The sequence below is a fragment of the Triturus cristatus genome, chromosome 7 (assembly GCF_964204655.1).
Source record: "Triturus cristatus chromosome 7, aTriCri1.1, whole genome shotgun sequence".
Lineage (NCBI taxonomy): Eukaryota > Metazoa > Chordata > Amphibia > Caudata > Salamandridae > Triturus > Triturus cristatus.
The window spans coordinates 479,050,544-479,338,901 of record NC_140590.1 but is presented as its reverse complement, the minus strand read 5'-3'; the positions used below and the strand labels follow the sequence as shown (position 1 = coordinate 479,338,901).

At 45.3% G+C, this 288,358-nt stretch overlaps 1 protein-coding gene across 1 annotated transcript; it reads left to right on the top strand.

Annotated features, from left to right (window-relative positions):
- The first annotated feature begins 160,287 nt into the window (after positions 1–160,287).
- On the top strand, positions 160,288–281,684 carry TEKT3 (tektin 3). Its single transcript, XM_085616806.1, has 8 exons — positions 160,288–160,441; positions 168,764–169,371; positions 207,849–207,932; positions 230,510–230,580; positions 231,561–231,704; positions 252,456–252,678; positions 279,417–279,571; positions 281,292–281,684. Exons 2-8 carry the CDS (start codon positions 168,793–168,795, stop codon positions 281,506–281,508), a joined length of 1,473 nt encoding a protein of 490 aa, XP_085472932.1. The 5' UTR covers positions 160,288–160,441; positions 168,764–168,792; the 3' UTR covers positions 281,509–281,684.
- The last annotated feature ends 6,674 nt before the right edge of the window (positions 281,685–288,358 follow it).

The following is a 288,358-nucleotide window of genomic DNA, read 5'->3' as shown; positions in this document are numbered from 1 at the left end:
TCACCATTTCACCACCCCAGGAACGCAAAACATTACAAAAGCAACACAAATCATGCACTTTTCTATATCAACACAATCTACCATTAATATGCGTACCACAGTTATTCATCAGGGTTATTTGTCATGCACTTTAGCAATTAGTCCCTCATGTACTTCGTGTTTATCAAGGTGTGATATTGGTTAATGTCAACACTCCAAACAGTTAATACATGTTAATAGTTAGAAAGTTACATAATTAGTATTTTATCATGCAAAATAGAGAAGGTATACAAAATGTTGTTTTACCTACTCCACCAGGTGCTCCATGACAAAATTGACCTACAGAGTGCCAGCAGTAACATTTTGCCAAGGGTATCCCATATGCAAATATTGCCTACAGTGTTCCAGTGCCAATATTTTGTCAAAGGTGCTTCTATAAGCCAAGAATCATGCCAGATCAAACAGCGGATCTGCAAGCATAACAACACATGCTCACTTATATTTACTTACTCACACTCATTCTATCATTAGCACTGACTTGCACTCATTCATTTTCACCTACTCTCATGCACCCACTCTCACCCTGAATCACTCATTTGCACTCTCTCACTCTGATTCACTTAGACTTACTCATTTTGATACACATGTCCACAATCCCATATACAAACATACATGCTCTCCCACATAAACCCACTCTCACCCACATGCACGCATACATCATACATTAAAACCATTTTATTATTCTTATTTAAGATGCCAATGAAGGATCACAATTTGCTTCTCCACTTTTTATTTCACTAATAGTGACTTATAAACTATTATTCACTATTAATGTAATAACAATGAGCAGAAAACGAGGTTAGAGCCTGACTCTAATAATGCAAGACACCCCTGTGTTCTTGGCACTGAATTTGCCACCTGAGGCCAGAGTTCACAAAGGCAGTGCCAGGGGTGGCAAGGGGCAAGCTAGGGTTCCCAAATGTTTGCAACTGCAACCCCTTGCGACCTATAAATGACTAATATGGTTATAAAGCAACCAAACATGTAGCCAAAGCGCTAGGTTTACACCAATGGAGCCCCCCCCCCCCCGGCTCTGCAGTGTAAACCTCAGACATGGTGTCCTGATTGCCAAGAGACCACCAGGTTGCAGTGATGGTCAGCCCATTCTTTTCAGGGCAAGGCAACTATTGCTCATTTTCCCTGACCATGTCTGCCATGTGATGCATCATGAACACAGGAAAAATGCAGAATGGCCCCAGGTGGAGGGAGGGAGAAAACTTTACACATGTTGGTGCTATTTGCTTTTTGTTTACAGAAAACAAACTCCCACTTTGGGCAAATATAGCGTGGCCTTGGCTGTGGCTCCACTCACAGTACAGAGACCCCCACCAAGTAAGCAAGTGTTGCAGAAATCATGGCCTCTGCCCTCCTGGCAGATTGGCGGACCATCCACCAGAGTCTAAATTACTCTAATAATTATTTACTTTTTTAATGTAGCCTTGTATTTTGGTGTGGATGTCTGTGTTGGCTTCTTCAAGCTGCAGTTCAGAAAAGTTAAGGAAATTGTGTATTCTTGTTTTAATACCCGACCTAAAATGCAGGAGCTCCTTTTAATAAATTGCACTGGCATCTCTCCCCCACAAGCCCCTCCCAACCCCCTACAATCACAACATTTTTTGTCAACAGTAGATAGAGCACAGGAAGAAATAGTGGCTTAATATTAGCCCCACGGTGCAAGGAGTGGGGGCCCGAAGGTCCAGGGTGCCCCCCTCTGGCACTGTGCACTGGTGGTTGGCCCCTGGCCTGAGAGCTCTTGATTGCGCTGTGGGGTCCTTCATCTACTTTGCAGGGGATGTCCTTTACGCTTGATTATGCCACTGGAAGAAAAGTCTGCACCGCTAACCTTGAAAATTAAACCCCCAAGAGGGGCATGGGCAAGTCATATGTAACCACTTATCCTCTCTTGTGATGGCACAGGGTGTATGTGACATGTTCCTTTTTAGCATACTCTTTGGAGTGTGCTGCCACAGGTATTACACAGTGATAATGTTTTTCTGTTCATATTGATAAATGTTGTTTCAGTAATAGGGCAGAGACCACATGCTGTAAAACTAGAATATATAAACAAAGCTAAATTCAAAAGCCCCATAAAAGTTTACCCAAGTCTAGACATGGCTTTTGCTGCCTACATATTTCTTTCAGTACATTTTGTCCTGTGGAGAGGAATGGATTAATCTAAATGTATTCAATGCAAGCACTCCCAGTCTTGTCTTTTTCACTTTAGTTTTCCTTCAGAAAAACATGCGTCTTTTGCCTTGTGGGTGATCCTGTCCATTCTTTAAGGGGTCTAAAGTTTAGTTAAATATAATGGATTTATCTAACCCTTTTATGCTCTGGGTTGATATTTAATTAAGTTTCAAATATTTAGAATCCCGAGATTTCACACTATATCTTGTGGTCTTCACTATAGATAACTACATCCTTGAGTCGGTTAAAGAACAAGAACCCAAATGCAGTCTAACCTAAAATATGGGCTACTCAAAAAGTATATTCTCAGGCGTTTGCTATTCAGCATGACACCGGTAGCTCCTCAGTAATACTATTTTAAATAAATCGATAAAATACATAAATTGCTTCCAATCATTATTCAAAAACTATTTCTGAACTAGCATTTCCTACTCCTTGCTTGAAGCCACAGTGTCCAGCTGCTACCAAAATCCTCATCAGTGCTATATTGAATCATTACACATTTATTTTACTTGCACAAAGCATCCATTTTATAAAAACATAGTGTTTGCAGCAACACAATACATTTTTATAATGTTTAGCAGCCCTTTTGAGAGTCGGAAAATACTTTCTGACTCATAAGAGGTGTAGAAATGTGGGGTTTTGTGGTAGTAGTTCCCTCACCTTTTGCCTGGTATTTGATGCAACCTTGACTGAAATGCACTGAAGTTCTAACCAGGTTCCCAGTGCCAGTGTTCTTTCCCCAAAACAACTTGTCAATTTATCCCCAATTGGCCAGGCCTTTAGCACCTCTAAACGTTCCTAGTAAGTGGTAACTCTGGTACTTAGGGCATAGGTACTAATGAGGGTCCCTAAGAGCTGCAGCATATCTTGTGCCACTCTAAGGGAACCAGCACCAAACTCATACAGACTGCCACTGCAGGATGCATCTCCGGGTGCTCTAAAAAGTGAAAACATGACATGGCACACCCCCTGTGTGCCACGTCCCCTAACATGCATGTAATATTTGTAAGTCACCCCTACAGCCCTAAGGCAGGGTGCATTATATTACATGTGAGTACATATCTGCATGAGCAGATATGCCTGTGCTGGCTATTTCAATTACTGACAGTACAAGTGAACAGGGAAGTCGTCCTAAGTTATGCACTGAGCACTGGTCAAAACAAGTTTCTCAGATACATAATGGCTTCACTGAAACATATGGTGTTTGGTATCAGACACCTTCTATTAATACACCCACACTCATTCCAGTTATGGATGTATGAGGTTAGAACTTAGAGGTACCCCCACAGCCTTACTAGCTTTCTTCGGTGCTGGCTGACTGGTCTAGTCCAGTCTGCCACCACAGACGAGTTTCTGACCCCCTAGGAGGGGAGAGCCCTGCTCTCAGAGGACAAAAAACAATGCCTCCAGTGGGGAAGGGCATTGTCATCTCCTCCCCCAGGAAGGCCGGTAGATCAGCATATCAAGACAGGAGGCTTCAAATGCCTCTGCCGCCTTTGATTTGTAATCCAAGGCTTCCCCAGAGAGGGGAGATGCCACTCCCTGCCCTGGGTCCATCGGGCACCAGGACGGGTGGGAAAAATAGCTTTGCAGGAGGCATGTTGCACGGCCAGGCTAGACACATGCCTGAAGTGAACACAAATTTAGAAATTCCACCATCTTCTGTGTGGTGGAATTAGGAACTCTGTGACAGAGTGATGCCCACTCACAATAGGAAGTAGTCCTCTAGCGGGTGTAGTGACCGCAGGGGTAAGTATCCCATTGGCCACTACCCTTCACTCCTCATAAGGCCCCTAAATTGAGTATTTAGTGGACTACCTGATACCAGGACTGGAGATTTTGAAACACACAAAAGAAGGAGTGGATAAAGAAGACTGCTGACCCGAGAACCAAGGAGCACTGCTGACTTGGCACCAACCCTGCCAGCCTGCTTGCTGCACCCAACCTTGTGGAGCAACCGACTCATCCTACCACTGTGCAAACTCCAAGAACCCAGAGAGCTGCCAGTGTTTGACAAAGAAACTCCCTTGGTGTAGAGGAGCTACTCCCCTGCACCCGCAGGCACCAGAGAAGCAAGACTCCATATTCCAACCTGCTCCTAAGGGGACTTCTGATGTAGAAGCCATCCAGGAAGCGATAGCTGTGCTCCTACAGATCAGAACCGTGGGGATGCCAGGACTGACCGGAGCCTCAAAACACCAACACCTGTGGTACTGGACTCCTTACAGCATCCAGTGCTTGTTGTGTCTAGTCCAGATACTAACACTGAGGAAAACCGACCTGAACATTTAGGGACTTTAGGGACAGTGCGACCCACATTGAGTAGTCCAGCTGTCCTGTTCGCCCCTCTTTGGCAGAAACCAAGAGAAAGAAATGAGTTTGCGACCGCTGCCACCCGACGCCTCAAAATACCTCTGCACCAGCACTTCACAGCCCAAGTACAAGGAAAGCGACATGCCAACAAAGTCCCCAGACCCACAAGAGCTGAGCAATCCTTCGATTTCACCGCCTGCAGCCACTTTCTGCACCGTGTGTGACTCCAGCACAGAAACCTGGAGCGAAAAGACACCACTGCACCCAAGCCCCACAGCCTGAGGGGAAGTGGACCAGCAGTGTCCCCCATGCCTGAGCATTTCATGAGTAGAGCACCCCTGTGGGTTCCCCCAGACTTGTCCCCATTCCCAGCTTGCAACCTCTTTCCAACCGGACCGTTCTACCATTGAAGTGAATGGGACACCTGACACAGTAACACACTTCTGCACCCAGATGCCTCACAGCCTCCTGAGGTTACCTGTTGATGTGGCTTTGGACCTTGCCCCATACTCACCTTAAGGCCAGAAGAACAGTCCCATAAGTCGCTGTTCAGTGCCCAAATGCAGTACATGTTTTACCTCCGTAGGAAAACATTACCGCTCCCAAACATTGCACTGTCAACTTTTGAAAATTGTAAAACAATTCATAACTGGAAATGTACCTACTGATTCCGAAGATCTAGGTATCTAAATTCATACAAAAGTGTGTGTTATTTTTATAAATTGTTGTTGGTTACTTTATTGAGTGTGTCTCAATTACTGGCTCTGTGTGTATATTAAATCTTTAGCACTGCCCTCTCGTATGCCTAACTTCTCACCCACCTTACCATAAAAGAGAGCATTTGGGGTGTCATTTGTGTCTCTGTAATTCTTTTGTGGTTTGCCCGAACTCTTTGCACAGTGTACCTCTTTTTGGTCCGCTATATAAAGAGCCAGCTTCCTACAAAAATGCTTCTGAAATCCCCTATAAATCACAAATATGAGGGCAAGTAAAAAGGGAACCCCCCTCTCATTTGGGACTTGTGATGAAATGTATCAATGGCTTGCAACCATAACCGAGCTGCAATCAATTGATAAGTTACCATCCACCACGTTGGGGTGGTAGCAGATTTGCAATTGAGAAACTGCTCGCCCCCTCCCTTTTGGAATCCATGTCCGCAACCTTGGGGGTAAGCAGGCAGTGACCCAGAAAACCAGACCATCTTCAGGCTTTCTCTGATTTCTTCCCAGATGGGAAGTGGTATTTTTAAAAGAAGCACCTATCCCTTTAATGGACATGGGCTGCTTTTAAAATCATTTTTTCACATTTGCAAATGCAAGTGCATGGATGGGGATCTGCTGTCCCTTGCAATCCTCCATCCACTTTTCTGGTAAAAAAACAATGGATCAAAAATTGTTACCTAATTAATATTGAGTAGGCAGGTTGTTTTGCGACCCACTGCAAGTGCACAGTTTGCGATGTGACCTAATAGTGCATATATTGAATCACAAATTACATTCCCATTTACAACCAACTCAGTGAGCAAATTGCGCACCTCTAGTTTGCGAGTGGAAATAGTACAACAGCCCCAATGTTCCACAACCTTGAAGCAATCAGAGGGACACATTCACACAGCTGAAATTACAAACAACTTAATGAATGGAACTAACTACTTCTGAAATGTACCAACCTTTTTGGAAGGAAATGTATGTGCCATTAAGATAAAAAAATTAAACCTAATCCAAACCCTGTCAAAAACCTCCTGCTGTGTTGCCACTATTTAGGCATTGATGTTGTGCTCATACTTTACATCCACACTATGTCAATGCAGTGCATTTGTACAGGACCCTCATGTTTCATTTATATTTGCAGAAATATAAGTGATTCAGCAGATTGGCCCATATTTATTTTCATAAATAATACCACCTCAATTAATCAATATGATTCAGAGTGAAAAAATACATGTTTACATTGTACTTTCATGGAGGGGATGGATATGTTTTTAGGGTACTTTAGTGGATTCCTAAAAGACTTCGCTCACAAACTCCTTCAGAGGAAATTATCTCCAGACTTCAAAACGTCTCCACAAAAAAGTAATAATTGATTCCCTGAAACAGCGTTTGATCTCCATGTCAAATCTGAGCCTGAGAAATGCTTGTTGTCAGCATATCTGATGCTTTGGAGATCAGCTCCAATGTTTTCAAGGTTGCTGCAGAGGAGTTCAAAAGCTTGTTACATGTCAGTTGTCTTCAAGCTGGAAAGATAAGGCCAGCACAAGGCCTTCCCTGACTCCTAAAACGTTGTCTGACAGAGGGTTCACTGTGCTGAGTGTACAGGGACATGAGCTCCAAGAAAACACAGTACTTTTCCCTTTCAGGTACCACTGCCTACGAATCCCCTTGCAGTCTGGATTTAATATACTTTAGTGGCAGCACTTAGGCAGAGCAAAGTGGCACAAGTTGCTGCTTAAACCAATTTTTACATTCATTTTGTTAGCACTGGAAAGCTGTTCTATGTATGCAAAGATGGAGTAAAAGGGCAGAAACAGTGCAAACACTTCCAGAAATGTACGCAAAGCCAGATCTACTAACATAGCATGACCTGGCTTTGTGTGTAATTATTGTAAAATAAACTGGGCACAACCAATTGACATTAAGAAAAATGTGGTATTCATGATCCTCTGCCTGTCTTTGCTGACAATCTCACTCTATTCAGGAGTTCTTCGCACACCTGCAGCCAGGACACCGAAACGAAGAACAGCATAAACAACATGAAAAAGGAGACAACAAAGGCCATGTCATGAAGAGCTGCACTTTCTCTGTGCTGAGTCCCAAGCCTGTTTTTTTTTTGCATGTGTGGTGTCTAAATTTCATCCATGCAACTTGGAATTTCTCTGACTTAATGTGTGAACTTTAAACAGAACAAGTCGGAAACAGAGAAAGGAAACCCCTCCTTACTTGCACTGTCTGCATTTCATGCTTTCACTTGGGTAAATTCGGAGTTATATGTATGAACTTTAGACATATCAAGCACAAAAATCCCAGGCACCCAGTTCTGCTTGAGTCAGCATAGCTGTTTATGATATGGCACCAGGCCTTCTCCATCTATGCACCCAATATCTGTAATTGCTCACTTGTATTGTTGAAGACTGCCACACCCTGCTCCAATTTAGAAAAGAGCTGACGACGCATCTCTTTGGAGTTATTGATCTGATATCCCAAAAACCTACCAAACGCATCGGAAATTTCCTCCATCCAAGGTAAGGCTCTATTAAATCATCTGCATACAGAGCAATCTTCTTTGCCTGATTACCACACACAAAGGGAATTATCTACTTGCCTTTCCTGAGGGCCTACTCAAACGGTTCTAAATAAATGCTGACTAGGGAGAGGGGGCAGCCCTGTCTAGTGCCTCTGGAAATGTTGATCCTTCTTGTTAAATTTTCCTTTATAACAATTCTGCCAGATGGAGCAGTATATACTTTTAAAGCCTCTATAAAAACTATATGATCAACTCCCACAATAAATCCCAACTCACGCTACCGTTAGTGGAGGCCCAATCAATGCAAGAAATTAATCATGCATATGCCCTCCTGGGAAAAAAACCCTCTGGTCAAAATGTAATGTGTTTGATTACCCCTTACAGTCTCCTATCAAGAATACCCTCATAGACCTTTTAATCAGAGTTTAGCAAAGATATTGGCATATATGATTCTATCAATTTAGTGTATTATTAGGCTTTAAAATTAAGGATATGGTGGCATCACTTGAGAGAATGGCATTGCCACCTTTTGAATCTACATTTTATTATACATCAGAAGGGAACAGTTCCTCTCTTGGGGCCTAAGTAGAGAGTATCAATGGCTTTCTACACGATTATAAATGGTATCTGGGGAGATCTGAAGTTCAGATCATAATGCCCTCACACACCTGTTAGGGTGTCATGCTTCATCATTGGGCGCTCCTCGTCGGACTGGCGCTGCAATGTCCAACGGGCCTGGTGGCATCTTTATCGGAGATCTTCTGATCTGAGAAACGCCGTTTTGTGAGTGAGGTGTGTGGGGCTATTAGAAAACAATGTCTTCTGATATGTGCGGAAAGTGATTTAAAATAGGCCCTAACATTGTTGATTCTCTTTAATAAGTGTTCAAGGTTGGGACTAATTAAAAGTCAGTGACGCTACGTTAATGAGTAAAGGTATTGAGGTAGCCTTTAGTTGACTTGGGTCAACATGTTTCGTGTATTAGTGCTCCAAGATAGAGCGACACTTCTTCAGGACCGAGGGGTAGAAATCTATATGTAATGACCTTCAATGGTCAGACAAAGGATGTGATCTACCCTTCTGAATAACAAGGCCCTAAATTTAGGGTTCTTGAACTGACGTTCCACCTCCCAGGAGTGGGGTGGAAGGCCTCATAGATAAGGAAAGACGACCCGACCACTTGAACGGGTTCACCTAAGATAGGTGCGGGTTCGTAATAGATCCTGCTCGTCTTAACCTCATACTCTCTACTTAGGCCCCAAGAGAGGAACTGTTCCCTTCTGATGTATATTGGCACGCCTAGGAGCACAGGAACAGGACCTCAATAAGAACCAGCTCTGACGTCCCCCCTTCTGATTATACGTATACATTTCATTAAACAGTTTCACCCGGCTAGGAATAATAACTTCCTGCATCGCTTTTTAAAATTCACCAGGTAAGGCATTGGGACCAGCTACCTCACACTTGCTAATCTCCTCCTGCATAAACTGACAATCTGAAGCTGCCACTCTCTGAAGCTGCTCATCCTTTCACCATTTCTCCAATTCTGCTCTATTCAATGATGCCGTCTCTGTATATATTGTCTCAAATGCTCTCAGAACACAGGCCTCCATCTCATCAAAATTGTCGGACCTACTACCCATATTTTCGAATACCAATTCTCTAATGTAATTTCTTCCCCTGTCCCGCCTCAATTTCCATAACAGGAGGTGACCACTCTTTTCATCATATTCAAAATTATTTAAGCTACTCACCTCCCATCTAGCTATTCTCCACCAGGATCTTAAAAGCTTCCTGCTGTTCGGACAACTTTAAGGTTACCCTCTGCTTTTCCTCCTCTAATACAGCCTACATCAGATTGTTTTACTATCTGCCTAATCTCCTCTTTAATTCTCTTAGATTCTTCTCTTTCCAGCCTCTGTTTATGAGCTCCCACCTTTTATACCTCAAATGAATGACTTATAAACATCCCACACTATGATGTAACTCACTGTGTCCCCTTTAATTTCTAAATACAACTTAGACTGTCTTCTCAGCACATCAACCACCTCTAGATCTGAAAGGATGACTCTATCCACTGTCCACCTTACATTAATTTTAGGGCTCAGGTGTTTTAATTTCAACATGACCGCTGAATGATCGGAGTAATGTTTTGCGATATATTGAACCTCTGTTATTTTATCTAACAGGTTGACATCAACCATGGAAAAATCTATTCTTGAGGAGGTCTGATTCATTTCACTATAAAAAGTATAGCCTCTATCCTTCCCTGCTCTTCTACACCTTATATCACGCAGACCAAAATCCTGTATTACATTTCTTATAATCTTTCTTACTTTGGGCTTACCTCATAGTACCTCTCCTGGCAGACTTACCCCAAATCACTATTAAATACGATATTATAATCTCCACCAATCAAAAAAAGATGCTGGTAAGTCCAGTAAATTCATCGCCAAAGTACTCAAGGGCTCTATATCATCACAATTCGAACCGTAATAGCCGGGGCAGGTGAAAATGCCCTGCCTTGTTGTGAATTTACCAACCATCCACGTGCCCACAAAATCTGCCCTCTGCTCTACTAGCTCGACTCTGGTGTTTCTCTTAACTACAATTGCTACGCCTCTCACACACATTGATTGCCTGAACTAACCACTTGTTGAACCTAACCTTGTTTACCAAATATCACCCTACATTCCATCAATGTTGAGTGGGTTGCTTGGAGAATTATTATCTGTGCAGGGATATCTTTCAAATACTGGCCTATAAACCTCTGCCTACTATTGGAACAAAAGCCACTGACATTCCATGTCATTATTTTAACTGGTACTTTTTCTGCCCTTGTCCCAAAGGTTTGAATTTTACGCACACCTTCCATTACCTCCCCCTTATAGTTTCCGACCAGCAATGAGGATTTCTTTTATCCTTTATAATATTTTAATTTTCTCCCATTATGCTCCCAACCCTGTGATTCCACCCATTCCCCTCCCTGAGGAACCCACCCTGCGTCCTGTGGCATACCTATTATGCCAATGTGAGTCAACCCCAGAAGGGAGAGACAATTACGCAACTCGAAAACATCACAATAGCTCTTCTAGGAGCCAGATACTAATTTATTGACTAAACCACCCTATGCCCCATATCCATCCCCTAATTGTCCCTCTTCCCTCTCCCCATAAAGACAAAATGTTAAAGATCTAACAGAGCAAACTCAAACTGCTCATCAGTTTAATCATCTCATCAACCTTGTCCTCTGACCTGACATTGTGCGTCTCATTTTCCGATACAATCATAAGCATCACATAAGCATTGGCCCCCAACTTCACCATTTCTCCAAGACGTTTTCCAATTCTCTTTACGCCTGAAGGGATCTCTGTGGATTCTCTGTATTTCTTTCCCTAAATCATTTTCCAGATTATTTACCAGATCTCAGCCCCTTAGAAAACTAATCAAGAACCCTTTAAGGTCTCCTCCTTTGAGACCCTCCAGAATATTCAGGATCCTGAAATTATTCCATCGTTGTGGTTTTCCAATGCTTTGACATTGTTCTGTAGAGCTTGGTTCGGGGATCTTAGGGTAAGTAATTCTGAGGTGCAAGTTTTTATCTCACACTAGGCATTTTCCATGCTAGCTTCCAACACCAATGCTCTTGATTAAATATCATTGAGTTTTGTCTCTTGGGCTTGCCATAAGCCTTGGATGTTTTTTTGGTTTGCTTCCAATGTTGCAAACATCTTCTGGATCTCAATACAGAGCATATGTTCTATAGAGACAATTGCAGCGTCATTCCCTGATCGCCCCAGGGGTGCACTTTCTGTATTAAGACTTTCAGTATCTTTGGTTCTGGGAGGGAATATTTTACTACTCCCTTGCTATACTCCTCACTCTTCACAACCCCACTCAACACCTCAAATCTGTTCTGCATAGGTAAGCTGGCTCTCCTTCTAGCCACACCTTTTGCGGGTTCTGGATTTTGTTTGCTATTATTTTAAAGTAAGAGTTTAGAGAGGGGATTACTTTTAATGCAGCCACCCTATTATCTGAGACTTTACCCTTTCCCTTGTTCCCACCTGGCCCTTTTTCTCAGCTCTTTTCCTCTGGGCCAGTACTTTACTTGGTCAATGGGGAAAGCCAAGATCTATCTGGGCTGCCGGGGTATTCACATTGACTCCAGTAGACACTGATACCGGTGTTTTTCCTTCACCCTCACTTTCTCTTCACAGGTTGGAAAACTCTCAGTCCGATTCCGCAAGGAGTAACCGTCTCTTTCCCCCAGCCCTGTAACACTAGTTCCTCTCGTCTGGCTTTCCATGCACCTGACCAATGATGCATGATCACTTTTTCCTACATGTACTGTTACTGCGTGCTAAGGCTCCCTCTCTCCGCCTCTATCCTCAAACAATGCAGTTTTCCACCTTTTTGGTTCCATACACGCGCCGGTGATTCCCATGATAGCCAGCAACATTTGCTGAGTCTACCAATGCTAAAGGTAATCTGAGCAAGAGCCCTGCGTCCTTCCTTTACTCAAGATGCTGCTTTTTTCCAGCCAGATTCTGTGCTGATTTAAAGGTAGAGGTGAAATGGTAACCACGTGGAGCCATTCCGCTAAGTGTTTCTCCCACAGGGCTGACCCATGGCTGCATACTCAGTCGCCTGCCATTTTTCTCGCTTCACCCTCGGTGCTCGGCCAATACCAATCAAATAACTGGTTGGAACTTGAAAAAATAAGATCTTATTTTCAACCCAAAATTAGATATTTGGGAATCGAGGTGACTCAAAAGATAGAAGAGATGTAGAAAGCCAACCTAGAGAGAGTGATGAAGGAGGTACAGAATTTAGTATGTAAATGGGCAAACTTCCCTTTGACTGGAAATGGGAGGGTGAATCTGATAAAAGGACGGTATTACCGAAACTGACCTTCCTGTTTGATAATATCCTGCTCACCTTTTCTATGAAGAGTACTGCCATCACGCAGAGAAAGTTAGGCGCTTTCATCTGGGCTTCCAGATTGACATGGAAAATGTTGAGAAGTTCAGTCAAAGGAGTTCTCCAAGATGTTCATATATACCTATACGCTTTCCTGTTTAAAAATTGTAGAGCTCTGCTTGCCAATGCTGATGACTCATATAGAGGGAGCCTCTATTTTAGTATGATGGGAGCTTTGGGACACGAAGGCTTTCTATATGAGTATGGGGAGCCTAAATTCTTCAAAAAGGTGCAGCTGTAAATACTCTGTTCTTTCATAGAGATATGGTATAGAGTGAGGAAAATACTAGGTATCAATTACTTTTCCACATATACGCCAATCTGGAACTCACCAGAGACCCCATCATTTTTGAAAGATAAGTTGAGTCTCCCAATGATGAAAGGGAGTCTAAAATGTGGAGCAACTGAGAGATGGAAGAGGCCTCATTAGGTGGAGTACTTTTGCAGCAGCAACGGAGGGAGGTTAGCAGATTTAAGTATCTTCAACTGGCCTCGTGGGGGCTAGTCAAACATGGCGCATAAAAATGGACTGAGAATATGAGGAGAGGCTGTTGGAGCCCAACCTCCCAAAAAAGGAGGTGGCAATATGGTATTGGGAGTTCATACAGGCAGATGAGGAGCACATGAAGATCCGTGACTATTCATTTATTTTTTATTTTATTTATAAGGTTTTATATAGCGCGAACGTGACCCACGGGGGTATCAGAGCGCTTTACAATATACAGTTATTAAACATTATCAGGTTGAGGTAGTATACAAGCATTTGGTATTCGTCATTCCGAAAAAAGAGAGGTGTTTAGTAGTATATGGATAACATAGGTGACTAGTAGTCTATAGTCAACAAAGAGTAATCCCAGAGCGGGAAGTAACGCTTCACAATACACAGTTATAAAACATTAGGTTGTTGAGGTAATAAACATACATTCGGTATTCGCCTTCAATACAGAAGTGGTAGGTGGTAATATGTGTATCGCATAGGTGACTGGAGGTCAGCATAGAATTAAAGTCTTAGGATGCGAATCTGTTCATTAGCAATGTTTTTACTTCTTTTTTGAAGGAGGTAAAGGAGGATATTCCACGTACCACTGGAGGTAGGGAGTTCCATATCTTCAGTGCGATCCCTGAGAATGCTCTGCAAATAATTCTTTTTTTAAGGAAGGGTTGTGGTTTCAGTAGTAGTGAACTCACACTTCGCAATTGTCTGCATCCTCCCGATCGCTTTAGCTTCAGTGCTAAGTAACTGGGGGTATTGTTATACAGTGCTTTATGGGTCATGCAAGCGATTTTTAGGTGTATTCTTGCTTCGTAGGGCAGCCAGTTCAGAGTTTTCAAGGTCGGAGAAATGTGGCTATTTCTTTTAGTTCCTGATACCAGTCTGGCCACAGCGTTAAGCGATGCCCTCAGCTGGGCCAGCTTGTGTTTGGGGTGACCACATAGAGTGGTACTTCCATAGTCTAATCGTGGTAGCACTAGGGCTTGTACTGCCATTTTTAAGTCAGATTGTGGGAGGAAGGGTTTGAGTTTCCTTAGTATACTCATCTGGTGATTTTCTCCCTTGGTGGCATTAATGATTTGCGCCTGCATGTTCAGGTGTTTGTCTATGATGACACCCAAGGATTTCATGGAGTCAATGATGTGAGGAGCACAGTCAAAGGAGGTTAGATGTTCCAACCATAAGTCTATCTTGGGTGTGTGATTGGATGGGGAGATGAGAAGGAATTCCGTTTTCTTGGTGTTAAGCATGAGGTGGTTGCCCGTCCGCCAACTTTGAGTATTCTCTAGAATAGCGTTGAGGGAGATTAAGTCTTCTGGTGTGGAGATTCTCATATACAGTTGGGTGTCATCCGCGTACAGGTGATATAGAATGTTTGCTGAGTTTAATGCGTTTGCCAGGGGCTCCATTAGTAGGTTAAAAAGAATGGGTGAGAGTGCTGAGCCCTGTGGGACCCCTATGGTGACCAGGGAGAGTTGAGCGAGTGAATGGTTCATCTTGATTCTTTGTGTTCTGTTATTTAGGAAGGAGGTGAACCATTGTAGCACTGGGCCCGTAAGGCCCATTCTTCGTTCCAGTAGGGACAATAGGTTGTCATGCTTAACCGTATCGAAAGCAGAGGATAAGTCAAGAAGTATCAGTAGGCATGATTCATTGTGGTCTAGCATTTTTAGCCGGATTGGTGATTGTCTAGGAGGTTGTAGTTCTCGATGTGATTACATAATTGAATTTGTACACATTTTTCCAGCAATTTTGCCAAAGTGGGGATGTTGGATATAGGGCGGTAGTTGTTGGGATCTGATGGTAGAGAATCAGATTTCTTTAGTATAGGTGTGACCTACCCTACTTTAAGACAGTCCGGAATGGAGCCTTGTCTCAGAGAGACATTTACAATTTTTGGCCAGAGGGGTAGGATAGATGTTTTTAACATTTTGAATAAAGAAGGAGGTAGGGGGTCAGAGAAGTGATTGGAGGGGTTGATTGATTGAATAAAGTTATAGATTTCTTGATCAGGGATGGGCGAGAAGGTGTACCAAGAGGCTTTGTTTTTGTGGTTTCCATCTGAGTGCTAAAATGAACCTTGGTCAGAGAGTGAAATTTAGTATTCTGAACAAAAGGTTGTGCGTGGGCCTTCTTAGATTGGATGGCTAGTTCAATGAACTTTGCCTTTTCTAGGAAGAAATTGGCAATCTCATTGCAGTTAGGTGTAGCCGAATCGTTTAGTTCCTTAGAGTTAGACTTGTTGCGTGCTTGTTGCTTGACGATTTCAAATCATTTTTTGGGGGCGGTTGATGGCTTGGTTCAGCTGGGTTTGAAAAAGTCTGCCTTGGCCTTTAGGATCTTCCTGTTGTATGAGTTCCTCAGCACTCTAAGATGATATTAGTGTTCCGCGGAGGGTGCCGATTTCCATAGTCGCGCAGCGGATCTTAGCTTGCGCCGATCAGAGTTCAGGGTCTCATTGAACCATGGTTTGGAGATTTTGGAGGAAACCTTTTTTTCTTGGAGGGGTGCTGTAGAGCATAGGATTTCAGGCATAGTGGAATTGTAAAAGACTGTGAAGTCGTGGACGTCAACCATATCGGTTGTGGGGGTCAGGGCTGAGTTGCATCGGTTTACCAGGGCGAAGGGGTTAATATTTTGCATATTTCTTTTCCATTGTATTGTTTTTGAGTGTTGACCTCTTTTTGGAATTACCTCTATGTTAATAGAGAAATTAAATGCTGTGATGGTCAGACAAGTCACATGGAGTGATGGATTCTAATGATACCGTGTTCGATTTTGCTATGATGAGGTCTAGTGTCTCTCTCTTGTTGTTGGTAGGACTGTTGCAGAATTGGGACAGGTCCTGATCTGACAGAAAGGATTTCAGACAGCATACCCCATGATCGTTTGCGTTGTTCCAGTGGAGATTAAAGTCACCCAGGAAAATCTGTGGAACTAGTGAGTTGTCGTTGGATGAGATGACTTCCATTAACTCTTCGACGAAAGCCAGATTATCGCCCGGGGTATGGTAAATAATGTGAAGTTTTCTGGCAAGGCGATTAACATCAGAGATGTTCAAGGGAAGGATACTTGCCAAGCACGGAGCAACCACATTTATAGCAAGTATGTTTGAATTTTTTATACACTATAGTTAAACTCGCCGCCTTAAAGAAGAATCATTACTTTACTTTGCACAGTATCTATCAGACGTCAAGGAAAGTGATGAAATTCAGTATAGGTGTGGTGCCTAGATGCAGAGGGTGTTTAGAAGAGGGAGCAGTTGACGAACATATGTTTCTGAGCTGTCCTGCCTAAAAGCAGTAAGTAATATAATGTCTGACATGCTGTCAACAAAGATGCAGGTAAGTTCTGAGCTGTTTCTTTTGCAGCTGGGGAACTGCATCTCGGTGGCTTGTCAGAAATGCCTTTTCTACTTAATGCTTATTGCCAGGGGCGAGATCCGTGTTACTTGGTAAACTCGGAACCACCTACAGTGCATAATTGGTTAAAGGCAGTGGATGGAGTGCCCTCTATGGACTATTGTCAACATAACAGGAGGACAAATATGTCTTGGTCATGCTTCTTGGAGTGGAGGACACGTAATTAAGGGTGCATTTATCCAATGATTAAGCTAATTGCTCAATTGACTGTCGCATAAAGTTCCCAGTCGCCCCATAAGTCTTCCCAGAAATCAACCAATGCAATATCGGTCCCTGAAGACCAATGAAGACAAAACAATTTTAAAAAACACATACCGCATTAAAAATCACTTCATACTTATAATGTAACAATCTACCTTTGCTCTTAGAAACCAGCTAACCCTACGATCACATGTTTTCTGTGTCTTTGCCTTGGATCCATTACAGTGTTCTGTTACTTTTCGGCCAGATGTGCACAATATATAAATATAACATACCTACTGATTTACATACATGTGTGGGCGGTTGTCTGCACGGAGAAATTAATACAGATCTCGCAAAGGCACCCCTCTTTTCACTTTGCTCCCTGGTGCAATGCTTAGCATTGCACAAAATGTCGTTCTTTGTATAAATAACACCGGTTATGATCTCTGTGTTACTCTTTGTAAATGTCGAATTGCTCAATATTTAACCCATTCTGCACACTGAAGATTTACATAAATCTGGGCCTTTATTCCTTAGATAAATTGTAAGACTAATAACGCTGCTTAAATTGGATAAACAGAAAACATTAGATAACATAGCTGAGGGTAGGCAAGAAGAAAATACCTTTCTAATTGGAAATCTGAAAGTTTTTTAAATTTGGAATCTAAGTATCAAGACGTGAACTGTCTTGCAACTTTAGGGAAGGTATCATGAAAGCAAGAGGCACAACAAGGTGTAATGTGACACGATTCATCAGTTTTGATTCCTTACTTCCCACTTCCATTGATCTTTCGTGCAATATTACCAAATTGAAATGGCTCCCCCACAAGTGCGTGAAGTGATTTTAAAAATGTCAAAATGTATAGTAGTTAGCAACATTTTACAATAACAAATCGCAGGGGGAATCCCCTTTGTACAGTCTTCCCCAGATCCCAAACACCACAGCCAAATATTAAGGAAAATTCAATTACAGTACTAAACTACTTATTAGGAGAACACAAAAGATCCGAGCAGTACCTAAAAGAAATCTAATATATATTTAGGTTTCCATGCAAAACTTTTAGGAATCCTTCATTTACACCTGGTGGAAATTTTCAGATGAGCTAACGTTATGCAAATGTTAATTTACACTTAAAACATCCACTTTAGGTCTGGCTGTAGTGAACTTTAACTGCCTGGAAGAACTCATATCATCAATTCTCAGAAAAGTACAATAAGAACAAGTACAAAGGGGTAGTGGGCTTTGAGTAACCCCTCTCCAGCCATTGGCTTTCATTTGTTTTTTTCATGGCTTGCCATTGCTTAGAGAGGCTGGTCATCAATGTCATGACATTTAACCAGGGCTTCAAGGGGGATGAAAAAAGTAGGGGTCCATGAAAAGGGCGTGGCCTATATAGTAAAGCACGTCCCTAAAGTCGAGTGCCACTCTATCCATATATTTGCACGTGACCATTGCTCTGTGCGGCTTGCAGAGAGGCCAATGACTGGATGGCCACTTTCTGAACAGATTTTTGCCCCTAACAGTCACGGCCTTCCACAACTCAATTGTGCCCCGTTATAAACACCTGGATACGTGTGAATTCAAATTATACAATAAACAAGAGTATTATGCTGCCTGAAAAAAAAGGTATACAACATCCTCGAAAAGCAAATACTCATAGGGAATGCAAGATTAAGTAAAGCTTGTGAAATATAAGCAGCAGCGACATGGATCACATAAAATGTTTTTTACACCCATTGTTCAGAAATACATTTATTTATTTATTTATTGATAAGCGCAGTATTCATTCAAGTGGATATCACAGCGCTAGGAGAGCGAAAACCTAAGTGAGGGTGAAGTGATGTTGGAGGTCTCTGTGTCACCGAGTAAACGCTGGGGAACAAAAGGGTTTTCAGCTTCCTTTTAAATGCCAGATAATCATCGGTAAGCCGAAGTTCTAGTAGTAGTTCATTCCAATATGTTGCTTCCAGATGGGAGAAAGAGTGACCCTCTGCACTGGCTTTCTTGATTTGTTTGGTTTTGACACAACCTCAAATTCCGTGTAGGGGCATAGAATTCAATTTTATCTTGTAGACAAGATGGTGTAGAACTTTGTGTGCATGGCCCAGAAGCTTGAATCTAGCCCTTTGGTGCACAGGCAGCCAGTGGAGCTCCCTCATGCATTCTGATGCCGAGCTATACTTGCTCTTGTTGCACACCAACTTGGCAGCCACATTCTGGATTACCTGCAGACGGCCGAAGAGGTAGTCTGCCATGCCCACATAGAGTGCGTTCCCATAATCCAATTTACTTATAAGCAGGGCCTGAATGATGGTTTTCCTACATTCCAGGAGAATCCATAAAAAGCATCTTTTTAGGAGATTTAATGTCGTAAACCTTTTTCCGCATAGTGCACGGACATGTTCCTGCATGGTTAGCGTGTTGCCGATGAGAATGCGTACGTTTTTTAGCGACCTCTTTGAGCACGGGTGCAGTTCCTAATGATTGGGGCCACCAAGTTGCGTCCCAAATTAGGTGTGCTCCTCCATCTACTAGGATCTCTGACTTATCCGCGTTCAATTTCAAACAGTGATCTGACATCCAGGCCGCCATTTCTGAGAGACAGTTAGTTAGCTCAATCCTGGTGTCCTCGTGTCTTTCTTCTAGGGCTATCAGCAGTTGTGTGCCTCCTGCGTAAAAGCAGATACTGAATCCCCATTTTTTGTTGATTTTGGCCACAGAAGATACATAGGCATTAAAGAGGGTGGGGCTCAAGGAGGCTCCCTGTGGGACGCCATAGTCGATGGATTTTGGGTTTGAGGAAAAAGGGCCCATTTGTATTGTTTGTGTTCTATTGATTAAGAAGGAGCAGACCCGTTGATGGGCTTTAGAATGTATACCCTTTTTATGTACGGTGCTCAATAATAGGCTGTGCGCAACCGTGTCAAAAGCCGCCAACAAGTCCAAAAGGATCAGGGCGGCGGCTTTGCCCTGGTCAGTTAAGGATCTGATATTATTTAGGACTGCCAAGAGGGTGGCTTCTGTGCTGTTGGATTCTCTGAAACCTGTTTGAGTTGGATCCAGGAACTCATTGGTTTCAAGGTAGTTAGACAGTTGTTTGTTTACCAGCTTCTCCATCACTTTAGATAGGTATGGGAGCTGAGAGATTGGTCCGAAGTTTGCCGGATTGTGGATATCCGCACCTGCTTTTTTTAGTAAAGGAACCACAGTGGATTTTCCAGATTTCTGGGAATGCACAGTGTCCAAGGATTTGCTGAATATACAAGCCACGTGAGGGCATAAGGTTGGTTTGATCCGAGAGAAGATGAAGTGAGGGCATGGGTCAAGTGGGGACCCTGAATTAACTTCGGCCATTGCTTTTGCAACCTGCTCCTCTGTGAAGGGGACAAAATTGCTGCGGTGGGAGTGAGCTTTAGGATGAGGATCCAGGGTTCCCTAATCTATATCAACTGATGGGGATTGATATCTAAATGAAGAATAAATCTCAGAGATTTTATAAGAGAAATGTTGCTGATTTTCTCACAGCATTCTGTTGAGGGGGGCAGGAATTGGGACACGATTGATGGTTTATGTAGCTCTTTAACTATTTTGTAGTGCTCTTTGGGTGAGTTGCTGTTATCATCGATTCGCCTCGCAAAGAAGGACTTCTTAGCGTTTTCAATGGCATTATTGTAGATTACCATTTCAGCTTTATGTGACAGTCTATCCGTTTTCTGCTTAGACAGCCTCTACTTATGTTCTAGTGCTTTACACTTTCTTTTTAGTATCCTGAGTTTGGGTGAGTACCATTTTTCAGACGGCGTTCTCCTATTAGGTTTGTTTCCTAATCTGTGGGCACATTGGTCCAGTGTGTTGGAGAGTTCCGTTTGGAGGCTTTCCGCACACATTTGCATAGGGAGTGTCTTTAGGAAATGTGGGTCATTTAGGGAGAAGTGACGCTGGAGTGTGTCAGGAGTGACGAGCCTCCAGTCTCTTTTTACGTTTCTGACGATGTGAGAGGGCTAGTTAATTTTGCCGCTAGGCTGAAGGTGAAGGAAATTAAAGAGTGGTCTGTCCAAGAAAGGGGCATTACCTCTAGAATGTCGGTCGATTCTATGTTAGAAAATAGAAGGTCCTGAGTGTGCCTGGCAATTTGTGTGGGTCCTATAACCCACTGTTTTAGCTGCAGATTCTGCATGCCATTTTCCAAATGTTTGGCCACGAGGTTGTTGGCATTTTCAAAATGGACATTGATGTCCCCTATTAATACAAAGTGTTTGTGCTTTAGACATGAGGGGAATATTTGAGAATGCAGTTGAGCACTAAAATCTGATTTGTATCCAGGGGTGTTATGGATAACTGCTCCCTCGAGTGTTTTATGGTCACCACTGGATACTTGGAAGGCTAAGATCTCATGCTTCCCCAGCTGCACCATAGATATGGGGAGGCAGGTGAAACGGTCTTTAAAGATCAAGGCTATTCCACCCACCTTCTGACCTGGTCTATCCTATTTCAATAGTTTGTAGCCAGTACGTAGGGCAATGGTGACATCGGGAGAATTATTATCTTCTAGCCAAGTCTCTGTGATAATGTCGGACTTTATCTCAGCTAATAAATCCCATATCTCGAGAGAGTGTTTGGGTACTGACCTTGAGTTGAAATAGATACATTTCAGTTGGAGACCAGACTGGTCATCAGTTATTCTATGTGACCAATCTGGAGATACCTGGCTACACCATTTACAGCGGAGGCATGAGAAGGGACCCTCCATGCTCCCTGGGAGGCTTTGGCACAATACGCCTTGTTACATAGCATGAGTTTAGCTAATTAAGTGAGTTTTTCTCTCGAATAGCTAAGCCGACAGTCGAGATCTGAATTGGGAGGTGCAGGGGTCCTGGCCCCTGGTCCCGGTCGGGACCAGGTGGCAGGTAGTTCGGTGTTTTGCATGAACAGTTAAGGACACAACTAAAATATACACGAGATAACTCCCATCTGACCTTACTCCTTAATCGCCATCCCTCTTCAATTGTAAATGAATGTGTAAAAGGCTCAAAACACTTTGAATAAAAATAAAAAATATATTCATTTCATAATCTCCTATACGTACATAATAATTTTTTTTTACGATGAGGTCATCTTTTCTTTTCCTTCACATATATATCTTAACACAGATCTAAGAATTCAATTATTAAAAACGTATTGAGAACACATGCAGCCAGTTCCTTTCATACACACCCATTGATCTTGGTCCCACATTCCTCACACAGTAATTCCATAGATAGAAAGCCAAATTTTCTGTTCACCTCTTGCGGGTCTCACTTTGTTCAAATGTTGCAGAGTAATATCATTAATGATGATCAATAGTAGAACTCTCTTTTTTCCAATTACACAGAAGGACATTTTAATGCATCAACACTTCATATATCTCGATGGAAACAATCTGGTGAATGGAAATTTCAAATGTGGCCAGTGCATGGCTTGCGATCAAAACAGAAACCTGGGTACACAATGGCCATAGAATATAATTACAGAGGATGACAAACTGCAAAACTCAAAATGTTATATACCTACTGTTATGTCCGTGTGGCCAAGGTTACGTGGGTCAAACAGGTTGAAGTGTTTGTACATGATTGACTGAACACACACCAGCAATCAAAACCCACAAACTAACGGCACCTACAGTGAAACATTGCATCAAAAATGGACACTCACCTGAAAGTCTCAAATGGCTTATTCTAGAGAAAACTATCTCCACAGGAGGGCAGGTTAGATCAGAAGTGAGGAAAATGAGAGAGGAATTTTGGATTTTCACTCTCCAAACCCACTCAAGAGGACTCAATAGTGAGATCCCATAGGAAAATGTTATTAGTACACCTAGAGAGACATTTATAGTCAGGGGACCCTATGAAAATTCCCCTTGTCTCTTGTTCAGGTCCATAGTTCCCTACATAAGTTATCATGAGTGCAGATGGGATGTACATTGGCACTGTCAATAGCATGAGTCCCCATCTGGGCAGCCCAGGCTGTGACTCCACCATGAAGATTATGGGTTGGTTCGCTCTCAAATGATTCAGAGATTCTATCAGTATAATCGATCACAACAAACCCTTTGCATCAGCGGCACATTTCTTTAGATTGTCATAACAGGAATACAGGTAGGGTTCAAGTGGGTGAATTTCTGTATATATTAAACTGTCTATACACTATGTGAATTATTTTGGTCCTTTCAATTCTCAGAACTCAACGGATTGTAAGGATTGCACATGAGTGTATTGTATTCATAGCGTCCCCCGTGGCAAGCTAAATTTTGTTTTGATCTATTTGATATTTATACTTAAAATGTTGTTGTACATTTGGGCTTTTCCCTTTTGATGATGCCCACCAAGGTATCCATTCCTACCCACTGAAGAGAGGTGGGTTTGGCCATAGGACTCTAATTGGTTTATTTAAAACTGTATTTAAAGAAGTGAATGCGTTCAGCAGGTTTGGGGCACCTGGTGCTCTACGTAGATGATCAAATGTGGATGTAGGTAAGACGTCCCCCGCAGCAGTCATGGAGCATGACTATGCTTTTTTGTAATGTCCACTAGTTGTAGAGACACCTGATAGATAAGAAAGCCCTGCCTTGAAGTAAGGAGCCTTGTGCCCTTAGACACCGATTTTATGCAGCATGCTAGATTTGTAAAAATAGAAGATGCACAAACTACCACAATTCCTGGTGTCCACAGCCTCAAAAATGTGTCCATACTGCATAGATACATACATACTCGCACATATTGCAGTGCTAGTTCACTATACCTCTTGTGGCAAGTTGGGTGGCATGCGGCAACCAGGCGAGGTCGCTGCGGCCTCTTAACATGGTCCAATGCTGGATACTCACACAGTCTGACAAATGTGTGCTAATTGTTGTTTTAAAACGGGACTGCATATACAATAAGGAGTACAAGGTCTATGACCTTCAACAGTATTTCAGCTTTGTTATGGAACCAAGACAGTTTATATTTAGACGTGGAAACTAAGGTAGTGTGTTATATAAGCATCTCTCATACACAGCCTATTGTATTTATATCCATCGAATAATGATATGTTTCCTGTTTCTAGTGAATACATCCGGTGTATGAGCCCGAGCAAGTTTACATTGGAAGCTTCCAAGCTTAATTTCCGTGAGCCACTTTTACGTGAACTATGTATAGGCCGCAAGGCGGGTGATCACTTCTAATCGCGATCGGTATGCGTGGCTATCATTTTATTATATATCTACAGGAATGCAGCTTTTGGTGAAACTGGGGTTTGGTCATGCAATAGATGCTTCTGTCAAACACCTTTCATCTTTGGGATAATTGTTTATTTACTTGGTCTTCTGTGGGTTTAAGAGGTGTTTTAGATCAAAATCTGCATTGATTTCACTCTTCTGGTGGTGGACACCTTTGGTGTAATTGATGTTACCCAAAGAAGCACTTAGTGTTCAGTGCATTTTCGAACGTGTGGCTCAGCAGTATTTTTACATTATCTGATTGCAGGCACTAGATGCTACGTGGGGTCAGTTATGTGGCACTCCTGATGAAGGTGTTTTCGCTCATACGTGTGTTGAGGATGATTGGTTAAGCCACATCAGAAAATAACTATAAAAGCAGAAAAATTAAGAAGATGAAATTATAAAACTGTGCAAATTGACATCATATATGAAGTGTTGATGCATTAACTGTTCTACTGTGTAATTAGAAAAAAAGAGAAGTCTAGTATTGAACATCATTAATGATATCACTCAGCAGCATTTAAGATAAGTGAGACCTGCGAGAATTGAACAGTAAATTTGGCTTTTTGCATATGGAATTACTGTGTGAGGAAGTGGGAGCAAGATGAATCGGTGTGTATGAAAGGAATTGGCTGTATGTGTTCCCAATATGTTTTAAATAATTTCTGTATTATTCTTAGATCTGTGTTAGAACATGTATGTGAAGGAAAAGAAAAGATTACCTTATTGTCAATAAAAAAATTGATGTACACATTGCAGATGATGATATAAATATAATTTAATGTTAATCCAAACTGTTTTGAGCCTTTAACACATTATGTACATTTGAAGACGGATGGCGAAGAAAGAGTAAGGTCAGACGGGGGTTCTCTTTTGTATATTTTAGCTTTGTTCCCTACCCTGTTGAACAAATTAAAGCAGGGGGTCCCTTGTTTTGCATTGACACAAATACAGGGCGCGAAAAGGACCTGTTTCAATATCCGTTTTAAATTACTACTGGATCTGAGACCAGGAGGGAACAGGCCCACTTAAAGTCCTGCATTTAACATATTTCCTTATTTAGAGCTTTTTCTGTTCACAAATTATAGACATACTTTAAAAAAAAATATCTACTATACAAAATGTTGTTGTGTATGCCTTTGAAATTCTGCTCTGAAAATTCATTTTCTGACTCCTTTTCAGGACATTCTTCTTTGGCAGGACATCTTAACTCTGTTAATGTAGGAAACGTGGCCTGGCAAGATTACTGATCACACTAGGGAGGAGTTCTGATGCCACAACAATAGCCTTTGAAATCATGCTCAATCTCAAACAGATAAAATGCTAAAAAGTGACCTAAAAATGGCAGTAGCATAAGCAGCAGTATGTTATGTTATGTTAAATTGTATTTATAGAGTGCCAATCACCAGAAGGTCTCTAAGCGCTGTAACATAGCTGCCGGGTGACCCCGTATTGGTCTTGGTCTGATAAATGCACGCATCCCAGGAGGTCAGCGCTCAGTAGAACAGAAGGAAGAGAAGTGTGAGCTGTGTTCACGGGCCTGGAAGTGTAATGCTGGTTAGGGCATCTGTGGTGCCGATGTAAGACCTGGAGTGTGTGCTGAGAGGGTGGGTCTCACTGGGTCAACATCAACAACCACAGAATGGTGAACAAATGAGAGGCTCTGTCCTATGATGTGACAGACCCAGCCAGAGAAGGGTCTGAGATGAGAAGCATATTGACGAAGAGAGCCGCAGATACCACATGTATCGATTAGATGCTGGTGTCTAGACCAGGTGTTGGTAGTTAGAGCAGGCAACTTATGGGTGTGAGCAGCTAAGCCAGGCATAGACTGTGGGAGGGGTTTTGTCTGGGTTTTAGAGCAAACCATTTCCGAGAGATGTTCGCAGCCCAGCAGGGTAACAACAAGTATGTGCTAGTTCTTGAGGGACCAGCAATAGTTCTTATTCAACTCGGTGGAGGCACCACAAACAAACTGTGCTATTGAGGAGCCTGAGGAGTACTTGGTGGAAGGGAGCTGTGTATATTAGTAGAATATGGGACAGCTGAATGAACTACAGCAACAATTCACATCACAAGAGACTCAGTGGCTGGGGTCCAGAGCACTGGGAATTGAGGAAGTCGAGGATCTCTGGGGCCTGCTCAGAGTAGATCTGTGTACATCGATTGGCTAATCCCTACAGAAAAAACAGCTGATCAACTAAGATGCAGAGTAATAGATCTGAGAACAACTGTTCATTGCTTGACAGAGGTTACTCACTTTCTGGAAAATAGAGCTGAAGATGTGGAAGGAAGGTCCTGGGGCAACAACCTTGGTTTGATGAGTTCTCAGAGAAGGTTAGGACACAGTTGGCTGAAATGTTCTTAGAGATTTGGATTATTGATCTCCTAAAACTGAAAGGGTTTTCTGACTACTTTACTGTTAATTGAGTGTACAGGGAATTGATGTTAATGTCTCCAACACAAATAATGAGACTATTCAACTATCTAGTCCAAGACATCATACTCACAACATGTCAGGAGCACAGAGGACCCATTTTTTAAAGGACGCAGCATCAGGGCAAAAAAAGTCCAGAAACTCACAGACTACTTTGCAGTGGCAGCTACTACTTAATGGTGAGGTGGTAAGTCGCAGGAGGTGGAGGGAGGGAGGAGGGAATGAAATAAAATGTAAACTCACTTACCTGCCTTCTAGCAGCGCCTCTCGTTCCTCTTCGCCTGCTTCCAGGACTCCCGGGGCAGGAACAGGAAGCACTCAGGCTTCCAGACTCCCCTAGCCAGACACGATTGGTCTGAGCACTGTGGTTCGGAGCACAGAGAGGGACTGGGAGGCTGGGCATGTTCTCCACCAGGCAATGCAATACAGCCTGGTGGGGAACATGCAAAGTGTGCATGACTGTTTGGCCGGCCCAAGACGGCCGGCCAAACTGTCATGCGCACTTACAGAGTGCTCAGCACTCCTCCTCCTGCTCCTGTCACAGCCAGCCCTGCTCCACCCCAATCAGCTGAGCAACGAATTAAAAATAAAAATGATTACAACAATATATTATTATCATTTTCTTTTTTCCGTTTTGACCTGCTCACAGAGAAGTGGGGCAACGCTCCTCTTCCTTAACAGAGGAGCCACCCCCTGCTACTTTCAGCCCATGAGACAGAAAATAAAGGTCATGAACTTAAGAAGTATGTGTCGATGTTTCTGGCAAAGCTGTTTGTCATCCAGAACAAACTTTCACACTTATTTACTATCCTGGAGAAGGCCTGAGAGTGGTTGGAAACGGAAGACAAAAGTAAGGTCGAGGCGGGGTCACTGGAGGTCAAGCAGGGGAATCACAAGACACAGCTAGTGGGTTGCATGGGTGATAGTGACAGAAGACAGTTTGCTGGGAGTGGAGTAGGCAAAAGTACAAGAAGACATCATCATTATGACAGAAGCCGTATGAGAGAATGGCACAGAGGATGACATTGCAACAACCACTGGAACACAGAATGGGCATGATAAAGCTGGATTCTTATCTTATTGTATCTTACCATCTCTAAGAATCCTCAGGTAAACTGGACCTTTTTACCTGCTGAATAGTGTGAAGGGAAAAACATCAAATTTCTCAATATAGCCAACTGAACTTCAATTTATACTCCAAAGATCACTGACTCCGAATTTCAAGTTTTGGGGTTTATTACAAAGCCAAAGATAATTGCACATACAAGCACCTCATCACGAGGTTAAGAAAACAAATGGGCACTAATACAAAGAATATCCTACGCAGGAGTCTCATCCGACTCAGAATAAGAAGAATAGTTAACTCCAGAAGCATTAGCCAACCAATAACTGCTCCAATCTCTATGTTAAAAGTCATTAACCTAGGGAGGAAAAACAATTAGTCTATCCATACACTGTCTCTAAGGTGACATCCTTACTTAGCATTTTTCCCAGGCAAGAGAGTAAAAGGTGTCAGTAGTGAAGACTTCCTTATAAGTGCACTCACTTTGCTTAAATCAGTATCCAAAGCTATAGAGCTCATTCTAAGAGGCTCCTTCTAGCTTCCCATCTAATCCTCGACTGCCCAACCCTCGGGGCACTGTCCCTAATTCACAATCACAAACACAAAAAAATAGAACACGCCCTCGTCACACCTCTTCGGCCAGGTCTTCCTTTTGTATTTTTCCACCGAAACTCGTACTTCATCCAAAGACTGTTGGAGTGACCTTGGGTCCCAGGCACCTTCTCCGCTGAAAGTATCATATCTGCATTCCAGTGTACTCCCATGGTTGCTTCTCCTACCATCCTAACTCTTAAAACAAAGGGTTAGTCTTCCTAACGAGCTAGATGTCCTTGCACCTGCAACAGAAACATGGGAACGAGAAACTTTTCACTCTCTGAGAACTGCTGACTTTTCTAAAACCCAGAGCCTTTCCAAGCGAAACAATTTTCGGCCTAAAATATTCAGCTAACATAAGACCGAATAGGCCTTTCTCTCAAACGTATATGCGGTCAGGCCTTTACATTTAAACACACATTTCTAAAATCACATTAAAAGCATTAATTTCATTACTCTTCATGCATGAATAAGCAAAACTACACGTGCACGTTTAAACCTAATACATTTCCTTATACGTGAACTAATTCATAATGCGTCATTTAAAATACACTTTCGATTAAACACTACATTGATCTTCATAAGTGACATGATTATACTTCTATTCGCACTACTATATGCTACTTTAGTACTACATTTCTAAAACATACACGTTAATATATTTCCTCTAAATATATGGGTGCGGACTACCTGTGATTATGATGCACCCCTACAATTTCAGAATAACATGGCGCTCTATCAGGCACAAATGCTGATCATAAGGATTTGGCAAATGCCATCATCCAATAAGTATGGGGAAAAATGAGCTGGGTACATAAGGGCTAATGAGTAAGCATTGTAGCATCACTTATTTTGATGATAACTGCTAGACTGCGAGCAGCCGTGCTGCAAAATGGGAGGCTATGAAGGTAGTGGTGCAGAGAATGTGTATGTCCTCTATATATGGCATTTGACTGAAAGTGAACAGATGCTGATTAAGCTGTAAGGGCAGCTCTTGCGGCTAGTGAAGCTGATCTCGAATGGAAGAATTGGAGTTGACAGAAGTTAACAGAGTGATAGGTGATACTGTGATACATATGGTAAGTTCGCCATATTAACAAAGACTGTTGATGGAAGGAAATAAGACTAGTAGTAGACCAGTAGTATGTTGGCATGGCTGCTGAAGGGGAAGCTATATCTTACATTAATTGTAAATTTGAGGAGTAAGTATGGTAGTTAGGCATTCACACAAGCTAATATTAATGATTCCTTCAAGCACCACTTAATTCCAGTGTATCAGAAGTCACTTTGGATGCACGCAGTGGGTGCCTCTTTGGATGCTTAATCCACCTTCTCCAAAGAAGAACTGATGGAATTGATACCAGACTTACTGTGTGGGAAGGAACCTGTGAGTGATGGTTTCCATGTAAATATATATCACACGTTTTAAAACATTCTCTCAGAGAAGCTTCTAGAAATTTTGGTGGAGGACTTGGATGTCGGGCTTTGCCAGATACCATGAGGGGAGGCCTTGTTATCATTGATCACCAAACCTGAGATGAACCCACTCGCAATGATTATTACTGAAATGAAAATCTGGAACTGGTAATCAGGAGCACTGTAAGTTTGACTCGGGCTGTAGCACCACACAAAAGTTGTATCGGTTTACGCATTTTTTGCATGCATTTCAGAGCTCTGATCAATCTTATGCACTTGCAGTGCTAGGCAAAGAAAGGCTGTATGATACAGGTGCTGAGACTATGGAGTGTGGGCACAAGTTCTTTGGATGGGTGAAATTATTATACTCTGGATCAGTGCAAGAGGACAACAAGGCAGGGATGTCTGCTCTTGCCCTTGTTGCTCACATTAGCAATTGAACCTATGGGTGTGAGGATTTGACCACTCCCAGGACTGGAAGATAAAGATAGGTGTCACCAAGCACACTGTTTCATTTCATGATGATGATTCGTTTATTTACATGGGACATCTGGAAAGTTCAGTGCCAGTACTGTTAATGGAATTGTTTCGGGCAATGTGCGGTCAATGGATCAACCAGGAGAAATGCAAATTATATTCACGAGGGGGAATGCCTGGTTTGTCAAAACCCAAATAGGCGGAAGTGGGTCTGTAATTGGATATACAGCGATTCTGATACCTGGACATCCAAGTTACACATGCACTCGAAAATAGGAGGGTTACTAGAGGGACTGAAAATCTCAATGAGATTCTGGATATATTCTGCCACGGTCAGTTATGGGCGTGCTGTCATTAGATAAGACAGTTTTTCTTCCCAGTTGTTTTTGTGCAATGCAAAGTGTTATGTGCCCATTGAAGCTGCAGCTCTTTAAAGATTTGGGTAAGCTGCTTATATCATTGGTGCTTGGTAGGAAAAGGGAGCAGAGTAAAACTAGGCACATTATAGATGCGCTGGGATGAGAAGACACTGTGGCTGACACTGCAAAAGCATTCATGCAGGGTACTGGACTACATAACTGGGCACCAAAAACTTTAATACCAGTCCCCTATGGTATGTTCCATTAGGAGGTTACCAGCAACATACATTCATAGCAGTTACAGCATAATTTGGACAGATATGAGCTCTATTAATTTCCTATCCATAAATCCACCATGTTCCATTGAGCATTTCTTCATTAATAATCACTTAAATCCAGTCATAATTTGGTTTCTCTTAAACATAAAGTTTTACTGTGATATGAATCAATCAATCAAGTGTCTTGTAAAGTAGGCCTACTCATCCGTAAGGGTCTCAAGGCACTGGAGAGGGGGACTGCTGATTGATCGAAGGAGCTGTGGTTCAGATGAACAGCCAGGTCTTGAGGCCCTTCCTGATTTGAGGCACTGACGATGATTGCCTGAGGTGGAGAGGCAGGGTGTTTCAGTTCTTCGCTGTGAGGTAGGAGAAAGATCTTCCTCTGTCTGTGGTCTTGCAGACATAGGGGATGGTGGCCAAGGCCAGTTGGGCAAAGCGGAAGACTCAGGTGGATTCGTGGAATGAGAGGCGTTGGTTAAGGTATGCAGGTCCCGTGTCTTCTAGGGCTATGTAGGCATGTGTGAGGAGCTTGAAGGTGATTCTTTTGTTGACTGGGAGCCAGTAGAGGTCTCTCAGGTGGCCGGTGATGTGGCAGCAGCAGGGGATGTTGAGGATGAGTCTGGTGGAGGCGTTCTGAATGTTGTGCAGTTTCTTGAAGAGTTTCTGGGTGATTCCGGCATAGAGTGTGTTTTCGTAGTCAATTCTGCTGCTGGTAAGTGCATGGGTGACCGCCTCAGTGGGGATCCACTTGAAGATCTTATGGAGCAGGCGTAGTGTGTGGAATCAGAATGATGAGACAGTGTTGATCTGGCAGTTCATGGGGAGCAAGGAGTCCAGGATGATGCTGAGGTTTCATGCATTGTCTGTGGGTATGGGGGTGTTCCAAGTGTACTGCGGTCAACCAGGAGTTGTCCCAGGCAGAGGAGGTAGAGCCCTGGATCAGGTCTTCGGTCTTTCTGAGTTGAGCTTGAGGCTGTAGTTCTTCCTCCAGGTGGCGTGAGCCTTCATCCCTTCTTGGAAGTTGTATTTGGTGACCGTGGGTTCATTGGTGAGGGAGAGAATCAGCTGGGTGTTGTCAGCTTAGTACACAATGTTGAGTTCAGGGTTCCTGACGGTGGCTGTGAGTTGGGCCATGTAGATGTTGAAGAGAGTTGGGCTCAGGGAGTAGCCCTGAGGCACTCTGCATCTGATCTCTGTGGGTTCAGAGTGGAGCGGTGGTAGTCTGACTCTCTGCGTTTAACCCCGGATGGGTAACTATGCGCCACCAGCAGAGATCACATAGTTTTGCATACTCCACATTCCGTTGCGAACGCAGAGTTCAGGCAAAACTATGACTCCGTGGTGGAGCTTAGTTAGCCGGCCCATCCACTCTCCTAGGGGTCATCAGTGAAGCAGGATGGCGAGGAGGAGGCAGGAGAACAGCGATGTCCAGGAGGAGGCAGCCATGGGGCAGGTAAGTGCCTTTTAATTAATTTTAATTATTTTGGGGGGCGCAGAGCGGAGCGAAGTTCCACAAAGTTGCCTTCCAACTCCATGGAACTTCGCGTAGATGCACTACGTCTGCTCCGCCCAGGGTTATCTGTGTTCGGCCGGTGAGGAAGGAGCGGATCCATTCCAGGGCTTTGTCACGGATGCCGGTGTTGTGGAGTCTTGTGCATAGTGTGCATGCGAGACAGTATCGAAGGTGGCCAAGAGTTCCAGGAGGATGCAGTTTTGCCTTGGTCGAGGAGGGTGCAGACGTCATCTGTGGCAGCGAGGAGGGCAGTCTCGGTGCTGTGGTCACTTTGAAAGCCGGATTGGGACGGGTCCAGGATGTGGCTCACTCGATAAACTCTGAAAGTTGGGTTTGGATGACCTTCCCAATGTCTTTGGCTGGGAAGGGGGGCAGTGATATCTCTCTGGAGTTCTTGAAGTCCGTCAGGTTGGCAGAGGGTTTCTTCAGCAAGGGGTTGATCTCTGCATGTTTTCATTCTTCTGGGAAGGTGGCAAAGTTGATGGAGCAGTAGATGGTGCAGCAGAGTTTGGGGGCAATGGAGGTGCCAGCTCAGTTGAAGATGTGGTGCAGGCAGGGGTCAAAGAGAGCTCTAGAGTCAATGCTCTTCATTATCTTGAGGGTGTTGTCAGTGGAGAGGAGAGTCCATCTGCATAGGGTCTGCTGGGGTCTGGTGTCATTGGGTGCGGTGGTTTGCGGTGGGCTTAGAGTGTCTTGGGTATCAAGGTTGTCGAAGCTGGCGTATATCTCCTTAATCTTGTGGTGGAGGAAGATGCAAAACCATTGCAGAGGTCTTGGGAGGGTGGGATGTCTTCCATCTTTGTGCTGCGTTTGGTAAATTCTTTGACCATGGCGAAAAATTGTTTGCTGTTGAGTGCGTTGCTGTTGATCCTTCCTTGTAGTGCCGCTTTCTTTGTAGTTTTAATGAGGTGGTGGTGTACGTTGACAGGAGTTTTGAAGGTTGAGTGGTCTTCCGGGGTCTAGATGCTTCTCCATCTCTTATCGAGCTGTCTACAGGTGCGTCTGGACTCATGAAGGGCGGGAGAGAACCAGCTGGCTTTCTTGAAGTGATGCTTGCTTGGGGCTTTCTTCAGTAGAGCCAGTGTGTCTGCACATTTGATGATCCATCGGTGGAGGTTGAGTGCTGAGGTATTAGTTTCCGTGGATGATGGTGGAGGGGTTGTGCTGAGGGAGGTGGTGAGCTGTTCTTCGGATACCTTGTTTCAACTTCTGCAAGGGTAGTGGTGGGTGTGGTGGTGTACTGTGGGTTTGGTGATAGAGAAGTAAACACAGCGGTGGTTGGTCCTCAGGAACTCAGAGGTGTGGCTGATGGTGATGTTGTCACTGGCGGAGAAGATGAGGTCCAGCGTGTGTCCTTCTGAGTGGGTTGGGGAGGTGACCAGTTGTTTGAGTCTAATGGTGGCAAGGTTCTCCAGTAGGGACAAGGTGTTCTTGCCATTGAAGTTGTCCAGGTGAAAGTTGATGTCACTGAGGAGGATGTAGTCTGTGGTGGCGGGAGCGTGGGGTGTGATGAAGTTGATGATGACATCGCAGAATGGTGGGCGAAGTTGGGGTCTGTAGATGAGGGTGCCGCAGAGGGTGGTGTTCGGTGTGTGATATGATAAACTAACTGCTACAACTGACACGTGTTTCGCAAAAGACTACATTTTCAAGGTTGTGATCAACATAAGAAAACAGTTATAATTTTACTATAACAATTTTATCAAAAGATCGAGGAACCTAAGCTAAGGACATATTAAACATATTAAAATCAATGAAAAATATTCACAAGCAAATTTTTCAAATATAAACACATATTACTCAGTCGATTTCTAAGAACCTCAAAATGATTTGTACAACACATATATAATTTTACTCAAGGGTATACTCACAGTTGCAGATATCAAACATCTACAGAAGACTCAGTTGCACATAACAGTAATTTAAAAAAACATTGTAAAGATATCGCTTTTATCGCATATTAGCCTACCTAAGGTAAGGGTCTTGCCTCTCAATTTAGCTGTCATATGTCTCATAACTGATATTCCTGATAAAAATTTACAGATAAATAATTAACGATGGTCCAGGACTGGGGTGGTACCACCTGGGAGGGTAGGACTCATAGATGGAGAGTCCAGGTGCTGGGTTCAAGGTTGTTGGAAGTTTTTTTTATCCCTGAGGCTTCTGATCAGGAGGCCAGCCCTTTGAGTCACTCTGGGGTCATGGGTTGAGAGATGCAGGTCCAGTCCTTCTCACCAAGTCAAGAGAGCAACAGGGCAGCAGAATAGCACAACAGGGCAGCAGTCCTCCAGAGCAGCAGACCCGCAGAGTTGAATTCCTTTCAGAAGTACAGCAGTCCTTCTCCCTGGCAGAGCCCACAGGTCCAGAAGTGTACTGAAGAGTTGGGGTCTGAGGTCCAGCATTTATATCTAGTGCCGACTTTGAAGTGGAGGAATCTTCCAGAGGTTTTCACCCCCTGAGGTGCCAGGCATCCCCTTTCTCCCTGTCTGGGGTCACAAAAGACTAGTGACAGACCCTTTGTGAGAGTGCTTAGGCAAAGCCTTTGTGATGTGCAAGTGTGGTTGGTAACAGCTCCTCCCCCTCGTTAACACAGTGTGGCCCATCCTGTCAACACCTATCTTCCCTTTGTCTCACTGTCTTGGTGCAATACACAAAGACCAACTGCTAGCTACATCTAGTCATGAAACCCAGAATCAGGCTGCAGGCACCAAATGGTTAGGACAAGAAAATGCCATCTTTCCAAAAGAGAAATTTTCAGAATCGACATAAAAAATCCGACTTTGCCGCTAAAGATGAGCTTTTAATTACAATTCCTTAGACACCAACCTCAACTGTCTACCTGCTCCCAATTGAAAGTTACAACTTATTAAGTGTAATAAGGTAACTTAAATGTTATCCTGTGGGAGAGGTAGGCCTAGCAGTAGTACAAAAATATGAAGTTCTGAGTTTTCACTACCAGGATATGCAAAACTTAAAAATACATGTCCTATTTTTCAAAAACACTGCAGCCTGCCCACTGGGCTGTTCTGGGCTTACCCTAGGGGTAACTTATATGTTTAAAAAAACAAGGTTTGGATCTGGCAAATCGTTTATTTTATCAAATCCACGAAAAGGGTTAGACTCACGCACTCACTGGTATCCTGTTTGTAAAAATGTGTTAATTTAATGGTGCTGATTGGTGAATCATCCTGAGTATGAGAATAAACAAATGTATCTATGATGCACTATCCCCAGAATATGGGGGGCATCCCCAAATCACACTCTGAAGTCTTTTTGAATCAATTATTCCAAACATGTGACGTTCTTTAGAAATATTATTTTTATTCATTCGATTTACTTTTCATAATTTTCTTTCTTCTTTCATTTCTCGAAGTTTACCCTATAATGTAAATACGCCCAATGCATTTCGGGTACTGCCCTTCATCAGGTGCTCAAGCCTACAAAAATAGAAGAAACTTAAACTAAGTTGTTATCCAGTACATTGATTAAATATCCAAAAGCAATTGAGACGCTTGGTAATGAACAAGGGTAAATGTTTGTATGTACCCAATACATCACTTATAACATAATTCAAAATGCTGTATCCGGTAAGTACGTGCCTAATCCATACAAAATTGGAGAAGTTTTAGAATCTCAAAATTGACTGCTTTCAGTGAACACCACGTGCCAAGTACACCTTTGTGTTTCTAACTGTATAGAGGATGGTAATGAGCGTATGCCATCGTTCAAGGAATGGATCTTACTAACAGTATTTTGAATTATGTTATAAGTGATGTATCTTGTATTTTTGTACGATTGATCCCCTGATGAAGGGCAGTGCCCGAAATGCATTGGGCGTATTTACGTTATGGGATAAACCTCTAGAAATGAAAGAAGAAAGAAAATTATGAAAAGTAAATCGAATGAATACAAATAATTTTTTTAAAGAACGTTCCATGTTTGGAATAATTGATTAAAAAAGACTTCAGAGTGCGTTTTGGGGAAGCCCCCCATATTCTGGGGACAGCGCATCATAGATAAAAGGTTTATTTTGCCTGGTCAATGGCAGGGCTGAGACATGTTTAAAGGGCCACTTAAGGGGTGGCACAATCAGTGCTGCAGGCTCACTAGTAGCATTTAATTTACATTCCCTGGGCACATGTAGTATCACTTTACTAGGGAGATACAAGTAAATTAAATAGGCCAATTGGGTGTAAACTAATTACACTATGTTTTAAGGAGAGAGCGCTTTAGCAATGTTTAGAAGTGGTAAAGTGTGCAGATTCCTAAAGCAAGCAAAAACAAAGTCAGCAAACCAGGAGGGTTGAAGGCAGAAAGTTAGCAGAGAACCACGCCAAAGATATTGGGTCTAACACTTGCAAGTGCTTAACATCTCATATTAGTTTATTTGTGGTTTGAACTTCTCAGTAAAATCGTCACACAGCTCATCACAGACTCTCGTTATAGAAAAATGTATACAGTTGGCATAAGATGGCAAATCATTTTACCTAAGCTTTATATTGATGGCAATGCATCACACTTAGAAGTGGCACAGTCACTATGCGATCAAAAATAGCAAATAGCTATTTTAAAATGTGCTTGAAATACATTTCTTTTGCATCTAGTCCCAAACCCACATAATCTTCACATTTGCTCATAGCCAATGTAATTCATTTTGTCCGTCCCAAAAAATTCAAAATGTAATATATTTTGATTTCAATGTTAGCAGCTGTCACACATAGAGTATGTAATCAATACCCAATTACTCTCACCTTCAAATTATTTTTTAGCATATGTTTGACTTGCTTAAATATATTTATGTTGTTCATTTTCTAAGTAATCCAATTTCATTCTTTGGCTTCTAATTCCTGAAAGTGTTTATAGGATAATATGTTTAATTCTGCCTTTTTATAAGACACCGGAACAGTTCTCCCATTGCATATAATCATATCATATTAAGATAACATTTGCTGCTTTCACCATGGCTGTATTTGTTCTAGTGGATTATTCAGGTAAGGTAATACTTCTAGAGATAGAATTTCTTAATGGATACCCGAAAAGTGGTATTTGAAATAGTTGAAATATCAAAGTGAGCGTATCTATTGTTGTATTAAGGTTAGTTAGTACTGCAGTTAAATACATTTTCTCATTCAATTTATTTGGAGCGTACCAGCAATCCAAATTATGGCAACACAGCCACACAATATATAGATCTTGTATTGCACAAGTGCTGTCATGAATCGCTTATTTAGTGCCCGCAACAGCCCCCCAAACTTCATTCCACACAGTGCTGCCAATAAGTACTAACTACTTCCTGTGTGTACACATGTAAGATAAGATTAAACTAATGTTTGCCGGGATGGACCAAATAATATTGTGTTAACTCCAGACAGGTATTTTTCATTAGAAGTTAATATAGATGACCATTTCAGAAAAGGTCATGGGGGCTCTTTCTAAGAAAAAAAAGAAAAAATGCTGAAAAACCTCTCTCCTTGATCAGTCTCAAAAACAAACGCTCTGCTAAATTCAGTTCTTATTTCTTGTGCTACTTGCCTCATTACACAATTGATTGTTTAGCAATATTTTTACATACATTTTAAAAATGGCAGTAAAAAAAACATGTATATATATTTTGTTTAATGACTGAACCGGGTAACAAACCCTAGACGTAAGACATTTCTTCCTCATTAGCTGTGTGTGCCACTTGGCAATTTGTTATCATCAGAGTTTTGACCCTCAACATAAGTCATTGGTATTCCTATGTCATCAAGTCATGCTACAATGATAACATGACTTTGTGTCTGACATGTTATGTTATGTTATGTTTTATTGCATCAAGGCATATGTGGCTGTTGTTTTCTATCACCATCACTCAAGGTGTGTTTCTGTTTCTGATAGATGCTGCATCTCATAATCATCACCTATTAATGTCATAGAGGCAGAATCAGAGTAGCGCGTGTAGTTCGATTTCTATATTCAAACCATAGGAGACCTCAATTCCATTTGCAAATCACCTTCTCTCCCAACAACTCTGAATACTGCACAATTGCACCATCAACCTCAGGGTACAACTGATCACAAGTGAATCTAAAACACGGCACAAATATTGAATTAAACCACATATAATAGTGGATCACAGTACATGACAGACACTCATCCCATGACACTGCAACACACATTCAACTCTTTACTACCTTGTAGCAATCATCGAGACTTCAGCACACACCCTTAATAGAAGTTCACAAAGCACATACCTTTGACACATCACATCATGCTTACAGTAATATATTAATAAACCATCCATGCCTTCTGGTTTTTCACACCACACCAAACACTAATACATCACACCACACAAACCATATAGCATCAAATAATATAATTGGGGAGGCACTATCACGGACCTAAATAGCACTTAACATTGCTGAACACGACGCCCACAAACCATTTCACTTGATAAAACACGACACCACCTAACAAATACAACCTTAAACTAACATCTTGGGCATAAGCCCAAATGTAAATGAAGTCTAACATCCGAAAATGAAACCATAACCACAAGATAGCTAGCAATTCCCAGAACTTTCCCTTCAACCTCCACTGTCTCTAGGGAAGCCTAGAAATCGAAAGCTAGGGGCCTCACATATGACATTAAAAAAATCAATGAAGACCGTACTCAAGCCCATAGAAGGGGTCCAATGCAGAAGGGGTAAAAGAGAAAGAAGAATTCAAACTGGTGTATATCTGTTTGTAAGAGCACACAATTCTACCATTCTACCATGACGAAAGACTCCTGCAGCCAATTCGACACCATGTAACATTAATTAGCACTATGTGAAGAATCATGTCAACGCTTAGGATGCACCACATCCCAACAAAATCCCATAGAAACCACATGCACCCTTCATCCATCATACTTGAATATGTTAGTCGAAAGTATCAAGACCACCACCTCACAGGAATTTTCACGTTGTAAACAGTTGTCAGAATAAGGTCAGTGGCAACAAAGACATCCAGAGAAAGAACACAAAGCCCCTTAATGAAATCTCAATAAAAGGGCTGGCAGCACACATGTAGGGTGACCAATTTTTGAAAACCGAAACTTTTCATAAACAGAGAAGTAAGACTACAATTTTACTTTGGACAAAGGCCACAGAATATCTTACTTGAGAGCGCTTACCCAACACAGAAAACACAGACAAAGAGGACCTAAGGGAAATTTGAAAAATCAATAGTTACACACAGTGTGATCTGTGTTAGTTACATTGATTTCTGAGAAGGCTAGTAACTAATGCTGCGCTGGAACATCTAGGAGCTTGCCTCCCTCTGTATTCAGCCAACCCCCTCTTAAAAGCCAGGACGGATGATAAAAACAAGGGGGCATATTTACAATAACTGGCCATCCCTGCATATCAGCAGGGATGCGCCAGTTATTGTGCGCTACAGCTCCGCCACCATGGATGCGCCGCATTTACAATGCGGCGCACCATGGGGCAAAAACGGCACAGATGCGTGACGCATCTGTGCCGTAAAAGTGGCGCATTGCTGGAGTTACGTCGCAAGCACGACGCAGCTCCAGCAATGCTCTGGGGGGCCCTATCTTGTGAATGCTGCGTCAATCCTTACGCCTGCTTCAGGCAGGCGCAGGGTTTTGATGCAGCATGGGCCTAAAAGTGACTGAGTGAAATCTTGTAGATTTCACTCAGCCACTTTTAGGAGGCGTTCCTCCGACGGAAGGCCCCCCCCTGCGCAGGAACGCCTACTTCTGGCGCAGGGCTTTACAACGTGACGCATCTCCCTAGATGCGTCACGTTGTAAATCTGTCGCAGCATAGTGCTAGCTTTGCGCCGCCGCTGCGTCAAAAAAGTGACGCAACGGCGGCGCAAAAGTGGCGCACGGGGCTTGTAAATCTGCCCCAAGGACTGTCCCAGTAAATCCAGGGCCCTTAGTCACCCTCCATACATGAAACAAGTAGTCACCTACATTGTCAGGGCAATACAATAAAACCAAATTAAGTATATGGACACACAGGCAGGAGATGAATGCTAAAGTTCACACAACTAGTCCCCTCAGTAGCACCCTGCTTTTGGGCCAGACCACCACTAGTCGGCCACCATCCAAATACTGCTAAACTGTGGTTGGGGACTGGATATTGTACTATATAAAAACCCTACAAAATGACATAAGGATATGCATTTCACAGACATTTCAAATACTCTCAACACCTCAGGCATTTATGTAATTCTTTTCCCCCTTTCTGGGGGAGACAAGTCAGAGGAATTTAAAGGAGAGCTGAACCATGTCTAGTTATCACTGAGAAACAGCTCTTGCCATTTGAAGTCTCTGATTGTCAAATAAAGCCTCTTTTATTTGCACCTGGTATTGCAATGCCCTGCGAGACTAAAGAAAAGAGAGACTAGACATGAGCAAACAACCAGGGAAACAAAGACAGTTTGTTCTGAATGTTTCCTGCGCTCTTTATAGTTGAAACAACAGACAAGAGAGTTGGTGAATTGGAAAAAGAAAACATGGGCAAAACATCCAAAAATGCGAGCCTGGAAATAGATTTAAGGTTGTAAAAAAAAATATTTAAAACGCATTGCACGTCTTTCACGGTTTAGCGGTAAGGTTACAGATGACACCATTTTATCAGAGAAACCACATCCCTTAACGTATTTTGCAGCATGGCGACATCATTTTATCGTGTGCCACTGATTTAGAGAGGAGGTTAGTGAGACGTGACTTATGGTGGTGGAACGTGCTAGCAGACGAGGAAATTCGTTTCCAGAAGCAGGCCTTTGGCAGGATCAACCATTTTAATTCCAAAACAAATAATGCGCTGGTGAAAAGCCTCACTGGCTCTGATGTGCAAAGGTGTTTTTTTTCTTCCCGTGAGTAAGCATGTCTTACTCCTGAAATAGACATATTTGCATAGCAGACTTAAATACATGTAAAGTGAATTATCCCATGCCAGGTAGACCCCTATTTCAACTATAGTGAAGAGCAGAGGTGACCTCGCTCTGTCAGAGCACCAGCACCCTGTAAATAAGATGGTGGTATCCTTCCCTCCACCCCACCAGCTGTCCGACAACCCGCGCCACATAAGAATCAGGTAGTAGTATTCCCTTCAGGATTTCATGGTTTTCACATGACCCAGCGAGGCTCTGGCCATCCATGAGATTGCCTCCATGTTCCATGCATGTGCAGCCAGCGGTGGGATCTCCAGGCAAATCCTGAATCCTCTGCAGGAGAGATGGCTCCAGTCAACCTGTGCCCCAAGTCACCATGGCATGCATGTGAAACCCACAAGAGAATCCCAGTGATTCCCCATTCATCCAGTTGGGTTTGTGCTGTGGTGCTGGAACAATTTTCAGAGCTGGGGTGCTGCCGTCAGTGTTACCTCCCTGAAGTGATACGGATTGTGAAAAATCAAAGCGTCACGCAAATAACAAGTATAGCAAATGAGCCACGCCGATTCAGCAGGTGAGTGGTAAAGGTGTGGTATGTAGTCAATGGTGCATTTTGGAGCACACTGTCGTGAAAATATTACCAGATCATGGTGTGGTGGCTCACTGTCCTTTACAGACACCATATTATCCATTGAAGTGGCTACAAAATTCACACTGACATGCAGTTTTACTGATAAAACTATTCAGCACACAAACGATAATGTGTGAAATTCAGGTTTCAGCAAATATTTACCATTTACACATCACCAAGTAAAATGTCTTGGTTTTGTTTTAATCCTATTAAAATCTTGTTTCATCACACTTTGGAATCACAAAATTACAAAACATTGTTTGTGCTTCCCTAGCCGCTGTTATATCTTGAAGTATTTGTACAGTTTATTTACAGGTTTATAAATGTTGCGTGCTAGAATGTACCTGACATGCCAAGGCATTTCCTTTCACCCTGCCTCTACTCCAGGAATATTTTCAGATAGTTCACTTTACAAATCTCTCTAACTTTGCAGGCAGAGAAAGAAAATTAAACACCAATCTATATGTTGAAAGAATAAGGAGCAATATGTCTGACGACATAGCTTGACATTTGACCTCTGCCATTGTACACATAGCAAATGTGCCAAGATTAAAATTAAATTTAAAGGCATCTTTATTACTCATTCACCTTCTTAACTCCTGCATGTTTTCCCTACACCCCAACTTCCAGTGCTTATGGGTTTGTGCACCTCAGGGAAGTCAAAGCAAGCGATTGCCACCTGGGTAATGCTTAGAATTCCAGCATATACTGACATGGATTCACAATACCAGGTGGGGAATCCCATAGTTTACCCTGAACCCAAGAGCCCCTTTGAGTTACTTGTCCCACCCCTTGGCCCTGCAGGCCTACCACGTGGAAAATGGATAGAAGCATGATGGTGCTTGCTGCTGAACACATCTATTCTTCAGCCATGGACAAGCTGCCCCTGTTATCAATTGCCACACATGGTCATTGTGGGGGTACGGCAGGGTACAGTCGGTTATAAGTCCTAGGTCGAAGCGCTGCAGCCCAAGTCTAAACGGGGGAATGCTTCAGTCATAGCTGATTAATGACCCCATTACATTTATCTTTTTTCAAATAAACATCCTTTTGTGGTCAAGAGCTTCAAGATAAAATAACGTCAGCCCTATAGCTGAGTACGTTCACTGTTGCCACTGACATATTTGGTGAAATACAGGACATGATTGTGAATGCTATCAGTCTGCCATACTTCCGAGTTCAGCAAAGTAAATGCCATGAAATTGGGTAATAATAATACCTGTTAAACTAGCTCTCGGTTTGCGACCTACTGGGGATCGCAAAAATCACAGGGATGGTGGCCTGCTGGGGTCAGCAGACCACCATGTCTGTGACTGCTTTTCAATAAAGCACTTTTTTTTTAATGCAGCTCGTTTTCTGTGGCAGGAGCAGAAGTATTTTTTAGTTCTATTTTTTAATTTCTCAGCCGGTGAGACTGTTTGGCAGGTTTTTGGTGGATCATGAAGATGGTAGGTAGGTCCAGTGATCCTGGAACCAGGAAAAGCTGTAGGAACAAGCACCACATGAGGAACCATGTCTTAGGCTCAGACAAGTCAACCTCCATAGGATATTCGTACATCTCCTACTACTGTTCCTTCTACCCAGCAAAAATTCAATGGGTATGCAATACCCCTCTCACCAAGTCTTCCTTTGGCTCCACACATAGTGTCTAATCATTTCTGCTCCATACCCAAGTGCTCATCCTCTCAGCTACACCCTATAGCTATTACCCTTATCAAACTCCAGACCACATTTGATGGTTCTTTCTCAACCCTCATTCATAGTCTTTGACCCTCAAGCTACCCACCTCGACTATATTGCCGTTGTAAAACTCATTGTCCATCCTTAGGTCTCCATCATCGACCCTATAGCTTAAATTCTTTGACCCCGCAACCTCACAGAGTTCCTCCCCCTATGACATGCTAGCCACCCAGTAGCAGTTCCCACCACCAGTTTCTCCTAAACATGGTCGCTCCCTTGACTCGCTCCAGCTCCTGAACCCCGATCCAAATGATAAGCACACTGACTGTCCCCTGTTTGCTCTACCAACACTCAATATCCTCACTTGCGCTCCTCTGCTTGATAGCAGGGCATGTGAAGCCCCCCCCCCCCCCTGGACTTACCCTGGTCTAACCTTCCCAGCATGGAATGTGCCCTCTCTCTAAAGGCATATGAAAGCTACAAAGTAATGACCTAGAATGTGACACAGAATGATTAATAGTTGGTTAGGCCTATTAATCATTCCATTCATCACTTTTTGTTCCTACTGTCTATACCCCATAGCTGTACCATCATCATATACAATGTTAAAAGAAGCATTTTTACTGCTGTCCTTTACAGGTAGCACTCAGATGCAAACTGTGGGGCAGATTTATCAAGAGATTGCAGTGCCCTTGCGTCACACAGGGTGTCACAAGGGCAACGTGAACCCCTAAGTCAGATTTACCAAGCAATGAAAGGCTACCTTGCGTGGCCCTACAGTGCTTGGTAAATCTAGAGTAACGCAAGGTAGTGCAACTCGCTGCCTTGTGTTACTCTGCCATGAGAAGGCGTTTCACATTGGAGCATGGCTGCTCCCACGCATCCACCCATGGATTTTGGTGCATTCCCAGATTATATCAGCAAACAAAAAGAGAAAGAGGGTAAAATCGAACCACTCCCGGCTCCCTTAAAGAACCAATAATAACAACAATAGAAGGAGTAATTCCAAGAAGCATAAGAATTGATAGCAACAGAATAAAAATACTTTTAAAATACAAAGGGGAAAAAAACCGATGTGAAATAAACATATTTCTGCTCATGACGCCTCTCCTGGCAAGGTGTAACATTTTGACGCATTCCCAGTTTACCTGTCTTGCTTAATCTGGGAATGCTTCTTTAAAAAGAACCCTCACTCACCAACCTAGTTGGTGACATGCTTCATCATAGGGTCCCCACCCGAGCGACCGAATGCCTCTCGGGTGTGCTACGACGCCTGATTACAGCGGAGCAGGTTTGGTTGTGCAAGGTGAGTGAATAGTAAGACATCGGAATGACAGTTTTAAATAAGCAATTTGCTTTACACTGCAGCACACATGACCTTACGTTTCTACAAATGGGCACTGTTGGACTTGGCCCTTTTTCCCTCATTTTTGTTGTTTTTGTAATGTTAAGGTGCAGGTGCTTACTTCGCCCAAGATGGCTGCCACAGACCCCTGCTACTGCAGGGTGGTCGTTTTTCATAGTAGCACCCTAGCTGCCAGGAGCTGGCTGGGACCCACAACAATGTTGCGATACCAGCCCGCCTTTTTGTCCCATAGGTAGAGTGGGGAAGCTCCTGGAATAAGCTGGAACCTTCTAGAAGGGAGGTGGGGTTTTACTTTTGCCGCCTTGGCTAGAGGTCACCTGACCTAGGGCTACTTAAGAGTGGGAGGGAAGCTTTTGTGGTGAGTTGGCCATTGGGGTGAAGCAGAGCTGGAAGAATCCACCAGGAGTGTAGGCGGTAGGGCCTAGCCAGGGACTTATGCCTCTGAGAGTGACAGGATTTAGGTACTGCCTCTTAAGTGAGTGAGGTGCCCTGTGAATCCCACTGATCTTGCCCAGTAGTAGGAGGACCCAGAGACTCTCTTCCAGCCTGACTAGGAAGGACCTAGTCGCCCTCTCCATCCCTACCCCTGTAACAGAACCCCTTAAGGGCGCCAGATACATCTGCGCCAAAAGACTTCATCTGTCAACTGAGAACTGAAACCTAACTTTAAGAACTGAGACTGCATGACAAGAGCGAGCTGTAAGCCTTGAATGCCAGAGCTGAGACTGCGTGTCCAAGCTACCCTAGTGAACAAAATACTAAGCCGATTGCCAAGCCACCGGGGATCGACCAGGTACTAGCGCTGTGACCCCCGCGCTCCCTGCCCTGGTCTGGGACCCCCGGCAGCGTGCTCCGCTGAGCACCATATCCCCATCCTTAATTTGAGCGCCCCCCCTGCGACGACGAAGCCAGCGCGCTCACCGCCACGGCCTGGAGGCCTGGAAGAGTGCCCTGCTGTGTCGCGAGGCCCAGGCGAAGTCCGGGGCCCCATCGCTGCCGTCGCAGCCGTGTGAGGAGAAGCGCAAGGTCGGGGCCGAGTTCCCCCATCGTCGTGAGGACGGACGCCTGCTGACGCCGAGACGGAGGTAAGCCCGGAGGCCGAGATCCCCCCTTGTGCGCCCCCTGCTGGTCTGGAAACCACACCGCACTTGGCCCGGGTTGTCCCCTCCGTGGGAACCCCCTCCCCTGCCTGCGCGACGGAGAGACCCCGCCGAGGGATCCTGTCCGTGTCCCCCCTCCTGTGTTACTGAGCGCGGTGCTCTTTGAACTGCACCAGAGCATAGGGACTCGCTCCTCAAGTCCAGTAATCTTCCCCGCTGGAAGCCGTTCAAAGTACTGACTGACATTGCTCTCGTGTGGCGCTTCACGCCACCGACTCTGCTTCCTCAGCCGGAGAGACCGGGACGGCGAGTAACCCCATGTGTTATATGCACTGCTCGAAAGAAATTACATGCCAAGGAATGCGAGTAGCGCATTGTGTTATATGCTCTGCTCGAAAGTAATTACATGCCAAGGAATGCGAGTAGCGCACTGTGTTACATGTTCTGCTCGAAAGTAATTATATGCCAAGGAATGCGAGTAGCGCATTGTGTTATATGCTCTGCTCGAAAGTAATTACATGCCAAGGAATGCGAGTAGCGCACTGTGTTACATGTTCTGCTCGAAAGTAATTACATGCCAAGGAATGAGAGTAGCGCATGGTGTTATATGCTCTGCTCGAAAGTAGTTACATGCCCAGGAATGCGAGTAGCGCACTGTGTTATATGCTCTGCTCAAAGGTAATGACATGCGACTGATTACGAGTCACGCGATGTATTAAATGTTCTACGCAAACGTATCCACATGCAACTGATTGCGCGTAGCGCTATGTTTATATGCCTTGCTTCACAGTACTAGGGGCCCTTGATCACGAGGAGCGCTCAGTTCTACAGGCGCCATGTTAGTGAACCCAATGTGTCCCCTTTCAAGTATTACGCTTAGTTAGACGGCCGGTTCAGGGAAAGACTTTACGTAAGCGCGCACGGCGCTAGAACAAGGTTAGGCACTGCATAGATATCACCCAGAGTGTCGAATGTAATGTCACAATGGTATTATGATTCATGTATTACCTTGTTATTTCCTGAACTGCATCTGACCAGCGATACTTGGATAAACTTGAAGTATTTGCATAATTTAAACGGTGTGGCGTCCCTTATTGTGTGTGACTCTAGTCCATGAGAAGCGTGTGGTGTATGGTTGCTTAACACATAGCCCTCTGGTTGCCCGACCGGCTCGCGCCACGCTACCGCCTATAGGGCCTGGTGACCCCAGGTTCCTACAGGCACGTACTACCAAAAGAACGAAGTAATTTACTGACAGCCAACAATTATTGTTCTTGTAAGCGGCACGCTTACACGTATATGCATGCACAGCCATATGTATCAAACCTGCGCATACTAGCCAACACTTATGCACGGCCTTATGTATACACTTAAATGCATGAACTGCTTATTTAATCCAAACAAAGACATATCAACTTTTCGCTAGACAGCAACAATAAAGTTGCATTCCTTTTGCCCGAGTACCTCAAGGGTTAACCTTTCTTCTACATACGGGAAGGTTGTTAACATCACCACACCCTGCGTGATGACGCAGACATGCTATAGCGCGACCGAGCAACATTCAAATACGCCCGGACCCGAAACTCACTCATCCTCGGGATCCCAGCCCGGGCACACATCATGTGCGAGAGGCGGACGTTTGAGCTTGACGGAGTTAGTAATATTGACAGGCTTACAGCTAACACTGGTCATCTGATTCATTCAAACGAGCCTGATGCTTTACAGTGCTTTTGTTTTTTATCTACTTCCAGAGTGTGACTATAGCCAACATCCCCCGACGGGATCCATGGGGTATGACTAATTAACGTCCCATGTAATCCTTGAACTCAGTTCTCCTCCATGTTTGTATGATAGGAAGCACCACGGTTCCGTAATGCTCCACTTGTGTGTTCTTTTTTTGTGTTTGATATGCTTTATTGAGGAAAAAAGTATAATGAACAACAAAATACAGATCATAGAAAGAACATTGTCATACAGAATCAAAAAAGAGAAAAAAATAAAGGATCATCATGAATTAAATATAAGAAACCAGAAGGAAAAATTAAAAGCATTTTGTAAAATTTTAAAGGGAATCAGGGGAAAAAAAGAGGGGAAGGAGAAGAAAAAGAAGGAAAAAGGGGAGGAAAGGAAAGAAGGAAGAGAAAGGTAAATATGAGGCGTTAGGAGAAGGATAGATAAAGAGATCAAAGAGAAACAAGGTAGAGTAAACAGAGCGAAACAAGCCAAAGGTAGGGAGTAGTTGAAAGATAGGAAAGAGAGATATAAATGTAGAAGATACAAAGGGGAAAGAGTCACTTATGGGGGTTTGAAATTCTCAGAGGATAAAGGAGAGATAGCTTTTGATTTCAGAACCATGCGGTCAAGATACGCTGTGAGAGGGAACCAGAATAAATCCCTATTGAGGGTAGGAGTGGAGGCAGCAGCAAAACGAACATCAAGCCTGTGATGTTGACAAAGAGAATTCCACCAACATTGTATAGAGAGCTTAGAAAGGTCCTTCCAATTAGAAGAAATATGTTGGAAAGCCAGAGCCAACATAAGATCTAGTAGACCAGAGGAGCGGGAGGGAATATCAAGGGTGTCAGAGATACTACCTAGAAAGAGAAGAGGGATAGAGTATGGAATAGAGATGGAGAATAGACGAGAGACATAAGACCACACCTGATCCCAAAGTGCGAGAACGGAAGGGCACAGAAAAAGTAGATGAAAAAGATCAGCATTAGGGGCAGAACAGGTCCAACAGGTAGAGTCCTTATCAGGAGAAAAGCGAGAAATAGAAACAGGAGAGAGATAAAGCCTGTGATATAGAAAGAACATAGATTGAGTTAGAGAGGCGGAACGGGAAATTTTTAAGGACCTGGCACAGATTTTGTCCCAAACAGCTATAGACCAGTCACAGCCCAAATCAAGCTCCCAAGCAAGTTCCAATTTAGATTTCGGACGGGCCGGATTGGGGGAGGAGAAGAATTTAAAAATAAGAGAGGCTTTAGGCATAGTAGACAGGATCTGAAGGAGTGGGGAATGGGATACGGAGGTGGATGATAAGGGGAGTGAGTAGTAAACATCAAGTATGATGGCCATGAGGACAGTGAATCTGCGGAAAAAAGACTGGGGACAGTGAAACAGGAGTCGAAATCGGGGAAAAGAACATGGGAGAAAGCCATCGAAAAGTTGGTTAACCCATATCAGACCCCTTGATCTCCACGCAGTCCAACAAATAGGACGATTATTAAGGAGAATAAGCGAATTGTACCAGATAGGGGAAGCCAAAAAGGATTCACGAGAGACCGGATCAGGACGGACCAAAGCATGTAGAAGAGAAGAAGTATGCTTGAATAGGGGTAGAGGAGTGGTTAAGTTCTTAGCAGAGAAATGTCCAATTTCAGATAGGGAGAAAGGAGAAAGGAGTAAGGAGTGAGCGTTCAATAGAGAGCCAAAGAGGAGCAAGAGGAGAGGGCACAAGAGCAAGCCAATTAGAGGCCTGACGGAGAGAGAAAGATTTATGATAGAGACGGAAGTCCGGAAAGTTGACTCCGCCATTGGATTTCGGTTTACGAAGAGCAGCTAGAGCCACTCTCGATTTTTTATGATTCCAGAGAAACTTAGAGAGACAAGAGTCAATGCGTTTAAAATAGATATCAGGGATATGGATGGGGAGCATGGAAAGGATGTATATAAGAATGGGGGATATCATCATTTTGATCGAATCCAGCCGACCCCACCATGAGAGAAAGAGAGGATTCCAAGAAGAGAACAACTTATCAATACGGGATAATACACCAGACATGTTGAGTCGAATAGATGAAGAGATGGAGTTAGAGAACCAAATTCCAAGATATTTAATCTTAGATGCATTCCAAGCAAAACCAGTTACGAAAACTGATGGGGGAGTCAGAATTTAGTGAGAGGAAGGATCTCAGTTTTATCAGAGTTAATCTTGTAACCAGAGACTTGGGAAAAGGAGTTAAATTCAAGAAGTAAGGCCGGGATGGATTGGTCTGGGTCAGAAATAAACAAAAGGATGTCATCCGCATATGCAGAGCAAATGGGTCTTGTCGTAAGGGAAGCCAGAAATAGAAATGTTATTCCTAATAGACGTAAGGAATGGCTCTAAAGCAAGGACAAAGAGTAGAGGGGACAAAGGACAGCCCTGACGGACGCCACGCTGCAAAGGAAAATAAGGGGACAGAAGACCATTAACTAAAACAGACGCTTTAGGGGAGGAATAAAGTAAAGAAACCAGAGAAATAAAATTAGGACCAAAACCATGCCAACGCAGGGAGGCAAACAAAAAGGACCAATCTACTCTATCAAAAGCCTTCTCAGCATCAACCGAGATGGCAGCTAGAGAAATGTTGAGAGAAGGTACCTTATTGAGAACATTAAGAAAGAGGCGGGAGTTATCCGAAGTGAGTCTACCCTTTACGAATCCACATTGCTCTTTACCAATGAGATGAGGGAGGAGAGGATCTAAGCGTCGGGCAAGGAGTTTAGCAAATAATTTATAGTCTACATTAACAAGGGATATTGGGCGATAATTTTTACAAAACTGGGGATCGCGACCATCTTTAGGAATTAGGCAGATCGTAGCCTCGTGAAAGGTACCAGCAGCTGTGCCAGAGGTAAAGAAAGATTGGAAGAGGGAAAGAAGTTTAGGAAGAAGAAGATCTGAGAAATGTAGAAAGAATTCCACAGAGAAACCGTCCGGACCCGGAGATTTACCCTTGGTGAGAGATGTTAAGGCGTTGTTTAGTTCAGTAATAGAAAGGTCAAGTTCAAGATCAGAGAAATTAAGATGAGAATTAGAGGGGGTGGGGATTTTGTCGAAGTAGGATTGAATAAGGGCAGCCGAAGGGGGGGACTCAGGAGTATAAAGAGATTGGTAAAACTGTTGAAATTGGGCTAGTATATCCTGTTCCTTATGCAAGAGGAGATTATCCGTGGAATATATCGAGTCAATCAGATTGCGCTCCCTGCGAGACTTAAGGTAGCTGGCCAATAGTTTACCAGACTTGTTGCGACCTCCATAATATCGGGCGCTGCTGCGAAGTAACATTGAGGAAGCATTATCAGTGGTAATTTTGTTAAAATCAAATTTGGCGCGTATAAGGTCTGGGACAACCGTTTTGGTAGAAGAGGTGTAGAATGTATGCTCCAGGGATTTGATATGGGAGAGAAGGTCTTTCTGTTTCTTAAGGTAAGACTTCTTTTTCTTTGAGACAAAATCAATCACAAAACCACGAGCGGTAGCCTTAAAAGAGTCCCAAATAACGTGAGGGGGTAAAGAGGGGTCAGAGTTGAGAAGAAAAAATTCCGTAGCAAAGGAAAGAAAAGAAGAGGAAAAGAGGGGATCTAGGAGAAGAGAGTTATTGAAACGCCAACAGGAGGATTTGGGATGGGGAGGAAGAAGATCAAGAACTGTGACAATGGGAGCATGGTCTGAGATAACTATCGGCTCTATAGATGAGGAAAGAAGATTTTGAGACAGAGATTGAGAAAGGAAGATGTAGTCAATCCGAGAGAAAGAGGCATGAGGAGGTGAAAAGAAGGAATAGTCCAGAGAGTCAGGGTGGGACAGTCTCCATGACTCAAGAAGGTGAGATTTAGAGATAGTGTCAAGGAATTGTGTATGTGATTTGTGGGGGATAAAGCGGGCGGAGGATTTGCGATCAAGGAACGGGTCAACAATTTGATTACAATCCCCCCCCAAAATGAACAGAGAATCACTAAATTGGAAACACTTAGAAGTGATCAGAGGCCAAAAATTACAATCAGGATGGGTGGGGCCATATACATTAAACACAGTTAAGGATACAGAATTAATTAACAACTTAACTAAGACCCAGCGACCCTCAGTATCGTTTTCTTGAGAGAGAACTTTACATTTGAGCTTCTTGTGACACAAAATGGCCACACCATTCTTCTTATTGGATGTAGGAGAAAATAAAACCGTTCCCACCCAGCCTCTCTTTAATTTAAGAGACTCCGCCTCAGAAAGGTGAGTCTCTTGTAAAAGAACTAAGTCAGGAGTATAAGAGGCTAGATGGGAAAGCACTCTCTGTCGTTTAATAGGGCTAACAAAACCTTTCACATTCCATGAAATAACTTTGAATTAAATACCAATAAAATGTGTAGAGAACAGAGAAAAAGCATAAAACCAAAAACGCCATAGAGGGGAACAACAAGTGAATGAGAGAAAAGAGCTAGACAAAAGAAAGTCAGGAGATACAGTAAGAGAAATCAAGGAAAAGGAAAAGAGAGGAAAAAAAGGGGGGAAAGAAAGTAGAAGAAGAGACAGTACATATCCAAAACGGATGACTGAGGAACACATACCTGAAGGGGGAAGGGAGATGACAAAATGACGACGGGGTATGGGAGGATTCGACAAGAACAGCCTCCTAAGCCGGAGAGCAACACACCGCATCAGGACAGAATATGAGGAAGACGAATCGTATGATATGAAGAGGGATACAAGAGGGTTTATCGAATAAAAATCTAAGGGAGGGAAAAAGAAACATGTTATACAAAGGTCATAGAGAAGTAAACAGTACAAAAGCAAACAATATATGTAGAACAGAAAACCCAAACAACAAACATTATCTAATCACATCAAGCGGAAGAAGAATCAAACCAATGAGGAAAAAACTTCCAGCAAAAACCTGTAAGGAGAAAAAACCAAACAGATAAATAATCAACCAGTAGAGGGATTGGATGTGTCCATGCCAGCGTTGGTCTGAATGTGAATAAAATTCTTAAGTTCAGCCGGATCTTGGAAAGTCCAGGTGTTATTTTGATGGGTAACCTTGAAAGTACAGGGGTGAAAGAGGCCATATCTGGCTCCCATAGAGCGCAGAGGAGCACGAAGAGATAAGAATTCTTTTCTTCTGGCAGCAGTAACATTAGAAACATCCTGAGAGAGAAAAACTCTCTGACCCATCCAGGACACCTGGCGCTTCGCTCGAGCTGTAGAGAGGACCAGAAGCAGATCAGTAAACTTGAGGAAGAGGATGATGACCCCTCGCGGTTTGGTTGAGGAGGAGGAGCGAGGGCCAAGTCTATGGGCTCGTTGGATACTGAGAGAGGTAGTAGCGGGAAGGTCCAGTAGTTTCAGGAGGAAAGAGGAGAAAAATGTGACAGGATCATCTCCTTCCAGGGACTCCGGCAGGCCATAAACGCATAGGTTGTTCCTCCTGTTCCTGTTCTCCAAGTCTTCAGTGTGTTGTTGAAGGGCGAGAAGAGACTTTTCCAGAGAGGAGATGCGTTGAGAATTTGACTGAATTTCTGGAACCTGCTGTTCCACAGAAGAAACACGGGCCTCCAAAGTTGACCATTTAGCCTCAAAATGCTGCATCTTGGTATTAGTCTCCTCCACGAACGGGCGCAAAGCGCGAATCTCCTCAAGTATCAGCTCCATAGATATAGGGGGTGGAGATGGCTCGGATGGGGGAGGAGAGGAGTCGTGTTTCAAGCGCTTAGGTAGGAAGGCAGGAGGAGAAGACTTGCTGGAGGTAGGTTGTGATGGAGAAGAGCGAGTGGAGGATGATGTCGCCATTTGTTCTGTGGAGGGAGAATGAGGAGAATGACCTGTTGATGAAGAAGAGGCGGAGGAAGGTGGAGTCTTCGAGGGAACAAAGACAAACTTTGGGTTGCGTAGCTTGCCCATAGAAGCCTCAACGTGCCAGGAGTAGGATGAGAAAAAAGCGCTCCAATATAGGTCCTGTAGGTAGGTGTCAGTATGTATAGATGAAAAAGGCAGCGACCAACCGAAGCACTAAGCGACAACAGCAAAAACCAGAGTCTCAAGGCATGGAGATGAGGCAAACAGGAAATGAAAGGCTACTTCCAGTGCTGACAGAAAGTCATCAGTGAGCGCAAACAGCAAATACGCCAAAATTTAATGACAAGGTTGCAGCAGAAATCCGGCAATAAGGAAGGCTACGCACTAGAGCTGAAGTAAGACATCAGGGAAGAGCACAGCCAACGCAACATCCTGTGAGGAAAACATCGAAGTAGGGGTCTCCCAGGAAACAGCAAGAGCATGAAGAGAATCATTCAATCATAGCGCGGTGACAGAGCGGCCATTTAATTGTCAATAATAAAGTCCAGGAACAGAAGGAAACACAAGGAGAGCATGTTTGCAGTTACCTCAGCTTCGCGCACACATCGCGCCTACTTCAAAATGGCGGCCGCGCTGAGGCAAATACACCGAGAAGCTGGAACTAGGTGAGAAACTGCTGGAAAATGAACTCCGGCGCTCACATCTTCAGCTCGAAGCTATCCGCATGTAGGGGCCACAAAAAGGAAGCCGAAACAGTCGCAGATAGAGGCGGGGAGATGAAAAACACTGCCGCGGCGCAGGGAGCTCCGGACTCAGGCGGCCATCTTGATCGGCGTCCAAGCCACGCCCCCCCACTTGTGTGTTCTTTAACCACGATCTCCGGGTCATTTGAAATTAGGCGAATCTGTAAGTTACGGTCTTTTGCCATAGCTCAGTGATTCCTCCACACTGCATCTGCTATTGTGGATGACAATAAAGGGGTCGCATTGCTCACAATACCCCTCCATATAGATAAATACCATGGAATCAATCCAAATGCATGGGTATGCAACACGTGTGCACGATACTTGAGAACATAGGCACCATAGCTTATCTCACGTTTTGAACGGCACGGATGACAGCACAGGTATACCAACTTTGCTGAGAAACGTCCTTCAGTTTAAGAATAAACTGTATACTGTTATATGTTGTTTTCTCTTACAGATTTAATACAGTTCCTTTCAGCAAATGCTGAGAGCTGAACCGTACGTTTGCGGTTCAATCTATGACACAGTGACGGGTGCACCTTAGTGAGTGCATACGTCTCGTGTCAGTTCTGGTCCTGAAGAAAGCCTTGCATTTCTGCACCCTGAGGCTGAAACATGTAGACCTGAATTTGTCACTTAATACACCTGTGGATGTCAATGGCCAATTGAACCTAATAGGACATCCTCTTTTGTTTTAATCTTGCCTTATTATTCCAATATCCAGTTTCTGGGAATCATAAAGGCAATCTTAAACCACTTCCTCACTATTCACTCACCTTGCACAACCAAACCTGCTCCGCTGTAATCAGGCGTCGTAGCACACCCAAGAGGCATTCGGTCGCTCGAGTGGGGACCCTATGATGAAGCATGTCACCAACTAGGTTGGTGAGTGAGGGTTCTTTTTAAAGAAGCATTCCCAGATTAAGCAAGACAGGTAAACTGGGAATGTGTCAAAATGTTACATCTTGCCTGGAGAGGCGTCATGAGCAAAAAAATGTTTATTTCACATCGGTTTTTTTCCCCTTTGTATGTCTGTTGCATTCTGCAGCACACTTAGAAAAAGTATATAGTTTGTGAGGATTGCTTTTTTACAAGAAGGTGCCCATTCCTTCTCAAAAACAATCCTGCCTACAACACAGGCAGGATTGCATAATGGTGCCTGCGCTCGTGCTAGGCATCCAAAAGTGCGCCAGCACAGGTCGAGAGTAGGAATGCACCATATAATATTAAAAATGGCGCATTCTTGCCCAAGGTGTCTTGCTGAGCTGCATTGCATGAAAGTATGATAAATCTGGGCTTCACTCTTTACAGGCAGTGCAAAATGCCTTGTGTAGAACAATCGCTAAGGGCAAGTAGCATTATAATGAAGGATACATATGAGGCAGCGTGCAGTTACTCAAGACAGATAATGAAAAAAACACAAAGGCTGAAGAATCAAGCTATCACCCAAAGAACCACACGGCTACCATAGCACAGAGGATAATAGTCAGGTTACTCTGCATCACATTCAAGGAACTGGGTGGTAAAGGCATGAATAACGTTCAGACTTTAGTTCCTGCCTATACCACTTGCTGAAATTGCATGAAGTATGGGGGGAAGAAAACTAACATGGCTACTCATCTTAAGAACTGTCCTCAATTGAAATATGGACAGGGCACTGTGAAAAGCTAAAGCACTTTAGACAAAGTCCAGACCCAATTCATTCTCCAGAAGAATGGGAGTTGTACCCAGTGTCATTTTAAGGATTCTTGGGTCCCGAGCAAAACCTATTTTGGCGCCCCCTGTTTAGAAATAAAACCCTTTGAAATTGAATACCCCTTCTCTGCCAGCATAATGACAAACAGCATTGATTTCAAAACAACTTCGAGAAACAGGGTCACAGAAAAAGTGCCAAAACAGCACTCAGTATACAGTCACAGAACCAGAGGTAGATAAAAGCAGATAGAGGGAGAGAGGATGAGGCAGAGAAATGTACAGAGGTGAGAAAGATCACTTTTCCAGGGTGGCCCTTGGCAGGTGGGGGCCCTGGGCACTTGCCCACCTTGCCCATGCCTTAAAACGTCTCTGTTGTGACTACCACTAGAACTTGCTGCACCAGAGGTACTACAAAGTGAGTTCCATCAAATGTCAGAGCTTTAAAAAATATTTAAAAACAAATAAACAATGACATTACGGTGACTGTGGTTTGTGAGCAGAAAGGTACCCCAGTTGCTTAGTTGTATTGGTGATTGGTTGTTGAAGGTCACTATAGTCGGGGGTTGTTGGAAGGAAATGGGTTTTGGGTTCAAGGCATTTCAGGTGGGAATGTGGCCAGAAAGGAAGTCACTCTTTGCACCTTACATGTTTTCCCACTATTTCAATTACATAGATAAAAAGTCATGAGAAGATAAAATAAATATGTCGGAGGGCTGTGCCACGTGACCTTAATGACTAATCAGAGCTAACGTATTTTCTAATGTGGCCACCAACAGAAAGCTCATTTGTTCACAAAGGAAGTGTTTGTCAGGATTCTCAGAGTCAGTAACACTGTAGCAACCAATACCATAACAAATCATTATATGATTCACAAGGCTACTGTTAATTGACTGTTTAATCAGACTTCTGAAGTAAGATTGCATGACCAGAGACCAGAGATGGTGCTGATTTCCTTGTGAAGTGCAATTAAGTATCTCTATTTCTCGTTGGACAGTTTAGCATCTGAAGTGTAATGTCATTTATGAACCTATTTTAAATATTCCAATTAAGTCCTACATGGGGAGTTGCTGTTCTGTCGATAATTTTGTCGGACTTGCCTAGCAACCATTAGAAATAGTGGCAAATGTGTGGAGTCAGATTTTTGGAGTAAAAAGCAAAGTGTGTCACAGGTGTTTACATTTTTGTATGCTGAAAGATAATCAGGCCTGTGAACTTTGCTGCCAATAACTCATTGTAGCTGTTGCTGGAAAATCTGGGTTGGGAAAGATGATAACAGAAAAACATTTCTGTTCAGATGATTGTTTGGCTGATGATTCATCAGAAAGTATGACTAATATTGTGTGAGAATCCAGAATGTAAGGCATTAAAATGTGTTCACCTGACAGTTCAAAAAGGTCAACACTACATCCATAGATGCCCTGCTTGTTCCTTCTTCTACTTTGTAGTGCATCATGGTATGCCACATCCTACCGAAGACCAACAGCAGATTGAACTAGCACTTGTCTCTACACAAGATGTAAAACGTTGATGGTGCGCGCCGTCTGGGCCTTGTGAAATGCAGTTCCCTTACTCAGGGGCCTGGAAATACTGAGGAGCCTTAATTGCGCAGCCTGGGCCTGCATCACGACGAACCTGCCTGGGCTGCACTTGGTGAGGAGGATACGGGCTCTGAAAGACCCCATCGGGTGGCGGCCGTTTTCTCCCTGCTGTTGTGGGGGGCGACTAGAGTTGCAGTGTCGCCGCCGGAGGCCTGGGAGTGATACGTGGATTCCCCCCCCCCCATTTGCTTGGATCCCGTCTAGCGCTGCAAGTACACCGGAAGCTGATTGAGGCGACGCTGCGGGAGGGAGTGCGCCGATGCCGATGGCAGATTGTTATTGACCTGACTACGGAGACACTCTTCTTCGGTGGGGAGCTCCGGTGGCGCGCTCTTTTTCTGGTGCCCTGGGGATGGGCAGTCTGCTGAGGAAACTAGCGGCCAGTGGACGAGCTGACTGCGCCTAGGATCTCGACGCTCGCAGACGGTCCCTCTTCTCTATCGCATCCTGGCCTTTGGAGATGGGGAAGCCGGACAGCCGCCAGCCAAAACTGACTTTTGAAGCGCGGAAGGCCGCCCGCTCACAGGCGGAGCGGGAGGATGACTGCACGGAACCTCAGCCTCCTTCCACTGCAGACATTAAGGAGCTCCTGCTCGTCATGCAGTCCAGCTTGACCTCCATCGAATCCAAGATGGACTCTATGAATGCTCGGCTGGCTGGTAGACAGGCATGACGACCGGCTGACGGAGGCGGAACGCCGTATCTCGGATCTCGAGGACACGGCCACTGCCACCACTTCCCGGACTTCGGACATTGAGAGGGCCCTTAAGGCCTTGGCGGCCAAGAATGAGGATTTGGAATCCCACTCTCGCCGTAATAACCTCCGAATCCTTGGTGTGTCCGAGAAAACGGCCACAGGGTGCATGGAGGAGTTTGTGGAGCGTCTCCTGGTCACGCTGTTTGGGAGGGAGACCTTCTCGTCGGTTTTGGTGATTGAGCGGGTGCACCGTACCCTGTCTGCGCGACCAGTCCCTGGAGCCACTTCCCGTCCGATAATAGCCCGGATACTAAACTATTGGGATCGCGATGCTGCCCTCCGTCTGCCCAGGGAGCGCGGGGAGGTCCAGTTTGAAGGCATGGAAATCTCTCTCTACCCCGATTTTACCATGGCGGTGCAAGAACAACGGCGCAAATTCATCCCAATCAAAAAGAAACTGCAGCAGCTAAACCTACCATATGCTATGCTTTTCCCGGCGCGGCTTAAAATCACGCATTTGGGGAAACAGTTGTTTTTCAATACCCCCCAGCAGGCACAGGACTTTCTTAAAAGCTTGCCTAAACAGCCACCAGCCCGCACCTCCCCCTCACACCCCCTTGAGGAGCATGGTGGGGCCTCCGACATAGATTGATGCACTGCTGCACCGGCTCTATATTTACCTTTACACAGTGGACAGACGCCTACCATCAAGATGTGCTCTATCCTGGAAACATCCGTTATGACATTGCAGCTGGGCGCGGAGTGGCAGAACTGCGGCATGGACACTGAACGGGACGGAAGGTATGACACCCTGAGGGGGTGTGCCCCCCCTGCTCACCATACCTGAGAGAGTGCTGTACTGGTTGGGATGGGTTTGGTAAGTCTTTTGTCCCAGTATTGTGACCTGCACACTAGGAATGACTTTAAGCTGCAGGAAACCGAGATTTCCGCATTGGTCACCCATTAAGCCATAGAACTACTATATGTACTGGCTCGAGATGTATTTCAAATGTTGCCCGAACACCCTCGCTACTGCGAGGAGGAATTGGAAGCCCTCTGGAACCCACCTATTAGGTGAACCCTACTTATTGTTTGTACACTTTGGATGAGGTTGACAAGTTTTGGTTGCAGGATCTTCTCCCTTAGTCTTGTTGTTCCGATGGAAGGGAGGGGGTCTCTTGGGGCACGGGAATGTAGGGAAGGGGGGAGGGAAGGGGACCACAGCAGAATTGGGCTGCTGATGTCAGAGGGGGGAAGTTTACTTATGGCCATAGAACCGTATGGAGTTGTGATTTGCCACAAGACACTAGTCATCAGACCCTAGAAGGGGATCCCTTCGGCGCATGCCACTCGCCATACACAAATGACGCTTCTGTGATCTCATGTCAGCCGCTATGACGGACCCCCCCTGCTATTCCCACTTACCGATTCCTCACATGGAACGTACGGGGTCTAGGGGACCCACGTAAGTGCCTCCAAATATTGGTGTATTTGGACCGGCACAATATCCAATGGGCAATGCTGCAAGAAACCCATTTTAGTCCAAGTACGACTCCTACATTTGCATCTAGGTGGGCCAGTTATACCAGCTTTTCTTCCTACTCCTCGTATGCTCGAGGCACATGTATCCTCGTGAAGAAAACTCTTCCATACACTCCTATTGGGTCTCTGACGGACAAGCTGGGACGGTATTCCATGATCTGGGGCAGATTAGCCGCGCAGACCTTTACACTTGTCTCATGCTATGGGCCTAATTCTGATGACCCTGAATTCTTTAGAGTACTCTGGGGTAAAATACTGGAAATAGGATCCACGCACTTGTTATGGGGAGGGGATCTAAACGTCACTCTTGAGCTTGAGTTAGACCGGCCACACCTGCAACCCCGCCATTGGTCCACATCCCAATCCACTTTAAAAATGATCGTAGCTGATCACGAATTGGTTGATGCATCTGTCAAAGAGGGAAGGGACTTGCTTCACCACGGCGTGGGCTTCCTGGTCCAGAATTGATAAGTTGCTGATTACTAAGGGGCTTATTCCATGGCTGTCACACACCCTCCATCTCCCTCGCACCTACTCTCATCATTCCCCGGTGCTAATTGGTCTTACCCCTACACATGAAAGCTCCCCTTTCTTAAATTGGCGCTTGAATCCACGCTCCTTGCTGGACCCAGTTTTTAAGCAAGACCTCGAGCAGGAGATCACAGATTTTTTCCCACGCAATGAAAGTTCGGTGGAGACTTACTCCACTATTTGGGAGGCATTTAAAGTAACTATACGAGGCCTGTGTATTGCCAAGAGCGGGGGGATTCTGAAAGATATCAAGGCAAGACTGCGGAGACTTGAGGGTGAGCTCCGCCATATTGACCTGCAACTTCAGACTGAGCCGATGCCTGAATTATGGGCGCAGTTTAGGAATATACTAAATGAGTATCAAGACCCAGCAGAACAAGAGTGTAAATTCAGGGGAACGTACTTTAGGGCGCGTCAGTATGGAGAGGGCGACAGGCCGGGCAGGGGCCTGGCATCCCATGTCCGAACCCCACGGTTCTCAAATACAGTCCTTGAGATTGAGGACTCAGATGGCCTGATCCATAGAGATACGGCGGATATTATTATTATTATTATTATTATTATGTGTTCTTATATAGCGCTCAACTTACCCTTGGGCATCTTGGCGCTTGCATTGGGAACCCGTCCTGGTTTTTCCCTGTGAGATAACCCGTACTGGGCATCCCCAAGGTGAAAGCCAGGCATCCCGCCGCGGGGGGGCCGTTGTGGAGATTAAGCAAGCTTGTTGCCCAGAGCTGCATAGTGTGAACTCGTGCTTAGAGTGGGCACCGAAGCGAGAATTATCGAGTCCGTGGACAATTGGGCTCCGGACCCTGCCGCGTCGGGAATTGAACCCTGGTCCCGGGTCTGACCTCTGCTTCAGGGTATGCCTCCTCTAACCAGTGAGCTACACTTCCGAAACTTTTACAGGTGTCTGTATAAGACTCAAAGGGATCATTCTACTGAATTTGACTCCTTTATTGAAGATACTGCGATTGCATGGTTGGGGGATGGCCAACGAGAATTCTTGTTACGTTATCACGAGGATGAGGAGATGATTACCGCAATTATGCAGCTCTCCTCTGGGAAGCCGCTGGGGCCGGATGGCCTCCCGGCGGAGTTCTATAAAACCTTTCATCACCTGCTCATCCCGGTTCTGCGACATGTATATGAAGAGGCTAGGGAGTCTGGTGTTCTCCCCCCTTCTATGAGAGAAGCTCATATTATCTCCATACCCAAACCAGGGAAAGACGCCAAATATTGCGATTCGTACAGGCCCCTATCCTTAATAAACGTAGACGTGAAAATCCTCGCTAAATTAATTGCCAACCGTATCAGCCCCCTGATGACCGCCCTGGTCCTTCCGGACCAGTCCGGCTTTGTCCCTACTAGGGGAACCTCCCACAACTTGCGCACGCTGTTTGCGCTACTGCAGGACGTGAACCCGGAGACCAACACCGCAGCAATATTCCTAGACGCCACGAAGGCGTTTGATTGCCTGGAGTGGGATTACCTCACCTTCGTGTTGCAGAAAATGGGATTTCCCACCCCCTTTTTTGGCCTGGATCAATCTGCTGTATTCAGGTCTACAGGCCCGGATCCTTATTAATGGTGCACATTTGGCTCTCTTCACGATAACCAGAGGCACTCAACAGGGTTGCCCCCTGTCGCCTCTTCTTTTTGCTATCCCCATTGAACCACTGGCAGCTAAAATTCGACAACATCATCGGGACCATGCCCTGGTCTATCCGGAACGACAAATATTAATATCACTTTATGCGGATGACTTGACGCTATATCTGCGGGATCCCGCTGTCAGTCTTAATCCGATCCTCCGTGTTTTGATACTGTTTGGCAGACTGTAGGGAGTAAAAGTGAATTGGAGTAAATCCCAGATATTCCCCTTGACTGCCTCCACCCCAAGATTCGAGCCTGATTATCCCTTGGCTTGGTGCCCAGAATCTGTCAAGTACCTGTCAAGTACCTGTGCATTCAGGTCTCCCGCTGTCGGGAATGAGTGATAATTATGGCCAGGCACTGGACCAATTGACGGATAAAATAACTAGATGGATTGCGATGCCCTTATCCATGGCCACCTGGGTGTCTTTGGTTAAGATGGTGATTTTACCTAAACTTCTCTACCTGTTCACTAACATACCCTATGCTCCGAGCCGCCACATCTTTAGCAGCATCAAATCACAGCTGATTAGGCTGACATGGGGCGGGAAGAAGCCCAGACCGGCATGGGAGATCCTCACGCGTCCCTGTGTGGATGGAGGACTTGAGGTCCCTGACATCGAATTATATTACATATGTGCACAGGACCATTTTGCAGCCCACTGGTTCCATCGCCCCCATACATGCCTCATTTAGCAGTGGAGGATGGATATATGGCACCTACTCCTACTCGGCCTATTTAAGTGCCCCCACTATACCCAGACACCTGGCCTCAACAACTGTCCACTGCACTATTCGGGCTTGGTGGGACATGGCGCAGAGACTGCAAACCACCCTTTTATATTCACCTCTAACACTCTTGCGAGGACGACATGACATACCTGTTCCACAGGAGGGAGGATGCTGTCGGATGTTACGCAAGTTGTCACGGCTCACTTGGGGTCAGCTATATACTCGCGAGACCTTTTGCACTTGTGACGAGTTTTTTGGAGCCTCTTCCCCCAACTCCGCTGGAACGTTTCTACTATGTGAGGTTACGCCAAGATGTTCGTGCTCTTGTGTCCTGCTTTCCCCTCGAACCGCCTATCATGGCCCCCCTGCACGTATTAATGCAGCAAGACCCCCCAGTGCATGTAGTTTCAAAGCTGTATACCACCACTCGGAGGGAAAGGGACTGGGACCCAGCCCTAGCCAAGGCCAGATGGGAGGCAGACTTGGGACGCCCCCTCACGGAAGAACAGTGGTACTTCTGCTGTCGGCAGACTGGCGACATTTCGGCTAACAGCAGACTGCGACTCATACATCATAGATATTTACACCAACTTTATTACACACCTGCCCGATTGCATCGTCTCCTGCTGCGTGATAATGACCGCTGTGACCGATGCGGAGCAGAAGGTGCAGGGTTTGGACAATTGGCCTGGGATTGCCCATCGATCCGGCAGTACTGGGGGGAGGTATTTAGCGCATTGGACAAGATGACTGGGGCGCACGTGCTGGATACCCCCCTGGTGGCACTTTGAGGGTGCACTGAGAAATTGCCAGTTAAGACCCGAAAATACACTTCATCGGCCCTTCTATTGGCAAAAAGACGGATTGCCTGCCTGTGGGGGCGAGGACGGGCTCCAAAATTTAAGGAGTGGATGAATGATCTCATACTTTTCCAAGACCAACTTCAAACTTATGCTGAACTTATGCCACCCACAACTCGACCAAGGGACATCTGGGCCCCTCTGCAAACTTATCTCCTGAAATGTACTGCCATTGACGACCCCAACCTAGCCAAGCTGCCGGAGAGGAGGGGGGACCGGGAGGGGAGGGACTCTGAGTAGAAGTTGGCTTCTGATGGTTAGGAGGGAACGGTTTGGTGGGTGCTGTGCCAATTGTGGACTTGAGAGCGGCGATGGGGGGAGACGGGGGTACATGGAGCGAACTGTGGCAGGGATAGCGATTTCAGATGATGACTTGTGGCGTGGGATCTGTGGCCTTTTTCTTTTCATGGGGGTTTTTCCTTTTTTCTTTTTTCCTTGGGGTTTATTTTAGTATTGCATTATTGATGTTTACTAGAGACCTGAAGTGTCAACTGACAGTATTGCATGACCTCCATATGCAGCCGGCCCGATGGGTTGTAGGCAGCTTGCTGTGATTCTCCCCCTACTCCCTCTGATATGAATTCATACGAAATGCAATGCCGGCCCGCTGGGATGTAGTCACTTTGCTGTGTCAACTTGGAAAACAGACAATAAAGGTCGAGTTGGAAAAAAAAAAAACAGTGGTGGCCAGTAGTTTTAGCAGTAAGGGGGTGGGCAGGACACACATGCACACATACACACTCACTCACACCCATGCATTCTCACACATTCAAGCACCCACACACACACACATTCATTCAAAACACTCACTCCCAAATATTCATGCATGCATGCACGCATCAAAAAAGAAACTCACACTTACCTACACAGCTCTGCCTCAAAGGTCCCAGGGGGTTGGGAAAGCTGCCTTCCCTCATTGGCTGACCTTAGGTCAACCTATTATTCACAGAGTGGGATGGGGTCAGTGAGATTTGCTTACACCACCCCACTCTGTGATGAGGTGTCAGTGATTGACAATGGACCCTGGGCACTTCAGGGCATAGAACTGAAGCACCCAGGTCTGAGGCAATCAGTGTTGTCACGTGATGAAAGGCCTAGCGAGGCTTTTACCAGGCTGAAGAGGTCATGCCTACAGGACCTGTGACATTTTCTGCCCGACGAAGTTCAGTTAAGGCAGTCAGGAGCCTGCACATTTAGGGCATGTCTAGCTCCTGGCTGCCTGACCTGAAAATGAAGAGAGCCTGCCAGGATGACCTTTGCTCAGCCTGACAGACACTCTTCTTTTTCGGCAAAAGGAGAGGACTGTGGCCCTTTTGGCAATTAGGAAGGGCTGCAGCTGGATATAACTAGTTTCCCCAGATGAAATTACAACAATCCTTGTCAATGAAGTAAAACGAAGTTACTAACTCCAGCTTCTTCCTGGAAGAAAATACCTCCAGAAATAGCACTAGAAAACTGTAGGTAAGTAGGATCAAAATTAGCTTCATAACTCATTTGGGGTAAAAACCAACAGCAGTGGTAACCATGGAAGGATCTCCAGATTTTTGGAGAAAAACTGTTTGTGGAGGAAATGTTTAAAGACATTTTTGGAGAACAATATAGCATGCGAATACCGAGTCTGATGGAAATACTTCAGCCTCCAAAAATTGATTTTACTCTACTTAACACACACAACAAAATCAGCACCTATGGCGGTTAAGAGTAGGAAAGGAAGTAGCAAGGAATGTATGCGCAGCAGGATGTAGAGACAGAGTCAAGTGGTTTCAAGAAGAGGTCACACAAAATCACAAAAGTCAAAGCGCTATCAAAATAAATGGGTGTGTGCAACGGCTGAGTACAAACTACACAAGTAAGGAACACTCATGCAAATTGCATTCCTGCCAGGTGAATCACAAGGCCAGCTCCTATACTGATTGACTTGTAATTCTCATGTTTCTTTGAAGGTGCCACTTCCGGTGGGATTTGATCAATCACAGTCTAAGAATGTATCTTTCTGGGACTGCCGGATTGTAATCATGAGGTGCCATAACTGCCAACCTCCACATGTTCTGCCAGTGGAGTTACAAGCTGAGAATTAATGCCTGATTTGCCAAGGGCTTCATGATTAACACATCTGCGAATGATCAAATAGGTCTGAAGTAGGCAACTGACTAGCGCCACTAGTAAGTCCTTACAGTAAATTTGTATTCCTCAAGAGTTGCTGGTGAAATCACAGAAAATCAAAACTCAAGCTTAACAGTTCATGCAATAAACGCAAATGGTTGTACAATCACTGGACATATCTTAATTTCCTGCCCCAGTAAATTCTGAACTCCAAGTTGGCACATTTTGTGTGTTCTGTGATGTCAATCACCAATCAGAGCCCAGAGTAAGCCCAAGGTCTTATTCACCGTCCTTCAGCAAAAACGGTTGACTCAAGATGGTGAATCTATCTTTCTTCCTACCAAAGCCTCAATATATTTACTGCAGGGCTTCAAGGAGCTTGCTTGAAGCTCCTTCAGTGATGATTGCCATCTCAATTTGGTACAGCTTTAAGACACACTTGACCATACATGCTGAGCAAGCAAAGTGAATCTGTGCATCTGTCATCAGAGCTGTTCCTTAACAAATTTAGCAGAGAAAGACACTGATGACACTGTAGGAAGTAGGATGAATTATTCTGGTCAGCCGGAATGGACACAAGCAGGACTTCTCAAGGATAAGTGTTTATATTCTGCAGTGACTTTTGGAATAATGTTTTGTTCTGCATGGGACGGTCACAAAACCGAGAGGACTGAAATTGGATTTACACAAATTACTTGCTTATAGAAATTGCACGTTCCTTACTGGTGCAGCTTGGCGTCTTAAAGAGAACTTACCAGTAGTCTCGTTGAAATGGAAAATAAGTCTTGGAACGCGGTAGACAGCGTAAAAAATCTAAAACGTGATGTTCCCAGTATTCTGTGGAATTATCCTGCCAATGTCCAGGTGGGGCATTTCAAAAGACCTTTGGAGCTGTAACTTAAGCTGTTCGCATTTCCCTTCTAGTGAGAGGAAACATAAGTCTTACCTCTCAAAAGTCCATTGTTGGCCTCTCCTGATCGTGGCCTTGGCTCATTCGAAGCCATTTTCAGAGTTCTGTGTATCTGTCTTTTGAATATAACTTGACGTGTAGACATAATTGAAGTTTCTTGTAAACTTAGCTGAAAGGGTAAAGACTACCAGCAATTTCCAGTTACACTTATGATGAATTTGAAATTCGCAATTTACATCAAACAAAGTAAGGTTTTCAAAAAGGTTTTTTTTTAAATTTTAATTATAGAGAAAATCCTACTTGCATTCACGGTTTAAAAACACAATACTATTTAGAAACAGTGTACAAGCCTAAGATCTCCAGTGTGTATAATGCATCAAAAAGTGAAAAACTTGTCTTGAGTATCATTCACTTGGATGAACTTCCAGCTTGCACTGCCCATTGGCAGGCTAGAGAGCTGGCTCTCACTAGAAGGTATTGAGACAGACCTTATGGCAAATTGACAAGGGGTTCTAGCCCAGAATGCCCGTCTGGCAAACCTTCTTCTGTCTCTACCATGGATATGACGTCAGTTAAATGGGTACAGCACCTGCCCATGGTAGGCTGAGGCTTGTCACTATTGCCAGCTTGCACTCTGCTGCCACAAGCATTGATGGGTTTGACCCATGCTTCAGTACCCCTTCTTCTCCCTCTCAAACTTCAGCATCTCATTACTCCCAGAATCTCTACCCCTTCTGAAAATGAGAGGAAATCCTGGCATTCAATACCGCTCACAGCCCATCAAGCATTCCAAGGCCCTTGCTGCATATGTTTCCAAGAGAGAAAGAGTGAGAGAAAGCGATCACTAGAAACGTTTATCCAGTTAGAGGGAAGGAAGGCGCAATAACAGTGGGTAGGACAGCAGAGGATGTGAAGTGGACCACAGGAGCTATGGAGGATAGGTGAATTCATTTTCAATTTGGAACTAGCTCTATGTCTTCATTTTCCAGACTGCATCAATTTCAAAATCTTGTTCCAGTTTCTAATTTTTAAAGAATTCATTCCGCACAAGTCCTCCCCTCTGCAATGAGTGTCTATTCGGCTGGTGTTAATCAAGCAAGTAACATTAGACATAGCATAGCACAACACTATTTTCCATCAATTGGTTTATGTATGCATTGGTGTTTGTGCAAACCTAGCTGAGAAACAACGGAATGCTGTGGATTATATGAGAGGTCAGGAAACGACCTATAAAATCACGTCCACCAAATGGGGAATTACACAAATACATTTTCCACACATTTTAGGCAAAGGGATATAAAGTAGCTCATCCAGGTTTTGTTTTTTTTGCAGTTTTATATAGCGCGAACTTGACCCGAATCCAATCAGGTTTCAGAGCGCCTTACATAGCACCAGTTAGTTACACGAGGACACACATTCATTAGGTCGAGGACCGTCCGGTCTGCCGAAGGCAGAACCGGAAGTCGGAGATTTAATGTTTCTGAGAGTGGCTCTTTAGCCCGCCTCTCTTTTTGCCTCTCCTCCATTGGCTGGCTTCCTAAACGGAGGCCAGCCATTGGAGGAGAGAGCCGTCCCTCCAAATAGGCTCCGTCTTTTTCAGATTCGGGGTCGTGTTCTGTGCTGTTCTTTCCACTTTTTAGCCACGCCCTTTTTCGAACAGCAGGAACACGCCCCCGAATCCGAAAATAACGCTGCCTTTCTCCGAGGCATTTCTGCAGCGGAGGGGACCGCTCTGCTGGACCTGGTATGTCGTCAGCAGTGGGGATGCCTTCTGCCCTTGAACCCCTGCTGAATGTAGAGGCGAGGCCCTCCCTCCCCTGGGCCTTCTTCATTCGATCTGTCCCCGCAGTGGAAGCTCCCGCCCCGGCTCCGCCTCTCATCCTCTCCTCGAGCTGTGCTCGGCTGCACGTACTCTGGCCCACGGTTTCATCATCGCTACCAGGCCTGCTCTTAAAGGGGCCGCCTCTGCATCAGAGCCGGCCTAGGTCCCCGTGCCTGCAAATAGCTTACCTTGCCGTCGTGCTGAACGGGAGATGCAAAACTAGCACCGATCCCTTCTGTTTCCGTAGCTGCCAAGTGGACCCATGTAGTCGCATTCAGCCAGCGTCCCGTTACATTCTGGGACTTTAATTTTACTTTCAACATTGCAGTTATGATCGTAAACATCCCAGCATGCACATTTTTCTTGACTGGAAATTCGGAAATGTAACTATAAACGCGCACAGTGCCTTTCTACACCCGTTAACCCCTCGCCTTCTGGATTCGTCTAGAGAAACTACTCTGCTTTCTTCACCTACCACCCCTTATAAATACCCAACTATCGATAGCCACGTATGTTACAACGGGAGCCTGTGATAACCTGTCCCACACCGGGCACGTTCATCCAGGCATGCCTCTTTCGTATCTGCCCTGGGCGTTCTACTCTCTGCTTCCGGATGGTGAAAGCAGAATTGCAGATTATGGACTACAGGTGTGTAGGTGGGGGAGGACGTCACACGTGCACGGAGCTGATCAGTGGATGCACCCGCTGCCAGGGCTTTAAGTGGGCCGGGTTTTGAACCCAGTAACTTAAATGGGCATTGAGGGGTCCTATGTTCATATCAAACTTACTGGCAATAACTGACATTTCGGCAATTGATGTTAAAAACATTGAGTAATCCATGTCATTGAACTAGTGTCTGGGTATAGTTCACATCTTTAACACTATTAGGCAAGATTAAGCTACTTCCAGGGTGTTGTAGTTTATTGCTCTTAGAGTGTGTTATTTGAAATAGATCGCCTCTAGCTGTATATAAAGGCCGCGGTTGCTCTGGAGTGAAGCAGAAGGCGGGGTTTCCCACGCTGCCGGTCAGTGGTTTAAATGTGTTTAGAATACATGGCCATCCAATTCCTGATCTCTCAGCAGAGTGCAGAGCAGTGGCCACATTCCTGTGTGATTCTGTCCCAACGTGTGCAGTAGGTACACAGATGTCGAAATATTGACTTGGAGAATGTGAATGAAAATACAGGGCTTGCAGGTGAGTACGCGCATCGGATGCGTTTGGCGGAGTAGATGCGAGTGCGACGAGGCGGATTCAGGAGAGAGTGAAGAGTGCTGATAAAAGGTTTGTGTATAGATGGACGGAATGTGGATAGGAAACAGGAGTACATCAGTGAACATCTCCGGAAAGATTGAGACATCAAGGCCACTATCCCTTCTATAGGCCACCGTAATGTTTAATCCAGTCTCATGTGGAAAAACTGAACCTTTTTTAATATTGCCAACAATTATGTTCACTCGTTTATCTTAAATAGCTGACAACCACTGACCAAGTCAAATAGGCCTGTCTGGTTTTAGGTGTATGTTAGTTATATTTCTCTGGATGCAATAACCAAGCTCAGAGGCAACCACATACCGGTTGAGTGGTACAGTATGCCTTTCTCCGAGGCATTTCTGCTTCGCCTCGGAGAAAGGCGGTGGTTTTCATGGTGACTCCCTCCCCCTGCTGCCTCCTTTGTTGTTGAGAGCTGAGAGCCCCCTGCAGGCTCTGGGAGCCGAACTTGCGCAGCGCCTGTCACCTGTGTCGGGCTGCTGCTCTCTTCATCCTCCTGGGTGGGGTCGGGGCTAAGCCGTTCCTGCCCATACGCTCTCCTGCTTGTACGGCGACCCAGAGTTGTCAAGTTCACCCCGCCAACTACTCACTTTCTCGGAGGTGCCCTGTGTCCAGCTCCGTGGGTTAAAAGGTCATTAGCTCTTCAGGGTGTGTTATTTGTACAGTCAGAGCAGGAGAGGGGGGCGGCTGAAACTGATAGCATCCACGCTCTGAGCTCCTCTCTCCCTCCACTCTGTTCCCCTTCCCTCACACGCTAACCTCCCCCCCCCTTTACTTCCCTCCCATCGCGGCCACGCGCCCTCTCTGTTCATCTCTCGAGCTCCCTCCTTGGCGCCACATTTCTTCTTTTCTCATCTCCTTTGCTCTCCTTATCAGTTCCTCTCTGCCCCTCCAGTCCTGCTGTGTCACTTCCTCCCTCTGTGTCACTCCCTCCCTCCTTCCTTGTGACCCCTCACTTCCTCCTGCTGCCCTTCACCTCACACGTTTCTCTTCCACCACCCAGCTATCTCCTCTCTCTTCCTTTGGGTCACTCTTTCCCTCAAACTCCCTCCTATCTTTCACATGCGCTTCCTCTTCTTTCGTGCCTGCCCCCCCTCCCACCCCCAGCAGTTACACTTCCCTCACCAATCTCTCTCTCTTCATCTTACTTTCTCTTATCTTCTCTCTTCTCATACCCTTTCCTCGCACCCCGCCCCCGTCTCCCTTTCTGCGTCTCGTTCTCTCCCTGCTCTTATCTCGTTTTACCACCCTCTGCCCCCTCCACTACCGCTCCTCTTTCTCTCTCGGGACCCACTCTTTTAACTTCCAGCGGTGTCGGCTCTCCCCCGCCTTCCCCACCCCCACAAAGAAGGTATGTATCACTACCTCACAACATCCCTCTCCCTCACTCTCTCTATCTCACTACCTCACTCTATCTACCTCACTCTCTATCACACTACCTCACTCTCTCTCACTACCTCACTCTCTATTTCAATACCTCACTCTCTCTCTGTATCTCACTACCTCACTCTCTTTCTGCTAATGCAATAGGTATCACATATGCAAAAAAAAGCTAATGCCAATAGAAATGACAATGCCATTTATTTACGGATACAAAAATAATTTACAAAAAAATTAGCAATACCAATAGCTCTACCTATAATATTGCCGAGACCATTGCATTGTAAATGAGAAAGTTGTACCAGGGGAGAAGAGTCTATCCCCAAGGGGAACCCCGGGGCATGAATAGATGGAACCAGCCAGCCTTCGGTCTGAATGGGGTCCCATTTACTCACTTTAACAGATTTGACTGCCTTGATGCTGTGGATTGACGGTATAATTCCAAAGGGGAGCACACTGTCTGCCCAACATTTGGGGGGGAGAGGAATACTGGGGTGGGTGGGTGCTCACCAAGAAAGGTCTCTTCGCCACGGGCTATCCTAGGCAGTGAACGCTCTGTTACTGGGGATTGGGCCCTCCCGGGGTCAGATCAAAGTATTCCTGCCGAGACTGCTACAAATACAGATAAGGATTTGAGGTCATTAGAAATCCTATCTTGGAACATAGCGGGGTTACCCAATAAATTAGACTGTAGTGAATGGGCGGACTTCATTAAAAAATACGATATATGTATGTTCCAGGAGACATGGGCCAGAGAGAGTCACTGCTATGCTGGGTTTGCAACTTTTAATGTTTTAGCCACATGGGGAGGGAAGGGACGCCCGTCCGGTGGTCTGTCAATATGGGTTGGTTCTCATCTTGGCTGCAAGGCAGAGATTGTAGAAACCAACTCTTTGGATATTTTGTGTGTGGCCTTGTGTTGGCCCACTGGGATGGGTCTAACACTGGTAAATGTATATTCCAGACCGGTTGGAGTAGCGGGCATTTCAGGGACAATGGAGGACCTGGCTACATTTCTCGACTCTGTCTCTAGCTCAGTAACACTCTTTGTCGGAGGCGACTTTAACACTCAGTACGAACCACTCCCGGCTTATCTAGACGGGGTCAGTAGTGAGGAGGATGATCTCTGGGATATTCCAACTATTGCGGGTCCCCCGGTCAGGGCATGCTCACCACTTGTATCCCAAATAGCAACTATGACCCTTGCAAACTCACTTAGAGCTTGCAACGGCAGGTTTAAAGGGGACATACCACCGCGACCAACTTTTAATAGACTAGGCCATGAGTCCCGGATAGATTATATACTAACTAGATTACAGGATTGGAAACTAGTCAAAGAATTTAAAATAGTCCCCAGGCCGGATAGTGATCATAATGGCCTGTCCCTCTCCTTAGCAGCTGACGGATTCCTCAATGCTGCTGTGGTAGAAAACAGAGCATTGGTGACAAGTTTAATCATATCCAGTAATAGGCGAAGAATAAGGTGGGAAAAACTCTTGGAAAAACCAAATCGTATCCGGGCGATTTATGAGTTAGTGGCCCCAGCCCTCGAAAAGGTGGGAAGGCTTCTCCCACGATTGCCTTCGCCTGACGGATGCCATTCTTTGGGGGATATCCATCTGACCCTGTGTAATAACCTTGCTGAGGTATTGAACCCGGTGGTTCGGGAGAGGAAAGTGAGGAGAGAAAGAGCCTCCTGGTTCAATGCCAGCTGCAGGAAAGCCAAGGCAGACCTTCTCCAGACACTCAAAAACAGGGAGGCCCATCTGGTTATTAGGGAAAAGCGGGCCGCCTATAAGCTCCTCCTTGAAAATGCCAAAATAGATTGGGACTGGGAGAACTGGTCAGAAATGACATCTGCTCTCAAAGTCAGAGATCCCAGGAAGTTCTGGCAAATAGTGAAACATGGCTCTGCTGAGCCTGTTCTGGCTATAGAGGCAAATATTGCGCCCGAAGCGTGGGAGGAACATTTTTCATCCCTCTATAGTGTAGCTGGGCTGGATCACCTGGGAACCGAGGCTGGAGAGATAGTGTCCCTAACCACTGGTAATTCTTCCATGATGGAAGATTTTAACCTAGAGGATCTGGAAATGGCGATTGCTCGCCTTTCCATGGGAAAAGCGCCAGGACTTGACAAGCTCCCAGGCGACCTCTTAAAACATGAGGTTAGAATCTGGGCCCCCTACCTCCTCGTACTTTTTAATGCCATTGTCCACGGTATGGCGGTTCCCTCTACTTGGCTAGGGGCAGAGATTGTCCCTATATTTAAAAGGGGTTCACATCTGCTTCCAGCCAACTACAGACCGATCAGTCTGATAGACGTTCCCCCAGAAGCTTTTCGCGAGGCTTCTGTTGGATCGACTTTCGGACTGGATCGAAGATAGGGAAATCTTGAGCCCCCTCCAGGCTGGGTTTCGACAAAAGGTCTCTACCATAGACCAGGTCTTCAGGCTGTCCCTCATATATTGGAAAACAATACAGTTGGAGGGTGGCAGCCTCTATACTGTATTTGTGGACCTGAGGGCGGCCTTTGACCTGGTTCCACGTGGTAAGTTGTGGGAAGTGCTGGCTAGAGTGGGGGTACCAAGTGATCTATTGTCGATGAATATTCGACTTCACACCAATACCTATGCTCAAGTGAGGTGTGGTAAGCAGGGCGCCCTATCCAACAAGTTTCCCGTTGGCAGAGGGGTAAGACAGGGGTGCGTACTTGCACCGACCCTGTTCTGCCTCTTTGTCAATGGGGTCATTGACCACCTCAACGAAGTCCCTAACTCTGACGTCCCAAAGCTGGCAGGAAGGAGGGTTCCGGCAATTATGTTTGCGGACGATACCCTCCTCCTCTCCAAGTCGCCGATGGGAATCCAGCGTGTTCTGGATGGCTTTGTGGACTTCTGTAGAGAGCACGGACTGGAGATTAATACCACGAAGACCAAATTTATGGCCTTCAATCCCCCGCCTAGGTTCCACTGCATTCCCCGTATAGGGAACAATACGCTAGAACGGGTTAACACCTTTGAATATCTTGGTGTAACCCTCAATGAGAAAATGGGGTGGGGTCCGCATCAGGAGAAAGCAAAGCTAAAATTAGTACAACACGTGGGTGGGATATTAAGGCTGTTGGGGAAGAATAGGTCAACTCTTAAACCCATAGGCCCTCCGCTCCATATTTATAGGGCGCAAGCCAGAGGAGCCGTTATTTATGTCAGTGAATTATGGGGCCAAAAAGTCTCGTCTTGCTTGGCAAAGGAGGAGAACAGGTTTCTCAGGTGCCTAGTAGCCCTCCCTCTAAGTACACCTTTAGTGCCACTAAGACTTGACTTAGGTATTAGACCCCTGGAAGAAGATCTGGCGCTCCGCCCTCTGATCTACTGGCATAGATTGTGGGCGGTGCCCGAACTGATCCATTATAGGCAGGGCTTGCAGGAAGTCCTTAGCCTTCCGAATTCGGGGAACATTGGTTGGCTCAAATTTGTAAGGAGTAGTCTGGTGGGTCTAGGCCTTGACACCCTATGGAATGATCCTCTAGATGCTTGCCCCAGGCTTCCAAAAAAGGCCCTCACTAAAATGTACTATGACTCCAAGGCTCCCACATTGCACTCCTGCACAACCCCTGGGACCCTCACGGAGCAATTTATTTGTATTAAAAATACTTATAGCCTGGAACCAGCCCTGGACAATATACACCCAGTACTAATAAGGAAGCTGTATCTGCAATGGAGGCATGGGTCCCTGCCAATCCGTGCACTCACTAGTCACTGGATTGAGTCCGCACCTAGCACTTGCCCGGCATGCAGAGTAAGTGATGAAACTGAACTGCATATAATATTCTTTTGTCCGGGCTATAGTGAGGCGCGGAGAAAATGGATCATCCCCATTTGCAGGAACTTGGGTTTTACTAGGTGTCATGAAGCCTTTAGAATCCTCAAGAGTGAAATGGCTGCCCATATTGTGTTTGCTGTGGTCAAATTTCTGGGGGCTTTCTGGCATACAAGGAGACGGTACCTGAAAACGCTCACCTGATTCAATTTGTTCTCGTTTAAACTGTATATGACTGTTGTAACGAGCGGCCATATAGATGTTCTGGTGTTCTAAATATTTTAAATATTTTAAACCACTTTTTAACTAATTCTATGTATGTTTTTAAATATTTTTATAATAGTATAATTCTATGCATCTTTTATGGAGATATTCTCCGAAATAAAGTTTATTTGACTTGACTTGGCATTGTAAATGCTTGTTTTTTGTTAGGCACGGGGAGATTAAGTGATTTGCCCAGAATCACAGGATGTTGAGCATCATTACTGATACTCGAACCCAGTTCTCCAGGTCTGAGGTCGAGTGCCTTAGCCGTTAGGCCAACTGTTGATCCTAACACCCAGCATGGGATTTAATCCTTGGCCCTCAGGTTCTAACAGCACCAGCTCGAGCCATTATGCTACATCTCCTCCTTACTGCCCACCTTCTTCCATAACCTTCACATTATTTCACTCCTTCTTTTCTGTTCCCACTACTCTCTCCTGTTTCTTCCATCCCTCTTTCAAATGACCTAAGCATTATGGAGCAATCTTACTCCACCATCATTTCTATGTAAGGAAAGAACCTATTCGCCATGCATAAATGCATTCAAATCTGCCATGGGTGTATGAAGACCCCCACAGGGATCCTCCATGTCTGATGTATTCCTTGACATCTACATCCATCTATGAAGCTCATAGTAGCCAATACGACTGCTACACTGTCAACACATAGCTCTACTTCAAATCACAACAAAAACAGTCAACAGCAAGCCTTTGAAACTCACTGGTCCTCGATCCAAATTTAGATGTTGTAAGTTGTTCTCAAATTCAGTAGTTCCAAAGCAGAACTGCTGTTAAGTCCTAATGAGGCTTGGTCCACAGAGCCCCAATTGTCACCTTTCCCCGTAGGGTAAGCCATTGTACCAAGCTTCAGAGCCAAAAACAAAGAGGTAACTGAACACGGTCATGACAGCTGATGACCAAAACAAATCTATGGGCAGCACCCCATAGTAGTCCCTTGATGTCCCTTTAGAAGGCATATCAACAGTAGTGTGGCATGCCATGAAAATCATGACTAGGCTATGCAAACTCGTTCTCCCGCAGCCTTATAATGCCTACTCTACCATCTTCACATCTTCCTGAAAACAGACTCAGCCAGTGGCTGTGAAATAACATTCAGAAACAGTTATCACCAGTGCATGGCCTGATTGCAGAAAAAGCTTTTGTATCGCACACACTGCTGTGGTCCAGTCAGTAATGAAGCCGCAATACAAGTGTTTAAATGTGGTAAGTGAATAAAGTCCCATTGCACAAATATGCTTCATAAACAGAACCCATCCCCGTAGGCTGCCTGTCAACACAATGTTTACTTCACCTACACATGCAACCAGGGAAACCTACTAGATTGTATTTACAATTATTATAATATACAAAACAATTACGAAAATGTAATAGGATGCTTACTTTTCCATCACATTGTATATTTTGGGAGAAATACATTGAAATATGCCCTTTCCCCTTGGCACACACCACCCGATGTCTGTTCAGGGGCTCAACCAATCAGAATCCATCATACACAACATCCTCCGTTTACAAAATAAAACTCCAAGTGAATACAAACTCCCTATTTTGAGGGAGTATGCCAGTCTGGACAACTGCAAGAATGATCGGTCTTTCTCTGTAAGTCTAGGCTTTTACTAAAACTGAATTTTAGAATTTAAAGGAAGGAAATGCCAAAGAGTTCAGTCTTTAATTAATTCTCAGGGATGATATCTAAAACCCCTTGCCTCACAGAAGAATCTTTGTGAAGCTGCAGTTCATAAGGAGACGCGTGCACAGCTTATTAAAGCAGTTTAATGTGCTTTTTTTCCAACATTATATTGCTTTAGTAATTGTTACCATCTAAGGAATCAGCTAGAACCTCTTTCACTGCTACCTGATTCTTAATTAAAGAAGATTCTGTTACATTAAGATGATCTAGGCTTCTTTCCAGATTGAGACAAAAAAAATCTGGGAAAAGGACGTGTGTCGGCTGGTTCAATATCTTGTCTGGTCCTCAGGTGGCAGCTTGTTCAGTCACAGTTTTTTTTCTAATGTGAACTTTAGGAGGTGAGTTCATCTGAGGGTTGCGCACCTGCTTCTCAAACTCATTTGCACAAATCACGAAATGAAGTGGCTGTAATATAATGGAACAGTCAATATGGATTGCTTAGGTTGACTGACCCATTTAGAGCTCATAAAGGAGCCATCGGAAAATGATGTCATGTCATATGTCCTAACTCAAGCTGACATCATTAAACAAAGGAACATTCTAGAATGCTTATTGTTTGTGGCTGTTAGTGATGCACGACTGGGTAAAGACAACTGTTCTATTCTCTTCACTGGATCACTCCTTTAAACTGCTGGCAATAACTACTGCTGTTACAGGTGGGGCTTTTGGAAGAAACACACTCCCTTTATGCAAAGTTTGCAAGATGAGGTGCCTGAAGTGAAGAGGTCACTGTTGGCAGCAATTCAACACCATCAGAAAGCTAATAAAGAGAACTGCACATAAAAAGAAGGCAGTCTTGTAGAAGTTAAGATGCTACTACAGATCTCAGGAGAACAGCTGTGGAAACTCAATTTCATTGCAAAGATATGCACAATGCTGACCCAGGGTTGGGTGGCCCGTAGGGGGAAATTGTGGAAGTGCCGAGCAAGGGCATGTCAGTGCTCAACAAGATTGACTTACGGCAGGCGCATTGGTTCATGGCATTGTCAAGTCATGATTTTCATGGCATGCGCAGAGGAATGTTACTTTCCCCATGTACATTGAAGGAGAAACAGGACAGAGCAGCAAGCTTTCAGTGGAGCTGCAATGCAGGTATATATTTTGGAGGTGGTGGCGAGATGAAAACATGATCATGAGTCTACCCCCTGGTGACAGATAGACCCGGAAGGGCAGCATTGACAGGGCTTCTCGCCATGGTGTTGGCTTGTGGGCCCTGTAGTATGGGGAGGGGGCACATCCCACCCGAAGCTGTGACGAATGCACTCATGCACGCCTTGTCCCCCAGTTGGAGGTCGAGGAAATTAGAAGGGGGGAGAGCCTCGTCTGTGCAGTTAGCGCAGAATTAGTTATAAAGCACAGTTTGCCACTATGTGTGATAACTGCAGCCGCACATGCATGCTCTAGGAGCCTGGTAACTTGATGCACTACAGTGGTGACAAGGGGAGCTGACCCTGTGGCATTCCAGAATCCCGCATAAACTGCTGATGCGCAGAGCGCGCACTCCGCACTCCGCTTCCACCTCCAGCCGCCGACGCACTGCATCTATGCCTCAGATGCCTTGGGCCCACGGCATGTGGCCCTTCTAGAGACAGTGGCCACCAGCCAGGCTCGCTTGACCACTAACGCAGCCTTGAATAATCTCCTGTCCAAGCTTGGCTTCTCCCCCAAACCAGTGTCAGTACTAGACTAGCAGCCGCAAGCCCCCAGCTCCTGGAGATGACCACACAGAGCCCCAACTCTTGGGTCCTTGCTCGGTGCTGCCACCCGAGTTCCTGCCATCATCAGTCTGTCCATGCCAGGTCCGCACTAGGATCATGTTATCCAGCCAGGTGCTTGTACGACCCCAGCATTCGAGACCCACAGCTGACCACCACAACCATCCACCAGAAGCGCAGAACAGCAGGTGAACACACAGGTCGCAAAGTTAGGTTTGAACTCAGGGTACCATCAACTTGAGCTTCATGAGGACAGCAGATACGTCACGACATTCTCAAACCACATCAGCCTTGGCAAGAGGCTCAACTTCGATATATTCTCAGCAGCGCAAGTGTTCCAAAACGTAATCTGAGAGTTCCTTGCAGGCCTTAAGGTGGCCCTCAACATCAGTGACAACATTCTATTTAAATCACCCCACCCTCAAAAGCCATCATCGCCACCTGTACACCAGCCACGAGAATTGATACGGCTTGCCTCACTCTCAACGTGCAAAATGCCAATTCTTTGACAGGAGATGGAGTTTTTGGGAAATGTTTTCTCAAATGCAGGCATCAAAGTATGCCCATATTCGTGTGTTGACATTGTGTAAGAGGCTACCACATCATCCACAGCTGAAGTCAGGAGCTTCCTCAGGCTTGCAATATACTGTGGGTGGTTCATCCCCAACCTAGTAATGCTGGCGGGCCTGCTGCGATGCCTCACAAAACCATCAAGACCTTGGGCGACACCAGAGGATGATGCTTTTCGGGACGTGAAAAAGGAACTCTTACAAGACACTGTGATGGCCTACTTTAATGCAGTAAAGTATTCCTATCATGTGATCGACACCAGCCCCATCAGCCTCAGAGCCATTCTGATGCAGCATGCAGAACACAACTGTTGAGCACCTTTGGCATTTGCCAGCATGGTTCTGAGTGATACCGAAAAACTCTACGCCCACATCGAAAAAGAACCTCTCGCCATCAAGTGGGGTCGCCACCATTTTTACCTTTATCTATATGGACGTCCCTTCCACATCATCACAGACCATGAAGCGCGATGGAGATCCACGCCTCCACGCGCACCTGAGGATTCCCGGCTCCTGGCTCCTCCCTTTCTCCTCGAGCAGTGCAGTTTCGGCGGCGGTTGATGGCGGCTGATGGCGTGAAGCGGTTGGCGTTTGGTGTCGGGGATACGATGGCGGGGAGCAGCACACTGTTACTAGCCTGACGGAAAGCTTGTTTCCATCATTCTGTTCCGGGCGGAAAGCAGTTCGGTCCATTTAATTCTGAGAGGTCCTACTTCTTACGCATTGCTGTTCCCTGGGCGTTTTCAGCATACCAGTGCAGCGTTCTCAGCATTATTTCAGCCCAGTGCCTGTGCCTGTGCCTAGCATTGACGCTACGCCTGCGGGTCTTTGGATGCGGCAGTCACGGTGAGAGTAAGCTGAGCTCCAAGCAGCAGGGGCGCAGCAGGAGCGCACCGGCAAAAAAAAAAAAAAAACATTAAATTCTTTTTCCAGCTTTCTCACTTCAGTACTGCTTATCGTAGCAATACTTGGCGACAACGATTAAGGCCTCTATTTCCTCTACCTGCTTTTGGGATGGGGAAGTTGTTGAATACACGCAAGGCGAAGGCTTCTCGCATTCAGGCTAAAGAGGCGCGGAACGCCGCCAAATTATTAAATAGGGGGTGCCTCGGTGATGGCAAGGCAAAGGAGAGAAGTAATAGTGCGGGAAGTTCGGAAGAGCTCGAGGAATCTATCTGTGAGACTCCATCTTCAGTTTTGAAAGCCTCTCACTGCACAGAAATCGCAGGCTCCTCGTACATCAAGGATGGGTCATCTACGCAGGCGAGCCCAGTGGAGGGGCTTAAAGGTACTAAATCATTTCCTCTCTTTGAAAAGAAAAATGTTGCGTCTGCCCAAGTTTCTCCTGCTCTTTCTCCTTCAATGATTCACCCTCCTAATTCTTTGCCTAAATCTAACATAGGGGCACCCCCTATATCACCTATGCTTTCTACGCCTTCGTCTAGAGACAATCCCTCAGCACATTCCCCAACAACTACGGCGGATGCTTTGACTCTGGGCGGGATGGGTACTGGGACTCTATCTATTGACAAGTCTCTGAATCCCCCCGCTAAATTTGTCTCCAATGTCTCTAATGTGGACCACTTCAGTCCTTTGCTTGATTTAGATACTGAGACCGTGGGGGAGATTAAGATGTCAGTCAAGGATATGTTAAATTTAATCCTCGATGAGGTTAGAGAGCTGAAGAGGTTTCAGAAATCTGAGCTTGCTTTAATCCACCAACGTCTGGACAAAATGGAGGATCTCTTTTCCACATTCCCCGCTCGATTGCAAGAAGCTGAAACCCGCATTTCTAGTTTGGAGGATCAAATGATCAAGGTTAAACAGGACACAAATCAGCTCTCCCTCACCTCACGTGCACTTGAATCTAAATTGGACGATTTAGAGAATTATAATCGTCGATCTAACCTACGCATAGTGGGGGTTCCGGAGGGTCTTGAAGGGTCCAGCACGCTGCAGTGGGTCACCTCTTTTTTGAAATCTAAAGTGATCCCTAATCATGAGGGCGACCTGACTATCACGCGAGCACATCGCGTTCCCGCTCAACCTTTCCCAAATTCTTCTCTTCCTCGAACAATTCTATTGAATTTCTCGGACACACGGATTAAGGAGACTATTCTTTCAACGGCAATTCAGAAAAGACAATTTTTTGTCAATGAAACTGTGAAGTGTCGCATTTTTTCAGACATGTCTGCGTCTGCTGCTCGCAGAAGAAAAGAGTTTGTCCAGATGCTACAGTTATTTAAAGCTAAAGGAGCTCAAGCCACGATAGCGCAGCAATCCAAACTTAAAGTTTTAGTGAAGGGCAAATTCTTTATGTTATCTGATATCGCAGCAGCACAGGAATTACTCCGGGACATTTCCAACTCTTCATGAGGTTAAATTTGGGAACATTTGGGAAATCTATGGACTTTATGGATTTTGTTTTTGTGTTTTTTTTTTTTCTTAAAATATGGATTGATAGTTGTGACGGATGTGCTTAGATGGGGAAACTGTCCTGTTTTCTTCCTGTTGGGTTTTGAGTAGGGGGAGGGGAGGATCAGTTGCACAGGATGGAGTGCGGAATCCAGGGGGTCCAGGGGGTGCAGATGTCACCCGAATGGCAGGGGGTTGGAACCATTGGTTCGCGTGGGCTGGGGAAATCTTGGCCAGTGGTGGGGGTGGGGGGGGGGGTCACGGAGGTGATGGGGTTGGGGTTGTTTGTGTATGGGAGGGCTCCGGGGGGGTGGGGTAGCTGGGGTTGCGGGTGGTGGTGGGTGGTACGAAACAAAAAGGAAACTGATGGTGTCTGTTTATCTTTCTGTATTTTTTTTTTTTCCTTCTCATTTGTCAATATGTATTTATTGCATCCAGGGGGCAAAAGCGGTACGGTGATAATTCTTCGTAGTCAATTCAATTCCGATTTCAATGTCTAACAAGGATAGTTTGAAGTTCCTTTCTCTTAATGTTAATGGCTTGAACAATATTAAGAAAAAGCGCGCTTTGGAAGTTTGGTTAAAGGCTGAGAATCCCTCCGTTATTTTGTTACAGGAGACTCATATTCCCTCTTCCAAGCTCGATGGGTTTTCAATGTTCAAATCCTGGGCTTCCTTTCGGTGTTTCGCATCTTGCGATGTATCTCAGCGAGGGGTGGCTATATTTTTGAATAAGAACTTATGTGCTGATATCATTCAATCACAACAGGGAGGCTTAGGACGTTGGTGCTGGGTCTCATGCAGAGTTAAAACCAGGCAGAAACCTTTTATCTTTGTATGTTGCTATGGACCTCTAATAGACGATGCCAGTCTGTACGAAGACTTGTTCCAATCTCTTTTGATGGTCCCAGGTGATATTGTCATTGGTGGGGATTTTAATGTGTTAATGGACCCGCATTTGGACACATCATCTCAATCATCCAAACAACTTAAACCGAAAGTCTTTCAAACCATTTCACATTATATCAAATTATTCGATCTCTCTGATCACTGGCGGGCTGATAACCCCTCTAAAAGAGATTATACCTGCTGGTCGGGTAGATTCAAATCCTCATCCCGCATCGATTTTTTCATAGCTTCTCGCAATCTTAAGCTCGGCTTTTGCAATACGCTGTTTAAAGTATTCTCAGACCATGCTCTGCTTATTAGGGAGTTCACTTTTGGGGATCTTAGAAGATCCCCCAAAAGATGGGTTCTTAATCGAGCTCATCTTAATGACGATAAATGGGTCTCTGATTTAAAAAACATGATTAAAGAATTTATAACTCTTAATATGGGCACCGCCCCCATAAGTATTATCTGGGACGCCCTAAAGGCCTTTATTCGCGGAATCATAATAGAGAAAGATGCGGCCATTTCAATTGTATCCAGGGCTCAAATCAAACTACTGGAATCTCGTATACATACACTGAGCGTTCTAAGGCAACAAAATCCCTCACGATCGGTTATAGAACAATTAAATGAAGCTAAACAAAAATACACTACTTTTTTATATGAGCAGGGCGAGGTTTTTTTTCGTACTCAATATCAAAAAATATATGAAGAAAGTAATTTTACTGGGAGATTCTTGGCCTGGCAGGCCAAAGAACAAGCCGCATCTAATTTAATTAGGGAGTTAAAATGCCCGGTTTCGCATCAATCTACCACCGATCCAGATAAAATAGGTGCGATAATGCATCGTCATTATCAAAATATATATTCTCATCAGCTTAAAATCAATCAGCCTAAATTAAACTCCTTTTTACGGCAGGCTGAGATCCCTTCTCTTTCCCATTCCGAAGAATTAATTATGGCGGATGCATTCTCTCCGGAAGAGATAGAGGCGGTGGTAAAAGATCTTCCATCAGGGAAAGCCGCTGGTCCGGATGGACTACCTGCAGAGTTTTTCAAGGTTTTTTTTCCCTCTTTTTCTAATCTGTTTCTACTTTTGCTTAACTCCATGCTATCTGGAGCCTCAATTCCTGACTCTTTCCGTGAGGGCACTGTGGTCAGCTTTTTGAAGAAGGGGAAAGATGCTACCGATCCTAACTCATATCGACCCATTACTCTTTTAAACTCGGATTACAAGATCGTCACTAAATTACTGGCTATTCGATTTAACCGTATTTCTTCTGATCTGATTCATATAGACCAAAACGGTTTTATTTCCGGTAGACAGCTCATGACTAATACTCACTATCTGGCAGAAGCTTTGGATTACTTGGAGACACGGAGGATCCCCGCACTTATTTTGTTATTTGATGCAGAAAAAGCTTTCGATTTGGTGGTTTGGGAGACACTTTTCATTATTTTGCAGCACTTCCATATCCCATGCAACATTATTAATTTTATTCGTAATCTTTACTCGGGTGCTTATACTAATATCATCATTAATTCACATTCGGTTGGATCTGTTTCAGTTAATCGTGGAACCCGTCAGGGGTGTCCTCTATCACCTATTCTTTTTGCTTTTTTTATCGAACCTCTCGCAATAGCTATTCGTAAGTCTGTAGAGATTTCACCCCCAATTCCATTTATGTCTAAAATTAAACTTTATGCGGACGACATCATGCTACTTATTAATTCCGATCTGCAGTCTCAAGTTCAGGCATTTCTGATTTTTGAGCAATTTGAGTCTTTTGGGGGCTACCGGATTAATAAAAAAAAGACTGAAATTTTGATTTGTGGCAATCATACTCCAGAATTATATCCCGATTTACGCGGCTGTATTAATAATAAACCTAAAAGATATCTGGGGGTGTTTTTTTCCTCTTCAGTTACAGATCTTTTCAGTTTGAACTTTGTTCCCCTTCTTCAAAGGGTTCGCTCAATGCTAACCCGCTGGAATAAATTACCTTTATCATTACTGGGTAGAGTCGCCCTGATTAAAATGTCTATTTTACCATTATTTAATTTCTTGTTTTCAACAATTCCGTGTTTTCTCCCAGGGTCTTTTTTCTCGAAAATAGAATCCTTATTTTCAAGCTTTCTCTGGGCACATAAAAAGCCCCGGATTGCGATGACTACTCTTTATGACGGTTTAGATAACGGTGGCCTAGCACTTCCAAACATTAGAGATTATTATTTTGCCTTCTTTGCTCAGTATTTAACTCATTTCAAGGTCCCTACTCCGAACCCAAATTACTATATTAGTTTTTTCTTCGATTTAATTTTTTCGGAGAGTCAAATATCCTTCCCTCTTCAAATACCTAAATCCCCAAAATTGGTTCGGTATAAAATATTAGCTTGGTTTTTCATGAAGCGTTCGGCCATGACTTCCAGATATTCTCTCTCTCTTTTCAATACCTCCTCTTTGCTGACTAATTTACTCTCCTCAAGAGGGCAGGGGGTAAGTTCGCATTTAATGTGCTATTGGACTAAGGCCGGCTTTAGCAAAGTGGGCGATTTTTTACATCATTCCAGGTGGTTAACTCCGTCCGAGATGCGCCTACTACTTTCTGGCAATTTTTTGTTAGCCGGGTCTTATAATATAATTTATAAACTTTTGCAGCCATTTGCACCCACCTCCTTTCATCAGATTTCCCCTTTTAACAACGACCTTTTTTTCAATAGTACTTTAATAAGGAAACCTGGTGAATGGAAACGTCAGCTGGCTCAGATTAAACAAGACGATTTAGGATCCAAAGTAGTTAAAAAATGGTGGGAACATGAAAAACAGGTTTTATCTTTAACGACGTGGCGGACTATTAATAAATATAATTTTTCCACATTACGGGGAGCCAATTGGCGCAGAATTATATTTTTGGGGAAATGGCTCCTCTACTATACTCCGGCGGTAATTGCCAAAATGTTTAGTAATTTTATATCGATCTGCTTTCGTTGTCAAAGCTTTACCCCCGCTAATTGGACACATGTCATAGCTGAATGTTGCATGGTCAAAAAGTTCTGGGGAGATATTTTTGCTTTCTTATCTTCGATTTTTCAGATTCAGATATCTGTAAATTCTATTTTGATGCTTCATGGTTTTGATCAGAATCTTAATCTCTCTGTCGCACTTGCCAAACTTCTATTCATTTGTATGGTTGTGGCTAGATCATTGTTACTTCAGAACTGGCGATCAACCCAGATACCTTCTTTTTATGAATGGCTACGTAAAATGCGCAGAGTCAAGATCAGTGAGCGCAACTATGCGGCGAGGATTGGAGGGGGGAGAAAATTCGAAAAAATTTGGGGAAATTTCTTTTGACTCTCTTTGTATTAAGGTTATTTGCTTAACTGTTTCTGTTATTTTAGAAGGATCTTGGTTTATTCTTTTTGAGATGTTCTGGTTTTTGTAACTTTATTTTTCTTTTTTTGTTTTTTGTATTGTACTTAAATGTTGTATGACACCTTTCAGTTTCAATAAAAAAAAATAAAAAAAAAAAAGAAAGAAAAAAAAAAAATCACAGACCATGAAGCACTGATGCCGCTCTTTGTTGGCACTGTGCAACATCCACCACCCGCATCGAGAAGTAGGGCCTACAAGTCCAGAAATATCAGATGACACTGGAATTCAAACCAGGCTGTGATAATCACTCCAGCTATCTCTCCCAACACCCCCACCTGCCAGTAAAGAGTCCCACTAGCCCCGTGGCCGATGTGGATGAATACATCCACTAGGAACTTTCCTGCCCCACGACCATTGTCCTACAGGACATCACCAATGCCACCGCCTCTGACGTATGTATATAGAAAGCCTGGGCGGGAGCCAAATCCAGCACATGGAAGGACTTTCATAGTGACATAAAAAATATGATGATATATCACTCAGCATGACCTCGCCGTCCTCAGAAATATCCGCCATGAGCTTAACACCACCACACCAGGCCTTCTCCTGCACAGTCACCTAATTGCCATCCCTCACTCATTGCGAGCAACATGTTGGCCCTAGCACATACAGGTCACCAAGGAGTTAACAAAACAAAGGCCCCTTTGAGGTGGAAAGTCTGATTCCCCACACTAGACGCTGTAGTTGACGACATGGTCACTAAATGCCACTGGGGTCAAGGTACCAAGTTGCCAGACTGACCACACCCTGTCGTGACAGACATCCCTAGTGACGGCCCATGGTGTGACATCAGTGTGGACTTCCGAGGACGCCACATGTTGGTTGTCTCAGATGCATCTTCGAAATTCCCAATAGCCTAGGTGCTACTAGCCGCCATGTTTGAACACACAAAGAAGTGCCTCGACAAAATATTTGGGACATTTAGGGTCCAGAACACCCTCAAGAGCGACAATGAGACATCTTTGTACTGTGTGGAATTGAAACTATATCTTGTGATCACCCACTGGAAAATTACACCCGCTGGCCACAGGCTAGCAACAAGAAAATAGACTGATGCACACACTCAACAAGACCAGTTGGATTGGGTGCGAGCAACAAGCTGATGTGGAAGAAACCATCTAGAAGACACTGGGCATATACAGACACACTCAACACAACCCAAAAAGCATCAGTAGACGTCGTATTCCAGAAATCCCAATGGGATAACATTTCCCGTGCTGCGATCTGAACTCCTGAACCCATAGATGTAGTAGCCACACAACAGAGGAGAATACATAATGATAACAATGCCAGCCAAGCCCACAGAGCCAAGGAGACGGACATCTGTGTGGGAGACTGGGTCCTGGAGGCAGGGTGGTTCCTGCTCCCCTTTGAAACATGACCTCTTCAAGTTGCCCCCAGAAAAGGAACCATGGTGATAACCAGGAACACCTTAGATTGTGTCACAAGAAACATGTCCGCCTTCACCAAGTGACGTCAATAAAACACAGATGGGTCAAAGAAGCAAGTCACAACTACACCCCAATAAGAAAGAAAAATGAAGAATACCTAGACCTTGCTCAAATGGGAGACATCCCCAGATTCCATCCATCACTGCAAGTGGCGACACCACTCAGCCATGAAGTGGCAAGACCACCAGAGACACCTGAACCTCCTGTTGTGCACTCGACAACTGGGAAGCACCGATACCGATTGAAACTCGCTATTACAAGACCCCAGAGGATCAAGACCTATGTATGTGACTGATGGAAGGTACCGCCTACAGCGATACTTGCCAGAACTCGAACTCATGGTGAAAAGTAATTCTAATCGTTCAAGTTTTTTGCTTTCAGTTGAAGGTTTTGGAAGAATATAGTACGGTATGAGAGCACGCCCAACCCCGTGACTCATATACGCACACACGACCTGACCCCACATTGGAGGCCGAGGGTAAGAAAATAACAAGCATTGGCATAGCCAATAGGTCTCGCCTTTGGAACCTTATAAGTATTTAGTTATGCAGTACAATATTCTTGGTGCAATAACATCAACTGTTCCATGGCTAAACACTTATAAGGTCCCAAAGGCAAGACCTATTGGCTATGCCGATGCTTGTTTAACTGCTGGCGGAAGAGAGGATTGGTCTGCTTCATACCACTTTTATTTATTGCGGGAGGAAGCAGGGACAACGGCAACACGGAAGGATGGAGGGGGCAAAGGAAACATCGATAGTGAGAGGGGGCTAAGGTGTCACGGACAGCGAGAGGGGCTGGAGTGGGTGAAGCCCAGGGCTTTAAGTGGCCCGGGTCTCACCGGTACTGAGAATGGGAAGTTTTTTAAAGGGGGCCTCTAAATGGGTCTCTATCTCGCTCTGTTTTGTGCCCTGGCACAGGCGGTCTGTTTTTTTCCGGACTGCAGTGACAGCAGGCACATCGATGTGCGTGCTCACACTGCTCACTTCTCACTAGTGGAGAAGTTACGGCATGACATCATGCCAGGTTAGCAATGTAGGGTGATGGAAATCCTTTTTAGAGAGCCGTTTTCTCTCTGGGTTTCCCTTCTCTTTTTGAAACTCAGGATCAACGACATTGTCGTGGTGTCACCAGGACTTTAAGTGGAAGCGTTTTCAATATTATATACAAGCCAAAGTTGCTGCCTATTTATCTTATGCAACTAACAACCATTGACAAAGCCAATAGTCCTGACTTGTAGGTATGATGCTACTTGTTGTATCATATATCCGGATGCAATGACAGAAACAGCAAAATACAAGTCGGGTGGGACACTATGCTAAGTACAAATTTTTAGTTTACGTGTTTTTTCATCCCACTTAACGCCCTGGCGAAGGCAACATGGACGGAGGAGGGGGCAAGGCAATGCAGGTTAGTCACAAGGAGGGGTTAAAAGTACACATGGGAGCGAGCTGAAAAAGACACACTCTAGCAGAGTGTTAAGCACAAATAAAAAATATAGCGCTTAAAAAGTGAGCCCTCGAAGGACACAAGTGGTGCATCGATACTTCGGGTGAGGGACACACAAGTGAAGAGGAAGGAAGCCAACAGAAGCTGACAAATAAGCAAGAAAACGAGAGTGACAATGAAGACGGCTTATGGTAAGCGAAGGACGCCGACTGTTTAGAAACCAAAAGTTCTTTAAATACCCACTTGACCACTTTATGTAATTATGCACAAGTTATGATTCGCCTTAGGTGGTATTACTGTAATAAGAAGATTGTCTTAATGACATGTTTCCAAACGTGCATCATCATAAAAAAGATGCTTTACGGATACGCAAGGTTGGCTTGATTTATCAAAAACAGCAAACAGTAGAAACAGCACCAAGTTAAATGTCTGAAAAATAATCCAGCTTGTATCTTTATCTTTATCTCTGTTGATATACGTTACACGCGGGATGCGACATCACACAGACGTACTTGTGGATAACAATAGATAAGCACGTTTACCATTAACATGTTTGCGCAACCCCTGAACTCATAAACAGATCAGCAGAGACAAGCTCTGCGTAGCTAGAGGCAGATATTGCAGGCCCCGGTTGAGTTTAACAGGTAAATACGACAGGTAAGCGAGGCTGGTGGATGCAGTCGGATGCCCCTTAGGACAAGATCGAGGAGCTGCGTGACTTTAACAAATCACGGACTGTAGTGCACGTGCCTCGCGGAGATTGTGAAGCCACGCTAGGCAATGCATCACCTCGGGGAAGCATGTGTGATGCCAACTTGAAAATGATTCCATAGGTCTTTAGCAGTTTACCACATTGCGGTCCTTCCCATTCCAACAAAGCATAGGGGGCCTCACTATCCAAGACAGAGCAGGGGAAACGCAGCCCTCAATAACAAGGGCAGCGTCCCGCGAGTGGTATATGCGGCGGCCGCCACCATTGTAAAGCTTAAAGTTCGCATGGTATGCTGAAATAAAAAAAAAATTAAACTGAAAGCACGCAATGCCGGCCAGCCGTATTTGTGCACATCTCCTGTCCGTGCACATCTCCTGTCCGGAGGAGGGAGTGATTTAGGACGAGGAAGAGGTTATGAGAGAGAGGGGAGCAGGAGGTGAGCCCGCGAGTGGTACGCGTGCACGCGCTTGGGAAAGCAGTCTTCACTTTTCAAGCACTGCACTCGTGCTTGTGGCGTGCCGCTGATTGCTCCCGCAAGGTGGATGCCGCCACAAGCACGAGTGCAGTGCTTGAAAAGTGAAGACCGATGGCTAAAGGCCCTCCTAGGGTAGCGCACGCGTGCTGCCTAGGCGAAACCTAAAAAGGGGGGAAAGCCCCATCCACACAGTCAGCGAGCTATAAAACACAGTTCTCCTCTTGTGTGTGATTACAGCAGTTGCGCATGCATGCTCCAGGGGCCCAGTAACCTGCTGCACTACAGGCCCTTCCTGACGAGGGGGAAAAGCTCAGTGCAAACACAGAGGAATGAGGAAAAACACAAAAAAGACGATTGAGCACGCCCACATGGGGCCGGGACAGCCTGTTTCCAGTGGAGGCAGCCCTGGAACAGCAGAAGCCAGGGAAGAAGCAGGCCTGTCCAGAAATCCCTGGAGCAGTATACCAGAGACAAGTATTCTGGGCCATCGCAGTGTGAGGCCACAGACTTCTGGACACTCTATAGAGCTTCCAAGAACAGTTTCAGTGGTGAAAGCCCCATGTGGGCAGGATGCACAGAAATAGGAAAGGATGGTGGTTGTGGTAAAGTGCAAGAAGTGCATTGGACAGGTTGCAGACCTGGGGGTTGGAACCTGCAAAAGTAAACAAGATGCCAATGCAGCAGTCATTCTGTGTGGAGGCTAACCAGGACCATGTAGAAGGGATAATATGGCTAGTCATGAAAGCTGGCAGGGTGATGTTAGTGCTGGCAGGAGGCTGTGTGACAGCTGTGAAGTAGTGGACAAGGGTGGTCGGCTGCAAAGGGGGATTAGGGGTGTGGTGGTACCTAGAAGAGGTTTGGGTGGAGGAAGCAAGAATCCAAGTGAAGTAAGTTGTGGGGATTGGGGTAGGAGAAGGGCAGGGAACCAAAGTCCATGGAGGGGTGGAGAGAACACCTGGAGCGACAAACAACAACAGTCAAAGGATAAATGGAGGGGGACAAGAGGCCAAATGAGCTAGAAGTACATGGACTCACGAGGCCAGGATGGAACATAAGTACAGTAGTGCATGGTGTGCCATGTATGGTGAAGGCAGTAGTGATATGGATGGGAGTGAATTATGTGGATACTGTAAAAGAAATGCAGGAGACGGGGTAGAGATAGGGCGGCAAAAAGGAGCTGTGGGACAAATTACTGGAGAAAAGGAGGCAGACAGGCAGAGGCAAATGAACAAAAGGTGATAATTTGGGCTATGGTTGGGAGGTAGCACCAGTAGCAACACAGATTGTGGTGAAGCAGGGACAGTAAGGGCATACCATGATAGTGATAGCTAAGAACTGCAAATCCGAGCATCCAGCCATGGCAGGCAGGGGGGTGAATAAGATGAACATAAAAGATAGGTGGAAGTGAAGAAAAAGCTCCCATATATGGGCATTGTAAAGCCACAAGAGAGCTGTTTGATGCTCAGCACCAAAGAGAAGATTTGGGGCAAAAAGTATGTAGGATGCACAGGAGGAGGAGGAGGTGTTGTAAAAAAAGATAAAGGGCTAAGGAGGTGGAACTGGCAAAGAGACTGACTGTTATGACCATCATAGATATGTGGACGGCGGAGTTCACAATGTATGCAAGAATATATTATGAGTAGTGCTCAGAGAGCAGTGTGACACTATTAAAGCACTTAGACGAGCTTCCGAGGTTTAGCATGGCATTAGTAAGATTAAGATTTCCAGGCCAAGGCTTCCAATTCATGGGTGTAATTAGGGGATAAGCTGCAGTCACAGCTGATGACCCCGACTAAACCGGTACAATCAGTGTATGTGGCCAATGGACTGTCATTGCTAGACGTGCCTTTTCCAGGGCGTCCAGCCAATGAAAGGTTAAGGGCCACCCAGGGTTATCCCAAGAGGATGTTTGGATTTTCCAGAATAAGGCAATGCCTATGGGGTGTTCTCTGGCATGCACATTATTCGAGACAGTCAGCACATTTTTGGGATGAGTGGTTAAAGATGTGACGGGTTCAAAGCAAGTCCTGCACTACCTCAACAACTTCTTTTAAGTGGGAGGGAGTGGTAACAGAGGCGATTTCTCGAGACTGCTGGCTGGGTTGGACAAAGTGGCAAGAGACTTTGGGATGCTTCTAGCACTGGAAATGACAAAAGGCCCAAGCACGACTATCCCCTTCTTGGGCATAGAGCTAGACTTAGTGACCATGATCTCCAGGATACCAGAAGACAAAATACAGGGACTGGAGGGGTTGCTACAGAAGCTGATTGACAAACAGAAGTGCAACTTGAGATTGTAACAACAGGTGCAAGGTCATCAGAATTTCAAATGCAAGATAGTAGGCACTAGGTACAGCATTTTGTAAGCAGATGGCACTCACCATGTGAAGGAGATGGCATTCACCATGCGAAGCACAGTATTAGGGAGGCTTATGTTTGTGGCTGTAATATCTGGATGACTATAACGGAGTGGTGATGTGGCTTTTGGATGATTTGTTGACATGGAAAGTTGAATTTGTGTTCCCACATAGGGGTCAAGCAATGGGAACAAGAATTGGAGTTCAAAAAGGTGACTTTCATTACTGGTAAAAACATGATTGTAGAGCTGATTAACAGAATGACAGCAAGCTACAGGTGGGTGCTGCACAATTGAAAGAGATGCTGCTGATGTGCCAGAGGTGAATAGTTATTTTTAAGCTAGAAACGTTGAAGACTTAATAACAGGGCAAATGATGCATTATTTTCTTCACAGTGGTTGAGATTTCGAAGAGTGGCATCAGCAGCACATCAAGGAGGGCTTGCGATTCCAGAGGAATAGCATACCAGCAGACATTAATAGTGGAGCAAGGAGATGCGATGCAAGCTTTGGGAATATGATGGCCCAAAAGGAAGACATAGCTAACTCCATGATGTACTTCATGGTGAAGAATGTGTCAACTGTAACAATTGTCGACAAACTGGCAGGGATATCATTTTATGAGAAGTGCTTCTGGAGATATGAGCCAATCGGTCATGAATTTGTAAGGAGAATTAGTCCTGGAAAAAAGGGAGGCAGTAGTGTAGGCAATGTCCTATGTGCCAGGAAGGGTCGTTCTTCAGGCAAGAGAGAATGTAGGTTCATTTGATCCATATTGATGTTTTTTGGTGCATTAGGAGTGTTGAAAGTGGTAGGGTCAAAGAACCACAAAGCGCTACATTGGGGAGATGTGGTGGTTGAGGTGAAATGGGTGCACTTTGGAGTTAAGAAGAGTACGACTGACCTGAAAGAGTTGGGGTCTGGGTGTTGTTTAGGTAGTTGGGAGGCAAAGGAATTTGCCTGGCTCTGGTTCTGCTTACTAATGGACAGGTGACAGAGAGACAGATGCTAGGGTTTCTTTGAATGTGTCAATGTACAGGATGTGGTAAACCAGACAGTGTGGCACACATTCATTTTCAATGAGAGTTGCGACATCAGGGATCCATTGGGGATTGAGTGAGGGGAGATAGAAACTAATTGGGATGTGGAAATCATGACAAATAAGAGGATATGTATGGCTTGGAAGAGTGTTCATGCAATAAGTGAAGGTGTATTGGTTTTTTGTGTAGCCGAGCAGCATTCACGGATGAGCAGGAAGTAAGGGGTCTGAATTTGTGGGCCATCCATACTGAAGTGAGCTGGTGAACACATCGAGAAACAGAGCTATGGTCAGCAGTAAGGGCTGGGCAGTGACAAAGTAGAGGTACATTGGGTGGGGAGGGTGGCATATCTTGGGTACAACTGTGAACTAGAGGAATTGCAGACCAGGCAGGATTTGATCATAATCCATCTAGGGTAAAAATTATGTCGTCCAGAGTTGCGGTTTGGAACTGCTAATGATGATGAAACAAGACCAGAAGGTGGTATAGAAGAAGCCAGAGAAGTCAGAAATGTACTTGGCACAGCTACTCCCACAGTGATTATGCTGAGAGGGCTATCAATAGGGCAAGGAAGGAGGTGTATACAGGGAAATATCGGACTTTTATAGATCTAGAAATATTGGAGTGGTGAGACATATTGACATTGTCTTTAAAATACCAGTCCTGTTTCTGCATTTCAGGGGCCATGTAACCCTGATAGGGAAAAGGATATCTGCGGCAGCTGATGGAAGGGTTGGAGGAATGTTGGAAGAAGAAGTGAGAAAGAGAGAAGAAGGAAATGGAAATTTCTAGGGAGGGTTTTTCTGGCGGCGGTGAAGGAGAGAAAGACAGCATAGAATAATCAGAGGAGAAGAACTTAGCAAAATAAGGAAACTACAGACCAAAACTACAAATGGAAAACTAAGACACAGTCCTGGTCCTACTGCTAGCAGGCTGGAAGTGAATGTCCTGATGGTCTGGAAAATAAAGAGTTAGTATTAGGCACCGGTAAGATTAAGAATAAGGTGTATTTCAGTTTCTAAAGCCGAAGGATCATTCAGGGAGGTGAGCTCTACTTGTTTCCAAGAAAAGTTTCCATTTACACTTTACAAATGAGCAGTGGTGTTTCCTGCTCCTCCAGTGCAGCTATTCTATTAAATGTAACAGCAGTTCAAGATTCTTTTAACCATTTCTCACAAAAACTCTGAATTTACCAATGCAGCTAACACCGCTCAGGCCACAGATAACAGATTAGCTTTGGAAATCAAAGCACAGGCTTCAATTATGACACAGCAAAACACTTCTGGTACAAGTTCACTGAAAGCACGAGCCCTAATTTGGCCAGAGGATGTGCAGTAGTGATCTTAAGAAAATAATTATAAATAAAAACGTAACAGCACCAAATAAATTAGTAGACAGACAAAGACAAAAAATAGGCCAACCAAAACAAATTACTCATGTGCAAGTGTGACATAAATTCCAAATGTACATGGGTCTACAAAACTGAAGGACAATCAGAAGATGTAGCATCAATGATCTCACAGTCACAAAAGGAGAATATTGATCAGCTGCAGTAGCGGCCAACAAAATTAATTTACATCCTCGTAGTCAAAAATGTCTTAAAGAAGTTTCATATCAGTGCCAGGGTGCAAAGATCAGATTTTTTTCCAGTGGTGAAGCCTTTCATTATGAAACTTTACCTTCGGATACAAATAGAGAAGTTTAATGTGGCACAAATATCATGCCACCTACACGAATGGTATGAGCTCCGTACTCATCGAAGCACAGCGCACTACAGATCAGGAGTACTTACAATTAAGGCACCTAACATATATAACCCTCATTAAAGAACTATGCCCTCAGGTAATAATATGGAGGAAGGGTGTAACAGGAGAATAGGGGGCAGCAGAATAAAGACACTAGAATGTATCCCTGTGGACTATTTTGAGGGAGAGCACAAATATCTGAATCGAGATACCTTAGAAAGATGTTTATGTTAAGGTCTGTCTAAGATCGGCTCCAGAAATATGGAGTTTGTTGAATGTGTGCTGTCTGCCGCAGGTCTCAAAACAGAAGCATCTTAAGCCACCTTTTGTGACCCAAGCCTGGCAGAGCACGTTTTATATTTAAAAAAAGCAGCCCTCTCACAGAATATCTATTAGGGGTGGGTTACCAGTCTATCTTGAGAACTAGCCCAATGTCAAACATATTGTTGGATAATCTCGACGGACCTCATAATAAGATTAGTTTCAGCAGGAAATATGAACAGTTGAACGATGAAAATTGCAATTTTACATATAATATAGAGGACAACCGAATTGCATATCAAAGAACATTAGTTTGCCTGGTTATGATGCGCAAGAGAATGATCGCACAGTTGCCCATGATAATGAAGACCCATTAAGACCTGGGCTTGAATTAAAAGATTTCCTAATAACAATAGTTGAATGGGTGTAAAAAAAGGTTGGCTTTCTTGCTATGATCGCGAGTATCGCTTGAATGATGATAACCTTCATACTAGCCCACGTTGATTATGACCTAAAAATAGGTCTGAGGCTACTATCTAAGCATTCTTGAGTATTGCAGGTGTTGAGGGAATAAGTGCACATACTGAGCTTTTAGAATCAGTTGATAAATCAACTGTGATCTGTCTGCATGAAACATACCACAACTCAGTAATAGACCTAACTTGTCGATATATTAAACAAGCATTGGCATAGCCAATAGGTCTTGCTTTTGGGACCTTATAAGTATTTAGTTATGCAGCACAATATACTTGGTGCAACAACAACTGTTGCATGGCAAAACACTTATAAGGTCCCAAAGGCGAGACCTATTGGCTATGCCAATGCTTGTTGCTGTTTTTGTGGTACTGCAATATATAGGGATGTTATTTGTCACAGTTTACAGTTTGGATTAGATCATTGATGACACTATTGTTCATAGGATCACGATGTCTGTAGTGACAACTTCTTGCTGCCCAGGTCGTGCCGAGGAGTTCCTTTTCTGGTGGTTCTGCTGTCCTGATCGAGCCGAAGGTCCTGCTGCAGTTGTCTCCTCCCTTTGTGTGTGTGGTTGTGATTGTGTGTGTGGTTGTGGTTGTGTGTGTGTGTGTCGTTGTGGGTGTGGTTGTGTGTGGTTGTGTGGTTGGTTGTGGTTGGTTGTGTATGTGTGTGGTTGTGGGTGTGGTTGTGTGTGGTTGTCGGTGTGGTTGTATGTGTGGTTGTGGTTGTGTGTGCTTGTGGTTGTGGGTGTGTGTGGGGTTGTGTGTGTGTGGTTGTGTGAAGGGCATAGAACAATCAGAATGACCTATTTGTCAGATATGATGGACTGACACCCATTAGGAAAATGTCTGACCATGCCTCATCCGGGTTTGGTTGTATGCCGCTAAGGGCAAACTAAAACAGTTTAGGGGTGATGCTGGAGGGGACTAGGAAGATCTGAAGTGGTTGTGTGTGTGTGGTTGTGTGTGTGGTTGTGTGTGTGGTGTGGTTGTGTGTGTGGTTGTGGTTGTGTGTGGGGGGTGTGGGGGTGTGGTTGTGTGTGTGGTTGTGTGGTTGTGTGTGGTTGTGTGTATGTGGTTGTGTGTGTGTGTGTGGTTGTATGTGTGGTTTTGTGTGTGGTTTTGTTTGTGGGTGTGTGTGTGGTTGTGTGTGTGAGGTTGTGTGAAGGGCATAGAACAATCAGAATGACCTATTTGTCAGATATGATGGACTGACACAATGCTTGTTGCTGTTTTTGTGGTACTGCAATATATGGGGATGTTATTTGTCACAGTTTACAGTTTGGATTAGATCATTGATGACACTATTGTTCATAGGATCACAATGTCTCTAGTGACAACTTCTTGCTGCCCAGGTCGTGCAGAGGGGTTCCTTTTCCAGTGTTTCTGCTGTCCTGATCGAGCCGAAGGTCCTGCTGCAGTTGTCTCCACCCTTTGTGTGTGGGTGTGTGGTTGTGGGTGTGGCTGTGTGTGGTTGTGTGTGGTTGTGTGGTTAGTTGTGGTCTGTTGTGTGTGTGTGTGTGTGTGTGGTTGTGTGTGTGGTTGTGGTTGTGTGTGTGTGGTTGTGTGTGTGTGGTTGTGTATGTCTGTGGTTGTGTGTGTGTGGTTGTGTGTGGGGTTGTGTGTGGGGTTGTGTGTGGGGTTGTGTGTATGTGTGTTGTGTGTGTGAGTGTGTGTGGTTGTGTGTTTGTGTGGTTGAGTGTGTGTGTGGTTGAGTGTGTGGTTGTGTGTGTGTGGTTGTGTGTGGTTGTGTGTGGTTGTGTGTGTGGTTGTGTGTGGTTGTGTGTGGTTGTGTGTGTGTGGTTGTGTGTGTGGTTGTGTGTGTGTAGTTGTGTGTGGGTGGTGTGTGTGTGTGGCTGTGTGTGTGGTTGTGTGTGTATGTGTGTGGTTGTGTGTATGGTTGTGTGTGGTTGTGTGTGGTTGTGTGCGGTTATGTGTGTGTAGTCGTATGTGTGGTTGTGTGTGTGGTTGTGTGTGTGGTTGTGTGTGGGTTTGTGTGTGGTTGTGTGTGTGTGTGGTTGTGTGTGGTTGTGTGGTTGTGTGTGTTTGTGGTTGTGGGTGTGTGTGGGGTTGTGTGTGTGTGGTTGTGTGAAGGGCATAGAACAATCAGAATGACCTATTTGTCAGATATGATGGACTGACACCCATTAGGAAAATGTCTGACCATGCCTCATGCGGGTTTGGTTGTATGCCGCTAAGGGCAAACTAAAACAGTTTAGGGGTGATGCTGGAGGGGACTGGGAAGATCTGAAGTGGTTGTGTGTGTGTGGTTGTGTGTGTGGTTGTGTGTGTGGTGTGGTTGTGTGTGTGGTTGTGGTTTTGTGTGGGGGGTGTGGGGGTGTGGTTGTGTGTGTGTGGTTGTGTGGTTGTGTGTGGTTGTGTGTATGTGGTTGTGTGTGTGTGTGTGGTTGTATGTGTGGTTTTGTGTGGTTTTGTGTGTGGTTTTGTTTGTGGGTGTGTGTGTGGTTGTGTGTGTGAGGTTGTGTGAAGGGCATAGAACAATCAGAATGACCTATTTGTCAGATATGATGGACTGACACCCATTAGGAAAATGTCTAACCATGCCTCATACGGGTTTGGTTGTATGCCGCTAAGGCGCTAAGGGCAAACTAAAACAGTTTAGGGGTGATGCTGGAGGGGACTGGGAAGATCTGTGCTCCGGTGTCATGCCAGCCTGATCCCAGTTTGAAGCCATGAAAGGGCTGAGGTTCCTGCACCACGGGAAGAGGAAGTTGGCATTTCTATACGTCAAACCTTTGGAGTATTTCCAGGAAAGTCTCACGAAACATAGCACTGCACCCGTTTGAGTAAAATAATGTATTCGAGGTGTATATGAACAGTGGCTTCTTTATCAGAACTTCACGAAGAAATTTGTCCAGAAAGCTAATAGTATGAGCCCTGGTACCCAAAAAAATGTTTCAATTTTTTTTTCTTCATTTTTTTCATTTTTAGCAAAAACCAATGGTTGTGGTTGTGTGTGTAGGTGTGTGTGTGGTTGTGTGTGTGTGTGGTTGTGTGTGTGGGGTTTTGTGTGGGGTTGTGTGTGGGGTTGTGTGTGGGGGACCTATTGGCTATACCAATGCTTGTTGCTGTTTTTGTGGTACTGCAAGATATAGGGATGTTATTTGTCACAGTTTACAGTTTGGATCGGATCATTAATGACACTATTGTTCATAGGATCACGATGTCTCTAGTGACAACTTCTTGCTGCCAAGGTCATGCAGAGGGGTTCCTTTTCTGGTGGTTCTGCTGTCCTGTTCGAGCCGAAGGTCCTTCTGCAGTTGTCTCCTCCCTTTGTGTGTGTGGTTGTGATTGTGTGTGTGGTTGTGTGTGTGGTTGTGTGTGTGTGTGGTTGTGTGTGGTTGTGGGTGTGGTTGTGGGTATGGTTGGGTGTGGGTGTGGTTGTGTGTGGTTGCGTGGTTGGTTGTGGTTGGTTGTGTGTGTGTGTGGTTGTGTGTGTGGTTGTGTGTGGTTGTGTGTTTGTGGGGTTGTGTGTGTGGTTGTGTTTGTGAGTCTGTGTGTGTGTGGTTGAGTGTGTGTGTGTGGTTGAGTGTGTGTGTGGTTGAGTGTGTGGTTGTGTGTGTTCATGTGTGTGTGGTTGTGTGTGTGGTTGCATGTGGTTGTGTGTGCGGTTGTGTGTGGTCATGTGTGTGGTCGTGTGTGTGGTTGTGTGTGAGTGGTTGTGTGTGTGTGTGTTTGTGTGTGTGGTTGTGTGTGTGGTTGTGTGTGGTCGTGTGTGTGGTTGCGTGTGTGTGGTTGTGTGTGGTTGTGTGTGTGGTTGTGTGTGTGTGTGGTTGTGTGTGTGGTTGTGTGTGTGTGTGGGGTTGTGTGTGGGGTTGTGTGTGTGTTGTGTGTGTGTGAGTGTGTGTGGGTGTGTGGGTGTGTTTGTGTGTGTGTGGTTGAGTGTGGGTGTGGTTGAGTGTGTGTGTGGTTGTGTGTGTGGTTGCATGTGGTTGTGTGTGTGGTTGTGTGTGGTCATGTGTGTGGTCGTGTGTGTGGTTGTGTGTGTGGTTGTGTGTGGTTGTGTGTGTGTGGTTGTGTGTGTGGTTGTGTGTGTGTGGTTGTGTGTGGTTGTGTGTGGTTATGTGTGTGTAGTCGTATGTGTGGTTGTGTGTGTGGTTTTGTGTGTGGTTTTGTGTGTGGTTGTGTGTGTGTGTGTGGTTGTGTGTGTGTGTGGTTGTGTGGTCATGTGTGTGGTTGTGTGTATAGTTGTGTGTGTGCCTGTGTGTGTGCTTGTGGTTGTGTGTGCTTGTGGTTGTGTGTGTGTGTGGTTGGGTGTGGTTGTGTGTGTGTATGTGGTTGTGTGTGTATGTGGTTGTGTGTGTTTGTGGTTGTGTGTGTGTGGTTGGGTGGTTGGGTGGGGTTGTGTGTGTGTGTGGTTGTGTGTGTGGTTATGGTTGTGTGTGTGGTTGCGGTTGTGTTTGTGGTTGTGTGTGTGGGGGTGTGAGGGGGTGTTTATGTGTGTGTGTGGGGTTGTGTCTGTGTGGTTGTGTGCGTGGTTGTGTGTGTATGTGTTGTGTGTGTGGTTGTGTGTGTGTGTTTGTGTGTGTGGTTGTGTGTGTGGTTGTGTGTGGTCGTGTGTGTGGTTGTGTGTGTGTGGTTGTGTGTGGTTGTGTGTGTGGTTGTGTGTGTGGTTGTGTGTGTGTGTGGTTGTGTGTGTGGTTGTGTGTGTGTGTGGGGTTGTGTGTAGGGTTGTGTGTGTGTTGTGTGTGTGTGAGTGTGTGTGGGTGTGTGTGTGTTTGTGTGTGTGTGGTTGAGTGTGGGTGTGGTTGAGTGTGTGTGTGGTTGTGTGTGTGTGGTTGCATGTGGTTGTGTGTGTGGTTGTGTGTGGTCATGTGTGTGGTCGTGTGTGTGGTTGTGTGTGTGGTTGTGTGTGGTTGTGTGTGTGTGGTTGTGTGTGTGGTTGTGTGTGTGTGGTTGTGTGTGTGTAGTTATGTATGGTTGTGTGTATGGTTGTGTGTGTATGTGTGTGGTTGTGTGTGTGGTTGTGTGTGTATGTATGTGGTTGTGAGTGTGGTTGTGTGTGTGTGGTTGTGTGTGGTTGTGTGTGGTTATGTGTGTGTAGTATGTGTGGTTGTGTGTGTGGTTTTGTGTGTGGTTTTGTGTGTGGTTGTGTGTGTGTTTGTGTGTGTGTGGTTGTGTGTGTGTGTGGTTGTGTGGTCATGTGTGTGGTTGTGTGGTTGTGTGTGTAGTTGTGTGTGTGCCTGTGTGTGTGCTTGTGGTTGTGTGTGCTTGTGGTTGTGTGTGTGTGTGGTTGGGTGTGGTTGTGTGTGTGTATGTGGTTGTGTGTGTATGTGGTTGTGTGTGTTTGTGGTTGTGTGTGTGTGGTTGGGTGGTTGGGTGGGGTTGTGTGTGTGTGTGGTTGTGTGTGTGATTATGGTTGTGTGTGTGGTTGCGGTTGTGTTTGTGGTTGTGTGTGTGGGGGTGTGAGGGGGTGTTTATGTGTGTGTGTGGGGTTGTGTCTGTGTGGTTGTGTGCGTGGTTGTGTGTGTATGTGTTGTGTGTGTGGTTGTGTGTGTGTGTGGTTGTGTGTGTGGTTGTGTGCGTGGTTGTGTGCGTGTGTGTGGTTGTGTGTGTGTGTGGTTGTATGTGTAATTTTGTGTGTTATTTTGTGTGTGGTTTTGTGTGTGGGTGTGTGTGGGGTTGTGTGTGTGTGGTTGTGTGAAGGGCATAGAACAATCAGAATTACCTATTTGTCTGATATGATGGACTGACACCCATTAGGAAAATGTCTGACCATGCCTCATGCGGGTTTGGTTGTATGCCGCTAAGGGCAAACTAAAACAGTTTAGGGGTGATGCTGGAGGGGACTGGGAAGATCTGAAGTGGTTGTGTGTGTGTGGTTGTGGTTGTGTGTGTGGTTGTGTGTGTGGTTGTGGTTGTGTGTGTGGTTGTGGTTGTGTGTGTGGTTGTGGTTGTGCGTGCGGGGGTGTGGTTGTGTGTGTGTGGTTGTGTGTGTGTGTGGTTCTGTGTGGTTGTGTGTGTGTGCGGTTGTGTGTGTGTGTGTGGTTGTATGTGTAGTTTTGTGTGATTTTGTGTGTGGTTTTGTTTGTGGGTGTGTGTGTGGTTGTGTGTGTGTGGTTGTGTGAAGGGCATAGAACAATCAGAATGATCTATTTGTCAGATATGATGGACTGCCACCCATTAGGAAAATGTCTGACCATGCCTCATACGGGTTTGGTTGTATGCCGCTAAGGGCAAACTAAAACAGTTTAGGGGTGATGCTGGAGGGGACTGGGAAGATCTGTGCTCCGGTGTCATGACAGCCTGATCCCAATTTGAAGCCATGAAAGGGCTGAGGTTCCTGCACCACAGGAAGAGGGGGTTGGCGTTTCTATACGTCAAACCTTTGGAGTATCTCCAGGAAAGTCTCACGAAACATAGCACTGCACCCGTTTGAGTAAAAGAATGTATTCGGGGTGTATATGATCAGTGGCTTCTTAATAAGAACTTCACGAAGAAGTTTGTCCAGAAAGCTAATAGTATGAGCCCTGGTACCCCAAAAAAAAATTCAAATTTTTTTTTCTTCATGTTTTTTATTTTTAGCAATAAGTGCCCATGAGGCCATCTTGCATTTACTGGTAACGACTTAGATTGGACATAGGGGTCATCGTTGTGTTGAAGACATACACTTAAACAGGGCCTAAACAGTTATATTTGCTCATATGGGTCATTGTAATGTTAAAGATAAACACTGAAAGATGTCCGAAACAGTCGAATTTTCATATAGGGGTCATCACTATGTTAAAGTAATACACTCAAGGATGGCAGAAATAGTAAAATATGCGTGTATACACGCGTTCAAAAAGGGTAACGTTTTTCCTTTTTGAAAGAAGCAAATTTCTTTAAAAAAAGTTGAGATTTGCCCTTTGACCTGAGCTAGCGGAAGTATAAGAAGCCCATAGGTCGAGCACGATTTAGACCCGATCGGGAACGGAATGGTACAGACGTAAGAAAACGCCAGCTTTCACAAAGTAAGTAATGGGGAAATCTTCGGCGAGTCAGCGGGTTATAAGTTAGGCATTGGTTATAAGCTTATCTTGTAGAAAGGGGCACGTTCGGATTGGGTACTCCGGCTATATAACAGGAAGTAAATACACACCGGTTAGACAGTGTGCATGCACTGCTCGGAGACACTTTAGTAGGTGAGTTTTCAAAGTGCTAATGAAAGCTGGCATTCGCGCGTGCACGCTCGCGTGAATGCAAGCGCTAGGCCAGCCAGCAGCACTTTGAAAACTCACCTACTAAAGTCTCTCCGGGCAGCGCATGCGCGCTGACTCAGCGAGACCTAAAAAGAGACCACGCAAGTTTTTGGTGGGGAGTGTGAAGGGTGTCTTAAGTATTTCGATTTTTACAACATTCCCTTTAAGAGGACGAATGGGAAACTCTGAAGGAAGTCACACTTCCAGTATTAACAACTGGACACAAGTTGGAGCTGTAGAAGTCTTATTATGTGTAATCTATCAAATGCAATTCTTTTATATGCAGAAGCTCAAATTATAGGAGCAGGCAACTTTTAATGATTTCATTTTTTCTAATTAGAAAGGTAATTTTCGATTTTAACTTTGTGATTTAATTTGGGTGATGTGCACACTTTGGGTCAGATTTACAAGCCCCTTGCGCCACTTTTGCGTCACTTTTAACATGGGAAAAAGTGACGCAAAAGTGGCGCAAGGGGCTTGTAAATCTGCCCCTTTGTACTCAGCTCTAGTGGTAACATGAGCCCCGCTCTAGCAGCTTTTGCAGGAGATTGGTGATACCGGGCAGTTCTGATTAACATAAAACATTAAACTTTTTGCTTGTTGCTCTTTTTCCTGTTATCAGAGAGTGCTAGAAATAGAAGCTCCTACATATCACTGTGAGAGGATAGTATGATGCAGCCGTGGGGCGGAGGAACAAATGAAGCATGAATTCATGAAATGGCGGTAGGGAGACAGAAAGATGGCTGGATGTCAATATAGAGAGATAGATGGATGATGCAAAAATAGATGAGTTATGGATGGAGAGAAGGATTGCTGAAAAGAAAGGATAAAGAGAAGAGTAGATGAATTGAGAGGATGAATGGAGAGGAGTGGTTGGATGGAAAGTAGAGTGTATGGATACACAAAATGATGAATTAATGAATGAAGAGAATGATGGATGGATTTAAGACAAACAGAAGAAAATAGGGATGGATGATTGGATGGATGAATGTATGGATGGAGAGAAGGAAGAGCAGAATTGTGTATGTATGCAAAGCAAAAATGAAAATGGGGTTTCAAGAAGGAAGAATGGATTAAAGAGAGATTGAAGGATAGATGGAGGGGTGGTAAAGGAGAGAATGAAAGGTGAGAGAAGGAAGGTAAAAAGGGACAAGGCTGAATGAAGGATGGAGGAATGGAAGAACATTTCAGAATTCCCTCAGTGAAAGCAGTCTCCTGGCAACTGCTGAGCTCGCTCATTGCACTTGCCAGCTTACTGCTAGTTGCGATATGGTTCAAAGAGCGTGGTGCTTTCTTTTTCTGGCTCTTCTCTTGCTCGCCTGCTTTCCTGTCTCCTGTATTGCAAGTGGTGAGATGCAAATACTGAGCACGGCGATGACGGAGCAGAGCACAAAGGCAGTGGAGTTGCACACTCATCCATGATGGTACCGTCCTCCACAGGTGTACTTTCGCAAACAGAAGGCGGAAAAAGCAGTGCTTAGTTTGACCTGTGGTTGCAGGTGGGGCCCACTGGCACACACCTTTGGGGACCAGCCCTTATTTTTTCTCATCAGACTCCCACCCAGAGCAAGAGAGAGGAAAATACAAAAGGGGGAAAAAAGAAGAAGAAAATGGAAAATAGTGAGGAAGGGAAAAAGAAAGTATGAAAAAGAACCTGAAATAGTGAGATAAAGCTCTAGGGAGAGTTTGGTAGCTGATGGAAACGGCACTAGGTGGATTCAAGATTACGCAGTCTTGGTATCTGGCACTCCAATATTCGCAGCTCCGGCAGTGACTTCTCAGCAGAACGCTGAGCATAGGCACTTATTGTTTTACAAATAAGTACATGGAAGAAGGATGTCAGCTCTGCGTCCTCCCTCCTGATTCCCCCTCCTCCTGTGAAGTGTCTGGCAGCTGTGCTGCTCTGTAACTGCTCATTCATTTATGGTGATCAGATCCTGCGAAGGTCCTCTCCCATTACAAGTATAGCAGTGCTGCCAAGGAGTGCTGGCACTGCTACACCAACCAGGCCGAAACGTGCAAGTGCCGCATCACTACAAAGGTACCTTATGGCAATTGTTAAGCTACGAACAGAGTACCAGAAGTGCCTTGGGATGCCAGAGAGGCTGTGATGAACAGCCATGGGTTGATAGTTTTCCAAAACTGAAGATAATTGACCTAGAGCAGAAGGGCGAGTGACTGTGTGAAAGAGACTTCCAGCGTTAAAGTAGCCCATGCTCCTCTGGAGGCAAAGGGCAGCTGTGGCAGAGCAAATGTGGGCTGACCGACAAAGTCCCCGCAGGGGACCCTCATAAGAGGGCGGTCCCTTTAGTGCCACAAGATGGCACACTGGGCAGCCTAGTGTCTTGTCCAGAGACCCCTTTTGGGGTCTCGCGCATCACTTCTGGCCAGGGTGGGGTTCAGGGAGAGGCTACCCCCTCACCACAACCGCTAAGCACCGATTGGCTAAGACCACCATGCAAGTTGGCCCATCAGGTGGTAAGATAACCCACCATGTTGATATATTTGGTATGCTAATAAACCTGCAGCAATTTTCTCCACCAGAAGTTGTCTTGTCTGCTTATTTATGCTACCTGTATGTTGCTGCGGGAGGGCTGGTGAGTGTGGCCAATATTGGCACTAAGAGTGCATGCTCTTTAGAAGTTTCGGAGCCTTCAAGTGTGTACCTTTTCTCATCACCATATTGTTCACAGCACGATTCTAGAGAGGAGGCCCAGGTGTTTCTTCTTACCTGTACCCAGTCAAAGTGCATGTATATATTGGAGAGGCTGCCTAACAAACGTGGCTGCCATGTGTTCCTGAGACCTCATACACTCTCTCTCCTCTGTCGGTCCACAACCGGGCCCGGAGAGCGGCATGAAACCACAGCGAGAGATTCCTCAGACACACAGGTCTCAGGGACAAAATTACTGTCGGTTCTCTGGAAGGGCCGGTGTTGTTTAGATAAAAGAATAAACGGAGGAAAGGAGCTGCCGCGTCTTTCAGGAAACCCAAAGGAACTTGCTAAATCTGACTTTCGCTGCAATAAAGTTAAAAATAGGACCTGGAAGGAAGCTTCTATCCAAACTACACCGAGGAAAAACAGCATTGTGCACAGTGTGCTTGCTTGCTGCTTGTTTCTTTTCCTGTTAAAGTGGCTGATCGCCGTTCCACGCGCAGGTAAAACTTCACAGCAGATAACAATCTCCGAACACACAGAGGCTCCTAATAAAAAGCCACCCCTCCCCACACAGCTCTTGCACGTGCTGCCTGATTCTCAAAATATGTCTTTCCTCCTGAGCCCCCCCTTTCTGCCGGTCTCCTTCCGCCTCACAAGCTAAATCTGCCAAGCCGGGATATCCGCTCCCGAGACCGAGGCAGGCCTGGCCCCATCCGAGTAAAGATTCCCCCTCAAGGAACCACCCTGACATCAAAAAGCCCTCAGTCTGTAGGGGAGCAGTTCCTTCACATTAGAACAGTCGGAATCAGTAGAGCGTGAAATGACGCCGGCCTTCCATCATCCCCACGTTTTTGTCGAATCAACTTTTCAATGGACATAGTCTGCACCTTCCTTGATCCAATGATGCTAACCGAGGCTCAGAAACTGCCCTTGCTCAGACAGCCCCTGGATGAAACCGAATTAAGCGCGTTCTCACTCATCTTTAATTATCTGTGCGTTAAAAACTTTGGAGGGGTAACAGGAGGGGTAACAGGGGGCAGGGAAGGTTAACGGTTTCTCCGGAAGAAATTCAAACCAAATGAGGACACTGGCACCAACAGCCCTCCGAGAAGGTGTTTGGGTCTAGGGAGACTATGGCAGGCATCTCCTGTGCCCCTCTGAAGGGCAGTGTCCAGGGTCCAGCTCGCCCATGCTAAAGGCCAGCCCTGCTTGGGCCTTGTGAGGAGCCAGCTTCCCCACAAGCTCCTAGACACTGTTCTAGAATAACCTGTACATAAGGTTGTACTTTTCTCCTGGATGCTTCCAATGAACCAATTAAGTGTTTTCAATGTGGGCTTGGTGCTCTACAGATTTTAGGTCTAGCCTACAGACTAGGGGGCAGATTTACAAGCAAAAGTGGCACAAGGGGCTTGTAAATCTGCCCCTAGGTTGCCAACTTTCCTAGAGAATAAGCTTTTATCTGTTTGTTGTCTAAAGATCTTTTGTGTACAATACTAGGGTTCTGGGAGTTTGACCTAATGATTCCTTTCCAGAAACGGCAGAATGCTTGGCAGTTTGTCCCTTTGGCCGCTGCATTGTTTGTTTTCCCGGGAAGCCGAGCCACATGAATAGAGTTGCTGTCAGCACCAGGATCTCTAATTTTGCCGACAGTAGTCACCTGGTGATGGTGTGCATATGCCAAATAGGACTTGGGAACCTGGGAGTTCTGCCTTGAAACCACCTTGAGAGCTAGAGCCCACTGACTGCGGAGGAAGTTGCTGCAGCCAATGCCTAACTTGTAAACAAATGAGTGCTGGTACCCAAAGATCTGTTCAGAAGCCCGCAAATGGTGCTATTAAATGTCGGTGCTCTGAACACCAGCATTGCATAGCCTTGAATCCACCTCATGCCTCTTCAATCTAGACACTAGCTGCCCCTTAATCTCACTTTTGCAGGTTCCTGCTTTCTCCCTTTGTGACGATTTTTCTGTCTTACTCTTTCATTCTCTTTTGTGTGTTTACCCCTCTCTTCCTCTCGGTAAATATCTGATGAGGATAAATATGTGCTGGCCCCTAGAAATGAGTGCCAGTGGAACCCACCAGCAACCACCTGCTCAAATTAGGCACTTGCTGCAGGTATCCTTGTGACAGCGTTGATTTTGTTTTAACAAAAAATGTGTGCTAGATATACTGTAAAAATCTACTCTAAAACGAAAATGCTTTACTTGACAGAACTGTACTTTTCGTTTGTATGGGTAAACTAGGCCCAAACCTGGACTGACTTCCATCTTTATAATTTTCATGCAGCCATGGTGTGTGCTTTCCTTTGTTTCTCACTAACATGCACATAAACAAAATGTGCACTGATGCTCTGTATTGGCATGCTGTGCTCGAAGAACTACTGAGGAAATCCTTTGGCAACATTCAGGGCTCTTCCTGCTTAATCCACATTGGCGTGTTCATTTGTAAGACTTTTTTTTTATTTTGACGGTTCTGTATAGCGCGAACAAGACCCTTGCGGGTATCGGAGTGCTTTAGAGAGCAAATATAGGTAATGACATATACATATAAATACAATGAATTATGTGAATACAGTACTAGTAACAATTGGAGATTAGCACATAACTACAGGAGTGTATAGGACAAGTTCAAGTGAATTTGGACATGAGAATCTCGATTTCACTTTTTTTTTTTTTTAAACGCGGATGGATTAAGTCTTGTTTCTGGGGGTAAGGCGTTCCATATCCTGGGTGCCATTCCTGGGAACTACCATTGTTTGTGTAACTAGATTTGTACCCTCACCTGCAATGACATTAGGTTAGAATATGGCATACATAAAATATATGGTAGTGATATAAAATGTACTAGCATTGCATTCCAGAGACTCTCACTGAACAAAAATTAGCCTATTAGAGGAATGTCTCATCAAAAGGCTTGAGAAAAAAATGAGAAAACATACAGGATAATGTAATTATCTACAACCTGCCCACACTTTGTATTGGCCACCATGGGAACAAACCACTCATGTTCTGTATGCATTCACCCAACCCTTATAAGTGATCATTTTACGAATAGGGAAATATTAATATTTATTGATTATGCCATGTGCTAAGCAATTCTCATATTTTGAATGATCTAAACATAGTCAGTGGTGAGTATATTTCTACTTTTGAACATTAGGCTTCTGAACGTTTTTAAATATGGTTATGCTAGTGTTTTGAATTAAAATACTGTGACATGCTTTCAAGTAGCAGCAGTATTGTGTGAAAGGTTAAGAAAATATATCACCTTTTTATATATTCTTCGTCTGAATCTACTTCCTTTTAATTTCCTTCCTTTCTTTTTTTCTTCTCTATTTTCTTCATGTACACTTTTTATGTTTCTGTGTCATTCCTTCTGCCCTCTCTCTCCTCCTCTTTCTTTCCCTTGGATCATTCCCTTCCTTGAATGATCGGGCTCTCATGTTCTAGGAACTTCGGATGAACAGTTTTATGAGGGGTTGTTGCATGCTGGACTCGTTGTTGTATCTCTCCTGCTGACCTGCTCTAATAAATCACTACTTTCCACTTCGTTGCATCCTCGTTCTTTGGAACACTGATGAGGAATGGGATTCTCACTGACGTCGTGTTGCCTTCCACGTCAGCGAGCCAGGAGTCAGCACACACATATGGGATTTTGTGTTGGCCTGGCTGCCTGCAGAAGATTGTTACTTCACCTTTCAACATTCTCTATTTGAACTATTTATTCAGATTCCTCTTGACAGTTGGGTCGAATCAAGGTGAAGTTTGATCCTCCACAAACGTTTTACAGAACAAAGTTTACCCACTTATTACCCGGAAAATGTGGAAGGAGTAACACTTTACATAACTGGTAGCAATTGACAAAGGTTATGTGGATAGAAGGGAATTCTACACAATTGTCTTGGGACTGAGTAGCAATACATTTTTAGGACTCTGCCCCCTAATAAAGGCACCCAAAGGTTAAGATGATTATGATATATATGATGAGGTGAATTAGCTCAGATAACTATTACAACCCTGCTATGAGAATAGAAAGGTACCATTACTACACCAGAATACATAGGGAGAAAAAACATTTGAGGTGTTCCTAACTGTTCTTACTAGCCTACCAACTGCTTGTAACTTTGGTGCAACAACTGAGGACATATTGAAAGACCAGCAAATGATGAACACCAGTAGTAAAATGATAATCTAAGAGTTGATATAGTTAAATGATGACCCCACTCTCCAAGGGGCATATTATCAAGGACGGCGTTAAAATTATCGCCGCTTTAGCGGCAGAAAACTACCGCTAAAGCGGAAATAATGGGCTTGATAATATGCCGCAGAGAATTTCCATAGAAGCCCAGGTTCACACCAGAACATGGGCTTCCATTGGAATTCTCTGCGGCATATTATCAAGCCCATTATCACCGCTTTTAGCAGCAGTTTCCTGCCGCTAAAGCGGCGATAATTTTAACGCCGTCCTTGATAATATGCCCCCAAGAAGTGATCAAACTGTTCAAGCAATCAAGCAGTCTGTCCCACTGGTAAAAGAAGTGAATAAAAACAAGCATGAACAACGTGGGAGTTAAATTTGCAGTGTGAACAGTCAGCAAAGTAAAACTGATTCCACAAGGAATAAAAGAAATTATGCAAAGACTGAATGCTACCAATGTGGGACTCCATTTCATACTTCAACACCAAGGAATTTTCAGCAATTAACAAGGATTATAACACAAGTGGGCGTAGCTGCCATTTTGCTAACATCTGAAGGGAAAGCAAATGCACACGTAACAGAGTAGTGTTCCTGCAACAAAGAAACAGAACATGGTTGGTGAGTTGAAGGAAGGAACATGGTTCATGTAATTCAGAGTGTAAATAGTGTTGACAGAGAGGAAGACATAGATGCACCAATGTGCACAGTGCTAGTGTTAGGGACAGAACTAAGGGGCTCATTACGATGGCATAACGATTGCCACCGTCGGCTCGGCGGTGGCGACCATTATGCCATCGTAACGTGAAATACCCCCAACATATTATCATGGCAGGGGGTATCTTGGCGGACGCAAAGTCCGTCCGCCGCTTTTCCGCCGGTCTGCAATCGTTCCAATTGCCGGCCAGGCGGTGCTGGGCCAGTAACATGGTGGAGGTGCCTAGCAGGCACCGCCAGTCATATTACGATGTGGCTTGCGGACAGGCCTTTCCATGGCGGCGATGCCGCCATGGAAAGGCTGGCGGGGATTGGCTTTGGGGGCCTGTTGCGGGCCCCCAGGTGGGGTGGCGGGGGGGTTCACTTGGGGGGTACCCATGGTACCCCCATGCAGTTCCCTGCACCAAGTGGCAGGCACCGCACGGTGCCTGCCACGTGGTGCACAGAAATGCTGTGCATACATTTTTACAATTGCGGACAGTGCTGCAGCCAGCAGCACCGTCCGCAATGGTAAAAGGACAGGATGCAGCTGCCAGTATGGTGGGCGCATCCTAAATGGACCGGTAGGACCGCTGCATGTCTGGCGGTCGGTCCCATCCCCTTCATAATGAGCCCCTAAATGTCATGGTTCCCCCTATGGAATAATCAAAATGATATTATTTAATATAGTACTGGCACATAAAGTCAAAATATCCTCAATAGGAAGGCAGTAACATATGGTGGGAAGAGAATTGATTTTATAGATTATTTTGCCACCATAATGGAAGCAGACATGAGCACTCAAATCTTCCAATTCCATCCCAAAGGTAGCTTGGGAAACCTACAGGGTTTTGCTGACTATATAAAGCTAATACTGGTGAAACAATAACTAAGAGGAGTGTCCAATTGTGTGTGTAATGACTTACAAGTCTTGTTGAATAAATTGCAACAAAAATGATTTATAGTAGAGGCAAGATTCTGACGAACAGATTTCCCCTACTGTCCTGGCAAAGAGAATTAAAGGTAACCTGTGTTTGTGTGTGGGCCTAAGAGTATTAAACACCAGTATCATTATTAACAGATGCATGTTGCTAAAAATAAATCAGTTGATTGTCCTTTTTAATGGTACTACCCTATTATCCAATTTGGATTTAAGGAATGGATACCACCAATTTCAACAAGCAGAGGAATCAAAAGCATTCACCACCTTCATAGCTGGATTGTATTAATACAAAAGGATACTGTGTGGCCTTGTTTAGCCTTGTGTCAACAGCATCTGTCTTTCCATCAATTCAGGGATTTGGACGACTGTCCAGCAAAGGTTATCCAGCAAAGGTGTTGTTCTGTTTACTGAAATAAACAACTTGTTTTAAACCCAAGTAGATATTTAGGCCATTCCATTTCTGCAAAGGGAGTAGGTCCCAAGGTGTAGTTATTTCAAGCAATTAAAGATACTCCAGCTCAATACAGTAGGGAAAATTAATGTCCTTTCAGAGATTTGTGAGTATTATGGGGAATTTGTGGGGAATTTTGCCACTGCCTTGAAGCCTTGCAGGAACCTCTGTGTAAAAGAGAGGGATTTGGGTGGAAACAAGAACAACAGGAAGCATTTGGCATTATTAAGAAACACATTATCGCAGCCCCTACCTTGCAACCATTTTCGATGGGAAAGCGATGTGTCATCACAGTCAATGCTCGTGCTTACCGGTTAAAGGAGGGTTTGCAACAGAGTTAAGGAAAGTAAAAATGGGTAGTGGTACATGCTTCTAGAACATTGAGTGTAACTGAGAGGTGATATCCAATAATATAGCATGAATTGCTAGCCTTTATGTGGGCCACTAAATCACTTCAGACATTTCATCTGCAAGTCAACAATAAGACACTAGTGCAAGTTTCAGCCCCCTCTGATGTGGATTAACTTCTCCAGCACACATACTCAAACTCTGCTCAAAACTTCACGAGTAGCATCTCTTAGTTTCATTTGTACGAAGGAGAAGAAACTAACCTGCTGATTGTTTGTCCCATTTACTGAACGAAGCAGTGAGGTGAAGAAAACAGATGAGAAAGAAATTGTTGTTGTTGCATGTGTAAGTGATGTTTCTATTATGCTTGAGTGGGAATTGTCTGAAGGGCTGTGGTTGTCTGAAGATGGGAAGGATGAAGTGCTACACCTTGTCAAGAAATATATATGCAAATGGTGGTCGGTAAGTAAAAGCTTGAAGGAGCCAATTGCTCCATTTACTCAAGTCTCATCAGATTTAAGTGTAGTGGGGAATTTTGCTTTGTTTTCCGCAATGATTGTCGTAAAGAGATGTTAGACTTGGCACTTTTGGCGTGGTTTCCCCTGACTTTTTGCCCTTTTCTCCTGTATTTGTTATAATGTGCTGGATTTAATTTTTGCTAGCTTAGATGCTTTGGGCACTGTGGGATCAGTGTCAAAGTGCAAGTGTTCCCTGTATAAATTACTATTGTGATTGGTTATCCACGATTGACATATTTGATTTACTAGTGGTAAGCACCTAGTAAAGTGCACTGAGGGTGCCAGGGCCTGGAAATCAAATGCTACTAGTGGGCCTGCAGCACTGGTTGTTCCACCCACGTGAATAGCTCTGAAAAGGTATCTCAGACCTGCCACTGCAGTGTCTGCACGCAGTTTTAAACTGCCATGTCGACTAGGCAAGTGCACCCAATTGCCAGGCCCCAAACTTCCCTTTTCTTACATATTAGGCACCCCTCAGGTAGGCCCAAGGTACCCACATGGGCAGGGTGCAGTTTATGTAAAAGGTGGGACATGTACTATTGTGTTTTACATGTCCTAATAGTGAAATACTGCCTGTTTTGTTTTTCACTATTGGAAGGCTCTCTGTCCCATAGGCTAACATGGGAGGTACTATGTACAATCTTACAAGTATAACTTTCCATTGGAATACGATAGAAACAAGTGGAGTTTAGGCTCTCTGAACTCTGAATTTATTAGCACATCTTTTTAGGAGGATAATTTTTAAGTTGTGTGTTTAAAAATGCCACTTTTAGAAAGTAATCCAAACTGGAGCATTTCATTATGCTCCAAACTGTCGCACTGCAGATGTGGGATAACAGTCCCTCCAATATGACAATTCATCCAGGTAATCCATACTCATCACAAGATTCCAAATATTTAACGCTTGTTTTTTCAAAACTTATAATCACTTCTTATAATCACTGCGGAGACAGCAAGAAAGATTGCGCTCAAACTCTTTATTCAAATCTTCTCATGCGCTGTAGGCCCATCCAGGCTTCACACAACTACACGTTCAGGTTGAAGTCAATCATTTCATGAAATAGGCATGTGTAATCATATCCAATGGGATCTATACGATAAAATAAAAGAAACCACTCAGCAAACAAATCATGGGACAACCGCTATGTGATACACAATCCTGTACAACACCAAATTATCCCCTCTTGTGCCACAGTGAACAGAATGAAATCTTAACCCACCCCGACGTGAACATACTCTGAAGGCAGAAACAACTAAACTATGCAATAAAAATAAAGCTCCCACTATGTCAGAGAGTCGTATTGTTAACCCCAAACGAATCCCTGGCATCAAAGAATATATTCTGCATAATTCCCCCATCTCGTGACTCTAAACTAAATGATTCAGTAAAGGTTACCTTGAACACCGCCCAAACCGGTAGCAAAATCTGCTCGTGCTGCTTGTCCTTTACTAGCGTGCGCCGTGCTGAATAATATACCCCCTAATGAACGGAATGATTCAAAACACCTGCTGAAACATTTAAATCACGTTACCCCGTGCCTCAATCTGTGTGCTTTGTGCGAATGAAACTCAAACTCCCATAATGCTTTCCCCACAATAATCTGGATACCATCGTTCGTGCTCTACCCAGATTCAAAAATGAAAATAACACGTGCTAGGCTATACACAAATAAAAATAAACGTGTGCTACTAACTGAAATTAAACATTCATCACTTATTAATCAAAGTAATAATAATAAACAGTGTTGTGAAAATTAAAGTCCAGAAGTTTAGAAAGTAGGCATTTTCGTATTTAACCATTCTGTATGCCTCTGCTGCTTTGTGTATTAACTGTCTGGTTTTGGAGTGACAGGAGCTGGGGATGTGCATTCAATGTAACAGCCACTGGGGGTATGTGTGGGGGGTTGAGGTGTGTCCTGCCTTTCCTTGGTGACTCAGAGCTGATCTCAATATACCTTGGCTGCATTTAGAGTGGTGGGAGGAGTTTCCATTGAACCTGAATAGACCCTGTCTCCTTTGCACAATGCTGTGTCCACCTCCTATAGTAAAGCTGCACCAGAGAGGACAGAACTGGTTTGGACTGGGCTCAGAGACTCTTGCCACAAAGAGAACAAAGACACAATGGAGTAAAAGTAGTGGATCTTAAACTCCCAAAAATTAGATCACTTCTGGACTCAAGAGGAACCTTTGCCAAGTAGAAGAGGTGGAAAGCTGTGTGGAGGAATACTGCCCCTTTGCTGTGTGCTGTGTGGGGCTGGCCTGCAGTTGCTGCGTCTGCCAAGGAAAGCAAAAAGACTGGAACTTTGCTGAGAAACCTGATTGAAGAAGAATCTCCTAGGGCTTGTGTGTGCTGGGCCCCTGTTCTGAAGTCGCAGGGACACAAAGACTTCACCCCCAGCTACCCTGAACTCCATTGCTGGGAGTTCTGACCTGCCAGAATGTTTTGGGCCTGCTGCTGGGAGTTGGAAGAAACCTAAAAGAAGTAAGAAAAACAATCTCTGATGCCGTCTGTGCCACCGTCGTGATGCTGCAACCTCTGCCGAGGCCAGGGGAACTGCTTGTGAAGTGCGAGACGCACCGCCCCACCTGCACCAAAGCTCTGACACCCTTTGACGCCTGCCGACACTTGCCGTTATCGGCCTACCCGATGCCAGCGTTCGCACCAACTTCGTCACCAACTGCATCCAGTTATCATGGAGCCGATAACTGCTGATGGTGACTCCACGAGTTGTCGACTTCGCATTGCCTCACCGGAACCAGCACCTCACCGCCGACGCAACCGACTTTCCCTGTCCTGGACTCAACACGTCGCCTCGCCTCCCTCGTGGCAGCCAGGAAGCCAGCCCCGACCGCGGTCTGACGCCTAATCTCCACAACGCCGTGCACCATCCAAAGACTTACTTCCAGGGTACTGTTGTTTGCGGGTCCGTGTAACTCCTTGCAGTCGGCTTCTATTTTTGAAATAACTGTTCTAAAAGTCATATTTTACTACACGTATGTTGGATTTTTGTCATTTTGGTCTTGTTTGGTTTAGACAGATACGTAATTTTGTAAACTGGTGTGGTGTCAATTTGAGGTGATTTCACTGTATTACTGGGTGTTTTGAGTACAAATACTATACACATTGTCTTTGGATAAGCCTGTTTGCTCATGCCAAGCTACCAAGGGGTCTAAAGTGTATATCCCCCTTACCCTAACTAGAAGCAAGTGTCCCTATTTGGACAAAGGTGCATACTTCTGCCAATTAGAGACCCCCTGTTCTAACATGAGTTTTCTTAGGACTCAGTGTGGTGGGCCAGTAGGGATGTAGAAGTTGATTGGTTGGTTAGGTAGTGTGATATGTGCACAGCACACAATAAGAATTTCAAGAGTACGATACACCAAACCATCCAATAAAATGGGCACAATCACTTGGCAAAAATTGGGTTTTGATAATGCGGAAGCATTTAAGAAATTACTCATTTTGCCCTAGTTTTAATGGATTACTATTCGAAATGGCCCAAGGTTACGTTCATGAAAAAGTGACCAAGTCTGAAGCACTAGATTTCCTCATGGAGGTATTTAGCAGGGAAGGCTAGCCTTAAACTATCATCACCATTTGTTTCAAATGGAATGTCACAATTACTCCGTTTTTTATTAATGGTCTCTGCTACCGGCCCGCGTCACCGGGGCACGACAAACGAAGTGAGCACTAGTCGCACAGAAGACTCCCTAGAGGTATGACAAACCCGATGAGAGGACCACGCACACCCTAGTCCGCCTCTCCTCTTTAACCATCGCGACTTTCTCTCCTTCTCTCCTCCACAGTAAGAGCGAGTCTACTCCGCTCGTCCCCCGACGGAGCCGAATAGGCCACCATCATAAGCTAACCCGCTATAGCCTGCAATGCACCGCATGCGCTATTCACCTGCACTAATGCCTACATCGCAGTTCACAATGGGTGGACTATTTTCACTAATAAACTAAGGCTAAATATCACTAATGGCCAACTGCGAATGCTGCATCTACACTGAATAAAACAACAAACCTCTCGACCATAGAGAGTTTGAGGGTTAAATTGGAGGACTACATAATAGATCTACATATGTGGTATTTAACATTGTGTTCTGTCTTCACGGTCTTTTTTCTATTTCTAGTTATAGGTACTACTGACCCACAACCACCCAGTGTACTAATAGACTCACTGAGAAGAAGGGTAAGTGCACTGCTTACCTACGCACATCATGGAACAGTTACGTGCATCCTTTTGGTCCTGAAGAAAGCCCATCGACCCGACTGGACACCGAAGGGGCTGAAACATGTCGACCACTCACATTTCCTAGGTAGGTGCTATAGAATAGTTTACGCACCACCTTCTTTTTTAGCCTTGCCCCATCCCCAACAGAATAAAATCAAGCTTGAAAGATAGAGGGAATTCTAAACTCACTTTACTTTCACCCTCACTATCTCTGATCACTACTGTAAATACCAGTTGGTCTCCTTCCAGGTGGAGGAAAGCATAACGAAGACGCTATGATGATGCTTTTCACCTAACTATCGAAGCAGAAAACCAAGATATACCGCTCCTATGACGGTCACATGAATGAGGGTTTTTTTAGACGGTTAAAACCCTATACCCTAGTTAAAAACAGGACAAGTGATCCATTCTCCTTTGATTACTTGCTTATCGGTTGGAAGCAGAATGGATCTCAGCTTCTCTATCCCCCTGATTGATTATAAGACAATTTCTCCTACACCAGAACAGCAAACATACCAAAACTGTATTGTTTGACCCACAATGTAATGATCATGTGGAGTGCTCCACCATACACTTTAAGAATAGTGTTCACCTTGTCTTTCAAAGTCAGATTCTTATTAGCCTAGCCATCAGAGAGAGGTTGTGAACGTACACAATATCCCCCAATTCAGTTACTGGAGTTTTCCCATTTGAAGGAAAGACTTCCTTCCTACGTCCAACATGTTGCCCTTGGGCTTAAGGGAATATTACTACATGGGGCAAGGACAAACACCATTGCTGATATTAGCATTGTCGCAGCCAGGTTTGAGTTCCAACAGAATAAGTCCAAGCAATGGTATAAAACTAGCCACAGAGCCATAACCACTGACATTTTTGTATGCGATTCACGTTGAAAAGAGAGGGTTGAAGTTCGTCAGACCTGTGAGAGTTGTCAAAGTCAAAAAAGTAAGTGTCATCAATAAGAATGGGAGATGCTGTAATGAGAAGAAAGTGGCTACGTACATGAGAGATGATGATAATGATAAGGGCACTGATGTTGAACCTCAACATGATTTTGTGTATAGTTTCACAAACACTCTGGGAAGTATGACTTCCTTGATAGTGAGTCAAGGGCAGAACACTCATACAGAAGAAGATCCTCTAACACTTGATGCACGTGTCTTCAGAAATTTTGGTTGACCTTTTAACCCCTTCAGCGCGGCGCGGATTTCCGCGCCACGCTGAAGGTTCTGAGCGCGGGCGGGGCCATGACGGAACGGTTCCGTCATAAGCACAGCCCAACCGACGTGCATGACGGAACCGTTCCGTCATGCGCGTCGAAGGGGTTAAAGAGTGGGTCCATTGCTAATTGTGTTAAAATCTACTGTCCTGCAGGAATGGGTTGCTTGTGTTTTTTTGCTTCACGAGATTACATGCCTTTCATCTAGCTCTCCTTGGTTGTTTAGGAAGGGATATGTGTTATGCTTCTGTGTCATTCCTTCTACCTTCATCCCTCCCTCTCCTTTCTTTCATTTGGATCATTAAATTGATAGAAGTCCCCACTTGAACATTCTATGAGCTTCAGTTAAACAGCCTTTCTGTAGGGTTGTTGGATGGTGGTCTCATTCTTGTAGTTCTTCTACTTACCTGCTTTATAAAATTGTTAATTTCCACATTGTTGTCTCCTTGTCTTTCGGAACAACATTTGATTGAGTTCTGAAATGTTGTGAAATATATTCTTCCTATAAGGACAGTGTTCAAATGTAAATTCCAGTGACAAGGTGCTTCTATAGGATGAATTTCCCCCTGTTTGACACTCTCCAAGGATCCATATTGTGTTGCCCTCAGTTGTAGATATAGATATACCTCTGGGAAACTGGTAAAGGTCACACCCCAGACCTGAATGCTTCTAAGGGAAGAATTTGACAGGATAAGCCCACCCATCACATTACATCTGTTGTAAAAGTGGAGAACTATCTGTGTAAGTGAATGCAAACAGGGGGTCTTGCTATCTTAGGGTAACAGAAACCCCCTGGGTACTCATCACCTGACGCTGCTTCTGGAAATGGCTCCCCACCATGATGATTTGAGACGTCAGCATAACTCACCTGCAGGCCCATCATACTGAAGGGAGTGGGAGATCAGCATCAACTGAGACCCAGCAGGACATTTGAAAATAAGGGAAACAAAACAAGGCCCTGAAACAAACGGGCAACAACAGAAACAGTTCCAAAGCCTAAAATGGGCAGGTGATACTTGAAAACACTCGTTTTTTTCATTGTATGTGGTGAAAAAATAGTCAAGCAAACAAGGCAACTACACACAATGCCATGGCATAGCACAAGATGATTCCTTTGATACTCTCCTACTGCCAGCAGGTCTCTCGTGCTCTGCCTACTGGCCTGTTGCTTATACTCTGTCCCCATGGTGGTGAACTGGTTCTGCCCGCATTTTTCTCTGTGCCATCTCTTTTTTGCTAATGTGCTGCCTAAGTGAATTACCCACACTGTTTCTGTAGCCGTATTTGAATTCAGCCGCGACTTCTGCAATGCCATTACCTACTTAATCGTGCCTTTTACTTCAAGCACTACATCTTCCTTGGGGACCTCCACTTCCACCTTGATGACCCCAATAACGCAAACACCAACAACCTCCTTGGGAGCATGAGCAACATTGGCTTCACATAACTGCTCACCAACCTCACACACAGCACAAGACATATGCTCGACCCGATCTTCAGTGCCAGGGAGAGAGTCAAGTACAGTCATGTCACCGAATTCAATTAAACCGACCATGCAGTCCTGCACTTTACCATCACAGGATCCACATGCAGCACCACCAAGCATCCCACCTCCACAGTAAACAACTTTTCAGCATTGTCTTCATCTCAGTTCTTCAGCTCGGCAGCCCCCAAGAACACCATCTCCCCCTCCGAGACACTCTGCGACACCCTGGTGGGCTACTTCCACAACAAGTTATCCACTATCTGCAGAAACTTTAAACCCCAATCCGCCAACCTCGACAATCTCTTCAGACCAATGCACACCACCAACTGCCACACGCTATCTGCTTGGAACCAGCTCACCAGAGAAAGCACCACAGCCATCATGAACTCCATCCACTCTGGAGCACAAATGGACCCTGCCACCACAATTCTTCAACATCCGTGTGAGAAGTTGACCTGGCATATGCTGTCCACTAGTTATAGTGGGCACCTTGCACAAGTCCAAACAACCCTTATTGATGATAGGTTTAAAGACAACCTTTATTGAGAGCTATCCTAGTGGTAGCTATGGAGAGCAGCCTTCAGGCTAAGTCTTGAAGGAGTGTAAAGCAGCTTGGTTTACCATATTATAACCTCTTGAATCACTAAATGAAAGGAGAACCACACATGGTATATATATAAAATATATGTATTTATTTCTAAACACTCTCTACTAACCTCTTTATGAAGTTAGAGAGCAAGGCACACAATAATACAGTTCTAAAACGACAGTAAATAGCACAAAATATAATGGGTCCTAGGGGCGGACCAAACAATATATTAAGAAAGTGGTATAAGAACCACGACTTGACTAGACACAGTGCCTAGAGCACGTAGAATCACTTGTACCAAGGAACCACCCAAAGTAGTGACACAGGAGACCCACGGGGGACGCGTGCAGTGTGAGAATACAGGTGCGAGTCCCGTACTATTCTATGGGAAAGTCGTGGTTGGAATTTTAGAAGTTAAGGACACTTAGTAGAGGACTTTGAGCAAACCCCTTTAGACTTAGGGGGTTCTAGGGCCAGCACCCACGGGAGCACCGGAGTACTCGAGTTACCTCACCCAGGGAAGCCGGGTGCATAGGTGTCAAAAGGTGTCGGGAATCGTCGTTGATTTCAATGGCGATCTGCTGCAAAGTGCTGCTGCCGGGAAGGAGAGAAGTGTCCGGTGTGATCCAATCCTTGATCGAAGATCAGAAGAACCTGAAAGCAGAGGTGACAGAGTCTGGGTCACTTGCCAGTGACTAGGGGCACGATAGACGAATGCCCACCGATGTCGGGTGTTTCAGGTGTGAAGAGGTGAAGCTTGACTCTGCAGCCACGAGGACCAGGAGGTGTCGATGATGACCAGGAGCTGGATTTGAGCTGTCCCACAAAGGCAGTGGAGTGTTGCAGTGTCGGTGCCCGGATTGGACCCAACAAGCCTTGGCAACAGCAACCCATGCAGGAAGAGAAAAGATGATTCGGTGTGGACCAGCAAGGTCCTGGGGACCCCCCAAGCATTGGAGAGTCAGGGCACGTCTGGAGCAACCAGAAAAGCCCAAGTGGAAGTAAAGTTGCATTCACAGAGACCCACCATTCGACGGACTAGGGATCGCAAAGGGACCTCAAGAGAAAACACAAAGGGCCAGCTCATGGAACACTCGTGGAGTGTAAGCAAGCAATCTTCGGAGCAAATGCTGCTCGGGGTTAGGGCTACAAGTAAATTAAAGCTCAGCTGCAGGAGTAACTGGAAAGCTGATGCTTCTGCAAATGGATGTGGTGTCCAGGGGTTCGGGTTGCACAGTCTTCCACGAGGGATACAGGCCTCAGAATTGCTGAGGGCACAGATCAACCTCAGAGACCACAGAAACCCACCTCCTGTGTTGCAAAATTCTTTGGAGTCCGACTGGACCTTCAGAGATGCAAACTGGACAGATGCGTCTTTGGGGCCTACCTTGCAGGGGAGTAACTCCTTTACTCCAAGGGAGATTCTTCAGTCATCTAGTTCAATATAGATCATCGAAGTTCCAGGATTCAGTATCAGAGTTTCATCCAGGTGTAATCTAAAGTCCTGTAGTCAGGGGTTCCTTCTTCATACCCAAGGAAGGGGTTGGACATACTCTGGGGACCCACCTATGGGAGAGGGGTGGCTACACCCTTTCCTTTGTCCAGTTTCGTGCCAGAGCAGGGACTGGTAGACCCTGCAAGCGGTTTCAGCTGGACTATGCACAGAGACACCAAATGTGCCCCCAGTGGTGAACTTCAAAGCACTCTCGGAGTGCACCTACCCAGCCCCAATACACTAAAGCCTGTCTGGGAGGTGGTGACATCTCCCTGTGACAGGAAACCTATTGTCCAGGCCTCCCCTGCCGGAGTTTCGTCCAGCAGCAGGAGGGCAGACTCGTGTCTGTGGCTGGCAGCATCCATTTTGTGATGCCTGGGCTCTTTTTAGCTGGTACCGGGTATACCGGTGCTGTCATGTCTCTCCCTCTAGAAGGGTGGGATCATACTCTCACACCAGTTACTGGTGTGGGGGTATGATTCCAAGGTGTTTGACATCAAACACAACATGTTTCTGTGCAGCCATCCCAAAGTTAGCATTTACCGTTTGGCTATAATGCACTTAAGAGTATATGGTTTGGCTGCATCACAAACAACCCCAGAATAAAGATTCCGAAGGCTGCAGAGGGGCTCTGCTCATGTATGGGCACCCTCTCACATAAAACCCAGCACCCTGCCTTCAGGATTAGTAAGGCTTGCTCTAGGGGTCACTGATAGGTTTAATATGTGCAGTGATATCGAGAGAGATAGTGAACCTATATCTCAGTAAGGGGTGCATGCACCACCCTGGGGTACCTATGCCCTGGGTACATAGTATACCTTATACTAGGGACTTTTAAGGGTACCCCAGAATCCTATCTGGAGTGTACCTAAAGTACTGGGAATCATTTTAGAGAGGAAGCAGGTAGGCTGGGGTCCTGATTAGCAGGGCCCCAGCCAGACTAAAGTCGAAAACAGTGAAACATCAGCAAAAAGTGGGGGTAACTATAAGAAGCAGATCCTACTCTCCTACAATCTTGGGCAAGGAAATCAGTTGCAAACTCGTCTCCATTATCAATGCGTCTATCACCACAGATGCCTTCGCCGAAGGATGGAAACAAGCAGTGATCAGGTCCCTCCTCAAGAAACCTTCCACCGACCCCAGCAATCTCAAGAACTACTGCCATATCTCTCGGCTCCCTTTCCCTGCCAAAGTCCTCGAGAAGACCATAAACCGCCAACACACAGAACACCTGGATAGAAACAACCTGCTGGACTCCTCCCAATCCAGATTTCGTGCCAATCATGGCACGGAGAATGCCTTGACTGCTGTCACCGATTACATCAAGACCCTCCTCGACTGGGGAGAAACAGCGGCCTCGACCTCTCAGCAGTGTTCAACACCACATCCCACCACAACCTCTTCAAGAGACTCCACCACATCGGGATTCAGGAAGAGGCCCTCAAATGGATTGCATCCTTCCTCACAGGAAGAACTCAAAGATTTTGCCTACCACCCTTCACCTTGGAACCCAGGAACATCATCTGCGGCATCCCCAAGGTTCATCCCTCAGCTCCACCCTGTTCAACACCTACATGATGTCACTGGCCAACACTATCAGAACCCATGGCCTCAACATTGTATCCTATGCAGACGACACCCAGCTCATCCTCTCGCTCTCAGAAGACCCAGCCACCACTAGGAATAACTACCACAGCTGCACGACAAGTGTCACCAACTGGATGAAGACCAACTGCCTGAAACTCAACATGGACAAGACGGAACTGCTGATTTTCAGAACCAACAACTCCTCATGGAGGAACACCTGGTGGCTCTCCGAACTCGGACCCACACCCACTTTGACAGACAATACCCACAACCTCGGTATCATCCTGGACAGCAAACTCACCATGAAACACCAGTTCTGCACAGTCTCCTCTGCCAGCTTCCACACCCTCCACATGCTCTGGAAGACCTTCAGTCACTTAAGACCAAGTCACCAGCCGGCTGGACAACGTCAACACACTCTATGCAGGAATCACCACCCAACTTCCATAGAGACTCCAGACCATGCAGAACTCAGCAGCCAGATTCATCTTAGACCTTCCCAAATGGACCCACATCACCCCACACCTCAGGAACCTCCACTGGCTCCCCATCCAGAAAAAGTGGCAATTCAAGATGCTGATACATGCCTACAAGGACCTTCACAACCAAGCACCAGCATACATCAACCACCGCCTGAACTTCCACCAACCCACCAGCCACCTGTCCTCTGCCTCTCTCGCCCTCGCTCACACTTCCTGCATCCGCTGAACCCACAGCGGAGGACGCTCCTTCTCCTACCTTGCCACCCAGTATTGGAACAACCTTCCCCACTACCTCCGAACATCGTCCCCTCTCCTGGAATTCAGAAAAGGACTCATCTCACTGACTGATCTCAGCAAGAATCTAGTGCTTGGATTCCCTTGCAGGTGATTAGCCACGCTCTACAAATATCGATTGATTGGTTGGTTGATTGATGATTACTCCACAGGAATGTGCTCAGCATTTCTACTCTTGAGTCTGACCCTGCCTACTCCTTAATGCACACACAGCAGGCACTGAAGGTGAAGGCTGGCTCTGGGGTCTTCCAGGATGAAACGAGCCATGGTGTCCGTGCACCCACTGCTAACCAAGGACTTCTGCCTGGAATTATGTCTAGCCAGTGCACCCCACCACAATTCCAAATTGTTGCAAAAGCTACATCTAAATCCATTTCAATATATTTTTAGCTTCACCTATGGCATTGCCCAGAGAATTGCATCATTGGGCACCCACGCTGCTACATACATAGTACCTTGAGGCTTTGAAACGCTATACAGACTCCTGCCTTACTCTGGGCAGAGATTATTTTCTAGTCATCCTGTGCTTTTTACCGTCGAAATCGGGTTTAAGACAGATATTTCTGACTGAACTTCAATAACCATAGAGAGATACCACGGAGCTTTCTCATCCCTTGCTCTTCCCCAAACTAGACTAGTAATAGGTAAATGGTAAATACAACTACTTCAAGCTTTTGAAGGCCAAGTTTTTGTGTTGTGCCCCACTTGCCATTGGTTTTACATTTTGCAGCTGTCCTCTGGGCCAGTATCATGATGGGCTCTGCTGGCGCATACCAGAGCCAAACGCCTGTTTTATGCATATGCACTGTGTAAAATTTCATTTTAACCCGATTTTTCTTGGAGAAAGTACTTTCTTTCACAACACAGCTCAGAAACAGAAAGAGGCAACCTTTGCTCGCTTTTCAGAGTTTCAGAGCTGTTCTACCAGAAAACAAAACACTAAATCAGAGATAGATTGGGCTAAAAGATTCCACTTCATGCACTGCAAGCAGGACGTTGTAATGTTTTTGGGGGCCCCTGTGTGGAAAATCTTTTATTTTATGATCCAGTTTTAGCTCTTTCATGCCCTCTTTGGTCAAATTCTAAATGTGTGTGTGTTCATATGATATTCAGGGACAGTGATGTGTGTTTTCAGTATTGTAAGACAACAGCAGCTCACTATTATTACTGCAAATAATCTCTGTCACACCAACCCATTTCTCATATGTGAGGTCCTATATTGATCTAAAAGAAACTTTTTATATGGATGATGCATTAAATATAAACATATTTTGTTTGCAAATTGTCTGTAATAGACTCTCACACATTAAAAAATAAATGATAGAAAAACGCTATTTACAACAATCTGTTTAAATATTACTCAAGATAATCAGGGCAAGACTCTCTGCAGAACATAGCTGACTATCAGGGGGCCCCCTGAAAGACTGGGTCCCTGAGCCAGAGCCCGCTTTGCCCACGCCTTAAAACATCTTGCAAGGGCATAAAACAGGCGCTCGGTTCTGACCTGCGTAAGCACAGTCCATCATGGTAGCCTCCTGTTGCTCTGGACCTTTAAAGGGAAGCCCTCACGCTCCCACTGACATACGTAGGGAACATCCTGCTCTCGACGGAGTCATGCAGACCTGACCTGCCCTGCGTCCTCTTTTGTGTTCAGCATCACTGCCTGATGTTGGCCCTTGCTCTGAGCCACACCACAGCATCCAACGAATGGGGACGAGTGATGGGGACCAACGTAAAACCAATCAGGTCGGAGGCGAGGAAAAGGGAACGTTTGACTGCACAGCAGCATGTCGAATAACACGGCCTCTCTCACCGTTCCTCCTACATAACTCCACTGTCTCAGATGTGCCTCAGTGGACACTGCGTTGAGACTGCTTTACTAGGTACAAAAAAGCATAACAAGCATTTGCAATGCAATAGGTCTCGCATTTGCGAGATTTTGAGCTATTGGCATTGTAAATGACAATGCCTTTTATTTATGTGTTTAAAAAACCTACAATAATAAAAGGCATTGTCATTACAATACCAATAGGTCAAAGTGTTGAAAATGCAAGACCTATTGCATTGCAAATGCTAGTTTTTTCTGCCAGAAAGGAGCTACGACCTCCTCCCTCTATGCCTGTGTTACAGAGGGTATTTTTAGGTCTCGCCTGGCGTTAGCAGCGCGCATGCACTGCACTCGCCATGATGAGTGCCTTTTGGAATCGATTCTCATTCCAAAGTAACTTAAAGCCACGGCTTCGTTTCTAATTGCCGCGCGTCATCGTTTATGTAAAACATTGATGCGTGATTGGAGAACGGTCTTTCGGGTTACCTCCTTGTCCACTTTTAGGACGGCCCATGTGGACAGGCGGACGCCATCTTGGTTTGGTGTGACGTAGGAGGGTGTGCTGGTAGCTTGTTTACTGGCTGTAAATAGGTAATCCTACCCGCTCCTCCCTTCCCTTCCCTTCCCCCATCCCAAACCAAACTTCCCAAAGTTGCGCTCTTCATTTAGTAATCGGCTTCCCGAAGCGGAGGGCAAAGTTAGCCGTGCCACTTGTTTCCCACTGGGTTCCTGGTAGATGCGGCGGACCGTGCTGAGCCAAGCGGTAGAATTTGGAAGCAGTCATTCTGGCTAACAAAGTGCAACATAAAATAGAGCTGCTGTCCCCCCTCAGGAGTGTATTTTACTTTACCGAGGGGTCCCAGCTTCTCCGTCTGTCGCCTGCACCCAACGCGTGCACTAACGCACAGCCCTTCCGCCTGTGTCCACTGCACGGGCTTCGGAGACAGCCACCCGCCTCACACTTCAGACACATTTCTGCTGTGTAGCCCGTAGCTCCCAGGACATCATCTGTGAGGAGAGATTCTGGCGGGAAAACTGCAGAGGGGAACCTCGCCCCCTTGGAAAACGTGCCTCCAGGTGTGGTGCACATATGCATAGTGCCATTGACTGCCAGGACTCTTGGTGTTAGTAAAATGGAATTAAAACGGATTAGTAAGAGCAGCAGGCTGTGCGCCTTTTGTGTCTAAAGTCCAGCTTCACTGCACTATGCCCAGTGATATGTGCAGCGTGTGCACTGCTCTCTGTACACTCCACTGGTCTTGGGGTCAGTGCAATGTGCACTCTGCTCTGTTAATTTCACTATCTCCATTACACTCTGTGATCTATTCATATGTGCAATGCACGCCATGTGATCAGCACACTGTGAACCCTGCTTTGGGCAGTGAGGACGTCGTACCCTGTGACACAATGTGTCCGTCAGACTGTCCTATGCTTTGTACACTGTACCAGGCCTTTTGCTGCGCTCCGTGCACTGCATTGTATATCCCGCAATCTGTACATTATACTGTGCTTGGTACACTCTATGCTCAGCGATCTTTGTTCGCTATGCCGCACTATGCTCTTTAAACTGCAGTTAGTGAAGTGTGTTCACTACACCGTACTATGCCATGTAACCGGTACACTGAAGGGCATCTAGCGCACTATAATATGCCCTGTAACCTTTACATTGAATTATGTTCACTATGCCCAGTAATCTGCACACTGTGTACCTTCGCAGCTCCCAGCAGAAGTGTTTCTTACCATGCAAAGTCTCTGTGACTGTGAGGATTCTGGCACCAAGATGGGCTCCTGAACCAGCCTCTCGAGGTTCATTGGCGGACTCAAGCACATCCCCGGCGAGACTACACCCCCAGCAAAAATCCCTCTGTCTTTCAGCTCAGAGAGCCGCGGAACCCGGGAGCCCCCGCACCGGAACCACGCTGGGGCTTCACGCGTGAAGCGGGACATCTGCAGAGTCATGCTGGAAGCACCCCAAAGCTGCACCGAAGATGGGGGCGAGAGGAGGGTACTGACCCGACCCAAAAAGTGACATTACCTCTTTGCTTGCTGTTTTTTTAATCCTCATGCACTTTTAAAATGAGAAAAGACGATATCTGCTAATGTCGAACAGTGAAATATAGTTCCTGAGGTAAAGGAATTATTGAAGTTCTGGAGGTAATGCTGTTGTTGCCGGGATGGGGACCAAGTGCACTTAAGGTGTGAGCAGGAGACATGGTGTACAGTTGGTTGATTGTCTGCTTTCATCCTTAAGTACATGTGGTCAGTGCTGGAAATAGAAAAATATACCCACGGATCCCCTAAATTAGGGGCTGAATATCTGGCAGCAGAAAGGGATTGGAATCCCGTCATGCATGACCACTTCTCGTCCTGAGCGGAATTCGTTTCATCAGAGGGAAAAAGTTAAAAACATGTGTAGTCCTTCCTTTAACGTGCTTGGAACAGCACAGCTGTTCGACAAACTCACCCCGAGCTAACAACCCCTGCCAACAGCCAAGTGCCACATTATTATAGCTCCTTCAGACCACTAATAATTCCAAGCACTGTGCATTCTGGGGCTAGTAGTTTGGCTCCTTAAGCGCGGTCCCACAAATCCCACAATGCAAAGTGATTTTTCTACAATCCTAAGAGAGCACTGGGAAGGTATGAAAACCCTCCGTAGCTGTTCATTGTCACATGTGGTCCATGGGATGCAAGAACTCATCAGAACTCACCGTTCATTAACTTAAAGCTATTTGCTTTGCTATACAATACAATTAGCAAAGAAAATGGCTTTAACTTAATCAAAGGCGAGACCTATTGCATTTTCAATGCTTGTTTCTGAGTTGAGGTGGCGAGCCACTTAGCTCGAGCCAGGCTCAAGCCTGAACCCTGGCTGAGATTCAGCTGAAGCCCATAACCCACCGAGCTTTCATGTGACTTCTGTCTGCCTCCCTCCCTCCACCCAGGATGTGGCGTTACGAACAGCGCTGCCGACCAGGTTCAAGTCTGGACGTCAGCTCAACACCCTGTGTTGATGGGCAAATCACCTAACTCCCTGCCTGTAGAAAATGAACGTGAAAGTGTAGTGTAACTAACGCTCATGTAAAGCTAGAGTTCCTGCCATATAAAAATGTAGAACCATGCACAAGGAAGTAAAAATAAAGTAAAGCCTTAACCTACGTAAAGACAAAGTGGTTGATTGGTACAAAGTGAAACGAGAAACTTGGATGAATCGTGACTTCTCTGACTAAATTATATGATCTGAGGCAAATATTTAATTTCACTAAAACATTTTTTTCTTCGTTATTACGTATGAAAGCCCTTTCAACTATGTGAGTTCAGAATACCAGTTGTCCAAAAACCTACTGTGCTTTATTTAATAGACTGTAATGTTACTCTATAATAATCTGGAACACCTACAGTGTATATATATCTATCTATATATATATATAGACTATATCACAATAGTCTTGCCAATTAGTCCCCTAACGGTTAATATTTAGAAACTATTAGTTAATAAGTACGTCTCAGTGCAATGCTGTAATGAGATTTATAAATGTCAAAGGTTCACATATTAAAGAAATACACTTTCTTGAATTTTGAAGGGGTTTTATCAGATTTTACACTATGGGTACTCACAACCATTTGCCTAGGGGCCACAAAATACAGTCTCTGGTTTGATCGAGGGCTGCATTGATGCCAGCAGGGTGGCGGTAGGGGGCCTGGGTGGGTCAGGGATTGTGTAAGGAGGTCTAAAAATATGTTAAATAAACAGGCAAGCATTTAATTGCAGGTTAATAAATGCTTGTACGTTTATCTAACATTTATTTCTGAATGTTAGTGCTCAGTAACTAAACACCAGCTCATGCTGATGGTCACTAGGGGGCCGCATGTAAAGGTCAAGATAGCCTTAAGCGGCCCCTGGGCCGTACTTAAAGTATCACTGTTTTACACGATGGTTGTTGCGTGATTTGCACAGCAAACATTTTCAGGGCTTGGCTCATGCACGGGCTCCAAGATCCGAGCCAGACCCTTGGCTCGCTGTTTCTGGAATTCTGTTGGCTCGCCCACCTCTGATTCTAAGTGACTCTAGCCTGCTGCCAGTTTATCAACTGAGGGGACTCAAGAATTGCAGCCACTTGAGGTGTGTGCCCTGATCCCGCCTCCATGCCCTGACCCGAGCCACCCCCTACTGCGGAGACAATGGGGATGGCCACATTGCCCCGGCCACTTGGTACTCCAGAGCTTTTGCAGTTATGCGTCACGCTGCAAGAGAGGGGAACATATAGCGGCCTGCCCAAGTCAAGTGCTTGAAAGCCCCACAGGAAGAAAAGTGCACTGCACAGGTGTACGCCGAGCAAACTTCTCAAGGGGCCACACACCCGATTTCCACCACCCTGTACAAAAAAACTCATTGTCCTGTTTCACAAATCTCAGAACTGTGCTTATGTCCGTCACAGCACGAGAGCATCATGTGCACTAATTTTAAATAAATACACTGCATGTGTCCATCTGTCTCTCTGTCTCCCACTGGACTCTTCCTCATCTTCCTAACTCAATACAAAACCTAGCTAGAGAGTTATACATTATTAATCAATAACCACTGCAGTCTCTGGGCACCGGGGTCACCAAGAAACATGGATAGCATGAAATGATAATAACTGACAGAGCAAAATGAGCCGTGACTAAACCAGCACAGGCCACATGTAAGGTGCGCGGCATCCCAACAGGGGGGCATATTCCCAAGAACGTGTGATAACCATCGCAAAAGTTACTTAACGCAACCCTCAACATCGCAGTCCATCGCAGGAAATTTACGCCGTGTTAACCAGGTATTCACAACACAGTGGTACCATGCGATAGTCACCAGACAACGCATCAAATGGCCACGTGAAATCAATGCCACACCTCAAAAATGCGAAACACAAACGCAAAAAATGCTGCAATGAGGCCAATCGCGATACAAAAATCAGTGAAAACCAGCCACAGACCTGCAATCCACACGCATCAGGCAGGAACAATCACCATAAAAGGTGAAAAAAAACAGACAAACAAATGCCAAACTACAGCGAAGAACCATGAATGTTGCCGGAGCAGGTACGGAGGAGAACCAGAACCCCACATGATCCCTGGAGGACCAGCTAGGGACCTCGAGGTCAGGGAAGGGCAAGGAGAAGAAGAGCAGGAAGAAGCGGTTCAGTCCGCAGGAAAACAGGATCCTGATAACGGAGGTGGTCGAACACCATCAACAACTGTTCGTCACCTCCACTGTGTTATTGGCGACAAAAAATGGACTATGGCAGGCCATCGTGGACAAGGTGAATGCAGTCGGAGTGCTGAAGAGGACAATGGACGAGGTCAAGAGGCGCTGGAATGACGTCAAGCGAAAAACCAAGCTGAAATTCGCCAACAACTGGAAGGCAGCAATGCAGACTTGAGGTGGCAGTCCTGCGCCACAGGAGGAGCTGGACGACATGGAGGAAATAGTGGCCACAGTCATCAGTGGTTGGAATTGGGGGCCCGGACACTGCTCAACAGGACCAGACACAAAAGCAACAGGGTGAGTAACGACCAGGGACGTGGGGACGGGGGGAGATGGGCACAATGGCACACATGCACAATTAAGTAGAGTACATCTGTGGAAAATCATGCCCCAGACCCCAACTCCCACCAAGAGAACTATGTACCCAAGTATGCAACATTTCAGCACTATATGAGCACAGAAGTCAGAGGCACACCGCATGTAAGGGATGAGGGACATCCAAATCAAAGCTGCAGGGTCAACTCCCCCAAAATGCGGTACACACACATCACGTGCACAGCACATCAACATTGACAACGAAGTGGCACAAACCGCAACACGTCCACCACAGAACAGAGGATACAACTGGTGCCGACTGTGTGTAGACACTGGCCAATCACAAGTGGCATTGCAGGGAAATGTGAGTTGATAATGTGCAAGTACAAACACACAGCCGTGATGTCGGAATGTCCACAGTTCCACAGCAAATGGGCAGCCCCTCCGAAACAGCCACGATGTACACAGTCATGCAGTCTATATGTAACCATGGACAATGCGACAACACACATGTGAACACATTGTTAAACTGCATCTCCCCTTCACATTGCAGAGGGACAATCACCACCTCCTGCAGAGCAGTCCCAACCTCTCTCCTCTGATGACGAAGAGGATCACCACACCTTTGACTCCGACGCCCTCCGAGAGTTCATTGACAGTCTCCGCAGCACACCTCCAGGAGCAGGGCAGCCCAGCTGCAACGATGAGAACCCACCCCCTGCACAGATCACACTGCAGCCTCCCAGGATCCCCATGAAGAACACATGACCTTCCAATGCTGTGTGTTGGCATGCCAGGAGCAGCTGGCTGAACAGGTGTGGTGGGCTTCGACCGCACGGCAGACAAACTAGATGCCATACATGGGTGTCTAAGTCCCATCAGGGACCACTCACAGCCCCTAACGAACACCCACAGTCCGCTCCATGCTCTCCAATGAACCATGGCTGACATCGCTAGAGTCCTGACTGTGAGACAAGAACAACTGTCTAGTCAGAGTGTCTCCAGCGAGCTCGCCCGGGAGTTGGGACTCATGCGGAGGCTCATGGAGAACATGGAGCGGGCCAATGCGGAAGGAGAGGCTGCTACTGCTGCACACCGGCGAGACGTAGCTGGGTTCCACAATGACCTCAAAACCATCCTCATGGCATTGCTCCCACAAGGCCTGGCACAGATGCATGCTGCTGCTACCACTACATCCACATCTACGCCCCCTGAAGTGTCAGTGCCACACAGTGCGGCAGACCTTCCACCTCCAGCCCCTGAGGTGTCACTGCCACACAGTGCTGGAGAAAGGCCAGCACCACCCACACGTGGGGCACATGAAACAGCAGAGGACGAAGATGCGGCTGAATCTGCCCTCGTTGTCAGAAGGAAGCGGTAGCCACCATCTCCGAATCATGGCTGGTTTCAACTTGGTTCTGCCCTCTGAATCATCACCTTCCACTGTCCCCCGATACACTCTGCGACACTCACCTTGGACCTCGACATGGACTGCCATAACCTGTTTGATTGCCAATGACACTGCTATCAGACTGCGGACTGAACTCTTCTACTTCCTTTGGACTGGTCAGTCCCCGAATGACTCTGGCTGGCCCTCCATTGGCCAACATTTGAAAGTGGGGTTTGCATGGCCCTGTACTGCTCCAGATGCAGCACTCTACTGAATGTGCATTAAACATTCCGAATCAGTGGAGAAGTGTGGCTCAATGGTTAGAGCGGCAGACCTCGATGCAGAGCACTGGTCCGGGACCAGGGTTCGATTCCCGTCGCGGCAGGGTCTCGGGCTATAAATTCCGCGGACCGGATATTCTCGCCTCAGTGCCTATTCTCATCATGGGTCCCACGCTGCAACTCTGGGCAATAGCTTGCTTAATCTCCACAACGGCCCCAACAGCGCTGGGATGCCTGGCCTCACCATGGGGGTGCCCAGGAGTGGACACCTCACATGGAAAGCCAGGAAGGGTTCCTTCAGCGGTATGAGTACAGCGCTGAGATACCCGTAGTGGTGATCGGCGCTATATAAATACCTATACATTTACATTACATTTACACAGATGTGTCTTCTCCATGGTCTTTCAAGTGTGGTCAACAAAAAACTCACTTAAAGAAGGGGTCAAGAGGGACATAAAGTTTAAAGACTACTATACCTCCAAACCCTCAGATCGCTACGCAAAAAAACTGACAGAAGGTGCAAAGTCTGTTAAAAATAGCAAACCAGTAACTGCTGTGTAGTAGAATGCGAAAGATTCCTTCAAAAACCGGGATAGCACCTGGTAGGAGTTAAGAGTTCATCAGCCCACCCTTGATGGCGGAGCATCGTCATTTGAAACTCTAGGGAATAGAAGGTCTGAGCACACAATCACAGGCCCAAAGGCTTCGGTGAATGCTAAGCCTGATTATTCCCAGAAGAAAAAACTCCTGCCAGGGGTTAAACCCAAAAACCTAAAAACTGTAGTGCAGTGCTATGTTGTGAATGTGAATATAAAAATGAATACTCGGGCAAAAAATATGTTTATTAAGGATTACCTAAGTTTCATGTCTAAAAACCATAGTCTTAAATAAAGATAGACTATTTCCTGGCTCAATTATAGAATGGTCGACATGTTTCAGCCGAGAAGGTCACTAGACCAGGCTTTCTTCAGGACCAATAATATGATAGAAAAATTGCTACTACAGGAAGAATATATATATGTTGAGGTGCATGTGTACCACAAAAAACATATAATCAAAATATGGACGTGAAAAGAGACAGTGGCGAAAGCCACCCTACCATACACGCAAACTCGTGCTTGAACGAAAAAGTTAATTCTTCTTTCCTAGAGGAAATACAAGGAATCAACTATCAGGAATGAAAATCACACAAGGAAACTAAAACACAGCACAACTGGCCGCTATTAAGCAGTATCTAATCTATACTGCCATTTATAGCCAGCACTCAAATTTGATATTTGCCAACATTCAATTAAATATACTAAATTGGAAACTCACCCAGCTTTGTGTGGGAGGACTGCCTCACCTCACCCGGCTGACTGCTCGGAGATGGAGGCACCGCTCTGTTCAAATGTGGAGGTAAAACAAACAAGTTGCACATGGATACTTGTTCTGTTTCAACACTCAACACATACCTTTAAACAATAAACAATAAAACAAACCCAAAAAAACTAAAACATCAAGGACCTCCAGAAGACCCATGTTTGCATGGTTGCAGGTAAAACGCTATGTGTCAAAGTATGGTATAGACAGTATGATCTACCAGTTCTAAACTACCAAAGAGCAACTTTATACTATTGTTAGAAAAACTCCTTACAAAATAACCACTCCCTCCTTACCTCTCCGTCGGTACTTCAGACTGGCCTCCGGGCTGTCTGGGAGGTGAGGGTGGGAGGGAAGAGTGTGCTTATATACCCGCCTCGATGTAATTACGGCGGGTAATTGAAATCAGGTGAAAAAAGTATTCGTAAATGCCCAAACACTGTCGGATAAAGATGAGCATGCGCGAGATTGAATGCGCATGAGCAGAGAAAGAGACACACGTGAAGTCATAATGCGTAAACTCCCAACGACTGCCAGACAGGGTGAGCATGCGCGAGACTCCATGCGCATGCGCAGCACTGAGACCCACATGGGGGCGTAGCGCTTGAACGAAATACACGCTTCTAGGCATGCGTTCTGTGTCAAACGCATAATACACGTGTAATGAAACAGTGTCTCTTATATGCGCCGGCATACCATGCAAGGCGAGCCCGTCTTGCACCAGACACTATCTCAACTGAGAGGAAAGAAAAGAACATGTGACCGCGCCATTCTAACGATGTTCAGCGGAGACACATATATGAAACATCACCATTCAAGGTATAATTCATAGTATTTAGGATCTATATAGTTCTGCAGTCACTGGTTCAAAAAATAAATAAATAAAGAATGCAAGAACCAACTAGAAATACTGCTAGGGATATACTAAAGTAGAGTACACAGCCCTGGGAAGCAGCAGTCACAAAGCAACAGGAAGATACCCGGCCTCTAGGGGCTAGCATAAAGATGATCCGATGGCTAATAGAAATGGCAGAAGACCCACATACATTCTACTACGAGTGCAAGCAATGCAGGCAATAGGTACTAAAGGTTACTGATATAGTGTACCTTAATGTCGGTGGTGTCACCACAGTCCTAATTCACCAATTATACAGTAGTGCGCTCTTATTAAATGATGTATGAACTAAATTATAAGAGCAATAGGGTCAAAAAACGACAAATCCGACCACCAAGGAATTACATACTCACAATAACCACTTTAGGAGTAACTGGTGGAATCTAGCCACATGGTCTACATTAGATCCACACCTGATGTATAAAATGTATCCCACTAAACGACGTGCGTCATAATACACTTCAGGAGTAGAGAAGCTTAGCATGTCTTGATAGAATTATCAGTCCGACCTGAAAGACATTTCTTAGTAGAAAACATTATCAAGAGAGTGTACAAAACACCTCAACATAGAGATGTCTTCTCAAATGTGATATGGACCTACGAAAGGCAAATATCTTGAATGAACAAGTATCTTGCTACTCTCTGCCGAGAACTAGAATCGTCCTACCGTCTCAGGGATGATTTGAGATTAACATTTCAGATTGGCAATACAACCCCTGAATATCAGATAGAGACCCACGGTATGTTGTCATTTAGACCTTGTGTGTCTGTCTTAAGTTTGAAAATCCACCTTTGTTCTCTAGAGAATAGAAACTTAGAGATGTCTGCTATGTGTTGAGGAATGAAAGGACGTTCTAACACAAGCCATCTCAGCTCATCTGCCTTGTGTTTCAAGGCCAGAAAATGGTCCGTCAGGCAGGTGGATTGTTTCATGCAGCGAATAGTGCTTTTGTGCTCGCTGATGCGAAGCTTGATTTTACGCGTAGTGTATCCTATATAGTGCAAGCCACAGGGACACGTAATCCGATAAATCACACAGTCCGAATTACAATTAGTGTGATTATGGAGTATCCAGGGGCGATTTGTACCTATATCCACTGATGTGGTCTTGATAGTCTGAGGGCAAACGCTGCACGAACCACAAGAAAAGTGCCCACGAACTGGAGGTAATGACCATAGGGTGTTAGGCCCACAAGTAGGCTGAGATCGTGGTCGTGTATGGACCAAACTGTCACGTAGACTTGGACCCTTCTTAAATGCAAACAACGGGGGCATGATATTTTCAGATGCTACATTCAATATGTGCCAGTGTTTACGTACCATTTTCTGTACACGGTTGGACAAAGTACAGAAAGTGGTAACAAAGGTAAGTTTCTCACTAGGGGTCCTAGATGTGCTGACGTCCAATAAAGCATCTCTATTGTTATTCGATGCTCGTTTCCATGCCTGTCGCACCAGGCGTTTGGGGTACTGTCGTGAACAAAGTTGGGTTGCTAGTTCTTTAGCATGTTTGTCGAACAACTCACTAGTGGAGCAGTTCCTGCGAATGCGCAGGAACTGACCCACAGGAAGGTTCTGCCTGAGCGCCTTGGGGTGATGACTCTCAAAAGATAACAGAGAATTCCTCGACATGGGTTTTTTATATAATTCACACTGTAGTGAATTCTCATGTACGAAGATAGAGATGTCCAGAAAGGCTAGCCGTTGTCGGTTGAACTCGATAGTGAAATTCAGAAAGGCGTTCTGTTCATTAAGCCAGGTGTGGAAAGACAGAATCTGCTGGCTTGTGCCTCGCCACACCACAAGTATGTCATCTATGTATCTCTTCCACAACACCAAATGATGACGATATGGATTGTTGTGGTTGAGTACATGCTTTTGTTCAAATAGATGAACATACAGGTTGGCGAGGCTGGGCGCAAAAATACTGCCCATGGAAGTGCCAGACGTTTGAAGAAAGATCTGGTCCTCAAACCTAAAAAAGTTCTCAGTCATGGCTAGTCTGGCACACTCCATAATAAAATTGACTGTCAAGTACACGTGCTTCCAGAAGTCCTCTGATGGAATCCAAGGTCTCTAATTGTGGGATACACGTGTACAGTGACTCCACGTCAAAACTAGCCAAAAGATCAGTGTCAGTGTTAAATTCAATGTCTGGCAAAATGCGTAAGACATCAGACGTGTCTTTAAGGTAGGTCGGCATCTCGTTGACCATTGGCCGTAAGAACACGTCTACAAATTGGGACAAGGGCTCAAGCAGTGACCCAATCCCAGAGATAATGGGTCGTCCAGGAGGAGGTCGTTGTTGTTTATGGATTTTTGGGAGGCAATAGAAATAGGGCATCACAGGATTGCTGGCTACTAAAAACCTAGCCTCATGTGGCGTGATCCATCCCTCTGCCTCCCCTTCCTCGACCAAATGTTTAATCTCCAAGGTTAATCTTGGTGTAGGATCTGTTTCTAGAGCCCGATAGAATTTGGTATCTAGCAATTGTCGTAAGCATTCGGACCGGTACACAACGGTATCTTGCAAAACCGTTGCACCACCTTTGTCTGCCGGCTTGATAGTGACTGACGTGTCTTTGGTCAGGTTCTGAAGAGCTAATCTATCTTTTTTAGAGAAGTTGCAGTAATTAGTTGACCGTGTGTCACAAAGTGACATTATGTCATGAGTTACCGCCTTCTCAAAAGTAGAAACTTGGGAAGGAACCTCATGGAGCAGAGGAGTAAAATTACTCTTGGGACGTAGTCCAGTATTAACAATGTTAGTGTCATCATTCAGGGAAAAATCCTCAACCGACTCTTGGTTCTTGAAGAAAAAATGGAGTCGAATTTTTCTGAAATTTTTTTCAAGTTCACACCTTAATGTGAAAGGATCACCTGAATATGTGGGCACAAAGCCAAGTCCTCTGTTTAAGACACTCAGTTCATCTACAGTGAGTGTTTTGGAACTGAGGTTGACAACAAGGTCAGTCACTCGGTGATCGGGTTGGAGGTTTGTTGTTGGTTGCCCCTCCTGCTCCGAGTATTCGGGAACGTCTGGTCCATTTGCCAATGGACCGTAGGGGTGCCTCTCCGCTTGCCTCTGGTACGGCCCTGGCCCTGATCTAAAAAAGGCTTGTTTGGGTAAAATTGCTGTGGTGATGGATAGGCTTGCATGTGTGGTGGGAAGGGAGGTGGCCTTGATTAGGATGAAAATTTTGAGTTCCACGCCTCCTGTTATATCTGCGGGACTGCCCTCTCCCTCTCCCTTGAGGAGCCCCCATTGTAGAGGAGTCAGAATCGTCAGAGCCAAGGTCTGATCCAGACGAGGAATAGTTGGACCCGAAATGTCTCCCTTTGTTATTGAATAGTGGAGCCACATAAGTGTCACTCGTGTACGGGTAGATTTTCTCCCAGGAGAAACGGGCCAGATCTTTCTTAAATTTGTCTATTTTATTGATTAAGATGTTATCTCTATATTCCTTATTCGTCTTATTGGTCTCATCCATCTGTTTCTTATAAAGGGCTGATGTAATAGTGGTTTTGATTTGCCCTTCTAATGTCTGAATTTCAATGAGAATGGCATCAGCTTGGCGTTTTGCCGTGCTGATGATCAAAATTAGCCAGTCACGGGTGCACCGCCAAGCGATAAGTGACCAATCTCGTATAAATTGTTTGTCAGTCAGAAACAATCTAGCTGTGTTGGTCACAATCAGACCAGTAGGGGCACATTTACCTCGCAGACTGCTGTGCGAGACTGTGTCTTCCTGAGATTAAGGAGAGTAGCCCAGTCATCCTTAGGATTCACGGTCATTTCAGGTAGGGAGTCAAGGATGCTGGGATTGTCTGACAATATATTGTTCAAGGATTCATCGTCGAAAGCTAAACCTGCAAAGTCAGCCATCGTGGGGGGATACTGAAGGTCGGCGATGATGGGGAGCGGAAAGACTACTAGAGGTTCCTAGAGTCTAGAAAGAAGACCCGCAGCCGTAGCTGCTCTAATCACCAAACATCAAGTGTGGTAGCATGGATAGATGTGGGGTCAGTGAATTTCTCTTACTTCCATGTGGCTCATGTCATTGGACTTGGGTCACAGGGTGACACATTGTCCATTGTCGTCCGGGTGTTACTTCTTTGTCGAGCCCCATTCGGAACCACGCACAGACCCCAGGGGTCATTGTTCAAACCCTTACGCTAGAGTGGCATACGCCAGGCCAGCCCCCCTGGAGCTTATGCTCCAGGGGGGGACAACAACGCCACATGTGCCAGGACTCCCCTGTAGTGATCTGCTGCTCACAGGTCTAGTTGTCAGCATGCCACAGCCACTCCCTCACTGCTGGTTTCCACCCACACCACACCCATCCAGCACACGCTTCACAGCACATGTGACCCTGCCAATAAAAAGGGTCGGGCGCACGTGCACAATGCCATTTTCAACCTCTCTCGGGGTGTATCCGTGTGGTGTGCATGTAGGCATGGGGCCCAGGGGACTGCAACATCACATTCCGCAGGCCCGGACGGGACTTGATGGCGTCCGAACAACGATACCCAATCATAGAGGGTCCATGACTTGGGGGCACAGACTTAGTGGCACCGGATACACTGCGGCCGGCACAGGCACACCGCCACGGGACGGTGACTTTCGGTGCACTGAGGTAGGGGCACCTTAAGTGCTGAGCTGGTGTGCAGCATGCGATGATGCCCCGTCCTGGCGGTCCAGACTTGTAAGGATTTGTGTGTGCCCTGCTGGACCGCAGTGTAGGCCTGAGCCAGCGTGCAGCGCGGTGCCTATGAGGCTGAGCAGGTGTGCAGCCTGCGATGAGGCCGGGTGCACTGGTATGTCCTCTACCATGGAGTAATCAAGACCCAGCACCAAATGTGAGACCTGGTGGTCTGCGGAGTGGGGCTGCATGATGTGGAGGGTGCCATGTCTGCGGGCCCCGAGCTTGTGGCTTGCAGTGGCACGTGGTGAGCCCTCTTTTCTGCACGCCGGTGGCGGAAGGTGAGCAGTGAGGCCTGGGTGCCCAGGGGTGGGCATGCACACCTGGGTGCCGGGAGGGGCTGGGGTGCAGCTTCCTGGGTACGCAGGAGCAGGCATGCACCGCTGGGTGGCAGGAGGTGCTGGGGTGCAGCTGTATAGTTGCGCAGGGGCGGGCATGCAGCGCTGGACAGTGGGAGGGGCTGGGGTGCAGCTGTCTGGGTGCGCAGGCGATCATGTCTTGTGCAATTGTATATACTTTGCCATTCAGGTATCTGGACTCTGTATCAGATGTCGGGTCTGTCTCAGACTTGGGACCTGGTGAACTGCACTACATACCGGCATGTGGTTGGAGACACACCGGTGGCAGCAGGTGGGCAATGTGACCTGGGTGCGCAGTGTCGGCACTCTCTCTCCCTGTCCCTCTCTTCTTTTCTCTAGCTTTCTCTCCCCCTATTTTTTCGTATATCCCTCTCTGTCCGTCTTTGGCTCTCTACCCCTCTCTGTCTGTCTTTCTCTCACTCCCCCTCTCTGTCCGTCTTTCTCTCGCTCCCCCTCTCTGTCCGTCTTTCTCTTGCTCCCTCTCCTTCGCTCTCTCTCTCCTTCACTCACTCTCTCCTTCGCTTTCTCTCTCCTTTGCTCTCTCTCTCCTTCACTCTCTCTCTCCTTCGCTCTCTCTCTGTCCTTTGATGTGCGCAGGACACACCTTCTCATCATGATTTTTTTGTCTTGCAGGCTGTGACCTACGGATTGTCCCGAGGGGAGCCGACATGTGTCTTCATTTCTGTTCTGTGTTTATTTTAATACATTTTCATTTGTTGCTTCGAAGGTGAATGTGTGATGCTCATTTTTGTGATGACACATGCATGTCACCAGATGTGATTGTGCGACATCATGGGGGTTATTTGGTATATGTTTCCATATGGTTGATGTGACATATCTTTGTCAGCGGGTGGGTGGGGGGGCATCCAGAGTGGGGCCCCGGGGGGAGGGGCCGGGGGGTGATGGCAGTGGGTGTTGTTGCCCTGTTGAGGCTCCGAGCTGCATGTTCTGTGGCTCCATGGCATCTGTTGTTCTTCAGGTGTAGCTTTGGGCTGGGCTCTCTTTTGTGGTGCAGGTTGTAGTCCGACTTTGCACCAGGTCGGAGCAGGTGTTAGTTTCCCGGTGCTAACGTGCCTTATTGCATGTTTTGTGATCTTATCGCAGATCAGGCTGGTCGTTAAGAATGTTGTGGTGTGGTGTTGTCGTGGCTTTTTGCTCGGGAACGCCTACTCTGCATCACATTAGCGATAGTTGCAGGGGTCATCCTTGGCTATGTTTTTTGCGGCTGATTTTGCCGGAAAACTGATGACATGGGCTTTTTGCACAAGCTTGTGAATGGGATGGTAAGTTTATCGCAAATTTGGATGCGTTAAGGTGCCGATAACTCGGCGATAGCTCCTTGAGCATATGGCCCGGGGTGTTTAAATCGCTAGGGCAGAAAAAAGCATTAATTAAAGAAAATAGTGCTCACTGACTTCTAAAGCAGACCATGTAACAACACTAGTAAAACGCCCAGTCCTTATGGGAGGTTACAAATGCAGACAATTCGGTATCAAGAGGGCAACACCTAAGCCTATTCACGAATGAAAAAAGCAACGATTTCGCAATGACAGTAACGGGAACCAATTGAAAAGATGGGTGGGAAATGGATGGAACTTCTATGGCATACCTCAATACAGCATGCCTCGCTGGGCAGCGCATGTGCTGCCCAGGCTCGACCTAAAAAAACTGATGAGACGGCAAACACGCATTGGTAACGCCAATCTTTCTGTAGTTGGTTCCGAGACTTTTGGCTTTGTCAATGTTTGTTTTGTTTTGCTACGTCTTTCATAAAACTGTATTGTTGGAGAAGGTGCCAGGACTTTGCCAATATAAAAGAAATTGACTGAAAGGAAAAACATATTTTATCTAAAAAATACATTAACATAATAATCCCTGGCAGTGAAGGGAACTATTTTATGTGTGGATGTGATTTTTCTGAAAGAGAAGAATGCTGGTGAAGTGAGCCAGTAGCCAAGGAAGGTTGACCCCGTGCTCCATGAAACAACAACAAAACAATGGATGAAGAGGGCTGGCTGTAAACCCCAATAGGTAATTATTATACATAGTTTTAGTGAAATCTAAAGTTCTTGGCTAACTTACAAAAAAAAAGAGAAGACTTGAAATCTTCAGGTAAATCTCGTCACATGATTATGTTAAAGTGGACCTCAAATTGTGAAGGATTTCTGCTCAGAGCCAGCCCCCATGAATGACCAGAAAGTTGACAGTTTTCTTGTGATGACCATATATTGCAGTCAGTTTATCCACAATCAAGCAACTCTCACAGAACCATTATTCTGCTGAAAAAGGATAGGTTATGTCATACTAGGACCGCAGAGGGTGCGCTGGACTAGTAGTGCATGCCACCCTCTGCAGAGATGGTGCTGTCCTTATAAAAGATGATACTCACAGTGTGGGCAGTCTATTGCCTATGCCAGCCATGCATTGACACCAACTAAAGACAGATAAACACAAATCAAACTGAAAGCCATTATCATCCTGAATAACTGCTGGCAAGTCCACCTTTGTCAGTAGTTGCACCTTTTTATAGTGTTCACTGACCAAAAAATGCTAGTGCCCTTCTCCTTGGGGTCAGTCCCTCACTCAACCACGGGATAAGGAGTGTCTCCATCTGCAAGAATACCAGATGGCCAAATACCGACCTACAATCAACAGCCTTACAGACTATATCTCCACACAACTGAAGAAGGCCACTGTCCAAGGAAAAAAAAGTAGACAAATATGTAGGATGTAAGAGTCATCATGACATCAGCCTGACACAAAAATGTTACACTAGAAGCACTGATCCAAGAAAACACAAAACTACATGTTTTTAGTTTGTGATCAACTCAATTGACTCAACCGGTCAAACAGTCCTTTGGAAGATAACAAGTCTATTGAGTCGTTTGACTTGACCACTAACTGAAAATAAGGTAAGCACCAGAAATCTGAAGTAAAAAGAGATGAAGGTGCTTATGAATATATAAACTAAGGAGAAGTAGTGTCATATGAGGGTCTCATCCTCTCTTGTTTTAAATTCATAATACCTAACACACTCACTGTTCAGGTCATATCATTAAACTTGTACAAGAAGATCAATAAGGCATTGTAAGCGCAAAGGCAAAAATGAGATTGTGTGGGTAGGTCCCAGGTATCAACTGTCCCATTGATCGAGTCATTTTGCATTGTCTAATGTGCCAGATTGGAGTAGCAGGTGATCGTACAGGACCCATAATTTCAGAACATCTCTGAGAGAGTAGGTGTAGACTGTGTAAAGATCCATGGGAATGAAAGATTGACAATCCATTTCAACAGACAGAATTTCAACACTACCACAAATAAAGAGGTATCGCCCTCTGCTTCATCAGAACATAACAGCTCCAGGGCAATGGAGAAGTGGAAACAATAATAAGAATCCAGTAAAAATATTGTGCATTGCGGAAAAAGGAGCAGAAGACCTTGAACTGGATGTATACCAGTTTTTTAGACAATATTATTCTAACCTATCAGTCATGGCTGCAATTAGTTGTCAAGAGGTTATTGTTGAAGAGCCTTTGTGGGCCTGGCCCCCAAAGACCATGCCTGCACCCAATATTGGTGTCAACGCCACAACAATTTGAGTCTACAAATGACAATAAGGTTACATCTCACAGCATCCTGACACATAAAAGCATCCCCAGCTTTCCCCTGAACTCATGCAGTTTCTCAGATACGTTCCACATTTTCAGCTACATCTTTGGCAATTTATATCTTCATAAGGTAATCTTCCGATCATGGTATTTCCCTCAAGAAATTATCACCTGAGGCAAAAAAAATGGACAGCTGATTGCCAATGGGCCTTACTTCTGAAACCTCATTGAACAAGCAGCCTTTCAGCAACTTAACCATTGCATTGAATCCAGTAACCTGCATGTTGATGCCCAAACTGTTTTTCTCCCTTTCCGTGGAACTGAGTTCTCCATCACTGCAACCTATGATAATCTCAAGATTTAATTGAGCAGAAACTCAACTATTGGTGACATTTATTTAGCAAAATATGCCACTTTCCTTACTCGCTGATATTCAAGACAAGGCTCTACACTTGAATTCATCCGTCCTCTCAAATCGGTCCATATCATCTCTACTCCTTCGTATCTTCTGACATCGGGTGTATCACAAGGCTGTATGATTGCTTCCACGTTCTTGAATATCTACCTCAGGCCAGCTGCTTACCTGATTTAATCCTTTGATCTGAAATGTACCATCTATGCATCTTCACCATGCTGTGACCAGACTGCATTGTGATCCACAACTGGATGGCAGAAATGTCCTTCATCTCAGTGCCAACTAGACTGAAATATTGACCATTGGAACCCAGATGTACTTAATTCTCCCTGGACTTCAACCAGCTCTATGTTTATCAAACTGTAAGTTGTTTAGGGAAAGAACTGAAAGCTGTATGGCACACCAAAGGAGAACTCTCCTGCTCAGCTGCCTTTTGACTATGTTCACACTATATAAGTACCACATAGGTACATGAACACATAAATACCTATTACAAGGTTCTGATACTCTGGGAAATTTGAATGGCCTTTCCCAAAGTCCTAAGGCATCATGGCTGGTAACAGATTTGTGAGGCATAAAGAGTGATTTTCTTTTCTGGATAAACTGGTAGACAGTATTCTTGACAGCTGTCAAGTATGTAATAGACTTTGCAATGGAAGTTTTAATTGACCACTGTTAATATCTTTATAAAGAGTATGTCATGAGTTGAGTCTAAAGACTTTGGGCATATTAGTAAGAGTATAAGAATTAATTTTGGATTCCACATGTGTAAGACAACATCAAATGGTAAAGGACTGTATGCTTAGTCATCCTGGTGACCTGGAAACCTGCCACTATTGTATTGCATTCCATCCCCTGCATTAGTCTGTAGAGGGTATTGAGTTCCAGGGGGTCAGGGCTTCTTCCATTTTAAGGAATGGTGGTCATGAATATTCCTAATTGGATAAGAAGAGATTTCCAGAGTTTGTTAGTTTGGATCGAAAAAGGCGAGTCTCCTAGATCTGTTTTGAGAATGAATGAGAATTCAACCAGAGCTAGGCCCTGTATTGGAAGGTAGAACTGTCTGAAGTGGGTCTGAAGTCTTCTATGTAAGAATATGTGTCCTATATATAGGAACACTTATGGCAAAAGGAAGCAATTGGAGATCGTTCAGGACTGTTGTGATGTGATCCCATAGTCAAAATTTGAGTCATGCTGCTGAGTTCTAGCCCCTTCGAGTCTTTATAAAGGCAGTAAGTAGCACTGAGATAAAGCCCATTGCTATAGCCCAGGTATGACAGCATCAGAGCAGTGGTGAATTTGAACCTTTGAGGAAGCGCAAGAACGGCTGAATATGCCTTGATAGGACTATTTGGTGCTTTTCCCTCAATACGGCACCCTCCAAAGCCTTGAGAGCTGAACACATTATTAAGCGAGTTCATGCTACCTTCCTTTGAAACAATACCCAATACTCATTTAAGGTTCATTTCCTAGAAGACAGCGCTTTTACTTGCCATCATGGCAGCAAGTAGAGTTTAGGAGTTGCAAGCTCTTACTATAAAACACCTGTTTCTTAGATTTGGTAAACACAACGCTATCCTTCAAACAAAACCAATACTCATGCCGAAGGTACCTATAGACTTTCACCTGAATGGGTCTGTTATTCTGCACTAATTATTTCCTAATCCGACAATGCCTACATTAACTGGATGTTCACGGTACATCAGATTTTACATGGAGAAAACAAAAGACATTTGCACATCTGACCAGCTATTTGCATCCTTCGGACATCCAGGAAGTAGTAGATCTCTAAACAGGGAATAACACATAGGCTGTTAGCCTGCATCACCTTCTGCCACAAGGAGAAGCCTCCACTGTAGGGCAAAGTGTAGATGCATTTGACCAGGAGCATGACAACAATGGCAGTAGTCTATGCCGGAGTGGCTTTACAAATTGACATCTTCTGTGATGCTTTCTGGGTCCAAACTGAGGTGGCATGGCGGGTGAAAAACAATGGATTAGGATACAGGCTCAAATGATTGATAGTAGCTGAGATTATTTCAAGCATTCCATCCATCACCATGTTGTTGTTGACTAAAATCAAGGAATATCTATCTGTCTTTTGAATTGGACTTGAACTATATATATTGTCATTATTTTACTGTTCTTCATGAATGTGTGGTGCATCTTAGCTTGTGTTTGATCTATTTGATTAAGTTCCCTAGGGGACCAGCATTGTAACAGTGGGTGCTATTCAGAATGCACACATTTCCTCAATCTATGTATGATAACACTACATTGGGGAGAATACTTTAAAGGGTAACATTAGATCAGGTGCTGTCAGGTAGAAGGTTCCATTGTTAGTCTTAATAGTACTTATGTTGTTGTTGCAGTTGATGCCCTAAGTGCAACAGGAATGCCCAGATGTGGATCCTGTGCTCACTGTGACACTGGAAGCAAGCTATACTTGACTGATGAGCCCTTGTGAGGATAAATCCGGCCCTAGGTTGCTTGTTTTCTAGTTCAGGGAGAACCTAATTTGGCATTTTGGGCTGGACTGTTCCCATTGGAGCAGGGTCAAGACTGATTTGCATATGGCTGGGTCCAAAAAGGGCATGGTGGACAAAAGCCGATGGAGTGGGATGCAGCCTAAGCTATTGCCAGTGGCTGAGAATAATTCAAGCATTCCATTCATCACTTGTTGTTGAATGTGGAACAGCAGGCCCATGTTCACCAAGCACCAGTGTTTGGAGGCGAACACAGCAGCCAACTCAGCAGTGGGACAGAGGATCCTCTGTGACCTCTTTCAGGAAAGGCGAGCCTGGTTCATGCTTTGTTGTAATGTGATATACTGCTTGCTATTCTGATTCAAGGAGCACATGAATATATGAAAGATCCAATGCTGGATAAGAAATTAGTTAATTACCTGTAACTCCTATTCTCCAGTGTGGGTACCTTTCATAGATTCACTTGACAACATCTCTTCCCGGTTCAGAGGCCCAGTTTCTATTACATACTGTTCTCAAGCTTGTGCTTTAAAATTTGAGCTATAGTGGCCCCAGGAGGAGTGAGAGAGCTCACCACCTCCACCTCATTTGCCGGAGTTTAGGATGTTTCAAATGAGGTTGATGTGCTACTAAACAAGATGGCCCAGTTCCAAAGCATTTGTGCTTTCTTCGGAGAGTGAGGGGGACCTCTTTCCTGCTTATTTTGCGATGTAACATATCATGGTTTTATGTCTGTTGTGATGAGGATGACTTGTCCCGCCAACCTCGGTGGGAACAACCGCAGGTCCAGTCTTATTGTTCTCAGCTCCAGGATGTTGATTTGGATCATCTTCTCCTTATCTACCCAGAGGGCTCTGCCCATTAGCTCCTGCCTTATGGCCTCCCCTGCTCTCTATTAATTCATTCATTGGCATCACTATCCTCTCTGCCAAGGGCTGAAACAGGAAGGCCTGCATTGAGGTTTGATGGAAACCTCCACCACCACAATGCCTGATTGAGCTGCCGTGACTTGCACTGTGTCTTCCAAAGATCCAGTCATTTGTAACCACTGTTGATTGAGTTCCTCCTGAATAGCCCTCATCCGGAGCCTGGATAGGGGTGTAAGCCCTATGCAATATCACAATAGAAGAGTCTTATATAGTGTGAAAGAACCAAGCAGCCAAGGGCAATACCTTTTTGTTGAAACTTTCATGAACATGGGAATGGGCCATCTCCAAACAAGTAGATGTTGCAATGGATCATCTTCCATGTTTGTAGAATGACCAAGCAGATATGTTCTGCCACATACTCTCAGACTGCTTTGAACGAGAGCTCCACGAAGATCAGGTGGGCTACATTTTCAGCAAGTAGGGCCACAGTACTTTGGAACTGTTTGCCACGTCCCAGAGCAAGAAATGCTGGTATTATTCCGGCAGGTACTGAAAGCCAGGAGCAATACCTTTCAATGAGATTGACAAACAACTTTGCTAATGTCCTACCTCTGTTTTCCCTAAACCCCAGGGAACTGAGGAAGGTGAAAGTAGATCAGTGTTTCCTGATCCTTATTATCCTGGTGTGGCCTCCCTGTGAAATGAAAAGAAATAAAATGAATGAAATTGAAATGAAATTTGGATTTGTAGAGCGCTCTACTACACAGGGGTGTCTAGGTGCTGTAGCTCTATGGGGAAGAAATAAGCTGAACTGAAGCTATAGAAGAAGGAAAGACTAAAATTAAAACTATTTGTTAAACTGCCATGGTTTAAGGGCCTTACGGAAAGAGAGAAGATCTAATTCACTTTTAAGATCTGGCAGCATGGAGTTCCATAACCTGGCTGTACAGGCTACGAAGCTTCTCCCACCCCTATTAGCACTTCTGACTCTGGGGACAAGATTGCATGCAGATGAGGATTGTAGCAACCTAGAAGGGGATTGCCACTGAAAGCTTCTATATACTGAAACTGTCTACACTGCACCTGGACAGAAGTGGTTTTAGGTATTCTTCAGAAAGAGTCTATCTAGCGACAAACTCACAGTTCAAGACAGTTTATTATCTTTGTTTTAACAGAGGGTTGTAAATCAATTTATGAAAGGGGTGTTTAGAGTTCTCAAAGTCTCTCTTAAGAGAACCCTGACTTTTCCTTGGAGGTGATTAGTGCAGTTGCTTTTTTAGTCAGCTCTAACCCAGGAAATACAAGATGCTTCGGTATTGTGCACTGCCTTTGTGGAAGTGCCTGGTGCGCCACTTTTCGCTCAATCATCCCCAAATGAGGGGGCATTCCCTTTGGAAGGGGGAATCTTCTTGTTTTCCATCAAATAATGTGCCAACCTCCTCTCCTTGTCTTTGAGAGATTTTGAGAGAAAAGTATTACAAATGTCATATCTAGACAGCTTCTGTTCAGAATAATGACATTAGCCACACTGGTCATGGGGATCTTCAGTGTAGATCTTCTTTTGTTCACAATCAGAGCAGGGCCCGTGATGAGGTGAAAACTTCCACCTCTTTCTTTGGGAGAGTCAACCAGTCTTCAGTTCTTTCAAAATACAATGTCTGTTCACTTTCTTGATCTACTCAAAGTGTCTACAGAGTTGAATATGGATCAGCTTACACACTGCATCAATTGTTGGACCCTCTTGAATGGCCTTTGTGATATCTGCCTTTTTCATCACCACTTTATTGACTTGTTCAATGGCAAATAGTGTGCATTTTTCGGCAATTGCGTATCCAAGGTGGGAATGTAAATCAAGAGTAAACAACCTACAGGATGGCAGTCTTTTCCTGGCTGGTGTATACCAATGATAATCTTGTAGTTGGAGAACCATCTTTAAATGTGAGCTGGCATTTAAGCCTGGAGTTCTTAAAAATGGCGACAAGAGCCTAATGATCAGTGACAATGGTGATAATTTTGCATTGGCTACTATGGCTCTTCAGCCGAAGGGACTTGTGCCTACAAGAATTTCTCTATGTTGTGCAGAGTCAAAATAAGACGTTTTGTTTGCCTCAGCAATGCAATGCAATGCATGACTGTTAGATTTGGGGGTCTCTAGTTGGCATAGATTGGTGACAAATAGGGACCCTTGCGTCTAGTCAGGGTAAGGGGGTACACTCCTAAAATAACCGCTGCTCACCCCCTTGGTAGGTTGGCACGAGCAGACAGGCTTATCTCAGAGGCAGTGTGTAAAGCATTTGTGACCACATACAGTAATCAAGTGACAACACTACAGATGGACACCACACAAGTTTTATATAAAAAATAAGTATTCTTTATATAGACTTATCACAAGACCATAAACAACAAAAATCCACAATACTGTTACTTTAAAATGGTAGAATTTAGCTTAGTTCTCTTAAGATGGTAAATGCGACACTCAGAGTTCAATGTACCTGTAGATGCGACACGCAGGGAAACAAAAGTGTTGCAAGGACGGTGATGCGTTGAAGCTCCGGTGCAATAAAACAAAGATGGCGCTTTCTTCTTGATGCGACACGCTTCCCGGTGATGCGGCGGCGCCTGATGCAACGTTGATCCTCTTCTCCGATGATGCGAGATGTTTCCCCACGATGCGAGCCACGACAGGCCCGGCGACACGCTTCCCAGTGATGCGGCGGCATCTGATGCGACGTCGATCCTCTCCCCTGGCGATGCGAGTTGCTTCCACAATGATGCGAGCCGCGACAGGCCCTGCGACACGCTTCCCAGAGATGCGACTGTGTCTGATGCGACGTGGATCCCCTTCTCCGGTGATACGAGGTGCTTCGGTGGACCTGCGATGACTGAACAATTCTTCTGCAACACGCTTACCGGTGATGTGGCGGCGTCTGATGCGACGTCGCTCTTCTTCTCCGGTGATGCGAGGCGCTTCGTGTTGGGAAGCGACAGCGGCAGTTTGGCGACACACTTCTTGTTCTTGAGTCGCGCTTCCAGCTCCTTGCGACACGCAAGTCCTCTGAAAGTCCAGCACAACTATAGGCACTTCAAAAGAACTCTTGGGGAGCTGGTGAGTGAAGTCTGTTGGCCCTGAGACTTCAGCAGGAGGCAAGCTCTTTTCCAAGCCCTTGGAGATCCTTCACAAGCTGAATAAAAGTGAACACAATGTCCTTTCTCCTCTCTTTGGCAGTCAGGCAACCACTGCAGGCCAATCCCCCAAGCAGCACTTCAGCTTAGGGATGGTCTCTCCTCAGTTTCTTCTGGTTCCACTCCTCAGCAAAGGTTTCTTCTTGTTTCCCAAAATGATCTAAAGTTCTTGGGTTTGGGTCCCAATATTTATACCCAGTTTCTCTTTGTTCTCTGAAGGCAGAGAGGCATTTGCCTAGTCCAAACCAGCTCTGGTCAGTCCTGGAGCACTTTGTTGACAAGACTCCTTCTTTCCTTTCAGAGTGCAGGGCAGAGACATCAGACGCACCACAGGGGGTGGAGCCAGCATTGTGGAGGGAAGGCACAGCCCTATTCAGGTCCCAGGTGCAACTCCTCCCACCCATCTAGATGCAGATCTCTCTATTCAGCCCTGTGCTGACTCACCCTGTCTCCTGGAATTTCCCCAGCCCCTGTCACTCAAACTCCAGACAAGGAATACACAGCCTAGCAGAGGCAGGTTTGGATGGTTAGACAAGAAAATACCTACTTTCTAAAAGTGGTATTTTCAAACACAGGATGTTAAAACCAACTTCACTAAAAGATGTACTTTATCATTCTGAGTTCAGGCATACTAAATTCGAATTTCTACCATGTTCCCTGCGTCAGTTAGGATTATAAGATGTAATAATCAAACTGCCCATTCTGGCCTATGGAGAACAGGTAGCCTTGCAATAGTGAAAAACAAAAAATGGCTGTAATTCACTATTAGAACATGCCACACACACCAGGGCATGCCCTACCTTATACTTACAATGCACCCTGCCCTTGGGCCTACCATAGGGGTGTCTGATATGAAGAAAAGGGAAGGTTTAGGGACTGGCAAGTGGGTGCACTTGCCCAGTTAGCATGACAGTACCAGACTGCACGCAGGCTCTGCAATGGCAGGCCTTAGACACACTTTTACAGGCTGCTTCTGTGAGTGGCACAACCAGTGCTGCAAGCCCACCAGCAGCATTTGGATTTACAAGCCCTGGGCACTCCTGGTGCACTGTACTAGGATCTGACAAGTAAACCAAATCAGCCAATCAGGGAATCACTAATCCATACATCAATTTACAATAGGGAGCACTTGCACTGTGGCACTGAACAGCAGTGACACAGTGCCCAAAGCATCTAACACCAGCAAAAACACATGAGGCAACAGCAAAAATGGAAGGGAGACCCATGCCAAGGTGCCAGGTCTAACAATTACCTTAGGGATTCAAGAGCAGTTTGGCACTTCTGAATCTAGTGGCATGACTGTCCCTTCTTCATGAAGTCTCTTAGTTGAGCACTGACGGAGGAGGCAAAGTCCTGAGGGTATCTAGCACAGTAACTTGACATGTGTAAAAAATCAACAAAGAGATGAAAGATTGTCAGTAGTGTTGTAGAAGCAGGAGCGTCTGCCTTATTGGGGGATTGGCTGGGTGCCTGTTTGTAGGACTATGTTTCTATAGACCTTCACAGATTGTCTGCAGAAAGCATATATACTTGTTGAGTTTGCGTTTTTCTGGAAAAGCACTGCAGGCTTTCACTAGAATAGCAACATGTGTTAGTTCTTTTTTTTTTACCAGATATGAGGATATCTTCACTGTAGTTTAGATAGTTTAAAGTGCAATAAATTACAGCACATATTTGTTGTTAGAAAACCTCTTCCATGGAAGAGAAATCGGATCTGACATGGTTTTGCCATTAAAGTTCTTCATGGGCTGCTTTTCTTCCTGCAGCTTCTACTGATGATACCCCTTGTTAAGGTCAAGCTTGGAAAGGAACTGGGCTCCACTGAGTTCAGGTAGCATATCGTAAACATGCCTTTCTATTTGAACAGCCAGATTACACTGATGGCTGCATACCCCTCAGAAAGATTTTGGGTACAGGAAATGTCATAGAGACCCCCGTAGTAGGTCTTCCTGTTGTAATTTAGTTTCTGCTTCCAGTTGTCCCTGTATTTTGAATGGAATCCCACAGAAATACTAAGCGAGAGGTCCAACTGATTGACCATTGTACAGTTGTTTCTGCATGTTTCTTCATTTTACCAATCCTTCAAACAGCGTAGTGTTGCAGGTTTGCTTATGAGATGAGACAGCATGGAACTTACAATTGGCCCATTTTGGTAATGGATCTAAGAATAATAAATAATAACCCAATATTTGTAAAGCGCAAACTAATCACCCCTAAGGGTCTCTAGGTGCTGGGGGCCTCTATCTGCTGCTGCCTCCAAGACATAGACACCAAATTTACTAAAGTATCCATCATGTGACAGAATGTTATAGAAGTAATCTTTACGGGAAATGGAGTTTGCAAGCCTCACATGTATAACCATAAATTGGATGGTTGCATCTCAGTTCCTTTGGGCATGTAGAAAAAAAACCCTCTCTGTCATGATATTTATAGGCATATCTGTGTCCACCAAGAATGGAACATTCACTCCATTTACTTAAAGTCTAACAGCAATGCTGTGATATCATCTACAGTCAGTATTCTGCATTTATCTGAGAATACCTACAATTTTGGAACCTTAGCAGGCTCAGAAGTTGAGGATCTAATGTGGTCCTATGTTTGGATTTGACTTCCAGTTCACACTGATCCTCACAAAACAGACTTCACACAGCATGTATGTAAAAACGTTTATATTCAACACAAATATTCAATCTTTATTACATGACAATTATATACTTTTGGGCATACAACTCAATCGGAAACATTGCTAACAGGACTAGGCCTCCTCGTATGGTTATGATTTCACTAGTATGCCCACTATGGATAATTCTTAATCCAACTCCCCCCAACTGAGAGAGAGCACCCTTATGCAGGGCACTATATCAAGATTATGTACATACACAAAACATAAAACACTTTTTAGCAGCACCGTGGGGCAAAGACTCACAGGAGAAACCCAATGTCAAAAGGTATTGTGCTTTTGGCATTAATCAACATATATGGCAGCACAGCCGGTCAGTGTCGTGAATCGCAGGTGGTACGCACACGATCACTCCCACTCAAACACACTCCACAGCACTACACGGTGCGACAGATATCACCCAGTCCATACAGCACCCTCTTACATACACATACACATTCAGCACCGTAATGCGTTGCCACTGGTACACAACAGGTATATGGGCACCCTCTGCAGACTCCGTGGCCCAAGCCTCCCTCCACCCTCAAGTACACCCCTATTGTCCTATACCCCCGGATGGAGGATAACCAGCCCAGCCTCCGGGACACTGGGCCGCATGCGGCCAAAGTCACACTTGGTCTGGGTCCTAGGGAAGCAGGTGGGAATATGTAACAATTTTAATTAGGAGGTAGACGTAAGCAAGGGAGAGGTTAGCAGCTACTTGGGTCTCAAAACACAAGGGAGTCATGCAGTCTTTTGGCCTGCTTCCATACTGTCTTGGAAGTGTGTAGTCAACCCAGTCAATCTCTCTCACTATTACCTGGTGCCAAGATGTCTTCAGGAGGGGCCAGGAGTGGAGAGGGCAGTTGGTCTGCCACAATGAGGGTAAAATAGGGAGCAACGAATAAATGGGAAGTAACACAGGGCTGTCCGAAACTGGTCCCAGGATGCTTGTTTTCGGTCCTGGGAAGACATGGCTTGGCAGTTCAGTCTGGACTGTTCCCATGAGGCAGAGGGTCAAGACTGATTTGCATATAGCTGTGTCTGAACTGGGGTGGCAAAGTGAGCTAAAGAATTATGATGATGGATTCAACCCAGATCTGTGACTGGGGGTGAGTGTTTGAAAAGTTTCAGCACTCCGTCCATCATCTCCTTGTGTTTGCTTTGTTCGCCCTAAGTTGGCAGGGTATGCCCAGACGTGGGACCCTTGCTCACTTTGCCACTGGATTCAAGATAGCCTGGCTGATGAGGGCTGTTAACCCGAAACCAGTCCCAGGATGCTTGTTCCCGGTCCAGGGAAGACATGGTTTGGCAGTTCCGTCTGAACTGTTCCCATGAGGCACAGGGTCAAGACTGATTTGCATATAGCTGTGTCTGAACTGGGGTGGCAAAGTGAGCTAAAGAATGATGATGGATTCAACCCAGATCTGTGACTGGGGGTGAGTGATTGAAAAGTTTCAGCACTCCATCCATCATCTCCTTGTGTTTGCTTTGTTCGCCTTAAGTTGGCAGGGTATGCCCAGATGTGGTTCCCTTGCTCACTTTGCCACTGGATTCAAAATAGCCTGGCTGATGAGGGCTGTTAGCCCGAAACTGGTCCCAGGATGCTTTTTTCCGGTCCAGGGAAGACATGTCTTGGCAGTTCGGTCTGGACTGTTCCCATGAGGCACAGGGTCAAGACTGATTTGCATATAGCTGTGTCTGAACTGGGGTGGCAAACTGAGCTAAAGAATGATGATGGATTCAACCCAGATCTGTGACTGGGGGTGAGTGTTTGAAAAGTTTCAGTACTCCGTCCATCATCTCCTTGTGTTTGCTAAGTAACACAGAGGAGCATCTCTGTGGGATGGAGTTCCCCAATAGGTACATGATGATCTGTATCATGCCCAGGTGATCTGGGCACATCGAGTGGTGTGCGCAGGGATGAGTAAAAGACACACAATTGATGGACGGAATGCAGAATAAATCAAAACATTCACCCCCAGTCAAGAGATCTGGGTTAAACCCATCATTCTTTTGCTCACCATGCCACCCCAGTTTAGACCTGGCCATATGCAAATCAGTCTTGACCCTGTGCCTCATGGGAACAGACCAGCCCGAGCTGCCAAGCCAGGTCCTCCCTGGACCGGAAACAAGCATCCTCGGACCGGTTTCGGGGTTTCACCCTCTTTAGCCAGGATAGCTTGATTCCAGTGGCACAATGAGCCCAGGACCCATGTCTGGGCATACTTGGCACACTTAGGGCGGGAAAGCAAAAGACACACAATTGATGGACGGAATACAGAATAAAGCAAAACATTCACCCCCAGTCAAGAGATCTGGGTTAAATCCATCATTCTTTTGCTCACCATGCCACACCAGTTTGGGATGAGTCACACCAAGCACTTCAGATTTCAAACACAATGAGTTGTAAGTTTTGCACCTCCCTAGTTCGGAGGCCCAATGACCGGTGCATGTCGAGTTGGGTTGAACCAGAACAGTATGGTCACACACAAACAGGTACAAGTTCAGCAGAGCCACATGAAGCCGAATGAGGCACTATTCCGGGTACACCCCCACCTCCGAGGGTCGCACCCTATGAATCAGACACCGCAGCCAATGAGCAAAAAAAATTCATCACAATCAAAGAAACGGGCCATGTGGAATCCCGCAACCGGTGAATCCGCTCACCACCACCAGACGCTTATGAGTGCTGTTGTTCCCGCTAGTATGGGAACCACACGCATCAGAGGCAGGCAATATTTCTGAGGCTCCGCACTAGGCAATCCGGTCTCCAGACTCAAGTCTTAAGTCTACATTCACACCATGCTACCAGTTTGAATTTAGGAGCTGAGGTGGGCACTTGAGAGGGCAACGCTCTCCGAGTGTCACAGGTAGATGGTGTAGGTCCCTCGGGGGAGATCGTTGATGTCTCTGAGGTCTCCAGGAGAACAGGAAGCCTGCCATCGGGCCCCTGGAGAGCACACTTCAGCAGTTTCTCAGCCAAGGCCAGTCTCTATTTGGACAGTTATCCCCAATGTGCAGAATAGAGTCCTCTGACAATGTACACCACTCTGTTCAGGAGCTCCAGTCCCACATCCCCACGAGCGTATCTCACCCTTTGCTGGAGGATGGCATCCGTAGTTATACTGTTGTGTGTCTTTGAAGTCAGGGTGCTTTAGGGGTTTTCCCTTTGAACCACAAGTGGGATGGGAATGCCCAGATGTGGGTCTCTTGATTACTGTGCTACTGGATTTAAACTAGCCTGGTTGATGAGGGGTAATACCTTGAAACCAGCCCCAGGATGCTTGCTTCTGGTCCAAGAAGGACCTGGCTTGGCAGTTCAGGCTGGACTGTTTCCATGAGGAACAGGGTCAAGACTGATTTGCATATGGCTGCGTCTAAACTGGCGTGGCATGGTGAGCAAAAGAACAATGTATCTAACCCAGATCTTTTGACTGGGGGTAGATGCATGATTTATTCAGCATTCTGTCCATCATTTGTTTGCGTTGCACTCATAGGTAGTGAAAACACGCATAGGTATTCCTCATTACCTGGGTGCACGTGCGCTATTGCGCACCCCGGTCTGCGATGGCAGGAGGGACACACAATTCCCATCACCAGTGGCGCCAGTGCCCCCGACTGAGTCTGCACAGCAGACTAGACGTGGATTTAACCATTCTGTGTGTCTGTGCACACGCACTAACCTGCGTTGGCAAACGGCATACGCAATCAGGGGCACCATAGGTGCGCACTCACAGCGGTCTACACTAACAAGCTGCTCATGAGGTTACCCATGATAGATACCAGTGCACACCCACTGGTCTACAACAACAGATCAGCCCGTGTTTCAGATCATGAAATCAGCGCCATTCCCTAAACGGAAAAGCAAGGACAAGCCAGGCAGATGGCTTACCCAGTCCTGAGCACCTTTAGTGCCAGTAGGCACACACCACCCTGCTCTGCCCAGCGGACATGGGTGAACCCCCTCATGGGTATGGTTGTGCACTCCCGGCCCGCAATAGGGGACAGACACCTTGCCGCTAGCACCATGGATGCAAGTGCACAGACGCAAGCCTGCACCAGCAGGCCTGACCCGGAGGTTAAAACACCGGGGATTCAGGTATACACTCATCAGCCCACGATGGCAGGCCAGGCACATATCCAACGTGCCATAGGTGCTGGGGCACATCTTCCAGCCTGCCACGGCAGGCGGGACATGTATCTGAAACAGCATCAGGGCTGGTGCGCACACCTCAGTCTGCATTGGCAGATCAGTCCATGTTCCGGAATAGCACGTCAGCCCCTCTTCCTAATCTGTATAAAAAGGAGCACGCACTACCCCACAGCCTTGACAGTGAGGGTGTGTGGAGGACCCTGCGCCCACTCCAGAGATTGGATAACTCCTCAGATGTATCCATAGGGAAAGCCAAACTCTAAGGTTGGGGAAGCCCCATTGGGGAGTTCATCGCTACCCAGGCAGGGAACATCCATATGTGTCCACCCAGCCTTCTGCCTACCAACCCCCCTTGGAACCCGTCAGGGCTTCCCTGGGGGGTGCCCTCATGATAGGGGATGACCCACTCCAGGTTGACCGAGGCATTAATAATTCCACCCTAGTCAGGGGCCCAATGGTGCACCACAGGCCTGCCATGACAGACCCGATATAGGGTTCGCGGATGGGTGGCACACTCAGTGTTACGTCCCACTACTTAGCCCATGCCATAGCCACCGGGTATGTGGTGTACCTGTCTACAGGGCACACGGAGGTACAGCACCAACACCTCATTGTATCCGCACCCCAGCCCAATGCGGGTGAGGCGGGCACGCGCACCTTCCCTCTGTCATACAAGGGGAATGTGCCCAGTTTCCTACGGTCAAGCAGAAAGAGTCGGCAAAGACTAGAAGGAAAAAGCAAAAAGTATTGGGGTAATTTCCCTTAAGAAGGCCATGTCCAGCAGGTATTTATGAAGCTGCTTAGCCAGATCGATACCAGAATAATGTTCAGGTCAATACACAGCACTGTTTACTCTCTCACTGACATCCAAGAACAGCAGTTGATGGCAACCAAAGAGTCAAATCAGCAGTCCTTATGCTACAGGTCCTCTCAGAAGCTCTTGACGCTGCGACCCATCATGTCTTCCAGGACAGACTGGAAAATTGTGATGACAGAGTGAATGCGACAATGGATCACCATCTTATATTGATGGGTCCAGTAAGATTAAGTTGCTACATTTTTGTCTCCAAAACAGAGACTTAGGTGTGCAGTACATCATTTGTTTTTGCTGTCTTCCTCTTCTTATATAATAACCTTCTGCGTTAGATTATTAACCATCATGGACTAGATTAGCAGCTGTATTTCAATGATTTATACTTAGCATTGGGTGGGGCACCACGCGTGCCGTAACATATTCATGACCGTTTATTAAATCTCCATGGATGGAAGCAGGAAAATTAGCCTGCGACTTGTGGCGGTGGTGGCTCCTTCCTGTACTACTCAATTGCCATTGCTGGTGTCACTTGGACTATCCCAAATCCAGCAGGCTAGAACAAGAATCTTTGCATTATCATTTATTAAATACTGTCAAACTCATACAACAAATGCAAGTTGGTGGAGAACAGGTCACACTCACTCATTATGGTTCTGGGTGCACGGCTCTACCTGTGGGCACTTAACAATAGCTCCAAGTAAAAAGTTGCATTGGTTTACTGCACGTTTTCTAGCCAGTTTTCTGGCCAAAGTTCACCTTTGCTCAAAAGTTTGGTGTAAATTCGTTTATCAGTTGTGTCTGTAAGCGCGAGCAAAATATACTATGGACAATAAAATGAGAAAACAAATCTTTTTTGTTACACCCATTCATTGTTATGCTCCTGCATTGGTCGACACAAAAGTTTGCATATGTCGGACTTTAGCTGATTACGCCAAGCACTTGGCAAATTTCGTGCAGACCGGTACACGGAGTCAAAAGTTGCAGACAAACCAATAAATGCCGTTTCAAAAGACGTGCAGCTGAACCAAATATACACAGTGACTTTTCATACTTACTCATCATTTGGAATCCTTCATCTGTACTTCTTTACCTGGATTTGTAAGAGCCATTTATTTTAAAGGTGGGTGTAAACAGCTATTTAGGTGTGCTGCATTATGTATGCACGTATATTTTATAGTACGTTTAAGGTTAAGAGTTCTATATAAATTAATGTACTTGGTGCCATTTTCTTAACATTTAATGTGCCTATATTTTACGATAATGTAACTAATATTTACGGGGCTGTGTGACCTTGCATACAGAGCTCCATGCCTTTAGGGTTCCTTCCTATCCCTCGCAGACTCAGTCCTGCCTAGTCTTGTCTGACCCGACCCCCCACAAAGGCCTCCTCCCCTCCTACCGGCAGTAGTTGCTAAGCTGAGAGAGTCCATAGCAACCAACACAACCCGGAACCCTCGTAGGCATTCCTTTACTCATCCCTCTCTCAGATAGGCTCTCATCGCTCCCTGATCCGCCCTTGTCGTGAGAATCAGATTGTCAATTGGTTTGATAGACTGCCACTTTGTCAACGTCACAATGGTTAAGGTTCGTCTGCCTTGGAGGTTGGTGTGAGAGCGCAAAGATGCCAGAGCTGTGTCAGTGCAGGAAAGACAGAGAGGCAGGAGGAAAGGGACCCAGGCAGCTCGAAGGGGCATCGCCAGGTGAGTTCGAGCTACCAGGAAATAAAAGCCCAATTTAACCCGAATTCTTCAGTTTATATCTTAAGAGGGAGAAAGGGATATTGAGAATTATATTTATTTCATGGGATACACGTTTCATTATGTTATTTTAAATTCAAAACACCTAAAAAAACATTTTTTTCTTTTTAAAGTACTGTCTTTAAATGGAATATGATTTTTTTTAAAGAAAGTTAAACTTGTTATTTTTTTCAAAACTGCAAACCATATTTTAAAGTAGAATTTAATTTTCAATGACAATACATCGATATTTTCAGTGACACATTATATTCGCCATATTTCATGCTTAAACTTATGACTGCTTTTCGCAGAGGAGCGCGTTGCCGGATGTCTTGAGATGAACTGGGGAAACTAGAGTTGAATTCCAGTTATATGTCATGGATTAGTTGTCCCTAAAAATTGAATCCACACAACCAGAGTCCCAATGAACACAGGGCAGCTTCTGGGTTTGGTTAGTTCACTCGCTGATGCTGGTTTTTGTTGTACATGTACCTTAAATAATAAAATACACAACTACATTAAATCTGGAAAATACACAAGGAACCTGCAGTCCATTGCCTCACATGATGAAAACGACCTAAATTAGGTGACTATGTTGCAAATGAGAAAGACATTATTGGGAGAGAACTTTGAAGAAAAAACTATAAAGGAACAGTTTCTGCCACGAACTGACTTTTTCACATTCGAGTGCCTGAGATCTTAAAAGAGAAAATATACCATAAATAGATTAATATCGAAAGTCACACCGAACATTTTAGGTGGGTCGACCTATTCCATACCTCCCTCCTCGCCGCACCCCTGATACAGGATGTCCCCGTGGTTGGAACCTGTTCCTCGCATAGGCGCTGCATGTGCCCCATATGCACTTTCTAATGTTAGAATTTTCAAGGTTTTTATATAAAACTGTATACAAAGAATCAAAAGCACACATGCTCCCTGGGCAACCTCAGAAGATTCTTGAGAATTAACTACATTTTCATAAGCATAGTTGTTCCAGGGCCAGTCTGAAATATTTATAGCGCCAAGAAGCCGCTATGAAAGCATTTAGGCCTTTAGGGGATTTACAAATATCATAGTAGAATACAATTTTGCAAAATATGGCTGGTCATAATTTATAGTGACGTGTGGCATATAAAATAACAAATTACGTAATTTGCATAGCATAGCATTGGATTGCAGGATAGCATATAACATATCATGATTTCAAATAGTAGTAGGTGTCTCTGAAAAGAAGCACGGTTTCCATTGTAACTGTTGTATTGCAGCCACCGATAAATATATCACACCTCTGCAACTTGCAAATTGTGTAATAAAGCGTTTTGCAGAGCTAGCAAAGGTAAACATTTGAGTTGAAAGTATAGCTACCGAACCCAGAATTATTATTATTTTACTAAATAAGTTAAGTTGGTTTGGAGAAAGGGTTGTTGCATTTCAAAGTGTGAACCAGTGTCATCTGTGCCCAGGGCAGAGAGGCAGGCATATTAGCAGGTGTGGGATATCTGTGTGTACAGTAAGTACATATTTGTATTAGATTGCCATGATAACAGTAGCCTGTTTATTTTAGATTGCTAATGACCTCAGAGACAGGGAACAATGAGACGTAAAAGGCAGCCTTATTGCAGGTGCACCTCCCTTGTGGTTCTTGGCTGGCTCCCGGGAATCAATGGCTGGGTATGAGTTGTTTGAAGGTAACATTTGCACCAAACTGCCCACCAGTATCATTGCACCCCCCAGCAACATGAGTGCATACAACTATAACACGAATTGCTTATTTATATGCATCCGTTTTGTCCTAAGCGTTTCACTTGGACATTTTATTTACATTCAGTTTGCCCAGTTGAAATAAGTACTAATTTTATCCCTTGCTCACTACCTGGCGTTTTAATCTGCCTATATTTTATATTGCTGAATATCCATAACGGTATACTTTTCATTATAAAGTATTTTCTTGGTACTGAGCCTCAAGTTGGTGTTCGGAAAGATTGTTTGCAGATGTCATAAGTCTGGTCATTGTCTCTGTGGCACTCGTAAATGCCAGCTTCATTTATCCTGCTCAGCAGCATTCTGAAAGTCGTACATTTGCAAAAGAGTGTTTTCTGAGCACTGTCTGAGCTCTGGTACAGCTTCTCAATTGTCTGGAACCAGGGACTGTACTATCGCATGGACCCTGCACAAACATTTTAGCCTGGAATACCTCTGCACCAGGAAGAGTCCTATACTGAAGAGTTGACCCAATTGAGTGTGCAACTTGAGCTGAGGCCACTGGCTAGACTTAGATCATGTGTTTTTTCAAATATTATGAACGAGAGGCCCTAAAGTGTTTGGGAACCTTAATAATTTCAGGCAGGAGCAGAGAGAAAGCCCTAGTCTTTGGTGTAAACTGGTCGTGCACCCCTGTATGGGAAACAATACGGCCTTCAAAATGGTCTGAATCAAATGGACATCGTATATATGGGAGCCCCTAATCATTTGTGTAAGAGGAAGGGGTCAAGCCAAAATATCTGGTATACGTAGGGCGGAGTCCTCCATTATATAATGAACAATGTTTTCAGGAGCCAGGTGGGCACTGCTTTGGAGTACGCCTCAGTGGGCACCTCAGTGAGTGACAGCGTGATCAGTCAATTAAGGTGTGCCGCATGGCCCAACAGCCTATAGATGTACTCGAGGGGCTCTACAATGGCAAGTACTGTCAATCACAGAACTTGTCTTGGTGAGGGACTCGAGCGCCCAGCAAAATATATAGATTAATGTGCCCATTTGCATCTACCTGCAGAGGGCCCAGGTTGTGTTTTCTACACCTCCGCTGGTGAACCCTCGGCCAGTCTTTGACAGTGAACCAGCCTAAATTGGGGCTTAGAGGCCGCCTTTCACCTTCCTTAACATTTAGACTACTCCTATTTTGTATATCTGTTGTGCTCCTTCCACAGAGGTGAGGTTTCCTGGGCTCGTGACGCTCCATAATCCAACAAGACCCATGGGAAGGGCAGTTTTCTTTCTTTACAGGGCTACTCTGCCCAATCAAAATAAGTGGTGGATGTAACTCGCATAATTTGATGTTGCTTAATTGTGCTAAATTACAGCAAAAATACATGAGATTACACAGAATTACACAAGGCGCATAACCCAGAATTTAGCACTATTTCCTTAGCACAAAATGCACCCATGCATCCAAAATGAACCCAAGGATCCATTTGCAGCAGAGCTCAAACAGCAGCAGCCATCAGTCGCTCTCCCAGTCTAAATTAGTTGTTTCTGTGCTCCTGTGGTAGGATTATGTGAAGGGTGTAATCGTGTTATTTTTTGTGATTTTTGCATCAAAAGAGTAATGCGAAATTACCGAAATTACTCCAATAACTTTAGTGCAATTAACATTTAACTCAAGCCTACCTGAGAATGCTCTCGCAGATCTTCCATGATACAGTCACTGTGTCAACAAAAAAGTCCAAAAGCACCATCCATTACAATAAATGGTGCTGGAAGCACAATGTCTGTCCATGTGTCCCTGGATGTTCACACTATCTGAACATGCCCATCCTTGTCACATTATCTAAACATATATCAAAGGGTCTTACACTGTCTGCTCATGCCCCTAGCTCAACACACTGACTGTCCATGTGCCCTGTGATCTTCACACTGCCTGCACATGTCCGAATTCATCACACTATTCAACCATGTGTTAGATGGTCTTACACTGTCTGCACATGTCCCTAGCTCGACACACTGACTGTTCATGTGTCTCAGGCTCTTCACACTGCCTACACATGCTGCTAACTCAACACATCGGCTGTACATGCGTCACAGGCTCTTCATACTGTCCGCACATGTCCAAACTCATTACATTGTCCATCCGTGTGCTCATGGCTCATCTTGCAGTGGAGGTCTATTTTGCACCAGGTTTAGATTTTATTGTTAAAAATCAATAGTATAAGAAGATTTTGTTTTGTGTATGTTTTGCACCCATTTTTTACAGTATGTGTGTTTCATTTTACCACAAGCTCATGTCTGATAAGTACAACATCTGGTCAAGGTTGCACTATTGCTACTTGCCATGCAATTGAAACAGTGGTGTAAACAGATACAACAACATTTACAACACGTTTTGAGTCTAAAGAAGGTCCTTTCAGTCTATGTACCTCTTCATTCTCAATCTGCCTCCAATTCGTATCTCCTCTGTTTCTGTCTGGGTGCCTTTGCCACCTCATGTGGCCTGTCAATACGTCCCTGAACTCCTCACAGTGTCTTTATATGTGTCACGGGCTCCTCACTCTGCTAATGAACCCTTAGCTCCTCTCCCTGTCGCTTAATGTACTGTTAACTCATTGCACTATCTGTCTGACTATGCACACCGGATGCTTGCATTATCTGTTTATGCCTCCAGGGTACTCACACTGTCTCTCCAACCTACTCAGCTCTTCCTAGGTGGCAGAGAGGAATCTTTAGCAGAACTCAAGCAACAAGAGAGCAGCACAAACCATGTTGTACTCCATGAGTTTTGTGGAAATACTCCTACTCTCCCTCACCAAGTAGAAAGTAATCAAATCCACCCAACTCTTCTCCACCTAAAAGGGCGTATTGGAAGTCGTCCTACTTTCCCTAACCAGGAGAGAATAACCAAATTCATACTGCTCTTCTCCTGCAGAGGAGGCAGTTGCTGACGCCTTCTCTCCTCCACCAAAGACAGAGTAGCTACAACTATGCTTATTTCTTGTTGATTAGATGGTTGAGCACAAGGAGACTGCTCAGTTGCTTAGTTACTCACACACTTACCCACCCACTCACTCGTTCACTCCCTCAATCACAGAACAATGGAGCTCCTCCTTCTCGGTCCTGTTTAAGATACTGGACAAACCTGGCTACAGTTCCCATGCATAAGAAGGAGTGGTAGTAGCCATATTACGTTCAACAACCAAGAGAGACTAAAGGGAACCATCCTTGTCTCCCCTCCTTAAAAAGTGAAGTTGAAGCCATCCTACTTTCACCATCCAAGACAGACTAGTAGAAGTAATCCCTACCCCACCATTTTACATACAGCCCAGTTATGCTATGTTGTGTTATGTTAGAGGGACTTATAGAGTGCATGGCGACCCGAAGGCATCCCAGCGTTAGTTGAATGAACATAGACTGTAGACGCAGGCTCCAAGGAGTTAGTTCACAAACAGAAAGGTTTTAAGCCATTTATTTTCTGAAGGAGAGTTCATTTACAATTGTCCGCAAGGTTACGGGCAGGGTGTTCCAGAGGTTTGTCACATTGTAAATAAAAGATCCTCCTCCTTTTGTAGCTCTCTTAATGAGTGGAACTACAGCCCGCAGGATGTATGAGGATCTGAGACCTCTGCCAGTTTTGTCAGGTGATGGAGGGACCTTGGTCTCAAAAGGCTCTGTGTGCAAAGCACAGTGCCTTGAAATTGATTCTCTGCATGACTGGGAGCCAATGCAGGTTGGCCAGGACCTGACGTACTGACTGGTGTCTAGGGATATTTAACAGAGTCCCTCAGTTTTAAGAGCTCCCAAGTAGAGGGAGTTTCCATAATCCAGAGGAGGGAGAATCAAAGGCTGAACTACTAGCCTTCTGGAAAGCTTGGGGATCAAGGGAAGAAGGTTTTGCAGCATTATAAGACTCCTGTAGCAGCAGAGTGAGAGTTTGATTGCTTAGGTCTCCAGAGAGAAGGAATGATCAAGCCATCCCCCACACTTTTCTCCACTGATTCAGGGGCAGGGGGAGGGACAAGACCTGCAGGCCAGCCCAGGGACATGTAAGGATTTACATTGTTCCCTAATATCATCAGCTCGGTTTTGTTAGTATTGAGTTTGAGTCAGGACTTGTCTATCTATCTGGCTACCCTCTCCAGGCAGTACTTAAGGGAAGGAGAGGTGTCGCTATGGTCAAAGAGGATGTTGGTTTAATTTTTGCCTTGTCTGCAACCGCCAAAAGGGTGGTTTCTGTGCTACTCTTTGACTAGAACCCGGTCTGGGTGGGATGCAGAATATTGTTGGCCTCTATGGAGTCAGAGAGGTCCAAGTTATCATAGTTATCCAGCACCTTACTCAATCCCAGAAGAAGAGAGATAGGTCGAAAATTCTTAGGGAAACATGGGTCAAGATGAGTTTTTTAACACATAGCCCTTACCATAGCGTGTTTCCATGCTACAGGTATGATTCCTTGCTTAAGGGATAGGTTTGCCATGTCAGTAAAGACTGGGGGAAGGATGCTATCTGCTTTTTTTTAGAATGTGAGGGGGTCGGGGTCTAGCGGAGAGCCCGATTTAACTTTCGTGAAAAGTCTGCCAAAATTCTCATAGGAGATGCATGAAAATTCCATGAGTCTTGTTATATAATCGTCCTCTTTCTCTCTGGAGGGCTCCTGCACGAGATCTCCTCCAAAGTTCCGAAATGTCAAGTAATTGTCCTTTATTTATTTTTTAAAGAAGAGAGCAAGGTCCTTGCATCTCGCATTCGAGAGGTTGAGAATCAGGCCACTAGAGGAAGGCTCTAATAGTGACTTAGTAATTCTGAACATTTCCCGAGAAGAGTTAGCAGCCCCCTGGATTTTAGTTTCATAATGAGAGGCCTGTGAGGATTTCATTTCAGAATGATAGTGCCTAACTATCCCTCAATATTTTGTTCTATTGGATTTTGTGTATTTTTTCTCCATTGTCTTTCGGCAACTTTGCAATGTTTTTTAGAGAAATAGAAGGGGGTACACCAGGGAACAGATTTCAGATTTATCGTCACATTTCTTGGTTTGGGTGGATATATGGATGATCTGAGCAAGTGAATGTTTGATCAATCTTAACATGCGCATTTGGGGGTCATGCCCCAATTGAGATCTAGCTTAACTGAGGGCTAAAGGCGATTCAACCTCAGTCAGCTTAGACCAGCTGCGGTCCCTCCAGTTGAAGGGTTTAGGGGAAGGGGGGACGGCAAGGCATTATCAAAGTGAATGGGACCAAGAAATGGTTTAACCAAGTACTAACTCCTCTGCATTTAAGCAAGGATAGTTAGCGAAGATATGGTCAAGTAAATTACCCTTTCATAGGTAGGACCATGTACCCTTTGGGTGAGCTGAATAGTAGCAAGCTCATGCAAGAACCCCACAACTTGAGCGTTGGGGGGATCCTCTAGATGCATATTGAGGTCACCTAACACCACAAAGTAGGGTATATTTACCGGTAGGCTAGCAATCAAGCCTGGACCAGCCTGAATAAATCGGCCAGGGGGTCCTGGAGGCTGGTACATAAGTGCACCGAAAAAAGTAAATGTGGGAGAAAATGAGATAGCGAAAGTACAACTTTCGCAATCCGACAGCTGCTGGAGTTTGACTAGACCCTTTAACGAATTCTTCAAGTATTATTGCGATTCCCTCATCTCTTTTGGCGGCTAATGTAATAATCTGGGGAAGGAGCCTGATGGATATCAGGCTCAGATTCATCATGACGCCAGGTTTCTGTCAGGAACATCACATCCAGCTTTTCGTCCTCCAAGAGTGGGAACATTTCCAGTCTATGGCAGGGTAGGGATCTACAATTGACAAGGTACATTTTCTACTTGGGTGTATCCTTAATTTCATTGCTGACTGTAGGGATACAAGGAAGAGTGTACAAGCAGGAGTTGCATGTCCATTTCCTTCATAGCCGAGTGTGGTGAATGCAAGCAGTTAATTCGAATGACCCACATTAAGGGCGTGAAGTTGAGAGGATGAATACCTGAGCAACTCAGGTTTGGCAGGAGCAGGGTTCCTGGCTCCTGGTCCAGATCAGGTGCAGACGGGTGCAGACAGGCTTGCCTTTGGCACACCATTGGTGCACCAGTGGCATGCCTACTGCATGTGCCCACTGTGCACGCCCGCTGTATGACCGCGCCCCGGGCTCCATTTTATGCTGTAGGAAGGAATGGACAGCTAGAACCCCCACCAATATGCTGTCTGCCTGTGTCCAAGTCCCCTCTACTGCCGTGCAGTGCTTTTAGAACTGCGCATCCAGTGGCAGCCATCTATCTCTCTTTCTCTCTCTATCTCACTCTCTCTTCCTCTAAAGACTTCAAAGCCCCCGAATGCCCTTGAATGTCCACTGTATTTACATGGCATTTCATTGGGGAGATAAGCTAGAACGCCGCTCCTTGTCATTCTCAGAACTCCCCTAATGGTTATGAATTGCATTTCATGAAGAGTGCCACACCAGGTATGCACATTTCTTTGCAGTGTTGGTTCCCGTGTCTGTGAATGGATAGGTTATTTGTGCCTTTAGGGTTACTGATCTCATGATTACCTCTCTCATATTTTGCCCGCAGGAGTCACCGTTGACTGAAGAAGTTGCACTATGGAACTTCTAGGATCAACGTTAACCGCAACCTATGGCCGGCCCAGGCCCACACCCACCAACTTCCTGCCTGCAATCTCCACAATGGCCTCAAGTTACAAGAACCGGATTCCTCACTACACAATGAGCCAGAGCCTGTCCCTTCCATGGAGGCCCAGCACCTACTACAAGGTAGCATCGGTCACTCCCTGCTTGGCTCCCTTCACAAAAACCTCTGGGAGTGTCACTCCATCCAAGCTTCTGCCCTTTCCCTCCAATAGGACCGCCCTCTTCACCCGGTACTCTCACGACGACTGGTACAAATCCAACCAGCTCAACTATAGGGAATCTGAGTCCTCGCGGCACAGTGCCGAAAGATTGCGAGTCGACACCAGCCGCCTGTTGCAGGACAAGGAGCAGCAGACCCGAAGGACCCAGACAGACACCAGCAAAAACATTGGTGAGCGCGTCAACGACATCGCCTTCTGGAAATCAGAGATCAATCATGAAATTGACCAGATCATTGGAGAGACAAATTCCCTGTCTGACATGAAGAGGAGAATCGAAAGAGCCTTGGCGGAGACAGAAGGACCCCTTCAGGTAAAGCAAGGTCTGCAGGACAGGGTTGGTCCTACTTTGCAGGGTGCAACTCCCAGCATGAGCTACACGGTCACCTAGCAGTGACGGTCAACAGTACACCGGCCTTCCTATCTGGTATCATGGTTCATGTTATGTCTGCAGGGTGTTTGCAGTGAGGTTGTTAGCCATATTGGAAGTAAACAAGACATCTGATACATAGTAACTCATGACAATAGGCAGGACGGCGTGTCAGTATTAGGTGACAGCATCCGCCATGAAATGCATGCTCGAAGCCTACTAAGTGCAGGCTTTGTCTCACTCCATAGCAACGGGAGCCTGCCAATGTGTGTGCAAATAGCATTACTTCCCAAAATGAGCAATGTTCGAGCTGTCATAATAATATGACAGTAGCAGGGTGAGACCTTTGATTTTCATACAATTATTATTATTTTTTTTTAGAACTGTGTACCTTTCAGTTCCTGTCCCTTTGGCTCCTAAAGCGGTGGCTCTCGCGTTACTGGGATATTCCGTGACATTATTTGAAATAGAGCCAAAATGCCACCTGTTCCACCTGTATTTTAAGCCGCTAAGGCAGCTCAGCGGGTGGCGCGCTTGCTGTTTTGTTCTATGTGTGTAGCCTGAAGGTTGCATGCTTGTATCTCGCAAGGTGACTCAATATTTCATCCACCCGAGGCAGGTAAAACGAGTACCAATATTCATAATCATGGTACATAAGAATGTTCTATGTAAATCGCTTTGGATAAAAGCACCACGGTAATAACAGATTCTTATTTATAAATGGGGGAATCAAGTGGTCTAAAGATTGAAGCGTTGAATTCAGATCCACAACACTGGGGTTCACTATCTAATTACGCCAATTAATACTCTGTGTGATCTTTGGGGTATGACAAGCAGCCCCCTTCTATTACAAGAAATGGGGGTTTCCTCTCATAAAGCGCTAACGAATCCTGCCAAACTTCCTCGACAGCAACATAGCGCTCTTTATTCACGGGCAAAAGAACCCGTCTGTCTCCAGAGTACAGTCCCCAATTGCCAGCTACCGATCAAAAACTACAGTTCGAACGGGTAACTGCTGAAAAATCCTGAATGAATGAATGTATGAGTGAATGAATGGATGGATGGGTGAACGAATGAGTGACTGAATGAATGAACGGGTGAATTAATGCATACACGCACCACCGCTTCCAGCCAGCCTGGCCTCATTAACTGTGCCCTAGAACATTACAAGCGGCACTCTTGAAAGGCAAGTTGGGTTGATGGACAGACGGTGACAGTCCAGCTCCTAGTAGCCTTTTGGAAATGTGGCTTCCACCACCTCGCCACACTCGTTTTTAAGAGGGACTGGTCTGTCTCGAAGTCTCCCAGCTGGCCCTACTTTGAACACTTTTGACTTACTGGACAATACATTTATTGTGTGCACCACTGGGCTTTGTTCCACAGGATACTCTGGCCTTACTGACTGCCGTGGAGTTCTGAATCAAATTGTGAGTGATTTGCCAGTGGGCGGCTGGCCGCTCCTCAGCTAACTGTGAACCTGGTATTTGTGAACAATTTGTGATCCTGTGTGAAGATTGGGGCTTAGCTCTGAAGAGCACATTAAACCTGGGGTGGCTTTCAAGAGAAATAAATCAACCACGATCGACAACAAAAGATGGCTTCCCTCCCGCGGACAGGGGACCTGGACGGAAACGCGTCACGTCACGTGAGCCAGTGCACCTTTTAGCAGCTTGAGAAAGTTTATTGTTGTAATACTAAACTAAGCCACATTTTTCATAGCCACACAACATGACAAATGCAATTGGATGTGCGTTCGGACACGTTAGTAGACACACGCAAACCTTCACTGAGGAGGCGCCTCACTAGGGTTAGTAATGCAATGTTTAGAGACTGGGTTCAAAATGCACTCTGCAGGCACTTAAGAGTGGACCCTATGATCGCCACTCGACTTTCTGAATTACCGAGAAGGGCTGAAGTCACCTTCACAGTGACGTACTTTCACCTCATCACATATTTTCAGCACCTTTTAGGGGCTGCACACATGGCCTGGAAGACTGATCAGGTGCACATCTTCATTGAATGAATGAGGAAGCCCGGCGAATCGAAAACGGAGCCCTCCAAGTGAGTAGTGTTTGCCATTTGACTCTACCAGGCTAACCAGGGGGTAGAGGAGGATTAAGACATGGTTGTGTTAGAGGGTAACATAGCATATGTATTTGTAAAGCGCAAATTGACTCGTAGAAATCTTGGGGCTGAATAACAGATGTTTAGTGTTACCCAACACAATGATATTCATTTTATCGACCTCAGATGGATGAAAGGCTAAATGGACCCGCTAGGATTTTATCCTGTGACCAAGAAGTCGAAGACAGGCCCATGCAGTGGATGTATTAGTCCACTGAGCCCACAGACCCGGCTCGGGGCCCTTTGCAAATATTTTGTCCTGAGGACCCCATCACACATGAACGAAGCATGTTTCTTCCCGACCCACAAGAGCGGGGACAGGGAACATATGATTCTGTCCGCTTCACATTGTATTTGAGAAGAGGTGACAAACCAGAGGGTGACTCGCTTTAGTTTCTGAAGGAGGAGGAGCCATGCGACCCTACGGCTGGTCTCTGATCCTGGGCGTGGCTGCAGCCTGCTGCAGGGCTCCTGGCTTGTTCTGGGGATGGAGGCCAGACGAGAGAAAGTGAGCGATTTCATGTTGATGAAGGCCCCTTGCACCAGCACGCAGTCACTGAGACGAATATATAATAATACAAATAGCCTTCATACCACATTCTGGTGTTTCCAACAGCTGTAAATAATAGTTGTTACATTCCCCGTTTAATGGCACTCTGTTTAATGATCTCAGAGGAATGCAAAGCTGAGTTGGTTGGAATTTGAACTCACGATCTGCAGGTCACAGCAGAAGTCAATGTCGAGCATTCATTCATTCAGCAGTGTTGCTAGGGAGTCTCCTCCCCTGCTGGAGCCGCTCTGAGGTCCATGCACTATGCAGCTTAACTCCCGATCCTGGGAATTCCAGGCAAAAGACTGCCACTCTGCCTTTATTTTGAAGTCTCGAGTAGCTGAATACGATGATTTTGTTTGTGTCGCCCTTGATTTTGAGGACTCTTTTTACTATAAGTTTGTCCAGATTGGAACAAATGAGTCAAGGTACTCCATCCGCTTTGCACAGATACAAATATACATCGGTGTGGGTGTTGTTTGCATACTACCGCCCACTGTGGATGGAAAGCTGGGATCCCACAGGGGAGAGTCTGGCATCTGAGGTTTAAGATGAGGAGATGGGATCATCCCCTGGGCCCTCCAGGAGGACGCATCATCTGGAAACAACTGGAAAGAAACCAAAGCCCTCGCCATGGAGTCTGTTCGAAAGGAAGGCGTGTCCGTCAAGAAGGTTTAAGCGCCCTGAAATGCAGCAAAACAGCAGGAGCTCAAAGTTTACCCACAATATGAATTACTCATTACATCACTCAACAAGTTTATGTGAGCTGTATCAATTTGGGTTTTTACAATGTGTATTCTTGCACAGAGGTTTGGCAGTTTAGACACTGTTCACAGGAATAGTGTGAATTAGTTTTGAATGAGGTGAATTGCTTTTAGCTGTTCCTGTGTAAGAGTTGAACTCTTTCGGAGGAGAGTCAACCAATGGTCTGCGCTTGCACAAGCTCATTCACCCTAACTGACACAGTGTGTTGCTGGTCTTATGAGGATGGATTGAGGGCAGACATTTCATTTAAGACCAGTGTGCTCAAAACCAACCCGGTTCCATCTTGTGTAGATCACAGATACAACACTATAATGCAATTTTCCGTCCTCTAATCTACTATGACAACATCACAATTTGTTTTAAGCGTATTTCCTAGCATACCAGGTCACCTATTCTTTGCAAGGCAAATGGCTGAAAACAATATAAAGAATATAATTGAAGATTAATGCCCAGATTTAAAAGGATTTGATGCAATGCGACACAGCATCCACATTTGTTGTCCTGCATTGAATGTATGCAAAAACACAGCAGAGCGCAATGTCTCCAAAGACTGGCCTGCTGCAGGTGTCATTCCCTCTACTGGCACACTACAGGCCGCCTTGTGTGACGCACAGCCTCACGCCATGCCACTGAGCAGTGTCTGAATTGTCTTGCATAGGATTTGGACTGGTGACATACCCTTCCCAGAGAGACTGCAATGTATAGACATTCGTCGAAGGTGCCAGACACCTTCGACGTGTACTACGCATTACAGCTCCCATGCAATGCATCGATTTCTGGAGAAAATCAATATATTCCCCCTTCTTTGTGCTTGCTTCCAGTATGCATTCGTTTTTGACACAAAGTCTGGCCAGGCTGTCTTAGCTGAGAGGGCTTTGAATTCAAACATGGGGGCATATTTACCCATGTGTCACACAGCGCAGCACATCACCGCAAGCCACCTTTCTGCTCTGCATGACAGAGAAAGGGCAGGAATGCGCCGTATTGAACCTAATATGGCACATTCCTGCCTTTTCCCAGCGCTGGCGCACAATGTGCTGCCTAGCACCAATGCAGGTACTCCTGCACCTTGGTGCAAGTGTGCCTGCATTGTTAGCAGGGTAGTTTTTGTGCAGAATGCAGCACACATAAATAGAGGAAAAATAGAGGAGAAATAAACAGATTTCACATCGTTAGGCCTCACCTGGGAAAGCGTAGTAGTTTTTGCGCTTTCCCAGATCCACCACTTATGGTAAATCTGGGAATGCGTCAAAATCTTTGGGTTTTGTGTGGGAACACTCATGCACTACCCATGGAACACCTCCATGGGGCAGAGTATCACAACACAGCAATTTGCGTTGCGTTGCGTTGTGTTACTCTGGATTTATAAAGCCACCCTTGCATGGCTCGATAAATCTCATTTAAGGGTTGTTCAACGCAACCCAATCTTTTCATAGATATGACCCTGGGTGTTTTTACTGATCCACTCTCTTGACGCAAATAGGTGCAAAATGCATTGGGCGCTGTGAAAAAGTCACCTTTTCGGCACACAGCACCTTTTGGGCTGGAAAATAAACCACTTTTTGTGCAGCTTTGCAGTGCTTTGAGGCTAGTGTGGGAGCAAATCCTTATTAATTCTAAGACACTATGGGCCCGATTAGGATAGCGGTTGGTTGGACTGCTGACGCTATCGCGGCATTCAGCAGACTGCCGACAAGCAGTCAGTGGTCTGACCACCACATTTCGATGCAACCACTGGGCTGGATGTCAAAAGTGCTCATTTGCACAGTGGCCTGAGCTGCAGCTCAAGAAAAGAGCCACAGCACAAGCTGCAGTGTAAATTGGCACTTTGTGCACACCCATGCCCCGTGTCCCATGCACCATGTGGTGCATTGCACACAGTGTATGGAGGTGTGTTGGCAGTGCCAATTTACAATAGCCCACGATGGACGGAGGCTCTGTTTGGGGCCCCCAAAGTCCTGTTCTGGCAGCCTTTCTATGGCGGTCTATCCGACATGAAACGGCTGTCGGAAGGTGGATTTTAATCCCGACAGCAGTCTGCACTGCCGCCATTCAAGGGATACGATTTCGTCTGCCGCCTTGAATGAAAGTGAAAGTAAAGGTTGTTGAAATGAAAAATGAGGAGTGAGTGCAAGGATGGATGGTTGAAAGAATGAATTGATGGATAGAAGAAGAAAGGATCAGTTGGTGCAATAATGGATTGATAGAAAGATAGATAAGTGGATGGAAAGGTGGACAGAATAGTGAAAGGATGAATGGCTAAAAGAGAGAAACGATGACAGATCTTCGTGTGAAGTGAATAGTCATTGATTGGATGGATGGATGAATGGATGGATGGATAGGTCAAAAGGTAGATGGATGGGTGAAAGGATCGATGAATATGTGAATAGACGGATGTAATTTCAGTAGCTGGTTAGAATGATGAAAGGATGGATGGAAAGGTGAAAGGCTGATGGATGGGTGGCAAGATGAATGGACAGATGAGCGGATGCAAGGGTGAAGTAAACAAATATAAGACGGACCTGGCTTACATTCTTCGCTCGCTTGGTGTCCTTAGAGGTTTGGTTCAAAGTGGGTGGTATTTGACATTTCTGGCTACTCCCTTGTGTGTGACTTTATAATTGTTTTCAGCCCAGAGCAATGCTCCAGGGACAGAATACATTTTCCATGCCTGTACATAAATGATTTGCTGCAGAGAAGAAATGATGCCCTTGTCTATTGTGCCTGACCTTTACTTATGAAAACGTGCGATGAGAATTAAATCAGGGCTGTCTATCAAACTACATACCTGAATGTGTGTGGGGGCAGGTGTGGCAGGATCAGGGGCTGGTGGGAGAGCTTTTCATGGTCCCCTCAGTAGGCAGTGGTGTGAGTCTCTGCTCTGTAGCTCTGCCCTCAGTGACAGGTCTGCTTCAGTACCCAGTGAAATAATGTCATGTGACACAGGGCACCCAGAATCGCCTGGCGCAGTTTCCCCCGGGACTTGCAACAGCGGCTAGACTAGAGTGTTTTGCAGTATTTTGCAAATGGTCACGGTGATGAGGCTTGCAAAATCTGGTTTATGACATCCTGCAACACAAAGCCTTATCCAACTTCCATCCGACAGCAGCAGATATTCTCAGTCTGTCACCCCTAGGGGCTCTTTTGAACAAAGAGGGTGAATGCCGGCATTAATCTACAGCCCATAATGGGCAAGGGTGATGGCTGAACACTACTCTAAGTCTAACTACACTAACACTATTACAAGGACAGCTTCGCTAGTGCTCGGTCCTGGAACAGCCATCGTTTTTCAGACTCGGGTCTGCTCCCTCCTCCAAGTGTCTAAGTTGTGATGCTCTAAAATATTCTAGAAAGTTCAGGATACCCAACCCTCCTTCCTCTGTATGTCTGTGAGATAGATCTCTGCACATATGAGGACATGCCCCTGCCCAGATAAATTGTTGCACCACGCTTTGTATTTTATGGAGGGTCCTCGGTGGGGGCCAGGCCTGTATGGTCTGAAAATTGTAAAGAGCTTTGGGCAGGATATTCATTTTGATGGCTGCAATGCGGCCTAGAAGAGACAAGGAGTGCTTTTGCCACTGTCTAAGGTCCTTCTGAATTTGGGAGAGGAGCTTGGTATAATTCTGTGTAGCCGTTCTTGCAACAGAAGAAGCAAGGTCTATCCCTAGATAAGTGATTGTGTCACGGGATTGCAGCTCTCCGTATTGTGGTCGCTCATCCTCGCGTCGAGCTGCCCCACTCCCCAGATGTAAGACCATGGATTTCCCGACGTTTACCTTAAAGCCGGATACCCGACCAAAGGCAGTCAGCGCCCGCAAAAAAGCTGGTACCGATTGCTCAGGGGAATCTAGGGTCGCCATAATATCATTAAGAGCATTTTGTGAAGAAAATGAGAAGGTTGAAAAATTGATAGCCTACTACACCAACACACCGATAATACAAAAAGAATACAGTGCAGATCCAGAAATCCTAGAGCTGCTCTGGCACCTGTATTGCTTTAGCGAATGCACCCATCATTCTGGCCCTGAATGTGCCTGCCTTGTAGAAGGACACATCACGGACCCATTAATACTTGATGGGAAACTACTGTCTCTCTGGATTATACAATCAATTGCTTATATGTTAGACAACTCCCTGTTTCTTAACTGAAAGGATCTTTGTTCATATATATATATATATTCCACTGTCTTGCATGTGGACGTGTCCGGTGGTAAATTAAGGTGTTTGTAGGCAGACAACTTAGGCGCCCAAATTTCAACAAAAGACCCCAAAAATGCCTCGGTTACTAGAGGAAAAATGTGTCTAAACAGAAAAGTTTAATTTTGACTGAGACTTGGACATTTTTTGCCCAGTAGGTGCAGGTGGGCAAATTCTCATCCCGCTAAGCTTTTCAAATACAGTGGAATATAGAGGCTTAACAATTATTAATGAATGGTAAGGTGTGTGCCAGAGGCAGTAGATGAAGTCAGTGGGAAGTGTAAAAAGAGAATGGAGGCAAAAGTGCCAAGTACAGTGGGGGAATCAGTAGCATTGAGGAGAACAATAGATATGGAAGCTGCCACTGTCTTTGGGTGGTATCAGATGCATTGGCAGAAATGAACTACAGTGAGGGGAGCCAAAAGAAATGGGATGCGTCTGAGACAAACCAGAAGAGATTCTTTTTCAACATTGTGGTGCTTGAGCAGGCCTTGCGAGGCTAAGGCAATGTAGGAAACAGAGGAAGTAGATGCAAAAGAATTGTGGAGCAGTCTACACTTCCTCTTCACTTTGTTGACAGTTGTTTTTGCTGGTTTGGAGTACTTAGAATTAAAAAACTGCACCATCATGCAGAAATTTGAGACAGAGCTAGAATATTGGACAGCACTTAGAAACCATCTAAAAAGAAAAAAATAGGGAAGTTAAAGAGAAAGGGGAGAAGGTGCACCTACTGTACTGTGTGCAGGCAGTACAGCATGATAATGCAAACATTGGAAAAGTCGGTTTGCCTGGCATGCATTTAGGGGCACATGCATCAAAGGTTTTTGAGATCGCAAACGGTGCGATTCGCAAAAATCGTCCGTTTGCGATCGCAAATTAGCCTTTGGAGATGCATGAAAGTGTTTCCTAAGCGCAATTTAAGAATTCGCAATTATTTTTGAATTTCTAAATTGCGATTGCATTTAAGGAATCGCAATTTGTGATTCCTTAAATGGAATGCTAGAAGCACTTACAAATAGCGATTTTGCTATTTGAGACCGCAAATTACAGACAAATCAAACTTGTCTGTAATTTGCAAAAACTTTGAAAAATGCACTAAAATGCATTTTTTTAAGTTTTAAGTTACACACACATATGCCCTTGGGGCATGTGTGTGCGCAACATGGGTGCACATCACAATTTCAGGGGTGCAACAAGGTGTCATTTTGACACCCTTGCACCCTTGAAATTGCATGAGCAATTTGCGAGTACCTACTGGTACTCGCAAATTGCGCATGCACTCTCCCATTCATTCCTGTGGGCCAGTAGGCCCATAGGAATAAATAGGAAGGCATTCCTTAATTGTGACTCGAAATTTGCGAGTCGCAATTAAGGAATGTTTAGGAATCGCTATTTTTATAGCGATTCCTACATGCATAGGCTTTTGCGATTCCTTAATTGCGATTCCTTAATAATCGCAATTAAGAAATCACAAAAGCCTTCCTTGATGCATGTGCCAGCAAGAGCCCAACTAAAATATTTTTTAAACTGCTGCAATAAAAAAGGTTCTTTTCTAAATGCAACACATTTGTGAGATAAAGAATTTAATGTGTGGTGTTTTAGTGTACTTTTGAGATATAAAATGATCTCTCGGGAATTATATTACAAGCACTCCTTTGGAGTAGCATGAGGTGAGAGATGAATACTGTTTTGGGCAAAGCCAAAGCCCACTCTATGTCTGGATCAAAGTGCAGGTAAGAAAAGTCTTGCAAACAGCTGTGCCTACAAGCCAGACCTAACAAGGTTCAAAGGAAGCTACTAGATGCAATTTGAGTTTCCCCCCATCTTATTTCTAGTACAAGTTTTCTCTTACTGTTTTATATTAAATATTTATGGATTCTATGAAGATTATGACTTTTTCACAAAACGTCACAATGCCATGTTGAAAAATCCTTCGTAATTTTACACACACTCTTTCTGGTAACTTGGATCTGATATCTATATTTGTTGATTTTAGTCTTATGATAAAGAAAATACATTTGGAGGTCTAATCTTGAAAATATCCAAGTTTAAACATGTAAATATATGTCATTCAGACTGTAGTCCATCCATTACCCTTAATCATCAATAATCAAAGTCCTATCCCAGGTGATGGCCAATGTTATCCAAGGGCCAATAGTCACCAATGACAGCCACTGGCGCAGACAAGCTGCTCCATAAATTTAGAAAAAGAGATCTGATCTTATGGAAGGAAGCTAGCTAAAGCTCTGTGTAAATCTAAATAATGCAACTAAACCTCTTCAGCTAAGGGAGGAGTCTGAAAAAAACAAGCAAGACCAAATCATATAAACAATGATAGTCTGAAGAGATTTTGGGAAGAAATTCCAGACCAGCTCAGGGTTTTTGGACAAAATATCGAGTTACAAATATTCTGTGGACAAAATATTGTGTAAAGCATATCGAGGACAAACATATTGTGAAGGTAAGTCTCTATGGGTAAGCAATGTATTGCTTTTCTTAACTCCACAAATATGTACCATGACAATATATATATTGAGGAGCAATTTGCCGCCAAAGATCATGACGATACTTATTTTTTTAATTCCTAAGGCTGACAAGCCTTTGCTATTTATTCAAGAAGAGGTGGAGAATGCTCTGAAGGCAGTAACCAGGGGGAGAGCACCAGGGTTGGATCGTATCCCTGCAGACCTGTTTGTTTATGACAAAGAGAACTGGGTACAGAATATTCTTTGGTTAGCAAATGCTATTGCAAATGGAGCCCCCATCCCAGAATCTTGGCGTGGTGCCGAAATCCTTCCTATCTACAAAAAAGGGGATCGCTCCAGCCCCAGCAACTATAGGTCGAATAGCCTTATTGACTTCATACAAAAGATTACCGCAAGGCTAGTGCTGAGCAGGATACAGGATTGGATTAAAACGAAAGACACATTATCCTCCCATCAGGCAGGATTTAGTTCGAATACAAGCACCATTGGCCAAGTTTTCCAGTTCTTATTAATTTATTGTCACATTGTCGTAATAGCAGGTGGCACCATCTATGCAGCCTTTGTTGACCTTAAGTCAGCTTTTGATATGGTCCAGCGTAAGAAGTTATGGGAAGTATTGCACCACCTAGGGATGCCAGCCAAACTTTTATCTATGGTAGTGCGATTGCACGAGGACAATTTCGCACAAGTCCGATGGGGCACCCAGGGAGATGTAACCCCACTATTTCCAGTCTCCAAAGGGGTGCGGTAAGGGTGTGTCCTAGCCCCAACCTCATTTTCATTATTTATTAATGGGGTTGTAAATTATTTTCTCACACACCCGACAGATGCCCCATCCCTTGCTGGAACCAAAATACCGTTACTTATGTTTGAGGACGACTCCCTGATTATTTCAAAGACACAGGCAGGTTTATACAGGGCACTTAGGCAATTTGAGGTGTTTTGCCAAGATCACGATCTGGTGATTCACGTAGATAAGACAAAATGTATGGTCTTACATAAGCAGAATGTAGTTAAAGGGAGGGTAGCCATGAATGGGAAGCAATGAGAACAGACAGACGTGTTTACATACTTAGGGATTACCTGGAGCAGAAAACTGAAAGCCTCACATAGACCTCATGGCCCTCAAACACAGTCAACTTGCCGGGGTCCTAGTAAAAGAATTCCATCTCTCCCATACCAAGCCCATAGGTCCAGCAAATAAGATTTTCAACACCAAGGTCAGGTCCTCCATAATTTATGTATCAGTACTCTGGGGCTTTAACGACCTTTCCCCTTTAGTACTGGCCCAGAATAAATTTGTGAGAGCTCTGACTGGACTACCACAAAGCACCCCATTAACACCTTTGTTATCTGACTTGGGTTGCAATCTGCTGGTGGAGGAAGTACGATTCAGTCCAGTAGCATTTTGGCGCCGATTGTGGTCCACCCCAGAGCTCACACATTACACAATGGCAGTGAAGGATGTAGTAGAGGTAGATACATCATGTAAGGTTGTCTGGTTCCAAAGGGTTAAGACCATGCTGGTAGATATGGGCATGGGTCATTTATGGGGAGACCCGTTGGTAACCAGTTTCCATCCAAAACAGAATTTAAGGAGGCTTATTAGTCGATGGTTAAGGCAGAGCATTGATATATATATCTCTCCAAGGTACGTAGATGTGGAGTTAAGAATAGTAAATCTATACTTATCTATTTGCACTTACCTTCTCGAAATTTTGGTCCTCGATTTTTTTGACACAATTTTCTGTCCACACAATATTTTTACCTTCAATATTTTATCAGAAAACCCCAGCTCAGAGCACCACCTAATTTGGGAAAAAATCAAATTGATCATAATAAAGCAAGACACCAAATTTGCGTGATTGGCGACCAGAGCATTCTGACAGTAGAAACACAATCTTGACCTGTAGCTATTGCATTGAAGAGGAATCCAAAGGACACAAGGGATCAGCCTGCATCCACTGCCATCCAGTGGATGTTCTCATGAAGGCAATGGTCGATGAATATTGAAGGGAAATATTCTGAGGAAATGTCAAGACTATGAAGCCACCGGGAACCTTGTGCAATACAAAAGGCTTGGCTTGCTGCCTACTTGCTCTTCAATGACAAGACTTCCAGACCCAAAGGAAACCATCTAAGAAAATCGAATACTTTTGAAGAGGTACAGAAAGCAGCTTGAAGACCCTTGGAATAGCATCAGGATTAAAAAGACCAGTAATGGAACTTGGTTGTCAAGATTCCTTCCCTGCAACACCCCATGTCCTAAAAAGATAACCTTTGAAGGTTTGGACCCCCAACAGGATGTGCAGAAGGGCTGACTAAGGAAGAAGTGATGCTCCCAGAGGGGAATAATTTGTGTAAAACCTCAAAGGAGGGAACACTGAGAGAAGCTGGGGAACCAGGGTTTCTGGGGCCTTAAGGTACTAGCAGACACTCTGCCTGATTGTCGGGTTTTCTGAAGGACCTGGCGAAAAAAGAGGAAAGGCACAAAGGAACCACTTAGGCTAACTCAAGATTAGAACATTGAACATTGACTCTTCATTCCCTGGCAGAGGAAAGCAGAAAGACCCAGCCAAGGGTGACCGTACCATTTTGTAGAAGTTTAGAATAGGTGAGGCAGAGAGAGAAGAACATGATCAAGGGGAAGAGCTGACTCGAGTAGTCCTCAAGTCCATGCTCCATCTGTATATTGTTAAAAATATTGTTCCCCAGAAATATCGTGCTCCTATACTTGCGGGGGAACAATATCATTGACACTAATATCATCCATAAATAGACAAAAGTATTGTTTTTTAAATATAAATATAGTTTAAAGTAGTTAATGTTAAACAGTGCAGGATATACATTTAATATAATGTAAATTAAATATATTCCACTATGTCATTATATATATATATATATATATATATATATATCCTCTCACAATCCTTTCCCAGTAGGAAAAGGAAACACGGGTCGCACTCCTGTAGGTTTTTGCAATTTCAGATTTATTTTCTCCTTTACATGAAAAGATGGGAACACAGACAACAAGACCTACTCGTTACGGTATTACAAAATACCTTGTTCACGAGCGTGAAATTGCAAAAACCTACGGGAGTTCGACCCGTGTTTCCTTTTCCTGCTGGGAAAGGATTGTGAGAGGATTTGGAGCGGCGTGGTTCTGCCACGGGGTTACGCACCCATGAGGAGCGCTGCCGTGACCCGACAAAGCTGAACCAACTTGGAGGATATATATATATATATATATATTATCTACTGGCGGTCGCCAGTAGATAGTTATAGTTACAACCTAGTTTCCATAGGAAATCTCAAAATTCTATTTTGAATAACTTTGGCGCCGGTTGACGAATCCTCGCAAAATTTTCAAAACAAATGGGGCGCTCTGTTCAGCTCCTACCCTGAAAGTCTCGGGGTGATTCGTCAAGCGGGGGCCGAGAAAAAGGGGGGGTCCCAAAACACGTTTTCCCCATGCATTTTTCCATAGGACCTTTAGTCGCAGCTACAGCCCGAACGGCTGAACAGAATTACGTGAAATTTTGCAGAGAGGTAGCCATAAGGTCAAGGAAGTGCCTTTTGCAGGTCTGGTGTAAATCTGTTCAGTATTTCCTGAGAAAATAGCATTTAAAAGCATATCAATATCTATACGCGCGCACCGTGCGCGCACTGTGCGCGCACCCTGCCGTGCGCGAGCGCAATTCTGATTGGTTGTTAGATGTCGGTAGACATTCGAGTCAGTCGAAACCAGGAAGTGTCGGCCGCCATTTTGTCTCTCGCAGTCTGAGGGGGTGAAAAAAAAAGGTGGAGAACGTGAAAAGGGGGCAGAGTGGACAGTTCCTGACCCCCTAGCCTTGGTCAGGGGGTCACAGAAGGACCCCCAAGGGAGAAAAAAACAATGCGTACTGTCGGTGTTCGGTGGGTGAAGCGCACCGAGCGCCCACAGTGTGAAAAACCTGAATTTTTTTTTTAATAAATACATAACTTCGTATTAAAAAAAACGTACAAATTCACTGAAAAAACCATAGGTTTCACACAGGTTATAGTTACGAATTAGCATTTAAAAAACCTTGCAAATTCACTTAAAAAACCATAGGTTTCACACATGTTATAGTTAGCTGGACATTTCACTCGTAAAAAACCAATGAAATTCCCCCGTTATAGTTAGTGCAGGCAACTATAACTCACGCAACTGCAATCCTCTGCTGATGACGTCAGATATTACATCACTGATGACATATGTGTCTTTATGAAAAATAAATATTTGTAATATATGTATAGCTAAAGATTAATGGAAGAAAACATGGGTAAATAAGTGTCTAAATACAGTGATGTAATATCTGACGTCATCAGCAGAGGATTGCGGTCGCGTGAGTTATAGTTGCCTGCACTAACTATAACGGGGGAATTTCATTGTTTTTTTACGAGTGAAATGTCCAGCTAACTATAACATGTGTGAAACCTATGGTTTTTTTAAGTGAATATATATATATATATATACATATATATAAAAACACAAACACATATGTGTTTGCATTTATATAAATATAAGTATATATTTATGTGTTAATATATAGTAACATAATTAATAACAATATTTATTTTAAATTATATATTTTTTTATATATGTAAATGTATTACTATGATAATGTATACGTATAATATAATTAATACATATATGTATCTTACATTTTATTAATGTTTTAATATTGTACTCTTATGAATATAACAATATAAATGTGTATATCTATTTGCAGTAATGCATGTTATATATTGATAAAATTAATATAACATAAAATTAATGTTTTTTATTAATTATGTTTTACTATATATAAATATATATATATATGTATGTATATTATCTACTGGCGGTCGCCAGTAGATAGTTATAGTTAGGACCGTGTGTCCATAGGAAATCCGCAACATTCTATTTTGAATAACTTTGGCGCCGATTGACGAATCCTCGCGAAATTTTCAAAATAGGTGGGGCGCTCCGCTCCGCTCCTTCCCTGAAAGTCTCGGGGGGATTCGTCAAGCGGGGGCTGACAAAAAGGGGGGTCCCAAAACGCGTTTTCCCCATGCATTTTTCCATAGGACCTTTAGTCCAAGCTGCAGCCCGAACGGCTGAACAGAATTACTTGAAATTTGGCAGAGAGGTAGTCCTCAGGTCAGGGATGTGCCTTTTGCAGGTCTGGTGTAAATCTGTTCAGTATTTCCTGAGAAAATAGCATTTAAATCAATATATATATCTATAGGCGCGCTCCGAGCGCGTACCGTAAGCTTACCGTACGCGCACGCTGCCGTGCGCGAGCGCGATTCTGATTGGTTGTTAGATCTTAGTAAACATTCGAATCGGTCGAAACCAGGAAGTGTCGGCCGCCATTTTGTCTCTCGCAGTCTGAGGGGGTGAAAAACAAAGGTGGATAACGTGAAAAGGGGGCAGGCTGGACAGTTCCTGACCCCCTAGCCTTGGGACCCCCAAGGGCAAAAATATATTTTAATTTTTTTACGAAAACTCGCGGAGTGCGCGTAGCGTACGCGCACGGTAGAAATGGAAAAATTCCGCGAACTACGTAACGTGGGCGCGCGGTGCGCGAATCGCACCGCGTGCCCACAGCGCGCGCTCGGTGCGCGAAGCTCACCGTGCGCGCACGGTACGCGCACGGTGAAAAAACTTTTACAAAATAAATAAATAAATAATTACATAACTTAGCATTTAAAAAAACTTACAAATTCACTGAAAAAACCATAGGTTTCACACACGTTATAGTTAGGAATTAGCATTTAAAAAACCTTGCAAATTCACTTAAAAAACCATAGGTTTCACACATGTTATAGTTAGCTGGGCATTTCACTCGTGAAAAACCATTGAAATTTCCACGTTATAGTTAGTGCAGGCAACTATAACTCACGCGACCGCAATCCTCTGTTGATGCTAATACTGTATTTAGACACTTATTTACCCATGTCTTCTTCCATTAATTTTTAGCTATACATATATTACAAATATTTTTTTTTCAGAAAAACACATATGTGTTCTCCTGAGGCACTGCTGGGAGAAGATAGAAAGATCGTGTATTTCACATTGTTTATTTTAAATTGTAATTAGAAAGCTACTTTTAAACTGCACTTACCCTGCCTGTCACACGATTGCTGTGTGCAGACACCCCTTCTTCCAGCAAAACGAGTGCTGGAAAGGCTGAAAATCGCTGATCTCTCACTAAACCGCCATTACCCACGCCCTGACTGGACCACGCCCACTACGAGGCCACGCCCCCTCGCTCTTAAAAAGCGCGCTGAATCGCTAGTGCGCAGAGAACCTTGCTAATCTCCTGAGGCACAGCCGGGAGAAGATAGAAAGATCGTGTATTTCACATTGTTTATTTTAAATTGTAATTAGAAAGCTACTTTTAAACTGCACTTACCCTGCCTGTCACACGATTGCTGTGTGCAGACACCCCTTCTTCCAGCAACACGAGCGCTGGAAAGGCTGAAAATCGCTGATCTCTCACTAAACCGCCATTACCCACGCCCTGACTGGACCACGCCCACTACGAGGCCACACCCCCCCTCTTCTCATCCTCATAATAATGTGCATGTACCGGAAGCGCAGCGGACGAGCGCAGCGGGCGCGACGATTGCGCGCCGAAGGCGCGCTTAAGGCAAGCTCGTCTGCGCTCGTCCGCGATCAGGACGCGACCGGGGCCGGCCTCTATCTCCGACCAACCAGCCATACCACCGCTACTTACACTCGTAATGAGCTGTTGGCTCTAAAAACCCCCCAATGCACGACCTGCCCTTCTCCCTCCTCTGACGCTCAGAGCAAAGCCTTTGTTTGCACTGCCTGCAACTTCTCCCTGCCCGTCCCAGGCCATACTATCAGGACGACCCATGCCCTGAACTCCGCCTCCTCGCGCGGAACCCAATCCCCCCTGACCCTCCCAGCCGCCTTAATCAACTGCAGATCTTTGAGTAAACATGCTATCGACATCTGGCAGTCCCTACGGGACAACGACTGGGACCTACTATTTTTAACCGAAACATGGTTGAATGACACCACAAATCCTGCAATCGCCCTCGCACTGCCGGAAGGTTATAACATCATCTGTGCAAACAGACCCAATGGTAAATCTGGGGGTGGTGTTGCGTTAATCCATAAATCCAAATGGACGGTTACCCTCCCCCCTTACGACCCAATCGACTGTATTGACGGCCTCCCCTTCAGTGTTCAAATCTCCCCATCCTCCTCCTGTTCTGGAATCCTTATTTACCGTCCCCCACATTCCAATACCTCTCACTTACTCGCTCTGGCGGACTATCTCACTCAGCTTAGCACACGATACGCTAACTTTACTGCACTAGGAGACTTCAATCTCCACGTTAATAATGAATCTTGCTTGCACAGCAGCAACTTCATTTCAACGCTAGCAGTATGCAATTTAGTCCAAATAATTACCCTACCTACGCATAAAGCAGGTCACACGCTCGATCTGATCTGCTCCAATTTACCATCTATCCGGGCCACATCTCCTATCCCGGTTATATGGTCCGACCACTTCCTCATCCCTTTTGAAATCGACATTCCCTGTCATGTCAGACCCGCCATCACCCCTAAATCATCAGGCAGAAACTGGAGTCGTATCACCCCTGAATCGCTCTTGGGATATTTAAAAAACACTCTACCCCGTCCATCGTCCGATCCGGACTCACAGATTGACCATCTGGACGCATGGATTAGCCAGGCCATAGACGCCCTGGCTCCCATTAAACCCACTAAAACCTACAGGGCGGCACCCTCCGCACCATGGTACTCAGATGAGCTCCGGCAGAAAAAGGCCTCCTGTAAATCCCTTGAACGCCTCTGGAGACAAAACTACTCCTTGGACAGCAAAACCATTTATAAATCGGCCCTTAAAGAATACCGGAGAATGATCGAAAAACACAAACAAGATTTTCTAGCCTCCAGAATCAAACTTGCCAGCAATGGCGCTAGGGAAATTTTTAATATAGTAAGATCCTTTACAAACCCCAATGCGCTGACCCGTACTCAGCCCGCCTCTCTGTCGCTTTGCGACAAACTTTCACAATTTTTTGAGGATAAAATCGAAGCCATCTACTCTTCCTTCCCTATTCCTAACACAGAAGGGCGACAAAAGGAACTCGTGACTTCCCCGCTTCTGCAGCCTATCCTACTCGAATTTGCATCCATATCAGAAACAGATTCCATGGCTGAACTTATCAAATGCAAATCAGGCTCACCCAAAGACCCTTGGCCTGCCAAGCAATATAAAAATCTTGCATCCCTCCTCAACCCCCACCTCAACTCTATCTGGAATAACTCCCTCAGAACGGGCTGTTTCCCTGCCAAATGGAAACATGCCTCCTTGGTCCCCATCCTTAAAAAACCCAACTTGGATCCAGACAACCCCAGTAACTACAGGCCTATTTCTCTCCTGCCTGCTCCAGGCAAGATCCTGGAAAAACTGGTACACTCGCAGTTGTCGAATTACATTGAAACCAATGGGCTTCTCCATGACTCCCAGCACGGTTTCAGGTCGGGCCACAGCACCGAGTCGGCCCTAATTGAAATGGCTGACTCGGTGAGGTGGACGCTTGACCAAGGATCGAGGGCGGTGTTGGTGCTGCTGGATCTCTCGGCAGCATTCAACACCGTCTCTCATAAAATCCTGCTGGAAAGACTGGAGGACCTTGGGCTGGGTGGCGCTGCTCTGAAATGGCTCTCATCTTACCTTTCGGACCGCACACAGCAGGTCTTCACTCCTCCATTCACCTCTTCTGCCAGACCACTCAAATGGGGAGTCCCTCAGGGTTCTTCCCTAAGCCCGCTCCTTTTTAATGTGTATTTCACCCCCCTGGCCAAGCTGATTGCACAGACGGGGATTAAATCTACCTCCTACGCTGATGACATCCAGCTTCTTTTCACCTTTGACTCCCCCTCCGCCTCAGCTTTTGATCCACTCAAATCCTGCCTTAGGGACATTTCGAGCTGGATGGATGCTAATTCCCTCCGACTCAATGCTGGAAAAACAGAGATCCTCTTTTTCAACACACCATCCCCTCTGGACTCCAGTATATGGTGGCCAGAAGACCTGAGCCTAGCCCCCACCCCCAAAGATTCGGTGAGAAATCTCGGAGTTCGCTGGGACAATCAACTTAGCTTTAACAATGAGGTGCAAACAGTTGCATCCTCCTGCTTTGCTAAGATCCGCACCATAAAACGCCTCATTAACTTCTTGCCGGCGGACTGCCGTAAAACTGTGATCCAGGCATTGATCATTTCACACCTTGATTATGCCAATGCCCTCTACCTTGGTATCACAGCAGGCCTCTGCCATAAACTTCAGACGGTCCAAAATGCCGCCGCCCGGCTGGTTGAGAGCATTCCTGCTAGACACCATATCACTCCACACCTCCGCAAACTCCATTGGCTGCCCATAGCCAAAAGATGTGTGTTCAAGGCCATGACATTGGCCTACCGAGCATCAAAAGGCAGTGGATCGGCACACCTGAAAAACACTCTGCGACCCTATACCAACTCCAGGACTTTACGATCCAATACCCTCCACTTCCTGGAAACTCCCCGATTTAAACGCTCTCGGGCAGGTGGAAAAACCTTTGAGGTCTGTACCTCTCAGCGCTGGAACAAGCTCCCATTAGTCTTACGCACTTGTCAGTCAGAATCAGCCTTCCGTAAATCCCTGAAAACACATCTATTCTCCTCTTAAACAGTGGAATTCTGACCCCTGACCTCTATTTTTCAGAGTTCTCAGCGCCGGGACGCCCCGTTGGGGCCGCTGCGCGCTTTACAAAATACTCAAATAAATAAATAAATAAATAAATATGTCATCAGTGATGTAATATCTGACGTCATCAGCAGAGGATTGCGGTCGCGTGAGTTATAGTTGCCTGCACTAACTATAACGTGGAAATTTCAATGGTTTTTCACGAGTGAAATGCCCAGCTAACTATAACATGTGTGAAACCTATGGTTTTTTAAGTGAATATATATATAAAGATAGCTATATAAATAAAACCATACAAAATGTAAACAATTGATTACAAAACATATTAATATTGTAGACAATGTACAAAATTTAAAAATTCAAAAAACACTTTTACCACTGAAATCCTGCCATCCTCCGTCATGCACTCACTCCCCTGATCCACACGCTTGAGACCCTTCCAGAATTCCACCCATTAGAAGGCCGTCTACTATTGGGCGACCTTGGCCTCCACAAGATCAGACAAATATACCAGACCCTGACGACCCACATACTGATGACACTTGACAAGACGCGGCTGGCGTGGCAGGCCGACATTCCAGACTTGACGGACGAGGACTGGGCTGAAGCTATCGCTAGCCCGCGGGTGCGGCGGTTTCCTCACGATACCGCATGATGCAGTTTAAATACCTGCACCGGACTTACTATACATGGACCAGACTCTGGCGGATGGGAGTTATCCAGTCCCCTACATGTTTGCGGTGTGACCGGGAGGAGGGGACATTCTTGCACACAGTCTGGAGTTGCACGGCATTGCAACCCTTTTGGCGCAGAATTCGGTAATGCTTCAATTAGGTGCTTTCATGGGAGCTCCCCCTCGACCCGCGACTCTTCCTCATACACAGGACAGATGACATTGGGGGTAATAAGTACAAGCAACACTTACTGTTTTTCACTCTCACTATCCCCAAGAGGAACATCGCTCAATTATGGAAAGCAACGTCTCCCCCGACCCTGGACAAATGGAAGACCGAACTGGATAGATGTATGGGGTGCGAAATAGCAGTATTTCTAACTCGTGGATGCCCTGCAAAACATTGGAAAATGTGGACTCGATGGGCGTCATATTGAGGATCCTATCTTCCCCCCCTGCCACCCGCAGACCCCTGAATGGTGCCCCATATTCCCAAATGCTCCCTGACCGGACTTTTCCGCACTGTCTGTTAATGAATCCCTATGCCAATATGTCATGTTTTCTTATGTTACATACATTTGTAATGCGCACAGCTACTCATGAGTGTCCCGGCACAGTGATCTTCAAGAAAATAGATGTATTTTCAGTTTCCTCTTAAAGGCCACTGGGTCCTGAATGGTACGCAGGGCAAGAGGAAGGGCATTCCAGGCAACAGCTGCCTTCACCGCAAACGAGCTGCCCCTTAGCCTCTGAATCTTAAAACGAGGGACGTGGGCAAAGCATAGAGACGAAGATCGCAGGGAACGCGCAGGAATATAGAAAGAAAGACGTCTCTGCAGGTAAAAAGGACCACAGCCGTGAAGAGTATGGTGGGCCAAAACTAATAATATAAATGTAACTCTATCCGCCATGGGGAGCCAGTGGTGAGAACGCAGCTGATGATGAACACTGTTCCTAGCCGAAATGCCCAATAGGAGTCTGGCTGCCGTATTTTGAACCACCTGTAACTTCTTCAACAGGTATCCCGGGATGACATCATAAAGGGCATTGGCATAATCCAGCCGTGACAAAATCAGTGCACAAGTGACCGTTTTTCTCACCGCCTGAGGTAAAAGGGGGAAGAATCTTCTGAGAGTTTTAAGCAGTCCGAAACAGCAGCCAGCCAGCTTCTTAATGTGTGTCGAAAAAGCGAGACATTCATGAAACCATACCCTCAAATTTTTAGCTGGCTTCCCTGACGAGGTAGGTAATGGGAACTCAGGAGGCCAGAGCTGCTCTCTAAACTAGGGGGAAATTTACCAAATAACAGGATCTCTGACTCTTCTTCATTGCAATTAAGCTGCGCTCCGCCAGCCATTTGAAGATAGAAGATAAGCAATGTTGAACCAATAGTACAGAGTCCGCATCTTTGTCCCAGGTAAAGAGCAGCTGGGTGTCGTCAGCGTAAGCCATCACCTTGGCCCCCAACTCCTCCGCCAGATATATCAGAGGAGTAACATAGATATTAAAAAGAAGGGGACTAAGGGAGGATCCCTGGGGGATTCCCATTGTAACTGACTGGGGGGATCAGGAGGACGGTGGGATCCAAATCTGCTCAACCCGCCACTCCAAAAAGGACCGGAGCCAGCCCCATATTGCACCCAACAGACCAATCTTGGCCAAACGCGACAGGAGAAGTGAGTGCGGGACCGTATCGAACGCTGCTGAGAGGTCCAGCAAAATTTTCCCGCCGGCGTCCAAACACTCACGAATGGCCTCCGACACCACAACCAGCACTGATTCTGCACTGTGAGACGCCAGAAACCCTGATTGGGCCGGATGCAGGAGCGCCTCCCTTTCCACAAAATCCGTGAGCTGTTTATTAACCACCTTCTCACACACCTTCTCCAAAGCAGGAAGGAGGGAGATAGGCCAGTAATTCCCTGGACAGAGGGGGTCAATTGACGGCTTTTTTAAGAGTAGCAGGATCTTAGCCTGCTTCCAAGTCTGTGGTACCACCGCTTTCTGGAGAGACATGTTAATGATGGTATTCACTTCTATGTTTGCGACCCCTGCCACCGCTGCCAGTAGCCTAGCAGGACAGGGGTCCGAGGGCAAACCAGACTTTAGACCCTTGAGAATTTTAAGGGATTCCAATGGATCGACTGGCCTGAATACAGACAAAGAATGAGCAGGGTCAGCAGATTGACACTCCAAAGACGCCTCAATTCTGATGTCACAGGGAGTAAATGCCACCTGAATAGCCCGGATCTTATCCCTAAAGCAACAAGAGAGAGTTTTACACCAAGTAGGTGAAGATGATGACACTCTAGCTTGGGCCAGAGGGGAGGTGAAGCTCTGAACGATAGCAAAAATTTCTTTAGAGTTGTTACTGGCTAATTCAATGCGTGCGGAGTAGAATTGCCCTTTAGCCAGCGTAATGGCTACATAGTATATTTTTGCTTCTCTCTGAGCTTCCGCTTGTCTGTCGGGCAGTAACCGCTTGAAGGGCTGAGCTGAACCAGGGTTTGGATGGGATTCCCTAGCCAACCTAGTGGGACTTTTTGGGACCACCGTAAACACTGCGTACAAAACCCAACTAGTGAACCCAGCCGTTCCTCAAGCTCCCCTAATAAACTAGGCCTTGAAGCTTCCAAGGCCAGATTGAGTTCAAGTGGGTCAATTCTTCCAAAAGCTGGTGTGTGGCATGAACGCGCTAAAGGCTCAGCATTAGACACTTCCCACGAAAAGTAGGTTATGAAATGGTCCGACCAGGTGACAGGGTAAGGATCCCTTAATAAAATGGGGAAGTTGGTACAGATAGGGTCAAGTATATGTCCAGCTTGATGAGTAGGAAGGCTGACATGCTGGTCAAGCTGAGCCAAGTGTAAAGTATCCAGCAAGTCATGCACATCCTTACTATCCACTTGATCCAGATGGATATTAAGATAACCCAGGACCATATAGTGGACACATCTGACCGCCCAGGTGAGTACAACATCTCCCCAAGCCTGGAGAAAAGGTCCCACCGGGCCAGGGGGCCTGTAGATCAAAGAGCCTCCTAGGGTAAAATGGGCTGAGAAGCGAATACTGAAGTCAAGAGCCTCACACCCACCCCACGAAGTGGCATCCCCGTACGAAGATCCCACTTGTTTTTATAAATAACAGTAACACCACCCGCTCTCCCCTCCGGGCGGTTATTTCTAGAGATCTTGTAGCCCACTGGAGTGGCAAAAGTTACAAACGGGTCTGAAGAGGGATCCAGCCATGTTTCGGTCAAGAACAGCAGATCAAGTGAGTTGTTCTCTAGAAGGTCGAAAACATCTGCATAATGTTTCCTAAGAGAACGAGCGTTAATCATAGCTGCCCAAATAGGAGGGACCCTAGACAACTGTCCAGGGAGATTACCATTGTAATCCAAAAGAGCAGGCCCCAAGCGCAGCATAAAGCCGCAGGATTGACAAGCATGTTTTGGCACTTCAGCCACATTACAGTTACTAAAATGGCAACGAGTAGTAGAATCAAGGGCCCTTAAAGCGGCCGCAGTATAACTCCGTCTGATCTCAGTAGACTCATGGGCAGCATAGCTGGCGCTGGCCGCTTCCGGGACGCTGACGGGTGCAGACGGGCTTGCCTTAGGCGCGCCAGCGGCGCATCCGCGCAGCGCGCATTGAAATAGCCCCGTGTGCCAGAAGAACTAGAAAGCCAACTCCCAAAGATGGCGGTTCTTCGTGGCACCACGGGTAACCAGGAAGTGTGCAACTGCGGAAAGCAGCTTCCATTCAGATCGGCAGGGAACAAGGTAAGACATGTGCAAACAAGAATTAAAAATGTTAAAATGCGGGTGTGAGGACTGTGGTCTAAAAATCTGTGCAAACTCAGCAAAATAATAGCATTCAGGTTATTTAAGTGCGTAGCGGCAAGCAGAGAACCCCTAAGGCGCTCGCCACAGCGCAGCACGCATTGAAATAGCCCCGTGTGCCAGAAGAGCTAGAAAGCCAACTCCCAAAGATGGCGGTTCTTCGTGGCACCACGGGTAACCAGGAATTGTGCAACAGCGGCAGGCAGCTTCCGTTCAGATCGGCAGGGAACAAGGTAAGATATGTGCAAACAAGAAGTTACATTTTTAAAATGCGGGTGTGAGGACTGTGGTCTAAAAATCTGTGCAAACTCAGCAAAATAGCAGCATTCAGGTTAATTCAGTGCGTAGCGGCAACCAGAGAACCCCTAAGGTCTTGTCTTGAGATCGAGTACTGTCTGCAGTTTGTTTCAGTTGTACCACCTGCATGTTTGGCAGGTGTTGGAAAAGGGTTGAAATGTTGGTACTCTCGTGATGTTAATCCTTCTTCTCCTACCGGTCATTGTAGGGCTGTCACCCGTCTTTCCAACTAATAACGCAATGAAATTTGTTGTTAAAAAAAAGATAACTTTTGCAAAAAATACTGTAAAATAAATCTAAAAATAATAACAAATAATATGAAAAAAGTAAAAGAATTAATTATGCAAATCTATTAAACCAATATTATGAAAACTATTGGAGTCTCAGAATATTAAATATATTATTCACACACTAGTTTGTGCAGCGGTCGGGAAATTGTTGGACTTCAAAGGAATAACATTTTCTATTCCCAAGCCAATCTGTGCAACAGTAGGGAATGTGTTGACATCAAAGGGGTGCAATTCACAATTTCCACTCCAAACAGCACAACAATAGGGAATGTGTTGTACCTCAGAGGGGTTCAATTTACTATTTTCCCACCAACAAGGCAATAGTAGGGAAAGCATTGGATTTCAGGGAAGTAACATTTACTATTCCCACTCCAAATAGTTCAGCAGCAGGAAAAGTGTTGGCTTTTGGACGGGAAAAATGTACTATTCCCACTCCAGTCTCTGCAACAGTAGGGAAAGCGTTGGATTTCATAAGGGTGAAATTTACTATTCCCACTACAATCAGTGCAACAGTAGGGAAAGTGTTGGACTTTGGAGGGGGAAAATTTACTATTCCAACTCCAGTCTCTGCAATAATAGGGAAAGATTTGGATTTTGGAGGGGTGAAATGTACTATTCCACTCCAAACAGCACAACAGTATGCTAAGTGGTGAATTTTGAAGACATTCATTTTACTATTCCTACTGCAGTCTGAGCATGAGTAGGGAAAATATTCACTACACACATTACATGTATTAGTAACCCCATAAATGTAAGAACAAATTAAACTGCTAACAAAAAATATTATTTTACATAAAAATATATGTATTAAAAAACTAAAAATTAATTAACCAATTTACATTATTACTATTCAATAAAATATAAATTAGCAATTAATGAAAAATAAATTAGTAATTAATAAATACTTGTTATGCAGTTATTGATTAACTTTGTAACCTGTACCCCTACAAGCGTAGGGGCTTGCACCTAAAATAGAACTAAAGAAATCACTATTCCATTACTTACAGATTTCAAATAAATTAAATAATTAATGAACTATTATTCAACTGACTTTAAATATGTAATTTATGAAATAGTGTTTTTTTGCTATATCTTAGGTGCAGGCCACTAGGTTTGTAGGGGTACATGTTGGGAAGTTAATTAATAATTGAATAACAATGATATGCAAAATAAATCAGTGCTCCATATTTTACATTTTAAAATCAATTAAATAATTAACAATTAATAATGGATTGTTGATTAATTACTATTTAATTAACTTCCCACCCTATAGCCCTACAAACCTAACAACATCAAATAACATTTAACAAAAATGAATCAATTGTACATAAATTATATAATAAATATCAGTCATATAATTAAATAAAATGTGTTAAATAATTCTTCATTATTTCTTCCCTAATTGACTTCCCTCCCCTGTACAAACCCAAAAACCCACAATGACACTAAGGGGTCAATTCCGATCCTATTTCCGATGGAGAAATATTCCCTGTACGAATCGTATGCGGATTTTTTTACGTACGAATCGTACAAGTCCCGTACAAACTGGCAAGTACGATTCGTATGTAAAAAACACTTTACGAATCGCATTGGGAATATACCCCGACACGTCCTCGGGTCGGAAAAAGTGTCCGACACATCCCCGGACGTTTTTACGTACGACTCGGCAAACCAACGTCCGAACGCGCAAGTACGATCCGTCCCGTCCGTCCGAATCCACAACCGTATGGTAAAAACACCGTGCGGAGCGGACCTCCACAGCAACCATGGAGACGTCCAAACATGTGCCCGCATACGCGCCGAACGCCCCCCATGTCCACGACGTCCCCCCAGCCCCCCGTATGTCCGCGACGTCCCCCCAGCCCCCCGTATGTCCGCGATGTCCCCCCAGCCCCCCCGTATGTCCACGACGTCCCCCCACCCCCGTATGTACGGTGCGGACCCCCACCCCACCCCCCGTATGTACGGTGCAGACCCCCAGCGCGTAGCGCTGGTGGTCTGCACTGTACATTCGGGGGTGGGGTGGGGTGGGGGTCCACACCATACATACGGGGGTGGGGGTCTGCACCGTACATACGGGGGTGGGGTGGGGTCCACACCGTACATATGGGGGTGGGGTGGGGGTCCGCACCGTACATACGGGGTGGGGTGGGGGTCCGCACCGTACATACGGGGGTGAGGTGGGGGTCCGCACCGTACATACGGGGGTGGGGGTCCGCACTGTACATACGGGGGGTGGGGTGGGGGTCCGCACCGTACATACAGGGGTGGGGTGGGGGTCTGCACCATACATACGGGAGGTGGGGTGGGGGTCCGCACCGTACATACGAGGTGGGGTGGGGGTCCGCACCGTACATACGGGGGGTGGGGTGGGGTGGGGGTCCGCACCGTACATACGGGGGGTGGGGTCCGCACCGTACATACGGACATATGGGGGGTGGGGGGGTGTCCAGCGCGTACCGGGCCCCCTTTTCCTCACGCTTCGCGGCGTACTTGGCTTTACCGGCACTTTTTGTGTGCCGTAAAAATATAGCCGTCCGGAGTGCTGTCGGTACGAATCGTACTTGCTGGTACGTAAAAAGCTGCCTGACTCCGTCCGCATGTCTGGTACGCGCCGTCCCGGATCACATTTGTATGTGTTTATGTGTCGGTCGGTGTTTTGTACGATTCGTACGGAAATGGTGTTTCCGTGCAAATCGTACTTGCATGTTTGTATGGTGTTTTTACCAGGTACGAGTCGGACGGAGAAAACGCTCCGACTGACGGTTCGTACCCGGTTTCTCCAGGATCGGAATCGACCCCTAGATTGTTATTAAAAATTATTAAAAAGTTCCAAATCACTTAAAATTTCAAGCTGTATTCTAAAAACATTTTGTATAAAGAATAGTATCACATAAAATGAATATATCAACTAAAATGCATTATAATAATTAAAAAACGGTATTTTAACCACTGTATTAGTGAAAACAATATTAAAAAATATCAATATGATTTGCAAAAATATAACTTACTTCAAAAACGATATTCATGTCAACAGTATTTCTGCATCACAATATTTGTGTTTCACGATACTTCATTTCCAATTTGTCTGTTTCCCGATATTTTTAAAAATATATTTTGCCCAAATACCCTGCAAGACTAGGAACATTACCCCTATACAGCTTATATAAGCATAAGACACCTGATTGTTGGCCTTGACCCAGATTGCCATATCCTGACGGTGTGAAGCAAAGGAGAAGAGAGACAGGTAATTGCTGACAGCTCTCTCAAGTTGTTAGACTGAACCAAATACACTTGTGGATCATATACCTTGATTTACGGCAGCCTAAAAGTTGCTCCCTATGCTGTGCTGCTGGGCTCAGTGGTTAAGGTCATCATGTGAGACGGGGAAGGCTGCAATGAAATTCCTTTGTCTATGTGGATCGGTATATCGAATCAGAGAAGTAACTCGGGCTACAAACTTGTGTCACCCAAGAAAGGGCTCTAGTGCTTCATAAGATGATGGAGAAGTGGCTAGAGGTGAAGATAAGCCCGGGGACCACCAGCAGGGAGGCTTCGTTTTAGCCTTGAACTCATAACCTGACCGGAGCCAATGCTTCTGGAACCTTAGCAAAGATCTGATGCTGGAAACCAGTATCAATTTCTGAAGAACAGTAAAGGAACACCTGCACCAGATCTGTTTGACACTCTTTTCGATAAGTTGCACGGTATGGGATGCTACCAGATGGGAACTGTTGAAGTAGAAAGCAGAGGGAAAATAGGGCTTTGCAAACCAGCTGAGTATCTTCACATCTTCTTTAAAAAAAAAGAGAAACAAATGAATCAACCATCCAAGTAGAAAAAGTGCTGGATCCCCTCAAGAGAGATGGAACAGTATATGTGTCATAATTATTTGCTGAGTCAGCACAGTTAGAGGCAGAAAAAGCACTCTGAAGAGCTGTGTTCGCTTCTGTATCCATAGCATCCATAGGGGAAGCATTTTCTACGATTAAAGATTCCTCAGAAGAGAGCCCAGCCATCATAGAATCAAGTTTAACTAAAGTATGTGATTATTTTCCAAAGCTGGAGAGAATGAGGTTGCGCCAGAAACATGGGAAACATTGGACATTCTACATCCTTCCATTCCATGGTCTATGGACTTCTTTGTGCTATCTAACACTATCAGGATCCATCCTCTGATATCATTGAAATGAGTCATCTTCATCAAATAGAGAACTGGTTATGGAAAGCAAGGTTCATCCTGATTTGATGAAGGACCTCAATAAGATTGGGTCCTAGAACATAATAACCTCTCTGGTCCTGCACTTCTTCCATGTCAATGTCAGAGTCCAGCTGCTCAGACTCTTAAGGGTGTTTAAAGGCAGGAGGCATATTCATGAGCACTCAGTGCAGTGGCTACAGGCAGATTGATATGTTGTTGCAAAAATGTATTTGGAGGATTTAGGACCTGAGTGTGAGTGGACCTCGCAGCATCCTGTTCTGAGGCAGATGACTCATCAGTATCAGAACAATTCCTGCCTTCTTTTTCTTTTAGTTTAAAAAGCTTTATTGAATATGATAAACATAGTAAACCATCAGCACAAGGAAAATATGACATTGAAAGAAGATTGAAATGATAATGAGAAAAATCATGTATATATAACTATCCCAAAAAGGGAAATATGAACTATACCTAGGACAAAGAGCATTTAAGGTTTTTTGATTTTAAAGGGGTAAAGGAAAGAGAAGAAGAAGAGAGAGAAAAGGAAGAAGAGGGGAGAGAGAGAAGGGAAATAAAAGAAAGAGAAGGCAACAGACTAAGTAAATGGATAAAATCACTAAAAGAAGGGAGTTACCGATTTAGAAATAAGAAAGATAATTGTGATAGAAAAAAAGAAAATTATAAAAATAAAAATAGCTAAAATATGTAATAGTAAGAGGAGAGAGAAAAAAATGTCTGGAGAGAAAATCGGTTAAGGGTAACCATAAAAGGTCCTTTTTGATTAATAAAGTTTCAGAGGTGGCAAAAGCACGGTCAAGTCTATGATGCTGACATAACAGGTTCCACCAGGCAGTATATTAAGGTGCCGATTACGATCCGGTAAAAAATTTCCCCGTGCGACTCGTATCCGGTCTTTTTACCGTACGAATCGTACAAGTGCCGTACGAACTGGCAATCACGATTCGCATGGGAAAAAGACCATACGAATCGCATTGGGAATAATTCCCCACACGTCCTCGGGTCGGAAAAAGTGTCCGACACGTCCTCGTACGATTTACCGTACAAACGTGAAAAGCGAAGTCCGACCGGGGAATCACGATCCGTCCCGGGCGTCCGAATGTACAACCGTATGGTTAAAAGACCGTCCGCACCGAACTCCTATAACAACCATGGAGACGTCCAAACAGGTGCCCGGTACGTGCCGTACCCCCCCCAGCCCCCGCATGTACGCGCCGTACCCCCCCAGCCCCCGTACGTACGCGCCGACCCCCCCCCCAGCCCCCGTATGTACGCGCCGACCCCCACCAGCCCACGTATGTACGCGCCGACCCCCCCCAGCCCCCGTATGTACGCGCCGACCCCCCCGTGTATGTACACCCGTGTACGTTCGAGTCGAACCCCCCCGTGTACGTTCGAGTCGAACCCCCCCGTGTACGTTCGAGTCGAACCCCCCGTGTACGTTCGCTGGGGGTGCGCACCGTACATACACGGGTGGGGGTACGACTCGAACGTACACGGGTGTACATACAGGGGGGTTCGACTCGAACGTACACGGGGGGTTCGACTCGAACGTACACGGGGGGGTTCGACTCGAACGTACACGGGGGGTTCGACTCGAACGTACACGGGGGGTTCGACTCGAACGTACACGGGGGGGTTCGACTCGAACGTACACGGGGGGGTTCGACTCGAACGTACACGGGGGGTTCGACTCGAACGTACACGGGGGGTTCGACTCGAACGTACACGGGGGGTTCGACTCGAACGTACACGGGGGGGTTCGACTCGAACGTACACGGGGGGTTCGACTCGAACGTACACGGGGGGTTCGACTCGAACGTACACGGGGGGTTCGACTCGAACGTACACGGGGGGGTTCGACTCGAACGTACACGGGTGTACATACACGGGGGGGTCGGCGCGTACGTACGGGGACTGGGGGGGGTACAGTGCATACATACGGGGGCTGGGGGGGGTCGGCGCGTACGTACGGGGGCTGGGGGGGTCGGCGCGTATGTACGGGGGCTGGGGGGGGTCGGCGCGTACGTACGGGGGCTGGGGGGGGTCGGCGCGTACATACGGGGGCTGGGGGGGTCGGCGCGTACGTACGGGGGCTGGGGGGGTCGGCGCGTACGTACGGGGGCTGGGGGGGGTACGGTGCGTACATAAGGGGGCTGGGGGGGGTACGGTGCGTACATACGGGGGCTGGGGGGGTCGGCGCGTACGTACGGGGGCTGGGGGGGTACGGTGCGTACCGGGCCACCTACTCTGGTCGATTCGCGCCGTACTTCGCTTTTCCGGCACTTTTTGGGTGCCGTGAAAATATTGCCGTCCGGACTGCTGTCGGTTCGAATCGTAATCCCTGGGTCGTGAAACGCTGCCTGAAAGCGTCCCGACGTCACGTCGCAGCATTCCCGGATCACATTCGTATGTATGTTTTCGTCGGTCGGTGTTTTTTACGATTCGTACGGAAATGGTGTTTCCGTGCGAATCGTAATTCCATGTTTGTAAAGTTTTACGACCGGGTACGAGTCGGACGGGGAAAACGCTCCGACCGACGGTTCGTACCCGGTTTTTACCGGATCGTGATCGGCACCTAAATATTTGAGGTGTCCTTCCAATTGGTTGTAATAATCTGAAAAGAAATAGCAATATACAAATCTATAAACTTGTGTACATTACATGAAACGTTCCAAAGAGGTGAAGAACCACCCATAAAGACATGTATGATTTCAAAGGGGAAATTAGTGTTTAAGATATCATTTAGTTTGGACCAGATGTGAGACCATAGGGATTTAACTGATGGGCAGTGAAAAAACATATGAAGAAGGTCACTATCAAGTGCGGGCATGACCAACATTTCTTGGAGTCAAGCATTTTAAATTTATGGAGATCGGAAGGGGTGAGAAAAAGTCTATTGTAAAAAAAATATAAAGTCTGTGTAGTGCTTGCAGAACGGGAAGCGGTATGTATTTTGGACCATATAGAATCCCAAACTTGAAAAGGGAACTCCTGAGCTAGGTCCCTCTCCCATAAGAGTTCTGTTTTGGACTTAGACCTTCCAAATAATGGGTGGGATAGTAATTTGTAGATAGCAGCAGCTTTGAGGGTAATGGAGAAGTCTGGTGGAGGGACAAGGGACAGAGTGTTGGTGGATGAAGGATTGTATTGAGAAAAAATAGAGGCTAGTGTGTTTGACAATAAGAGGTATTGGGAGGAGTGTGCATTTGAAATATGAAAGGAGTCGCAAATGTCTGAGAAGTCCCTCGGGGAGTTGTCTTTGAGTAAATGGTCTTAAGTGATAATACCTTTATCAATCCATTCCTTCCAAAATAGTGCTTTATTATGAATTAACTTTTACGAGCTTATTGGACCAGATCGGGGTTTGATGATAGGAGTCAATATGTGAGGTGAAAAAACGAGACAGTGAATGGGTAAGTGTTTTGCAGAACTTGAGTATGGGAGTAATGAAGCGCTTTGGGGGTTGGAATAAGCGAGTAGCTGTAAGAAACGAAAAGGGCGAAATTTGTGCAAGCTCAATTGAGCTCCAAGCTGTTGGAGGAGGACAGGAAGAACATGATAAGAAAGGCCAGATTTGTTTTAACGTAAAAGCTGAATGATAACGGCTAAGATTTGGAAAGTTTACCCCACCAAGGTCTCTGGGTTGTTGAAGACGGGAAAGAGAAATCCAATTCCTGCCTTCTTAACAGTCCTCAGAAAACGTTCCTCACCATGGTCACACAAAAGCAAGAAAGACGCGTACACTGGTATTTAGAGTGAACAAACATTATGGCTCCCTGCTTCTGGCATGACTGCTGCCATCACTAATTCAGCAACCAGCGGCTGTTGCAATCTTCAGGGAGGAGCTAGATCCAGGATCAGGATCTGCCTCCCCCTGCTCAAAGGGGGAGTAAGAATTGCAAACTTCCCTGGCACTTCTCACAATATTGAGACCTCAAGCCTGCTTCCCTTACCACTGAACAGTACCAAAACACGGCAGCTGCTTCCCAGGAATTTGGACTCTCTGCCACCGGTGAGATCAGCCTAGGGGTGGATAACCACGCCCAAAAATCCAGATAGAGATTACCCTGCACTGGTTAGACACAGCCTTAGAGACCAGGGATCACCCGGCTAAAGATTTTAGTTACATTTGGCATATATAAATAACAGTTAAAATAATGCTTACCACTTCTATGGTTCTAGCCAAGGAAAGTCATGGTGACTGTCTGACAAGACATGAATAAAAGATGCTCTGTGGCTTTGGTCCTGTTTTATCCCAGTCATTATGGGCGGGAGACTAGGTTTGTGATCAAGAATATTTACTGGGATTTAAATATTTTATAAAGGGTAGGAGGGACACAATCTGCTGAGGAATGAGGCTAAACCTCGTTATGTAAAATGTGGGATGTGGAAGACAGATGAGGAGGTCGTGCCCATTGTGCACCACTTGTAACTGCAGATGCAGAATTTTGTGGTTTTTCCAGTGAATTTCCACCTACTGAGGCTCAGGTAGCATTCCAGGAGAAAGTCTATAGCCAGGAAGGAAGGGAATTGGAAAATTGTAAGTGGACGTTTGACCAACCAAATACAACAGCACGACGTCTTATTGGCCATCGTTTATTAATCATCAGAACTATATAGATCTAGTCCGATATAGGAATTATAAATTCATTTTCTGAAAAGCCAAGCTTTGATCAAAATGTTCTGAATTTTTTTTTCCCTAGAGACCTAATTGAATCAATTTTAATTGTTATAAAGCATAAAGTGGAACACTGACAAGTAATTGACGCTGATGTTTCCTATTATTTAGAAATCAAAATGTTCTCCCAAAAGACCACTTAATTCGATAATCCATGTTGTTGCTTTTTTAAGGGGAAATCGGGAATAGGGATTGAGTAAGCTCTACTAAAGCATTACTACATGCACAAAGTGTGCAAAATGCGGATATTTCATGTTATGGAAAATGTCTCAAATGCCACAGGTGCAAAATATTTTCAAATGTAAGTTTTTGCGAAATTGTACAGTCTTTTCCCTCAGTGTACTGGTCCAAGCAGAAAATGTGTCACAAAAGACCAGTCCCCTTGTTTGTGTATGACGTGACATTTGAACGCAAGGTATAGCCTCACTTTACATTTTCACATGAGTTAGTGTAAATTGAATTTCAATAAAAAGTTATAATTTTCTCAAAATTTCACAAAAATGGTAATTCTGTGAAAGTATGAGCCCCTTCACATATTAATTAGGGACTGCATGGATTCAAGACCTGTTTGGCGACCGCCCAGCTACTCAGCAGTCTGTCTAGCCAGCTCGCGTTAGTGGTGGTGTCACCTTGTGGTAACAGGTAATATCTGATAGCAGCAGCTGACCGATTAGGCCTCACATTTAATAGGGTTAGTGATGATAGTAGCCAAGCATACCAGAGCAGCCTATAAATTATAAAGGGACAGAGATGTAACTGTTATCCATTTTTATATAGCAGACTTCTCCCAATTATTTAGGCCCCCGACGTCTTTCTGTACAGATGTGCGCGTCTTCAGTTGTTGGTTTGCTGCCAAGGGAGGGCGTCAGGGCTGTCCAAATCACTTAGGGGCAGATCTATGTTGGAGTTGCGCCACTTTTACGCCGCCGTTGCGTCACTGATGTGACGCAGCGGCGGCGTAAACCCTGTGCCACGTTGCGCCCTATTTACATCGTGACGCATCTATGGAGATGCGTCACGGTGTAAAGCCCTGCGCCACATGAAACCTGCGTCAGGTTTCATGTGGGCGTTTCCACGCAGGGGGGGGCGTTCCGTCGCAGGAACGCCCCTGAAAAGTGACTCAGTGAAATCTATAAGATTTCACTGAGTCACTTTCCCAACGCTGATGCGTCAAAACCCTGCGCCTGCTTGAAGCAGGCGTAAGGCTTGACGCACCATGTTAGGTATGGGGTAGGTTGGAACAGTGCTGAAGTTGCGTCGCGCTTGCGACACAACTTCAGCACTGCGCCAACCTTACGCCGGCAGATACGTCACGCATCTGCTTGTCCGTGCGCCACGATGCACCGCATTGTAAATGCGGCGCATCTGCGGTGGCGCAAGGGCAAACTTGCGTGACGCATCTTCCCTGGCGCATCCATGCTGATTTGCAGGGATGCGCCAGGGAACATAAATCTGCCCCAAAATCTCCCCGTGCCTCAATGTGTAACGTAACCGGTGCTCATGTAAAGCGCTCCAATACCTTCGGGTCGAGTTCGCGCTATATAAATCTGCAATAAAAAAAAAATACTATACCAAATATAGTAAGAGTGGTGTTATGTTGGGTTTTCACTTTGAACATGGCCTAAAGAGTGGTGCATCGCTGCGACCTGTCAACCAAAACCAAGCACGTTGAGGTGTTTTTAGAGTTTATTTCTGCAGAGTGATTCATAGTGGGGTGCAGGTCATTGAACCCTTCTCCTTAACCCGCCAGCTGTATCAGTCAGCGCGGCCCCTGCAGGTAAGAGCTGCGGGGCCGGCTGGGGGGAAGATTTCGACGGAGGATGACGAGAGGAAATTAAATAAATAATTAATTTCCCCTCGTCATCGTCAGTAGATCTCCTCCCCCTCCTGGCCCTGCTCACCGCTCTTACCTGCACTAGCCGAGCTGGTATCAGTTAGCTCTTCTGCTTGGGATCTTTATGGACCTCTTGTTAATCTGGGCTCAACTATACTATACTAGGTGTTAGTGGAGAGTTAGGGGCATATTTACAAGAAAGTGGCGAGACGTGTCTTTAAGCCAAGAAGGCTAATGACACGCTCCTTCACTTTAGAAACACAGGGCTGCACCATATTTAATATGTAATATTATGCAGCCCTGCATTTCCCCCTGCGCTGGCGCTAAATTAAGCTGCCTAGCGCCAACACCAGCACACTTGCACCAAAGTGCATGGGTGCCTGTGTTGGGGGAAAAACGTTCTATGTGCAGGAAGGCCCCCCTTCCCGCACATAAACAATCTTTAAATGCTGTTTTGTAACTTAATGCAGCACACATAAAGTTGCAAAACTGCATTTTTTTAAAAGGGTTGTTTATATGCAGGAAGGCGGACCTTCCTGCCATAAACAATAATTGGTATTTTGCTGTTTCTACGTGTGCTGCCCAAGCAGCACACATGGAAACAGCAAAAACGAGGAGAAATAAAGCACTTCTCCTCGTTTTGCCTGTTTAAGTGTGTACTACCCCTCTTTCTTATGAACAACCACTTTCCAGTGCTGATCGGACGCGGAGACTATCGCCACAATATACATGCTGAATACGGGGAAGTTTTTTGAACTTTGGTGAGGAGGAATGGTTTCCACAGCGGGATAATCAAAATAAATCGAGTGCTTTAAATCACCGAATATAAGGAAATACTTTGAACCCCGGTCCCATGAAATAATGTTTTTACGAATGCTGATTAAAGCCACACCTGGGCATTCAATCATCTAAGAAAAGGTTACAATTACGACTGCTTAGCAGTACCTCTCTGATTTTATCGCCTCCCCTCACGCCGCTTTGGGTGGAGCTGGGCGAGAATTAAAACACCGGAATTTAATGAAAATAAAGGTTTTTATTAAAGACACACTGTGGATTGATCCACGATTCCCGAACTGACAGAAGGAGACATATTGAGCCTGTGGTAACTTCAGACCATAAAGGGTGTCAGCTTATCTTCCTGCCTGATTCGTCAAGTACTCCAACACGATCGGTGCGTTCAAGTGATTGTCACCTAAAAACTAGAGGTTGTTCATAAGAAAGAGGGGTAGTATACACATTGTCCTGAAGAAGGTGGTGTTATTCTACTTTGGTACTACCGAAACGCGTATTGATTGTAAAAAACTAAAGGTTGTAAATACTGTTATTAATTCGTTTGGAATAACCATTATTGATGATCAATTTGTATGTCTACAGATTATATATCTCTCGTTGATGGCTTTGTTTTAAAAAAGAATACAAATTATATTGTTGTTTGATACATCAATTATTATCTTTATCTTTATTATTGTGGCTAATCATGTATTTATTGCACATTCTGATGAAGTTTTAATTAATTAAAAAAAATGTTTTTCTTTAAACATAGTCTTGGCTTTTCCTTTTCTAGACTGGTGAAACATTTTGGGGTGATTGTATTATCTAAGTGAATATAGGGATTTTTTAGATCATAGTCAAGAGTAGCTGCTCCCTTTTTTTCATTACTGTATCTATATACTCAGTAAACAATTTCTGAAAAAAACTAAGCTCACGTTGCGTTGAGTCACCCTTCTCTCACATGTATGTAACAAGTTGGTCGTGATTTAGGAAATTCTCAAGGACTAGTGTGGATGTTCAGGCAGATAAAGGCTCAATTTACACCAGGTCTGTCAGTCACACTTCAACACTTCCAGCGAGTAGGGTGAGCCCATTCTGGACTTTGTTTTTGTAGTTGTATACAGCAGAAATTTGCCATAGGGACATTAGAACACCAAAATATGTTACACTTTTGTTTATAGACACGGGGAGGCTAAGTGATTCGCCCAGAATTACAGTATGTTGAGTCAAGGCCAGGATTCGGACTGTGGGGCATATTTACAAAAAACTGTTGGAGCACGGAACAGCGCCAAAATCAGCAGCACCACATTCCGACATTTTTGAAATGCAGGGATGTGCCATATTCACAACAATACGGCGCACATGAATATGGCACACCCCTGTGCTTCCCCTAGCTCTGGAGCAAAAAAAGCAGCCTAGTGCATACGCAGGCTCCCTGCCGCCATGTAGCAGGGGTGCCTACGCTGCAGGGACAATTGTTTACGTGCAGTAAGGGACAACTTCCTGCACATAAATAATCATTCATGGTGATTTGCTCTTTCTATGTGTGCTGAGAAATTAATGATTTCTCCTCGTATTGCCATTCTAACACCTGGTGATCCATGGCATTAGAATGGCACTGTTTTTGGCACTGCCTCAGCCTTGTAAATCTGGGGCAGCGTCAAAAAGCAATGGGTGTTGCAGTGGAACGCCCACACCCATTGCACACCCCTTGGGCATATTTACAAGGTGGCGTTAATCCACGTTAATTGGCTTAGTGCCACCTTTAAATATGGGGGAAAAAGTGATGCTCCAGTGACGATTGGGACTTGTAAATATGCCCCTTAGTTCTCCAGTCCCAGGGCTTCTCAAGTAAGCAGCTTAGCTGACACAGTGCTTCCTTGGGTGGTCCCTTTTAAGTAACCTTGTGTGCGCTTCTTGTTAAACAGGTGGCTCAAGAATGTTTGTACTTCAGAGAAAAGAGGATGTCCATCGACCTTGTTCTGGACGACGTCGAAAAAGAGCTATTGAAGGTAGGTCAACAAAGGCCTAGGAATACATGCTGCTCATAGAAATCGAGCGTGAACCCAAGCTAGGAAACATGCTATTTAATTTCTGTGGAAGAAGGGTTCAGAAAACCTCTCCTGTTTTCTAGTGTGCAAGTTTCATATGAATGATAGGGAGCTAGAGAGAGGAAGATGGGAAGGAAGAGACAGAACCATAGAGAAAAAGGGCTAGAGAGGGAGAGAGCAGTTTAGTATGAGAGAGAGTGGGAGAGATTAAGAGAGAGAGAGCAGGAAACCGAAAGAAAATGAGAGGGAGAAATGGAGTAGAACATGTGTGTGCATGTGCATGACAGACGAGAAGGGGTAAAGGGAGAAGGCTAGACAAAGAGAGAGAGTAAGAGAGAAAGATAGCAGAAGAGAGTGAAAGAGCAAGAGATGAAAAATGAGAACTAAATAGAGAAAGAGAGTGAGAGAAAGAGATAATAGTCAGAGAGTGAGAAAAAGGGACTAGGGAGTGTGTGAGAGAGCTAGAAAGTGAGAAACAGACAGACAAGAATGCGAGAAAGAGAGGTTGAAGAGAAGGAGATGAATAAAGGGGCAAATAGAATGACAACAATGATAAAGAGAGGCAAACAGAGTAAAATAGAGAGCCAGAAATGGGTGGGATGTTAGAGGGACTGAGTGAGAGAAAGAAACATCTTGTATCAGTAGTGAACTGGGTTTTGTGTGGCTCTTCATAATTCGCTTTCAAATCTAGATTAGTATATGCGGTTCAAAGACTCTGGTCTTGGTCCTAGGACCGGCAACTCTGCTAAAAAGGCAACAGACCCTCAGAGGGAGGTGGGGGATTGCTGGTCTTGTGGACCTAGTTCAGCTACCACTTCGAAATATGTAGCTAACCTTAGTCTGATAGTCTTGTGGACCACACAAAAGCTTACAGTGGGCCTACAGCCCCTCTTTACTTACCACTGAGTGACTTTATTATCACTATCATTTCTTTCTTTCTTATTAGATGACTTTTAATCCTCTTCTTGTGTTTGTCCTTCCTGTGGAGCATAGCATCCATAAAATCCTTTTGATTAACTTGTATTCTTCCACTTCGTACATTTAGGAAACAAATTTTAGGTCTCACCTAACAGCGCGCATGCGCTCTCGCTGCAAGAGGTATTGTAAATAGTAAAGGACTTGGAGCCAGCCCATTACTTACCATTTGGTGGCTTAATTTTCATTCTTTTTAGCTGCCGCTTAATTGGCCACCATATGTCTCCTGTCACTTCCTTTTGCTTCTCTGGAGCATGGGCAAAGTACTAATTGATTTCATTTGATGAGTGTCCTTCTGCCACTTAAGCTGTGATTCAGGGTACTTCTTTCATAATTTTCTGTCCCTCATTTCCACTTCCATGATACACTTTGGGCAGTGCTGAAGTTAGTCCATTTCTCCTTAAAACTCACATGGATTCCACCTCTTCTCTGCGCATACAAAGTATGGGTCTCTTTAAAGTGCTTTAGTTTTGTGCAGCACAATAACCAGGGTTGGACTGGGATAGAAAATGGGCCCAAGCACCAAAATATATAGCTCCCATTAGCGAATCATATAGCTAAAAAAGTGGCCCACATTTGCAAATCAAGGCAGCTTTTAATCAAAAACACATCTGTATTCGTGTTTTGTAATGTTTGGGGGGGCACATGTGTTTGTGCTTACTGCAGGCAATGTTTGTTGTAATATGAGGGAAATCAACAGAAAGCCAGACCATAAAATATGCTTTCAAACTGTGAAAAAAACAGCCTACACTCTGACTTATCAGACTAGCTCATCGGGCACTGCCAGATTGCACTGTAGACCTGTCCGACCCTGTCAGCAACTACTCCATTCCTCCTTAAAACCTGTACCTAAGTCCTCATTCTCATATATATTCCGCCGAAAGCCCTTTCTGGCGCCCTTCATTCATAAACACTTAGGTGCGAGAGATGTAGCCTAACGACCACAGCTACACTTTACTCCACTCCAATCTACTGCACTTCACTCCACTCCATTCTACCCCACTCCACTCCGATCTACCTCACTACACACCAATCTATCCAAATCTACCCTCTCCCCTCCAATCTATCCCAGGCTCCAGTAAAAACCACACAAATTTTAACACCACTAAAACAGCCATCCATAACACAGAACAACATAATAAAAGATGTATTAGAAGGAAATAACCCAAGTCATAGCATTAAATGCACGACATCCCAGAACATGGCGGAAGAGCCAGAGGATCACAGGATGCCCAATAGCAATGGTAGTACACATACTCGTGCTAAAATAGCGAGCAAAACAAATTCTAGCATTAATCTGGTCAAGAGCATCTCTTGTCAAATCCCCGATACCAACGACTCATTGTCAGCAACCAACCATATGGCATATCTTTTTTAAAACGTTACATTAGAGGCACTGAACTATCAATCAAATAAGATGGATGTTCAAGTAGACCTGCTTAATATCACGGCAAAAGCAATATCAGGGATTGACCAAAAAATTGGCTAATTTGAACACCTTAATCACACGGGCACAGGCTTACGCAACCACATTAAACAAGGACTGTGCCTGTTGCCCAACAATTGTTAAACTAGTAACAATCCTGGAAGTCCTGACCACTTTCTTTGAGGACCTAAAAACCATAGTAACCAATGAAGGTTGCAACAAAATACTTGCAAGGTCTCAGAAAATGACCATGAAAGAGGATTCAAATGAGGTCAGCACAAACATAGACTCAGATTTTGATAATCAACTGATAGTCAACATAGAAATACCATACATGGAGGGCAAGCAGGAAAACTTAACCCATTTCACGCAGGTGAACCTGACACGACGCATGAAGAAAAGGCTAAGAAAACAACAGAAGTGCGAAAAGACTACACAAATTAGAAGAAGCTGGGAGCAGTCAACGTATACCTTGATAGAGCCAGCAATAAAATCGGCTCAAAAGCCGGACCGGCAACTGAACAAAGAACCATACCCGATCTTCACTAAGATGCAAAAACCAAATAAACCATCAAGAGAATGTCCTGCTATGGCGAATATCACAATGGAATCAGCTACCCAAGAAATGGAGGTTATTGAACAGGTGGAGGTAGCTAAGAAAGGTCCACCAGTTACAACAGAAATCCGCCTGGATAAAATCGCACATGAGCTTCCTAAAGAGACACCCTGCGAAGGAAAGAACTTCAGCCTGTGATTGGTAATACACCTAATTCTTCTGGAGAGATATCGTGCAAAGGAACTAAACACCCACAGATTGTGATTGTTAGCAAACTCCATCTTGCCGACACATGCAATACAAGCAAAAGTATCTTTCAACCACTTTGTAAATCAAAGGGTAGGCACGATACTTTAAACAGAGGAAATTTACTAAGGCTCCTTCAGCACATACCATCACTGTCTAATATAACAAGTGTAGATATGGTTAGTGTTCATTTTGAACCAAGGGATGAAGATTCCCCCCAGGAAAACACGATAGTGACCTGGGTAAATCGTCATATTTCAGAAGCGGTGCTTATGGAAAAAGAAACCTTTAAAAACTGGGGGATAGCAATAATGGTACCTGAGCAAGAAAAATATCAGCGAATTTTACTTGAATCATCAAACACCGCCAACTACACACCGAAAGTTAAGCAACACCTCCATAGTATATTGAAAGGTACCTCGAAAATACAATTAGATCAGAATTATAAAAACCTTAGCATATCAGTAAGAACACAGAAGGAGACGATCATAAACAGAATAGTAAAAGATGAGGCACCTCAAAAAATCAGATGGAGAGATCTACACAACAGGACAAGCAGTGAGACACAGAGTGGCACTCACTATACCTGATGTACAAGAGTTCAACGCTGATCTTTCGGGGGGCCCTCAAGACCAGCTCACTACAAAATTATCAACAGCGGTAAAAACCAGCACTCCATGCCTCACTCAAAACACACAGCCTAGTCTTAAAATTGTCCCCTGGAACGTGGCAGGTATACATAAAGCTCTTAAACAAGTAAAAGCAATAAACAAACTGCGTGAAGGCGATATTCTATGCCTACAAGAAACCTGGGCCACAGAGTCGGTACATCTGGAAGGCTACGCCGGTTTCCACAAACTAGCAACTAAATGTAACAGGTACGGAAGATCATCAGGAGGGATCTCGATTTACGTTAAACATGCAAAACAATTCACAGTAAGGATTATAAAAACTGAGTCAGACATGCTGCAGGCACTTGTAGCTGAGGGAAAAGGGGATAGGGAAGACAGCGTCTACCTGCTCATAATAGAAGTATATCTAAACGCACACGGCCATTCGAAATTAGAGGCTACAAAATCTATGATTAAAACATTACTGGAAATCTTATGCACATACTTGTTACCAGCCAAATTGCTTGTGGGTGATTTCAATCTGCACCAACAGGATACGAAGTCGAGCGAGAGGCCACACTTAGCTAGCTCTGAAAGAACTTTCAATAACTTCTTACAAAATTATGACCTTAAATCAGTTGAGGAGCTACTAAAAAGTTCAGACCCAAAGGGCTCAGGAACGACCACATTTAAGAATTGTTCGACAATTGATTATATCTTCTTGTGCAACCAACTAATTTGCAAAATAGCGCACTTTGAAATGAACAAACATGATACTAGTAATCACGCAATACTGCAGGTTGAATTGAACATTACTATTAAACAACGGAAACGAATCAGCACAGTAGCTCAATCAATAGGCATTGAGGAATATGCCCTAGTCAGAACAATAAAATGGAATGAGCATTAGGGCACAGCATTTAAGGTATGGAAAGACGAACAAGAAGGCACAGGAAACCATCCTAGTATTGAGCCCAGCATGGAAAACTGGTCAGAGTGGACCTCTGCTCTGAAAACAGCTCTTAGTAATAACAAGAAAGCTGATTTAAAATTAAAAGTGAAACTCAGTGCACAAACCTGGTATAATAATACGTTACCTAAATAAGGCAAAAAGAGCTCATAAGATTGCAGGCACGCAAAGAACATTGGATAAGTGCAACAAACTGCATAATGAGCGCAAGCATTTGCTATGGATGCTCAAGCAGAATAAACTAGAGGAAGAATGGATCCATGAGCTAACAAAGCCTCATAAACACAGACAACTTTGGCAATATATAGCTCGGTTGGAAAATGACAGAGTTGACCGGCGCAACTCTGTCCACTCCGATGCATGGTTGAGACATGTCTCCACAATCTATGTAAAAAAGGAAGGAAGGAAGGTCACATTGATCCCAGAAGCAATGTGGAATGCCCCACGGAGAGTACAAACAACGTAGTAGAATTTACAACTGAAGCCGTGAGTAAAGATCAAGATGGCTCAGCTGTTGAAAAAGTAGTAAAAAAGATAATAAAAGATGGGGCACCAGGGCCCAGTGGCCTCACGGGTGCAATGTTTAGAGAAGATCCAGCATACTGAGGAAGAGTCCTATCCAATCTATTCACCGAATGCCGACTAAAGGCCAAGGTGCGAGACTTGTGGCACGGGTCAATCTTAAAACCTATATTCAAGAAAGGTGATAACACAGAACCAAAAAACTACAGATTAACCCCTTCGGTGCTCATGACGGAATGGTTCCGTCATGACCCACGGTTGAGCTGTGCTCATGACGGAACCATTCCGTCATGACCACACCCGCGCAAGATTCCGTCAGCACAGCGGCGGAATCTGCGCAGCATCGAAGGGGTTAATTGCCCTCCTGGATATTGAAGGGAAAGCCTTTCGCAAGTATGCTATTAACAGAATTAAACAGATGGGTCGAAGAAAATGAATTCTTTCCCCTCTACCAAACAGGTTGTTCGACAATCGATCACATCGTGGCCATATCATACTTAAGCCAGCAAGCCAATGTCAAAAACTAAAAAAACAGTCTTTGCCTATTTTGTAAACTACTCAGCAGCCTTCGAAGGGGTGCCTCGATGCAAGCTCTAGACTAAACTGCGCAACTGGCAAATTCCACCAGGCCTCCTCAACGCTATTATTTCACTATATATTAACACTTGGATCAAAGTCAAACTAGCAAACAATACCACAACAAAAAAGTGTTTTACTGATCGAAGCCTAAAACAGGGATGCGTACTAGCCCCAACACTTTTCAACTTATATACAGCAGACCTGGGCAAGATGCTCCATAATGCCAACCTTGCAGTCCCCAAAATCGTAGCTAACAAACTTCAAATATTACAATGTGCGGATGATCTAGTGGTGATGGATCATACTAAAATTGGGCTACAAAGGGGATTGAATGCTTTAAACACTTAAAATGTGCTAAATGAATTAACAATAAATTCTGATAAGACCAAAGTAATAATTTTTGGGTTTTGCACTAAAAAACACTTCTCAAATTGTACGTAGGTAAAGAGACAATTGCTGTTTCGAAATCTTATAATTACCTTGGGTGCTGGCTGAGCGACTCGGGTAAAGCAACTCTACATATACACAAAATAAAATCTAAAGTACAGTCGACAATCTACGCTCTGTGCAAATTACATGAGAAAATGCAAAGTTCAACGACCATCCCAATCAGAAAGGTATTACAATATAAAATAAGGGCAAGTGCGGGGTATGCACACCATGCATTCCCAGGTAAAATGGACACAATGATAGAAAAAGCGCAATGCCAGGCCTATAAACGCATATTCAAGCTACCAAAATACACTCGTTATAGCTGGATTCGCCTGGAGTTCGGTCTGGCGCAACAGAACAAAGAATGTTTGGGTGTGTATGCCAAATACTACTACCAAGTATTCAAAGCCCCTGATGGAAGCTTGAAGAGCATGCTAAAATCGATCTATGGAGGGCCAACTAACCCATGGCAAGTCTATATGCAGTATGCAGTAGAAATATTAGACTTGGCAACACAGAACTGGGGTCAATACGACACAAACTACCCGGTCATCAAAAATGCAATCAATAAACAATGCTATCAACTGTCACGAAAAATTGATTTAGCACATCATGGAACTGGAGGAGGTCAATCTGGGCTGATTGCACCATACATAGAGCACAAAACCCAGCCTTACCTTAGTCAAGCATTGGGGAGGAAGGCCCTAAAAAACATTCAGTGGGCCAGAGTAGTGCCCCTCCCAATTAAAGAACTGAATCCCGGGTGGAAATCCCTTGATCATAAAATCAGCTGTAGAATCTGGGGGCATATTATCAAGCACGGCGTTAAAATTATCACCGCTTTAGCAGAAGAAAACTGCCGCTAAAGCGGCGATAATGGGCTTGATAATATGCCGCAGAGAATTCCAATAGAAGCCCATGTTGACACCAGAACATGGGCTTCTTTGGGAATTCTCAAGGGCATATTATTAAGCCCATAATCGCCGCTTTAGCGGCAGTTTTCTGCTGCTAAAGCGACGATAATTTTAACGCAGTTTCTTGATAATATGCCCCCTGCAATTTTAAAACAGAATCCTTGCTATACTTGATGTGCTGCTGCCCCGGCCTGTTACAGTCTCGTCAGAAACCTTTAAAGCCAATATATCTATGCAAAGGAGCTCGGACAGTGAAAGTTGCACTCTCTGTTCTATTTTCATGTATCCTAACGACAGACTTGGCTAGAATCGGGGGACACCTGGCCGAGGTGCGTTCCAGACTTGCTGAAAAATAAGGTTTTCGGCAACCGCGGAGGAGTTTTTAACCATATCAAGTGATCTTAGAGAAAATAGACTTGCTTTGGATGGATTAAGGCACATTTTAAAAATGACACAAAAATTTCTGTCACAATGCTTTATATATGACTCTTCGCTTTTTAACTTAAATTGTATTCTTCGAGAAATGAAATTGGTAAGAATCTCAAGTGAATTCTTTTTAACGTTCTGATTTTAAAGTTTTTTGTTATATTGCAAATGGTTTTAAGTAACTGCGCAATAACATTTTTCATTCATTCCTATCCCAATCAATCAATCAATCAGAACAGATTTAGAGCGCGCTACTTACCCATGAGGGTTTCAAGGCGCTGGGGGGGGGAGGGGGTGAAGCAGCTGCTGATGGAACAGCCAGGTCCTGAGAAGTCTCCTGAAAGTCAGCAGGTCCTGGGTCTGTCGCAGGTGGATGGGGAGGGTGTTCCATGTCTTGACGGCAGGTGGGAGAATGATCTGCCACCAGTGGTCGTTCAGCGGATGTGTGGGATGGTGGTAAGGGCGAGGTCTGTGGAGCGAAGCTGGCAGTTAGGGGTGTAGAAGGTGAGTCGTTCGTTGAGGCATGCCGGTCCGGCGTTGTGAAGTGCTTTGTGGGCGTGGGTGAGGAGCTTGAAGGTGATCATCTTGTTGATCGGGAGCCCCAGTGCAGCTCTCTCAGGTGGACGGTGGTGTGGCTGTGGCGGGGTATTCCGAGGATGAGGCGTGCGGAGGCGTTTTGAATGCGTTGGAGTCTTTTCTGGAGTTTGGCCGTGGTTCCCGCATAGAGGGCATTGCCGTAGTCCAGCCACTGCTGACGAGGGCTTGGGTGACTGTCCTTCTGGTGTCGGTGGAGATCCATCTGTAGATCTTGTGGAACATGCGGAGGGTGTTGAAGCAGGAGGAGGAGACAGCGTTGACTTGCTGGGTCATAGAGAGCATTGAGTCCAGGATGAAACCCAGGTTGCGTGCGTGGTTGATGGGTGTCGGGGCAGCTCCCAACGTGGCCGGCCACCAGGAGTCGTCCCATGCGGAGGTGGTGGGGCCAAGGATGAGGACTTCCGTCTTGTCAGAGTTCAGTTTCAGACGGCTGGTCTTCATCCACTCTGTGACTGCCTTCATTCCCTCGTGGAGGTTGGATTTGGCGGTGGCCGGCTCCTTAGTGAGGGAGAGGATTAGCTGGGTGTCTTCGGCATACGAGATGATGTTGAGGTGGTGTGCTCGGACGATGTTGGCGAGCAGTGCCATGTAGATGTTGAAAAGGGTTGGGCTGAGGGATGATCCTTGGGGTACGCCGCAGGTGATCGTGGTGGCTTTGGATCTGAATGGGGGGAGACGGACTCTCTGGGTTCTGCCGGTGAGGAAGGAGGTGATCCAGTTCAGGGTTTTGTCACGGATCCCTGCGTCGTGGAGGCGTGTACGTAGGGTGTGGTGGCAGACGGTGTCGAAGGTGGCCGAGAGGTCCAGGAGGATGAGGGCCGCGGTTTCGCCGTTGTCCAGTAGGGTCCTGATGTCGTCGGTGGTGGCGATGAGGGCGGTTTCGGTCCTGTGGTTGCTGCTGAAGCCGGATTGGGTGGAGTCCAGGAAGTTGTTCTCCTCCAGGAAGTGGGTTTGTTGTCTGTTGGCGGTCTTCTCAATGACTTTTGCCGGGATTTGGAGCAAGGAGATGGGTCGAAAGTTCTTGAGGTCCTTTAGGTCCGCCTTGGGTTTCTTGAACAGGGCGTTGATCTCGGCGTGTTTCCAGCTCTCCGGAAAGGTGGCAGTCTCGAAGGAGCTGTTGATGATCTTTCGGAGTTGGGGTGCAATGATGGAGCTTGATTTGTTGAAGATGTGGTGGGGGCAGGGGTCGGAAGGAGAGCCGGAGTGGATGGTGTTCATGATTTTGATGGTGTCTTCGTCATTGATGTGGTTCCAGGAGAGCAGGAGGTTGGTGTATTTGGTGGGTGTTGGGTCGGGGATGTCGGCGTCTGTCGTCGGTGTCTGGGTGTCGAAGCTGTCGTGGATGTCTGCGGTCTTGCGGTGGAAGAAGGCGGCCAGGGAGTCGCAGAGTTCTTGCGATGGCGGGATGTCCATCGTGCTGAAGGTGGGGAAGGCGAGTTCTTTCACGATGCTGAAGAGCTCTTTGCTGTTGTGTGCATTGTTGTCGATGCGTTCCTTGAAGGCGGTCCTTTTGGCGAATCGGATGAGTTGGTGGTGCTTGTGTCTGGCTTTCATGAGGGCTGCGTGTTTGTCTGGTGTCTGGTCTTGGCGCCACTGCTTCTCGATTCTTCGGCAGGTTTATTTGGAAGACTGGAGGTCGGCATTGAACTAGATGGCTCTTGTGTCGGTGCACCTGTTGGAGGGTTTCCTGATTGGGGCGAGGGTGCTGGTGCAGTCGTCGATCCATTGTCTGAAGTTGTGGCCCGCTACGCTGGTGTCAGAGGGCTCGGATGGGGGGTCTCGGGTGAGGGTGGTGAGGAGCTGGTCTTCGGTGACTTTGTTCCAGCTGCGGTGTGGGATTTGTTGCAGTTGGATGTGCGTGGTGTGTTTCTTAAAGGAGAAGTGGATGCAGTGGTGGTCGGTGCAGTGGAGTTCGGTGATGTGGGTGAAGGTGATGTGGTTGCTGGCGGTGAAGATGGGGTCGAGCATGTGTCTGGTGGAGTGGGTGGGCATTGTGACGAGCTGTTTGAGTCCGCGGTTGGCTAGGTTGTCGATCAGGGTTGTGAAGTTGCTGTTGTTGGGGTTCTCGAGGTGGAAGTTCAGGTCTCCGAGGAGGATGTAGTCTGTGGAGGCGAGCGCGTGCGTGCTGATGAGGTTGGCGATGTAGTTGCTGAACTGTGGTCGGGGTCCCGGGGGTCTGTAGACAAGGGTTCCTCTGAGGGTGGTGTGATCGACGTGGATCTGGAAGTGTAGGTGTTCGGCCATGCTGAGGGAGTCTTCGATGTTGGTTGAAATTCTAATGGTGTTCCTGTGGACGATGGCGATTCCATCCCACTCCACCCTGCCCATCTCTACTCTACCCTACAACACTACACTCCCACCCCATCTATTTTACTCCAATCTACTCCACCCCACTCCAATCTACCCCAGCATCTCCCAATCTACTCCACTCCAGTCCATCCCAGTCTACCCCAATCTACCCAACTCCACTCCACTTCACTCCAATCTACCCCACCCCACCCCACCCCACTCCACTCAACCCCATCTACCCGACTCCACTTCAGTTTACTCCACTCCACTCTAATCTACCCCACTCCAGTCTACCCCAATCTACTCCACTCCAATGTGCCTAAATGAACCCCACTCCAATCTACACCACTCTCTCCAATCTATCCCACTCCAATCTACCCCACTTCAGGTAACCCACTCCACTCCAAACTACTCCAATCTACCCCACACCACTAAATATATCCCCATCTACCTCACTCCACTCCAATCTCCCCCCACTCCACTCCAATGTATCCCATTCCAGTTCCATGTATCCCAATCTACCCTATTCCAACCCACTCCACCCCAATCTACCCCACTCATATCTACCCCGCTCCAATCTACCCCACTCTACCCCACTCTACACCTCTGCCCTCTACCATAATCTACTCCACCCTGCCTCAATCCACCCCACTCAACTCCAATCTACACCACTCAACTCGAATCTACCCCAATCTACCCTACTCCAATGTACCCATTTCACTACAATCTACGTAATCTACTCCACTCCAATTTACTCCCCTCTACCCCAATCTACACCACTCCAATCTACCTCAGTCTACCCCACTCAACCCCACTCCGGTGTATCCCCTTTATTATACCCCAATCTACCCTACTCCAGTCCACTTTAATTTACCCCACTAGAATCCACCCTAATCGATCCCACTGCAATCTACTCCACTCCCATCTAACCCAGGCTACCCCACCACACACCACCCTACTCCACCCACTCCATTCCACTAACTTTTAGACATGCTGAACAGCAGCAGCTCTGGTGTATAATGTGGCTAGAACACATTGCCAAAGCCAATAGCACTTGCATAGGTGAGACCTATTGGCTTTGTCGATGTTTGTTTCTCTTTCTTTCAGCACTCCTTGAGAGTGCATGTGTTCTCTAGCTCTCTTCCTCGTGTGCTGCTTTGCTCTCTGAAACACCCGTCCCCTATGTGGCCTCATTCGTTTACTCATTCACCACTCCCGTCCCCCCTTGCTTTCCTCGCTCCTCCCTGGCATATTTGTCTTGGTCTCCCCTTCCCTAGCCTAGAGTGCTCCGTTGCCCCCACCCAGTACGGGTTGCTTTCCTCTCTACCCATCCCTCTCCCCCTCCCCCACACCCATTCCTTGCTCTGTTGCTCACCGAAGACGTTGAGCCCCATAACATGTTTCTTTATTCGTGATAGGTTGTATTGGGAGCCTGGAAGCTGTCATGTTTTACTGAAATCTGGTCTCTTTTCACAGCATATCAACCTTCTCGTAGCAGGTAGAAATATGTGCCCAAAAATACTTTTTTTGCCCACAATCGGGGTTACCAAGTCACTCAGAAGGAGGCCCATAGTACATTTTCTTATGAAATTGTCCATGACCGGAGTTCCCTGAAGAGAGGGGTTATTTGGGTACTCGGAAAATAGCCCGTTGAGGGCTTTAAGGGTGTCTAGCTGTCCTCATTAAGCGCTCTATAAATACTCTAAGCTCCCCTGCCAAGGCGTGTACTCGTGAATAGTTACCTGGATACCCAGCACCTTGCAGTGCGTGCCAGAATACACCTCAGACGTATAGTGGGCACTGTACGTTACGTACTTTGATTTAATTCAGATTTGTAAAATCAGGGCTGAAATCACAAGCAGCACTGGAGACAGAGGCTAAGATTTATTAAACATTAACGCGTCATGCAAAGAGGCGCAGATAACGGCGCCAATCAACTGTCACACGTACCGGAATTATTGGGAAGCTGTTGTAGTACTGACACAGCATTGCGTTACGTACTGCAAACACCTGCTACTCTATGCAAAGTGAGTGTAAAAGAGCCCTAAAATTACACGATAAGATCAACTAAAGTTTCTCAAAGTGGCGCAAACTGTTTCTGTGTTAAACACCAGCACCGAATAAAAACAGTCGCCAATAACTGGCAAAGGGTACGCTGCTCAATATGTTAGGCAAAAGGTGTAATGTCTTCAAAAGTTCAGATATGTAGATTTCTGTCCTAAATGCTCAACTTAGAGCATGAAAGGTGAGCAAAACGCAGCCAGGGTAGGCCTTTGCTCTAACTGCGACCTGGGTGGGAATCAGATTGGGGACCACTCCCATGTCTGCATTTCGTCCAAACTGTAGCAAACTACTTGCTATATAAGCTATACAAATCGCAAACTATTAACTGCGTTGACTTTTCAAATGTGTTTTTTTTTTTGCATCCTGGTACTTGTAGTCTTGTGAGGAAACCAGTAGCGGCCAGGATGGCTTGTGGGTGGGGAGGTGGGCACCGGGTTGCGTGGGGAGTGCGTTGCGCAGGGGGGTCAGTAATTTAAAAATAAAATAAAACCTACCTTTCTGACGGCCTATGGCAGGAACAGGAAGAAGGAAGCCTCCCTCCCCTTTCCTAAGCCAATCACAATGCTCCCATGGAACGTTGTGACTGGTCGTGACTCCGCCCAGCCAGGGGCTGTAGGGGATGGCATGTTCTCCATGTAGGCTGCAATGCAGCCTGCATGGAGAAGCGCAGAGTGCACATGACTGGTTTGGGTGGCCCAAGAGGGCCGACCTAACCAGTCATGCGCATTCAGGAGTGGGCAAACCACTCCTGCCCTATCGGGGCAGCTCCACCCACCTCTAAGGAGGGTCAAAAGGCTGAAACATGTAGACCTTTTTCTTCTTGTCACCACCCTGTAGGTATACATTACCTGTGCTAGTGCTTTTTGTTTTAGTCCTGATACCGAGGATGAGCTAATAAAGTTGTATTACGTACCTGGTAGATAGTTTTATTTCACTACCTCACTACTTTAGTTTCTTTTGCGCTGCATACCTCACCCCACCTAGTTTCTCATTGTTGGATTTAGTACATCCAAGACTAGAAACAAAACATCCTTGAGCTCCTCCCTCTCAGAGAGGGGGTTGTAGCCCATGGCGGAACTAGACTTTCCCGTCACGAGGAGAATCCCAATGATGAAGCATGCTTCCTTTGGTGGGTGAGGGATTTCATCCTAATAAAGGGATATCCCCAGGGGTTTATCTTAGATGTTGTCTCTCTTCTTTTTGTTATAATTTTAGACCCGATGGTTCTTTGTAGTGTTATAGCTCCGCCCAGCCGCCTGCCCGCAATGCAGAAAGAAACATAAAATGGTAATAACCAAAAGTTATTACCATTTTATATTTTGGCTTTCTCGCACTGCGAGAAAGCAGTGGGGCAACGCTCCTCCACCCTAGTGGAGAAGCCGCCCCTGGAGGACAAAAATAACTACAAGCACTAGAATTCGAAGAGAAACACAATAACTTAATAAAATACCACTAGACATCTAACACAAATTAGTTCAAAGACTACCAGACAGCATAGCTGTCTGAGAAAGCTTTCCTGGGAATGCATTCCGCCCTTTGCTTACCATTGGATTAATGGGTTGTAACTCACATTTGCTTGCTTTCTATTTGCTGACTTTATTTGTTTTAGACTGTCCAGCTTGAGTTTTCCCCTTTCCTTGTCTTAATCCTTTCTACTGTATCCTTCCACTAGTACTAATTTTCTGTAAACAGGCCTTTACATCTTCTTGTTGTCTTGTCACATTTACTGAGCATTCAAAGACAGAGGTCAAATATCAGGCTGTCTTCCAGGGTACTTGGTGTTTACTTTTCTTTCTCTGACTTCAAAGTGAGAGGATTTATGTGACAATAATGCTGGCTACTCAGGGTGTGCTTTACAGTGTTATTTTTCTCTAGCACAAAACAAAATGTAAATGTCTGTAAATGAACTGTGCAGATATTTCAGAATATGGAAAGCACAAATAAAGCACATTTTTGGTAATTCTGAAGTGTAGTGGAAACAAATATTTTAATACAAGCAAAACAAATCAATACACTAGGTGATGACATTTCCTCACATTGTCATTTGTGATTTGTATACTTTGGTCAGTAAAACTGTATGTCTGTGCAAATGGAAACGTCATTTCAATTGAAGATATGTTGTCTGTAATGGCAGTGCGCTACCACACCATACATACTCCACTTTAGCCTGACTCCATTCTATTCTGCCCCACTCCATGACATTGCAGTCTATCTTGCAGCATTCTACACTACGCCACTCCACATCACTCCAAACTGCGTCACTGCTCTATGCTCTGCACCACTCTGCACTGTGCCTCTCCACTCCAATGCACACTACTCTACATCTCTCTACGCTGTGCCAATGCACTCTCCTCCATACTATTGTATTAGGTACCACTGCACTCTTTGCCTCTGCCCTCTATTCCAATCCACTTTTTAGCCACTCTAATCTATTTTGCACCACTGTGCTTTCAACATTCTATGCCACTACACTGTATGCAACTTCACACTACTCTGAAAAATTCTATTCTGTGCCACTCTTTTCTGCTGTCCGCCATTCCACTCTACACCACTCCACTCAACGCCACTACAATCAATCCTGTGCCACTCCACTCTACTCCACTGCACTCTTTGCCGCTGTACTCTATGCCACTGCACTCCACATCGCTACACTCTACACCACTGCTCTCCATGCCAATGCACTCTACACCACTTTACTCAAAACCAATGCAGTCTACACCACTGCACTCTATGCCACTCGATTCTGTGCCACTCTACTCTGTACCACTGTACTGTACTCTACTGCACTCTGCGCCAATTCACTCTACAATTCTCTAATTTACTGTGCACACTGCACTCTATGGCACTGCACTCGACACCCCTTCACTCCACAACTCTCTACTCTGCCCCACTATGCTCTATGCCAGTGCACTCTACCCCACTCTGCTATGCACCACTGCACTCTACGCTACTGCATTCTGTGCCAATGCACTCTTTAAGACTGCACTATATTTCACTCCACTCTATGCCACTCTACACCACTTCACTCTATGCTACTGCACACTACGCCACTGCACCACTCACCTCTGTGCCGCTCTACTGCACTCTATGCCAATGTACACTACAGCATTTACTCAAAATCAATATACTCTACGGCATTGCAATCTACACCAATCTGCTCTGCACCACTGGACTGTACTCTGCTATAATCTACTCTACAACACTCTACACCACTGCACACTACATCATTGCACTCTACATCACTTTACTCTGCACCACTCTATGCCATTGCACTCTACACTAATGCACTTTATGCCACTCTTCTCTACACCATTGCACTCTACAACACTCTACTTTGCAACACTGCACTTTACGCCACTCTACTCTGTGCCACTGCACTCTATGCCACTGTAATCTATGCAACTGCACTTTACTCTGCACCACCCTACTCTACTACACCCTACTCTACTACACTCTACGCCAATGCACTCTATGCCACTCTAATCTACTGTGCACCACTGCACTGTATGCCACCTCACTATGCCACTGCATTCTGCAAGACTGCACTCTACGCCAAAATACTCTATGTCACTCTAAGCCACTGCAGTCTATGCTACTGCACCACTCAACTCTACACCACTCTATGTCAATGTACTCTACGCCACTACACTCTACTCCACATCACTCCACTGTACGCCACTTCACTCTATTCTGAATCACTGAACTCCACACCAGTGCACTCAACACCACTCTAGTCCATGTCACTGCACTCTACACCACTCTACTCTGCACCTCTGCACTCTATCCTGCACCACTCAATACTATCCACACCACTCCACCGTACCAATATCACTCTACTCTGAAACAATCTACTCTATGTCACTGCACTCTACCCCACTCTACTCCACTCTGCACCACTGCACTCTTTGCAATTATGCCCTACACTACTGCAATCTTCTCTACACCAATCTACTCTACTCCAGTGCACTCTACACCAATGGACTCTACACCACTTTACTCACAGAAAATGCACTCTACTATTCACCACTGTAAATTTACACTACCTCACTCTAGTTGACTCTACGACACTCCATTCTGCAACACTTCACTCCATGATACCCCACTCTATGATGCTCTCCTCTATTAAACTCTACTCCACTCTGACACTCCACTCCACTCTATGCCACTCCACTCTACAACACTCTACTCCACTCTCGGAAACCATTCCACTCTATGACACTTGACACAACTCCCTCTACACCACACCATGTCACTATACTCCACTCCATTCTACAATACATTACTCCACTCTACTCCAGTGCTACACTCTACGCCACTCGCCTCCACTTCACTCTGACACGCTATACCACTCCACACTACTCTGCACCACTCCCTCTATGCCATTTCACTCTCCTGCACTGTTCCACTCTATGCCACCCCACTCTACAAACTCTACTCCACTCTGAGACTCTACTCCTCTCTCTGCTACTCAACTCTACTCTATGCTCTTCCACTCTACTTTCTCCATGACACTCCACAAAACTCTACAGCACTCCACTCTATACTACTCCATGACACTCCACTTACTCCATGCCACAAAACTCTACAACACTCCACTCTATGCTACTCCATGATACTCCACTTACACCATGCCACTTAACTCTTTCCTACTGTATGCTACTCCATGTCACTCTATGACTCTCAACGCCACTCTGTAACACTCCACTGTACCACACTTTCCGACACTCCACTCCACTTTACAACACTCCACTTCCCCACTAACCTTTAGCCATGCTGAACAGCAGCCACGTTGGTGTTCAACATGGATAAAACATATTGGCAAAGCCTATCACTCTTGCATAGGTGAGACCTATTGGTTTTGCCAATGCTTGTCTTGTACTTGCAAATATTTGACCGGAGCGAAGACCATCACATTTACAAAATAGTAATTAGAAATGTGGGTGCTCTCACCTGAGACCTTCAGTGCCCGGCTGGCTGCTCTCTTTTTTACTTTGTCTTCCTCGCTGCTCTTAAGTAAAATGCCCCTATGGGAGTGGATAGGAGCGTATGTATTCATTGGCCAGGCCTTCCCCACCCTCACTTGGACTATCCACATTCAGCTAATTCCTGCAGGTGCGGTACTGAAGGTGAGACGCCCTGGGGATGGAGGTGTGAAGGAGATGGGAGGGGAGATGATCTTGAATGAAGGTACGTACAGCCTCTGTGAGAAAAACGGACGATTAATTGCAGGATGGGCTGAATCCCTGGAGTCAGGTTAGAGGGAGAGTGCTGCATGATATGTTTGCAGACTACTCCTGCGCCCATCTGAAAGTCAGCGCCTTGGGCATGGTCCCAGCTCGCCCATGCTAAAAGCCGACCTTGGACACTGCTCTGTTGCCCTTGCACCATAGTTAATGCATCATGCTTAGCGTTGTACGAACTAAGGGGCTGATTACGATGGCGGAGGGACTGGCACCGCCAGCCATGCGGTGGCGGTCCCTCCACCCTCTGAATGCCCATTTCCCCCGCCACATCAGGATGGCGGGGGGTATCGTTTCGCAAGAGTGGCGGGCGCAAAGAGCGCCAGCCACGCTTCCGCCACAGGCAATCGTTGCGATTGCCTAGCGGAGCAAATCAGACAGGGGATATGATGGCGGTGCCTAGCAGGCACTGCCCGCCCAATCAAAATGCTGGCGTCAGCCAGCGTTTCCATGGCGGTGGAACCGCCATGGAAAGGCTGGCGGAGGCTGGCTTCGGGGGCCAGTTACGGGCCCCCTCTGTGGTGGGGGAGCCTGTTGTGCACTGGGGGGGTTACCATGGCAACCCCTACATTTCCATCCACAAGGTGGCAGGCACCGCGTGGTACCTGCCCCGTTATTATTATTATTATTATTTTTATTTATATGGCGCACTAATCATCCCCAAGGGGATCTCTCGGCACCTGGGAGGCGGGCTTCTGCAGCAAAATGTATCAGTTGAATAGCCAGGTTTTTAAGTACTTTTTAAAAATAGTTAACGAAGGGCAGGAGCGTAGTTCTAGAGGCAGTGAATTCCAATGTTTAGGAGCCAGATAGGAAAAGGCACGGCCCCCTATCTTCACTTTTTTAATTTTAGGCACTAGGAGAAGCTTTCGGCTGCTAGACCTTAAGAGTCGCGATGGAATATACCATTCCTGCTTTTCCAAGAGGTATTTGGGTCCCTGTCCATGGAGTGCCTTAAATACTAGGCACAAAAGTTTGAGAGTTCCCTTTTTCTAATGGGCAGCCAATGAAGCTCTTTTAGTAGGGGCAAGGATGCCGTCCGCGGGGGTTTTTCTTTAAGACTAAGCGGGCGGCCGTGTTTTGCACAACTTGTAGCCTGGAAAGTAGGTCTTCCCTCGACCCCACCAGGAGAGAATTCCCATAATCCAGTCTGCTTACCAGAAGTGCCTGGATCAGAGCCCTTCTGGCGGAGATAGGAATCCACGGAAAGACCTTCCTTAACATACGCATCAGTCCAAAACATTTACCCGAAAGGGTTTTAACCTGTTCTTCCATGGATAAATTGTTATCCATTAAGATACCTAGGTTTTTTACCCCTTTTTTGGGGAGGAGGGCTGATCCTAATTCCTCCGGCCACCACTCATCTGTCCATATCTCTGCTGCTTTGCCAAACAATAAGATCTCCGATTTGTTGGAATTTAGCTGCAGATAGTTGTTTTTCATCCATGTGGATATTTTCATCATGCAGCTCTTAAATCTGTGCAGGGAAATGCACAACATGCCCATTTAACATTGCGGCGGGTGCTACAGCCAGCAGCATCCGCCGCAATGTTAAATTGCTGGATGCGACCGCCGCAGTGGTAGGTGCATCCTAATTAGGGGTGCGGGATTGCCGCATTACAGGCGGACGGTCCCGATCCCACTAAGATGGCGGGCGGACTCAAGTCCGCCCGCCATCGTAATCGGCCCCAAAGTGTATTGAGCTGGAGCCCAGGCAGTGAAATCACTGGCACATGTTGCATAGTAAATATAGCACTGTTGAATTTGCCACTCGCACAATCCTGCGCTGCAGATTTTCGTATCGTGTTGCATTTGCCAATAATGGTACATTTTGGCCAAAGTCTGCTCTGGAAGAGATCCCTCCAGCTTATTCCTTATTTGTTTTACAAGCTTGGAGAATTCCCACAGGTTAGTGCCTGTGAAAGGCCTGTAGAGTCACTCTCATGTCAGGCACATGCATGCTCTGAATGGTTATTTTGGGTAGAGTAAGTACCCTATAGGCAACTACACGTTTGATCCTCCCAGTCGCTTACTGGATCTTTTCTTACCTAGGAGCTGCAGACAAAGGAATTTTGAGGAGAGAGTGGTACTGTGAGACATTTGATTTTATGTTGGACCCTCTGATGCTGCTCCCAACTTTGTTGCTGTGAAGCATTCCACTGAACTGCATTTTGAATGGAGTTAAACTGAATTTGAATTGATAGAAGTTACAACAATACCCAATAAAGGTGTTCTTGTGCTATATGCTGCAATCCATTCGGCCCAGCATCTTTATCTATAATCACGACTCCTGAAAATAAACCCATCCTCTAGGATGTGCCTGTGCATGCACAGCCGTAAGCATTCAGGGGCTGATTGCTTTCTCCTCCCACCAAACAAGTGCTTAGCCACCCACTGTTAACTGGCATCCAAACACACATGTCCTCAGAGTGAATCTCTATATTAGAGTCAAGGAATATCTTCTTCTGAATGAAGGAGAAGCAGTTCTTCCTGAATGGGACCAGAACCAGGACACCTGTGACCCATAATGTGAAATAAAAAAATAAAAAAAATAGAGAAGCACTGCCAAAAGAACTGAGGAGGCCCCCATTTCCTAGTCTCGCATGAGATAATAGAAATATTTTACATTTTTTTTCTCCATGTGGAAAATTGTTCTCCTTATAGTGAAACGTCTTCCCCTACACGTCTACCCAGAAAACGGATGTACAACGTCGTTGATATGTTTCAAAATATGTGAGCTCTGGGTGTGCACAAACTTCCCAGTGCATCCTCACACTCTGTCCTCCAACCCCCAGTTCAATCAGAGGAATCACTGTTACTTTATAGTAATCTCGATTGGTCATAAAGTTATGTAGCAGAAGAACATTTTACAAGTGTGAAACCGATGTTTGTGAACAGCAACAGTGGTTTTACAGTAGCAAAAAGGCTATTTTTATGTGCAGGCTGAACGTACGTGTGTAAAAAGCAATGTGAATAGGCTCCAAAGTGTGTCAAAAAGAAGTGCACACATTTCAGAGGGTTCATATCCTAACTGCAGGAGCAAATTCAGAATAACCAATAATGAACAGATAACTTATAAGTTCTCTTTGGCCCCAAATTGACCCAATGATATAAAACACTGAGCATTCAGGAGTGAGCGGACAGAATAGCTGCAGAAATTGGCGCTGCAGTGTTTCCCGGGATGACATCTCATCTGATCTACTCCTGGAGGGTCAATCAAGCATAATTAAAGCGGGCGAGGCAAAGAAACAAAGCTGTGTAAATGCTTTGTTCGCTCATGTGACAATCTTTCAACCCTCACCCGAAGCCCATTGGCAAACTCTCTTTGTACAAGAGGACTTTGGAAACAGTCCTTTCCAATAAAGACTTCAGATTCCATGCAGTCACTGACAGAACATTACTACAACCTCCTCTATGTAGGGATAGGGTCACACCATTCATAATCAGGACAACACAATGCAAAACATTCCTGTGGACTAAGATCCTAGAGACAACCCCGATTGACACCAAGATGGTGTCCAAACGCCACCCTCATTCATTGCTCGGAAGCAATTCAGAAAACAAATAAGCAAAGAAAATACATAGAAACTATAAAGAGAAACAGCACATCACAGACTGTTATAGGATGAAACCCACCAAACAAGGACTTAGCCACCCACTCTTACCTGACATCCCCACCACAGGCCCTCCGGTCCCATAACCCCCTCTAGAGCTCCACTCCTTGCCCGCACGTTATTGTCTTTTACCAAAAGCAACATTGTGACGCAGACCAATCCAACCACACTTTCTTTCGGTGCATGCTGATGGTTAGTTATGGTTACCCTATCTCCAAAGGTTTAGCTCTAATTGTAGATTTGGATCTGTAAACGTATATAGATGAAAACTGCATCATGTACACCTGTCACAAATTCATGGAAGGATTCCTGACAGCGGTAAATGGTTTACTACTGCATATTTCTCTGTAATAATGGCGTACAAACACAACATAATTGCAAATAATCTGTATTGGTAAACCACACACCAATGGAGGGGATTTGGTGGATCACTGCATGGTTTGCCTTTATAGTTTGTGAAGGCTCATAAACTTATACGTTTCCTGATATTCACAGACTCTGATGAAAATTGTTGTGTAACCCTCCTTCGAGGGTGGGAAGGGGAATTGATCACCTCTAAACTTGATCCAGAGGTCTAGGAAGCCAGAAACCCATGGTGGGGAGTTGGCAGATCAATGCATGGTTTGCCTTTATAGTTTATTTACGATCACAAACTCATAATTTTCTTGATATTCACAGACTGTGATACAATTGTGAGGTAACCCCTCTTCGAGGGTGGGAATGGGAATTCATCACCTCTAAACTTGACATGAAGGTCTAAGGAAACGGGTTTTTTCATGGGGAAAATTATTTTCTTAAGGGAGAAAAAGAAAAAAAAACATGCATTTTCAAATTGTGCTCAATTTCCACAGTGCATAATTCTACATTATGTACAATTATGCATTCTAGAAAGATGGGAGCACAAGGAATATCTAACATGACATTCCCTGTCGTACAGATGGAAATGTGCGCCTGGTGCAGCTTTCAAGGCATGGGAAAGTTTGGTAAATCCCAAAAGCAGTACATTTTCGCCTATTAGTAGGAGTCACAGGAGAACATCGCTAATGTTTTTTTGTTCGATTGGGTTGATTTCTTTAGGAGGTGGACATCATCAAGGCCTGTCAGGAGAAGATGAGAAGATATCTTGAAAAAGTCATTGCCCAGCTTGCGTAAGACATTTCCTCTTCTCCTCATTGTATGTAACTCTATAACCAGGCGGCTTTCATTTGCAATTCTAAGACTATGGATCAGTGTCTTGAATCTACTGAGTAAGAGTAGAGAACCCTATTAAGAAGTGAAAACAAAGTTATCCTAATGTTTTTCAACAATCTAAAGATGAATATAGGCGAGAGTAAACATGAGTAAATAAATGCAACCCTTTCTTTTAAACACATCACTGGAGGACGAAATCACTACTGTTTCTACCTGTATTATACCATCTACAATCAGTTGCATCATCTAGTGTAGATAATCGGTTTAGGTCTTGCTTGTAGAACACACCATCTCCAGAGATTAATCCACACTACCGTGTGGGCAGATATATATGAAGAAGTCCTGAATAATTGAGAATAACTCCTTCCTGGATAGGATCCCAGGAGGGCAACAGAACTTACTGCATTATGCCAGTGCTAGATGCGAACAGGGTTTGAAGCAGGTGTAAAGATGGTTATTAGCGCTGAGTTAATACTGAGCAGGGATTAAAAGCAATAGAGTATATAAAGAAATGAACTTCTAAGGGCAAGAAACAAATTGTCACCCTCAATTGGGCTATCTTTAAAACTAGGTACTCAGCGCATGCTAGAACCCTCCTCTTTCTGAACTGAGCAAACAAGAGTGGAGTTCGTAAGGAAATTATCAATAGCTGTCCCACTGTGACCCCAAAACTATCAAGTTAAATTAAGTTAGTAAAGAATTGAAAGATACCTCTGTATACTCTATGCTCAACTGCTATCGACAACCCAACTGGCCCATTAATTTCTCTGGGAACTATGATTGAACTGCTCAGCCATACATTGGCATAGTGAACACCTCTATTTCACAGTTGACAAGCTCAACTGGTCTAAGAAGTTGCCACGGTGATCAACACCTTGTAACGTTAAACTGCAATCAAGCATTCATTCATTCTTACAATGCATGGTTTGTATCTTAGCTCAAACAGGGCAGCGCAGCACGAGCTGGAACGAGATATCGGGGACAAGCAGACCGCCTACCGGATTGATGACAAGTGTCAGCATCTCAGGAACTCTTCCGATGGCATTGGTTACTACAGAGGAGTTGAGCGCATCGATGCAACGTAAGTGTCCAGACACCCTTGCCTCAAAAGTACAAAGTGATCCTTCAGCCTTTCAGAGAGGCGGACACTGCATTTTGTTCCCTGTATGGCGTGATGTCATAAAATGGAGGTACAGTTAACTCTTGTGTTTGATTAGAACAGTTTTCTCTCCTTATATTGCCACGTTTATGAAGATAAAATGTACTTGGACAGGGACTTTGAAGTACTGAAGCACTCAAAGGGATGCTCACTTGTAAAACATTGAAAATTCTTGAGGATCAGCAAACCCTTTCCAGCTCCAGGGCCTGTAACAGCAGCTTGCTGCCATCATTTCTCTTTGGGTACCATGGGTCACAGGTATGTTACTGCTCTGTAACCATCGTCGGTTGTTACTGGCAACATCACACTCTCCCCCAGAGTAGGCGCCCCTCTCTGCCTCAGGCAGGTGCCACAGCATCTGCGGTGCTGTCACTGTAGAGGAGCCTGAGGGGGGAGATGGTGTCTAGCAGCAATAATGTATCGTCCAGTTCCAAGGTTAGTAACTCCTCGTCAGAACGAAAAAAAACAATTGAAAACTATTTCCAGTACGGGTAAAGGCATAGGGGAAGACCTCAGTCTAGTTTTATATTTTGTTTTGTACCTTGGAAGAGGCCCCTCTTACATCTCAACCATGCAATGCAAATAAACGCCACCAAAGGCCCTAACAAACCCATACACGCCTTACCCCCACACATACATAGAAAACGTCAATCTTATCTGTCAGCTCTCGGGTAAACAGAAGAACTCAACACTAAGACACCAGCACAAAACTGAAATGGCATGATGCAAATCAAAACGAAAACACAATCCAAATCTCTCGCATTAGCTTACAATGATCACAAACATCAACATAGGAAAGTCTGACTGCTAACTAAAACAAGCATTTACAATGCAATGGTCTCGGCATTGGTAAAGTTTGAGCTATTGGCATTGCTCATGACATTATTTTTGTTTATGTTTTTGTTTTTAAAACATTTAAAGAAACGGCATTGTCATCAGCAATGCCAATAGCTCTAACTTTAACAATGCCGAGACCGTTGCATTGTAAATGCTTGTTTATTTAATACAAGTTGACAGCTGGGGTGGACAGATAGACAACCAGAATATATCCTGCTGGCTGGATCCCTTTGAACCCACGGGGGTGGGGGGGCTCTAGGCGACAACATTATCTCACAGCCCGTGCCCCTGCATTCATATTACACTATCACTGTATTCTCTGAGCCCTGTCTTGTCATGTCTGAATGCTTGCAGTGTCTCAAAGCGCTTTGAAACAGCAAACAGGCAGCATACCAGCGCTACATCACAATTTGTGAACAAACAAAACAGTTCAGACACTCTTTGTCACTCCTGTTCTTTACAATGATGCCCTTATCTGTTCTAACCCAGACCCCTAACACCCAACCACACACATAGCGCCCAGAAACATTAAGAGGAGCTCAGACCACCAGTCCGGTAATAGCGCCAGAGGTGCCAGACAGCCTCCAACACTGGGGGGGTCTGAGGGTGAAGAGAAACAAAGTCACACTTTACACCATCGCAGACCGCCCATGACAATTCTACTGAAAGTTGCATCGTTCTCTTCTCTGACAACAAGGAAGTTGTGGATTCATTATGAGGATTCATTTTAGAATTCTCATTAATAGTGATGGTAATCAGAAACATTCATTATGGTCCCAGCGTAAAAGCATCCTTAGATAGGTTTTTTAATATAACAGATAACCTATCTATCTCGCTTATAATATCGCCACGTCAATACGTTTCAAAGGTTTAAACACAGAGAATTATACAATTAAATAAAAAAGATTAGCTTGAATGCCTACAATGGACTGAAATGTGCTTTTCTTGTCATTGATGGACAGTAGGTCCGTGGGACGTGTGCCGCCTGGGGGAGATTAATACTGCTTCTGCATTTAGTCTCAGACAGCTTCTGGCCACCTCCAAGAAAAATTTCTGAATTTCGGGGAGGGGGGGGGGGGGGGGTCAATTCAAGCAATAGGCACAGTGTAGCTGCAGGGGCTCTAAGAAGGGGTGAAAAACAACAAAGCCTCGTTGGTAAGTAAATGGTCTTTTAAAGAGCTTTGAAGTGCTCGGGTTCGGGTGCGGCTGTGTGGGTGCCCGGGAAGCTGTCTCAGCCGGGCTGACACACACGAGGGGGGGGGGGGGAGCGCGGGGTTGCTGAAGCCCTTTCAACCCAATGGGCGTTGCGCCCCTGAGCACGCTTATGTGATCTTCACAGCTGGGATAATTTGAGGTGGTTTAGACTTTGAGGGGTCAACTATAGTACTTGTTTTTATCAAATTAAAAGTGAAATCATGCTGGCATTCCGTAAATGCTATATACAATAAATGTTAACTCATTAGGTTCAGAAATTGAACTCCACGACTGAAAAGAGTTTCTTGCTTTGTGTAACACTTTTGTGTTCATTCTTCAATTACACGAGTTACACTGATGGAAATGAGGAGGATAGAAAACTTGGACACAGATTGGATTGCATGGGTGTTTTATGGCTTTTCACCAGTCAGTTTACTAAAATGGTCATTTTAGTTCTAAGGGGAAAAATACCTTGTTCGGAGCGATTGCTTTTTTGTATTCAACTTGTCACTAGACATGCCTTCCGAGGACCCTTATCGAACACATCTAGGCTTCTTCAAGTGCTGTGTCCTCCCAAGTGCAGTGAGACTCATTGTGATGGCCCCGAGCTGTGTGACCCGGAGAGAGGCGGCCGGCCCCTGTAACTCGAGCTCGCGGCTTTGGAAGCTGAACTGTGCCGAGCTGTGTGACCCGGAGAGAGGCGGCCGGCCGCGGTGGCGGAGCTGAACGCTGCGGGCGGCTCCTGTAACTCGAGCTCGCGGCTTCACACGTGGTGCAGGCCCCGGCCACGAGAGCAGGGGGAGAGACTCGCACTTTGGTGACCCTCGGAGCGGCTGTGGTGAGAAGTATGCCGCGTTGAAATGAGGCCGAAGATCAGGAAAGCAGGAGTTCAATCCTCCAAGGAACGAACAACACGGAAGCCGACAGCAGGGTGAGAGGACGCCATTGACACCACCGCCTTTCTCCGAGGCACAGCAGAAAATGCCTCGGAGAAAGGGAGCGTCCTTTTCGGATTTGGGGGCGTGTTTTGCTGTTGTCTCCTCCCTGAGACTTCTCGCAAAAAACACGCCCCGATCCGAAAAGGACAGGGCATAATCGGAGTGACTGGACCTCTTCTCCAGTGGCTGGCCAGCATTTAAGAGGCCAGCCAATGGAGAACAGGAGAGAAGAGGGGCGGGTGCAAGCCCCTCTTCTTAAAGTCATTAAATCTCGTGAGCGAGACTGCGCAAGCGCAGCCATCGCTAGCCGAGACCTAAAAAGCACCATCAATCCAGCAATGAAAACAATGCCAACTTTAAAGTATTCAGGAACAGTATCAGTTGCCTCGTCCCATACATCATTTCCCTCCTCCACTTCCACACATTCACAACTCTACAAGAAAAGTCCTTTATGTCACTATGTCATGCATAATTTCAGTACAACTACATACATCATCTTCACTGCAAACACCAAACTAACAATCCTCATGTACCTCCTGGCCATTCTCTCGTATGATTCATTTCAGCCCCTGACCAGCTCATCTATAGCCAGGATCAACGAATATGTCTCAGACAATATTTATGACAACATCATCCAGTTGCTTCAGAGTTACTATATTTGATAACCAAAATGGGACCCCATGTCTCACAGTGACCACGATTTAGCTACACTCTTACAATCATGGCCTGCTTGGAACCTGTCTTTCCAAAGGGCAACTCTGACTTTGTCTGGCAAAGGTCACCGCCTGGCTCTTGGACACGAATTATCTTGCTCCTATGGACTCCTCGAGATCCTCTTTCCTCTAAATGCATGGATGTTGACTCCAATAAAAATGAAAACCTCACCTTCGAGCTGCTTTGCATTACACTCACCCAACAAGGCATCTCTTTCAGGACGAGCAGCTCTACCCCAAAATATCTCTGGCAGCAGCTGATGGCAGCAGATACTTCACTGCATAACTTGCCACCATAATAGCGTGGAGAGCCACTACTTTTATGAAAGTTGACTATATCAACATACAGTTAATAGGGTGATTTCCTTCAAGCAAAAATCCAGGATGTCTTTCTGACAAAACCTATATCACTTCTCTCCCTGCATAAACCACTGCGCAAAATTCCAGTGTCCACCCTGTTCTTCTAGAAGCATGCCAAGAAGGAAACCCAGACAACCTTTTTGTAAAGGGGGTTTCTCAGGAAAATCAACCCGCTACTTCTTCCCAGCAATATATGTCTTTTAGTCCAGGGTTTTGACCAGTCCTGCATAGTTAGTGGCAGCATGGGTTATAAGTCTGTGCACAGACTTCCTTGCTGACAGTTTCTGTAGCACCAGAGGATTCCACACAATCTACAGTTCATCCTTTCAGAACCGTGAGATACAGGAGGAACACAAAACACACCATAAACAAGCCTTCTCTACCTCTGTCCCAAGAAATTACAATGTTACCCCTGCACCTCAGGGTATCTGCAGCACTTCAGGAAGTAACGACAACCCACCTTTTCCACATATTCCGCTCCTTCCGTTGACTGATCAACTTCATTACTGTATTGTGTTGGGTCGTTGAAGTTTCCATTGCTATGGCTCGCACACAACTCCACATCTAACTGCGCTATGGATATATACAGTTCCTTAGGCTATGTTCTGGCATAGTTTGGTAAAAACTAAAAGTTTTAAAACTTGTAACTACGGTCGACAGGATAGGTAAAGTCAGAAAGCCCAACTTCAAGGCGGTGCTACTGGATTTTTTGAAATATCACTACACTGTTGTAGGCATCATTTTATGTAATATTTAATATATATTAAATGTTGACATTGGATCTATTTCAATTCTCTGCTCTTGATCTCATGGCTTTCCTTCCTATTTTTGTGGTTGTCCTCTCTCAGACGGCTTATGGTTTCACCATGTTCACTATTCGATTAGTTATAGCCTTCCACTACTGCTGTCAGGGAACTAAGTTTCCTTTTGCATGTTTCAATAATATGTGACTTTTAATACTCAATAGGAACCTGCAGCTTCCCTTGCTCTCTTCTTCTTCCCTCTTTTCAGTGATCGCTCCCACTGTTGTGCTCTCTCCCTTACCTCTCCTCCTCTAAGCTCTACTAGCTGCCGTTCATCCCACACACTGCCTCCTTCCCACATTTCCGCCTCCTCGCTTGCTCATCCTCCCCACCCCCTCTTGCTCTTTTTCTTTGTCCCTACTCTTTCCTCCCCACCAATGCTCTTCTGCTCCTCAACAATACTTTCGCTTCCTGTCTAGCTTAGCATGCTGCTTGCTGTAGGCTACCACCAGTATTTTCTGTGCCAATGCTCGTACAATTACATTGCAAGCATTGCTAAAGTCTATAGGAGTGGGTGTCCGTCTTTGAATGCTATTTTGTATACTTCTGAGTTGAGTGTCACATTGAATGCACCTAAGCACAACTTGACTGTGATCCTTGAACAGTATAACAGTACTATTTTGTATGATTGCTGCTAAACCATTCCATTATGACTTGAACTTCAATCCAACTTTGAATGAATCGTGGAATGGAATGATCACTGTAATAGGAAGAAGTTTGCTATTTAAAGTCCTGCAATTATCCAGACTTAGAGACATGCTTTTATAGATGTGGCAGAGAGCTGATAGGGGTCTTAGTATAATGTTTCAGCAATTGTACATGATTCATGGAGGAGACTGGTGAGGTTTGTGCCAAATGTGACCTGTGCACCAATTGATTCCCTTGCTATGGTAAAATCACATCATATTGCTGCCTAACTTACAATCATCTATACATTACACAAATGCAGGGAATCATCCCTACTGCTCCTTACTAGGAAGCAGTGCTTCAGTGGCGTATCACTGGCCCCCGCAGTCCCTGCGTTGCGGGGCGCCCCCCCAAGCTCCAGGGGCCCCTCTCAGCACAGTTCTCTGGAGCAAGACCACTGACTAATTGTCAGTGAAATTGCTCTCCTTCCCTCGCAGCTCCACCATTAAGTGAGGCCTTCCCCCGAGCCCCTGCACTCTCGAGTGTTGGTGTTTGAGGCCCTCCTCCACCCGCAGGTTTTACCTGCGCCTCATCCCTGGTGGTCCAGTGGACCTCTGTCTCCATTCTCTTTTTCCGTTTTTTCTTTCCTTTTTCACTCGTTTTTTCCCTCACTTCTATCTCCCCCCTTCACTCTCCTTCAGGGTCTTTCCTCCATTTTCTGTTGTTTTCCTCTCATTTCAAGCTCCCCCCTTCACTCTCCTGTTTCTTTTCTCCGTTTTTCACTCGTTTTTTACCCTCATCTCAATCTCCCCCTTTCACTCTCCTGTGTCCTCTGTGTCTTTCCTCCACTCTTTCTTGCACTTTTTCTGTCGTTTTCCCCTCATTTTAAGCTTCCCCCTTCACTCTCCTTCTGTGTCTTTCCTCCATTTTTCACTCGTTTTTTACCCTCATCTCAATCTCCCCCTTTCACTCTCCTGTGTCCTCTGTGTCTTTCCTCCACTCTTTCTTGCACTTTTGCTGCCTTATTTGCACTTTTCTCTCTTTTTGCCTTTTTACTTTTTCAGCCCGTTTTTCCCTGCCACTGCTGCCCCCGCGGCCCCTCCCCCCCAGCACGACCAGCACGACCGGCCCAATCCAGCTCCCCTCCCCGCTACCAGCCCTCCCGACCCCTACTTAATGGCGGCCACTGCGCGGCCGCGCCGCCGGGGCACCAAAGGCAAGCTTGTCTGCGTCCGTCCGCGACCTTACTGCGACCAGCGCCAGGAACCCTGGATCTCTGCACCGTCAACGCTACGACCCAGCGCCACTCCACGCTCGCAACCCAGGCCGCAACAACAACTGCAAGCTAGCATCACCAGCCGACACCCACGGACCCTTCAGCTGTCACCGCTGCCGGCACACCTGCAGCACCGCCAAGACCACTGATCCAGCGCAATCCGCCCGCAACAACACAACCGAACTCAAGACCCTGCAATGCATCCTCCTCAACGTCTGATTACTCCACAAACACGCCACTGAAATCTGGGACCTCCTTGACAGCACTACCCCGGATGTAGCGTTCTTTACCGAAACCTGGACCAACACCACCTCGGGACCGGACATCGCCATTGCCATTCCCCAAGGATACAAGATCACCAGGAAGGACTGCCCACCCGCCCGGGAAGAGGAATCGCCATAGTCCACAAATCCACCCTCCACCTTAGCACACTCCCTGACGAGCCCACAGACCTGATGGAACACCTTCACTTCAAGATACTGGCCAGCCCTACCTCCACCCTCCGAGGAACCCTCATCTACCGACCCCTTGGACCCTGCGGACTTTTCGCCAACTCCATCACGGACATCATCTCCCCACATGCCATCGCGTCCACTAACTACACCCTACTGGGAGACCTCAACTTCCACCTCGACAACCAACTGGACCACAGCACGACATCCCTCCTGGACAACCTCCACAACATTGGACTCCGCCAGATCGTGACCGAACCCACTCACTCAGCAAGACACACCCTCGACCTCCTCTGGACTGACCATCGATGCGTTCACTTCACCTTCAGAACACCCATCATCCACAGACACCAGCACCTGCTCCCACGAAGAAACTGGACCAGAATCACGACGACCAGCTATCCTCATCACTCAGCAACCCCACCCCAACCATCGCAGAAAAGGACGACGCCAACACCGTAGCCCGAACCATGCACAGATGGATCTCCGACAGCGCCAACACCATAGCCCCCCTCAAGAAAAACAAAAACACCCACGCCAAGAAAGCTAGATGGTTCACCACCGAAAATCGAGAGTCCAGATGCACTTGCCGATGCCTCGAAAAGGCCTGGAGGAACACCAAACTACAGAAGCCCACAACAACTTCAGAGCCGCCAGCAACGCCCACCACCAACTTATCAGAAATACGAGCAAAAAAGAGATTGAAGACAGAATCTCCACTCATGCACACAACAGCAAAGAACTCTTCAACATCATCAAGGAGTTCGCCCAACCCACCAGCGAGTCCACCAATATCCCTCCCTCACAAGACCTCTGCGACAAACTCAGCCCATTTTTCCACCACAAAATCAAGAGCATCTATGACAACTTCGATGAAGACAACCAACACACTGAACCCTCACCAACCACCCCGACACCCTGATGCCAGCGATCGACTACTGGACAGCCCTCACCATCGAAGACACACTGAAGACGATGAAGTCAATCCACTCCGCGGCCCCCACGGACCCCTGCCCACACCACATTTTCAACAGAGCGTCCGACACCATCGCACCCATGCTCTGCCACACCATCAACCGCTCCCTGGCAACCGCCTAGTTCCCTGATGACTGGAAACACGCTGAGATCAACCCCCTCCTAAAGAAACCCTCGGCAGACCCCACCGACCTCAAAAACTATAGATCCATCTCCCTGCTCCCGTTCCCAGCGAAAGTCATCGAGAAAGCCTTCAACAGCCAACTCGCCACATTCATCGAAGGGCACAACATCCTCGACTCCTCCCAATCCGGCTTCAGAAAAAACCACAGTATGGAAACCGCCCTCCTCGCCGCAACAGACGACATCCGTACTTTACTGGACAAAGAAGAAACAGGAGCCCTCATCCTCCTTGACCTCTCAGCGGCGTTCGACACAGTCTCTCACCGCACCCTAATACGCAGACACCATGACGCAGGGATCCAAGACAAAGCCCTCGACTGGATCCGCTCCTTCCTCTCTGGCAGAACGCAGCGGGTCAGACTTCCCCCTTTCCTCTCGGACCCTACACCTACCATCTGTGGAGTCCCCCAGGGGTCCTCCCCCAGCCCTACGCTCTTCAACGTCTACATGGCTCCGCTCGCCCCCATCGTCAGAACCTACGGACTCAACATTGTGTCATATGTAGACGACACCCAACTCATCCTCTCCCTATCCAACAAACCCAACATCGCCAGACAGAACTTTCGAGAAGGCATGGAAGCCGTCGCCAAATGGATGAAACCAGCTGCCTACAACTAAACACCAACAAAACGGAAGTACTCATCATGGGCCCAAACCCAGACGCCTGGAACGATACCTGGTGGCCCCACGCCCTCGGAAGCCCGCCCACCCCCCCATGGACCATGCACGCAACCTGGGAATCATCCTGGACTCAGAGCTCAAAATGGACTGCCAGATCAACTCCTTCTCGTCCTCCTGCTTCCACACCCTCCGCCTCCTACGTAAGACCTTCAAATGGATCCTCCTGGAACACAGAAAGACCGTCACTCACGCCCTGGTCACCAGTAGGCTCGACTACGGCAACGCACTCTATGATGGAATAAACAAAAACCTCACCCGCAAGCAACAGAACATCCAAAACGCCGCCGCAAGACTGGTCCTTAACCTGCCAAGACAGTGTCACATCTCCCAGCACCTGCGCACACTCCACTGGCTCCCCATCGCAGCTAGAGTCACCTTCAAGATGCTAACCCACGCTCACAAGGCCCGCCACGACACCGGACCAGCATACCTAAATAGCTGACTCAAATTCCACGCACCCCAAAGGACCCTACGATCAGCCCAGCTCTCCTACGCCGTGGTCCCCCGCACCAGAAAGACCAGATCGAGAGGCCGTTCCTTCTCCTTCCGTGCAGTCAGAGCCTGGAACGACCTTCCGCTCCACCTCAGACAGATAGCATCGCTTCCTATCTTCGCAAAAAACCTCAAAACCTGGCTCTTCGACAGACACCCTCCTTGATGGACTGGAACCTGCGAACCCCCCCACCCCCACATCCCCCAGCGCCTTGAGACCCTTACGGGTGAGTAGTGGCACTAAACAAACACCTGATTTGATTTTGATTTTGGACGGAGAGCTTCCAATTTATTCCAGATGGGGCCCCTCCATGTACCTTGCAGGGGGCCCCCTCAACTTTCGTTATGCCAGTGCGGCGCTTAATTTGAGCCGGTGGTTTCAGGTGCTTGCCACCAACACATAATTGTCAGCACCAGCACTTATGACAGTCTGCCATATGGTGGTGCTGTTTATCTAATATAGAGATGAGCTCAGCAACAGTTAACATTGAAAAATGCTAATACCTGTGTCACAAGCATTCTTATAGCTTTGAGGACCTGGAATGGTCTGAATTGTCACCTTCGCAGTCGTGTGATGGTTGTTAGCTGTGTTGGTACTTTTGTTGGCAGCTCTAACAGTGGCAATGGGTGGTGCAACTTGCAGTGGCCTCTTGACGAGGTCCCTGGTACTTCTTTTTTAATTTTTTTATAAATTAAATTAAGCTCTGCTAGGAAGCACACCACAACTATTGTCTGAATCATCAACAAATAAAACCGCTGAACAATTGATAAATTAATGAACTACTTTTCAATGTCGAGTGATGTTTGATCGCACTTAGGGCCTCATGTAGGTAGCCAAATACCGGTCGGTAACGGCCGATTTTCGGTAATTATACCGTTACCGACCGGTATTTTGGCCATTGGTATGTAGGGGGACAAACTTTGCTTTCGGAATTTACCGAATCGGTAAAATTACCGAATCGGTAATAATACCGAATCGGTAATGTTACCGAATCGGTAACTTTTCCGAATCGGTAATTTTACCGATTCGGTAAATTCCGAAAGCAAAATCGAGATGTAGGGGGAGTGTGTGTGTGTGTTTAAGAGTCGGTATTTACCACCAACTTATAGTTGGTGGTAAATAATGAATGTATGTGTAAATGCATTTTTACGCGCGTAGCAGTGTGCAATGTGGCATACATACATGCCCTTAGGGCATGTATGTGTGCCACATGTGCACACATGGCCGAATCAGGGGTGCAACAGGGTGTCAATGTGACACCCTGCCACCCTTGTATGTGTTCCCCCCATTACCGAATCGGTATTTACCGATTCGGTAATGAGGCATACCTTCCCATCAATGGGAAGGTATGCCTCATTACCGAATCGGTAAATACCGAATCGGTAATTACCGACTAGTAACGATTCGGTAAAAAATACCGACTCATTACCTACATACCAGTTACCACTTCTAAAATACCGATTCGGTATCGTTCGGTATTTTAGAAGTGGTAACTGGTATGCTACCTACATGAGGCCCTTAGTGTGACTTCAAAAGAAGAGGCCTAAGAAGTTAAAGAAAAGTACTGGTGGAGAAGTGTCTGCCTAGTGGAGGGGCTCTGTAATGTCAACTCAATGTGGTCCACTATGGTGATTTAAAGGGACTAAACACAACGGCCCTGATTCACAAGGGTAAAGTGAGACGAAAGCCTAACTTTACGACTTTCTCGTAAAGTCAGACTTCCGTCTCGCTTCAACCTTTGTGACTCGGGCCCAATGACAATTACTCAGACAGGGTTTAAATACCGAGTCAATAATGAGCCACTGAGGCCATTGCAATAGGAACGTCATGAGCCTAAACGTCTACAATCTTGCAGGATACGGGGTTAGGCAAATTTAAATATACAGGGAATATGCACTTGTTTTACGTCCAGCTGCCATATAGGAATGGCACTGAAAATCCAACGAATAAAAAAAATATGAAATAACTACAGAGGTATAAACTTAACATTAATAACAGAAACAGCCGACAGTGCTGCATGTCTCAGTACCAGGCCCAACTGCACATGTCCCCCTGGAAGCCAACAACAGCATTCTGACTGTCTAACTCTGTGGCGACCTAATACTTCATGACAACCTCCTGCCACGCAGACACCACGAGCCACAGCTTTCTTGAACCCCCCTGACTGGCACTGTGATCTTCCGCACATATACAGAATGCTGCATTTTCTAAAAAGCACTGGGCGGTCATATGTTTCTTCATCACCACGAGCATTATCATGGGACTGCAGAGCAACTGCCGATGAGAACGCGTTTCCTGTGGTCACACAAACGCCCTGCATATTAATAACATCCTTGGCGGGGCCGGGTGTGGGTAGGAAGAGATAGTTACATTACAAAAGCATAACTGGTAAATTCCAGTATTTTTGCACTTTCCATTGATAAGACCCTTTTTTTTAATTGCCGGTTGACGAATCCGCGCATAAGTTGTCAGACAATTGGTCACGTTAGTTGTGTTACGTCAAGTATTGTACAGACCTGTCCGGTGAAAGGAAGCATTTCCCTTTTAAAGTCCCGTCGGGTTTGTTGCCTAGCAAGACTGCCGAATGTATTACAGATACAGCTTTCCTCACTCAGACTGGGTCCTTTTGCTGGTTTGCTGTAAGTCCTTCCATAGCTTTTGTGGTAACTGAGGTACATGAAGGTGTTCGGCAGGTTGAAGCATTAATGTTAAGAACAGTTGGACAACGCCCTTTGAGAGCTAATTTAGAATCATAAATGCGAATCCTTCATTTCCCCCCCCCCCATGCCTGCTGTTCTCAGCCTCTTGAATCTGATGGGTGGTCTCACATTGACTTCCACAACTCAAGCAGTTCTTGAGCCGTTCACATAAGCATTAGGAGTGGCCCGAACTCGTGGAGATTCACTGTAATTTAGCACCAGTAGCACGAGCAGTGCTGAAAATCGGTGCCAATGGCACCAACCTATGCGCAGAAGAGTGCGGCTATTCAAGTTGATTTTGCTCCCACTCGAGTAGAAAATCTACTCGTGTCAGCAAATCTATCCGAGAAGCAGAGCTCTTACTGTGACCGCCCACAACATCCCGCCACAGCCTGTATTAGAAAATGATGAACAGGTAAGGGGTGCCTTCAAGGGGTTTATTAAGATACTTAGTTGTGTACTTCTGAATATCAATTGTGTGTAAAGTTTTATGATTTACTTACAAATTCAATTATTTTTGATTCTTTATATTTTGAATAATAAAGTTCTTTTCGATTATAAATCAATTATGGGAGGATTTATCTCAAATGAGTCTATATCCATCCAGGGACTAGATCTAGTAAGTAAATCATAAAACTTTACACACAATTGATATTCAGAAGTACACAACTAAGTATCTTAATAAACTCCTTGAAGGCACCCCTTACCTGTTCATCAATTTTGCCCGAGCCCTCAAGAGTAGATTGGGTTGTCCACTATACCTAACTGTATTAGAAAATGGCACTTGGGGATACCAAATCTTGCTTGCGTTTCTGGTGCCTTGCGAGTAACAATTCCACCACACAGCAACTGGCTCACTTTGGCAGGAACTCTACGCTTAATTCCACCAATTCTGTTAGCAGAATGAAACATTACACCTACCCCTAATACCCATCTTGTCTAGGGGGAAAATTGAAGTGAAGGACAGCACATGTCAAACAATAGCGGGATGAGGGCACACCCAAGAAGGGTGGAAAATTGCGTTTACTTAAACAAAGATAATGTAACTCAAGGCTCATAATACCAAAACTCCAAACTAGTTTCCAGAAGTGTTTGAGAACGTTTCCAGACAAGCAAAGAAGCTGCAAACACTCAAACAATGTTAAAATTAAAAGGGCAAGTAGTTAGAGTTTGTGTTTAGAGACTGTTGAAGGCTTGATGGCTGAGGGAAGTAGGTGATCAGAGACTGCTGCACATGACTCAGTACTATGAGATGTTGGCTCAGAGTACACAAATTAGTACAATCTTGTTGGGCATGACATACCTTTTGTGGATTAGGTCTGAGATCAGGAGGACTTGTTGGAAAGTATGGCAGCACACCCCATGCAAAAGGCCACCTGCAGCACATTCTCAGCTTAGGGTGAGCACAAAATGGTCAAAGACCGGAATACATTAAGGAAGATTTCATACAGCAAGCTCTCTGGCCAAGGGGTTTGGATGTGGCCACCAGAGTGTGCTGTACCCCACCCTACCATCTTTAGTAGGCTCTGATGGTGTATGTATTAGCAATGAGTGTGGCCAAAGACCACATCATACGTCCAAGGCTGCTGCACACAAATGAAAATCACGCATTGTAGGGTCTAAGGCTGTGAGAAGGTGGTGTAGGGCTTACCTGCAAGCCAAATCTAGCCACCAGAACCTACACCACATGGCCAAAGTCTGTGCATAGCAAGCTGTGGAAGTTCATGGAGTGAAGAGATGGCATGGCAAACACCACAACCTTCGTCCATGGATACAGCATCAGTGACATCTGTGAGGCCGGAGGGTCCATGCTCGATCTGCCATATTGTAAAGTGCCTGGGACGGGGTCCTGCAGGCCGAGGGAGAGTTCCTCATAATTGTCTGGGTGAAGAAGCTGGGACTGGGCCCGGGTCAGAGCTCGAGTTGGCTCTGGGGTGGAAACTCTAGCCGTAGGCTCCATTCTCCAGGCCGCTGTGTCACAAAGCACCAGGGACAGGGTCCTGCAGGCCCTAGAAGGGGTCCTATGCTTGGCTGGGAGAACAAGCTCTGTCCAGGTGCCAGGTCAGCTCCAGCTCCAGCCTCCATCCCTGGGCTCCATTCTCTGGGCTACCATGTCTCGAAGGATCTCGCAGGCATGAGGAGGGCTCCTGTGCCTGCCCTGGTTAGGTAGCTTTGAGTGGGCCCTGGGTCAGAGCCCCAGTAGGCCCTTGGGGTGGAGGAGAAGTGGGGAAGCCTTCGGGCTTGGAGTCCCTCTTTCCTCAGATCACTGTGTCACTTGGAGCCCAGGATCAGATCCTGCAGGCCCAGGGATGCCTCCACTTCCTACCCAGATTCAGAAGCTCTGACCATGCCATGAGCCAGAGCTCTAGCTGGCCCCAGAGTGGATGCCAGTGCACAGTACAGGGTCCTGCAACCCTGGAAAGGTCTCCCCTACCTGTCGGGGTTAAGAACCTCTGACCTTGCCCCAGATCGGAACTCCAGCAAGCTCTGTGGAGGAAGCTCCCAGCCCTCGGCTACATTCTCTGCCTCACCATAGCACTTGGAGCCCAGGATGGGGCCCTATGTGCTTGGGCAGAACTCTTCTGCTTGGCACAGTTAAAAAGCTTTGACCAGGCCCTGGGTCAAAGATGTGACAAGCCCTGGAGTGCAAGACCCTGACCAAGGGCTCCCCTCTACGGCCCGCCTTGTCACTTGGAGCCGGGGACTGGGGCTTGCAGGCCCTGGGATGCCTCCGCTGCTTGTGTGGATTCAAAAGCTGTGACCAAGCCCCCATATAAGAGTTTAAGCTGACCCGGGAGTGGGAGCCCACAGCCCTGGGCTCCACTCTTTAGACCTCCATGCCCCAAAGTGCGTGAGATGGGGTCCTGAAGGGCAAAGAAGTTCTTACCTCTCTGTCCAAGTTAAGAAGTTCTCTCCAGGCCCAGGGTCAGAGCTGTAGCTGGACTGGGGGGAATTCATTCTCCAACCCGCCATGTCACTTGAAGCCTAGGATGGAGTCCCACCGGCCTGGCCGGTGCTCCCCCTTCTCGTCTGGTTCTCCAGGACAGAGCTCTGAGTGGCCTCCCTACAGCTGCATGCTTGTGGCTCACCTCAGGCTCTGAGAACCAGGCTTGGGGAGCTCCTTGCCCCTCCAAGGGCCAGCAGAGATCTGATTCATAAGACAGGGTGCAGTGGTCTGACCAGAGTGGATGGGGTTGGGTGGTGCTGGTACTGGATGCCACCTGGTGGGATGCCCTCTAGCAGTCCAGCTTGTGTGTATTTCACCTTTCCACACCCAGCACATTTCTGCAGCAGCTCAGAAAAACTATTTCATCATGTGTCTAGCTCAGGATGTGTCTTGTTCCCGTGCAACTAACCTATCCCCTGCAGACGAGCAGGGTGCAATGGTCGGTCCAGAAAGGGCACGCGGCTCCTCCTTCTTCCAGCAGGTGTGGCTATCTAGTTGATCCTGCCAGTAACATATGCTTGTCTCAAAGATTATGCCAATCACATTTAAGTACCCATTCCCGGTACAGTGAAACTGCAAATGGCTTACTAAACCAGTTATGAGTTCCTTTAATCATTGCATCTGTTATTTGATTAACTGTGGAAATTCTAAAGCTAATACAAGTCGATGAGCACTGATCTCCTGGAATGCAATCATTTATTGGACCAAGACCGATCTGGACTCGCCTGGCTGCTTTGGTGACTCTAGATAACCTCGGGCCGATCGCACATCCTTGTGACGGCGATGATACATTCCCATATCTGCTCTACCAACTTTTGATTGTAGTTTCTGTGCCTACCTTGATGAACATGGGTAACTGGGAATTAGTTTTCGATTTCAGAGAGGGAGCCCGAGAAACAGTACAACATCCAAAGCAGGCAGCAGGCATGCAAATTACCCACTTAAGGTTTGTGTGGTAGTAACGAAAAATAACAATACAGAATTCCAGTATAGCAGCTACCTCGCTGCAATCTATTAAATATCATCCTCTGAGACCAGCTTTTGTCTATGTAAATGGGTGCCTATGTCCCTCAGGGTCCCTTTGCTGCTAACAGTGGGGGCATGGTATGGGTCTATGGTAGGCCGCCTCCATTATGGGGTACAGGGGCCTCCTCTTCTTCCCTGCGCCACCAGGTGCAACAACGGAAGCACAATTCCTTGCAGGTCAGCAGGATGATCAGATTGCTTGAGACGGCAATAGCAGAATCACCTGGAGGCAAGAAGTTTGTTTGTGGCTCTGGTAAGGGGCAACTGAGTACTGGCCTCGCCATCGACTGCCATGGGCCTGGTCACTCTGGTCACCAGGTCAGCTCAAGCCATCTGGTCACCTGACTGGGCGACCAGATGACCAGTCAGTAGCTGACCAACCAGAAGACCAGAGGGCATTGACGTCTGTCTTCCCCTGGGATCTGTGTCCCCACCACATTGTGGGAGCTTAATTACTAGTCAAAGAAAAAAGGTTTCCGAGACAGGGTTTTTTGGCTTTGTATTGGGAAAATCAACACCAGTGACATTTTATTCTAATCTCAAGGCTGATCCAACCAATGGCTGTGCAGCTCAGTGAACCGCGTCACCAGCCAAGCAGTCCTAATTTGATTTATAATAATTTGTTCGGGCTGGACTGTACCCATGAGGCACAGGGTAAAGACTGATTTGCATATGGCTGGGTTCAAACTGGAATGGCATGGTGAGCAAAAAAACGATGGAGGTAGGCCCTTGATCTCTGTACTGGGGTGAATGTATGACATTGTTCTGCATTCTGTCCATCAACTGTTGTTTTTGCATTTGTCACCCCGAGTGGGAAGGGTATGCCCAGACGTGGGTCCCGTGCTCTCCATGCCACTGGAATCAAGCTATCCTGGCTAAAGAGGGGTGAAACCCCGAAAGTGGTCCTAGGATGCTTGTTTCCAGTGCAGGGAGGACCTGGCTTGGCAGTTCGGGCTGGACTGTACCCATGAGGCACAGGGTCAAGACTGATTTGCATATGGCTGGGTTCAAACTGGCATGGAATGGTGAGCAAAAAAACGATGGATTTAGGCCCAGATCTCTGTACTGGGGTTAACCCCTTGAGTGCCCCGCCCTTTCCCCCTCCTGTGCCGGCCCTTTCATTAGCGGGCGGGGTCCATGACGAGATAGTCTCGTCATGGGCACAGCGCAACCGCGCTCCATGACGAGACTATCTCGTCATGGGCACAGAAGGGGTTAATGTATGACATTGTTCTGCATTCTGTCCATCAACTGTGAGTGGAGAAGTGTGGCTCAATGGTTAGAGCGGCAGACCTCGATGCAGAGCACTGGTCCGGGACCAGGGTTTGATTCCCATCGCGGCAGGGTCTCGGGCTATAAATTCCGCGGACCGGATATTCTCGCCTCAGTGCCTATTCTAATCATGGGTCCCACGCTGCAACTCTGGGCAATAGCTTGCTTAATCTCCACAACGGCCCCACAGCGCTGGGGATGCCTGGCTTCACCCTGGGGATGCCCAGGAGTGGACATTTCACAGGGAAACCCAGGAAGGGTTCCCTAGCGGTATGAATACAGCACCGGGAGACCCCGGTCCGGGGTAGCTGTGCGCTATATAAGTACTAGCACATTTACATTTGCATTTGTCACCCTGAGTGGGAAGGGTATGCCCAGACGTGGGTCCCGTGCTCTCCATGCCACTGGAATCAAGCTATCCTGGCTGAAGAGGGGTGAAACCCCGAAACCGGTCCTAGGATTCTTGTTTCCAGTCCGGGAAGGACCTGGCTTGGCAGTTCGGGCTGGACTGTACCTATGAGGCACAGGGTCAAGACTGATTTGCATATGGCTGGATTCAAACTGGAATGGCATGGTGAGTAAAAAAAGATGGATTTAGGCCCAGATCTCTGTACAGGGGTGAATGTTTGACATTGTTCTGCATTCTGTCCATCAACTGTTGTTTTTTTAAATTTGATTTATACCCAGGCCTAGTTAGAAAGCACAGATACAGGAATGGAAGACGCTGGTCTAATGTTAGACTGCAGTAACACAGGGTTTGAATGCACTGATTCAGGAGATTTAGCTATACAAGTTTAGGAGATGAAAGTATAAGGTGTGAATGCTGTTTAACAGCCACCACTGCTCCCTGTCATAGAGTATTGGCATGCTCGACATGCAAGATGAGTTTTAAAACCCATACAAGCACAACCAAAACTAAAACTTGCAGTCTCTACATCAGAGATCCCTACATTTTGCCTAATCCTCCTGAGCACCCTAAAAAATTGCTTATCAAGACGTGGCAATGTATAAAAGTCTCCCGCCAAGAAATGCAAATTAGGACTGACGTCTCCCTTAAGCTCAAAGATTCATAGACACAGTGTGAGTTAACTATGGCTTTATTTCAAAGAATAAGTTAATACCAGTGGTAACCCATACTTCACTGAATGGGATTAGGTGGGCCTTGGGCAAAAAGGAGGCAGTTTCTTTTTCTACCTGCCGACAATTAGGGTCTGGACTTTGGAGAGAAGTTCATCACTAGAGTTGCTTGGGCCACTGTATTGGAGTATTGGAGTCTGGTATCCACCAGCAATTCCTGTGTTTCGCTGCCACTCCTCACTGCTCCTCTGTTGTATCTCGTCCACCGCACCTCACAATTGCTGCCTCACTTTTTCCCTTTACGCTTCATATATATATATACATATATATTTTTTTTTTTTTAAAGACCTTTATTGTACACTGATACCAGACCACTTACTCCTTTACTTCAGCATTCCCACACTTATTTGCAATTGTATTTGGCATTGTAAAAAGTCCATCTGCCATTTTGGAACTGTAAATTAAATATACAAAATAAATGGTCACTGATACTTTAGGACACACGCCTGTGATGTCACAATGCATGCACACTCACTGGTGGCAATTTTGGAATGCTTTTTCTGTCAGAAAATCTGTTTTGAAATGGCCAATTGTGCTTGTACGTATCATAACTCAAAAGCACCTATTTTTGGCCAAGATTTTCTCATAAAGCCATAACAGTACAAGATGGCTGCCAGCCTGCAAGGCCAGCCATTATGAGTTTTAAAATATTTTTCATTATACTTTGCAAACAAGCGTTGTCAAAGCCAATAACTTAGTCCATACATCTGAGACCTCTTAGTTTATTTTAGACCAATTTTTACTATTTATTTTAGACCTGTTTGTTATGGCGGCGCTTGTTTTAAAGGTTTAAACTGCATGCTTAGTATTTCTTTCCTGCATTCGCACACCGATAAGCCACATGAGGGTGGATTTTGGGAAGTTAAGAGATCCAAAGATAATCTGCTTCCGACCCAATGTCACAGATAAAGGATGCTGCCAGTGAGATGGAGGCTTGAAAACACCAGGAAGTCACATTACAAGCCTTTGTGATGCCTTACAAGCATCTGTGATTCCTTACAATTGTTGGCAAATGCGAGTTTGCGAGATATTGGGGCAAAAAGTGACATCACACACACTTCTCAGCCTCTGGCTAAAGGGGTCAGAATACCTCCTTAAAAATAGTGGAGAGACTCCTTAAAACCATGTCTACTCCCGAGGTCCTCTGGATTTATGCCATGTGCCTTTGGCTCCCGCCTCATGTGTAATGACCACTTTACGCTGGTAGTCATGGCTGCTGCATTTTCTGTTGTCCATAATTGACAAAGCCCGAGCTGACATGGCGCCAAACTATTAACAAAGCACAACCTGTTCTTTTTTTGTTACACACACACAGACGCTAAATAATGCAAATGCCTTCCTTAAGTCCTCTTGCTGTTATGCAAACAAAGCACATCCTTGTGCTCAGATATTTTTCACTATAATCATAAAGCCATACTTATTGTCTTTGTCAAATGCTTGCTCATTTTGGCAGCCTTTCTTGATACCAGAAATAAGCACGTTTAATACAGAGCGAGTTATTTGTTGGCACTAGACATTTCCCTCTGGTTATAACTTTCACATTCCCCTTTGGTCAATAACTGTGTGCCAATAATAGGACACATTTTCCTTGTGGATCAAAATAATAAGGTTAAGTGAGAACATCGTTTGGAAACTATCTTGTGTGATTCTTAGAGTTGTGCAATACGTTGGCAAATGTAAAATATAATGTTACAGGATTGTGTTTTATATTGATTCGGAAGTTCAATATAAATAGAGAAATCGTCATGTGAGTGAAAACCACATTCGCCGCATGGCACGTGTGTGTTCATAAGCAGTTGGCGATTCCACAACTCGTGTTGCCTTTGGGTATCTAGTACTTATGAACTGAGTAAAGGAAAGAGAACTTTAGTTTATTTGTGTTGGATCTGAAATCACACTGCAGCTCCTGTTTGCAAATAGACTGGAAGACAAGCACAATTTCCTGCCCAAAGATATGAGCTTGGCGGTGACTACGCCCCACCTGAAGGATTAAATGGTGGCTGAGCTTCCTGGGCTTGTGAGTCGTTTTCTCAGTATGACTCTCTGTTTTCTTTTCCCAGGATCTCGGTGCCAGAGTCCTGGGCCAAGTTCTCAGATGACAACATCCTCCGATCCCAGAGTGAGCGGGCTGCCTCCGCCAAACTCCGCGAGGACTCCGAGACTATGCTCAATGTGACTTCCAATGAGATGTGGAGTCAGTTCAATGCTGTCAACGTCGCCTTCACCAACCGCATCTCCGAGACAGCAGATGCCAAGAACAAGCTGCAGTGTCATCTCGCCAAGGTGGGCTTGAGGGATCAAGTTTATAAGTGTGGGGTGGGTGCAGGAGGGCAGAAGAGATGCTACTTGGCAAATATGGTGGAACATGACTACATGCCACCAATGGCATAGTGTTTACAGTCCTGCGATTTCCTTTTACAAACCATTGTCACCTGAAATGTTATCCCTGTTAGTTCATTGAACGTGAATCAATATTTCAAATCCCATGGGATGTTCAATGGACACAAACATGGGTTTAGGACCATTGTGTATTGCTCACAGGGAATTATCTGGTCCCTTGCTCCAGATCGTTCAAGATGGACATTGGAATTTGCATCCCATAACCCATTCTCTTCCCCTCCATTCTACCTAACTACCATCCCACAGCTTTTTACTCATGCCGGGGTAAATTATCTTGTACTCACAACTTCTCAGGTTCCTTATTGGCGTTCAGGCAACGTATTTGAAGAACACAAATGACATCGCAACCGAAAACAATAACTTTTGCTGCTAGTTGAGAGTGCCACCTAATAAAAGTACTGACCCAACCTGCAAATGGAATCGGGGGAATTCACAGCATCTTACGTTTTCCAAAAAAGGGCACGAGTCCATTGCCTGAGGTCTTCACAGGTAGAGCAAAAACGAAACAGGAGAAACACTGTTAAATCTCATGCAGTTACAAAGATATCATATGCCAATGAATATTGCATACCATAACAGAGTTAGTGTGAGGCACCTCATTCCATAGACAGGGTATTCTTGGATTCACATTTAAAATGCCATTATACAGTTACTGACAAGGATTTGCTTTGCCAAAAAAGAAAGTTGCGTAGGCTTAGCTTTATAAAATTATTGTAAAGTGGTTAAAACCTACAGAATTTGTGTTCCCTCTCTTTAGGAATTATGAATGCAGAACAGCCATATTGCCCTGGTTCTCCAAAAGGAGGCAGTCAGCAGCAGCCTTTTAGGGGGATCAAAGAGCACAGGCAGGCTCTGAATAAGACCTTAATGGAATTTTGGTGACAATTTAACCACAAAAGAGCTGCTCCTAAAGTGATAACCACTATAAGGTTTGAGTTATATTGTGAGTGGGGACATCTCACAAAAAGTAACGGACTGGTCTCACACACCACCTGGTTTCATGCTTCATCATTGACCAGTCCTCGCCCTCTAAAACCTTGGTTTGATAGAGGACGGGCATACACCTGACGACAGGGATGCACTTCTATACTAAGTGGGGGCCCGTGAATGAGTGAGTGAGAGTAAAAATCATTATAGTTATCCTCATTGTGTTTTTTAATGTGAAAGGTAACTATATGATGTTTAAAAGCAGGTGACGGTATGTGGGGGAATTAGTGTCCCCTAACCGTTGTGTTTAGAGGTCGACATGTTTCTGCCGTCTTTGCCCAGGAGGGTCCAGTGCATTCATCAGGACCTAAATATGTAAATGGGGGCTCCGTTCTTACCAATAGTGGCAAGAGTGTACCACTGTGTAGGCGTGACATGACGCCAGGTGGTGTGTGAGACCAGCCCGTTACTTTTTGTGAGATGTCCCCACTCACAATATAACTCAAACCTTATAGTGGTTATCACTTTAGGAGCAGCACTTTTGTGGTTAAACATTCATAGTTGGAGGCTGCTAGCTCCTAAAACCCCGTGCCTCTTGTTCCCTCCTCCACACAGTGTGGATGGAGCATGTGTTTTTGATTTTGTTGACAGTCACATTGAACAGTTCCCACGGGCCCCCTGTTTGAGAGATATCTATAGGAGATCATGGGATGGCAGAGGTAATGCCAGAGGCAAGGCCTGTTAATTACTATCTTACAGCACCTCCCCAGGGTGTGTGGCGCAAGAGGAGATGCTGTGCTCTCCGTTGACTCTCAGTACTAAATTCTAACAATGATACAAGGATTTTCACCATTCAAAATACATTATACTTTTTGGAGCTCTACCCATACTCTTAATAAGTATTAGGAAAGCCTGACTTTTGTGTTTGTCAATGCATGTTTTGTTTTGAGATTTCTTTTAATACTTTGGTACAACTTTATTGTTGCTGGAGCTGTCAGGACGTTGCCAATCAAAACAGAGACATAATTGGCTAAATGCTAAAATGTTTTGGGGCTCAAAAAGCAAAGCTTTCTGTAGTTGTAGTCGGCATTGAATGGAACTACTTTTTGACCGAATGTGCTTGTTCTTGTAAAAGAGAAGAATGAGTCACTCAGAATGAAGTTAGCCAATGGCTGAAGTCGGCAGACCCATTGGCTCATGCTGTATTCTGTAGTGGGTCAGCAGAAAAATGTGACTAACACATGAATAACTCAATGGATGAAGAGGGCTTGCTTAAAGTCCTTAGCAGTATGTTGTATATATAATTTTAGTAAAGGAAACGCATGATGTCTAGCAAAGGAGGGATACTGGTAGGATCTAGTGGGAGGAGTCAAGGGCAGTGAGTCAACCACAGTTGCCCTGCTGGTACATGCCCTCAGTGGTATTGATTCTGGCAGCAGGGCCAGGCAATAGAACACGCTGCTGCACCGTGCTCCACCTGTCAGTCAAAGAGTTGCCCATCTGATGGTTGCCTCAAAATACACTGCATAGAACATTGTGTGCTCAAAGTGGCCAATGAGCTTGGTAATTAGCTTGTGGTAAATAATTTAATTACCGGGACTTAATTTGATACAGAACATAATAAAAATAGCTCAATAAATAAGAGGCAGAATCCGTGGTATTAGAGGTTAGGAACGGGCTTTATTCCAATGGACGATTTCGAAATCGTGGACTCCAGGTTCCATCACCACGGAGGCTCAGGAAGTGAAGTACATACATTATTGATAATTAATCACTTTTATACAATAGGCATTACAGTGAAGCAAATGCGAGAGGCGTAACAATTGATAAGGAAGATAACATTATTCATGCGTAATGAAAATGGGCGTGATTGGGCGTAACAAAGGAACGTCATCAGGTATGATGTCATAATGGGGTGGTTCCATGAGAGAATTTCGCAATGTCAGCAGAATTACTTGGCAGAAATGCGCGCGCAGCAGCATGACGTGTGATTGACGTGCAGCTAGGGGGTGAAGGGGACTTGACATTTAGCTTTACATGTGGCGACAGATGTCTGGAGGGTCAAGTCAACCTAATCCCAAATCATATCTAACATCCTATGTTTAAAGAACTATGTTATCCAAAAGAGAGGCCTTCTTGGAGTAGAATCTTATTCTATACTGACTATACTGACTGTTAGTGCGTGTACAAGCGTCTAAGTGTCTACACTAGATGCGAGGGCAGAAGTCTTCCATAGTAACAGGGCTATGAATTACTTGTATAAAGACAGAGAAGCTGGGCCTCTGCTCGGTAGCTGGCAGAATGTTTACTTAAACTACTAGACAGGAATGCATTGGGCAGGGAACGGAGCAGATAATTTCGAAGGTGAAATACAGTTCTTGGCAGGCAGCAAGTTGATGTCAGGCACTGTGAGCCGCGCAGAGGATGAGACAAAGTTCAATGTCACAGATGCAGGTTCAGACTGGAGCTTTCAGAGACAGAAAGCAAGAAAAGCTTGATGACAGAATCAGGGCCTACTTGCCTGGACTGTAAAATGGCATAAGTGAACCATATAAAGGCGGTGGCCTTTCGTACTTAGGAATGGAATATCCGGCCCATTCATGGCGGATCTGAAAGAGGACATGTTAACGGTGGACGCACATGTATTTGCGTCTTCATAACTGGAACTGGAGGGAACATACATGTACTTGTAACATGCACATAGAACCGTTGGGGTCCAAGATAGGGGACATAACTGACCAGAAAAATCCATATTTCCACATTCCCTCCTTGTCCCCTACTTGCCCGTCAAGAGATATCAATCTTCATCAATCCATTGATCTGTTCATATAACATCATTTGTTCTTCTTTCTTCTTCCGGGATCTTGAACGAAAATCTTGATGTGGAATACACGATGTGGCACACAGACCACAAATCGCTGGTCCACATTGCAGGCATAGACAGCAACTGAATAGTATGAGAAAGCCAATACCTAGGAAGGATAGAACTCTCCATCCCCAGGCTGATAACACGCTCCAAAACCACCCGGACCAAGTCCAAGTGCCTGGATTCTGGTGTATCTGGCTCACAATCTTATGAAGGCGGGTTATAGCTTTATATACAGATGGCGAATTTTCTGGTATGAAAATGCAACAGCTTGATCCGATGACCCTACAAGCTCCGCCCCTATCGGCCAGGATGACGTCAAGGACAAGACGATTTTGAAGTACAACAATCCGCATGGCAGACTGCTCTTCTGTTAAATTGCCTAAGGCGGAAATAGTTTCGTTCACTACTGCTTCAAGGGTTCTAGTTAATCTACGTATCAGCTTACTATTAGTAACGGTACCTATATAGGGAAAGAGACCTTTATTGAAATCTGTGTATTTTTCCCATGCTGTTTCAGTGTAATCGACTATTGGGAGATCTCTCCTTTCTCTATTGTGTACTAAATGAGTATTTCTGTGATAATCAGGAGGAGCTAGAAAAACAGGTGGCAAAAGGAAGGACCACATATAAAATAGGAATGGCGGGAAGCTCTAAATGTCGACTTGCCTTGATCACTGAATTCTATTACAGTGGTGCATCTACTATGGCCCATATATATGGAACCATTCTTTCTTACACATAATTCACCTTTTACTGGAAATACTGACATGGCGGGCAAACTTGGATTAGCTTCGGATTCGACATTCAAGATCAGGAGATTAAACGTAAAATTACCTAATCCATATACTTCATTTTCTAGATCAGTTCCTGTTCTTTTGGGAAGTCCCTCCTTGTTGGGGTGGCAGACTTTAAGTAAAACTAAGTTCAGATTTCCCCATACCCCGTTGTCTTGATAAACTGCGGAGTTCGAATCTTGGGAATTAAGTAAACTAAACCATGCTCCACAGGAGCCGTTGTGTGTGAACGGGTATGGAAAAAGAGGTAGAATTCCTTTATAGTTCTGATAGGGAGGGAGTCGGCCACATATCCAACAATTTGTAGCATTGCTAACCTGATGGGAATGATGTAACATACTAATAAAAGTGTTATTGCGCAGCGCAAATCTGTATGACAATTCATGCGGAGGTAATTCACTAAAAGAATGTTCAGCAGTAACATTATAAACATGTCTAAAAATAGGATAACATATGTGCAACAATATACTTGCAGTAATTATTAAAAGACTTAGGAAAAACAAAATTAATAACGTCACTGTGCAATGACTACGCAGTGATTTACAGTATGCATGTCGTTTCAACAGTTTTCGGGTGCTTTCTCTATTCAGATCTAAGGGATACATGTCTGAGACAAATTCAACCGCTTCACCTTGGAGAGGACTTAAACAATCAAATCGCCCGACTGATTAGATCTGAGTTTTAGTTTGTATTGTTCGTGACTACTTGAGTCAACCAAAGGAAGTTTTGAGTCAATGGGTGAAGACACGCAAGGTGTGGTTTTTACGTCCGATGGTAGTCCATAAAATTTCTTGATATGACTTGAATGTACCCAGCCTTTTCTGCCTTCGATCTTCACGGCTGTCCTTGTGGTGAGCAAGACCAATTGCGGCGACCTCCACCTAGGATCCAGCTGAGTCTTTCGATCAAAGTTCCTCACTAAAACGAGATCCCCCGGAATTACGTCATGGGGTTTCACCTCAGTGTTGTCAGGAAAAGCTGCAGCTACCTGTGAACGACAAGATTGTAGTGCAGACATCAAGGAAGCCAAATAATCTGTCAGCATATTACAGTCAATATCAGTTATTTTACGTGGTATAGGCGTCCCCCACATATTTGGTGGTCTGCCAAAGATCACCTCATACGGGGATAGCCCTGTTCGAGAGTGTGCTACCATTCTCATGTAAAAGAGTGCAACTGGTAATGCTACTACCCAGTCGACACCTTTCTCCCTGCATATTTTGGACAATCTAATTTTCAGGGTCTGATTATGTCTTTCCACGAGACCTGCTGCCTCGGGGTGTCGGACACAGTGGAATTTCCACTGATAGCCTAACAAAAGTGAAACGTGTTTCATTAGTTCGGATGAGAACGGCTGGCCGTTATCTGAGTAGACAGCACGTGGTAAACCGTATCGTGGGAAGAATTCTCGAACTAACTGTTTGGCAGTAGTCGGGGCAGTGTAATCTGAAACCGGGTATGCCTCTGTCCAACGGGAAAGAGCACAGACAACTACGAGAACATATTTGAATCCTCGACATCGTTCCATCTGGATATAATCCATCTGGAGAATTTCAAAAGGGTGATCAGGAGGCTGAAATCCACCCTGCTCTACGGGAATGCTTTTTCCTGGGTTGAACTGACAACAGATCATACAGGTACGAACTTTTTGTTTGGCTGCTGCTCGTAAATGTTTGTTGAACCAAATGTGTTGAATGCTGTCTACCATAGCTTTCTCTCCTAGATGCGCTGGACTATGGACAGTGTTAATAATGACTTGGACCATTGAATCAGGAAGGAACCACACAGATTTTTCCTTCGTCATCCATCCTTGATCCGTTTGGATCCCTCCTAATTCAGTCCATTTCCTTATTTCGTCTGGAGTAGCATGTGTCTGTATGTCCATTACATCAAGAGCGGGATCCTTAACCATCATGCAATGTGTTGGTGTCTGGACTATTGTCTTTGTCATGTCGGATGTTTGAGTTTGAGCAGTCTGTTTAGCTGTTCTGTCAGCTAGATCATTGCCTTGAGAAATGATATCAGTAACTTTCGTATGAGCTTTGCATTTCATAATCGATATTGCAGTGGGTAAATGTATTGCATCTAATAAGGCATGAATAAGGGGTCCGTGCTGAATGTGGGCACCGTGAGAAGTTAAATAACCTCTCTCTCGCCACAGCACGCCGAAGTCATGTACAACTCCGAATGCATAACGTGAATCAGTGTATATGTTGACTCTTTTATTTGTGGCTTGAATACAGGCTTGTGTCAGAGCGATGAGCTCTGCTGCTTGAGCGGACAAGGTATTTATGCAATTTGTTTCAATGATTTCAGTGTCTGTTGTGACTGCGTAAGCGGCCACTAACTCTCCTGTACCTGTTCTCATACATGAACCATCTACATACAACGTCAGGTCTGGGTCTGACAATGGGACATCTGTCAAGTCTTGTCTGGGTTTCGTCGTTATTGTAATAACTTCAATACAGTCATGAGCTAATGGGTCTGTACCGTTTATAGGTAAAAGTGTGGCAGGATTCAATGTGTTACAACGTCTGATTTCTATATGTGGCTGAAACAATGTTAATTCGTAACCTGTAAGTCGTGCTATAGTCAAATGTTGTGTTTGCGTTCGATTCACAAGAACCTCTACTGCATGTGGTACTTGGACTGTCAATAGATGTCCTAACACTATGGCATCGCTTTGTCTGATTGCTAAAGCTGTCGCTGCCACTGATTTCAGGCACGCAGGCAGAGCCTGAGCTACGGGATCTAATGTACTAGAAAAATAAGCACACGGTTTGTGTGATCCTGCTTGTTCCTGTGTGAGTACTGACAAGGCAGTACCTTCTCGTTCTGTAACAAAGAGTGTAAAATGTTTTCTGTAACATGGTGTTGCTAAAACAGGTGCTTGGCATAGAGCTTTCTTTAAGCTTTCAAAAGCTAGTGTGTGTTCCTGAGTCCACGGGAGGACAGTCGATGTGGCTGCCTCCTGTGTTGTCAATTGAATGAGTGGTTTTGCTAGAAATGCATACTGAGGGATCCACTGCCTACAATATGAAGTGAGGCCTATGAAAGCCCGCACCTCCTTTTGTGTCTTGGGTATTGGCATGTTAGCTATTAACTGAATGCGATCTGGTGTAAGCTGCCTTCCCTCCTTGGACAGCGAGTGACCAAGGTAAATAACTCGCTGGACACAGAATTGCAGCTTAGAAGGGGACACCTTGTGCCCCTTTTTGGCTAGAAATTGTAAAACCGTCAGTGATGCTTTTTCACATTCAGATTCGCTTCGAGCGGTGATCAGCAGATCATCGACATATTGAAGCAGAGCAGTGTTGACTGGCATGTGTATACTGTCAAGTTCTCGTTTCAGTGCTTGGCTATAGATGCTGGGGCTTTCTGTAAATCCTTGAGGTGCGCGTGTGAATTTAAAGCTACGTCCATTTAAACTGAATCCGAACAAGTATTGGCTTTCCGGATCTATTGGGACGCTAAAAAAGGCATTCTTGAGATCAATTACAGTAAAGAATGTTGCTTCGGAATCAATAGCTGTCAGTAATGAAGAGATGTCTGGAACTACGGGGTATTGTGGTACAATACATTTATTTAATTCGCGCAGATCAATAACCAATCGATATACTGGGGGAGCCTTTGGATCAGTTCGTTTAAGAATCGGAATTATCGGTGAATTACATACATTGGAGTCGGTCTCCACAACCACTCCTTGGCCAATAAGCTCGTCAATGATTTGCAGTAAAGCCATTACAGCATCTGGGGGTAACTTGTATTGTCGCATTCGTGGTAGTACCACTCCTGCCTTTAGTGTGACTCGATATGGTGTAATGTTCATGCAACCAACATCTGTAGGGCCTTGTGCCCATAAATGTGTGGGTAAAGTCTGCAGTCGGGAATCCATATCTCGAGACACATAGTGACCTTTGAAATCACGTAAAAACAATCTTACTCCTTCCGGAGAACAACATATTATAGCTCCTAGAGCTTTCAGTGTTTTTATACCTAACAAGTTCTCTGGACATGATTTAGTAAGCAATAAATCTGTAGTTCTGGTCAAGGGTCCTATCGTAAGTGGAAGAGGCTGTGATACTTCATTAACAATAGGTTTTCCTGAAAAACCAAGGGAAATATTCTGTGAGCCTGAGAGGGGTGCCCCTGGAACTTCACTATGTTTTATAGTTGTTCGACTTGCCCCTGTATCGAGTAAAAATTTTCTATCTTGGCCTAATAATTCACTATGTATATAAGGTCCTTCTTGGTCTACAGGGACCTCGATAAGGGGTAAGTCAACTTCCCTCTCTAGGCTGGTTCATGCATATCGTTGATAATCAGGATAGTCATACTGTGCGGTCTGGTACAGCTGTCGTGTCGTGGTTTGTGTGGCAGCAGCAGGCAACGCTGGTGCGGCTGGCACAAACTGTATAGACTGTTGTGGAGCTGGCATGGACTGTGCATGCTGCGGTGCTCCTTGTTCATTCTGATCCTGTCTAGGTGGCCGTGGTCTTTCTTTTGTAATACCTGTGGCGATATTACGCTTCAGGACTGGGCAGTCGTGTATGTAATGTCCTGGCTGTTTACAATAGTTGCATGTCCCTTTTACAGGTCCTGCTGACTCACCAGAATGTGTCGTACCCTTTTTATGTCCTTCAGCTGGAACTGTCTGAGAGACTAGCATTTTCATTTTCGTGTCTTTCATGCGTCTTTGTTCATGTTCTTGTTCTTCTCTAATTCTATTGTAATGATACTGTAACATTTGTAGCATTTGTGATGGGGTATTACCTTGCCAGGTACTCTCGAATTTTAATACTCTATTCTTCACTTGGGGCAAGGAATTTTCAACTAATTTTGTCACAAACAGATGTGGGTATGACTCGCTACTTGCTTTTATACCACTATTTATACCAAAACATTTTTCGAATCGGGCATAGAAATCACTAGTGTCTTCATCTTGCTTTTGTTTACAGGCTGATATTGCACCCCAGTCTTCCTTTTTCGTGGTTAATAAACGTGGCAGTACCTGTACTAGTAAACCTGGTAGTGCTTTAGTTTTGTCCCCAAGCCCCGAACCTGGACCTCGGGCCTTTTCTTCATTTTCTAATGCTGTCCAATCTATCTTTTGGTCTCCTACCTCCCACTCTTTTTCCTTGAGTTTTTCATAAATGCCAGCAGGCATTAATACCTTTAATATTGTCATAATGTCGGGATAGGTATACTCTCCCATGAGTAACATGTCTTTAATTTCTCGGTGGAAACCCGCTGGGTCTTTGTCATGACTGGGTACCACTTTCTTCATTTCTAACAATTCTATTTTCGATATGGGCGTATATACATATACACGTTTAAACTGATTGTCCTCGCCCTTTATTGGGTGCACTTCTCGTAAGGGATTCTGTCTGTCCATGTAATACATCGGTCTTTCCTTGATGGGCAGTAAAACATGTTCTGGACATACAAAAAGAATGTACTGCTTTCTGGATTCTAGTATTTCCTTAATTAACTTAGTACCTGAACCTTTCCATCTATTCGTGAGTAATTCAGTCAATATATCAGGTAAGGGACCAGGATCTGAATGTTGGCTTTTATATAGTATAAGAAGTTGTTGAATCATATAAATCCCAGCTAAACGCTGTTCATCTGGGGTGAGGTTCAAAAATGTGTGTGCTACTGTATCATCACCATATTTTCCGGGACTGTCAACCCAATGAACGGCTGACCTGGCTAATTCTTGTTCATCCATAGAATCGAGTAAATGATAACCCCTTCGTTCTCGCAGTAATTTGTCAGCGGCTTGGAACGAATGCTCGGGGGATCTCATATTTATTATAGGTGTTTGGAAATTCCTGTTATTATCTGGACATATCGGACGTATCGGGTCAGTAAAATATCTAGTACTATTACAAGATCTTCCTCTACCTACATAGGCTATGGTTTCTGACTGTCCTGTGGACGGCCCTGATCCTTCCTCCTCCTCGTTTTGTTCAAACTGGTCTACCGCTAATCTTTCTTCGTGTAGGCGTTCTATTTCTTTACGGATCTTTCTGCACATGGCTATTATACATTTTTGCCTATCATGTCTCCCTTCTGATATATTCTGGCTCCATCTGGTAAGAGTTTGCATTATTTCCGGATCTACCCCCGGTCGGTCTTGATTTCTGATTACGCAATTTATGAGGAAACGTAACAGTTCCCCCTGTATCTCCACTTTCTGGTATTCCATAGCTCTGTTAATACTTTCAGAATCTCGCCCTGTTTGGACATAATGATATATATTATCTAGATGCACAGTCATTCCTGGTAACTTCCCTAAATACACCACGGCTCGTCTGATACGTAATGATGCCATGATCATTTCGTCCTCTTTGCCGGGCACAGGGTCATATCTACAATCTACTAGAAGTTCCTTAAGCGTGCGGGAATTTATGAGTTTGGGGGTACGTGGATGTGCTGACTCTTGAAAAGTAAGTTTATTTACTCTGGGTGGCGTAGAAAAAATGTTGGTAGCACCTCCAGTAGCCCCGTCTGGAGTATCGGGCGTGAAAGGATTCGTAGAACACGATACAGCAACTATAGGTGTGGACACAGCTATAGAAGTAGCTGTAGGAGGAAAGCTGCGGTTCTAGGATGCCCCTTAGAATGTACCTTTATTGGAAATAATGGGGGTGGCAAGTCTTTTGGTATCCCCGGAGTAGCCTTAGGTAATCCCTCGGCCAGAAGGGGATACATACCCTTCATAAGGGCATTTCTTTGTCTGTCTACTTGTTCTGATTTTACTCGTGTACCTTCTTCAATTAATAGATTTTCTCGGACTTTATTTGAATTCTCTTTACTCTTCTCTTCCTGTCTACGTGCTTTTTCTGTGCGTCTATACGATTCTTTACGCCATAATTCAATGGCGTCTTTCTGTGACTGTCTGGCTTTCCTTTTCCATAATTCTTCCTCTACTTTCACGATGCAATCTGCATCCCAGGTCCCAGCTGCGGGCCACCTCTGACTTTCTGGTAATTCCTTAGTGTAGTCTACCCATAGGTCAAGAAATAATATAGCGTCTAAACCGTGTTTATGATACATGAAATACCCTGGAGTGTCCCTAGGAGGGATGGGAACAGCTTCTTCGAGTACCCCTTTTCTAGTTGTGATCTGTCTTAGTTTCGAAAAGAGCGGCATATTGAGAACTGGTCTGATACTTGGTTTTGAAAAAAACTTAATACAATAAACCACGATAATGAACAGTCATTCACACCACAATATGCAGGACGTATTAATACATTTAACATTTAACATTTTAAATGAGCAACAATGAAGATGACGATCTAAGAAATCTTAATCACAAAACATAATTCTCGACATTAACGGAATTATTCTGAATTTATATACTTGATATACTAGATATACTGCTAAACAGTACAGATACACTGCTAAAACAGTGCAGACCGGATTTGTGTACCCAAACCCGTCTGGACCGGCACAACTTATGTGCACGCCAGAACGCCTCCCCAGTAATGGTACTCACCGGGTAGCTCGGAACGGAAGGCCTCGGAACGGAACTGAACTGAACTGGACCGGACTGGACTGGACTTGACTCGAAAACTTCGGACACGTCGGGACATCGGAAACCTGGTGGGCCTCTGTATACCTCGGATCTTGCTCTCTCAGCTAGGCTCTGGTCGGGATACTTCGCACTTCTCACCGCCTCGTCTGGGTGTTGATCGCAGCCTCAGTCGCCCCCGCTTGACCGGAGGGAGATACAGGAAATCCTGCTGGTACGCGTTGTTGTCCGTCCAGCTGTGGCAGGAGACCGGGCCTGCAACGCACCGCCGGCGCGTGAGATGAGAAAGTGTCCCTGTTCGGGCGCCATTTATGTGGTAAATAATTTAATTACCGGGACTTAATTTGATACAGAACATAATAAAAATAGCTCAATAAATAAGAGGCAGAATCCGTGGTATTAGAGGTTAGGAACGGGCTTTATTCCAATGGACGATTTCGAAATCGTGGACTCCAGGTTCCATCACCACGGAGGCTCAGGAAGTGAAGTACATACATTATTGATAATTAATCACTTTTATACAATAGGCATTACAGTGAAGCAAATGCGAGAGGCGTAACAATTGATAAGGAAGATAACATTATTCATGCGTAATGAAAATGGGCGTGATTGGGCGTAACAAAGGAACGTCATCAGGTATGATGTCATAATGGGGTGGTTCCATGAGAGAATTTCGCAATGTCAGCAGAATTACTTGGCAGAAATGCGCGCGCAGCAGCATGACGTGTGATTGACGTGCAGCTAGGGGGTGAAGGGGACTTGACATTTAGCTTTACATGTGGCGACAGATGTCTGGAGGGTCAAGTCAACCTAATCCCAAATCATATCTAACATCCTATGTTTAAAGAACTATGTTATCCAAAAGAGAGGCCTTCTTGGAGTAGAATCTTATTCTATACTGACTATACTGACTGTTAGTGCGTGTACAAGCGTCTAAGTGTCTACACTAGATGCGAGGGCAGAAGTCTTCCATAGTAACAGGGCTATGAATTACTTGTATAAAGACAGAGAAGCTGGGCCTCTGCTCGGTAGCTGGCAGAATGTTTACTTAAACTACTAGACAGGAATGCATTGGGCAGGGAACGGAGCAGATAATTTCGAAGGTGAAATACAGTTCTTGGCAGGCAGCAAGTTGATGTCAGGCACTGTGAGCCGCGCAGAGGATGAGACAAAGTTCATGGTCACAGATGCAGGTTCAGACTGGAGCTTTCAGAGACAGAAAGCAAGAAAAGCTTGATGACAGAATCAGGGCCTACTTGCCTGGACTGTAAAATGGCATAAGTGAACCATATAAAGGCGGTGGCCTTTCGTACTTAGGAATGGAATATCCGGCCCATTCATGGCGGATCTGAAAGAGGACATGTTAACGGTGGACGCACATGTATTTGCGTCTTCATAACTGGAACTGGAGGGAACATACATGTACTTGTAACATGCACATAGAACCGTTGGGGTCCAAGATAGGGGACATAACTGACCAGAAAAATCCATATTTCCACAAGCTGAGTCTCTTCTATTGCACCTGCTATTTCCAGAACTAATCACTTTCTTCAGACAAAGTTATTGACCAATGGACGAGGTCTGTCCTTGGGCAGTCAACGATTATTAGCCAGTATTCTGAATGGATTTCTTTGATTAACATTGATGTCCCACACACACACCAATACTAATGTACACCCTTTGTGGACGTTGCTGTGCAGTCAAGGGTTCCTCTCGGTGTTCGGAAACTCAACTGCAGCATGACACATTTAATAGTACACAACAAACTCATACAGTTGATGCCAGAACTTCAGAGAGCAGTAGCATGTTTAATAATAGGTAAGTGTTACAGTTATGAAACCTAAAGAAACCCAAAAGGTGCTACCACCTTCTGGAGACAAGAAAAGACACTATATGTGTTAATAGTGCTTTCCTGTTAGGCACTATAGTTTAAAGGCAAGCCCTATCACCCAAGGTTATCTAGTCAGGCTGCGTTGTTGGATGTTCTCCATAACCTTCTGGACTATTTGTGTTTACTCTAATGTTTGCAGACAAAGTATAGTCAATGGGACAGAGCCCTCAGAAAGAAAGACACAATGTCACAAGTTTGCTATGATATTTGTGGCCCTCTGTTTTAATGTTCTGTGGCTCCAGGTATAAACTGGACAGACTGGTGGTGTGAGACTAAGTAGATGAGTTTTTGATTAAAAAGTACAAAACATATTATGATCATTTACCAAATAACAAGGGTCACACACAAATAAAATAAAATTGCAAATGAAGATACAGTGATACTCGGTGTCCAGTGTAGTAGGGGTTCCAGATCCCCATTAACCCTTTTGAACTGGACACCAAAACAGAGGGCATCCTCATTCACAATTGTTTTTCACATGTTTGTGACACTTTTTGATGCACATCAATTGTCTTCAGATCTTGAATGTTCTATGTAGACATGTTGTAGCGAGTCAGCTCATGCTATGAAGTCCTTAGAGGGTATCAGACCTTAAGGGTGAAATAGTGAGGGCGCCCGCTCCACTGTGGGCAACCACTTGAAGCAAGGACTCGACCAGTCTTACATGTGAACTAGAAAATGGACTTACGGTTGGACTGCAATTTCAGTTCACAATATCTACAGATCTGGGATAACTGGCAAGATGGTTCATATGGTTCCAGAATCAAGGCAACTAGTTGCAACCATGACAATTGCAGTCAAAATGGCCAATTGGGCTGGAAAGGGCCGAAACAGGAATGGGTTGGGTTAAGTATGAAGTAGGGTCACCACAGTTGCAAGCAGAGAAGCGCTTTTCCAGTTCATCAACCTGAGAGGTGACAATCTTCAATTCCTTCAGTGAGTATTGCACGATGAGGTCTAAGAAACATGTAACTCCTAGGAAGCTTGGTCTGTGAAGGGGACCTCCACACAGATCTTCAGTCTCCTGGGACGTGCCCAAGTCTTGCTGTCAATCATGGGCTGTCTCTTTGCCATTCTGGGTAGCACAAGAATCTTTTTTTGGCACTTACAGAGCAAGGATTATACCTAACCTTAAGGAAGTGCGACACCCACTAAGGTTCTGTTCTTGTTAAATGTATATCCCAACTCAGGGGCATCTCCTCCATTTGACCTGAGGAGTGTTGCCCCACAAGCCCAGAGCTGAAAAATAAAATGATCAAATGTATTTATTACCGTTTTATTTTTCAGTAACCCGTTCTGAACTAAGTGCCAGGACGGGGCGGAGCCAGTGTTGCCCAGTGGCAGCAGCAGAGAGCTTTGCACTTTAAAATTCGTATGTCTCTTTGGCTTAGATGGCTTAGAGAGCATCTAAGCACTTAGAAGTGCTGAGAGAGGCCGTTCTATCCAATCCTGGTGCTGCTTTCATGCTGTGAAAGCAGCGCCAAGATTGGGTACTGCAGTTTCCTGAATCTGGAGCTTACTGGAAGACACCTGAGGTAGGAGAACATCGCGTTACGAAGGTGAGTGAATGAATTGTATTATTTTTAGTGTGCCTCCTGACCCATCACACTTGATACAAGCCATCCAGGGCCGGACTGGGAACCAAAACCGGCCTGACAAACTGCTCGGCCGGCCCCCCAGGGGGATGGGGGTGCGGCCAAGCTCTTTGCCAGGGCCGGTTTTCGGACGATTTTGCTACAGAGCCGATTTTGCAGCTATGCTGCCAAAACGGCCCTGTAACAAAAACGGCCTCCAGTGTCCAAAACCGGCCCCCATCCGTGCGGCGCTCCGGGGGATTGCCCGGTGCCCGCTACGGCCAGTCCGGCCCTGAAGCCAGCCGCCACTGCACAACATTAGCGTGACATGTCACCTCTAAGTCAAGCTGCAGTACAAGTTACTGGCTTTGGATGCACTTGCAAGGAAAATGGACAAAACTAAGAAGCATCTCTACTTGACCTTTATCCTTGGTTTAGCACGATGTACATCGTCAGAGTCACAAGTAGTCAAGGATTATATTAGGGATGGGTAATTTTTTTATGCCTGTACATTCATGTGAAATTGGCAAAGGTTCAAAATTTCACTGAGAATTCTACTCTCCCCCTTCCCATGAAAATGTCGTACTCCAGGATGTACTTTTAGGAATATATACCCAAGCAGGAAATCATATAAAGAATGCTGAGAGCTGTGTTCTCGTAGATCCTCAATAAGACGAACAAGGGCGGGTGGCAGCGTAGTGATGGCGTGTGCTAATGCAGGGTGCTGGGAGTGGTGGCACTGGGAGCAGGGCACGGGGGCAAGTGCAGGTGGAAAGCGTTGTGGGGGTGCTCACAGACCGGCAAACTTTGGTGTGGAGTTTGGGGGCTCAGAGCAGCAGGTGAGGGTGGTGCTGCATAAAATCACTCCCCCCAATGCCCTAAGCAGCCCTTTGGGACACTAACTGTTTGCCACTGCTGCTCAGGACTGCTAACTCTGTCCCTCTTTTTTGTATTTCAAAGGCTTTGCAGCTTTAAAACATGTGGAAAGTTGTAAATCTACTGAATTCAAAACATCATCCAAGATCGATTTGATGTGTATATGAGCCGGACTGGTGCATCCTGAGAAATCCTTTTGCAAGCAGAATGGTACAGTGGAAACTGGTAAAGAGAAAACCAATGATCACAGTAGATGGCTGCCATGTCCACCATATACAAAGGAAAGCAGGAAGCCCAACCATCTTGTGTAGCCGTGCACATGATTGCCTATATTCACATATTCTATCCAGGTTAAACACAGACATTTGCCATATGTGGTTGCGCTGCTTGATTTGCTGAAGCCAACACAGACAAAATGGAAATCTTATTGTTTGGGACGGATCCCCGTCCAGGATGAGTAGGAGCTTGGCCCAATGGCGTTACCCCTCTGCCCCCTCCAACAGTGGTGGCTAGCAATTTGGGCATTATGTTTGACGCCCAACTCTCATTTGGGGCGCAGATATAAGCAGTGGTGAAAGCTTGCTTCTGGATCCTCCACATATTGAAGACGTTTCTTCGCTTGCTCACATATGAGGCCCATGTTACAGTGGTCAGGACACTGATTCTTTCTAGGCTGGATTATGCCAATGTCCTGTACCTGGGTCTATATCACACAAAAAGGAGGTAGGAATGTGTTTTTCGGTAGTGGCAAGTGCTCTGTGAGTAAAAACTGCCCTCACTCACAAAATTGTGAGATGCTTCATCATCGGGCTTGCTAACTGACACTCCTGCGCAGCCCAACACCTGGGGTGGAGCAAAGGGGAGGGGAACACAATACAAACATAAGGTAGCGGTATCACCTCAGAAAAGTGCAGCGTGTGGAAATTAAAACTTGCTCTGATGTGTTCCTGATACTATTTTTATTCCTGGACCACCCGGCCAGATTTCAGAACATGAAGGATGGTGGCGAAGGGATAAAGTTAGGATAACTTCACCCCACCTTACTGCAAAGTTGTCGATATGTTTCTTCCGATTCGACTGCGCCCACAGTATTGGGTCACTCCGGCATTCATCAGAACCTTCAGGGTCCCAAATACAACACCCTCTAATCATAATTTTGGATTTGCTGGGTTATTCCCTCCAAGATAGGGTTTCAGTAACTCACACTCTCAATAACTGAGTTCCGTTAATCGATTGGCTAGGAGCGGCCCCCTGTAGTTACACATTTGTGAAGGTGAGACTGCTGCCTGGCGACTGCCTTCCTCTCGCCGTGAAGACATTTCTTCACTTGCTCCTACATGAGGCCCATGTTACAGTGGTCAGGACTCTGATCATTTCTAGGCTTATTATGCCAATGTCCGGTACCTGGGTCTCACAGAATATCTGATTCAGCTGTTTCAAGTAATGCAGAACCTGGCAGTCTGCCTACTGTATAAACTGCCAAAACATGTATTAGCATCATCAATTCGGGAGCGACTCCACTGGCTGCCAGTTCATCAAGGGCTAATGTATAAGGTGCTGATGCTAACACATCAAGTCCTTCACAACAGGGGGCCTGGGTACCTTAATAAACGGATTAATGAAAACAACCCAGTGAGGCTGCTGTGCTCCAGCAATGCTGGACTTATCACATTTCCTCGCTTACAGAGACAATCGAGGGGAGACTCTACCTTTAAGATCAGAGCTGCGTTTATGTGGAACCAACTTAGTTTACCTGAGCTCTATCTTAGAGGAAGTAAAATATAAAAAGGAATGTGAAACTACTTTTATTTAGACTTCAGCAATGTTAAGATTTCTGTGAGTCTCTGCCGTGATTCCATTCAGTGCCTAAAAAAAGCACTGGGAAACTCCTCTGAGTAGCTGTGCACTATGGAAGACTCCTTCATCCATTCATTCATTCATTCATTCATTCATATATGTGCTATACTTAGACATGCACGAAGATAGGTAAGCACCCAGTTATGGGGAAATGGTCAGGTCTTTAACAAGGGACGCCAGACACCAGACTCCACAGCAGGGGTGCAGATAAAAACATCTGCATCCTGAGAATAATTCAGGTCCTCCTAGGGCTTAATTTGAGCTGGTTGTTGTCAGTGGGGGCAACCAGTACTTACTTTTGGAGACCCACACTTATTTTTCTGCCTCAGACATTTGCCGCTCGCAACAGATGAAAAAACACATCAAGCGGAAAGATGGGGGAAGAGAAAGATAGAAAGGGAGAGAGCAGGAAACTGCAAACGTGTGCTAAAGCAGGAGGGAGAGTCTGGTAGTAGATTAAAGAGTCCTGAAGTGAACTAAAGACTACAGAGCTTTGTTTTTTGGTGGCCGAACATTTAATTACACCCGCTATGGGCTCTGAGAAGAGCTTCAGGCACCAGCACTCATTCATTTACAAATTAACCATTGGGGCCTCGCCAGCTAGTCACCTGATAGCATTGTACGAAGGGAAGCAGCCGTCCTTACTATGGTCCATGCCTGCATTAACATCTCTTGTAGAAAAGTTGGGGACCTGCAGTGGGCTCACTGATTGTCTAGTCGAGTGTAGTGGATGAAAAGCATGGGACAGGCCTGAAAAAAAACCGAGAGAAGAAAAACACAGCTTCAGACGCGCATGCCGAGGACTTCTACCCCAACGCCCCTTTGCAGGACAGCGTCTCAAGGGTTATGAAGAACTGCATTGATAAGTCATCCCAACTGCAACTTTCTGAACGGGATCTCGGTGCTAAATTGTCCACAGGAATACGATCTGAGGGGTTGGCACAGAAATTGGGCATAACAGAAAATAGTGATTCTCAGGCTAGAGACTCTGGTGAAGACATCTGGGGGATTTCGGGCAACCCCTCCTATGTATGCCGGAGTAGTAACCTACTAAGCTACTGCTTGCGACCAGATGTGGCATCCTGACTATTCTCTGCATCATTGATAGCATCTTGATTTTCAGGTGATTATTCACAGAAAGCTATTATAATAAGACAGGAGTATAGTGCTCGTTCAGTTCCTGCCTATTTATTATTAATTGTTCCAAAATAAACACGTGGAAAGGCAGGGCCGGAATTAGTGCTAGTGGCTCCCGGTGGGACAATCCCCCACAACCAATGACCGCCTCCTTGCGTTCTCTCACTACCACCCAGCAAAGTGCCCCATATGTCCTCATTCCTAAGTTATTGCTAAACGCAGCCCCCCGACCCCCACCCCCTGAGGCCAGCGCCCCGTCCACATGTCAGCGCCCAGTGCGGCCGCACAGGTAGCATTGCTCTAAAGCCTGCCCTGCGGAAAGTACCTCTGCTTTAATAACTGTTTACTTAAACAGGGGCGAGGCCACAGGCTGCTTTCATTTAAGTGTCACACTTCTGCGCCTGGGGCACATGTACTGGAGTGCACTGCAGAAGTTTTTATATCTGTTTACTGAACTGCATGCCCCTCTGCAGCATGAGGTAACAGCAGGAACGAAAATCACTTGCATTACTTTGGACGCTGAATGCTAGCAAAGTATTATTTTTTGACGCTGTGTGGCATACAAATATTAAAAATATAACATGACTTTAAGTTTTGTGCGTTAGACACCGCAGTGCCAGACCTTGGTGGATTATGTACAAAGAGAGAGTGCACACATGAGGGTTAGATGGAATAGACATAGGTAAAACCATATGAGGCGGATTTACTAAGAATTCATGCAACGCAGTGCAGCAAGGCAGGCTGCTGTTGTGGGGAAGTGCTGAAGTACTTAGATGGCGCTCTTCAGCTCTCCCTGCGCTGGCGCACTTGAGGCTGCCTAGAGCCAACGCAGGCACCGTTGCACCGTGGTGCAAGGGTGCCTGCATTACGGGCAGGGTTGTTTTGTGCAGAAAAGGAAACCTTCCTCCACAAAATCAATCCTTAGAGGTCTACACCTCTTTCTATGTGTGCTGCAAAATGCAGCACACATAGAAAGAGAAAGTAACAAGGGAAAAGTAAATATATTTCTCCTTGTTACACCTCACTGGGGAAGGCGTGGCATTTTGATGCATTCCCAGGTTTGCTATTCTATTAAATATGTGAATGCACAAAAATCCATGGGATGCATGCCTGGGATTGCCTATGCTCCACCCATAGAACATCTTCTCAACGTAAATAAGGCAAGGCAGCATTATCCACTGCCTTGCATTTATTTGTGTATAGTAAACCAACCAAAGTGGCTTTGCATGGCTTAGTAAATAACAAAAATTATTTTGCGCCGGATCTGTGTCACAAAACTGACGCAACCCGATGCGACATCAGTTTAAACCTGCCCCTGAATAGCCTGATGCAAGTTGGAAACTGCCTAAAGAGGTAGACCGCAAAACAGGGTTTGAATGCAGTGTAAGAATGCAAACATACGAGTACAAAACAATTACTCATATTATTTGGATATTGATTGACCAGTCAAAGTCACATCATGCACAGTGTATAATTTGTAAAAAAACAATAATTGCTGAGGGGTCCAAAGATGTTCTTAGGAGCCTGCAGCGATTGCCAGTGTTGCCAAAGGCCAAGGCTGCCTACTCTTGGTTCCATCTCATGCCTTTTTAGGTCTCGCCTGAGCCAGCGCATGCGCTGCTCTGGCGAGACATTTAGTGAGTGGGCTTTAAACAGCCTACCACAGCTTTATGGGTGGCATACTGTGTACGGTGACGCGCACAGGCACGAGCAGAGGCGCCATCTGGCTTTCCTCTCGCTCTCCCAAGCGTGCGCGCCTCGCTCCGCCTCTCTGTCTTGCTCACCCCTTCCCATCCCCCACCACAGAGAGAGCCCACTACAGACCATGCCTCGTGGCCGCGTGTCTTTTTTTTCAAGCGCCCCCTTCCGCGTTTTACCTTGCATGTCAAACTTCCCATGAAGTTGGAGCCGTCCCGCTGCATCGCTCGCGGGCACCCTTACAGCCCGCGATCGCGATCAGTTTCTGTTTTCATTTCATGCTTGCTCCCCCATCTTGGCTACAGTATATTAGAAGGTCATGTTTAATTTTTACAAAACGCGCGCTTCCCACAACGGGCTTTAACTTAAAATATGGCAGCTTTATATTTACAAAAGAGCGATTGCTGCACGCCGCGACATCACTTTAATTATGTTTTTTTGTGCAATGCGCCACAGCACGCTTCACATTTAACATTACGGCCCTGCCTTTGTTTTGCTGCACGGCTTGCCTAAATGAACTTTTAATTTCACCACAGCGTAATGTCCCGCATTAGCTTGAACAATGGTAGTGGCACTTGCTCCCCCGTTCCACGCCTTGGCTAGAGCTACTTAGGTCACGATTTACGGCAGATTCTCCTGGCGACAGCCGATCTATTCATACCTTAACCAAGGCCACCTCCTCCAGCCAATATCATACTCTCCATACAAGGCTCCTTCAGAGCAACATTGGCGGTAGCTTGAGTTGAGAGCTCCTGCACGGGTGAGGGCTCGAGGCTCACCACAATCCAGTGCAGGGGACCACCACCAAGACAACAGAGGCTGCTCTCACCTAGAGGTTGTGCTGCCAGAGACCATGCAGACCACTCCTATCTCCAAGGAAGCTCTAGAACCACTGAGAGACCCGCAACTACACTGCACAAGCCTCCGGTGGTTCTGTCGTTCCGATTGTTAGTTCGCTCGGCTCATCTGTGTACTTTTCTCCCACCCCCTATGTCTTGCACTCACCCATGTGTGTTAATGCCCCTTCTTTGTTTTGTCGCTCTGCTCTCTTGCCTGTGTACTACTTTTCTCTCCATGCTGCCCATTTTGTATACTTCTTCCCGCTCTCTGTGTTGCTCCCGCTCTTGCCCCCTATGATGTGTTGATCCCGCTCTTGCCCCCTATTATGTGTTGCTTCCACTCTTGCCCCTGAGTTGTGTTGCTTCCGCTCTTGCTCCATGTGTTGTATTGCTTCCACTCATGCTCCCTGTGTTGTGTTGCTTCCGCTCTTGCCCCCTGTGTTGTGTTGTTTTCGCTCTTGCTCCCTGTGTTGTGTTGCTTCCGCTCTTGCTCCCTGTGTTGTGTTGCTTCCACTCTTGCCCCCGTGTTGTGTTGCTTCCCCACTTGCCCCTGTGTTGGGTTGCTTCCGCTCCTGCCCCCTGTGTTGTGTTGCTTCCGCTCTTGCCCTCTGTGTTGTGTTGCTTCCTCTCTTGCCCCCTGTGTTGCTATCTGTGTTCCTCATCCTCCCTGTTGCTATTCATTGACCCCCCTTTCCATGTTGCTTCCTCGTACCCACCCTCCATGCTACCTCCACCCTACCCACCTTCAGTGTTGCTTCCGCCCTTGCCTTTTGTGTTTCTTCCTTCAACCCGGTATTCTATGTTGCTTTCCGTGCTATAGTTTTTGATTCCCACCGTCTTTCCGTATTGCTGCATCACTCGCTGGCACCCTTACAGACCGTGATCGCGATCAGTTTCTGTTTTCATTTCACGCTTGCTCCCCCATCATTCTGTAGGATCTGCCTCATTTGTCCCCACAAAAGGACACTGCGTAAAGCATTCTGGCTTGCTTATAATCCGTCGCCTCTGAGGCCCGTAATCGATCTCATCATCTGTAATAGTATTCCAGCCAGAGGCAGCATTCTTTGCCCACTTCTGGACTGCGTTGGACCATTCTTCTTACCAAGGCAGGGGCAGGAAAATGCTGCAAAAATCTGACCAGAATTGTTTCCACCGTGGGCGCTTGTAAAGAGCCCACTAGGTCCCGTTGGTTAGGAGCAGTGGGAATGGCAGATAGCTCAGTGTGTTCGGTGCATGCTACGGGGATCTGTGTGTAACACATAATTCTCACATTCCAATGCTGGCACGGAAAATACATCCATTTCACACATTTTAATTTTATTTTGGATGTTTGAAAAAAGATAAATTCTGCCATTGTTGCCACCTCAAAGCACTTTTGAAAGATGGGCTATCAAAGGGGTTTATGAAAGAACAGAGGTGCTAAAAAAAACAAGCATTTGCAATGCAATAGGTTTCGCAATTGCGTGAGTTTGACCTATTGACATTGCAAATAACAATGCCTTTTATTTTTGTTTTCGTTTTTAAAACAATAAATAAAATGCATTGTCATTTACAATGCCAATAGCTTAACCCTACTCACCCATAGCATCTACAACAAGCATTGGCATAGCCAATAGGTCTCGCCTTTGGGACCATATAAGTGTTTAGCCATGCAACGGTTGATGTTGTTGCACCAAGGATATTGTGCTGCATAACTAAATACTTACAAGGTCCCAAAAGCAAAACCTATTGGCTATGCCAATGCTTGTTCATCATCCGACTCTTCCTGTTCACTATCTCACTCTTGCAGGGTCGTTTTCACCACTACTTTCTCCTTTTGTCACCATTTTGCTACCTTTCTCTGCCTTCTTCTTTGTCCCATTTCTGTGCTTCTCGCTTCTTCAAGAGTCCTTTGATTCCTGGTGGCACCACAAGCTTGATTGTTTGCCCCATTTATCAGTGTATTTGCAGCTGTATAGCTAACGGAACAGCCCAAGGTGAAAAAACAGAAAAGAACAGGGATGAGCCCAGTTTTATTGTGTTCCTGCTGCCACCCTCACTGTCTCTGAAACCATGGGTAGCAACAGCGTTAGCGGGGTACTAAGGGGGGAATCAGTGGTAGTACCTGCTAGCCACGGCCACCACTAAATGATGCCATTGACCGATCAAATGCATTGTAGCAGGTGTACACTACTGGGTTGAGTTGGCATTTTGTAACCAGGAGCCTCAACCCCAAATCTTCCTTCTGGGTGAGGCGTAAGGCTTAGCAATGGACTGGTGTCCCAAGGACATTTAGCAGTAGAACAGGTTAATAGTGTCAATATCTGCAATGGAATGTGTGGCTTGCCATCTCCCACAGCATAACATTATAAGGGGTCTGTCATGTGGGGAGACAACACCATACATATTTTATCATTTGCAGGGACAAGATAACCGATCAGGATGTATAAAGTAACAAAGCTGCATCGTCCTTGGAAAGGCGACAAAGATATCTTATGTATGTAACATGAGCAAACAATACACATATACCATGTGCCCTTAATGTTGGCTGAATTTGCTCTCCCAATAAGGTCTTCCAATTCCCAAAGTTTGTTTTTTGTTGGTGTTGGAGGCCAATGATTACTGATGAGGCTCGGGTTACAACAGTAGCTGCGAAGTAAACTAATGTCGCCAGTGAAATGCTGTCTCCATCTTCAGGATAGCTACAGGTGAGCTCAGCTACTAGGATATGTGACTTCCCATCACTTCCTATGGCACCCGTGTAGGGGAGAGCCTCTGAATGAATGGACATCCAACCACTTCATACGTACAGGACCCTGAGGCAAGTCTCAGCATGGGCATTCATCTCTGCGTCACCTTGGCAACAGAATGATACACCAGTTGTCTCATTCTGAGTGCCCCAAAACTGTACCCAGTGACTCTGCCTCATCAGAGTTACCAATTCCAGGGCCATCTGCAACTATGGTGAAGGGGTGCTGCATTACCCAATCTTAAGGGATGCCGCATTGTTCCACTTAGAAACAAGGAATTAGCTGGCGAATTAGTAATTCTTGTACTGATTCTCCTGGTTATTTTTTATTTTGCCCTGGTATTTCACCTTAAGCCTCCACCTGCCTTCAGCAGGTGGAGTTTCCTGGTCAGATATCTGTGACTGAGGGCGACTGCAGGAATGGTAATTCCGCTGATGTCGATAAATTCCATCACAACCTTATTGTATTTGATATGGCAGGCCACCAATCAAACTATGGGGCACACTAGCAAATGACATGCATACAATGGGTTCCGTAGAAGATCATGCGCCTCAGAACAATGGGGAATGAAGGGGGCCTACTGGCATCCTCTCATTTCCGTAAGGACTGAGTCTTATTGTAGGAGTGGCTTTTGAGGTTCCAGGAAAAGTGGTCTCATGGGTGAATGCAGTGCAGACCAAGCACTAACTTTGCTAAGGCTGCCAGGGATAGGCTGCTGAGCAGTCTTGCCTCAGTATAGAGGTATTTCAAGGTTGCCATGCAGCCTAATGTATGACTTGGAAATGGACTCCCATACTTGCTGGTGATGTAATAAATGACAAGCAGTGGGGGCCGTTTGGGCCTCTACTGCACCTGCTATCCTAATGATAGTGCTGCGTCTGTCTAGGTGCAGTGCCAAGTTATTCAGACAGGTCCTAGCACAATGGAGATAAAGCTACACAGGTTGCAGACAGACCCTTGCATAGTGTTTTGGTTCCAAAAGAGGATTCTAAAGAATCCTCGATTTGATGGCCTCTGGAATTTGTCCCAAGTCTGAGAAATCTCACTGTCCCGAAAATTACAGAACTTCAAGAACCCTACAAATCGGTAATCAATGTTTACCCCGAAACTTTTTAAACACAGGGAATCACAACGCGGTCGTTACAACGACCCCGTTGTGATTCTGCATACCATTACTCCGCAAGTCGGAAGAACGACTTGTGGAGGGGGGGGGGGGTGGTGTTGGATTTAAAATCCAACACCCTCCCTAGTGGTGTCCGCACAGACTGGAGTTGGAATAGTAAATTATACTATTCCAACATCCAGCGCCCCTCCTCCACAAGTCGTTGTTCTGACTTGCGGAGTAATGGTATGCGGAATCACAACGCGGTCATTGTAACGACCGCGTTGTGATTCCCTGCGGGATAAAAGGCGGCGGAATAACGTCATACATTCCTACAAATCACCATTCTCTACCATCGTAGATTGAACCTTAATGTTCTGGATCCCAAAAGAACTACCTTTATCTTTACGATAGACAAAGATACGGGATTGTCTTACTCCCCATTTCATTGCGTGCTTCATATTGTGTCCTATTGACTCTAATCATTAGTGCGTCAAAGTTTACAAAGCATTTAATCTGCTTGGACCAGTTTTCTTGGCTCTACATACGTTTTCTTTGTGCTATGTTTTCAGTGACCAAATGAGCTATTTCCTGTTGGTAAATACTTTGACGCTGATCTATTGACTTATGTGCTTCTGTGTCATACTAGGTTTTGCTCCACCCAAGCTATCCCTGGCAGTGTTCCTCCGCCACCACACCATGATGGGTCTGAGGACTCATGGGCGTTATGTGACAGGTCTCTTACATTATTATTATTTGACGTTTTCCTCTTTTCTGTTTAATCTCAGACTCTTCAAGAGATCTTCCAAAGTGAAATGACCATCGAATCGATCAAGAAAGCAATTAAGGATAAGCAGGCACCCATGAGAGTGGCTCAAACGCGGCTAGATGAGCGCACAAGGCGGCCCAATGTGGAACTCTGTCGGGACCCTGCACAACTACGGTAAGGGCTAAACCTGAAATGATCCGACAGGTATGATGACACCAAGTCAGGAATAACTTCCAATCAAGGGTCAATCAAATATGGCAAATGACCAAGTGTGGATTTGATCTACTTACCAGGCATAGTTAAAAAAAAACCGCAAATGATATGATTAACAGATAACCAAACGGATGTGACTGACCATCTTCATTACAATAGAAACACTATGCATACGTGCTATTACCCAGGGTACAGGGATGTCTCATGCTCATGGCTCCTTCTATTTCAATGTCGTCTACTCCAAGTTATTTTCGCTTCATGTGTATTTTAGCCCACTTTCACTTCTACCATATTTAAATATCTCTGGTCAGTTTTGTAACATATATAAGTGCACCTGATAGTTTAGTACTAGCTGCCTACCCCCTTACATGGCACCAGCTACTTGAACAATTAAAGGCCAAGAGGACAGATTTGTTTATTAATGAAATCCTTTCCTGTGTCCTGGCCCCCAAGTTTATTTCCAGGTAATCAGCTACCAGAAAATGCCATTGCTTAATTTTAATTTTCATACTATGATTGGCATAAAGCAGAATATTAGAAACCCACCCTTAATGTTCCAGAGGTCTGACTGAGGTGCAGTGCATGTGCCTTAGTATGGTCAGATAGAAAGGTTGGGGCTATTTCTGATTCTGATGTCTTGCTAATGTCACACAGGTTCTGGAGTCAGGAGGGTACTGTGGGTGAGGTAAGCGGGGCACTGTCTGACTCTAGTATGTAGGGGCAAGCATGCCCTGGGATTGGGCCCTTGCTGTCACTGTCTTCTATGATATTATTCTCATAATCCTGCGGTGCATCCTCCATCATGTTCCTAACCGTCTCCTCATTTGGCAAACAACTGTAATCAGGTGTACACAACTTAGTAGTGCTCAGAGCAGGGATCCCACTACGCTGTGTTCATGCCCAGAGTGCCAGGCGGCCCATGCCCGGGTGCTCTGGGATCACCAGGTACCAGGGACTGTCCCTCAGCCCTGTGGAGAGGACTTCCACTGCTAACCTTGCTTGATAATAACTTCCTCCTTTAGGCCCCGAACTCCTATGGAAATGGGATGGAGTGTAACCGGCTGTGCTTCAGCTGCACTTCCATCATGACTTTCTGCACTGCTGTGCTCTGCTCAGCGAGAGGGAGGGCCCAGAGGGCCTTCATGGTTTCACTGCTAGTGTCAGAGTAAGCAAAAGTGGCAATGTGGCTGTGGTACTGAGGGTCGGATTCAACGGGGGTGCAGTGTAGGCATCTCACTGGGGTCTTACAGAGCCCTAGTTAGCAATTCTTGCTCTGGAAAAAGAGGTGTCTGTTTGCCACTGTGGTCGGGGACACTGTTGGGGACCAGAGTGTGCCAGTGTACCAATATGGGTACCTTTTCCAGTGCTAATTTAAGCAAGGAGTGGGTTGCTAGAGTCAGCCAGAGAAAAGGCCAGCGTAGGTCCCTCACTCGGGTTAGACAGAGTCCCAGATGCTTACGAAATGCACTGAAAATGTGAGACAAAAAAGTATTTGTGCTTGAGTGCCAGCGTAGGTCTAGAGTGCCCTGAGTGCCTACATAGTTGCCTTGGTGATGTCAGGTTACGCCCAAGTGCAGAGTGCTACCTTGGGGAGAGACCTTGCAAGTCATGTGGCGTGATGTTTGTCCCATTGCCTCCGACCATGCTCACGTCTCGCGCTTGCCCGGGCTCTGTCTTGCAGGTTGGTGAATGAAGTACATGAAATTGACGACACCATCCAGACATTGCAGCTGAGGCTGCGCGAAGCCGAGGACACCCTGCAGATGCTGGTCCACACCAAGGCCAACCTGGAGCACGACCTCTCCATCAAAGCCAACTCGCTCTTCATCGACCAGGAGAAGTGCATGGGCATGCGCAAGTGTTTCCCCAGCACCCCACGGCTAGTGGGGTACACATAGGCAGGCACTAAGCTAACTGGCATAACCCTAATAACATTTTTAAAGTGTGCCGCAATTACTTGGCCTCACTGTTTTAATGTCTCTATTTTTTTTCCCTCCGTGTTGTGTTGATATGTGACTCCATTTTCCACATTGAAAAGTATAATTAATAGAAAAAATAAATATATTATATTTAAGACAGTCTGCTTATCATTTTCCGATATCAAATCCAGTGCAGGGACGTGTAGTTGTACAGTAAAAAAAAGTACACCGAGCTCAGGCTTCCATACCGCTGTACCCAGGGAAGCTTGGCCTCAGCAGCCCAAAGCAACCAATTGTTAAAAGAAATGTATCGCCATGCAACGGGACAATAGCTCTGAACAGCTGGCAGTACGAGGAGCCGAGCCACTTGCATTTATTTATTTATGTGTTGTTATATAGCACGGACATTACCCAGAGATGTCAGAGCGCCTTACAATAGAGCAAAATAATGTTACAGGAGAAATTTTGAGTAACATGGTGGTAGGTTAAAATACATGTAACTACTACTATTACTCATGGTGAGAGTTAGATATTTACAAATGACATATTCATTGCAAATTACAGATTTAGAAAAGTTAAAGTGATTAGGGTTACATAAACGCATAATATTATATTTACAGAGCTGAAGCAGAAAGGTCGTTGTAGCTCTCAAGGGTGCCATGTAACAGGCAAGGTCACGCCATTAAATGTGAGGGCGTATGCCTGGTGGGGAGGCTGGCGAGGAGTGTTACTGACAACAATGTCTTTGGAAGAGAAGAGTTTCATGGTCCATTTTGAAGTTCTGAAAAGAGGTGATAGTGCAGAGGTTTGGAGATATGAATTCCAAGTTCTAGTCGCATTACCTGAAAAAGATTGTGCCATCAGTCTTTCGCTTCTGAAAGTTGGAGGATCGAGCGGAAGATTTTCAGCATGTCATGTAGGTCTAGAGCCACCTGATACCCTGGGCTTGTTGCCAAGCTGCATATCAACTGACTGACTGTCTTCGTCACCATCTTCTTCATTCAGGTGAGTCTGACTCTACCTTGCAGGAAGGGACTGGCGATTCTGCAACTCTAGCATTTTTCTGCCGTGCTGCAGGCTCAGGAGCTCCATTCAGAGAAAGATGGGCTACAGCCATCCAGCGATGCTGCCCCCCTTCTATAGCCACATGCAGTGAACAGCTGGGGTGAATGTTTTTCCAGGGCTGATTTTGGTTTCCAGGGCGACCCTGCTGCCTTGAAATGTGGGTTTCTAGCCATGATTTGAAAGCAGGTGAACATGAGAGACCACTCACTATTTGCTCTTCCAAAGCATTTCAGAGGGGTTCCTGTAATGACGAAACAGGCGGCAAGGCTTAGCACGTTTTTTTTCTCACAGGAGCACCAACAACTGTCAGACAAGTGCCCTTCCCACTATCATGGACTGTTCACAGTAGTCCATAATAAAGGGGCATATTATCAAGACAGGCGATAAAATTATCGCCGCTTTGGCGGCAGAAAACTGCAGCTAAAACGGCGAAAATGGGCTTGATAATATGCTCTATGGAATTCCAATTGAAGCCCATGTTAGACGTCCTTCACATCTAACATAGGCTTCAATTGGAATTCCATAGAGCATATTATCAAGCCCATTATCGCCGTTTTAGCGGCAGTTTTCTGCAGCTAAAGCGGCGATAATTTTATCGCCTGTGTTGATAATATGCCCCAGAGTGCTTAAAGAAAGGACACGCACACCCACAAAAGGTATGACAGGCAAGGGAAAACAACATAAAGGAAAACACATTGCTGAAACCAAATTGATAAACAATGTCAGTGAATACAGCATACTGTATGTTTTCCCTTTATAAAAGAGATCAATCCATAACATTATCCGTAAATCATAAGGAAGGTGCAGTATTCCTTCTGGAGCGACCTTCCCATTTGGGCATTTCCCCTTCACTCCATACACATGCACTCGTGGAACATCCAGCATCAGAAATTCTACCTCATGCTTTAACGTTTATTCCATAAAAAGGAGGTAAAAATACGATTTATAGTTTTAAAAAAATAGAGTGGAAGGGAGATTGGAAGCATTGAAAGGTAAAAATTGACTATAGGAAGAAGCATCATTTTAATAGTGGCGAGCCTCCCCCACCAGGATAGAAAAAGGGGGGACCAACGTTCTATAAGGGAAGAGAGCTTTTTAACAATATCCTTCTGATTAAGCTTAATCGTGTCTCTAATGGTGTTGGCATACAGAATACCTAGACATTTAATATTACCTGAGTTCCATTCAAAACCCGAACCCTGAAACATATGAGGAAGGCAGAATTTATTAAGTGGCAAAACCTCAGATTTATCTATATTAAGTTTATACCCAGAAACCAACGAGTATTCTTGTAACAAGGAAAAGAGTGCGGGCAAAGAGGTGGACGGGTTAGAAATATAAAGCAAAATATCGTCAGCATAGGCCGTAAACTTAATATCCATGTTTTGAAATATGAAGCCAGTATACAATGATGAACGTCGAATTTTTTCCAAAAAGGGCTCTAACGCAAGAATAAAAAGAAGAGGAGAGAGAGGGCAACCCTGTCTAGTGCCTCTATGCAAAGAAAAATAAGAGGATTGAGACCCGTTAACCCAAATAGAAGTGGAGGGAGCAGAATATAATAATTTAACATAACGAATAAAGGGAGGACTAAAGCCATGCCACCGCAAAGCACCAAACATGAAATCCCAACATACTTTGTCAAACGCTTTCTCAGCGTCTAAGGTAATGGCAGCGATTGGGGAGTCCATCTTTGAGGCCAGGTGAATAATGTTAAGGAAGGTTCTCGAGTTATCAGTGATGGATCTACCTTTAACAAACCCAGATTGATTGATGTTGGTAAGATCAGGGATAACTTTATTAATTCGAGAGGCCAAGACTTTAGCATAAATTTTACAGTCCGTATTGATCAAGGAAATGGGTCGATAATTCTTGCAAAGGGAGGGGTCTTTATCTTTTTTAGGGATTAAGCATAGCATAGCCTGAGTGAAAGAACCTTGGGACCTCCCTTGAGCAACAAAGGAAGTAATCAAAGAAAATAAATGTGGTAAAAGGATATCCTTAAAATGGAGATAAAAACGAACCGTGAAACCATCTGGGCCCGGAGTTTTATCTTTGGGAAGAAGAGTAATAGCATTAAGTAACTCCTTTTCTGAAGGAGGAACGTCCAGTGAAAAGAGATCCACAGACCTGTCCGAGGACCTGGGGAGGGACTGAAAGAAGGAGTCTATTTGAGAAGGCGAGGGAACAGATTCGGGCGTATAAAGTGTGGAATAATATTGAACAAAGCAATCGAGAATTTTATCATCAGTATGCTGAGGAATTCCATGCGAGTCGGTAATAGTTATTATTTTAGATTTTTGTTTTTTAATTTTTAGATAAGTAGCGAGAGACTTACCAGCTTTATTGCATCCGCCTTACATTTTGGAGTGAAAATTGAGAAGGGTAGTACTCGCAGAGTCCCAAGAGTGCTTGTTAAATTGCATTTTTGCTTTGATGAGGGAAGAGAGCGATTCTGAGGAGTTAGTGGTGAAGTAGAGATGCTCTAAGTCTTTAATTTGTTTAAGAAATTGGGCCGACTTTGAAAGAGCTGTTTTCTTTTTTCGTGAGACATAAGCAATAATAAAACCTCTGGCAGCAGCCTTGAAGGAGTCCCAAATAGAGTGAAAGTGAGAAGTAGAGTGAAGATTATTTATAAAAAAGTCCTTTGCAAAAAATATAAATTGCTCAACAAACTGTGAATCTAGGAGGAGCGAATTATTGAAGCGCCACCGCCTAGAAGTGGGAGCAGGTGAGGGAAAGTCCAGATCAGTAATAACCGGAGCATGGTCAGATATAAGAATTGAGCCTATTTCCGAATTAGTCATAAATTGGAATGAATGCTGTGTGAGAAAAATATAGTCTATACGGGAATGTGAGGAGTGTACTGGAGAAAAAAAAGAAAATTCTAAAGTATCGGGATGAGAAAGTCTCCACGAGTCAATAAGACCTCTAGAGGAGATAGCATTAAAAAAGGACTTTTGCATTTTATTGGGGACATATCTGGTGTGTGATTTGCGATCTAAAAATGGGTCCATTAGTTGGTTACAGTCACCACCTAAAATCAAATTATCACTTGCATGAGTGGATAGAAGCTTAGAGAAATCCCTCCAAAAGGTTAAATCTACACCGTTAGGGCCATAAACATTACAAAAGGAAAATTGTGTATTGTTAACAGTAACATCTAAAAATAGCCATCTACCACAAGTGTCATGATATTCATTGTGCAATTGAACAGATAATGACTTATGAAACAAAATAAGAACACCATTTTTACTATTTACTGCTGGAGAACAGAATGCCTCTCCAACCCATTGTCTACGCAACGAAGACAAATCTTGAGAGTTAAGGTGGGTTTCTTGTAACAGTGCAACTTGACACTTCAACCTTGCTAAATGAGATAAGACACGTTGTTTTTTAACAGGGTTGCGAACTCCTTTAACATTCCAAGAAATGACACGAAGACCATTCATTTGTGTAAATAAAGTAAGGATAAGCAGAAAGGAGTATGGAATTTAAGACAGGGTAGAGAAAAAGAAGTAAACTGAAAATAGAAATGAAATGCACATGTGCCTGAATAAATAGTAAGAGACAGAAAAAGTAAAGCAGGCAACAGCCGCAAATACGTTGGTGAAGATATAAAAGAGAAGAAAGACACAGAAGTGCCATGAACAGAAAAAGAGAAAAAGGAAGTGTGGTGTGTATCAGATAGTGAAGAGGTTGCCAAAAGAATAGAGATGACAGGGATAAAAAGGGATGAGGAAAGGGAGGACAAACAGCAAAAAGGGGGAAGAAGCGAAGAGGAAAAGGGGAAAAATAGAGAGAAGGGTGCAGGGGTACAGAAACCCCCAAAAGGCATCCAAAGGAGGGTGACAAAAAGCCAATAGACTTTAGCCACAAAAAGCAATTGAACAAAAAACATTACTGTGAGAGGGGGGCGACGAAGAACAAAACAGCCGCGCTAAGAGGAGCATATAGGATAACAAACCACCATAGATATAGAAAAAAAACTGAGAGACGAAAGACTATGAATTGGAAAACTAGAACAATATAAAAATCAAATAGGACAAGCGAAGGAACTTACCAAACATCTCGGGAAAGAGACGGCAACAGAAGGCGTAAACACTGTAAACAGCAGGATGGGACAAAAGGGTGACCTTGACAAGAACACCACATAGGGGAATCCTGCAAAACAAAAGGAAAAACAAGGAATGAGCAAAAGAAGTACAGGAACTATCCAACTTATAACTGAACATTTAAGCAAAACAAGATAGTCCTATATTTTTAAGAAGAAAGAAAAACAACTAGGATTTGCTCAGTTCCATAAGTTCTCCCTTGTGAGTATGAATGAACTTCCGCAGGTCAGCAGGATCCTCAAAGCTAAAAGTTCTTTCCTTATAGGTCACTTTGAAAAAACAAGGGTGTATTAAACCATAGCGTGCGTTCATAGATCTCAAAGCCGGTCTGAGGTCCAAAAATTCCTTTCGGCGGGAAGCCGTAGGCTTGGAGACATCCTGAGTGAAAAAGACCTTGTGCCCAGACCAGATCATTTGCTTATGTTGCTTGGCGGCCTGAAGAATCATCATAAGATCAGAGTAGAGGAGGAAATATGCTATGATTCCACGAGGTTTAGATGCAGAAGATGCATTTCTTGGCCCCAGACGATGAGCACGTTGTATATTAAGATCTGAGGATTTCGGGAGGCCGACAATTTGAAGAACTTGAGATTTTAGGAATTGAATCATATCCGACCCCTCTGATCCTTCCGGAATACCATAAATGCGCAAATTGTTGCGCCTATTGCGGTTTTCCAAATCTTCCGCTACTTTCTTGAGCTGGCCAACCTCTTTGGTGAGAGTGTCAACTTTAGTAACAACATCCTGTGCATCACTGATCCTCTGCTCCACCTCAGACAATCTCGTATCCATACTAGACCATTTATCATCTAGCCTCTGAAGCGTGGCAACAGTGTCCGTGATAAAAGGACGAATAAGGCGCAACTCCTCCATGATATCATCAAGAGTGAGAGGCAGCGGAGACTTATTTGGGGAAGGCGGGTCCTTTTTGGTACGCTTGACAGAAGGGTTACTTGAATCCTTCCTTCCCCCAGTGGAGCCCCCGTGAGGCTTGGTAGAATGTACGCCCTCCATACTGACAGTGCCGCTACCAATTATGACAGAAATACCCAATGGCGGAATGCAGGCAGGACAGCAGAAAAATTGCTTAGTCAGCAGCAAGAGGAGGCGTAGCAGACGATGATAGTATCAGGATACAACACAGCGGAGGGTACTGGGACACCGGAAACACAACTGGCTCCCTCTTAAATAATTACTAGGAGAGACGATCCGAGGAATCCACAGAAGCCACCAAAGAGACCGAGCGCTAACAGATAATTGCGCAAAAAGATGGCATAAGGTGAGCTAACGCAGCCACCGCCGTAATGCCACCAAAAACAACAGGGAACTGGCATAAAGATTCAGTGGCAGCGAAAAAATAGAAGAAAAACGCTGAAGAAAAAACAAAATGGCGGCCGCCATCTGAGGGAAGCAGAAAATGCGCAATTAAGGTAACAAAAAGACCGCATTTCGATCAACAAAACTTGCCAAAGCAGTCTCTGCAATGTCCCAAAACCAAATCCATGCTCGAAGCAAAGCTCCGTTGCCTTAAAGAGGTGTCTTCATGCTCGAATCGGCATTGTTCGAGCGGAGCTCCTCACCCGGCGGCCATCTTGGATCGTCGCGCCCAGGTTTTAGCTACCTCATGCTTTAATACCCACATCATGCAG

Coding starts and splice junctions, on each gene's coding strand:
- TEKT3 (XM_085616806.1), top strand. CDS start 168,793: ATGGAACTTCTAGGATCAACGTTAACCGCAACCTATGGCCGGCCCAGG. Junction 231,705..252,455: donor GTTGAGCGCATCGATGCAAC/GTAAGTGTCCAG, acceptor TTCTTTTCCCAG/GATCTCGGTGCCAGAGTCCT. Junction 279,572..281,291: donor CGGGACCCTGCACAACTACG/GTAAGGGCTAAA, acceptor TCTGTCTTGCAG/GTTGGTGAATGAAGTACATG.